The sequence below is a fragment of the Epinephelus fuscoguttatus genome, linkage group LG21 (assembly GCF_011397635.1).
Source record: "Epinephelus fuscoguttatus linkage group LG21, E.fuscoguttatus.final_Chr_v1".
In the NCBI taxonomy this organism is placed as follows: Eukaryota; Metazoa; Chordata; class Actinopteri; order Perciformes; family Serranidae; genus Epinephelus; species Epinephelus fuscoguttatus.
In genome coordinates, this window is record NC_064772.1 from 32,235,331 (window position 1) to 32,523,688 (window position 288,358).

The 288,358-nt window shown below is 43.1% G+C and overlaps 3 protein-coding genes across 4 annotated transcripts; 2 read left to right on the forward strand and 1 right to left on the reverse strand.

Annotated features, from left to right (window-relative positions):
• Positions 1-15,718: 15,718 nt before the first annotated feature.
• Positions 15,719-198,889, reverse strand: mpp7a (MAGUK p55 scaffold protein 7a). The gene is made up of 17 exons (XM_049564751.1): positions 198,646-198,889; positions 158,411-158,579; positions 141,445-141,563; positions 126,624-126,701; positions 116,972-117,052; positions 105,585-105,716; positions 83,612-83,693; positions 83,036-83,121; positions 82,287-82,361; positions 77,707-77,903; positions 76,978-77,042; positions 50,944-51,114; positions 41,681-41,761; positions 38,120-38,213; positions 35,288-35,396; positions 32,762-32,905; positions 15,719-19,346 (listed from the first exon to the last, which is right to left on the reverse strand). Exons 2-17 carry the CDS (start codon positions 158,445-158,447, stop codon positions 19,167-19,169), a joined length of 1,731 nt encoding a protein of 576 aa, XP_049420708.1. The 5' UTR covers positions 158,448-158,579; positions 198,646-198,889; the 3' UTR covers positions 15,719-19,166.
• A 4,457-nt stretch (positions 198,890-203,346) lies between these two features.
• waca (WW domain containing adaptor with coiled-coil a) lies at positions 203,347-233,316 on the forward strand. Of its 2 annotated transcripts, none has more exons than XM_049564752.1 (13): positions 203,347-203,607; positions 203,806-203,836; positions 204,686-204,878; positions 216,184-216,275; positions 217,278-217,393; positions 217,522-217,637; positions 222,973-223,227; positions 227,290-227,412; positions 227,698-227,849; positions 228,093-228,217; positions 231,062-231,260; positions 231,364-231,491; positions 231,948-233,316. In XM_049564752.1, the coding sequence occupies exons 1-13, from the start codon at positions 203,567-203,569 to the stop codon at positions 232,015-232,017; spliced, it is 1,641 nt and encodes a 546-aa protein (XP_049420709.1). In that variant the 5' UTR covers positions 203,347-203,566; the 3' UTR covers positions 232,018-233,316. The 2 variants fall into 2 exon arrangements, with proteins under 2 accessions (XP_049420709.1, XP_049420710.1); XM_049564753.1 differs by having other exon boundaries at positions 227,701-227,849.
• An 8,234-nt stretch (positions 233,317-241,550) lies between these two features.
• On the forward strand, positions 241,551-246,039 carry bambia (BMP and activin membrane-bound inhibitor (Xenopus laevis) homolog a). The gene is made up of 3 exons (XM_049564762.1): positions 241,551-242,109; positions 243,832-244,113; positions 244,946-246,039. The coding sequence occupies exons 1-3, from the start codon at positions 242,034-242,036 to the stop codon at positions 245,362-245,364; spliced, it is 777 nt and encodes a 258-aa protein (XP_049420719.1). The 5' UTR covers positions 241,551-242,033; the 3' UTR covers positions 245,365-246,039.
• The last annotated feature ends 42,319 nt before the right edge of the window (positions 246,040-288,358 follow it).

Genomic DNA, 288,358 nt, shown 5'->3' on the forward strand with positions numbered 1-288,358 from the left:
CACGCATTTTTTTAAGTATAGGACTGAAGAGGATCTTGTCAACCCAGTGGCCGCAAGAAAATGTCGGCACTGTTCTTCTCTGCAAACCACGAATTTGGATTTTTTTATGTGTATCATATGTTGTAAAGTGTGGCGATATATAAGCTGACTTTGTCATCAGGTGGTGTAGGGCAGTGGTTCCCAACTGGTCCAGCCATGAGGTCCAGATTTCTCCTTTGTCATCGATTCAATTGAGCGAGTCATTGCTGTGCTCCCAGCAGCTTTTTAGGCACCAAACATGGGGGCTTTGTCAGGACACATTGCAATTTTTCCAGCTGCTTTTCAGGCATGAAAAGTGTCTGTTTTCTTCAGAGACATTACTGTTTTTCCTGCCAGGACTGTAGCCCCGAAAGCTGTTGTTTTTCACCAAGACATCGCTGCTTTGCACGGTAGAGTGCATCAACATTAGATAGCACGTTTTAGTCAGGCAGGTTGATGGGTTCAGTTGGTTACCACAGTGCTAACATTTCCATTTAGATGTGATCCTGTATTGGCCAACAGGAAGCGTTTTTGTGGCAGTTTTCAAGAGAGTGGATCAATTTTCCACCAACTGGCCAAACATGAAATACATGATGCCAAGATGCTGGTTAAAGCTCCACACCTTCAGGCAAACACACTGCAGCAGAGTGTTGGATCATTGAATCTTTACCAGCACTGGAGAGAAACTGCCAACCCCCTACACACACACACACACACACACACACACACACACACACACACACACACACACACACACACTTCGAGCTTTGTGTTTATACCCTGTCATCTCCAAGTTCCCATCAAATTAGTTCACACAACAGGCTGTTCTTGTGCACTGCATGACATTAAGTAATGCACCAAAATTCATTCATACTCCATGTAATGATGAGCCGGTAATTTGTGCACATGTTTTGAAAGGCTGTGATCACATGACCAGTGTGCTGGCTGGTGTAAAGAAGGAAGCGGCCCCAAGTGGTCCAGTTAGGGGGCAGGTTGAGGTGGTGGATGGATCACAAAACACGGAACTTTGAGTCAGCCAACCATGTGTCTTTTCCTAGACCGAAGCACAGCAACTTTCTGTAAATGAAGATGATTACAAAACTTTATGTTAAAGATGTAACGTCATTCGTGGGGCGCTGATTCGTAGGATATCGTATGAACTGTCGTACGAGAATACACAAAGACCCAAACCCACTTTCTATTCTTCCTGTGTTGGAGTAATGCTACCTGGCCCCAGACTATCTGTTTTAATTAGTTTGAGGCAATTTTAATTAAGAAATAGAAAGGTAGTCAGAGAGCGCAGACCTCCGCCAAAGCCAATATTCAACTTCGTCAAAATCTGGCGCTTGGGCACTGACTTGCGTGAAAAGTCCATGACCAAAAAGGTAATACGTGACGAGGTTGAGTGAAAATGTGTTGGGATGAGAGGTGAAACGTCTCCCGGTCCAGTTGCCTACAATATAGCATGAAGGCCTATCTCACAATGTTGACAAAAGGGACAAATCATTTGTGTATCCGCCCTTTGATTCAGGTCTACTCCAAAATTGAATGGGTTCTTGCTTGGCCCATTTTACATCCTTCCACCGAGTCTCATGAAACTAGGACCAGGACTAGTTTGGCCTGCTGACAAACGAACAACAAACCGAACCGAAACATAACCTCCATGATGGAGCTAATAACTTAAGTTAAAAATATATAAACCATGGTAGTACAATATAAATGAAATCATCTTAAAACTAGATTTCTAGGGGCTTCTCTGCAAGACAGAGCCACTTTAGTTGCACTGAAGTCGTACATATTCCCTGACAAAATCAATCAAATTACCAAAATCAGTTTCCATGCAGAGAAACTAGGCCCACAGGATCCAGGGCTGGGACCTAAGGGCAGCTGCCTACTTTGCCTAGTAATCCGGCCTTGGTACTGCTGGCCTAGAGGTGTCAGATGCTGACTGTGTGCAGCAAAAGCAATATTCCCAGTTCAAGTTCGGTCAGGGACATTTGCCATGTCATTCCTCCTCTTTCTACCTTCACTTCTTGTCACCTCTCTACTGCTTTAAATAAAAAAAGACAAAAGAAAAAAGGCAAATAATGCTCAAAAAATGACTTAAAAAAGCAAATGTAAGTCTAGTTTGTCTAGTTCATGTGAGGATATGTTGGCCCCACCTTCACCTGTTAACCAGATAAAGGTCTCTAAATATCCTTGAGCTGGCAAAGTCCGTTCTGCTAGACTGCTAGCATTGCCTCCGCTCCCCCTTCTGCACGCCTGGAGATAGCAGCTGGTTCTACTCTTTCAGGACGCTCAGTATGCTTAAATAAAAACACAGATCTTCCCTCTCTTTCTTTCCTTCTCCCTTCACCTCCTTGCTCCTCTGTCTCCCTCGCTTCATCTCTTACAGCGTAATTATTATTTTGAAAGTGCGGTCTGAGAGGCCGTCCACGTTTGGCGCTGTCTCTCTCGCTAATGTTCAGAGAGCTCTAATACAATTTGACTTTTTCTTTATAACCTCTCCAGGAAGACATCAGGGGCCCTTTGTTCCTTCTCTCCCCTGTCTCAGGATGAAGGGAGAGCTGAGGTAGCGGCTGAGAACAGGAGAGGAGAGAGTGGGCAAGGCGAGAGGCAATAAGGAGCAAGAAAGGGAGGGGAGAGGAGTGAGTGGTAGGCTTGTTTTTGGAAAGGGAGTGAAGAAGAACACGTGGATGAAAAGAGCGCCCTGAGATGGAGATAGATGTTGAGTGGAAGATGGAAATGGAAAAGCTGGGGACGGGAAGAGAGGGTGAGAACAGACGAAGAGGGCGACTTGTTAAGTGTGGTGAGAGATGGATGAGCGAAGAGGCTGGTCCCCTGTCTTCCCATCATTAAAGAGGAGGTGCTGCTTGAGACCTTTATGTTGGTGCGGCTCCAGCGTTGGCGCTGCCAGGCCAATCAGAAAAAAGAAAGAGAGAGGAATATTGCTCATTGGAAATAATGAGACATCCTTGTGAAAGGCACCAAAAGAAAAAAGAAACTTCTCTGTGAACAGACAAATGCAATTTAGAGAAGACTTTGCCTGGAGACATCTCTGTTGTTCATCACATCATTTATTTTGAGCACAGAACAGTACACCTCTGTCACTGCTTTGTATAGTCTTGGTTATTCTTTTGTTATTTTAAAGCAATCCAATTAAAGTAACTTCAGACGTAAGCTCTCATTTCTTCTCTTTTTTGTATTAGTATTTGTATTGCAGTAGTTGTACTTTAGCAGTAATAGTGATATTTTACTCTGCAACAAAAAAGACAACCCCTTAAGAGAAAGAAATATTTACTTATGACCTGTCTCAGGTTTTAACCCTGTGAACTGACCCTTCGCTAAGTCCCGCCCCCGGACGCAGACTGGCCGATCATAACGAAGCATCTAGCCGGCTCGTCGTGTATTAATGATACTCGTTACCTGGAGAGGTTGGAAACAGATATACGTTTCTTCCCTGTTCTAAAACCAAAATCAGACCCTGAAAAGTGTAGGGTTAGCTAGCTAGCTCCTGAAGATATAGCCTACTGAATGTATACACATGCTGCGTCTGCTTTTTAATGATTATAACAGTGAAACAAAGACCGACCCTGCTGTACAGAACCAGTGAAGGGAAGCAGGGAAACTTTGCTGAGATTCAACCAGCTGTGTGTCATCGCAGAGTGTGCAGATGAACGTTGTTTGACTTCCCCTAGAGATCCGAATCCAAACACTGTTCATGTGCACACACTGTGATGCCACACAGCTGGTTCAGTATCAGCAAAGTTTCCCTTTATATTCATTGTCTTGTGTGGCCATCAGCAGTGATGTGGTGGTTCACTTTTACACTGTGATGATGTAGCCTATAGTTCGGCTTTAGCTTCTAACTATCTTTGTCTTTTTGTGGTGGATTAAGCCAATGTAACATAGCGCATATGTTAGCCGACCAGTAATAATACTGAAAGTTGGGTAGGGATAATCCTCCATGTTTACGGTGTCGCTGTAAAATAGTCTTTCGTATTCATGGATTTTTTTTATTCCAGATGAATGAAGACAACAATTTATCAATAAGCAAAAAGAAGGATTTTGTCAAAAAGATAGGAATACACTGGAACAGGTACAAAAATCTAGGTAGCACAGTCATTTTAATAGTGTTAATTCTACCTCCTAATGATAATGGTAATAAGTTCCAGCGCTCAAAATCATTTTTCATAGATTCGATAAGCGGCGGGAAGTTGGCTTTGTAAAGATGTTTAAAATTATGCGTAACCCAAATACCTAAATATTTAAATTTATTTTTACTTATTTTAAAGGGCAGTGAACTAAACACAATCTGTTCAGCAGCAGGATTTACAGGCATAAGCTCACTTTTTTGTGTATTTATTTTATAACCCGATATTTTTCCAAATGTGTCTAATAAGGCAAGTGTTAGTGGCAGGCTACTTAACGGTTCAGATAAGTACAAGCTTTGTCTTTTTAACCTGTTGTTGCTGCTGAGTCAGTTTGACATCCTGGATATATCCTTCAAACACAGACTGTAGACCCCTCTGTCTGCTTCTCTCTGGAATCACTGCTTCATTTGTCCAAAGATATGATCATATTTCTTCAGGGAGTGCAGTTAGTTACAGTGTGGGCTCCATGTTTACTCTGACAGCTTGTTGGACCACCACAAAGGGGCGTGGCTTAGCAAAAGATTAGTTGTGAGCAATCTACCCTTTTTACATTGCGTCAATGCATTTAATCTTATTCACTCTCCTCTTAAGACATAAATTAGAACAGGGTTTTTCAACCTTTTGCAACTTAAGGCCCACTTCTGATAGTCAAAAAGTTGGAGCCAATCCCAGCTGACACTGGGCGAGAGGCGGGGTACACCCTGGACAGGTCACCAGACTATCACAGGGCTGACACATAGAGACAGACAACCATTCACACTCACATTCACACCTACGGACAATTTAGAGTCACCAGTTAACCTGCATGTCTTTGGACTGTGGGAGGAAGCTGGAGCATCTGGAGGAAACCCACGCTGACACAGGGAGAACATGCAACACTCCCCCACCAGAAACCTTCTTGCTGTGCTAGCCACTGCACCACTATGCCACTGTGCCATTCTGTGCCAAATGCTAATATTTAGGATTGAGAGCCACCAAGAAGCCTGTCTGAAATTGAGTTGCACCATGCTGCTTTCCATAACACGCCTGACCTTCACTTGGCCTTTTCCTCACAGGCCTCAGCCAACCCCATACTGTGATTAAATGGCAGCCACAGCAGGACTGCATGAGGAGTTCGGGATCAGCTGGCTGCCAGGGTGGCCTACAGTGTCACTGCACATGACTGACGGCTATGGATAGTCTTTGGATGACCCCTGAGAGGGTAGATATAAAATATCATATTTGTTTTACTTCTGTGTAGCTGACAGGAAGAGTGTTTTACAGGGAAACAAAGAAATTTACTGGCAAATGGTGAAACGCACTCAACTCAAACATAGCCAAGGTGCTCTGGTGTAATTAATCAGAGTCAAACATGTACTGATGCACGTCTGCTGCGTGAGACATTTGTTTCATTTGAGCTTGTGCCAACGAGTTGCAGATTTCATGATCATAATATTTTGTTCATTAAAGTTGTTGCCAGTAGTGTCAGCAGATGAAGTCTTATTTGAGCACGATTTGAGCACCATAATTTCAGGACCTTTAAAAGACTTTTATAACTCAATATATTGGCTGACACATCTTCTTTCAGGCCTTTAGCAACAGGCTGAGGGAGTCATTGCAGAGGCACGACGGCCTGTAATCTAACAGGCATAGCTTGAGCATCAGGTAATCGCTGTCAGTTGCCTATTGTTCCCAAACAGTAGCCTTTACAGTACTCAAATTTAAAGGACAGCTGCACTTAGGGAGTATCCCACTAGCCACTTTGAAGCTTAAAATCTTTGGAAATACAATACGTTTCTGTACAAGTTCTCAACGAGCCACGGAAAGGCAGTCAAACTCAGCACCGTTCCAATGTTAACAATGTAGTCTAATCACAAAGCTCCGAGGACTAATCAGTCTGTCTGTGGCCTGCGTGTGAGCTCCGCTGCTGCTCCGCTGCACAGGCCGAAGGGGTGGGGGGTTGGAGATTGGGTTCAGCCTCGTGGCGGGGGCCTCTCTGGAGGGCTGCAGAGCGGTCAGAGTGCCAGGCAGCCAGACTTTGGACTGTGGGCATTTCCTCCTTTTCAGATGGCTTCAGTTAAAGGGGCGCTCCATTCACTCAACCTCTGGCTGGCTGCACACCAGCCCCTGTGGAGCATCACTCATTAGGGCCTGTTGTCTGCAGCCAAAACCCTCAACTGCTCCCTAAGCCGTTGCAGCACCACTCCCCGCCATCAACACCTGCTAACACATGACACACAGGCTCCGGCTGACTGCTGGGAAGAACTCCCTCCTGCTCTGCCGCCTCTGGATTTGGACTAACAAGGCCCTAAGCATCCCTCTCTTTTCCTGACGCCTCGCTTGTCTGATGCCCCTTTCAGCTGCCATTTCTTTTTGATCTCAGGCTGCGTTTCCTCAAAAACGCCTCAGAGTTCCGAAAGTCATCACACTTGAGTGTAAAACTAACTGTTATTAGTTGGCAGAGGTGATCTGTTTTATGGGTTGTTTGTCTCATAGCCCTGTCACATGGTTTCTTTCATGTGAGTCACAACCACTTTGACAGTTTAACGTGTTGTGTGCAACAGATCTGTCCTCCGTCCACCAGGTCTGGTAGCCCAGTCTCCTGTCTGCTAAACACATAATATATTGGCAAAGCCATAGGCCCAGGTCCTCACAGGACCTATGGCTCTTTATTGGAAATTACGTCACCTCATAAAGGGACGTGACCCATTACAAAATCACGCTGCTTCTTGTTATTCTTCCTTTACGAAGCAGAGAGCCTCTCTCCCCACTTTCATTTGGTCCCTTTTAAATCTCTCAGCCTTGATTTTGTTTGTTTTTTATCCTTCCCTTGGATCACGGGAGTTCCCATCATGGGCAGGCAGGCCATCAAGACCGGGCAAGTACTTGATTAGAAACAGCACACAGTGAGCGTCTACGCAGCCACTCTGTGTTCTTCTTCCTACCTTGCCTTCCTCCCAAAAAAAAAGATGACAATGTGTCAAAACATGGTGTGTGGAGTGTGTAGGTTCAGGGGCCAGGCCTTGGCTTTTAGGCTCTGGGAACAAGCTTAGCGCTCCATCTGTGATTGTCATGATCAGGGTTGAGCCCTCGTCATACCTGCACGGTGTTGATACAGAGATGCCAAGAGCTCCTAACATGTCACCATGTTCCCCAGAACACGGCAATAACAGTGGTATTCTACATGTCTGTTACAAGGTCTTTGCGAGCAGTGTGAACCCACATCAGCCAGAATATATACATTCTATCAACCTCTGGGGCTTCATGGGAGCGTTTGTTACGCTCATGAACAAGTCTCGTTAAGTGTCCCTGTGTTTTCTTAAATGCAGAGATTCATAACGTGATGATATGCTGCCTTATGGAACTACAGCCTGTGAAATAAACGCATGTCTTCACATTTCTATGGGGAATCCAAAATTTCCCTCCTATTAGCTCACACACACAACCACCAGACCACACATGAACTTCATGTTATATTTGGCAATCAAGGCCATTGTGCAAAAGCCATGAACACTGCACAGCTGCACAAGGACCCGATATTAAACATAGAACAAATCGCAAAAAACAATTCATTTACATCACTAATGGGTGGTCATTTACATAGGATAAAGTAGAGGTGTATAAGGTTGTGCAGCTGTAACCTTCTCACTGGGTTTGTTGGTGAACTTCTTTAGCTGGTGAGCTAACAGCTAACAACCTAGTCATCTTGGAACCTGCTGGTGTTAGCCAGTTGTAAGCGTGGTCATTTTAGGTGTTTTTGGATTCTGAGAAACTTTTTCAGTTGTTCTAAAAACATATTTCTGCGAATCCCCCTTTTTTTTTTATTGTGACCACACCATAAGAACTAGGAACTGTTTTGAGGAAAATTTTTAGCTCCCTCTTTAGAGTAGGTACTCTCCCAGTACAAGAGACACCTTGAGTGACACAGGTGTGCGTTGATTGGCTGGACAAATTAATTAATCCACCAATGGCAACCGCCTTTAAGAAAAAGACAAACAAAAGACAACACAAAACATTATAACAGCTTGTAATGCAAAAAATATGGAAGAAAACACAGAATAATGGACCCACAGCAAAGCTTTATGGAGCATATTGGGAGAAATACGTGATTTCGACTTTGAGAACTTCTGTGGCCATTGCAAAATGCAAATGGGCCAATCCTGAGCCAGTGCTTAGTTTGTCCATTCTTCACTACCGTAGGGCAAAATACAAACTCAGTGTATAGCCCAGTTCAGACCAAAGATTTACAATGACACGAACTTAAACAAGGCGCTCCTGGCATTGCTCCATTCTGCAACATTCTGAAAACCTGTCAGTTCACACCAGTGCAACTAGATGAGACTGTGTATCATCTCTATTCAACAACTCTCTGTACTTCTGTTCTGATTTCAGCTTTTCAGGTTTAGTTTGTGGCTGAATATAATTTGTAGCTTCTTAAAACATGAATGAGGATAGTGATAGTGAGATACTGGCTACAGCTGCATTTGTAGCAGTGATGAAACAGCAAAAAACAGAAACAAAACCAGCATCAGATGGACTGTGTTCATAATAAATAAGTCACAATAATACAAATTACCAGCATCACTTAGTTAGTCAATGAGAATGTGTTTGTGTCTGGGCTCATAAGCACATACAGCTAGCAGCAGCAGCGACCCACCATCCAACACGGCACACCGTGAGGACGGGGGTCCATGTCATTGGTTCGACAGCCCATTGGTTCGACGTGTATGGTGCGCCGCGACTGGCTTGAGGCGGAGCAGGCTCACAGCTTATGTGTTTGTCACTTTCTTTTTCATTTTAACCCACACCATGATCTTTTCCTGACCCTAACCAAGTGGTTTTTGTGCCTAAACCTAACCAGACCTTAACCACAGGGCATCATGATGATTTCGGAACGGACTTCGGAACAATGAGTTTAATATGGTCGGAACAATGGGATGTCGAACCAATGGGCAGTTCCCGAGGACGGACGGGCTCGGCAGGGACTTAGCACCTGTCTCAGCAAGCGAACATGCTGTCTGTGGTCATTTTGACTTCACTACAAGCCAGCTGGCTGTTGAAACAGGTGACGTGCTCCATGTTCTAAAACCAGTCACCGGCGATTTGACCAGCCGAGTCGCAGGTGACACCATCAGCCGGCTTGAGTCAGCTCAGACGTTTCACTACACTGCAACTTTTCTCTGCAACATTCTAACACTGTTTCATCTCACCGCGAATCTTTGGTCTGAACAGGGCGAAAGGAACCCGCTCCTTATGTAGATGTCTCATTCTAAGGTCACAAAAACACAACGATTCTTAGTTTCAGGTGATCGTACACCAATGAAATCCCCCTTTAAATCCTGCACACTGGACCTTTAATCCGAAAACAAAAAACGTACTCACTGATTCCTCTTGATCTTTCTTTGGTCCCTTTCACTTTCAGACAGCCCTTCACAGAGCAATGCGCGTCTCAGGTATCTTGGAGGTCCTGCGTTCAGTCCCTGTGGTGCAGCCGCCGCCACATGGAGGTAACTCTAGCGGACTCAATATTAATGACCAGTGACCAGGGCCTCCTTGTAATCCACTTACCGTCATTACACAGGGTCAGCATGGCTACTGCTGCTGGGCTCTCATACCCCAGCTGGACGCACTGCTACATTCCATTTGAGTGGTGTATGGCTGGAAGATGGAGAAACACTGTTTTGCTACTTACATTTGCATGTATTGGGTTTTACAAAGTTGCAGGAAGTCGTTCGAATGACAGTGCCGCTGGAAACCTGTCAGGATAATACAGGCTATTAAAAGAATGCTTCACTGCAATGAAAACAGACACATTTGGAAAGCAGGTGATATTTTTTGCCTTTCTCACTCACCCTAACTACGGGGAAATCATGGCAGCGTTGAGACTAATTTGTAGCACACCAAGGAAGGTCCTGACCTCCAGAGTGCTCCAACTTTAAAGATGACAGTTCAGAGTCTGTGTAATTAAAACTGCTCAGATAGAGGCCAACAAGACTCGGGGGAAGGCCGCAGAGAAAGTTTAAGAAAATACAGGTGGACAGCTCCGAACTCCCCTAACATAGTCAATGCCTTTGTGCAACCTCGGCCCCTGTACCCTGCTTTAACTCCACATGTGTCAGAGGAATTTTCAGTGCCGCAGACCCTCCAGATGAACTTTTACCCCTCGGTCTCATTTTCAAATGCACACACAGAGACAAGTTAACCTGCACAGCCCCAGCAGGCAGTGTATACATACGCCACCCTGCATTAATGACCAACTGTGCTACGGCTATTAGACTGAGCGTGTTGTTATGATTTCTACACATTCTCATCAGGGGTGAAAAGGCGTTCTTAGGCCAGGGAGGAATGAAGGGCATCCCCTGTTCACTCCTCACTCCCCACCCTCCGGTGCCTAAAGTCCTGTAATTGAGAAATACAGCTCAAGGTAACGTGGCCTGAAGACCTTTGCCTACAGACATGAGGTAATGGTGAGGCTAATTAGGCTGAGGAGACAGGGTGGGCGGAAGCTCCTGGCCTAAAGCCCCATTAGTCTAAAGAACAGTCTCCCTATGGTCAAGGGCATTTACCCGGGGATGAGGAAAACAGAGCGGCATCGCTGCTTGGCTCCTCCTGCAAAGCCATGGTGATGGACTGAGTCACCACATGAAAGGCTGGGCAAAGGCAGGATAGCGGAACGCCGGAGGAAGAGAAGCGAGAGACTCAGAAAGAAAGGCTCATTCAGGACTTATGAAAAAGATGAGAGATCTCAGCAGGAGCCTGAGTCCCCCTCCTTCCTCACCCTGCCTACCCTCGTTCTGATGCTCAAGACAATTTGTCTTGTACACAGTCAGGACTTATCACATTGAGCCCTAGTTCAGGATATTGGCCCTGACGCTGTAATTTTAACGCAGTAAATCAAAATGATTGCAGCGTATATCGTAACGAGAGACATCCACATTTTGCTTTAATGGTTTCCGAAATGCGTCAGGGGGGCGTAGCAGGAGCCCCTGTGACATGACGTTGGGCGCAGGACAGGATGGGCTTTCTGACTTTTCCACAACTTAATCCCCCTTGTTTGTCTGCTCGGCCCACTCCTGCCTCTGCCCTGCTTGGCTGGCTCTGGCCCCTTAACTTCTAAACAATGGGTTCAGTTAATGCATGGATTTATGGACATGAAAATAAATACATCAAAAGGGCAAGAAAGAGAGCGATTCATGAGACCTTACTGCTACATTAATCTCCGGAATCTGAGATAAAAGCCGAACTTCACTTACTATAAATCCTCAGATTCCTGACTGTTAAACTATTATAGTTGTCGGAGCGAAAGGGGGATAGACGGAGAGCAGGTCTTTGATTTGGTGAGCGCCTGTGTTCATGTCTGAGCTGGGGAAGCCATCGCTTGGTCTTTACTCACACGGCAGCTCACTACTCAAGAGCTGACGGAGAAAGATGAATAGAGAGGATGAGGGATTTGTTATCTTAAATCAGTCAGGGGCTGCCGGCAGACTTTTATACAACTATATGAGGATTTATGAGAGCGTCTCCTTTTTAGCTACTCCTTACTGCAGGGCAATGCCATTTACTGTTCCGTTTTATTCATCACATACACAGACCCAAATGTACACACGTAGTATTTCTCAGTATTACATCATAACTCAGCTAAAGTACCTTGGCATATGTGGCCGATTCCTCTCGTTATCCATGTCAGGGGAAACCTAATCTGCGAACACGTGTTTCTGTCGTCCTCAGACGAAAGCCGATAAAGCACAGCATCCGGAGTCCCATAACTATGGCAGTGATGTGGGCTCCTTAAGGTGCAGGATGGTGACATGTCAAGGAACCAAGAAGCAAAACAGTATGTCCGTCACTACCTTTGATGACACTTAAAGGCGCTCATCATTTGTTACGGGTCTTGGGAGTTCGGAGAGTATCACTCCCTTCTAGGTCAGTCAAAGAGCTTTGAAAACATAGCTTGACACCTTAAGTCAGATGGCGTCAAATCATCACATTGGGTGGATGAGATGTCAGGTGAATAAAGACACATTAGAATATAACGTGTTGAGCTGTGGAGTGAAAAATACACAAAGCTACAGGAAAAAGGGGGCACCACTGGCTCCTTCAAGTCTGACACAAGGACATCTTTTCTCATGAGATCCTCGGTAAAAAGGTCCCAAGCACTTGTCCACCTTTGGCATAACGACGTGACAGGAAATGGAGTCAGTTTACACTCACTTAGAACCTCCACAACGTCTCTGCCAGAAGGTCCCCGTCCAAGCATCCCCTCATCTGCCAAACTACACAGGACAATGCAGGGTGGCGTTTGTCTCGTGTCAAACACGGATCATTGAGCTTGAAGGGGAAAACCTTCCTCACTCACCTACTCACTCACTCAACCTGCCTGAGCTCAGAGGACATGATGGGACAGTGCCATGTTCCTGTTCGCCCCCCCTCCGTCACTCTGAGAAGAAAGAGAGAGTGAAAGACATGAAGAGAGAGCAAGACATGGAATAACTGGTTCCTCCCTTCGGCCTGAGAGAGTGTCGTTACCTCCTTCTGACCTTCCCTGCCACCGCCTCCTCCTCTACCTCATCGCGTCCTTCTCCGCTTTGGCTGTAAACCCCCCCCCCTCCTCCACCCATCCCCTGCTCCACACAACCATCAAAGTGAACACTGTGGAAAAGAGGAAATGTGAAGGTTAGGCGACCTGATTTTTTGGAACTTCATCAAGCGGAGGCCCGTTGAAACCTCCAGCGGGTTGCTGGTTAGAGGCTGGGCTTCTCAAGAGCCCCCTTTTACCACCCCCGCCGACCCCCACCCCTCGTCCCCCAATTCACGTAGCCACTGTTTTCAAAGGTCCAGTGACATCTGAGTTAGTAATTTGGCACACAGCTGTAGCAGGACACTGGGGTTTAATTGGGCTGCACTGCTCTGGTGGTTTCAGCAGTAACTGGATTCAGGCCCTTTCCTTCAATCTTGATCCAACAAATCTTCAGCGTCTCTCAGGAGCTCATACTCCATCTGGATGTAACAGTGCCGGAAATTCCATGAAACCCAAATATCACTTGGCTGGGGAGGAAAAGTTGGTGCATCGATAAAAGCAAAATGCAATGCAATAGAAAACAGACTCATCGAATTTATCATGATGTACATGAAGCATGTGACTCAAACGCCCACTGAGGTTTCTGCTTCACTGAAGAGACGGAAAACCAGCGGCAGCTGAAAACGCCACACTAATATTCCTCAAATCAATACATGATACAGACATAAATGTCACATTTTCTGCATCATTTTAATCCATTTGAGGTTTGACTCACACTTTTAATTGTGTCTTCTCATTGTGCTCTCTTTTTCTAGTTCAGTGACATCTGTCTGAAGATTTAGCACCACCAACTGTTTATCTTGAAGCACTAGGGCTGCCCCCGACTAAGAATTTCTAGTTGACCAATAGTCGTCTTTTAGGGCCATTATTTGACTAGTCGCCAACATGTTTACAATATTAATGTTATTATTAAATTATATATTTTGAGTGGGGCAACACAATGGTTTGGCATTTTACTTCGCTATATTTGTGTTGTTTTGGTGCTGTGTCTCTTGGATGGGTGCTGCATACAGTCAGTGTTGATTTCGTTGATGAAAACTTTGATGAAAGTTTTTCATCAACAACCTCTTTTCCATGACGAGAACGAGGTGATGACGAGCTAAAGATAGATCTTGATAATGAAGACTAAAACAAAATCTATGTTTCATTTTCGTTGACTAGATGAGATGTGAGGAAAATATTAGTGGTGCACGATCGGACACTGAAAACAGAGAACGGCTGTGTTTGCCACAGGCTGGTATACTCCAGTAAACAGTCGATGCCAGGATGTTTGGCCAGCAAAAACACTCACACTGGAGCAGCGTCAGCCATCAGTGTGAGTTGTGGGCTGTAATTCAGCAGTTAATAATCAGCTGTGTGTGTCTGACTGTGGATGGTGGAGCTGCTGAATGGATTTGTGGAGTTTGTTAGTAGCAGTGGTGGCTGTTAGCAGCTAGCTCCACTTGTTAGCTGCTGAATGGCAGCAGAGCAAGCAGCCGCCGGCCGCTGGTCTTCACAGCTGAACCCTGAAGGACTCCTCAGTCAGGACTGTGTTGGGAAGGTTTCTGGGTTGATGGTGTTTGACAGGCAGGTAGGAAGCTCAGTTATCTGTGAGTGTAGCTGTGCTGTGAGTAAACAGTCTGAACGCAGATCAGTTTTCTCTGGCAGAGATGAAAGCTTAGTCTGAATCACCAACTCTGGTCATGAGTTCAAACCTCCAGCTAAGCTATTTTTCTGCATCTTAACAGTCAGATGGATTAATTTAAAGATAAAAAACATGTAGAAAACATAACTAAGTCTTTTGAATTTTTGTTGACTAAAACTGTGACAGATAATAACGACTAAAATGTGACTGAAACTAATAGGCATTTTTGTCTCAAGACTAAGACTTAATCTAAAATAGCTGTCGAAATTAACACTGCTTACAGTCCGGCGCCCAGTTGTTACCTTTTTATAAAGCCCTGACCTCACCTGAGCACTGTGGAGGTACAGGCCTATAAACGTCCCAAACATAGGAAATAAAAGACAGTAAGAAAATACAGGCAGCATGAGGAGTCTCTGCAAAAAAATACACCACCATAAATTTCCTCTAGTATACCTTTAAGGTTATTTTTCTGATTTTTCGTCCTTAGCTAAGAGGTCAGATTGTAGAGTCACAGGCCAACTGAGCAACCAGGAAGCCAAAGATCTATTTAAATCCATTAATTAAAGGTGATTGCAGTGTGGGAAAAAGTGCCCAGGTGTCGTTAAAATCAATTTCATCTGTGACGGCCCCAGCCGGTGATTGGCATTTACTCTCTCGCGCTGTCATTTACAAGATGAAAGGTGTCAGCTCTGTTTACACAACTGCACACTCAGGACTGAACTTCTGTGGGAGCAGCTGAAAGATGTGGCTGGAATATTCTTCTGAAAACCGAACAAAGATAGATGTGAATGGCACTCAAGGGCACACATCCCAGACACACTGGAATATTTTTCTCATACCGTTCCACCTCATACATCACCGCGCTCACTCTCCGCTCGCTTGAATTGATTCAACACCTTAGAAATAAAAATAAAGTTTAGTTGGATTTTCTTTAATATAAAATGTAGCAGTTATCAAGAATAATGTCAATTCATACAACAGCATTTCATTTACAGCAAGAAATTAAAAATATTTTCCAGAGACTGTACAAATCTGATTCTGATCAATAAAATAGATGACAGCGGGGTAAGATATGAAGAGGTGAACACGTAAAATAATACATAAAAAGGGAACACTAACATGAGTGAAAGACTAAGGGGCAAAGTAAAGGAGTTACAGGAGGTTAAAATCCCTTTAAAAATGTGTTATCATTAGTTAACAGCATAAACAGTCATATTACCCTTTTTAAAATGGACGTAAATCAAATATATAAATATAGTAAGTGGAAAAGGGAGAATAAAAGAGAATTAAGAAATGCGGGCGATGCAACCTGAGCTAGAAATGGTGTATGTGAAAAATTCATTCTTACAGTATGTAGGCCAATTTAAAAAAAAAAAACAGTTACAGTATAAATTTGACATTTTGAGAAATACTCACTGGCTTTCTTGCCAAGTTTAATGAGAACACTGATACAACTCTCATGTCTGTATGTTGAGTATGGACCAAGAGTGCGTCTATTGTGTTTCCAACCCATTGTAGATCAAACCACGCCCACTCCTGCATGACAAAAGCAAGCCGCTAAGCGTCCTGGCCCAACAACTGGCTGCCAGCCCACTCTTAGAGACGTGTATCTGCACGACACTTCACTACAAACCTCGCCCATGAGTACAAGATGAACCCACACCTACGGACAATTTAGAGTCACCAATTAACCTGCATGTCTTTGGACAGTGGGAGGAAGCTGGAGCACCTGGAGAAACGGGGAGAACATGCAAACCCCACCCAGAAGGGCTCTAGGAAGCCTCTTGCTCTGAGGCGACAATGCTAACCACTGAATCACTGTGCCGCCTGCTACAACGCAACGTAGAAAATAAATATATGAGGCCAAATGTAGCAAAATTTGGGATGTAAATTACATAAGTAACAAGATGTAAAGGTTCCCAGGAGGGTTCCCAAACATTTTACCAATGATTTTTTAAAAACTTTTCAATTACTTTTTTGGTACTTTAAAGTGGGTGGGACTATATTGTGTTACAGCCATACATTATTACACATGCACTTGCCAGGCATTTGAGCATAAGCACACTGCTAACGCTTGCTAACTTTACTCGCTCGTTATACATTCTCACCACCAACTTGCTGCATATGTCCGCTGCCCCCTCGTATGTCCTTAAAAGCAGGATGATCGGTTTGGATGTTCCGCGACCTTTATGTATCCATGTGTCTTGTTTACTAGGGTTTGCCTCTCCAGTAGCTGGCAGCATTTGAGCTAGTCATTAAAGGGAAACCTTGGAGATTTTCAACCAGCTCTGTTAGCACAGTGTGGGCAATGTGTCCAGATGAGCGGTGTTTGCCCCCCACCGGTGTCGCCACTCATCTGCTAGTCTCGCTCACCAGACCTTTCTCAAGAAAAGAAAGGTCTGGCTGGGCCGACTATCACTTTAAGATTGGAGAAAAAAAACGCCCCGGCTGCTTGTATTTCTTTCAACCAATCACAATCGTTCTGGGCGGTGCCACAGCAACGGTGCGCTTGCAAAAATATTGCCGGGGGGAAACAGGTTTTGGTGTGACACGCCAACAAAAATATCGCCTACAGGACGCGAACCATGGCAGAAAAATGGCTACATCCCCGCAAGATCAAACACCGCAGAAGTTAGTAAAGGACGTGTTGAAAACTGCAACCGGAGGTGGTAGGGCGGAACCTCAGCGGGTGGCTCGTTGAGAGGCTGATCTATGCAGCGAACTTCCGCCCACTCAGACTACTCATCTGCTAGCAAAAGGCCGGCAGATAAAAATCAGCAAAGTTTCCCTTTAACTACCCATATGTAACTGTTATATTTCACAGACACAGATCTTCAGTGGCTGGACCGCCCCCCGACTCCCTGAGGGATCAGCAAACTTCATGGCTTTGTAGTCTGCGTGAGGTCAGGTGGAGGGGTACATCCATGCATGTACTAGCTAGCCAGCAGCAGTCTCTTTCTATAGCGCTGGCTAGCCGTAAGCTGGCAGCCATTCATGGGGCCTTGTCAGCATGCAAAAAGTGGTTTCATCTAAAGTGGGTTGGATAGACAACAGCTGCAGCCAAGGATGGAAAGTGATTAGCTTAGCTTAGCATTAAGACAAAGCATGGGAAAATAACTGCTCTGGCTCACTCTCCAAAATTAAAAAATATGTGTACCAGCACCTTTAAATCTTATAAATAAATATCTTTTTCAAAAACAGAAACAATAAGTTCATAAAACCATAACTTTAGAGGTGCTACTGAACATATTTAGGAACACTGGACAGAGCCATGCTAGCCATTTCCCCTTGTTTCCAGTCTTTATGCTAAGCTAAACTAAGCGTCTCTTGGCTCCGGGTCAATAAATATTGTATAGACATGAAAGTAGTATAGGTATTTTATTTTACTCTTTGCAAGGAGCAAATAAGAGGGGAAACTCTTCCTTTAAAGTGTAAAATATTCCTCTTCATCAGTTTTTCACTACAACAGCAGCAAAGAACCGAAGAACTACCAGGACTGTAAGATTGTTAATGATAAAAAGTACTGCCAGGATTAATGACGAGCTGCTTTGAAAATCAGTCAGAAGTTAACAAAGACAAGTACTGAGTAAAAATGAGTAAGTTAGACTGGGAACAGGAGACTCAAATTAGCAATAAACTTCTAATGCTCATAAAGTCAGGAGCGGCTACTTAGCATTTCTCTGAGTTAAAATCCTGGAAGTGTGCTGTGGACCCTCTATTAGCAGCCTTGCCGAAGCCATTTTTTATGTGAATAAAAATAAAGACTCCACCCTAATAAAACACAATTGTGAACATTTTCTTCTAGCAGACAGCCACAAGTGTCCAGTTCTGGGACGTTAAATGGCAGAGCTGTTATGCTGGGCACCTTCATGTGAAGAGTGGCTTTTCGAAACGCTCCTAAATGGAATATATAACACCTAAATAAAATGGCTCTGTATGTGCTTTGTAGGGGGAAAACTAGACTAGGGTGATGAAATCAAAACACTTGACTGAAAGAAGAGATGCCTCGGGTGTGAGGAGCTGTCAGAGAGGTGGCTACAGTCGAGATCAGGTTGCGTCAAAAGTCAAGATATGTATAGAAAAACGTTTGCAAAAAACCAACCGGAGGATATTAGAAAATATATTAATTTCTCTTAAATAAAATTACACTTACTGCCCTTTCTTAAGCGTGTACCTGATGATGTTTTGTTTGGAGACATGGAAGCATTATAGAAGCACAGAAACAGTAAGACAGAAGGCAAATATGTTTTCTTTTCCCCCTTTTTCCCCTCAGAGGTTGTGTTCTTTTACAGACGTATGCATGTAAGTTCTCCACAAGAAGAAATATGTCAATCCCTTTGGTTTCTAATGGTCTAATGTTATAAACACACTAAAGACGGAGTCCTGCTTGGCGAGGTTACTGATGTGCTGGCAGGACTGCTGGTGCTGTGATGGTCCAGGCTCGTTCCACATTCTGGCTTGGACCGAGGAGCTCCAAGTCGTTGCCACGGTTGTGTGGCCCAGACTGAGACCAGGATCAATGTTAAAGGCCTGTATTCTGGAGAGCAGCCCTTAGCCTCAGCTCTGTCAGATCTGGTCAGACCTGGAGATCCACATCCAGACCACAGCTGAGGTCGAAATCCAACCTGATCTCAGGCGAAAGCTTATTTTTAGCTCTGTGCAGCTCAGGTGCGGCGACACAGCAGTCTGGCGCTGCCTTGTTTTATTCCCGTTATCCCCGAACACCAGCCACAGCTGACATAGAAAGATAAAAAAAACCTGCATATTTTTGTCAAAGCCCTTCCCTTTTCTCCTCTCGCAGTCTGTGCGGATCTCAGGAGTGAGTCCAGCTGACTGGAACCCATTGAGTCTCCATCTCCACTTTCCTCAGCGCCAACCGCAGCTCGCCGAAGGCCGCCGAGAGGTCATCGTTGACTATGACCTTGTCAAACAGGTGGCTGTACTGGGTCTCCATCGCCTGGGCTGTCCTCACCATCTCCTGGAAGTCTTCGTCCTGCAGTGTACGTGAGAACAGAGCGAAGAAGACAGAGGTGAAAATGACAGAAAGCAGAAATGCATAAAACCAAAAGCAAAACAGTCCATTTGAGGCGACTGATCTGCTGCACAGAGAAAAGACTGGCCACAGTAAACAAGAGAGGGAGATAAATCCACGTACTGTAAACACAAATTACACGGCCATGAGCGCGCAAATAAACATAATGTGGGCCGTACGGAGCCCGTTATAACCTCCCAGAGACATGGTACCCACACATGAACCCTGGCACAGACCACGTACTAAAACCTCCCCATGCAACGACCAGACCTCAAGGAATTCTCATCATTTCCTCACACGGTTGTCCAATTCACAAAGAAAATAAAATATCCTCAAAATAAGCAGAGGACAAAACACAACCATCATTTCCCAAAGACAGACATGTAAAACATACATCATTGCCGGTCTGGATTTTATAGACATGATGGGGAAATGACAGCTTGTGGTGACGCTGTCCCATTGTCAGGACAGAGAGCTCACACTGTGTGAACTTCCTGCACAGCCAGCTGGAGCTGGCACTGGAGTGGCAGAAATGGACACGGTGCAGAGGGAGCTTAGAGGCAAACACTCTCGAAGGGCAACAATCATACAGTTTCAAGTGTACCTGAAGGGGCGGAGTGAAAGGTGTGAGCTTGAGTCGGACTCAAACCATGAATCTGATTACTTTAGACTTTCTTTGACTTTTTTTCAACATATTCCACGATGTGTAAGTGCAAAAGTATAAAACTGATCACTTATAGAGAGATAGCAAATGTTAAGGCAGTAACGTGGTCAATTAGATTTTAAGCTGTGTGAGAAATAAAGAAAAAAAAGGTATCGGTTATAATAATCATCCACTTATAGTGATCGATGTGACCCGGACAGACGTGATCACTATAGGACGTCTCCACTGCGCTGGCAAATGTCAAACAAGACAAACACTCTGCAGGTGCACAAATGTCTCTGTGAGGCTGTGATGCTCATCAAAAAGACTGACAGATGATGATGACAGATAAACCTGGACTAAAGCTGGACTGACTGACTGCCCCTCCTAGTACCACGCAAGAACAGCAAGAAACCTCTCTTCAGTTTAACAAGTACAAGAATATTATGTCTGTTTTTCCCTGTTATGTAACATCCCAATCTTGGGTTACTACAACTATGACACTTGTAATTATGTATTGTTAAAAAAAATGTCTTTAGTTTGTGAAAAACAACACTAAATTACACATTTAAACAGCTCCCAAATACAAAAAATGTCCCCTGGGATCTATATATATAAATCAGCAGGTGATTTCCTTCTTTTAGTAAAATCCTTAATGATTGTTTTTTCCCACCTGGACCTTTATGCTCTGCCATTTCTCCTCTGTAACCTGTGACAGGCTGTTATGATACCACAACTATCACACATTCACATATATGTAGTTTTTTGTCGAGCTGCGAGCATCACGTAGGTTTACATTACCAAAGGTTTATGACAAAATCACTTGATGACACCGACTCCTGTGAGCGCACGGCGAGAGAGGAGAGGGAGAGACGCTGTGCTGCTGCCAGAGGAGCTGCTGAATGAGTTCCCTCTGAGCAGTAAGTCACTAAAAGAGTCTGAGAAGTCCGGGGCTGTTCATAAAACATTCAGGACGCCACAGTTTATTCCACACTACTGAAGCTGCTCCTCTTTTTGGAACCACCGCGGAGTCTGTAAAAATTTTACTTTCAGCCCTCTTGTTGTTGCTGTGGGTAACAGTATGACATCAATATGTCAACAAGTCGAAATATCGTGAGTATCACAATATGAATTTTTCATATCATATTAAAAATAATACCGGTATTATCGTTAATGAAATAATATATAACCAAATATCAAATATCACAAATTGAATGATCAATTCAGAGTAAATGATACATAGAATGTGAAAAAATTGAGAAAAGACGGATCCAGGAGGATGTCAAGCAGATTTCAGTCGCCGGAGAATGAAGAGCCTGAGCCACACGGCCTCCGTTACACCATATAACCTGGAAATACGACAGGCTACACAAACACACAAGAAGCAAAACTCTGAACTAGTACGCAAATCACAAGTTAAGGTTAGTCTTGCTGCCTAGGTAGTGAGACATCCATCCATCCATGCATCCATCCATCCATCATCCATCCTCTCCCCAGCAACACTTTCCAGCTCCTCCTGGGGGACCCCAAGGTGTTCCCAGGCCAGATGAGATATGTAATCCCTCCAGTGTGTTCTGGGTCTGCTCCGGGGCCTCCTACCAGTGGGACGTGCCCGGAACACCTCCAACAGGAGGCGCCCAGGAGGATCCTAGTCAGATGCCCGAACCACCTCAACTGACCCCTTTCGACGCGAGTGAGAAATCCCTTTAAAAAGATTTGTGCCTTATCAGCACAGGAGGAGGGAGCTGCCTGAAATCCTTGGATGCTCACACAGAGGTTTAAACAGGGGTCCTCCAAGGGGATGTTTTCCAAGTCAATATGTAAATCAGCCGTCCAGTGTAAAGAATAAAACCACGTGCTAACGGTGAGGAATAGCCAAATAACATATTTTTATCAGGGTGGGAGTAAATATTGCCTATCTGGGGCTCCTGTATTCATAGATAGAGCATTCTGAAACAACCCAGGTATCTCTCCATGGTGGTCCCTCTGAGGCTTTCTGGTTTCAGCTGTGTGGGCCCTGGCTGATCCTGCCCACGGTGCAACAGCAGGGCTAAAGTGGCTGCACTGATTTAGCCTCATGTTTTTACTGGGAACACTCAACTTTAGATTTCTGGACAGATATGGTTTTATGGCGGACCTCTCTGCCAAACACACAATTATAAATACACACAGATGCACATTCATGCACAGGAACTCAAACACACACACACACGTATACATATGCACCCACACGCATAAACAAGCAGGATCAAGCTGCGTGTGCATACAATGTGTACGCACATAAACAGCCTCGTTAAAGTGTAAAACTCCTAAACGGCTCAGTTTTTGGAGACGCTCCTTCCAGCCAGGAGTTACTTCAGAATGTTTCTGCTGGTTTTCCGCTTCATAATGGATTAGCTGCGCAGCTAAATATAAACACTCACTCACTGTGACACTCAGCAAAAGCCCTGTTTTTGTTTCTTTTTGTGCGGCTGTCTCATGTTTTTACCTCACAAAACCCAACCCATGTCCTCTCACATTCTGTTGTCTTCTGTGATGGTTTTATCAGGCAGCGTGTTGGAGGATGACGGGAAGAGGACGGGCTCGGAGAGGGCAGAAGGTTTGTTGGCCTGTGGAGAAAACTGCTCCACAGCGAGACTATATTCTCTGTCATCTGGAGCGAATCCCTGCAGGACTTCCACTATTGGACCTGGACCCACAGATGACCCCTTGTGTCTAACGCCAGGAAGACAACCCCTCTGACCTGTCCTGGCGACTGTACGAACCTGGGAGACTGTGCACTGTTTTGTGTGTGCAATCTTTCCATGTCCACCAGCGAGTGTCTGCGTCTGTCTCTCGTTAGACCATTCCAGGTAAAAGAACATTAATCACAGCAGGACGCCGCTTAAGGGACAGCGAGCTGGGCAGAGAGATGGAAAGAGAGTCAAAAAAGCAGAGGAAGAAAATAATAAGATAGATGTAGGATGAAATAAAAGGGGCAGAGAGATGGATATAATGAAGGTAAAAGAGGCTAATGGAAAGCTGGGCAAGGAGGAGAGAGTGGATATTCTTTGGCGTCCACTGATCCGCGCTGGATCGCTCTCCTCAGAGGGCAGTTTGAGCTGATGCCACTTCTGGAGGGCCAAACTCGAGAAGAAAAGCAGCGGGGACTCGTTTATCCCCACTGCCATTAGATTGCTTAATTTCCACATGAAATGATGTAGCGTCTTGTGCCTGTTTAAGCACTTTGTTTGAGCACAGATAAATGGCCGTTTTCATTGCACAATACGAGGCTGTTGACTCTCACTTTGGTTTTAGCGCCGATGTTTGTCCACGCTGCACGTACTGCAGCTTTTAATCCATGCAATGTTTTTATGGCTTTTATTTTTATGGCTTATTTTATTTATTATATTTGTGATTTTAACTGCAGCCGTTTTACTGTAAATTCTGACTAGAGAGGAAAATCCACCTTCTGGGGCTGTAAAGCTTTTCAGCACTTTAGTGGCACAACACAGCGTGTGTCAGCCTCAGGTATCATCTTTTAAAACCACTACACACACCACGTCCTCAACGGAAAACCTGCTTTATTGATCCCAATAAAACACACCTGTCCTCTCTATTTAAAGTCCCCCTCTGCCGGAAAATGTCTTTTTCTTCTGTTTATGTCCCCTGAAGTGTCTGAGCTTCACTATACTGACTTGTATCTGTGCAGAGTTTGTCACTAGAGAGGTGTTTCCATGTTCTCATCTGTGCACTGTGCACGAAATCAAAGCAAATCGCTGTCTAAAACAAAAACATATTTTGACAGGGGAACAGACTTCCACACAACACCAGCAAAGAAACCTGAAACCTTCAGCGCAGAGAGCATTGTTAGCATTAGCATAGTGAAAGTTTTAGCAGCAAACATGGCAGACTGTGCAGTTTTTTTTTGGATGTAAACTGGACCCTGGAGCTTCCTTCAAGTATCAACCAAAACCCCATCACAGCAGATATTATTATATGCTTCACAACCACTAATGCTGTGTCAGCCGCTGCCAGCTAGCCTACAAGCTAACAACATAAACACATAAAAGATGCCAACTACACTTAGCATTCTGACACATATGCTAGTTGCCAATTCAACAACAGACTCCTAATGTGAGTCTGTGTCGGACTGGGGCTCAAACATATATGGCTGAATCTCCCTGATGTTACTCCACATGGCAATGCCAGCCATCTTGATATCTACTGCTCTTTTATGGATCAACCATGGGTGTTTTATTAGATATGGATACCAAACCTCAAGATGGTGTTGTTATATACAGGCCCCTAGGAACGCTGCGTAGCCTTGCAGCCAATTTTTACCGATGGCCACTCGCAGTATCACAGTGAAAAAAAGCCCCCTGGGACCCAAAAATAATTTCCACATCTGTAAAACTGTTGACAGGATACTTAAATCTGTAAACAAGGTAGATTATCTCGGGATCTCGTGGATGAGGTCAGTGTGCGCCAGGTGAGTGGTCCAGTATCTGGATATTATTAGAAATCTATGGCCACATCTCCTCTGAGAACCGTCACCTTATCGTGGTGGAGGAGTTTGAGTGCCCTAATGACCCTAGGAGCTATGCTGTCGGGGGCATTTTGCCCCTGGTAGGGTTTCCCATGGCAGATTGGTTCTGGGTGAAGGGTCAGATGAAGAACGGTTCAAAAGACCCTTCATGATGGATACAAACAAGGACACGTGTACCCGGCCCGGAGGGTTACCGGGGCCCCGCCCTGGAGCCAGGCCTGGGGTTGGGGCCCGTGGGCAAGCGCCTGGTGGTCGGGCCTTCGCCCATGGGGTCCGACCGGGCCCAGCCCGAACCGGCTACATGGGCTCATCCTCCTGCAGGCCCACCACCTGCAGAGGGATACAGAAGGGTTCAGTGCAATGTGGATTGGGCAGCAGACCAAGGCGGGGGCCTTGGCGGTCCGATCCTTGGTTACAGAAGTTGGCTCTTGGGACATGGAATGTCACCTCTCTGGGGGGGAAGGAGCCAGAGCTTGTGGAAGAGGTTGAGCGCTACCGGCTAGATATAGTCGGCCTCACCTCGACACATAGTTCCGGCTCTGGAACCCTAGTCCTTGAGAGGGGTTGGACTCTCTCCTTCGCTGGAGTTGCTCCGAGTGAGAGGCAGAGGGCCGGGGTGGGCTTTCTGATAGCTCCCAGACTCTCTGCCTGTACGTTGGGGTTTACCCCGGTAGACGAAAGGGTTGCTTCCCTGCGCCTTTGGGTCGGGGAACAGGTCCTGACTGTTGTCTGTGCTTATGCGCCGAACAACAGTTCAGAGTACCCACCCTTTTTGGAGTCCCTGGGACGGGTGCTGGACAGTGCCCCGACTGGGGACTCCATTGTTCTGCTGGGGGACTTCAACGCTCACGTGGGCAATGACAGCGGGACCTGGAGGGGCGTGATTGGGAGGAACGGCCTGCCTGATCTGAACCCGAGTGGTGTTCAGTTATTGGACTTCTGTGCGGGTCGCAGTTTGGCCATAACTAACACCATGTTCAAATGTAAGGATGTCCATCGGTGCACGTGGCACCAGGACAGCCTAGGTCGCAGGTCAATGATCGACTTTGTAGTCGTCTCATTTGACCTGTGGCCATATGTTCTGGACACTTGGGTGAAGAGAGGAGCAGAGCTGTCAACTGATCACCCCCTGGTGGTGAGTTGGATCAGATGGTGGGGGAAGACACTGCGCAGATCTGGCGGGCCCAAACGAACAGTGAGGGCCTGCTGGGAACGCCTGGCGGAAGAACCTGTCCAGATGATCTTCATCCTGACGGCTGAAGAAGGAGGCCTACAGGGCATGGTTGGTCTGTGGGTCTCCGGAAGCAGCTGACGGGTACCGGTGGGCCAAGGGGAGCGCAGCGGCAGCAGTCGTGGAGGCAAAAACTCGGGCGTGGGAGGAGTTTGGTGAGGCCATGGAGGAAGACTATCGATCGGCTCCAAAGAGGTTCTGGCAAACCATCCGGCGCCTCAGGGGGGGAAGGCGGCAACTTGCTCACACTGTTTACAGTGGGGGCGGGGAGCTGCTGACGTCAACTGGGGACATTGTCGGGTGGTGGAAGGAATACTTTGAGGAGCTCCTCAATCCCACCAACACGTATTCCAGTGAGGAAACAGAGACGGGGGTCTCGGGGGCGGGTCGTCCAATTTCTGGGGCAGAAGTTCCTGAGGTAGTGAAACAACTCCGAGGCGGCAGAGCCCCGGGGGTGGATGAGATTCGTCCTGGATATCTCAAGGCTCTGGATGTTGTAGGGCTGGCTGACACGCCTCTGCAACATTGCATGGACATCGGGGGCAGTGCCTCTGGAGTGGCAGACCGGGGTGGTGGTCCCCATTTTCAAGAAAGGGGACCAGAGAGTGTGTTCCAACTACAGGGGGATCACACTCCTCAGCCTACCCGGTAAGGTCTACTCCAGGGTGCTGGAGAAGAGGGTCCGGTCGATAGTTGAACCTCAGATTGAGGAGGAGCAATGTGGTTTTCGTCCCGGACGCGGAACCGTGAACCAGCTCTTTACCCTTGCCAGGGTGCTGGAGGGGGCATAGGAGTTTGCCCAACCAGTCCACATATGTTTTGTGGATTTGGAGAAGGCTTACGACCGTGTCCCCAGGGGCATCCTGTGGGGGGTGCTCTGGGAGTATGCGGTTGGTGGCCCCTTGCTAAGGGCCATCCAGTCCCTGTACCGAAGGAGCATGAGTCTGGTTCGCGTGGCTGGCAGTAAGTCGGACCTGTTCCCGGTGAGGGTTGGACTCCGCCAGGGCTGCCCTTTGTCACCGGTTCTGTTCATAACTTTTATGGACAGAATTTCTAGGCACAGCCGAGTGGTGGAGGGTGTCAGGTTCGGTGATGGGAGGATCTTGTCCCCGCTTTTAGTGGATGACGTGGTCCTCCTAGCTCCATTGAACAGTGACCTCCAGCTCTCACTGGGGCGGTTCGCAGCCAAGTGTGAAGCGGCTGGGATGAGAAATCAGCACCTCCAAGTCTGAGGCCATGGTCCTCAGCCGGAAAAGGGTGGATTGCCCACTCCAGGTCAGGGGGGAGGTCCTTCCTCAGGTGGAGGAGTTTAACTATCTCGGGATCTTGTTCACGAGTGAGGGTAGGATGGAGCGGGAGATTGACAGGCGGATTGGGGCGGCGTCAGCAGTGATGCAGGCGCTTAACCGGTCTGTTGTGGTGAAGAGGGAGCTTAGCCAGAAAGCAAAGCTCTCGATTTACCGGTCGATCTACGTTCCAACCCTCACCTATGGTCATGAGCTCTGGGTAGTAACCGAAAGAATGAGATCGCGAGTACAAGTGGCCGAAATGAGTTTCCTCCGCAGGGTGGCTGGGCTCAGCCTTAGGGATAGGGTGAGGAGCTCAGACATCCGGGAGGGACTCGGAGTAGAGCCGCTACTCCTCCACATCGAGAGGAGCCAGTTGATGTGGTTCGGGCAACTGGTAAGGATGCCTTCCGGACGCCTCCCTTGGGAGGTGTTTCGGGCATGTCCAACCGGGAGGAGACCTCGGGGCTGCCCCAGAACACGCTGGAGGGACTACATCACCCGGCTGGCCTGGGAACGCCTCGGGGTTCCCGTGGAAGAGCTGACGGAAGTGGCTGGGGAGATGACTGTCTGGGCTTCTTTGCTGAGGCTGCTCCCCCGTGACCCGGACCCGGATAAGCGGAGGACGACGAGTACGACGAGTACTCTGGCCACATATGCCAAAAACATTTTTAGCTTCCGGGTTCACTCCTGGGCTATAGACCCCTTTAGGGCCGATGTCACGATGGCATCAGTTTGTTAGCTGGAGGCAAAACCTGCCTCTCCCCCACAGGGCTGTAGGCTACATAGGAGTCTTAAAATGTGTTTGTCTTGTTGTGTTATTGGGAGCCAGAATAGAAGGATTCGTGGCTCAAAACCAGCCGCCACTGCCCGTCAACAAAAACAAAGACAACTGTGGTTAAATGTGATAAGACCAAAGGACTGGACGGAGGCCATCATCAAAAATGCTCACATGTGCAGCGCACACTTCATATCAGGTTAGGGATGAATGACATTATGTGTATTACGGGTTATCATGTCCACCTCATCAGAAAGTGGGGAGGGATTAAGAGGAAGATTGGATTTCTCTGGAACGCTAACTTTTTAGCACATTAGCTAACGTTAGCTTCCACAGAAAAACCAACAAGTGTTGTCCTCCTTTGTAAGATTGGCTTCCTGTGACATCATCGGATGGATGATGTCACAGAGTGAGTGAGAGCATATGGGTCGGCCAGTCTGGTCCCGTTGGTTAGTGTTTACTTTTTCAAGTAACACTGGCGGTCCCGGAGAGTGAGTGACCTGACGTTGGTAAATTCAGTCTGATGCTCTACACTAAAATGAGAGCCCTGTTGGTGGAAGAAATGGAGCGTTATATTTCTATATGAATTAATGAATGGTTAAGTTAATCACATGTTTACTCTGCTCAGCAATCTGCTGCTCCGTCTCCACAGACAGAGTGCCAAGATATACGCTCTGCCATCATACTGTTTGCTAACATGTGGCCTTCTGAATATGCGTGGTAATGTTTCTCCCACTGGTCCCGCCTGTGAGTTCACAATTGGCTCATAGACTTTACATTGTGATGACGTCACAGATTTTTTAAATCACTCTTCTTAGCTCGAGGAAAGCTTTACTAGTTTACAATCTTCATGGACCAAAAATTCATAAGAGAAAGAAGTTTGGGGTGTCCTGTCAACAGTTACATCTCTTATATAATGGTTGTCTAAGCAGAAAATGTTTTTCGGGCCCCAGAGGATATTTTCACTGCAATACTGCGAGTGGACACTGAAAAAAAAATTGTAAGCAAGAGTGAATGGCGTTCCTAGGGGCCCGGGGTCAACTTAGTACAAGCAGTACTGGAGAGCAGTGCAGAAACAAAACCTACAGCAAGAAACGGTGGTCGGCCAAATCCAGAATTCCTCAATGAAGGAGAAAGAGTAGATCTGCTTCTGGCTACTTTCAGAGTTTTTTTGTAACTGTTGTGTGGGAAAACCATGTTAAACAAAATATTAGTATTTTAAAAATGGGCATGGGGGGGTTTGAAAAGTGCCAGAAAGCAAAAAGATCTTAACAAATCTGTTTTAAATGATTGTGGTAACCTCACATAACGTGCCATTTTCTGCACTAACCACATTACAACCTGAATCATGCATTGCATCAGCCTGTTTTGGGTTGTTTCTACATCACGCTTCAGCTCCTTTTGTGAAAAGCGACCCTGAATCATCTCCAGCTCAAACAATGAGGCTAAAGTCAGACCGCTCTGCTGGAACAATGAGACGACTGTTCCTCAGCCTTTATCATTAAAGCAGACCTGTCTCTCTGCGAGAAAAATACAGCTGGCGGTGGATGGAGTACGTCTGAGACAACTCGCCCAACAACAGCTTCTCTTTCAGAGCCTTTCATAGCGAATCTGAGGCGGCTTACGTCCTGTCAGTGTACATGAACATTTACACAGAAGCTGGTTTGTTACCTGGCTGAAATACACCTCCCTGTCACACAGATTTATAAAGGCGGATTTGTATTACCAGAGAGAATATCAGAATCTAATAAAGAGAGTAATTAATAGCAGCTACAGCAGAGGTTGTTAGCAATCATCCTGTTTCTGACAACTACAGCTCATTGTTCTCAGGTCCCCTGCTGTGAAACCAGGAGCAGGCAGAGGTTAAATGATATTTCACTGTGTGACTAATGGGAGCTGACTTTGTGTCTGTATCGAGGTTTTAAAAGTTTGACAGTCAGGTGAAATATCTACGGGATGTTCTGTTCACCTGTGACCTGTAGCTGTGTGCTGTACTGTCAGTGTGATAGCACCTGGGTGTGTTTGACTGAGGGGGGAGGATGACACTGGGGAAGCCCAATCATGCAGACTGACTCACTCTCATGAGTTAAACCAGGAGCTTGTCAGTGTAGCAGTGAAATCATGTCATTCAGTCTCCTTTTTTTTTTTTAAATTTATGCACGTTGGATTTCCCGTGGGTCCATTTTGGTTTGGGTCCAAAATTTGGCAAGACTGCCAGGATAGACTGACACCTTCCCCCTCTCAGCCCACAACAGCAATACAGATCAGAGTATTTTGGGAGCTGCATCTTATATAGGGTGTAATTTCAAGAGGAAGTAGGGTGCAATTAATATTTAGATACAATTAATATGTAAATGGGTCAATCTGAGCTGTGATTGGTCACGATCACAGTTTGCAGGAGTGCATGTGTTTGGATTTTGCCATGTTTTTCTCTGCACTGGCTTCTTTTCTCATTCTTCTTGGAGGAAAAAGAAGAACACATACTTTATTAATCCCCAAGGGGAAATTCAGTTTTTTCATTCAGTTGCCCTTTGCCGGTGGACACTGACTGCTGCTCGTGAGTGTTGCGCTTTAATCACCGTACCGTTGTAAGATTGTTAACTGTGTAGTCAATCCTTTGTTAATGTGGAGTTGCATTAGCTACTTAGCTAACATCAATGTCGAAATATTGTTGTCATAGAAACAAAAGTTATGTGCTGGGATGAAGCCTCCACAGCGCCCTGCCATTGCTTTTCTGCTGAGGAATAACAATCCCATCATGCTCCTTGCTGATTCACACAGAAAATGATTGGGAGCTGACTTCATTGTGTTTCTGCCCTTATGTGTAAACCAAGGTCAGTTATGCAGTGAACTGCAGTTTGATAGAATGAGAAGAGAAGCAGGAATGTTCAATATTTCAAAAGTTTTTTGGGGAAATTTAAGTGCGGATTTCATTTGGTCATTAAGATGCCTATCATCCTGACAGCAATGAAAGGTGAAACTTTAAACAATTATAATCGCTTTGTTTTTCTTGATTTATTCATCACGTCAAGATTTAGAGTATAAAACCTTAGATTACATGTAAGTTACTGATTATTCCAAGAGACCTGCGTTTCTATTCTGCTCGAACACAGACTGGCCAATCATAGCGTAGCATAGTGCATACACCTGCGCTCCACAGATTCTGATTCCGTCCTTTCATATTTTCTTTATTTTCATTATTATGCTAGGCTACTGAAAGTATACTGAATGTATCCGAATGCTGCTCTTGCTTTTTTTGATTATAACAGTGAATGAAGACCTATTCTGTTTTACAGGAACAGTGTTTCTGTCTTCTGCCTCGATCGCCAGATGCTGTTTGTGGTTCACTTTTAAATGTGATATGTATACCTTCATCTTTTTTAGCCTGTTTTTGCTGCTGAGCTAGTTGACATCCTGCGTATATCCTTCAAATGCATAGTGTAGCCCCCTCTGTCTGCTTTTCTCTGAAGTTACACCAACATTTTCCAAAAAAATTAGATAATATTTCTTCAGTGAGTGCAGTTAGCAACAGTGTGTGCTCTCCATGTGAGCTCCACAGCTTGACAGAGTAGCAGCTCTAACAACAAAGGTAACAGCAAAGGAGTGGGGATTAGCAAATGGTCACTTATGTCAAAGTTTGTAAACTTTCAGCAGTATTTATGTGGCACGGTTTGGCTGACATTTTTGCCAGAAGGTGGAGGTTGGTAGACATTGCAAGAGAAAGTGAACAAGAGGTGGGGAACATTAAAAGAATTAAAAAACTATAGTAAATGTAAAGTTTCAGTTGTCTCTGTTATTTGCGTGTTTTCAATAAAGAATACATAAAACCTTTATGAAACCCCTGCTGCAAGAGGTGTCACACTTTACCCACCAGATCAGACTCCAACTCACTTTCTATCACCCTCTCCACTGTTCCAAGTCTTCTTACAGTGCTAGTTTGTCTCCATCTCTTTGACAGCTCCGTCTCTTTCTCAGCTTCCCTCTCTCCTTATGGTGTCCCATTAGGCCATCCGTGGTGTGTTGCTGACCGAAATCTTGGCCTTAGTGCTGCCTGTGGCGAGCGAGGCACGCGAGCAAGCGAGCCAGCGCTGGGCCCGATGGGGCTGGGAAAACCATCATCTCCCCCCTGCTTTGCTCCCCCACCCGCCAACTTCACAGCAGCACCGAACACCGGCTAATTGATTTCATCTGCGTCCCCGTCGGGCTGGGATAAAGGTGTGCAAGGGATGACCTCACCACTCACACACACACACATACTGTACACACACACACACACACACACACACACGCAACGTCCCGATAGTGTTTCTGTTATTTCTTCTGCCACTAATCTGTGAGGTGTAAAGCCATGTGTTTCTACAGTATAACATCACATCATCGCACTGCGTGTTCAGCGTGTTCCCCAGCTACATACTTCATGTGACTGATCTTCTTCCAGCATATACACGTCAACATATATGGTCATTGCATGTTTACCATTTTTGAACATAAAACTTAATAAATAACTATCTTTCACTGTCTGGCTTTGTTTGGACACCATGTGTATCCACTGCAAATTTGCTCCCCAGCTGTATGTTTAATATCCCCCTTTATCCTTCCTTAATGTATATCCTATTAGCTGTATCCTGTTATTTTCTGCTGTAGTGATCCTATTTCCTCACAGTGGTCATTAAACTTTCATTTAAGTTGATCTCATCTGTATAGCATTTACAGATATCATCCAGTTTGGGAGCACTAGCTGGAGTCACAGCTCCTCACTGAAAAGCATATCCAATTGATTCCCTGTGATTGTCTAAATCAAGGCAAACCTGACTCATCTGGTTCTTCCAACAGTTTAAATAACTCTAAACAACATATTATGCTGATCGATGCCTGATTTAGTGTGAGGAATAAACCTTGTGTTCTCTTACCGTGAATGGCTTGGCAGTTCCCTTGTCGTCCTTGCCCGATATGATTTTGGCGTTCTGTCTGGTCTCCTTCAGTCTCTCGATCGAAGGAGGCTTTACGAACACAATGTAGGGTTTAAACTCTGCTGTCCGAAGGTGTTTTATGGTCTGAATGGAGAAAGAACGGAAAACATATGAATGTAAAATCAAAGGAAGAGTGCGGGGTATTACCATAGAGCGAGTGTGAAAACGACTATATAACCATTTCTCAAGCCAATCATCATGAAGTGGGTAAAGAGGGAACAGATCTGTAGTGTGTTTAATGCAGTGGCTTCCAAACTAGAGGTTGTTACTCTCCTAAGGGTTGCCCGTGTTTGGGATAATGAGGTGATTAAAGGAAGGGAAGAGGATGACCTCAGATTTGGTGTCATGAAGCTAGAGTAAGTTGTCAGACATCCAACTATTAATGTCTGCTGAGCACTCATGAAGGGTCCGTAGGCTGGTTTCGTCACATTTTATCGGCAGGTAAAGTTGCGTATCGTCTGCGTAGAAGTGGAACTGAATGTTATGGTTTTGTACAATGTCACTCTGAAGGAGCATGTAAAGAGAGAATAGGATGGGACCTAAAATTGAGCCCTGTGGGATGCCATAGCGGGTAGGAGCCAGGGATGACACTGAATCATCTTTGCTAACAGACAAGCTTTAGATAGGAGGTGAACCACTTGAAGGGACATTTCACCCTCAAATCAAAAATGCTATTTATCAGTCTTGATTATTTTGGTGTGAATTGCCAAGTGTTGGTAATATCAGCTGTAGAAATTTCTGCCTTCTTTCGAACATAACGTTACTTGATGGCACTCAGCTTGTGGTGCTCACAGTGACAAAAACAATACATTTGAAAAACTCAACAGCAATGTCTCTTTCCAGAAATCATGACCTGGTAATTCAAGATAATCCACAGACCTTGTCATGAGCAGTTTCATGTAAGAACTATTTTTTTCCACTAAACTACACCTGCCAACCATCTCACCTCCCAGAAGGAAGTGTGCATCTACTCACTGAGAAGAGGTTTACATTAAGTGGTGCTAGGTGAGCTAGCAGTACACTTCCTTCTGTGCAGTGATATGGTTGGCAAGTGTAGTTTGGTTGAAATCAAATAGTTCCTACATGAAACTGCTCACAACAAGGTCTGTGGATTATCTTGAGTAACCGGGTCATGGTTTCTGGAAAGAGACATTGCTGTTGAGTTTTCCAAAAGTATTTTTTTGGCGCTTTGAGCACCACAAGCTGAGTGCGGTCTAGTTGTATTAAACTGAAGAGAAGGCAGACATCTCCAACACTCGGCAACACACACCAAAATAGTCTGTAGTGATAAATAGCACTACAGGTAAGAGGAATAATATGCATTTTTTATTTTGAAGATGAACTGTCACTGTAATCACAAAGCAGGAGTTGCTGCAGTTCAAGGATTAAAAGCCAAAAAAGGTTGGCAACCACTGGTTCAATATATGGGTGGGTGAAACAAACTAATAGCAGGCCTCTGGTTGTGAAGTGCATGTGGTTCTTTTAGAACATAGCTGAGGATATATTTCCGTCTCAATCTGCTGTGCCTTCTTGTCTCCTCTATTCTGGTGACAATTGCATGACACAGCACCACCAAGCTGGTTCCCAAGAGGTAGAAGAGAGGTCAGAGCTGGTTAGTGGTGGCGTCAGGCTTCAGGCTCTCCCCTGGTTCTGGCATTGCGATCACGGCTTCCCACTGTGCTAATAGGCAGTGGGTCCAAAACCCACAACTGATAGGAAGATGGATAAAAAGCCAAAGGAGGGGCACGAGAAGAACCACTGGGGAAGCATTCATCTAAGCTCTCATCAGCCGCTCACCAAGTCAGCATGGGAGCAATAACATGCTTTGACACTGCCACTGATCTGATCCATGAGTCACGTTAGAGAATGGGCTCATGGTGGAGGTAGGGGGGATGACTGTTGGCTTACACAACACCACAAATGTATGCCAAAAGCAAAAAAGCACACACAAATGTACATAAACCCACATGAGCTTTCACAGACTCTTTCTCACACACTTTAGCTGAAGGCCCTGGGGCTGACTCTCACTGCTGCTCAGGCCGGGGTGGTTTGAGAACCTGCCAGGCTAATCTATATAATGGTGTATTTGTGCCTGTCATTATCCACCAAGCAAAAACAAACAGAAAGGAGCTGGTGGGGACAGACTGGACGATATGGGCCCAGCCCTGGACTAACGGGAATCATGCTCAAGGGTTTGTTGGGGCTCATCGGCCATTGGTGTGGGGTCACCACCCAGGACATATAAGCCAAAGAGGAAATCTTCAAATAGAGCAAATTAGCGGTAATTGCTTATTTAAAACGCCCCCTTTAAAACCCAGTTTTGCTAACCCAGTGGGCAGCCATAGCCTCAGGAAAGCAAAAGGGCGAGAGAGATCTGCTTCTGAAGGTAGGTAGGGGCAGAGGTGCCTAAGGGCTATATGGGGATGAGGGACAGCGACAGAGACAGGAAGGGTTTGGGTCACTCACATGAGGCTGGACATCCAATAGGCACACTTTGTTCTTGGAGAGGACGGAGCGTATTGAGTCTAGGCTTGTCCCGTAATAATTCCCTTTGTACTCGCCATGCTCGATGAACCTGAGAGATGAGATGGAAAGAGATTGAGAGAGAGAAGAGATGAGATTGTTGAGTAAGAAAACACCATTTTTATGTGTGGGGATTAGTATCTAATGCAACATTAATGTCCCTCAGGAGCAACATTAGAATCTCGTCCTAATCTGGTCGACTGTGTCAGCACACTCCTGAGATTCATCTTAGAAATAATGATATATAAAAACCCTACAAATCCACAGAGACAGCAGGATTACTCTTTCGACCGCTGACAGATCTGAAGATAGCGTTCTCTTGCAGAACTCAAAAACCAGACATTCTGGCAGAGCGTGTTTTTATATAATCTCCGATGCAACCCTCTCAATCAGTAACACCTGTTTGTTCCAGAAAGACCCACAAAGCCTCTGAATGCCAAAACCTTCCCTCCTTTAATCTTGGGGGATTTTAGCCCAGCAAGCAAACAAACACTTCTCCACCAGATAATCTTTTCCCTTTCACACCAATCGGCTGTCATGAGAAAAAAAAACCACCAGTGTATTTTTAGCTGAAAACAAGGAGGAAAAAAGGCAGCGAGGAGAGTAACAACGTGGAAAGAATTTGAAGCTAATAGGACTGTGTGGTATGCTCGCAGTCTGCTCATGACGAGTGTCGGACAGAGTGGCTGCCTCGGTGCGACTGATGCCATGTAAAATGAAGGTTTTATGGTAATTGCTCGTGTAAGAAAGTTTTACTCAGCTCTTTTTTTTTCAGAAAGGAGGCTTAAGTCTCTATCAAACCTTATATTCGGTTATGGCAAATTCATTTAAGAGCTTACAGTAGCCTGTGTTTAAAAACTCACACCTTACAGTGTTCTGCGCTGTTTGTCGTCAGAGGTAGAAGGTATATAGATTACAGTGAGGCATGCCAGTGGAGGTTTGGCTTTATTGAGAGTATGTATTGTTGCCATTTTGACACAGAACAGGGCTTCCCTTGGGAAAGTTGTTCAAGCTAAACACACGCTGTTGTGGACCCTTTTATTTCTGCATTGTTTCTGCTGCATGTGATGAGGCATAACGCAAACAAGTTCATCTCACTCCTCGTCTACTTCGCTGCCTTGTAATTTCAGCGTGGAGTGTCCCACGCATCCACCCCACATCACAGCTCTGTCACTCACCCCTCCGACTCCCTGAAAAACATTGCATGCCTCGACCTACACCGCAACATGGCCTAAATATACAGCCCCCCTTTCTCTTCTTCTCCCTGCATGCTCTGACACTCTATATGCCCTCACCACCACAGGCTTCCCTCTACAGTATGTCATATGCAGTCTGTGTATGTGTGTGTTTGCGTGCGTAAATGTTTTGCATGTGCACCCTACAGTATATCTTTTTCCCCTCTTCCAGCTCGTGTGAGACCAGCAGAAAGGCATCAATCATTCTTATGACTATTACAACTTGCATTTCAATTTGTAGGCCACAAATGTCAAGGCGGGCCATGGTGTGGCTGCATTCAGAGAGAGCGCCTAAGGAGAGGAGGAAGCAGAGACAGGAGACCTTGGGGCCACTGTCTGGAGATCTGTTACCAACACAGGGCCCGGCCCTGTCAACACCAGCTCACACTCGGTTACAGAGACACACAGACGACAGCAGGGAGGCTGTGTTTGAACAGTGGCAGCAAGTGCTGGACCAGCCGCACTGCCTCTAGTGGTCCAGAGCACAGATGGAGAGGAGTTCTGCTGTTTTCATCAGCGAGACCAGTTTTAAATTTCACATATACTACAAACAGGTTTTTTCGTTAAACTCTGAAACAGCAAAAAACGACATTAAACACTGTATACATGTGATTTGGACACATATAATTACTTTTAAGCTTCTAGATTACTAGTTTAGGTCCCCTATGAAGAAAACATGCCCAACATTTGCTAGTTCCAGCTTTCCATATGCAAATACCGACTATTTAAAATCATAATTTAACTGAGTAAATTATATTCATTTAGTAAAAGTAAAACATTTTGAGAAAATGTCATGTTATGGGCATAAAGTCATAATTCAACAAGAAATAAAGCTCTGATATTTCGAGACTGAAGCTGAAAAATTACGAGATATTACACATGTCACATGAAAATGGATGGAATGTGGGTGACTTGACGTTATACATTTTAACAGCAAGATCCATATTATCATAGTTTAAGATACTTAACTGAAAGAAAACTAATTACGCGATGTATGAGTTGTATATCCAAGAATGTTTTTAATCAGCAGCTGGAGCACAGCGAGGATTTGGTGGAGGACAGCCGAGCCAAAGAGCGCAGGGATCAACACACGTTCAAGACGTCAGGAACAGATGAAGACATTTTGTTTTTAAAGGTGTTTTAAATGCTTGGCTCTTCATACTATAACTTTATTCTTATAACACCATATATTTTTAACTATTTGGCCCTCAAAACTAAAACTTTCTTCATGCGTATAATTATTATAATCATTGGAATTTAGAGACATGGGAACCAACTTCATGACCCATGAATCATCTTGCTTTCTTAAGAAGAGAGATAAAAGGTATTTGGTATATGGATATATTTGTATTTGCAATGTGGGGGGAGAACCTCCTTATGTAGAAGAAGAGCTGTGAGACTTGATTTTTCACTTGAGGTGTTACTTTTTTAAAGTTGTAAACACTGACATCATGGATATCTGTAGTACATGTCCACTAAAGTTAGAATCTAAAGGTTGAACAGTGTGTTGGTTTGGTCTTATATTATGCACAGTGCCTACTTGTTATTGTGGATATCCGTCTCAAAGAGATGTTTGGAGATGAAGTGGTACTCCACGCCATCGGTCTCCTGGCTCTTCTTGGCCCGACTGGTGTCTGCAAGAGAGGAGAGGAGAAGGAGTGATTACCTCAAACCCAGACTGTCTGACTCACTGTTGGGGCTGAAAGCATCTGAACTGAGCCCCTTATTAACATCGCTGGAAGTCTGCAACACAGCACGCTGGGCCATGCCAACCCTTGTATATATTATTGTGTAATAGCACTATAAAATACACAACCTGTAGTGCTGCAGCACTAAACTCAGACACTTAACTGACATTCAGCAGAGGTTTACTGTGTCTTATTAAATTTGTCTCTTGTAATGTGGCTGCAGTGCCTGTAGAAACAGAAGCCGTAGCGTTAGCCGCCAGTGTTAGCCGCTGCAAGGTAATTGAGTTTGGGAGCTCTCATTAACATCAAGTCTCTACATTTACTTGGCCATAAACCATAAAGCCTTGCTGTAAAATGGGTGGTGGGGGCGGCACGTGGAGGGAACGTGAGCAGGCAGCGTCGGAGGATTTGTAAGGGTCAAGGGGTCAACTCACACTCTGACTCCTTTCAGGAGTGCTTCAAAGGTCAGAGGGGAGAGCGTGCGCCCGTCAGACACCCCGACCAGCTCCAAAATAAACTATTAAACTTTTATCACCCGCGACCCAAACTGCCAAGCTCCGCTTTACTCTCCTCTGAGTTGTTCTTTTTGTCAGCATGTGTTGAGGCTGTGCCCTGGTAGTGGACCAGCGCCTTTCCTTTATACAGTCCAGACTGATCTGCAGGGTTCATGGAAAACCAATGGTGTGATTTATACAATGTGTCACTTGCTTGAGAAGGAAAGACAGCCATAAATCCAACTGTGGTGGAGAGGACACTGAGGAAGATCAATGACTTTCTGTCGTCAGCCCCAGACAACAGTAGGAAAAACACGAGGAGGAGGCCAAAACAGCCTTGTCATAAGATAACATATACTTATACCTCCCATTCAGAAATGTGTAAGACACAGCCAAACAGCCCCCTCGGTAGTTCGCCCAACACCATCCACCATGCGTTATTTTGGCATCTGTTTTGTGGCACAGAAAATAATTACAGTGCAACAAAAGAATGTGCATCCGTTCAATCCCAAATCATGGAAAATATAAGTAAACTTGGACAGGAATCAAAATGTTTAACCCCCTACTCTAATGGCTTATTGCAATGCTCCTTGTGTTTCTTAGACGGCTGGTTTACATTTTACAGCGACAAGCAGAGAAAGAGAGAGAGAGAAAAAAATCGTAACCATGCCACAAGCCGGTGGTCTCCAAAGCTCCGGTTTTCAAATTAACAAAAAGGGTAACGCTTTCAGGCTTAATCCGAAACAACAGCAAGTGTTAAACACATCCATGTGTCCATTGGCAGCAATCAAACACTAAAAAAGAGGGAGACGAGATACTTTCCGAGTCTCTTTCCTCTCAATAAGAGCCAGGACTGGTGCCATACTTCTTCTATATGGGTCAGAATCAGGCTGTCTGGGCTCTATTAAACACAGCATCACAGGTCACATTTGAGAACAATTAACATGCCTCGTGGAAAAAAAAGAAAAGGCCCCACCGATGGGATTTTAATACCAGCGACATTTCAAGTGTCAGACTTCGACTGGGACACATCCATTATGCCACACGGCATGTAACAAACATGGCAATTAATATCAGCGGCCCTCATATTTCCTCAAAGTCATGTTGCAGTTTCCCTCCAAGCCCCAGATGGTAACTATGCAATTACTAATGCCATCGCCTTGTTTAAATGTATAAATCAAAAAGATTTATTTGTCCCAACGTGCTGGCTTCGGGACATCTCAGAGCTGCACAGAACTAAGAAAGCTCCCAAAGCTTGGAGAGCCAGTCGTCTGGATGGTGTTCAGAATTATGGCAAGCTGTCGTTGGGTCCTTAAAAGGAGAAAAAAAAGGAGGAGGCAGCTGGGGAAAGAGACAGAAAGAGACAGAAAGAAAGTGAGAAATAAGCTGAGAAAGAAAGGAGAGCGTGTAGCTCGGTGCCAATTCATGAAGCAGTGGAATGGCATGTCTTCAGGAGGTAGAAAAACGCAGTTTCCTCCATCATTCGGAGCTTGTCAGGCAGACTGTGAAAAGCTGACAATTACACAGGAGGAGAAACAACCGCCTGGGCCTTGAGAGGACCAGCCGAGCCCTGGGTGTTTCTCACTGCCAGACAGCTCCCTTTGAGTGTGTGTGTGTGTGTGTGTGTGTGTGTGTGTGTGTGTCTCAGACTGGGCCTTCATCGCTCAAGCAGCACACGTGCTCACACACTGTGAAAACTAAACTGGAACAAGTAAACTAAACATCCTTCACCCAAAGTGATTATTTTGATTTGTTGCTTAAAAACTCACAGGGTGCACCGGGTGCTGTCTGTGTAGCCGATCTGGCAACTTATGTGCTTACATTTGTCCGAGAATGCCTTTCCAATGTGTTTGTTTCAGTGGACAGGTGTACAAGAGGTTCTTTGTGAACAAACAGACTGAGACGAGCAGAGGCAACACAGCTGTAGCGTCGGATATTAAATGTTAGAGGTCCTTCCTCCAAAGAACAGCAGCTTAACAACACCACCAATCTTTTGTCCTTGTTTTATGTTTCTGAGCATTTTGATGTTTGTAGTAAGTTTCTCCAAAGGTCATATCAGTTAAACTGACAGCTCACTTGCTGCTAGAAATGTTTATAGAACAGAGAAACAAAGCTTCATGATAATATTTTTGCCTGGGTGTCCTGGCGGTGAAGAGGCATGCAACGTCCCCAGTTCAATTCCAGGCTTCCTGTCTGTCTCACTGTCGAAATAAAAGCAAAAATGCCAAAACTGACGTGACTAACTTTACTTTTTCTGCAGTAAAAACAGGACAAAAAAACAAATTTGAATGATAAAAATGTGTTCACTTGCTCATCATACAGTATATTCTGTCCTATTTAAGATCAAATATAAAAACAGAAATACAGAATAAGAGAATAAAACTATAAAACAGCAATACTGGGTGTGGGTGCTACCGATTCTATAACTGACTTTGTAATATTTCAAACCAGAACTTTTATTTAAAATATAACCTATAAAACATTTGAATATTTTGTGAGCCTGTCACATGTTGTAATTTAAAGTCTTTTTATTGCAGGTTGAACAGAATTATTGTATGTGCTGTTTTCTGATGTCCCACCGTGCACCTGGCTTTCTTATACGCTGGTGTGAATGCAGCATGTGGAGGAAGCCAAATGGTGTTTTCTTTCCCTGTAAAAGTTATTTGCCGATGAATTGCAGGTCTAAAAAACCATCGTCTGCTAAAAGGCTTACGGTGGACACAATGTATAAAACACACATTCACACGTAAGACAAACAGATACGCACAAATAAGAAAGAAGAAACGCACAGAGAGGAAAGACTGGAGGACAAATGGCACCTACTGGGAGATGCTAAATTAATGCAGGATTTGGCCACAGAAACACACACGCACACACAGATGTTATCTAACCTCAGTGGGATGGGTGGAGGGAACTTACGTGGGATGGTCACGCTGAAGTGCTGGGGGTCTGAGATCAACAGTTTCCTCTTGAGCTCGTTCAAGCCGACTCCTGTGGGTCCTGCACAAACACGAACACACCATGAATATATATGACAGAGGTCAAAGAATCCATCACCACTGCCAGTCACAGTGGCTACTCTTGGTGGCTATCCACCAACGCTGGTTCTTTTCTAAAGTACTTTGCCTTCAGTTTCGCAAATACTGATTCATTTTTTAACAAATATTAAAGTAATGTTAACTTAGCATTTTCTAAAATGTCTTTGCAGAGCTCTGGTCCTTGTTGCACCGTCTCTGTCTGTAACGACTAACAACCAGTCTAAGCTAAATTTCTGTCTCCAGCAACTGTGTGCTGTAACCAGAACAAAAAGTGATTCTTCCTGTTGGCAAAGGTACCATTGACATGAGAAATAAAACCACAAGAGTTTACCGAGACATAGCAATAAAGTATTAAATCAGAATTTGCAGAAGAGAATGACACCTTGAAATATGTATTTAGTCATTAGGGCTGAGAATGTGTTACTGATTTACCGTACTTCCTTTATATCAAATAAAAAATGAATGCCAAAAGTTATTTCTTTTACGCCTACTTTATATTTCTATTACTGAATCTGCTGCTAAATTCAGCTCAGAACAGTTTAATAAATCAGAAGTTAAATAACGTGTAAACGACATCGTTAATGCAGACGAGAGGACGATTAGCTGGGAAACATCACATTTATTCACATTACATGGAGCTACAGTTAACACTGAATTATGTTAAATGTTTGCTGAATGTGTCAGTGTCTCTTAATAAGTCGTCATAAATCATAAATCATCTTTAGAAGGAGCAGATATTTACCTTAAGGTAGCTCGGGCCATGTTAAAGTTAACAATATTTTAACGGAGCAAGGCGAGCTAATTGCTAGTGTGCAACACACTAAGGTGTACCCCGTCTCTCACCCAGTGTCAGCTGGGATAGGCTCCAGCCCCCCCGCAACCCTCAACAGGATAAGCAGTTACAGAAAATGAATGAATGAATGAATTATTATGAGGGGTGGCATTCACCAGAGGATCCATGATACAATATTATCAGGACATCTGAGTCACAATACAATATAATTGTGATTTAAAATATGTTGCGATATGCTGAGTATTGAGGTAAAACATATTATGATTTATAATGAAAAATAGGCTACCTAAAGTTAAAGTTATATTTGTAATGTTAATAATTTATATAATTAAAAAGATCGATACTTAGCACCGTGTGACGATATGATATTACCACACAAAAATATCGCAATACTGTGCTGTATCATTTTTTTTTGCCTCATAATTAGTAATAATAATTAGTTAAACATCTAACTCTGGGTTATTTTATTGTGCATTATATTACTTTTATCACAATACACTTTCATATATTATTATGTATATCGTCTTTATTTATTATACAATTTTTCAAGGTAATCTCCCAAATTTCTATTATTTATTTTTACCCATTTTGTTTAAATAGTTCTTTATCTGTTTTCTTGCCTGTCTCGCGGTAACATGAATTAGCTTCTACTTTAGATTAAATTATTTATTTATTTATTAATTGAATAATTTCACTGCACTGTGAACTTTTAATTTTGCCAGTTTTAGATGTGAGACAGTATTTCGTTTTTATGTTTCATTATTAAAATGACAATCTGGGATCAATAAAGTTTTATCCCATCTCATCTTGAACTTCTCTGTCCTCTGACCAGTGTCACTGTTTTCCTCTAAGAAAGTGTTTTTCAGTGTTTTTGTTATATAATATTAAATCAATTCACCACAGTGTGAATTCAGTTTCCTATTTCATTAAAACAAAATCAACGCAGTGAAAAACTTTAGAGCAAAGATAATTGATTTAATGTGAGGAAGCTACAGTTACAGGTCGTTTTTAATCAGCTCTTCTCTCAGAACATTAAACCTCCAGTATACTGTAGGTACACAGCAGAGGTCAGGCAGCCTTTTCCCGTACTGTCACAAGTCACACGGTTTTTCCATCACATCCCCGGGGTGGAAACTGAGGCAGTGAATTAGAGGAGAAGGCAAGAGAGATTATTGGAGTATTGACTATTGATTCATCTGTGGCTCGAAAAGCTGAGCATCTCTCCAGCATTTAATACTGTAGCTAACTGTCCAACATGTGGAGATGGTAAAGCCCAATCAAGCTGAAGGGAGTAATTTAATTTTGATATTAAGGAACACAAAAAATATGGCAGCTTTGGAAACTGTTTTGCAGAAATATCGTGAAGTATGAAGGTCTTAATTTCATGCCGTTAGTAGATGCAGAGATAACAACATTACCCATCTAAGAACCTTGTTTACACTGGTTTTGGTTTGGTGGAAGTCGCTGAATCTACCTCCAAATGTTCTGTCTTCTTTTACAGTTCCTCCTCTGTCTCTTTATCTACCCTGTCTCTTAAAGCTATTCAGCAATATTTGGTGGTTGTTACACGGGTGCTACATCATCCTAATTTGATCCGACTGGCATCAATGTCTTCAGCACACTGGACAAGAAATCAGCTTTGCAGTAACAAGTGCATGGCTGGGCGTTTCAGTGTTTTACCACAGCTCTGCAGTGTGTGGACAGTTAGAGACGGCGCTTGATCTGGGCTCGAGATTCCTCGCATGCCTGACGTTCTGGGCAGGCACTACAATCGCATCAAACCCTATTGGAAATTCATTTCTCCAGGCAAATGTGTTTAGCAGGCTGCTCCTCTAAAACAAACGGACAATGAGTTCACTCAGCGATGCCGATTAGGTGGAAAGAGAGGGAGAGGGAGACGAGGGAGAGAGCAGGAGAAAAAAACAAGCTCTGTATTTCTGGGAGAAAGAGCGGTCCTGTTTCCTCTCGTGCTATCTGCGCTGGTCCTCTACATTTCATCTGGTGTGAAGCAGGAAGGTTTTAGAGTGATCCACAACCTGATAAATAGGTGTGGACAACGAGGCTCTTTTTAAGCATAATCTCTGAACACTGGCAGCCTTCACACACAGACAAATTCACACCCCATGCTTTCCCTTTACTTCTGCACCCAGTAACACATGGTTTTGGGTCCTATTGTGGGACTGCTGTAAGTGATAAAAGCTGTTTCCTCAGCGCGCTTGCACTGTGAATTCAAAAAGAGGGGGAAAAAAATAGAGAAAAATACCCCAGCCCTCTTTGGTCCGACGGCGCGAGGCATTCTGTGGTTACCGTCTCTCATAAACAAGCACATGGCCAAGTGAAGACAGCAATCAATCTTAGCTGGGGAGAGGGAGTTTTTCAGTCAAGAAAAAAGTCAGAGTACCTGGGGGTTGAGGGCTTGGGTGATTTATTAAGATGAGGAAATGGAGCTCATTTTGAATTTGTTTCGGGAGCGCGAGAGGAATGCGGCGGTGCTGTTTGAACAAGGCCATGGACCAATGTTGTTGTAGGTGCCGAAGGTGGCAGAGCGTGGTAAAAGAGGCTCTTTTATGAGCCCTATCACAGTGGTGCAGACAGTCCTCCCGGCAGGCCGCAAAGCTCCACACAAGCTTGTTTGCATGAAGCTGAGCGCGGGTATTAGGGCTCGAGCGAAGGGGACCAGCAGAGCCATTTCTGCTACCCATGTTATGAGTAACGGCCCCACTTCTGTAAGGTCATAAAACCATTTTCACCTTGTACATCGCTCCCTTGCTCGCCACTTGTGATATCAATGATGCATGGCAGCAGGCCTTCGTCAGAATACCTCAGATGGCGATTAAAGCTTATTCCAGCTGTGCCACCGCCTGCCAAGGGGCCCAACAAGCCCACCACCAGGTCTTTTACAAGCAGAAGCTGTGCCCTGTGGTCCTGTTCCACCGTCTGACCTTAAACACGCCACCTCTTTGTGCATTGTTTGTCTTTAACAATGCCCCAATACAACAGCAACATTATAAATCTGAACACCACAATAAAAAAAGGCATAACTCTTACAAATTTTCTGGACTAAACTGCCGTATTTACATCGTGTTTATGTGTTTTTCTCTCCCTCCATTTGTCTCTCTCGCTGGCCCTCTTGCGGTACTCCTGGCCTTGCAGATTGCTGTGCCAGTAAAAGTGTCAGATTTCATTACCGCACTCATTAGAGAAGTTGCTTTTAATATCGTGAGCTTAATAACTTCCAGGCCAAGCGTGGAGCACATCGCATGCAGTCTGTGCCGAGAGGCCGAGGCCAGGCCCGACGAGGCCCGGCTCTGGGCCCCAGAGCCACGACCCAGCCTCAAACCTCCCAGCCCGCCTCACATCCAGGGCAGGCTACATTACAGCACTCGCTGCTGGCTTTGCTGCAGCCACATTTAAAGGATGACAGTGGTGCAGTGTGGTAACCATGGCTCATTTACAATGCACCGCTACTACGAATTCAGCAAGAGTTGAAATAAGGTTCTAATTTTATATATTTGGATACCACATAAATATTCACTTAGACATCGGTGTATATGAAATAGGTTAGGGCTAAACCCCAAACTAAAAACTTTCAGTTCATCATCATCTTACTGTAAGTTGAGTGTGTCGAGTTACAAGGAAATGTGGAAATCAACACACCATTTTGTCAGGTTAAATAATCAGATTTCTTTCAAAACCATCAGTGGTTTTGTCAAACTATGCATGCAGAATGTAAAAATATATTTTTATTGGCCGTCTGATTTCAAATGTATAAAAACCCAGATAAGCATCTTGATTTGTCTTTGAAACAGATCTCAGTCTGTGCGAGAGGTGGGCAGTGGGTCATTTATTAGTGGGTACTGTGGAACCGTGCATCCACATTAATGAAGAAATGCCTTCAGGCATTCCTGGAAAGCTTTGGGAGATGGGATGTTTGATATCAAAATAATGTGGGGGTTGTCCTGGAGCAGCATGGAAAAAGTGCTGCTGAGGTCATGTCAGGCATTGAGAGTGGTCACCTGACTGCAACTCCAAATGGAGACTTTACTTCTTCTCTTAAGCTGTGATTACACTGAGCGTTTGTTTAACCCCTTCTCCCACTCATTACTTAATTACTTTGTGACCAGCTACATTATCACCGAGTCGCTGTGGATGTGTTGCTCAAGTGCTCGTTATCGTAGCTTCATTGTCACATGCTTGCGTCTGTCTGCTACTTTCCCCATGACTCCAAAGCACCATACTGAACGCCATCTAAAGTTTGTGTTTGGTCATAAAATACCTGTGCTTTCCATCAATGTCTGAGCCCATTTTAACACCACCACCCCGCTGCATCTCCACCACACCGCAATACACAGAAAGCTAGCATAGTGTAAGCTAACAAAAGCTAAAAACAAACCATATGATGGGTTGTTGCGTCACTGCATCATTGGAGAGCTGAAAAAAAGTTGTTGCAAGCTCAACTTTGGTTTGTAGCACGTCACGCTTGTCAGCAGCGACAGGTGTCGAGCGTCAGTTCTAGCATCATGTCACCAGCTTCCATTTAAAATGACATATAGCTTGTTGCTGTGTTGCTTGTAGTGTGAAAGGAGCTTTTAAACACAAAACAAAACAGCAGGAGTGTAGGGAAGGGATTACACACTGTGTTTATCTGCTCTAACATAAGTTCTAGTTGTTAGCATGTCCAGCTAACAAGTGTTCTACTTACAGTAGACTTCCTGAGCCAAGCAGCAGAAACCAGTTAGCTTTTAGCTTTAGCCTCAGTCTCCTGAGAGGAAATCCTGTAAGTGGCAGTCAGGTTCATATTTAACAGGTTCTTTGTTTGAAAGAGTTAGCTGAAAACACTAAAAAGTCAGTCTGATACACCAATGTCAAGAATTCATGGAGTTAACGTTAGCTTGAGTAGCTAGCTAATTATAACTGCTAAAATTTGTTGCCGGCAAAACCAGCTAACCTCAGCTGATAAAATCGACAGTTGCCTGCTAAAAAATGAGATGCCTGCTTTTTGTCTGTGTCTGTCTGAAATCAGGTCCCTCCACTGTTTAAATAATTTCTAAAATTTCAGTGGTATGGCTGCCGTTGGTATAATTATAAAATACATATGCTGTGAGGCATATTGTGATTTGTGATATTGGGCTTTATAAATAAAATTGATTGATTGAATGGTCAGTTGCTGGGATGAAGGCTGAGGCCCTGTCAACATGTATACAGATATTTTTGAAAACGGTCTCTTCTAGATTTTGGCATCTCACCCACACACAAACTGAGATTTTTGTCACTAAAACAGATTTTTTTTAAAAAAGCCGTCAAAGGTGGAGATTTTTCTAAAATTTTGGTTACTCTGCAGACATGTCACACGAAGCTTTTGGGAAACAATAGCCATGTTTCCATCAGCCTGTTTAGATGCGCATCTAGAAGTATCGCATCGGAATATTATGATGGAAATGCCAGAATTCGAATTAAAATCCCCTGATTCGCACAAACTAAAATACGCTCGCTTTAGCCGGGTTTTGGTTGATTTGAAAAAATGCTGATTCACAAAACGGGGGATGGAAACAGTTACATTCGAATTGAGTCTGACGTAGCGCACCTCTCTCCATGGTGATATCCACACTCCGGGTCGGGAAGGCGGTAATGCATTTACAAGCTGGTTGCCAACCGCCAGAAAACGTAGAAGAAGAAGAATGAGAGACTTGTTTTGTTTCCGATTCTGCGGAAAGCTCATGTGAGTTGTACATTTAATGGAAACACACAGGATTTGTATTTCTTTTAATGCGCATTTCCCAATGATTCGAATCACTTTTGGATGGAAACATAGCTAATAACATCAAATCCTTGATTTGCACATGTCCATTGTTGCTTGATGTAATGGGCATACACTAGAAACAACAACAATGACCTGCTTGGTCTGATGACTACTTTACACTTAAACTCACTGTTGCCAACTCCTCAGTAAGAAAAGTAGCTATTGGCTGTCCTAAAAGTCGCTAGAAGTCGGTAAATGACGTCATCACCTAATTTGCTTAATTGTCCATATGCATGTAATTGTAATGGCTGCTGTAGGAGAGAGGAATAACGTTGTGGGAGAGACAAAAACTAACTGAGTAAAAAAAACACCCTGAATATGGTTAGAACTACAAATGAACCTTCTTTCAGTGATTTATATCAGACAAAGAAAATTTTACATTTACATCCCGCCCTGACTGTAAACCAGGTCGGGATCAGCCAATGGCAGTTCCGCACATGCGCAATTCACTTGCACTCTGGACGCGGAGGGGTTAACATCTCCTGCTCTGACTGCAGCTGGGAAGGAGGACTGGGCCACCTATGAGTGCTTTGGGGCGAGGGAAGGGCCCACGGCAGCATCCGCTGCTCATTGAGAAGAATAAGAACGATACGTGCTTTCACGTCAGAGTCTTCAATAACATCAGAAAAAGTTGCTAGATTTGTCACTAGTTGCTTTTTTGAAAAAGAGTTGCTAGAAGGGTCTGCAAAGTCAATAAATATAGCGACAAAGTCGCTAAGTTGGCAACACTGCTTAAACTTAGTATTGCTGTATCACCTCATGTACCTTGAATTACCGACTTTAGATCAGACCCGGTCAAACCAGCAGATGTTTCTGACTCTTTCCGGCATTGGATTGTTGTCGATGAGAAACTTGTATGTATGAGTGAGCTCCTTCATCCTTATATTGAACAGGAATCAACAGTAATGAGATCTCCAGTCGGTGTTTTGAAAAAGGTAACATTACCCTGAACACTTTGCAACAATTTTCCTTTGTGACAAGAGGAGACTGCTGAAGACAGCTAACATCAGCCAGCTTTAGATGTTGTTTTTGGGTTATAGTGTGAACAGAGATATTTTGTAAAATGAAGGTTGTGTGGACAGAATTTTTTTTAAATGAAGGGGACAAATACCCATTTTCAAAAATACGTGACAGGGCCTGAAAATGGTACAGGTGGGGGGCTGTTGCGTGTTGAATTTTTAAACTAATCAACTTCCTCTGATGGACTGAAGAGTTGTTGAAAACACATGACCTTATAGTGAGGAATAATGTGTCTGAACCCTGAACAGAAAAAGGAAAGAGCAGTTACCAAAGGAAAAGTGTTGGAGGGGAAAAGATTTAGAATAAGAAAAATCAAGAGACTCTGGGGAGAGGAAGAAGGAGAGAAGGAGGCAGAGGAACATAAAGCAGATCTTTCCTTGGCCCTCCGCTTCGTTACGTGTGAAATTGTCCATAGGTTGTCCTCCAAATTATGGACGTTAATTGAAAATATTTACATTAGCATGACAGGTGGGAGAGGTTCAGCATCCTCTGTGTAAGGCTACAGCACGCTGGCAGGAAAATGGGCTCGCTAATTAGCAACACGCCTGATGAAGTCCATGCTCTGTGTGGTGGATTTAAGTGAACCAAGGCCTGGTCAATCAGGCTGGGAGCACAGCCTCAGCAGAGAGCATGCGTGAGAGAGATAAAAAAGAGTGCGACCTTGTTGCCAGTGATGTTCACTTCTGGATTAACCTTACAAATGTTTAAAAACTGCTGTCAAAATATGTGAAATGAAAAGATGAAGACCGCAACAGACTTAAGGTCTCACTCCTTGATGAATGGAAATAGATTGGAAGGAATCACATTGAAAATTCAGGGAATGTTTTGTTCCGTTGGTGTCTGGGACATTCTTGTCATTTTTTGTCACGAGCAACAAACCTAAAAAGGAAAATGTGGAAAGGCTCACTGATGGTACAGTTGGTCCCAAGAAAGATTTAAGTCTTTGCTGTTGCACCTGGCTTAGCATATTGTTCCACCATTCACTGGCAACGCTCGTCTTCCAACCACAAATACAAAATGAGAAACCGCTAAATTCATTTCAAGACCTTGGCACGTTATAAACTCTTTGGAGGGCTTTGTAACACCCGCTCCTCGAGGCAAGTGTTAACAATTCTGTCGGCTCAAAAAATTGAAAGGACATTGAGAGTGAGGTGCCGTAAATGAAAGCACTAAATGTGACTGATTAATATGAGGTCTGCTCCGTCGATTCCTCAGAGTGCTAAAAGTCTAAATTAAGGAGGCCCAGAGCGACGGTGGGTTTTGAGTCCCTGCGTTGGGAATCTCATTTCTGAGTTGGGGGTCGTGGGAGGGCAAGGCCAGGCCACCTGGGGCTTTTGGAGCTGCAAAACTCTGAGTCACACTCGTTTCTGTGATCTGTGTGTGTCACCATGCTGGGAGGTGAGGCTTTTTATTAAAATCTAAGGTGCCAAGATTAACAGGAGTAGAGCCCCCCCAAAAAACGGAGTGTGAGGTAAGCAGTGACATCAGAGCTTGACAACAGTGGCATTTTGGAGTATAGCTCTCCACTCACCTACAAGGACCACCAGCCTGTGTTTAGCTCCACTCTGCCTGCGGAACGGTACAACCTCCTCGTACGTGGGCACGTCAGCCATGTCGTACATGTCGCTCTTCTTACACTCGTACATGGACTTGTTGGTCTTCTTGTCCCTCCTGCTCAGACGGAAGCTCCTCCTGAACCCAGCTGGAGGTCGGGATGAATAGAGAGAGGAAGGAAAAGGAGACAGAAAGAGACACATTAATCTAAAATATACCCCTGCCCCCCAAAACGTTTGTGTCAGTATGTGTGTTTATGGGGGTTTCTAAATTCAGACACAACTGGATGTACACACAGGCCCACAGCTGCGCAATTCGATTTATGGTCGTTTCAGCATCTTGGCAAACACCTCAGCAGCTCTATGTCCAATACCTCATATTGTATTGTGCAGCTCAGCTTTATGACAGCTATCTTTGCTGTAGGTGAAAGAAGACCAATGTAAAACTCGGCCAAACAGTTTCCCTGGATATCACACTCACACACTTTATCCACATTTTCCCCTCGTGACATGTAGTGGAGTTTAATTTTCTTCTTCTCTGCGTACATGTTAAAGAATTTGTTAAAAACTATATGTGAAATTAATGGATGTTTTCTTATGAACTGTATGACCTTTTTAATCAAAGTAGGAATGACTCTTGAATCTTGTGCCCTCTCAAGCCACACTTCTGCTAAGAGTTCATTGTGTAAAGAGAAAGAAAGCAAGCTGCAACTTCTAGGGCTGAAAAAAGAGGCCAACGCAGACGTGCCAGAAACTGCAGTTCCTCTAAAGGCCACTGGAGGCTGGCTACAAGAGCGAGTCGATCCCCAGAGGCCACCATGTTAAAAAACCTAACTTTACAGCAGATATAAGTGTTCACAGCCTGTATAAAAATAGTTTTGGTCTCTACGGGCAATTTCTCCTGTTGTGACTCACCTCTTTACTAAGGCTTAAAGTTACACATAGTTGAAGAAGTATTTTACGGCTGGAAAGATGGTCTTTTCATAAAACTATAAATGGACTGCACTTGTATAGCGCCTTTCTTTTCTTCCAACCACTTGTAGCGCTCAACATTACATTCACCCATCACGTTCACCCAATCATACACTGGTGGCCGAGGCTACTGTAAATGGTGTCACCTGCTACTCCGTGACCATTCACACGCCTCAAACACTGATGGAACAGCCATTGGGAGCAATTTGGGGTTCAGTGTCTTGCCCAAGGATGGACCTGCTCCGCCTCTGAGCCACAGCCACCCCGTATACTGTCTATGAAGTAGAAAGTTGCACTAACTTTTGAAATTGGTGCTAGATGACTAAACAAGTTCTCAAATTACAGCTAAACAGTGCACTGAAATATTTTTCTGAGGACATTTTAGGTGAGAAATAGGTAATACAGTGACAGAATTTTGGTTTATATTGCATCAGCACTGTCTAGTTTTACCGTTTGATGAGAGTTAGGTCTGAATTTGAGAGAGAGTGAGGGGAAGTTTCTCCTGACCCACTTCTATACTCTACGTGGTTATGGCAGTGGGCATATGAAATCTGTAGCTCGAGCAGCAGCCCTAGAGCCAGTGAAAATCTGCTGGATGATGTGTTTTATGTCATCCAGCAGATCTGAGCTGGGAAAAGTGGACTCTGGTACCATGGAGGGAAGTTTACCACAGTTCATTTTAACATACTACCAACACTGTATTGATATAAGGCTGGTTGAAAATCGGAGTATCCCTTGAGAGGGCATGGCCGCTTTGAGAGGCAGGCTGTCTGCAAGGTGTGAACTCTGAAAGTGTGAAAGATGGATCCACCCCTTGCGGATCTACAGCTCCACCTTCTCATCAAAATATGGTCACCTCAGGTCACTTCTGTCTCTAAAACTCCAGGCTTTAAAACAGGAGTCCACAAACCAGTGGGTGACGTCATCGTGGCTACGTCCATTATTTTAGGCTTCTCGTGGTGACTGCAACAGTATGTATAGTCACCGCTAATTAGTGGAAGATGCTTGTTTACGTAACTGTCGGGCTAAGATTTGCATTTCATTCACATTGCAATTTAAGATAGTGGTGAGGTGTGTGTGTGTGTGTGTCTATGTATGTGTGTGCCATTAAGTGTTCTTGGCTAACTGCAAAGGAAAGGTTGCCCCGTGCGCATGGGTCACTTTACAACAGGCGTCATCTCTGACTGGTTTATGGTGTGCACCGTGTCCTTGGACTGCCATCACAAAAGCTTTTTAACATACCGATCCAAGAGTGCCTTGATCTGATAATCTACGACAGAATCAGAAGGAGACATTTACCCCTAATTTGAGGACTATGGTTTCATATTTATGACAGATGTTGGTCGAACCCAAAAAGAGCTAAATCTCCATGACATCTAATATCCTATGTCTGTGCATGGGTTGTTTTCAGCCTCCTCTTTCATTATTTCAGCTTTTAATCAGTAATTAATCAACTCAAAAAAATGATGCAAGATTAGGGCAGCATGAAAATTATGGACTGGGAGAAGAATCAGGAGTTGAAACAGCTCCTGATATCCGCCCCCTTAATACTTTCCACAACATTTTCAAACCACTGTGGAGCTGTGCAGACATGCAGCGAGGAGAGAGAGAGAGAGTCTGCATTCTTCTCAGCTTGTTCTTTTCCAAACAGTCCCTTAATAAGGGATGAGGCTGTGGACCTATGCTGAGTTACAAATGAAACACACAGTAAGTCATTGGAGCAGAATAATAATGTTTTTGCATGGGCTTGTGTATACGTATGAGCGTACACACGCGCCAGAGCACTGAATATAGTGTTACACTGAACATTTAGGGCAGACTTTGTTCCACTGTGGGCAACTTGCGGCTTACGTTGTCTGTGCCATTTCTCCTGTGGTTAATCTACTCATTCAGCACCCTCATTCCCCCACTACCCCCCACCCAGGGAGCATTAGCCTCTGCCACACAGTGGAAAACATACACCGCTCATCTGCATTTCTCCTGTAAAGACATCAAACTGTAACCAATATCCACAAGGGTTGACATCATTACAATAAACATTAAAAGTATAATGTTAACGATATCCCACTGAAAGCAAGCAGTCAATTTTCTGGAAGTTCAAACCCCAAAAACCCACTCTGGTCAGTCATTTATCACAACGTAAACACCACTGGTTAATTAGGCTTTAAGTAATACTATGATAGTCATTAATTCTATCTGTCGTAGAGTTTGACAAGCTGCCATCTCACTGGCTCAGGCCAAGGGCAATCTCCTTTACTTTCCACAGGCTAGGCAGGTGCATGGGGTTTTATACGAGGCTCAACACTTATAAATCGCCGTCCCTCAGCTGAGGAGGGACCTCAGTATTCTAAAGCCCCTAAAGATCACTTAAAGCTTTCTAGACAGCTCCATACAAATAATGATGGTGAATTCTCCGGCCCTCCCCTCTAGCGCTGCCTTAGGGTAGATAAATTAGAGCGACGTGCAGCAGCGAGAAGTGCCCAAGTGGCAGCCTCCAGGGCTGAAAATGATGCCAAGGAGGGGGTGCCAAAAAAAAAAAATGCTGCAGTCCTTTGAATGGCCACTTGAGGCTGGCTCCAGAAGCGAGTCAATCCCATAGACACCCATGTTTAAATGCCCAACTATACTGCAGAAATAAACATGTTTAAAGCCTGGTACAAAAACGGTTTTGGTCTCTATAGCTTATTTCTCCGGTCATGACCATACACTGTAAAAAATAATGGATGTGGCTACTGTGATGTCACCTATTAGTTTGTGGTCTCCCATTTTGAAGCCTCAAGTTCAAGAAGATGGAGCCAGAAATGAACGTATTTGGGCAAGAGGCTGGCACTGTGGAGGAGCGAGGGGTCGATCTTACGGAGACTTAATAAAATGTAAATGGATGAGTTAAAAAAAAATTCATGCCCTCCACAGCTGTCACGAAGGGGGAAATTAGCTATAGAGATGAAAGCTGTTTTTTGTACCAGGCTTGAACCATGTTTATTTCTGCTGTAACGACAGGCACTTTCACATGGATGTCTATGGGGATTGACTCCCTTCTGGAGCCAGCCTTAAGTGGCCATTCAAAGAACTGCATTTCTTTTGGCACTTCTTCCTTGGCATCATATTTCAGCCCCAGAGGTTGCCGCTTGGTCATGACAACTGTACAAGGGGTGAATTGTCATATAAGTCACCCATTTACATTTATGATTTAGTTATGCATGATTAAGGGTGGGGATGCTTTCAGTGACAGACTGTCTGTGAATGGCTCCAAGAATCCAAGACTGCGACAACCAAAATGCCAAACTTGAGGCTTCAAGTGAGAATCCACAAAAAAAAAAAAAAATCAGTTACATCTCAGTGGTTATGTCCAATATTTTTAAACAGTCTGTGGCAGCACTTCATTTCTCACCAACATCTCCCAACAGCCACCTCATCTTCGGCACTGACAGAGAGAGACTTAGACAGAGGGGATGGAAATTAACTTGATCCAGCATTAAGGAACGATTCAAGTCCCGTTCAAAAGCAAACAGCCTGCCTGTTTGTCATGAAAAGCCTTGAGTATGTTGGAACACCGACATGTTTGTCACAGGATGATCCAAACACAAGGCTTACTCGTAGAAAAGGAATGCAGATATGTGTGGCACTGAGATCCAATACCTCTGTAAATGGTTTGACAGGTCAAATCAAATTTGTTGACAACAGATCTGTTTTGAATTTGCCTGGAATGAGAGCTGAGTTGTGTCAGTGTCCTGGTGTGTTTTTCCTGCAAAATGAGTTGTGTGTCTTGGGGTATGGAGTTAAAGTTTCCTTGCTTAGGTCCCACACACACACATGCACCTCCTAATGGTGTGCACCAGGCTGTGACTGGGCAATTGCCAAAACTGCAATTGCATGCACACACACACACACACACACACACACACTCATACACACAGCGCCTCTCACTCTTTCTCTCACACAGACACTTTGATTCAAAGTCCTTTCAGTAAAACAGAAACATGAAAAAAGCGGAGGAAAAAAAGATGAGCATATTTAACGTAGTGTAAACACAAGCTGTGACTACACACACACACACACACACACACACAGGCATACACACACAATTGCTTGGAAGTCACCAGCAGTCCTGCAAGCCCATTTTCCAGTGTGATAATATCTAACAGCCACGTAGGAAATTCAGCATGTGCGTAAAGAAAGCGCCGGAGGCCTCTGCAAACTGTGAATACAAACTGCCCACTCGGACACTAACATCCTGTGCACTGCTTCACACCAGCACCTGTAAAAGACATGGCTACAACTGTAGAGGGGGGGAAAATACAGTGCAGTCAGACAAATGTTCATAAAAAAATAACAGATGACTCAAAAAGACTAAAGTCGTGCATCTGCCAACGGGCGTCTGAAAGAGGAGAAGCCTGAGAACAATACACGCATCAGGTCTTCCAGACATCACGCGTAGGCGATCAGTGAGATGACAACACAGGGAAGAATAAAAAATGACGTTTTCCTTCCAATCAAACCTCATTTTGTGCAGAAAGGGAGAGAGAAAATGTGCAGTGAAGCTGAGAGGAAAAGGCTCATAGTGAAACCACCTGTTGCGAGGCCCCGGTGCCGTGAGGGCCGCCGTCTCAGGCCCGTGGACTAACTACAGGAGACCGCGCTGACAGCTCCAGTGCCATCCTGGCTCTCCCTGCGGGGGCCCTCTCTCCTCTGGACTAATGGAGACGACATCTATGGAATTAACCACGCATGGCAGCTGGGGATTAAGTGAGTATTATGCTCGTGGCTCGATGCCGCGCGCTGCGGTTTAACGCTGTAACACTTAGTCCCGTTCGTGGGCACCAAATGTGGTAAGCATTACCGACGCTCTCGGCCTCACTATGCGTGCCCATAACTGGCTTGGTTGGAAGGGATGAGGAAGGCTCGTGGTACACAGCTCGGGAGGTGGAGGACGCTTTCCACACTGTCAGCCATTATTACCCCGACAGTGAATAAAAGGAAGAGGAGCGTTGCTGCTCGTAATGACAAAAATACAAAAGCCTAGGGCAGACAGAAGGACTGCTCTGCTTCATTTATCACCAATTTGCTTTGCTTGCATAATGCAAGGAAGCATGTGAGACTGTCAAAGCAAAGTATGCCCAGATTTCTGTAGATTTGACATTATTATAAAGACAGAAGTTGAGCCATGTCACCCTGGGCCAACATAATGTGCTGTAAGAAAGCCTCCAGAGGTTTCGAGAAGGTCCCAATGAGAGGAATTAAGAGAGGAAAAGAGAGGAATAAAAAAGGGAAAAGGACAGTAGTTGGAAGAGGAATCAGGAAAGAGGAGAAAAGGAATCAGGAGAGGAAAAAATGAAAAAGGAATCAGGAGAGGACTAAGGAAAGGGAGAAATTAAAAGTGGAAAGGAGAGGAATCAAATGGGGTGAGGAAAAGAATCGGGAGAGGAATCAGGAAAGGAGGGGAATGAAGAGTGGCAAGGAAAGAAATCAGGTGAGGAATCAAAAGGGAAAATGAAAGGCATTGGGAAAGGAATCAGAAAGGGGAAGAATTAAGAGAAAAGGAGAGGACTCAAAAGTGAAGAGGGAAGGAATTTGGAGAGGAATCAGGAAAAAGAGGAAGGGAACTGGGAGAATAATCAAGAGAGGAGAGGAATTAAGAGAGGAAATGGGAGGAATCAGGAGAAGTAACAAATAGGAAAAGGAAAGGCAGCAGCAGAAGAATCGGGAAAGAAGAGGAACTGAGAGAAGATAGGAGATGATTCAGAGGAGGAAATCAAAGGGGAAAAGGAAGGGGCCTGGGAGAGGAATCAGGACAGCAGAGGAAAGAATTCGAGAGAGGAATCAGGAAAGGAGAGGAATAAAGAGAGGGAAGGAGGAGTATCAAAAGAGAACAGGAAAGGCAGCAGCCGAAAAATCAGGACAGGAATCAAATTGAAAAAAAGGAAAGAAATCAGGAAAGGGAAGAAATTAAGAGAGGAAAGGGGATGAATCAGAAGAGGAATCAAAAGTGAAAAGGAAGGGGTCTTGAAGAGGAATCATGAAAGGAGAATGAAGGATTTAGGAGAGGAAACGGGGAAGGAGAGGAATTAAGAGAGGGAAGGGGAGGAATCAGGGGAGGAATCAAAAGGGAAAAGGACAGGGATCAGAAGAGGAATCAGGAAAGGAGAGGAAAGGAATCAGGAGAGGAGAGGGGAAGGGGAGGAGAGGAGAGGAATCAGAAGAGGAATCAAAGGGGAAAAGGAAAGAATCAGGTGAGGAATCAGGAAATGGGAGGAATTAAGACAGAAAAGGAAATTAATCAGAAGAAGAATCAAAAGGGAAGAGGAAGGGTCCTTGGAGAGGAGTCATGGAAGGAGGGAAAGGATTGGAGAGAGGAAACAGGAAAGGAGAGAAATTAAGGGGGGAAAGGAAGGGGTCTGGAAGAGGAGTCATGAAAGAAGAGGCAAGGATTTGAGACAAGAATCAGGAAAGGAGAGGTATCAAAAGAGAAAAGGAAAGGGATCAGGAGAGGAATCAGGAGAGGAGAGGAGAGGAGAGGAGGAAAGCTGGGGACATATCCAGACAGACAGGCGTGTGTCCTTCAAATGCTCCCTGCACACAACTGTTAACAGGCGTCTGTGAAAAGGATTATGGTACAGTAGTAAAGTGGGCTCCATGGCTGATCTTAGAATATTTGATTGTATCAAATGTCTCACTGCTTCTGGATGAGATCACAACGATGTGTACATACAGCACCTGATCTTAACTCTGGACTTCAGAGAAGAGAAATTACAGCCGAGCTGACGCACTTCTCTCAACTAATAAACACAATCAAAGCAAAAGGAGCAAGTTTGTCAGTGTGACATTAGAAATACGTACGTGTAGCAGTCCACGGTGGTGAACTCATTAGAGTGTTATCTGGGGAGAACACATTCTGGGAGTAGTTTCCACGGCCCCCGCACTAAGCATTTGGAAAGTGGTACCCAACCCAAGTGTTACAGGCTTATACGGTGGAATAGCGCTCTAGACCTTTGGCTGCGAGAGGTCCATTTGTGTCGAGCGCTATTTGTTTTTCCCCTCCGTCTTATCCCACAGCTCTTTGGGCTCAGGAATGTCTCGTCTCAAAACGATGCCTGATGCCTTATGTGTTGGCAAAAAAAAAAAAAAAAAAAAAAAATCACGCACAATCGCACACACATGTACTTCTGCTTCTACTGGAGTCCTTGGAGTTACTATCAACATGCCAAAAGGGGCCAGTGAGTGCCAAACGAACTGAGACTAAATGCCTGCCTTCCTGTTTGTCTCATCAGTCTCAGTCAGAGAAGATGTTCGACAACAAAGCCAGTCACGGAAATTCCACGTCTCTCTTCCGACTCTTTAAACAACTACAATGGTCTGTTGCTAATGCTGATAAAAGCACACCTGTTAAGCCAGTGCGTATACCTGCTCTGATTGTATCCACATGTTGGATGACCATAAAAATGCGTATCATTTCAATCTTATAAAGGCCTCTGTTTGGGCGCAGATGGGGGAAAAACTCACTGCTCCCAATGCACAGGCCGCTACACGTCCACAGCTATTGATCCTGCAGTCTGATGAACTCATCTCAAAATGGAAATGGAGCATTTTTTATTTCAGTTTATAACACTTTACCATTTTTTCCATAACTTGGACATAATTGGATTGTGAGGGGCTGATGGATATCGCAGCTCCCAATTGTTCAGCTTTAACTGATTTAACTTGCTTGCTTGCCCTCCATTCATACGTCTGCTTTCAGTCAAGTCACCAGAAGAAAATGTTGGCATTGTACGTTTCTGAAAACCACAGATTTGTTGCATCTGTACGTCTAATATGCATATCAACATTTCTAAAGTGACTTATGTGCTGATTTTGTCATTGGGAGGTGGAGGGGATGGTGGATGCATGCAGACCGCTGGCATGGAATGGCATTTCCTGGTAGCGTTTGAGCCACTAACCCTGGGTGTTTTTCATCGACGCATTGCGGCATTTGAGCCACTAAACCTGGGTGTTTTTCATTGAAGCACTGCAGCGATTGAGCCACTAAACCTGGGTGTTGTTCACCAATGCATCGTGGCGTTTGAGCCACTAAACCTGGGTGTTTCTAAACAATTATGGCATGGAATGGCATTTCCTGGTTGCATTTGAGCCACTACACCTGGGTGTTTTTCATCGATGCATGGCAGTGTTTGAGTCACTAAACCTTGGTGTTTTTCACTGTTGCATCGCGGCGTTTGAGCCACTACACCTGCGTGTTTTTCACCAACACATCGTGGCGTTTGAGCCACTAAACCTTGGTATTTTTCACTGATGCATTACAGCGTTTGAGCCACTACACCTGGGTGTTTTTCACTGTTGCATCGCGGCGTTTGAGACACTAAACCTGGGCTTTTTAAACGGACTCACCTCTGCTTTTCCAACCATTTTTGTGCCAATAAACCTGAGTGTTTTATGCCAAATCATGATCTTTTCCCAACCAAAACCAAGTGGTTTTTGTGCCTAAAGCTAACCAAACCTTCACCCAGGATTGTTGATAAGTTTCAATATATCTGCTACAAAATGTGCAAATATATTGTATATGTGGTTTGCAGAAATGTATAGTGCAAACATTTTTTCTGATGATTGGTTGCTGCCTTCCTCTCTGGATGTACAGTGTGTAACTTTTGCAATTATGTTAGTGATGAGTCATCATGCCTGTGCTACCATAACACAGGACACGTGCATAAATGTTTCGGTTTTGACTCGAGCTGAGTGCATATACGAATGACTTGGTGCATCTTCTATACACAAATTAAATGTACACTTGATGTGAAACTGCCTTTAGGTTCTTTGCGCAGCCTCAAAGTACTGCTTTATAAAAAGGCCCGATAAGAAAGTCTTGTGAGACGCAGTTTTCCTACTCCCGAGTCGGACTTTATTCTCTCGTTTGCTGGCTCTAAAATCTAGCAACATCTGAGCACAAGAATCTGCTCGCCCCCCAGTAGTGCTTGAGGATCGCTTTTGGCTAAGGACCTTACAGACGTTGCATCACTGCAAGAGGCATGAAGGGAAAACAAACCCAAAACTAAGGACAACAACTGCCTACCCCCTCCCACTGCCTGCTTTATTTCCCCATGCAACCTCAGTAGCATTGCAAAAGCATCTGTAAGTTCTAGGATTTCAAACTTTTAGGGACGGGCCAACTCTAAATCATACAACCACATCCAACAGGCTGAAAAGCCATGCAGCAAGTACTCACATAGAAAAGATGTTATTATAACTCACAATTTTTTTTCTCCTCCTCCTCCTGAGGTTCTCTCATTTCAGTTAAACCTCGTTCTGGGCTGCTGGAGTCGAGAAATGCTGCTAACCCGCTAGAGTGCTGGATGTTGTTTGGGTACCGAGGAGGAAGAGGAGAGGCTGAGGTCATTGACCTCATGGAGGAGGCAGGGTGACAGTAAGGGCAAGCCTGAAGGGGACGGAGAGGAGTGGAAAAAAATGGACTGGTGTTTGGCATAGTTCGGCCTTGGGAAGTGACCCTGATTGAGCTTGGCAGACATGGCTCAAACTCAGTATTTATAAACTCGCGTGTGCACTGGATATCCTGTGAAATCTGGAGTCTAAACGTTGTAGTGTGCAAGGAGAACTCTGAGGCCAGCTCACCTCTTGACCTCAACATCTGAATATAGACAGAATGGGATAGAGAGAGGAAGTGAGAGACGGAGGGAGAAATAAAGACACAGAAACGAAAGAAAAAGGCAGATGGACAGACAGAGGATTTGTATATGAGCCAGCTCGTACAGCCTGTGGTCCTCCAGAGGGACGATACCTTATGATTTGTCGGGAAAATGACAGTGGTAATAAAAACATGATGGGGAACATTTTCTGTACAAGACAGAGAATTGGAAGCAGCAGCTCTCTGGAAAGGCCTGCAGAACCAAAGCGGACCACGGTAATTGTCATTAAGTCTGACCGGAACCACATCAACGAGGCCGGCGCTCGGCCGGACCTCCAGAACAAAGCGTGGAAAACAAGCCGTGCTTTAAACCCAAATCCATCCAGAACCATCCTCAAAGATGTCTTCAGACCCACAGCAGAGGCAGAACAGGATAACTACTACATTCTGCAAATCCATGACATGATGTGCCAGTGTGCTCATGACGCTGTCAGCAAGAAAGCAGAAATAGCACACCGTAGGCTAGCGAACCACTACAGAACTACTCTTTGTGTTTTTACATGGGAGTCCAAGTTGAATCAGTTGTACCAAAAACAATCTGGGAGTTAGACGAATATGTCAAGCACATTATGAGAAGCAGAGATCTATTTGTCAGTGCAATAACGTCTGGTGCACGTTACAAAGGCTGGTCTGTGAAGGAAGGGCTGAAGGGTCGAGGACAGATTAATGGAGAGGACACATGTAAATCTAACACAATCTTGGCCACCGTCTCCACCGTTAATGCATTAATGGAACAGCCACATCAGGAGGGCAGAGGACAGAAGGAGGGGAAGAAAACAGCATCTCTCACCTAGGTGGGATCCGCTACTATAGTCAGCGTCCTCTGGTGATGAGAGGAGAAAGAAAGAAGCCAAAAGACAGGCACAACATCATGTTAAAGACAACAGTCAGACACCTACCCCTCTAAGCACATACTGAAAAGGTAAAAGTCCAGAGAAATACAAGAGAGAAAAACATACAGGTACAATCAACATGAGAGAAATATGATTAGATTGTTTGGGTTATTTATGTTGATGAAGTTTCAGTGAAATTACATGGATCAACCAAAAAATTAAAACTACTAACAGGTGAAGTGAATAACATTGATCATTTTGTTACAACGCAATGTTCTTCTGAGGAACCTTGGGTCCTGGCATTCATGTGGATGCCACTTGACACGCTACACCCACCCAAACACCAGTACAGACCAATACACTGCCCTCATGGCAACAGTACTCCCTGATGGCAGGACAATACACCAAGCCATACCAAAAAACTGCTCAAAAATGGCCTGGGTATGTGACTAGGAGCTTAAGGCATCAACCTGGCCTCCAAAATCCCCAGATCCCAATTTGATTGAACATCCATTGGGTATGCTGGTACCTTAACCCACAACCCAATGCCTTGGGGTCAGACAACACAGGACACCCCCAGAGGTCCTTTGTCCAGGCCTCGACAGGTCAGAGGCCCAATCATAGATCGGACTTGGCTCTGACCTGTTGAGGCCTGGACAAAGGACCTCTGGGGCATCGGTTTGTCCCAGAGATGCTTGATCATATTGGAATCTGGGGGTCTGGGAATCTGGAATCTGGGGAATTTGAAAGCTAGATCAATGCCTGAAGTTCTTTGTCATGTTCATTGGACCATTCCTGAGCAGTTTCTGGAGTTGGGCATAGTGCACTGCCTTGCTGAGGGGCTACTGCCATCAGGGGTATTGTTGCAAAAATCAGAGGTACTTGGTCAATAACAATGGTAAGGTGGGTGGAGTGCATTAAGGACCAAAGGTTTCCCTGTAGAACATTGCATATTGATGAAATGATTGATGTTATTCACTTCACCTGTCAGTGGTTTTAATGTTTTGGCTGATCGCCGTATGTCCAATGATGAGTAACAGCCAATGATGTAGTGGTGAATAAGACGAGAGGTTAACTATGACCTCCAGTTGATGCTTCATGAATTCACTCCAACAAAACTTGTGGATAAACCCCATTTTGAAATACTGATTAAAATTAAAATCAGCATAAACTGGATTTAGGTTCACAATCCACTGCATCACTGGCCATTGCTTTTTAAGTGTATGAATAATTTAGTATTATGAGTGAGTTCAGCACAAGATTACTGGAGGTGTCCATGTGAAGGAATGATTCTCCAGACGACGTCCACTCTAATGAAAATGACAAGTTAGCTGAGGCTTTGTACGACGCAGGAGCCAATAACCTGCAAACTCCCCACAGTGTTTAAGAGGAGAAACCGTCAGGGATGTCTGATGCTCCCCTTTAAGAGCGATTAGCTTTGACATGAGAAGACAGGCCAAATGAAAACAAGAAGAATGGGGAGCAGAGGTGAGAGGTAGACCTTTCATAACACACGAAAATTATGAAGGGGAACCAATCACAAATGGTTTTACTGGTTTTGTGTTGCAACACTACGAGCCAGTGACCTATCTGTGACGTCCTATTCAATGGGAGATGTCAGATAAGTAGTACCTTCGATCTCCTCAGCTGTGAGTGCAAAAGAAGCAAGGAATGTTAATGAGGCACAGTTAGAGACAAATTTAAAGAACAAAAAGTAAGTTGTGGGACGAGATGAGAGAATAAAGAAGAGGAAACCTACCAAACTCTACAGCCACATCGTCTTAGAAAAGCAAAAGACAAACAAATGACATAAAGAAGAGTTAACATCGTAATTTCTTATGTGAAATACTCTCATTTGTGTCTCTCTGTAATAAACTACATTGGCACACACAATATGGTGATAAATCTATATTCAAACACTGTTTTGAGTCATTTCTCATACAAAATTGAAATAGCAAATGAGTCTATTTCAATTTTGTAATATTTGTGAAAAATGCTCACCACTACCCATATTCTGTCTAAAAGTGAATTACCACATTCATTTAACAAAACAAAACAAACAAAAATCCTAAAGGTCACTTAATACGGTCCACTTACTAGCTTTTCCTGAAGATTTCAACTGCAACTCATGGTCTTCATCAGTGGGTAAATTATGCTTACATGTTTGGAGATTGCTCAGTTGTGAGGACATGAACAAAGTACAGAACTCTGGAGTGAGATCATTTACCCTGCACAGCGGCTGGATTCTTGAGATATCACATGATCACATGAAAATCCATCTTTTCAGGCTCAGACTCTCAGAAAGTGTGCCGGGCTTTGAAGCCAAAGATCATAGTTGCCAAACAGTGGAATTGTATCTGTCACATGATACAGTGTGGCCCAAAAGACTTTGTCTGGTGTGGTTCAGTTCAGTTCGGTACACTTGTGAAAAGTTGTGGATGGTACCAACAGACCGTTCTTTACCGTCCCCATATTTGGTTTTTATTGTCTCTCTTGGATGATTACCACTTTTAGTAAAGAGTGGATCCTCAAGTGTTTGAAAATATATATTAATTTCAACTGGATTATGTAAACTGCATATATTCTAATCCTCACACGGAGAGAAAAAAAAAGCATCCTGGAGTGTTGTTCCCGTGAGCTACGGCGACACTAAACCCCTGAGCTTGCTTGAGAAGGACTAAATGCACAAAGCTGCTATTTTTAAATATCCCATGGAGAGAGACTCTCACTGCAGCCTGTTCTATTTTGTTCTGAAAATGTCTGCGTGCAGCCTCGTTATGTGGATGATAAAGTAGGTGCAGACTTCCATCTGTGTCACCGCTGATGAGGATATACAGTGAGTGCTGGATGAAGCAGAGAGTGACAACCACCCCGCCCAAATTTAAGAGTACTGTTTGTAGTAGAAACACTAGGGTCTAGGTACCATGTCTGAAGGGTTAGTTTTGGTTCCAAAGGTACCATACCGAAAGTGTTTGGTTGTAATGGGGCTTCACGTTGTGAAAAAGACTGTAAATCACTTCTGCGTGCTGTAACTCCCACAAACTGACTCGTTTCACTTTCAAAATTTGATCCTTTCAGTTTGATAACATTTGTAAAATCTAAAAGAGCTGCACAATTAAGTCTTTCCCATTCAAGTCTGGAAGTAGTCTCTAGTGCGCTTGCTCTTGCTCTATGGGTCAGATGGTGCGGTAGCAGTGGCGACCACCCAGATCATTTTATATGCGTCAGCTGAACTTTTTTTTGGCTTCATGCACCACTAAGCAACTTTCATAGGAATGAGCAGGGCCCCGTCTCCAACGCTGTATCCAGTTCTCTTTATAAATCCATGGTCAGGCTTCAAGTGATGCATTTCTGCCCGAAACACTGGCAGCTACAGGTGAGGTTTAGGTGTGTGTGACGACACAGAGAGGTGACTGATCGTTCAAAACAATGGCGGCTCCCAAAGAGGTTAGCATAGATGCTTAAATAGCACCAGTCATATCAGAACTGGGGAGTATATCAGCATTTAAAATGGAGCAAAGGTACTGAAGGCTTTTCTTAACAGAAAAGATGTTTTCACTCTTCTTCCAGCGAGGACAGTGATAGATAAATCCAATCACCTGCCAAGTATTTTTTGAAAGTGCCTGCCCTTTTCCATACAGTGACGGCTTCTCAGATGCTTCTGCGTACAAACCATCTGGTGCATCAGCTTGGGACATCGTAACCCTGAACCCAATTTCTATGTAGGTTACGTGATGACAGCAAAGTAAACTCCATTCAGTGATGACGACCAAGAGATGCAGTTGAAAGCCTTGACCTTGAGTTCAGTTTGTTTTTGGCAACTATGGTATTTTATCAAAATATAGGAATGGACTTTAACATTCTACTGAAGGACATTTCTACTGTTTCTATTTTGCTATAAGACATGTATTTCCATTGTTACCTAGTGAGACACAGGCTGTGGAACATGGCTGTGGTGCGTCCACTGTGACTTCACAGAAAGAAACATATTTAGATTCAAAAGCTTCCAAAGTGCTGACCTAGACCTTTTAAACAGCGATGTGTTATACAGTAAAGCATTTCATTCTGATTTAAGGTAGCTTATTAAATGACTCCAGATGGTTAAGAGTGCCATCCAAAAGCTGTAAGATGATGGTTTCAAAATGGTAGCTGATGCAGGATCAGTGTGTGTGTGTGTGTGTGTGTGTTTGTTTTAGGACGCCGTGAACATTTGGAGGCACTTATAGATGCTTCCTCCCCTTCACGTGTTCCCATTTTGGCCAAACAAGGTTAAATCAAAACATACATAACACCATCTACCACAGCACGGGGCTCGCCTTACAGCACCGCGTTCATTTCCCAGAGCGCACTGCAGCTCGGGGAGATGTTACGTCACAGCCAGAGTTAATGACTAGCCAAAACAGCAGTCAGGAGCGATCACTGCGAAGGTTGTTCCGTGCTAGAAACATCAGGCCCGAGAGCCGTGATTGTTTTGAAGTGTGGAGCCAAATGTGTCTGCCTTTATCTGACATCTTGTTTCACATGTTAGTGTTCACGGCAATGTTCCTACTGATGTTGCCCTCCTCCTGCTGTAATGTGACATTTAAGTTGAACCAGCACCTAAACCACATTTTGAGAGGTAATTGTAGGGGGGAAGACAGAGGGAGACTTGAAAGAGGAAACAACAATATGAGAATGATAAAGATATCGAAAATCCTTCCAAGTGCTGCCCCTATTACACCCTGGAAGGCTTTCATCTGGTGCCTATCTGCCAAAGGAATGGTTTGCATTGCCTAATGGCCTTGCAGCCTTGTACACCAACATTCCTCGTCTAATGAAACACCATGTGATAACACTGCAGAATGTAAATCGACGGGGCACGGCCTCTTTGAAAATGCTTAAATGGTGGAAAACCTTGTCCTTTCCCTTTTTCTGAGTGCATTTCACCCGCCAGCCCCAAAGCAACATTTTGAGAGCAGTGAGAATGAGCTGAAGTCATGATCTGATGTGTGTGTGTGTGTGTGTGTGGACAGCCCGGCCTGCAGTGATGGTGGCAGCCAAGCCTATCATTTACTGAGCACAGGGAGCCATGGCCGCCCAGATTGCGGACGCCGACTTTCACAGACATTCTCAGTGTGCAGTCAACCAGCCTACCAGTCCGCTAACCAGCCTTCATGGATGCTTCATGGCCGGCCGCCCCCCCCCCCCCCCTCCCCTGGAAAGGGACACACGCTTAGGGGTATATCACATGTCACCCACATACCAAAGATTCACCACATGGGATGAAAGAAGGGGTGAGATGAGGGGATGACAAAAAAAGAAAGACAAGTGGATGTACTCCATAGGATAATCCTACTTTATTCTAACTTGAGTCTTAGTTTTGTAGCTTTGGCCGTCGTTTTTATTGGATATGAAAACATTGGGCCTCATTCACAAATATTGTCTTAAGTTTTTTTCTTAAATTTGCACTTAAAAAAGGTCCTGAGAAAAAAATCGATGTCAGATTTATGACGTGTTCTTAAACCGCAGAATTGTTCTTACAATGATGAATCCCAGTGTCCTCGTAAGTTGTGTTGTAAGCATGTGGTAGGTTGATCCTAATTAGCATATTAATGCCTCACCACTCCCCATAAAAGGACATGAGACTGCAAGGCCGTGTGTGCATACAGAAACAGAAGAAGAAAAAACAGCAGATGAAAAAGTTTAAAGAATTAAGTCAAGAATGCCCAAACAAAAGTCCAAAGAGGATGGACCATCAGACTCCAAACACAAAAGAACTATAATAGTTCTTGAGAGGAGGTACTCCTTCTCCAAACAAGCTGTTATACACTGCCTGGCCAAAAAAAAAGTCACCACCAAAAAAAAAAAAGGTCATACACTCTAATATTTCGTTGGACTGCCTTTAGCTTTGATTACGGCACGCATTCGCTGTGGCATTGTTTCGATAAGCTTCTGCAATGTCACAAGATTTATTTCCATCCAGTGTTGCATTAATTTTTCACCAAGATCTTGCATTGATGATGGTAGAGTCTGACCGCTGCGCAAAGCCTTCTCCAGCACATCCCAAAGATTCTCAATGGGGTTAAGGTCTGGACTCTGTGGTGGCCAATCCATGTGTGAAAATGATGTCTCATGCTCCCTGAACCAGTCTTTCACAATTTGAGCCCGATGAATCCTGGCATTGTCATCTTGGAATATGCCCGTGCCATCAGGGAAGAAAAAATCCATTGATGGAATAACCTGGTCATTCAGTATATTCAGGTAGTCAGCTGACCTCATTCTTTGAGCACGTACTGTTGCTGAACCTAGACCTGACCAACTGCAGCAACCCCAGATCATAACACTGCCCCCACAGGCTTGTACAGTAGGCACTAGGCATGATGGGTGCATCACTTCATCTGCCTCTCTTCTGACCCTGATGCGCCCATCACTCTGGAACAGGGTAAATCTGGACTCATCAGACCACATGACCTTCTTCCATTGCTCCAGAGTCCAATCTTTATGCTCCCTAGCAAATTGAAGCCTTTTTTTCTGGTTAGCCTCACTGATTAGTGGTTTTCTTAAGGCTACACAGCTGTTCAGTCCCAATCCCTTGAGTTCCCTTCGCATTGTGCGTGTGCAAATGCTCTTACTTTCACTATTAAACATAGCCCTGAGTTCTACTGTTGTTTTCCTTCGATTTGATCTCACCAAACGTTTAAGTGATCGCCGATCACGATCATTGAGGATTTTTTTCCGGCCACATTTCTTCCTCGAAGACGATGGGTCCCCACTATCCTTCCAGTTTTTAATAATGTGTTGGACAGTTCTTAACCCAATTTTAGTAGTTTCTGCAATCTCCTTAGATGTTTTCTCTGCTTGATGCATGCCAATGATTTGACCCTTCTCAAACAGACTAACATCTTTTCCACGACCACGGGATGTGTCTTTCGACATGGTTGTTTAGGAAATGAGAAGCAACTCATTGCACCAGTTGGGGTTAAATAACTTGCTGCCAGCTGAAAGATAATCGCCCATGCAGTAATTATCCAATAGGAGGCTCGTACCTATTTGCTTAGTTAAATCCAGGTGGCGACTTTTTTTTTGGCCAGGCAGTGTATTAAGTAGCATCAGCGGTAGATATAAAATAACACAAAAAACGTGAATCCTAACCCCTAACCCCAATCCTAACTCCTATGCATGGGAATATGCGTTTATCAGCCACCCGAACCCAACCTGACACACAATCCGCCAAATTTATGCATCATAGTGGTACAACTGTCAGGACTGAGGACGGAGACGAGCATCGTGGCACTTTTCAATGTTTGCATGTGTGTTTTAGAGAGATAGATAAAGAAGGAAAGAGTGATTGAAGGTGGACTACTTCACGCAATGTTTCTTTAAGTTATTAATAATGTCCTTGGAATGCTGCTTCGTCACTATTTGTCCCATCATACAGTCCATCGGAAACCAGCCTGGCCGAGGTGCTCTGCGCTTGCTCCCTGGATTTTGAAGTTGCACAGCATTAAATACGTAAAAGAAGAAGAAGAGGAAGCCGGTAACAACACGGTGAAATCTATATCCAGAGCTGTGCTTTTTTGGGCGGAAATGTACAGAGCATTGAAGTTGTCCACTATGGTACCAGTTAGCTGCTAGCTAACCGTAGCTAACGTGTTTGTTGATTGTTTGGTCTGTGACGTAATAGGTCAACCGGAAAAAGGTCCAATACTAACAAGCTGAAAGGGCGCATATCTCCACCTATCGTACTCAAATTGGACATACTTTAGTAAATAAATTGATTTCTTCCTGTGCTATACTGGGGCAAGGACAGTAGTCCAATTAAATGGCCCAGTCCAGCTGTTACGGTAGCTCGACTTAACTGTGCATGTAAACCTACTGAGTGACATTTTCTAGCATGATTGATCACTAATTATTAGATGTCATGGTTCCTATTAATATAACTGATGTGGATTGAAGTGTAAGTCTGGGGTTTATTTTAAAAGAAAATCATTCTTTGTAAAATCATGGAAATAATTATCAAAAAAATATGATTGTAACTGAAATCCTGTAACATTATAGAACTGTAGAACTGAAGAAAACTCAAAAACCATTTGTTATGCACAAACATGTCGGCACTTAAATTCAAGTGTGTGTAGATTCTGTTCTTTATAAGAACAAATCCCAAATAAGGAAACATCAGTGAATGTCAGAATCCTTATGAAAATTGCAAGCTGGTTTTAAGAAGAATTTTTTCCTTAAGAACGGCTGGTGAATGTGGCCCAATGTACCCATAGTAATGCTAAGATCTGGAAATACGAATACATTGCAACTAGTTCGGGCACAATCAGACAGGTTGTAAACAATAGTTCATAAATTATCTAAACCAAAGAGAGTATTCCTGGAATTTAAATCCTTTTAATCCTTCAATGCATAAAAACTGTGCGAGTACAAGTATGGTGAGTCAATGTTGAACAACAACTGTGATGGATATTTACAGTGGTTTGGGTAATAATTTTACCATTTGCCTTCAGTTTTTCCTCCAAATTAATTTCACAGTGGCACTTTATTAGCTGAATTGTGTGGTTAGGGACTTGAAAAGAGGGTCATCATCAAACCCATCTTTGCCATTATCCTCGTCATCATCGCCACAAGAGTGTAAATGATCATCCAATTTGGCAGCCTGAGGCAGCTGAGTCGTACGACCCACTTGAGTAACATAAAATTGTACTCTTTGGGATTATACTTGGAGCCGTGTGGATTTTATCTGGCACAGCCAGCTATCCAGCAGACTGTCAGTGCCGCTGGACAATCTTTTAGCTATCTCCTTACGAGGGAGGAAGAGACAAAGGAATGACCCCTAGTCAGCACCCTGTAAATGGCCTTGAGTTATGGGCTGATGTCACCCTCGCAGCCAGCCAGCATACAGATGGCCTTCTCCTTGAACTAACTGGACGCTGTCACTTTCTCTCTCGCTCGCTGTATCTCTTTCTTTTTTAAACAGCCAACATGAGACTGGTGGAATTTTCCAGATGACACAGAGTGAGATCTTTGTCATGCGTCTTTCAGCTTTCAAATGTAGAACTGATAATTTAAAGTCAGGATGTGCAAAAGAGCAAAGCTGGTCTGTATTAAAAAATGACTTTATAGTTTACAAAATGTTACAAGTCAGTCCGAATTGAGATACTGACCCGTAGAGGGGTTTTAAACATGAAGGGAAACAATAATAACTTGATCTATAAAACTTTAAGGGTGGTCTCTGCGGGGGTTATCTGGCTCTAACCTTTTAAAGTAAAATGGAACTTTTCTCCTGCACCCATTGCTCTTCTAAATCCACCCCTGGGTCTGTAAGCGTTTAAGTTAAAATATGAAATAGACGGATAAACTGAACACAGGGCCAGGTTCAGGGCCACTTAAGAGCGATCTTGGGCGGCATTTTGAAATGGTTCATTCGCTCGCCGGAGACACAGAGAGAGCAAGAGTGAGAGGGATAGCGCTGTAATGTATGGAGAGAGACGTCGAGAGACCCCAAGGTGAGCGATAAGTGCGTCCACGTGTTTGGCAGACTGCGAACCAAACCAAACAATCAGACAGTGGAGAGGTTTGCATGTCAGACAGAGGAACAGACATGCTGTAAGAAAGCCCAGAGAGTCGTTGATATGTTCAGAGAGAACAGATGGGGAAGCTGGAGGAGAGCCAGGTATCGATGAAAGGGAGCTGTGGGGTTAAGGGGGAGGAGGCAGGTAGGCCAGGTTGACAACTATAGATGTAAAATAGTTGATCTAACCCCTCGACCAGATTAATAATTGACGTGATGGCACTTTAAACATCAGTTTCATAACCAAGGAATGCATCCATGAAAGCGGCGGGAGCAACAGCGAGGAAAGGATTATTTATATCTTGCAAATGTTAGGCGTAAATGGACACGGTTAAGCAATGCTCGCCGCAGCCCCTCGCCAACACCAATATTGTTCCAGCCGACGGAGCTCCCGGGCTGGAAAGAGAGGGAGAAAGAGAGAGAAAGGGACCCCCTCCTCAATCACCACCTCTTTCCTCCGCTCGGTAACAGCGGGGTCTCCACGGTATCCTTCAATTAGGTTGTAGTTTATGGCCCCGGGGCCCAGCCGGTTCGGCGCGCAAGGGGCCATGATCCAAGCTTTGTCTCCCACCATCTCTCTTGACCCGGCCACCGCCACTCCGCAGGGCCACATCTGCTACCGAATGTGACCCCTCGGCTGCTTCTCTCTCCATCTATTCCTCCTTCAAACCATCCATTATCCTTTTTCACTTCCCTGCGTTCCTCTTTTCAGCTTTTTTCTTTAACACCCTTCACTTTTATTCGCTCGAGTCGTTGCTTACACTCAGACTGGATCCAACATTTTTCTTTAATTGAGGTTTTTTTTTTTATTTCGAACGCTGAGAAATGTGTGTGTCTGCAGGAACAGAGAGTGAACTGTTATCATTCCCCAGTTATTCATCTAGTCCTGAGAGGGACATGTCAAGGGACTTCCTACTACTGCTGCTGCACACACAACTAATCTGTACAGTATGAAGGGAGAAAATTTAGCTGCAGCTCAAAGGGAGACTTATGTTCCTTCGCTATGGGCCGCGGTGGACTCTACTACATTTTACACCTGCCCTCTGTGCATACAGAGAGCGTTGGGGTGGGTTACAAATCCCATAACTCATAAGAGGAACTAGGCCATTAAAATGAAATAGTAAGGGAACAGTACAGCACTGTCTGTCTTTAACTTTTTAGCAAGCTATTTTTGGCCATCGTGCACCATGTATGCCAGTATGCGGTTGAACATAACCAGGAAATGACAACATCCATAATTCACCCGAAAGCTTCAAATCTGAGGTAAACGAGCCCTAATGCTAAGTTTAGAGGTGGTCAGTGTAGCTCTGCTGGTTATTTCGGAGCTACATATTGAAAGAGTCACGTTACATTAAGGGCTCACCGCCATGTCGAGGGAAACAAGTCGTCAAATGGACATGTCCGTCCCAAAGTGGTAATCTACGGTGAAAAATATGGCCAATAAGAGCTAGGTTTTGGTTCAATGGGGTCATTGTGAGACCAGAGCAGGCCTACAAAGCCAAGCACAAGTGCGGTGTGTTTCTCTGAGGGTTCATATGTTTGGAAAATGCAAAATGAAAGGAGGGGGATAGGCTGTATACAGTAAATTAGAATTTATGTGGTCTCATTAGGCCTAAATATGTGGTTATGGATATGAATTTATAAGCAAAAGTATAAAGCAAAGCAAGGATGCAAGCAGGAAGGAGAGGAGAGGTGTGTAGAATTTTTTACAGATAAGCTTGTAGCTGATGTAGAGCAGAGAGGGAACACTTTCACTGTTGAGAAGTGGTTATATATGTTGGATAAGAAAAACGTCTTTGTTCTTACTTTGGTTTTGAAGCTGCACAAATAATTGCATGTGGGACATTTTTTTTTAATTCATTTACAGTTTTGAATATCACAACAAACCCTGCAAACATCAAGTAAAGAGCACAATGTCAGGCTTCAGTCTGTGTGGGGCGCATTGGCCTGCACGTTCTGCAAGACCCACAGCAGATACTGGCAGCGTGTTTTCCTCCTCCATGGCTACAGGCATGCACACGCAGTCATACTGTAATGCACAGTCACAATGCCAGCTGGACAGGCTTCCCGTTCATGCACTGCAGCTCACCATATACAAACCAAATTGCTAACTGGCAACTGTTTGTAAATCATAGCTAATGTTTTTGTCATTTTGAGACTGCATGGGAATCTCTTAAAGGGATTTTCACTCAGGTGCAACGGAAAGTCCTGAGAATGACTGTGGCGTACACAGTCATTCTCAACAGGTGGGCACGGTCTGAAAAAGTGCATGTTTTGCCAACTATTTTCTTATGAGAGAAAACCAACATTTTAAAGGGCATATCTAGTATATTGTGAGTACTTGGGTAGCAGAAATCACAGTTACTGTTTTGGACTCAGCAGCTGGACATGAGAGATTGATTGCTTTTCTTAAGAGCCATGGCTGTGCAGACGTCTACACTGCTTGGCCTGCTTCTCTTTTGGTGGCTGATGGGAGTGAAGGTGGTGAAGATGTTGAACCACTGCTGTTAAATCAAAACTGTCATCTGTCGGCTTTTTTTGAAGACAGTAGTTTATTTTTATTTGACTGACTGGTCCACAGCAAAACAGGACAACCGTGTGAGATTCCAGTTGGCACTTCAGTTTAACATTTTTAAATGTAATATATTACTGGTGGCATCATAAATCCCAAAACAATGACTCTGGTCATGTTAAACTTGACAAAACGTTCACTCACACCATTAACATCTAAGCCCCTGCAGTCTGGTGTTACCCTCTATTAAGAAATCATGCCAGCTAATTCAGAGTTATGATGTTAAATACGTACAGCTTCAGTTAGTAACTTTAATAAAAAATAACTTTTTTTCATACTTGCCGAAACTGTCAGTATACCTACACAGATAATCTCATCAAATTGCAGTTAACATCCATGTCTGTCCAGACTCATATGTTGCCATGACAGTACACAGTGCTCCAGATACGCATGTTGCTCCAAGGAGGGTATATTTGACTTTTTGGATATAAAATGCCAACAGGCCGTCTTGAGTTTTCTTCTTTTTTTAAAGATATTTTTTTTGGCCATTTTGCCTTTAATGGACAGGACAGGTAACCGTGAAGGGGGAGAGAGAGAGGGGGGATGACATGCAGCAAAGGGCCACAGGCTGGATTCGAACCCGAGCTGCTGCGGCAACAGCCTTGTACAGGGGGCGCCTGCTCTACCACTAAGCCACTGACGCCCCTTGAGTTTTCTTCATGAGTCTTCAGTTTATTTTGTGAGGTCACAGTGACCTTGAACTTTAACCTCTGACCACCAAAGTTCCACACATATTCGACAACCACTCAGAGTCTAGATGTCTCAAATGCAGCAGTCAATCATGTCAATCACAGCTCTTGAACTGCAGTCAAACTGTCATAGTTGGCAGCACTGATCAAATATGAATCAAGATTCTGTTACTGCAAAATGTTTTCAGAAATATATTTCATACTGTTTAGCTGTCTTGAACAAAAAACCCTGTGCACTGCTCTCGCTAAGCTTCACAATTTATCTGTAACACTAACGTTTCAGTCCTCCTGCACCTTCGTTACCAGTGTTCAACACCATTATTTCCAACACTGAGCTTAAATAGAAACTGCCCCACCCATTTCACAAGTGTGCACAGGTGTGAGCGTGAATGGTCTGTCTCTATGTGTCAGCCCTGCGACAGTCTAGTGAGTCTGTCCAGGGTGCACCCTGCCTCTTGCCCAGTGTCAGCTGGGATAGGCTCCAGCCCCCCCGCGACCCCCACAGGGATAAGCGGCTACGGAAAATGAATGAATGAATGTTTCCAACATGGCGGCTGGGTCACAAACTTTCTCATTTTATAGCTAAACAGTACACTAAAATATGTTTCTGAAAACATTTGAGGTGAGAAATAGGTAACTGCTGCTGTGTTAAAAACTCCTCAGCGCTGACTGGTTGTTTTCCCTCGGCTGTGGTGGATTCTGGCCAATGCCGTCTGAAGCTCTACGAGGAGGCAGAGAAACTTCTTTGTTTTTTTTTTTTTGCAGATTTTCTGTCTCACTGTGTAGATGTAGTGAAAGATTCAGCAAACATGACAGAAAGTTATTTTAATAAAAGTTACCAATTGTAGTTTTAAAGCCTGCAGTATTTCCACACTCTCACTGGCTCATGGCTCTTTTCTAGTCTTGAACCTAAAACAGGGTCTGTCGGCCATATCTAATCGTTTCTGCTGCTGTCTTTTCCTCATGTAACATGGTTTATGTATTCTGTCTTCATTACGAAGCAATCAACAACCTTTGATTTATATGGGTAATTTAGCTATAATCCCCCCATTTCCTGATCTCCTACAACCAGGCATGTTATAGCACATTTCTGCGAAGCACTCCTGCTGATGGGTTCTCCCTGACTCTGCTGCACTGACCGGCCAGGCTTGGGGTCACTGTACAGTCTCATAATAATAAGGTACATTAATGCGCTCTGCAGAGCAGTGCTATGCCTCTATCACATCTGTAGGTCTAGAATCAGATCATTAATCTGTCATTAGGCGCTTTGAGATGTGGAGAGGTGAGCTGGATGGGTACGCTGGCTGGCGTGTTGGCTGGGAGGTGTAAAAGGCTCTGAGAGGTTTTCCAGAGGGCAAAACCTCCTCCCTCTCCACATTAAAGCCACTGCATGACTTAGACCACATCAACACATGGAGAGGCGGAGAGGGACAGAGGAAAGAGAGTCTGGGAAGAGGCTGAGAGAGTGAAACATGGAGCAGACAGGAAAATAAGAAGGAAGGTAAACCCAGACACAACACTTCCTCTGATGACAGGTGTGAAGCGGCGCAACGGTATGGCAGACTTGAGCAGCGACCCCAGAGTGCAGAGATGAGTCCTGAGTAACATCCCTGGCTTTCACCGTTTGTTAGGTCCTATTCCATCTTTACATTACCTCCCACCTGTTGCTGTGTGTTGTCATGTTCTGATAATAAATGCTTACATGATCGCCGGCTCAAGGTCTTCTGGGGTTGGAGAGTTGCCGCAGGTCGCCGCAGTGCAAATCTCCTGAAAGAAGAGAGAGGAGGATAAAGAAAGAGAGGAAAAAAGGCACAATAAAATCATCAGTTTTCACAACTGCTTAGGGAATAATAAACACTCCCAGCTAGGCTTCAGTATCCACCAGTTTCATTCTGTCGGCTGAGACTGGTGAAAGAAAAGAGGGGAGGTGAAGGAGTGAGGAGGTGAAGGAGGAACACTTGTTGTTGACAGAACAGCAGGGTTAAATCTGAATGTTTGTGAATGTTCTTGCTCCTCTTTTGCTCTCCTCCTTCCCTCTTTCTGTGTGTGTGAGTGTATGTTTTTCCCCTCCTCCGATGCTCGTGGAAGCTGCCAAGAAACTGTGCCGGCCTCCTGAGCTCTGTGTTGCACATCAAGTGCGGCTGTCCGAGCGCACACTGATGTGCGATTTTCCATCCACTTGCCATCCAAAGTGGATCGGTACCAGCACTATCATTTTCTGTCATTACTCATTTCGGGCCAGACATTGTGCGGAAATCCAGACTATTTTGGCAGTGTGAGGCAAGAAAAAAAAATAAAAGAGAAAAGGGAGAGCGGAAGAGAAAGAGGGTGAAACCTGTGTGACTGTGACAGAAGGAGAGACAGTTGGGCCAGCCTTGTTAAGAGGCAACGGTAGACAGGACAGGCAGATCTAGCTGAGGTTGTTTCTTACCTCTCCTGGAACTGTTTGGACGGGATTAGGCCGGCACGGGGGTTGGCTTCCCCCTCGTGTTTGGCCTGCCACCAGGTTGCATCATCCTGGCTCATGATCTGAAGGATGGAGCCCTTCTTGAAGGCCAGTCCAGCCTCTTTACATGGGATGGCTTTGTCCTCTTTAGGGTCGTAGTCAAAGAGTGCCTTCAGGAACACCTGGGCATACAGTGGAGGAGGGGAGGGGGAGGAAAACAAAGAGCTGGATTCAGGGCACAACAGGAAAAAGCAGCGGTTCACTGTAAATGACCTTTCCCTCCATTGCGTGGAGTGTGAACTCTGCAGGAAAGCCATCACGGCAAACACAGAAGGTGCTTCACCAACGCTCAGGGTGATTATTCTAGAAAGGTCATTGCAATCAGAAGTTGAAACCTGTAACCGCTGGCCAAGTCAGTTTCACCATGTGGTTCCATCAACACTTTACGATGGACTAAGCCCTGTCACCGTCTTCCAAGTGTGGCGAGACTTAACATCTCCTGAGTCAGAGCCTCCAGTTGGACGCGCTTTGTTCCACCCATTGACGTGCTCTAATTCTAAACACAATCTAATATCAGTAATCTTTCCACATTACAGGAACAAACCAATGCAGAAAAAAAGTTGTATCCTTTCTTTAAGGAGTTGTTCTAATTTGTTTTGGCAGTGGGGGTGGACACAACTCATCAACACAAAGGAGGCTGGACCTTATAGTGGAAAAATCTCTGACATCTTTTCCCCGCTGTGGGCGGCGAGTTGCAACCTAAAGCACCTTGCTGCGTCTTCTGTTCAAATTGAGTTCTGTCATGATGAGTTATCACTCCTAAGACACCTCAGTACATGTGGAAAGAGAAAACAGAGGGAAGGAAAGTTTGTATGTGTATGAAAAAGAGAGAGAAAACAAGGGAGGCATAGATCACCATTTTTTGATGTCCTTTTGATTTAAAGAGTGCTTTGTGCCATGTAGTAAAGTTATGTTTCAGACAGAGATGTTTTGTTTGGGTCATAACAGCCACGTTGGCTGCTAAACCCTCCGGCAGAATATACCCATACATCTACACACTGCTTCTCGTCACTTGGCTCGGTTTATTTGGCCTGTGGATGCTCAGCCACTTAGCTGCCCCTTTGATGCATCTACACTACCTGATGTAAGCGGGCTATTTTCATGAAGGAGTGGCTGAGTGTTTGGCACCGGCGGACTGTTTGTCAGACAGCCAGACAGCTCTAACCATTACGCGATGACAAAGGATGTAAGTGGCCCACCCTGTCCTGTACACCGCTGTTACACATGCAGGGTGGGCTGCGTTGTTAGTAATGATAAACGGCCTTCGACCCTGGAGCTTAAAACCAGCGAGTGGATCCAGCCTCTGTCTGCTACTGATAGATGGGCGTGTGAGAAATGGTGTATCAACACCCCAGTGGGTGAGAATGATGGCATGCTGATTGGAGTGTCAGTTAAACCACCCTCAGAATGGATGGCTACAAGCTACTGTCTCCTGGTGCAGTGGTCCAACATGAATGTAGATAATCTTGTCTTACATGTGGCTGCGTATCAAACCTCAATGTTTTTTTTGGGTACCAACAGAAATGCTGGTGAGGAATGTCTGGACTGGATAATAGTTTTCTATTTTTCTTTGTTAAAGTCTTAAAGTTCTTGTTCATGTACATGTGTTCAAACATTTATGAAGTACAGAGCGTCAGAGGCTTAGTGGATAGAGCAGGCGCCCCATGTACAAGGCTGTTGCCGCAGTGGCCCGGGTTTGACTCTACCCCTCTCTCTCCCCCCTTCATGCTTACCTGTAATATCTATACCGGCAAAAATGCCCCCAAAATATCTTTAAAAAAAAAACCCAAAACATTTATAAAGTACGCTGAGGGTGTGTTCAAATGCAAAGCAATTTATAGTTAGTTAGCAAGTTATAGTTTACATCCCTGTCTGTCCAGACTCCTATGCAAGCTGACAGCCGACGACGTGTCCAGTTCGAATGCTGCCGCGAAGAAGCTACAAATTCTGAAACGTTGATGCTTCACAGACATCTCCCCCCCGGCAGCACAGACAGAAGATCTGTACAATCGGTACTGTTTCAAGGTGGACACCCAAGATTACTGTTAATTCATTACCTGACAAAATGTCTGCCCTTCTGTTCTTGAGTTATGGCATTGAATAGTGGCCAGAAAGGTATTTTTGGAGAACATTATGATGTCAAAATGAAGATGACCTTTGACCTTTTGGATATAAAGTGTCATCACGTCATCATTTTATCCTGTTAGATATGAGACATTTGTGTGAATTTGTAATTATTAGCAAAGGAATTCTTGAGTTATGGCCAAAACATGTTGTGTGAGGTCATAGTGACCTTGACCTTGGAGCATCAGATTCTAATTAGTTCATACTTCAGTCCAAATTTGAAGAAACTCCATCAAGGTGTTCTTGAGATACCGCGATCATGAGAATGAGACAGACCAGGTTGGAGTGACCTTGACCTTTGACCACCAAAATCTAATCAGTTTATTCTTGAGTTCAAGTGGACGTTTGTGCCAAATTAAAAAAAAAAAAATCCCTCAAGGCCTTCTTGAGATGTCATGTTGGTTTTTTTTTAAGATTTTTTTTTGGGGGGCTTTTTGCCTGTACTGTACAGGATAGAGTGAAACGGTAAGAGAGAGAGAGAAAGTGGGGGATGACATGCAGCAAATGGTTGCAAGCCGGAGTCGAACCTGCAACCGCTGTGGCGCCGGCACTATCCACTGCCCTACCGACGCCCGGAGATGTCATGTTCTTGAGAATGAGGTAGATGCAAGATCACAGTGACTTTGCCTTTTGACCACCAAAATCTAATCTGTTCATTCTTGAGTCCAAGTGGACGTTTGTGCCAAATTCGGATAAAGAAATCCCTCAAGGCCTTCTTGAGATATCATGTTCTTGAGAATGAGGTAGATGCAAGATCACAGTGACGTTGACTTTTGACCACCAAAATCTAAACAATTCATCCTTGAGTCTAAGTGGATGTTTGTGACAAATTTGAAGAGATTCTGTAAAGATATTGCGTTCACGAGAATGAGATGGACGGACAACCTGAAAACATACTGCCTCCAGCCAAGGCTACTGCCGGTGCAGAGGCAGAGAAAGTAGAGGGCTTGGAGGAAAGTGAGTGAAGCCAAAGCACTACATGGTGAGCTCTGTAAAAATATGTTTTTGTTACTTGATTCCAGCTATAACTGTTTCTTTACTAAGAACCAATTCACCACTAACTTCTGAACACACCTAAACACTAAAGGGGCTTTGAGGCGGAAATGGCAGCAGCAAAGAGAGGGAGGTGAGCGTGAACAGCTCTTTGCCGCTGCATTTGGAGTTTATGATGGTTTTATCTTTCTCAACTCGCTGCCCAGCTCCCTCCGTCACCATGGCAACCGCAGAAACTTCAGCAAGAGAAACAACACAGGAACGGATTTCACTGGTATCTGAGTTCCCTGAATCATCAGACGCTGCTCCACCAGCAGAAAACAGACACATCTAAGAAAGAAACCACTACTGAGGGAACATCAGCTTCAAAGTTTGATTCTCTGGTCTGAATATAAACAGATTTTAGCAAAACTTGCTCTAATAACTGTGTCATAATACAAAATATTTCCACTATTTTAAGCTATGACCTGCTCTTTTTAACTGCGTGGTGATTATATACAAGGTGGAGAGCAGCAGCTTGTAGTGTACAGGCTGGATCAGAACACAGAACATTGATGTTGCCTGATGGCAGCAACCGCACTCTGTCTGAAGGTCGCTGTCACCTTAAATCTACTCTTGTGAGAAAGTACTGGTCCTGCTACCGCTGCTACAGTTTACTGTGCTCATCACAGAGGCAATTTTACATTCTTTGCACCACTCATTCACCTCCTTCTTTTCTGTCACTTTCTATTGCCTTGACTAGAACTCCTGAAGCCTTGCTAGAGGTTTAAACAAGTCTGGCTCTGAACCGCTGTCTTGGGCCGTCAGTGAAGGTGGGAAAATAGTTTCTGAAGCCACTGTCTCTACTTTCCATGCCATCTGTTGGAAAATACACTTTGGGTTGTACGAATGAAGCCGTTACTTGTCTGGTGTACATTTTAAAAGGAGACTAACGACTGTTCTGTGGATTCTGGATGGCTGATAGATGTATTATCTATGCATTAACATGACTAAAATGTGTTTGGTGTGGACAGTCAGAGAGAAATATATATAGCAGACACATGCAGGAGCAAAAATCTGACAGAAGAAGTAAGGTGGGGTCGTGAGTCTGGGTTTGAATGCTTTTGAATATGTGAAGGGGACGTGTTCAAAGTAAAACAGGGTTTCCTCAAAGTTATCCTAAATTTGTCGCTGATACTGAAACTCAGGTAGTGGTTCAACAATCTGGCCCTGTTACTGTATACGCTCTTCCCATTACCATATCACAGCTCTCCTCTTTCCGTGTTCATTCATCGCTTGTTCCAGATTTCCAACAAAAACGTATCATGCTGGAGCAGAGACGCTCTCTGTTTTTTAAGTCAATGAGTGTAACCCAATCAACAGAAGGCTTACGCCAGAACAAGACCTACCTTTGGCTCCTTGGTTGGCGCCTCCTCCTTGACGCCGGGGACGACTTTAAAGGTAATTGCTCCTTGCGACTGGGCCTGAATATTGGGAAAGGCAAGACAGATACAGCAGTTTAGGTCCAAGTGGAGGGGGTGGAAACACCAGTCATCTGTCCTGCAAATATTTCACAAGGCACCTAATCCAATGAAAGTCACATGACGCAAAGCACTGTTTGATTTTTCAACAATGGAAGGGTTATTAGGATTGGATGACTCTGCTTGGCAGGGAGATAGAGTATGTGTGGGGGTAAAAGGAGGAGTGATGAAAGCTATCATCACGCTCCAGAGGCCTTTGTGTCTGAGACGGACGCCTGAGTTTAAGAGACTCTCTCTTTCCTCTCCAGTTCTCCCCCCCTGGCAGAGTTCAGGCCCACGGCGAAGCTTATTTGAGGCCTGCGGCGGAGCCTGTTTGGAGGAACTACTAAGCATCAATCTAATCCAGGGGGGACCGTGTGGCTCGATGTATGTGGTCTAAAGGCCAGGAAAGACTTGTAGAGAAAGGCCAGTGCTTGGTTTTCAGGGCTGCGACGGGAGAGCACATGGTCCTGGATGAGTTAGGGGAGGTTTTTTGCCATCACAAACAAGGAATGTTATTTTCGCCAAGGGATTGGGGCTGAAACACGGGAGAAAGCCTTGAACAGCACACACACACACACACACACACACACAGGGGAGAATGCACTCACACACACACACAAACAGATGAGGCTTACCAGAATACGAATGATTTCCTCTGGTTTCTTGTCATCCACAGGGATTCCATTGACCTCCTTCAGTTCATCTCCTACATGAATCAGCCCTGCCACACACAAACACAAAGTTTACATATTGACGATCGACTGTCCTAATAGAAGTGAGCTACTGTGTAAAAGTCCAGTGCTCACAAAGCCCCGGGATGTGTATAGTACCCGAGATTACTGTTTATCGCCATGGTGGCATTTGAGATTGGAAAAGAATCAAAACATTATTGTCAACACATGTGGAAATTTGCCTTTGGCTTTACTGTGGCAGAGCTGAAAAACAGACTGGTCACAATGAACACACAATCAAACCAAAAACACGTGGACAGCAAGAAGAGCATCACTGTATACTTGTCATTTGTGTTCATATTTGCAAAGTGGAAAAGGACAACTTATGGCACAGACTTCGGTGTGTTCAGGTGCAGGGATAATCCCTGAATACATCCCCTCTTTGTTAGACACTGGATGTAATTCTGTTGGGATATAAAGTACTTTCACACTGCAGACTCACACACAAATGTTTTGGTAGACAAAAGAGGAAAAACTGACCGCTTCTGTCAGCTGCCCCTCCTCTCATGATCCGGGCCACGAGGATGGCTCCAGTGCGCTCGTCACGCCTTATCGTTGCTCCCTGCAAAGCAATCACAGAGAATGATGAAAAACTGGATGATCTGCGCTGGATTTCCATTCTGCTTCAAGTTGGACTGTTCAAATGTCAAATGATGATAGCTCAAAATGACAGAAAGAAGCATCTGGTCGAAATTCAAGGACATAAACTGCTACTCATGAGAATGCTCATTATCCAAATGGTTGATTTATGATTACTTTTCTGGAAAAAAATGGATGTCTTTAAAGAATGAACAGAGAAAAATCTTTGATGTCTTACATAGGTGCTTTTAAGGTATAGTTTTAATACATAAAATTATGACATGGTGCAGGTAGTTAGTTCATTTAACACACTACCTATTTCATTTAAAATATGTGAATCTTCTTTTGTGATCTTTGCACCTCCCACACATGTATGCACTGACTTGATAGGAAATCAAAGAGTGAATACATGCTAAGAATGGCAAAACACATTAACGTGGCATTTCTGCTTCATTACTATGAGACAGATACCTTCGAAATTGGTTGTTGGGGTGATACATAAAACATGCAAGAATCATTTGAATGTGTAAATCAAAGGAGTGTCAGCACAGGGCAGAAAAGCTCAAAGGTTTAAATCAATAATTCACTTAAAAGACTAAATTTTGCATACATTTCTTCAATAAAACAATGAAAGATCAAATAAATTACTCAATATAAGCATGCCAAGTAAAATTTTCCATCAATTTCACAAGAGCACAGAGTGCACAGAGTAGAATGCAGATCTCCATCAGGCAGCTGCCGGTGCTGGTTTCGCCACTCTAGACAATACAACTGGCTCAGCTGCCCTCGGTGGAATTGTCCCTCCCGGCTCCCTTACAGTCAAGATGCCAGCAAGGATAACACAACATTTTTCTTTAGTGATTAATAAAATATGATGGAATAAATCTGCAGATCCTCTGGTTCAAAATGAGAACAAACTTTGGTATGGATATCAGTTTTTGAGACATGACGAAGGCCAAAATGTGGCCTACAACAGATCAGGTAAAGCTTGTTTTTAGATGAAAATGCCTTTTTCTTTTTGCCACGTGATATTGTTGAGGACTTGTGGCTCCTAACCAGCAGGTTTAGGGGAGTGAGGAGTCAGCAGTCCATGATGGTATGAAACAGTCAATAAAACTGTTTTTTCAACCATGCTGAATCACTGCAACCACGAGAGGTCCTTGAGCATACGGGCATAAATGTGCCCACATATTATTAGGCTGAGACCTCAGTGCTGCATGTCTGCTTTTTGCAGATGATGTGGTTCTGTTGGCTCCATCACACCGTGACCTCCAGCATGTACTAGGGTGGTTTGCAGCCGAGTGTGAAGCAATCGGGATGAGAGTCAGTACCTCCAAATCTGACGCCATGGTTCTCTGCCCCCTCCAGGTTGAGACAGGGTTACTGCTTCAAGCGAAGGAGTTCATGTACCTCAGGGTCTTGTTCACAAGTGAGGGTAGAATGGAATGTTAGATGGGTCGGTGATTTGGCGCGGCATCTGCAGTGATGCAGGCACTGTGCCGGACCGTTGTGGTGAAGAGGGAGCTGAGCTGGAAGGCAAAGCTTTCGATTTACTGGTCCACCTACGTCTCAACCCTCACCTACGGTCATGAGCTCTGGGTAGTGACTGAAAAGAATGAGATTGCGGATACAAGCGGCCAAAATGAGTTTCTTCCATGGGGTGTCTGGGCTCAGCCTTAGAGATTGGGTAAGGAACTTGGACATCTGGAGGGAGCTCGGAGTAGAGCCGCTGCTCCTTCGCATCTAAAGGAGTCAGTTGAGGTGGTTCAGACATCTGATCAGGATCCTCCTGGACACCCCCCCCTTTAGAGGTGTTCCAGGCACGTCCCACTGGCAGGAGGCCCCGGGGCAGACCCAGAACACACTGGAGGGATTACATATCTCATCTGGCCTGGGAACACCTTGGGGTACCTAAAGAAGAGCTAGAAAGCGTTGCTGAGGAGAGGGATGTCTGGGCTTGGCCTGCTGCCCCCGTGACCCAGGTTCAGATAAGTGGTTGAAAATGGATGGATGGATGGATGGATGGAGATCATTAGGCTGATTGGTTTAGTAGTATGCAAGAGTTACTGCAGAGAGACAGGCAAATACACACACGCGCAGGCACGCACGCACACACACACACACACACACACACACACACACACACACACACACACACACACACACGACTAAACACATGACCCCCTCCGGGCTTACACCTGGTGAATGTAATGATCTGACAGGATGTTTCTGATATTCTGACTCACTCTGTCACGGCAGCAGTAGTGGCCGAAGGCATCAGTGGCCTACAGAGAGAGGTGAGGGCCAAACAGGTAGGAGGCAGCAGATTCAAAACACACACACAAACACACACAGTCGCTCAAGCCTTCCTTGTCCTCCTTTATGGGCTTGGTGCTCGGCCAGAGAGACACACGAAGAAGAGGATAGGGTTTCAACTTCCTTATTTGAAATGACAGCGGTGATGCATTTACCAGTAAACCCAAAAAGCCTCTTCCTTTAACCATAAAACAATAGGCTTAATGTGTGCCAACCTGTCACAGCCCTCCCACAAACACCATTTAGGCACCAGCCTGGCTGGGATCTAGGATGGAATAGGATCACAAACTGCAACCCCACGTGTGGCGTCATCCTCGCATGGGCCTGACGACCCGAACCAGACAGATGCGCCGTCTAGTCGACACATAGTTTGTCGGGGCTGCAACTCATCCTTCCACCCTTTCCTAGCTGCTATTCCCATCATCCCCAAAGATTGTTTTTATTTCTGTTGCAAAAAAAAAGGAACAGGCTCACAGCCTTCCTCACGCCGCTCAGCAGCCGTGCTTTATTTCAACTGTCCTAATCTATTGCCGCCCAGGTCGACCGCTTGAGTGCAATGGCTTGCCATGAGTCACGCCGCTCCGGTGTTCCTTCGACAGGTCCAAAGTAGCTCTGGCTACTACCATCGATGAAAGCAAAGTAGATAAAAAAAAACCCCTCAAAGACTAAAGGAGCCTCTGGTTTGTGCCACTTCGTCGATGCCATTAGCATGTCATCTTGGTTGTTTTCACGACCTATTCACACCTAATGGTTTTCCTCCTACATAATGGTTTCCTCAAGGCCTTTAAGGTGTTGAGATGTGGAAGGACATCGGGATAAGACAGTGGTAGGGTCTGCAGAGAGTTGCGGACCTAATAGAATAATTGGGCTTATTATAGAAACCCGAGAGGTTGCAGTAGGAGAGAAATCAGTGGAGCAGGTCAGTGAGAGGAGAAGGCACTGTCATACCCCGGTGTCAGGGTCACATATAACCCCTCAGTGTGACTTAAAGCAGCTGTCTGTGATGCAATGGCCCCGGGACAGACAGAGAGGCCTTTTGTGTGTGTGTGTCTGAAAGAATAGAGCGCTGCAGGGAAAGAGACGGACTGTGACAGACAACAGGGTGTGATGGGGAGTCTGCAGGAAATCTCACAGGAGTATTCAGACATGTGGTCATTAACTTTCTCTCTCTGCTTTTTCTTTCGGACTTTCCTTTTTCAGGCTGGCTGATGGCCAGTGGTATGATGGATGTTTTTATTGTGTCCCCGGGGTCCCTGGTGGCTGGTGGCAGTCTAAAGGCTAACTAAACAGCAGAGAGGCAGCCTTGGACTCAGAGTTTTGTAACGACAATAGGCTGTGTGCATAAACTCCACAGACGTGCTCTCCACCGCACGTCCATGCCTATCTATGGAATCTGCTCACATATGGTGTGTAGATATAAATCGTGTTTTGACACATATGGCTTAAATCACATGTTGAAACCCTGATGCCATTTAGAAACACCGCTTTTACGACTTTTATTGCAAGTGGCAATGGTGATTACAGAGCAGCACATTTAGCATGCAAACACGAACGGATGGGGTCGTGAACCCTGGGAAGCAAGGAGACCATTTTATCCCCATTTAAACCACCATGCTTTATGAGTTTTTACACCAGTAGAGAAACAAACTTGGGTGTTGGTGGACAAATTTGCCCATGCCCATTTTCCTTTTACACCTCACTGACTCTCTTCAACAAGTTATTTGAAGCTGCGCCTTTTTTAAAGTCTTTATTCTTCGTGATTCTCATCTGACCCACTGCCCTTTAACGTGATGGGCCTACACAGGCAGGCCAAGCCAGAAGCAAGGGAGAGGGGAACTGATGAAGGGAGGGGGAACCTCTCCCCTTAATCTGGCCAACCCCAGTCTGAACTCAGCCCTGGTACGGTAGCCAAATGAGCTCTGTCTGATAAGGAAAGCTGAGAGAGGCCAAAACGCTCCAGTGGCAACACGAGCGAGCCAGACTGGAGGGTAAGTGGAAGACCAGAGCAGAGTCAGGCCTGACAAGTTAACTGGGAGGGAAGTGAGGGAGGCAGGCTGTGGATAAATGAGTAGAGGTCAGGGTTGAGTGTAAGACTGTGAGCTAATGAGTGAATAAATAAGAAGAAGAAATACGATGAGAGAGCAGGATAGAAGTAACCAAAGAGACAGGGAGTGAGATCAATGAGGAATGTAGTCTTGTGTAGCCAAACCTATCTTCACAGCACAGTGTCAGCGCTAGATAAAGGTCTGGAAGTGCACATTATCATTCTGCTATAGAGGGAAAAATACTCTGGGTTGTTTGTATTTCTCTAAACCACTGGTTCTCAAATGGTGTGCTGCGGCACACTGGTGTACAGTGATGCCAATAAAGGTGTGCCGTAGGATTTCGTGATAACCACACATCCCTCATTCAATAGTTAACTGGGCCTATACAAAAAGTTATGAATTAATTTTTTAACTGACTGTATCAGTATGTTGTGCACACCCATTTCTAACAAAGATTAATAGACAAACTCTAGCTAAAAAAAAAACATAATTTAATTTAATATGAAAACCTTCAACAGGAACCTATTTGTGGTAGTTTGAGAAGTGTAAGTGTGTGACACATCAAAAGCCCCAATTGGCAGCCAGTGTGAGGGATGAAAACATTTAAAAGGAGAAAGCTGCAAATAAGACAATAGATCGCTTTATTGTATGGAGCAAATTACAACAAAGCACCAGCGAAGACAACCTACCACTGAAATAAAAGAGAAAAAAAAGTTGACAGTATCATGAAAGCTATCTGTCTTATTTTTTTCTTATTTTTATTGTCTTAGGTCATGATAAGAGTAATAACACATGTTATAAAAGCTATTGTGCACAGATATAAATACAGGTGTGTCTTGAGATTTTGGCTTGCCCTTTGGTGTTTGTAACCCACTACTCTAAACCAATCACAAATGTCTTTAGTGGTGCTAAGCCAAGGATGCAGCGACCATGCCCTTGCAAAAGAGTATCTGGAGTGAACATGTTTTGGTGGAAGATTTGCATGTCGGGAGGCAATGACTGTCACTAAATTGGGTAATTCTCTGTATACAAAAAAAAAGCAAAAACACCAGTAGCAGGCATAGGCCATCTGTCTGAGTGTGATTCAACTTTTAGTGATAAAAAAGACAAACACAATGTAATAATCGGCCCCAGAGGTGAAGCCGGACTATACTTGGACTCTATTTACTCTGGATTAACTCACTGGTCTTGATAAAATCACACATGATTTGCTGGCTGTATGTGGCTCTTGTGGGCCATTATTGCGATGATATTACAGAAGCTTGTGTAAAGTGGAATGAATCGGTACAAGTCAATGTCACTGGCACATGCTGCTGCCAGGGTAAAAAGAAGAAGAAGAATACTTTGTAAGAAGATATACTTTATTAATCCCTGAGGGTCAATTAGTTTTCACTCTGTTTAATATACACACAGGTCCGAAATACACACACGCACACGCACAAACACAACCTATACCTCCCATTCTCGACCCTGGTCCCTATGGACTGCGCTACTGCCGCCCCAAAGATATGCAAGATCAACTCCAACTGGCCGGGTGGGTCAGAAAACAGATCAACATTGGGCATGAGAGTCCTGCGAGACAGTGTGGTTTTTTTGAGGTGCGTTCACAAGTTGTTTTATTTATTGTAGAGCTTTATAACAATTCACCAAAACAACAAAGCAGACACGCCTTAAGAAAAGGATTCAGCTTAGACTCAGCAAGTCTGTTACACTCATACTACATATAAATATTTTTTAGCCTATACAAGTGAGATATTCTGCCTGTCATGCTGAGCTTTTTGATGGTAAATATTAAAGCAGTAGATTAAGTTCACTGTCTTGAGAGAATAAAGATTATAAGTCTATGAAATACTTCAGAAGCATCAGGATAAGCATGTAGTGTTGCAGGACTCTGATTTTGAAGGCTAAAACATGCCACTCTGGGCTGCACGTAGGTGAACCTACATGGATCTACAATTCAGCTTGCATGATGTGTTGTTGAAATTTGGGAGATGTGTGCATCGGCTCCTCTGCGACATACGACAGCTTTCGGTTGTCTTAACAGAAGCATAACACCAGCTCAAGGTGGAAAACAAAAGAGCAAGACATAAAGTAGAAGCAAACAGAGGAAGAGAAGTCTTTGCTAAAAGCAAACAGGTGTGAGAAAAAGCAGAGGTCAGTTCATGTCAGTAAAGGCAACCTGGCCCTCATTATCTTCAGGTAGTAAGTAGAGGAAGTCTAAAGGAGCCGAGTTTCAAATCAGCCACAAACTGCTGGAATAATCAACAACACCTCACATATTCACGTTTTTCTTTCGCAATTCCAAAGTTCTGTAGAACCCAATTTTTCCCAGACTCTTGATTATTACGGGTTCGCCACACTCCCCCCTCCACCTCATCACAATCTACAGTCAGACTTCATTCTCTCAATCCTCCAGGGGTGCATCAGCCTCTCCTGGAGGCCTGACGAATAGCTTGGAAGCACTGAGAGGCAGCTGGAACGAGGGGGGCAAATCCAACATCCTGAACTCAGCATCACCTCCCCCTTGATACCCTATGGGTGCTATCATCAGCATCCAGCCATGCATGGCCACTAATGAGGAGTCCTTGCTCTGTTAAACAAATACATAAACAGTCAGGCTAGAACCTAAATAAGCTGCATGATGTGTATGTGGGGCACACATAAGGAAGAAACAAGGTAGGTAAGGGCCCTCAAGCACCAAGATGGGCTTCCTGGTGTAGCAGCTAAGCATTAGTACAAACCGATGGCTACGTTTACACTGAGCCTTCAACGCCTCCTGGCACATGGAAGCCATTTCAGACTTTTGCTTGTGCATGGAAACAGTGCAGGAAGTCAGAAGGGGAACGTCTACGTCTGTCAAAGCACATACACGCATGAATGACAGCATGTGTAGGTGTGTTTTTTGTGTGCATGCGAGCGTGTCTGCGTGTGTGTTTCTATGAGAGCTTCTACCTGAAGTCCGGCCAAACTGGCCCGAGAGAAACCTCAAAAGACTGGATGATTGATGCTGGACAGTCACTAAGCCTGATGAATGGGCTACGCTATGTTAGCAATTAGAGACAAGGCGCCACTTAACCATCAAGTGGCTCAGCTGCTCTGTTTGCACGGAAAAAGATAGCATGGTGTGCTCACAAGACGGTGATGTTGTCGGGGGCTGATTCGCTCTTCTCTTTCTTAACTATCGCTGCAGTTTGCACTTTATTTGAGTATAAAAATAGACTCAAGTCTCTCCAGGAATAAAATGTTGAGGGGCAGAAAGCAGAGAAAGTCAAAAATAGAGATGAGAGGGGGGTCATCGTGGACCGAGGAGGGCCTCCTAGCTGTGGTCAATTAGTCATCAGTAAGGCGATCCGAAGCCTCCACTCCTAACGTGATCAGCTCCATATGCAGCCGCTGCTCCCAGCTCTATTCCCCGATTTCTAACACATAAATGCCTCTGATTGTTATTGTTGGGCTCGCCAAAACGCAACGGCTTAGTCTCCGCTGTGTGATGAGGAGAACTGGAGCGACGCTTGTCCGTATCAAGCCATCACCCCTCCCAGCGCATGCACTGGAGCACACATGCTGACATGGCAGCCACGTTAAGTATGTGATGACAAATGGCTCACACCTCATAGAGTGCAGAAAAAAGAGGGAGAATAGGGACTGAAATTTGGATCCCCTCATGTATGAGAGTGTGTTTATTAGAAGGAATGGAATGGAGACGAGGTTGTCCAGGGAACTGTCAGCGCACAGTAGTGCCATGAAACTTCAGCAGATAAGAGGAGTAAGACAAGCTGAATGTTGGATGTCTCATCATGTTAGCTTGGCTGGGATTTGCCGCAATGAGTTTCTGGCGAGCTAAGTCTTTATGGGGCAATTAGAGTGCCCTCTGGCTGATGGACTGGATGGATGGCTGGATGACATGATGGAAGCTGGCTGGCTTGTACTCGGGGTTGTATGGATGACGAGAGGGCTGGCTAGTTGTCTTGGCCTGGCTCATCACGCGTCTCGGGGTCTAGGGCAGGCTATGTGTGGCCTCTCTAGTAAGTGCCGCGGTGGAAAAGAGGGATCCGAGGATCTCTTTACCTTAGCCATGGCCACAAGTGAAGCCACTCCACAGTTCCTAACCCGCCAGGGAAAACAAGCACGGTGCCGCGTTTCAAACACACGGCCCCCGGCCCGTAACGACCACTCAAAACATCGCCCCGTGAACCGAACCCAACGCTGTGGCATTTGACAAACATTATTTCTCCCTCCAAATTGAGAGCGACAAGGGAAAACAAACGCGAGTGGCCCGGGCGGAGAGGCCGACGTGTTTTGACATGATGTCACTTAACAGCAAAAGTGTAACAGCGACAATAAACTCCTGCCGACTGCTGTGTTGACTGCTGTGTTTAGAGGTATAAATACAAGTGTAGTGGAAACACATGCTGGCGTTCTTCACACCAGATGTCAGCCATGGAAAAACCAAATACAAAGTGGGAATGGGCCTCCTGGACATTAAAATACAATTACCTCCAATCATATCTGGTGTTGGAGTGTGTCATTTCATCTTACCTCACTGAGATGGCATAGAGCCCCCCACACATAACACACATGACCGTTCCGCGCACTGAGTCCAGCATATTTATGAGTTCTTGCATACTTCCTCAGACGCCACAGCCTGCAGCGCTGCTCAGAAGGAGTAAAAATCATGTAATATTAGTGTATTCGGTCATGATCAGAAAATCCATTGAGTCTTATGGTCACCTATAAAGATTAATACAGCGCTGTAAAGAATTAGCAGGAGCCCAGATGAAAATCTATATTATTGTTGCGAAGAGAGAGAAAGAAGAAAGAAGCCAGAGAGCAGTGAAAGGTACCCGAGGTTTTATGTCAAATGATTTTTCGAGCTGATGCAACAGAGCTGCCGCTGCTGGCCAATCCCCTCTGGGTGACCTGCCGCATGCCTTTCCACCTGTTTTATTAAATCACTTGTGATTGCAACTAATAAAAGCTACTCCCCCCGCTCTACCCTTCCCTTTTTTTTTCATTCCTAGTCTCCGTCTCGCACTACACCAGGCTCTGGTTTCTCTTTTTATTTCCTTAACCCCGGTCTTGACCTTCCAGTCGTAATTAACAAGTACACTGAGAAAAAGGAAAATTGCAGGTCATTATTATGATAATTATAGCGAGCGGGAGAGATTCCAGGAGAAGCTGCCAGGTAATGTGATGCAGAGGGCCCTGTGACGGAACGGCTTACCTTCATTTGTCTTCCTCCACCCCCTCTTTCCTTTTCCCTTCTCTGGCTCTTTAAATCTTAATGTTAGCGCAAGTCATTACCCAGTTGCTATGAAAACACACTTAGCAGCCCACCTCAGGACTTCAGACAGGTGCCGGTGAATTTGGGTGTGTGAATCTGCGCGGCCATCTCAACCAAAGTGTGTATTTCTTTCCGTACTGTCCGTATGAATCACCATGTAGACTGAGTGGAATCGCCGTCTCTTTGCTACAAGCTGGACAGTGCCAGATATGTAGTCATGATGTACTGTATGTGTGTTTGTCTTGTCTCAGAGAGGAGTATGAGCGCATACAAAGAGACAGTTGTGTCACAGAGAGAGGTCTATCTGCTCTGGGATTGTTTAGTGTTTTCCCTGTCGTTATCCCGGCTAAAGAAAACAGCACTTTCACATGTCACTTCTCATTTCCAAACAGGGCTGGGAAGCAGGGCCGCTGAGGAGCGCCCGGCCCGACGGGCAACAATGCCCACATTCAGCCTCCGAAGCTCTCTGGCTCTCGCTACGCAGAGCGGAAAAGAGCAGGAGTGGTGGGATGTATGTCCACGTTCATGATTACACATGATGGGAGGAAGACATTTTATTTAAGAGGGCCGTGAGATTAGGATCTGGGAATGCCTCAGATGTGGCTTTGGAAGACGTGCGTGTTTTCACATTCACAACTCGACAGGCTAAGAGGGTGGTGTAACAGCCGCTGGCCTCGGTGTTGGACAAGCACATGAACAAACACAGAGGTTTTTCCATGTCAGCTTTATGCAATATTGTAATTTTTTAATGATTTTTGCGTCAGTTTGATTAAGTACCTCAGAGTGTGAGGTATTTTATGTGCTGTATTAGCCAAAAACTCACATTCCTACCTGACTATTTTAACTACCAACAGTTTCTGAATACATTTTCCACATTTCTTTTTTCATACATCTATAATATTCATTTAAAAACTACATTACATATAACAGCATACACTGTAAGAGAGTATTTTATCTGCATCACCTACTGCTATGATGCACTCCCATGCACAGGGCTCTAAGGGTTTGACGTTGTGGAGAAAATCTAATATATATCATGACACTGGACAAATTTCCCAGCCCTTCTCTCACTCACATGACATGACTAAAGAGTAAAACTCCTCTGAAAACTTAAGTTTAAGTTTAACCTTTGACTGCACTGTCACATTCGTCACCAACGTAGAGAAGCCATGAAACTTTGCAGCTCAAGGATGAGGTGGCAGCCTACAGCAAGTTCAAGACACCCAAGGAGGATCATTTTGAGGTTTTACGGTGGTGGGAGGAGCTAAAATGTGTCCTAATCTGGCAGTGATTGTGCAGAATGTTTTCGCCACTCCGACATCGAGCGCAGCCATTGAAAGAGACTTTTCCTCTGCTCATTTCTTAATACAAGAACGGAAAACCCATGTTAATGTGAGTGACTATAGCCTGTGTGTGTTACATTACGGGTGTGGGTCAAGTTGCGGGACTTTTATCACCAGGTGCTGCTTTAACTTTGACACTATTTCGGGTAATGGGTCGGTCAGGGTTTCAAAAATGGACCCATGCAGGACTCTGCAGCAGGTTTATACATTTTTACACGTATGCAGGATATGATGTACTTCACGATCACTCAGGTCAGTGATACTCAACTTATGGCCCGCATGCCAAATCTGTCCCACAGTAGGATCTCCGGTGGCCTGCTGACTGTTCTCACAATTAAAAAATAAGTTGATTTACACTGGGATTTTATTGTACTTTAATTGCAAATAAGGTGTCTGGGTATGCTACAAAAGCATCTCCACAGAGCTTGTTAAATGAAATAAAAAAAAACACACCCTCCAACAGTGGTTTGAACTATGCCTTGAATGTCCTCAAACCCTAGCAACACCCCTGCGTACACCTGACCTGTGCAGGGCTGCTAAAGCTGGATTTGCCTCTTGGCAAAGATGAATGACGACAGCAAACACTTAAAGGTTGAAAACAGGCATTTAATTTGTGGTATTAACAAGTGCTATTGCTTGTTTATTGACTGGCTGCTGGTCTCCTGGCATTTTGAAAACATGGCCCACAGGTAAAGCAAGTTGAGTATCCCTAATTTAGGGTCTTGTGTAAAATATACTTCTCTACACTAGAACGACATATTTCAGAAACAAGTTTTATCATTCTGTACCTCACATGAAATTTCCGGATGGATCCTTTCAGCACGACTCATCATTTGCCTTCAAGTACAGGACAAACCATCTGTCTGTGTAAGCTGCTTCACAGTATGTGCTTTAAGAAATAAAATGCTGTCATTATGGGATACACAGAGTGAAGTACTTCTTAATGATGTTACATTAAATACAATTAGGGAGCTGGTAGTGTTTTATCCTTGTGCATTTGGGTACACTACAAAGCACTAACATACAATGCAACCTGCATTTCAGTTATTTATGTGCGCGCGCACACACACACACACACACACACACACTGTGACAGACACCACAGCAGGGAAATAGTATGCAGTCAAACCTAGAGCACTACACACATACACACACAACATGACACAGTGAGCCAGTCAACACCAGCAGTGCTCTCCACTTGTCCTCATGTTTTAGAGCGTGGTGCTCCATCTTCCTTTGCAACGCTCCCAAGGCACCGCGGCCTAATCCATCAAGTGAAAGATGTATTGCTTTTAAAGCACATGGGTCTATCTGTAAAACACTAACATGTGTGCTGTCTGCTCTAATCTCATTAGCTGCTCCATTAATTCCCAGCCAGTGTCATTACTTTCCCCTCGCTTTCCACATTCTGATGTAAACAGACAATAGAAAACTCACTTAAAAAAAAACAAAAACATCTATATAGTCCGTCTCTTTGTGAACTGTCTCAATCAAGAACGTCTCTTCAAGGACTTCAGCAGCATCTCACACTTTATTCATCGTGTAAACCTGCGTTTGTATACATTCACACCAGCACAGTTTAAATACGTAATAATGTGGATGTATTTAGTCTATCTGAGCGAGTGTGTTTGTGAAGGCTTCCAGACAAACGGAATCAGAGCAGCAGCGATCCGACCGTCCCAATTGTGTCAGAGGAGGCCCGCCCTGCCGCAGATGAGAAAAGCATGGCATGTCAAATTGCCAATAGCTCATTCCTGCGACTGCCATTCATGGAAAACCAATTTCGTCACAAAACCGAATCGATCACAAGACTTTCCTGTCTCGTAATTATCAACTCCCTTATTAAATAAAGAAAATCCGCTGACATCAATCACGCAGTTGGAGCGTTTACAATAATAACTTTGGACATGTCATCTACATTTGCATGTGCAGCAACTTCTATAGCTCTCAAGTTGTACTGGTGCTATTTGTGGGTCTATAATGAGAAGTCCAGCCGATCCACTGGTATCCAGTGGCTGGGGTGGATGGGGGGGCTAGGCCCAGTAGTGGTACAGTTGTATTGATTGATGCTAGATGGTGCCAGGCAGGACGCTATGTAGGTTGGCATTACCAGCTGCATGGCACGGACCCTGCAGTCTACAGTTTCCATTCAGCTGCACCCAGTGACACCCAGTCATGATGGGAAAACCAATCGTGTGTGTGCAACAACATGGAGCAAAGAGAAAAAGGGGAAGAGGAGAGGAAGGAGAGTGATAGAGCCTGACATTGATCCTGTCACATTCCTGGCAGCAGACGTTTTATGGCTGCTAATGATGCCTAACAACCTGGGATGGAAGAAGTGAGTGAGAAAGGGATGGATAGGGTGTCAATTTTACACCAGTACTAACAATTCTGCACAAATGCAGAACAGGAATGTGGATAGGTGAATCTATAAATCTATGCCCCTGGACAACAGGTGTCCACATACTAGTGTACAGGAGGGAGAAAGGGTAACTCTCCACTTGAAGGACAGTAAAATGCATTATAATTAATCCGTAACCTCTTAAAAGCAATAATGCATTTACATCACCTCAAATAAAATGTGTTACAAAAAATTTTAATACACAAAAGTGCCCAGAGAAACGGGCCTGACAGCAAAACCAGATTAAACAAATTACTTAGGGAGTGGAACCAAGAGAGACTCGTAGAGAGAGAAAGATGGTGTGCTAGTAGGAGGACAACTAAAGATGAACTGAGTGGGAGAAGTGAATGAACGGTTCTCTGACAGCGATGAGAGCCAGCACTGACTGAGTGGCATTGAACGAGCCATCAAGTGATGCATAAAACGAACGTGAAAACAGCGGGGCATGCGCGGCGAGCATCTACAAGTCTGCTATTTACATCTGCGTCACTGGGCTTCCAGAACATCCAAATGAGAGGAACAGAGCCGGCCACAGCAGGCCTGTCGGCCTCTAATGTTCTCACATCATACCAATGGTCACCCCAGCAGCTGTGGTGTACCCTTTTGTGGGCGTTGGAAGTCGTCTTTTGCTACTTAACGCATTTTGTATGTGTGTGAGGACAGGGATTTTCCAGGATGGTTTGGGATGAAGCTGCGGCTCCTCCACAGCAATGAAATGACAATTAAAGCAATACTTGACCACCCAAATGATCATTTGAACATCAATTACTCATCCTGTGTTAGACTGAATTTGGGGGAATTCTTTTCTCCAAGTGAATAAAGAATCCAAAAATGTAGAAAATTCTTGATGAGTTGAAGTCACAGGGCACAATGTTAAACAACAGCAAAACTATATATATATAACATCTGTTTAAAGACTCATACAACGCTTGCAGCAAAATCCAAGTCTCATATATATCCAGTGTAGAGATGTCCAGGGTTAATGCAGAGCATTTTTAGTTGGTTTCTCATGTCAGTCGACAGGTTACATTTGCTGCTCTTAAGTTTCCCGCTCTGCACACCAAGTGGGTCTGGTAGGAGCTAGCTATTAGCGCCACTCATTTGGCAATTACTGCTAGTAATACAATCACAAACCAATAGTGCTGCTGTGAAAACTTTGTGCCAACCCTCCGGTCTTCTTTGAGGTTGCTCTGGTGTGTAAGCGTCTCAATTTTGGGCCGCAAAATCTCTTTAGCATTGTTAACTGTCACTGTTAGCTCTATTAGCACTGTTAGCAGTGTCAGCATGGCTCATGGTGCTAACATAGCTGACTATGCTAAAGGGGTTTTGCAGAACAAAATGAGGCCTCCTACTCATCAGGGCAATCTGATGGGACACCAATGGGTGGCCATCATATTTCACAACAACTAGTGTTACCAACAGTAACTGCGAATGAGCTGCGTCGCTAGCTAGCTGCTACCCAGTTGGTGCACAATACAGAGCAGCCCCCTCGATCGCTCTGGTGAGTAAGCAGCTCAATTTTGGGCCGCAAAACCTCTTCAGCATTGTTAAGTATCACTGTTAGCCCTGTTAGCACCATTAGCAGTGTCAGCAACATAGTTAACAATGCTAAAGGGGTTTTCAAGGTCAAAATGGGGCTGCTTACTCACAAGGACAATTTCGGGGGAGACCGGAGGATGGCCACCATGTTTCGCAGCAACCTGAATCACCAGCGGTTACTGCGAATGACGTGGGTTGCTAGGTAGCTCCCGCCTGACCCAGTTGGTGCCCAATGCAGAGTGGCCCCCTAGATCGCTCTGGTGAGTAAGCGGCTCAGTTTTGGGCCGCGAGACCTCTTAAGCATTGTTAACTATCACAGTTATCTCTATTGGCGCTGTTAGCAGTGTCAGCACAGCTAATGGTGCTAACATAGCTAACAATGCTAAAAGGCTTTTGCAGGTCAAAATGGGGTCGCTGGTGGGAGACCCGAGGATAGCCACCATGTTTCACAGCAAATACTGTTACCAACCATAATTGCGAATGAGTGGGGTCGATAGCTAGCTCCCATTTGACAGTTGGTGCCCGGTGCAGAGCAGCCGAGGCTATTCTTAGCTAATCGGTCGAGACCAGAGTTTGGGCAGTGGGCACAATGTTTTCACACGTTAATGTGGCTGGCTGCCTGTCTGTTGGCAAAGATAACAGAAAATAAAAGGTGAGGCATCACAAAACATTTTCACTAAAAACACTCTGCCACTCATTCCTCTTAGAGACTGTTGGAGGTGCTTTAAATGTTACAATTTAAGCAAAAATTGTGTTTTATGTTGTTAAACGATGCCCCCTATGACTTCAATTCATCAAGATCTTTCTCTATTTTTGGATTCCTGGTCCACCATGAGGAAAAATAATGTCTTTTTCTCCACAAATTCAACATGGGGGTGAGTAACTGACATACAAATGGTCATTTGGGGGGATGAAGTATTCTTTTAACATGTTCTTTAGCCAGTAATTCATCCAATGATGATAACAAATAGTCAAAATATGGCACATCACTGCAACAGTACCTAGAAAATGACACATAAATCTGGAGAAACTGGTAATTTAAGGTTTCATTAACAGCAATGAAAGCTGTATCACTATATCACTTTTTAAGGTGGAGGTCTTTGTAGCTCATGTTTTAGGCCTCTCTCAGCTCTCAAAGCTCCTGGATGTTTTTTTTTTTTTGGCTGGTGGACATGAGTTGTGTAACACCAGTGCATTTTAGCTTCCTCCAACTTTTTGTCCAGAGTTCTCCTATTAGTCAGTCTGCACTCAAGCCCTTTATCACCGGAGGCAAACCTTACCAGTATATCAGCCACTCCGCCACATGCTCAGCGCTGACGCAAGCCCCTAAACGCTCAAATTTAGCCCCCCACCAAAACTGTTCTGAAACCTCATCCAAAATAACACATTCTTCCAATAAAAAGACATGGCAGAGCTGATGTTTCTGTATGCGCGCACATGTTTATGCTGCTCTCCAAAACCCAATTATTTCATTGTCCCGACACTTGAGCTAATAAATCCGCCGGTTTGGGAGAGCAGCGGGAGAGCAGGGAGTACAACAGAAAAACGTGGAAGAAGAAGAAGAAAAGGGAGGTTGTCCTGAAAGATAGAGTTTTTACAGTTTCACCAAAATGTGGCATGAAGTCACGCTCTGAGAAATGACAGTAATTAATCAGAGCTACTGAATACAATCCACTCGACTAATCACAATTAACTTAATGGATGAGTCATAAGGAAAAGGTCCTGCGTGCTAACCACAGCCCGCTCCCCACAATAACCAGAACTGCACAATGAGACAAAGGCAGGCAGAGAAAAAAAGCGACGGAGAAAATAAAAGAAAGCAAAGTAATGAGAGACGGAAAGGAAATTAGATATTGTACAGCCGCGTTGTTATGATGTCAAGTTTGAGAATTTCAGGCTGATTATATGAAATTGCAAGTTAAAGGGCACATCCAAATCAATTTGGTGCGGCGGTGAATGAGGACCCGGCGCAATTAGAGGGTTTTTTATTGGTTAGTGGAATAGCCGTGACTTCACCGTGAGCATCTGACCCACTGGCTGTTTCCTTAATGTACGATCTGACTGTTCATTAGGGTCAGTTTCACTTTAAAGATGAACAGGATGACAATTGTTAGGGGGCCAGAGGTGGATGCAGAACCTTAAAGTGTACTGTCAAATTAGGGGGTCATAAAAACTGAGTAACTTCACCTCCACAAATGACAAAGTAACAGGAGGACTATTAGGGCCATTTTACACTAAGTGCAAAATTCTGACATATGTCAAAGCCATGTTAGGACATTTATGGGTATGTGAGGTTACGGAGGAATGGGCTCTTCTGCTGGGACACTGGATTTTATTTTTCATTCAGAGCAAAACAACACTGTTATTGTCTAAAAATGGTATTACAAGCTGTTCAGAAGTGAACATATGGTGCTGCTGGTGCATATACTACTTTCTATTTTTGTCATTAATGTAGTCTAAAATGCTGCCCAACTTTCTTTTTTGTAGTTTAACAGAAACCTCTAGGAAAGAAAAGGAGAGCTTTGAGATGCTAAATAGCAGCAGCAAAAAAAGACCAGAGATAAGGGAAGGAGTTCACTTCTCCCTGCTACAAATCTTTTTGGAAAATATTCACCGCTGACAAGGTGTGAAAGGTTAATGCGCATAAGAATGACAAATTACGGAGCATAAATTTGGTGTGAAAAGGCCTTTAGCTACACAGCGGTATATAGTGGGAACTGTAGAGGTCCTATTTTCGTCCTGAAAGTTTGTATTACTACAGCACTTCACCCCATTCCCACAGGAGCTACTTGACAAATCTAAGTCTTACTCTCTCGGGACACAGTAATTCTTCAGTGGTCACAAGATAGAGAGGAATCACAGGTTCTGACCGAAGGTGTGTGGACGCAAACAGGATGATGGAAGTCTTTCTCCGATGTTCCAAGTGCCTGCCCCAAAAAAAGCCACAGTGGAGTCTCTTGTTCTGATCTTCTAGGTCATTTAAGCAGCCCTTCTCTACATGCTTCCAACAGGGTTTCCACACATTTTTACTGATGAATTTTCAAAACTTTTCCTTAATACTTTCCCCATTTCCATGACTTTATTAATGTAGTTTAAAATGTGTGGGCCTACACAGAGGTACAGCCATTCATTATTGCACATACTCTTCCCAGGCATTTGCAGATTAACAGCTACTGCTTTCTAACTTTACTTGCTTTTTAGACATTACTGCGACCAACTTGCTGCATACTTGCGTACTTCACAAAACACTTAGGCCATGCTGCTCTTTGGGGAATAGAAAACCAAAGATACTTGAGATACGCAAATTGATGTGTGTTTGGATTACAGTTTTGACAAGTCTGGTAGGTACTTATTTCTCAAACGCTTTTTTCATGGACATGTGTAGGGCCCTGATCACACAGAAAGCATTTTAGCAGCAGGAGGCACCTTTTTGTAATTGATTTTATTGAGAATGAACTTTGTGCTGCAGTGCTCTGACCTCCTGGAGATGAAAAAACTCAGAGCGTAAAAATGCCTCACGTCATCTCCGCTTTTGATGGTCACGACAACAAGTTTACAGTTGGTAAACAATGAAGGAGAAACTGGTGGTAGCAATTGCTGGATACCCAGAGCTATACTGCGTGACGTTAGACAGCAGGTTGTCAAACTGCCCCTGAGTCATCCTAAAATATGCCTGGAAACGTCCATGATGGAGGAGAAGCTCCTGGACTAACTGGTGGTACTCCCCATGATCCAGCCTCTTCTTTAGGGTCTCATGTACCCACACAGATCTCTGTTTATCTGCTGACAGCCTCTCACCCTCTGCCTCAACATTTTAGGAGCTAACTGCTAATAACTGGGGAAAGCAAAATGGTAGATTGATTACACGGAAAGGTTAATGTAAGGACGTGACGGGTTGGTTACCTGGCAACAAGAAAGAGGCACAGCAATGCGCAGCGCGGTGCACCTCTCGTTTTGCAACCTACCAAATGCTTTCTGTGTGATCGGGGTCTAATAAGTGTTTTGCGACCTTGCCAGAACCTGAGCATTCGAGATACCTCAATAAATTAAGGATGATCGCTGTTATGTCATGTTCAGGCTTCTTGCATTTACAGTAGCTGGCTATTGCTTATCCTGACATCACTACATGTAGATGTAATTCAATCAAATAGGTAATTTGATTGAGCCAGGTATTGTTAGGCTAAATGCTGACTGTAAATAACGAACCTGTAAACAGCCAACTGTTTGATGTGTAGGCAGAGATTTAGATGGAGATGACGGCCTGATGCTGCTGTACTGTATGAAAGTGCTGCAGTAGCCTCCCACTCAAGCTAACGTTGGCTATCCATCAGTATTAACTGTCACAGCATTATTTAGAGATATACCACACTGACAGTGAGTATTCATGTACCTTATGTGCCTCAGATCTCAGTGTGAAACCTCAGTTAACCTGCTACACAACAGCTTTTTTCGGCATTTTCCTGTTTTGCTGCATATGTGTCACCACATTTCTTCCCCCAAAAGGAGGTGCGGCCTTGGCAATGACAGTCTGGTCGATGTGTAACATGTGATACTGGTGACATTTTAATGGTCTTGCAACGCAGCACGAGATCTGAAATAAGCTTAACGTTGATTTTTATGAACAGACTTTAAACACAAGCCACGACAATATTCAAAACTTTTCTGAAACATTCTGTTAAAGCCAAACTACTTCCAGGTCTGGGAAACAGTTTTTCTAATTTCATATCATTTCCAGGTATTTCATGACTGTGGGAACCCTGTTCAAGTACAAACACAACTGCATCACACATGACAGTTCTGTGACTGCTTACTGGCACAATAGCAGCACTAGTATTTCTTGTTTTCTCTCATGCATACACAGAAAAAGTATGCCCTGCAGCATAATCCTGTCCATGCCACGGTCAGGCCTAAATTATAGCCACAGGAGATTATGGGCAGCAGTTGTGCCCTGTGAGTCCTATGGGCAGTGAGAGGGCAGCTAAGGCTTTCAAGGAAGAAACGGCTCCACAGCAGTCTCGTGAAACTTGCTTTTCAGTACTCCAATGTGTATGTCATTGTTGCAATGGCAAATTTAGTGGCTGCTGCTGTTACGTTTATGAATAAAATGTATTGTGTAATGCAGGTTGGGAGTTATCATGACTTGATTTCCTGCTATAAATCTAGATTTTAGCCTGTTATGCATCAAAGCCTGTAGGGAATGAACATAATTAAATGTACTGGTAGAAAACTAAGCAGCCATTGCAACAATATTGTGGCGATACTGATGATATATTGCATTTAAAAAGCCATATTAAATGAAACCTCCTTTAAAAATGGAGGAGTATTTATAAAAGTGACCCACTAGTGACCCCCGAAAGAACACTGGAGCCCCTTCTCTATTTAAAACACACAATAACCAGCGTTCACCCTTAACCTATAAACTCAAACTGAGCCACTATATTACTAGAAAAATATATTCTAGATAATTAACACCTTCTATATTGTGCAATAACAGGTAATATCACACGTCGTAAATGTGTGTTTCAGATGTTCTCAGGAGCCAAATCACTGAGACAAAAAGAATCAGGTCATGTTATGGAATAACACCAGCTAGATGATTAGGCTGACCGGGGCGGGTGTAAATCACATTATGGTTTCGGGGAATGCAATCCAACATCAGACTCGGGAGAGGCTGGAGCAGGAAGCGCCCGCGACAATGTGTTTCGAGAGGGAGAGCGAGAATTCCTCCAAGCCACATTATTACGTTCAGCAGCTCCGCAGAACATGCAATAGGCAGGGACCCAAAAATGGCTTAGGTGTGTTCTCCTTCCCCCGGGGTGTGGTGAGAGGAGTGCGCCGGCCTGGAGCCAAGATGGTGGTCAGGGTGAAAACCACAAAGTGAAAATAGAGGCGGCCGGGGCCAGGACACGTCCGGCGTAGATCAAAGCTGGGCGGGGCCTCAGTGCACAACAAAGTGCTGCGATGACAGACAGATCTTTGACAGGCCGTCGAGGGCTTGAGTGGTGGTGTGTTTATGTGTCACAGGACTCAGAGGTCAGTCCAGAGAATCGAGAAATCGCAACAAAACAAAATAATCAAAGCTGAAAAAGCCTAAAAGTATGTGGTGCGACCAAAACCAGCACCAATTAGGTTTTGTGGGATTACAGAAGCCCATTCCTAAATGTGCTGCATTAGATGACATGATGGGAATGCACACAGCCATCAGACAACCCATGCAGACAGAGGTCAAGAGGTGGAGTGAAAATGCAAGCAGTGATGTCGCTGCTGTAGAGTTAGGGCCCCGAGGCTGAGGCAGACGGGTGGTTGTTGACGTCTGGGACCGTGTTTGAAGAGCGTAGACGTGACTAACATGTTACAATGAGAGAGCAACACTGACCAGGATAGAAAAGGAAGCCATTCGCAGACACAGAGCCTAGACTGGCTGAAAATACTCGTGGCCAAGAGCAGGGTAATTGTGGTCGGTTTTGGTGTGCTTACAACTTCAAGGTTGTGGGTTGGATTCCCACAGGCGAGTACCTCAGAAGCATGTATGGTATTGGCTCGACTTGTGGTGTGGATGCTGCTTTGGTACAAGAGGTATCCAGACACTCAGGGATTAGTAAACACAGAGCCAAGATTGCAGGATTGCATGACATAAAGATGTTACCCACAAATAATAAAGGACTTGATGATACATTTATGTTGAAGGCATAATTTGATTTAAATTTTTTTATCCCTTAATTGGGGAGCAACATAACAAAAGGTCCCTGGCATCCCCAGGCTCCAGGGATGTTGCGGCCTATGGTTCGGTGCCTTCACACCAAGGCCACTTGGGCGCCTCGAAAACATAATATTTTACAATCTGTTAAGTCTCCAAAACCATCTTCAAATCTTCTGGGAGCTGCTGAAAACCACTACACACGAATCAAACACATAATTTCTCAAGATGACTGACAATGGTACTTACGAGAGGTTCCTTGTTTTTGACCAGTCTTATAATCTTCACGGAATCCTCATCGTCGTCGATGTCTTCAGGCAGTGGAGGTAGTTCGGGGTCATAACTCTTCTGGGCAATAGTGTCATGGACCGACAGGAGGCTCTAGAGGAAGAGAGAAACGAGAGGCAAGGGTTATCAGTCAAACCATTAAGGCCTTAGCTTTACCTCTGTATATTTAGGCAAATCCAGTGTAGCAATACATTCTATTAAGAGTTCAATCTATCATTCGTTTCTTTGAGCGGGACAGAGAAAATGCAGAGACTGCAGGGAGGATGGTTATGAATTGGGGTGCTGGGTGATGGATTTGAACGCATTCGGAGCCAGAAATCGTAGCTACATGCGTTAATTGTCATTAGGTTTATGCTCTCCCTCCATACATCTCTCTGATTAAAGGCAACCAGCAGCAGCTCAGGACCACTGCTCACCAGGGACTGTGAATGAAAGGGTGTTTGGCAGGTAGGGGGGGCAACCTTGGCCATCACTTTCAGTACCGATGCTTTCCAGGGCAAGGTGGTGAACACTCGGGGAAGGGATGTTTCTGCACTGTTCGTCGGCGGGCTCAAAGTAATGAAGTTCTCAGTCGCCTCAGATATTTCACACGCTCACGAGCAGACATAAAAAAGAGACGGGACGCAGACAAGAATGATGCCATTGAGACGTTCATTTTTCAAACTATTTAACGACTCCATGTCCGGACCAAGATGCAGCTGGACGCGTGCTGCTTTTTCCGTGGTTGAGCAGAGGGGGGAGAGAGAAGTGAGAAAAACATCTTCCACCCCATGTGCCAGATAAAAGTATAGAAGGAGACAGAGAGTGAGAAAGAGAAGGAGCGAGAGAGAGAGGGAGAAGGATATGGTGAGAAGAGGAGCAGTGTGTTTTACGACATGGGAGCATGCTGCAGTACAGCGTTCAAGATGTTGCTAACTGGGAGCAGATGAGAGGAGGAGACACAACTGGAGCTCTGTGGCCCAGATCCACCGAGAGACAAGCTGACCAACAGACGTACAAATGCACACACACCGTTTGTCTTGTAGAATTGTGAGGATTTGGTTCTATTTATTCCCTCAGTCCTACTGTATACTATAAATTATTATTATTTTCATCATTCTTCTTTTCAATTTAACAGGAACCATGTACAGTTTAAAAGTTAAATGTCACCACCATGTCACTGGATCAGATTAGAGCTTTAGGCTAAATCACATCTGTAGTTCTTTGTCAGGTCAAAAAAAAAACAAAAAAAAAACAACAAAAAACAAAAACACAATATCAAACAGTACAGAGTAAAAATGAAGTTCAACAAAAAAGAACAGACAAACATGCAATAAAAAGCAACACAAAACTGCACTAGGGCTGCAACTAATCATTGTTTTCATTGTCGATTAAACTCTTGATTATTTTCTTAATCAAGCGATTAGTTGTTCAGTCTATAAAATGATGACAAATATTGATTAGTGTTTCTCAAAGCCCAAAATGACAGCAGTACAGAAAACAGACAAAATCCATATTTAAGTAGCTGGAATCAGAGAATTTCTTCTTCCTTAAAAAAAAACAACAACAAAAAAACAAAACAAAACAAAAAAAACACCTGAGATTACTCAGTTATAAAACTGGGTAGCGATCAATTTAATAGATTAATAACTAATTGATTAATGATTGCATCTCTAAGTAGCACACAAACGTATATGGTCGTTTAGCTCGTTTTTGTTGTTGAGTTGCATTTCTTTGTAGTAGTAACTCATGTCTCTGTGTTTTTATGTCTGTTTTTAGTTGTTTTGTGACTCTTCCTGGTCATTTGGCTCATCTTTTAATTGCTTTGCATCCGTTTGTACTAAGTTTATGTCTCTTTGTGGTCATTTTGTGTCTCTTTGTAGTTGCTTTGCATTTCATTGTAGCCATTTTATGTCTATGGATTATTTGTGTCTCTTTGTAGTCATATTTTTTTTAATTCTTTGTGGTCTTTTTGTATCTCTTTCCGGCTGTTTGGCTTATCTTTGTAGTTGCTTAGCATGTTATAGTTGCCATTTTGTGTCTCTTGTTTTACATCTCATTGTAGTCATTTCATGTCTCTCTGTAGTCATTTTGTGTCTCTTTGCGGTCATTTTGTGTGTCTTTGTAGTCATTTTATGTCTCTTTGTGGTCATTTTTGGTCTCTGTAGTCATTTTGTGTCTCTTTGCGGTCATTTTGTGTGTATTTGTAGTCATTTTGTGTCTCTTTGTGGTCATTTTGTGTCTCTTTGTGGTCATTTTATGCCTCTTTGTAGTCATTTTATGTCTCTTTGTTGTCATTTTGTGTCTCTTTGTAGTCATTTTGTGTCTCTTTGTAATCATTTTTTGTTTCTTTGTGGTCTTTTTGTGTCTCTTTCTGGCTGTTTGTTCATTTTTTTGTCTCTTTGTTGCCTTTTGGTAGTTGCTATGTGTCTTCTTCTGGTCATTTGGCTAACCTTTTAGTTGCTTTGCATCTTACAGTAGCCATTTTGTGTCTCTTTGCAGTTGTTTTGCAGCCGTTTGTGGCCATTGTATGTTTCTCTATGAACTTTTTGTGCCTCTTTGTGGTCATTTTGAGTTTTGTTGTAGTTGCTCTATGTTTCTCTGTGGTTATTTTGAATCTCTTCCTGGTCGGTATGTGTCTCTACCGGTGATATTGTGCAGGTGAGGGCCGGGGGGCCCTGGGCTTGTGCCTGGTAAGCCCATTCAGTAGTCGATCCATGGTGCCAACTGGCTGTGAACTGACAGTACTGACAATGCAGGCGTGCTCAATTTCAGCTTTTCACTAAATGAAGTGTTTAAGATAATGTGGCTGAGCTGCTGGCTTGTTAGAAACCAGTCAGATCATCTGGCTGTTTGTGTCCTTTGTTCCATTGGACTTCGCTGTACGTAGCAGATATTGCTGTGTTTCCAAACTTTAGCTGTTAACTTGGTGAGTACAAAGTTACCATAACCAGTAGAAGCCTCAGACAAAGTGACAAAATTCAGATCCAAGTTGTGAAAACTGGAATTTAACTTATCTTGACCTAATTTCAACTCTTACCCCAAACTTCATCTTGATACAAACCCTAAATAAGGCTGTAACTCAAAACTAGCCGACAGACCAGACAAAAAATAAATACATTTACTCAAATTCCCAGAAGAATACACACTTAAATCCATATTTTTCTCTTTCTCATCCTCCTCCCTGAATTTCTCTTGTTTTCTTGGTCCTGCTGTCCAAACTTCTTTCAATGTCATTAATCCTCTCTCTTCTTTTTGTTTTGCTCCTCTTCAGTTTTATCTTTCATGCATTTTTGTTTCCAAAAATGTTCCCAGCATCAGTTTGTTCCTTTCTCAGAACAGGCCTGACAATGTGTTCCTGGCTTTCATCTGCACCGTACATAAACACACACTTTGTGTTGTATTGAATGTCTGGGGATGCTGTCATTATAGTATTGAAATATTCTCTTGGAACGAATGAAACCAAAACTGTTTGCAGATGAGGACAATAAAAGCAAACTGAATGGGATCCCAAACCTGTGCTGGATATATAACATACTATATATTGTGTTCATAGCACCATGTCAAGACACAGAGGGAGAGGTTGCAGTTTCCACAATGCAGTGATGAGATCATTAATGTTTCAAGACTCAGCACCACATGTGAACATACATGACTTTACAACAGCTGTAGTCAGTGAATGGAAGCAGCACTTCATTCAGAGCTGAATGAAATATAACAGGGCAAATATTTATAGAAGAATGTTTCTGACTTTGTGGCCACCATCTCTTTTTCTGTTTTCTTTATCGTCTTGTTCTTGTTTTTTCTCCCACAGGGGGTTCGAGAAATACAGCTTTAATTTGTCGTCATATTGAGTTTTCCGAAAATATCCCTCAGTGAAAGTGGGCCCGTGCCGTTGCAGCAAATCCGAGGAAATGGAAAGATATTTTGAGTTTGAGGTTGGATACATGTGGTGTTGTGGCTGTCTTTATGGTGTCTGACTGTCAGTCACACCACCTGATCCGGGTCGCGACAACATGTGGGTCAGCCAGACGTCCGTCAGACACCCAGTAGGGTGGGACACCCATGCAGGCCTGGTGCCCGAAAAGCAGAAATACAGTGTTTAGCTGATGCTGTGTAGCATTAGTCGTGCTGAAACGATTTGCCAATCAATTAGTTGACTGACAATCAACAATTTTGCTGAACGATTTAACATTTTGTTTTCCTGGACAGTGGTGCCTCCAGAATTTTTTCATACAGGACATCCCAAATCTTGGAATGGCACACAGAAACCATAAGCCATTACTGAGTTTCCGGAATCCTGTTATGTTATGCTGTTATAGGCGAAGTTAGTTAAGTTGAAAATAATGTCAGTATGGAAAGCTAAGGAATTGCATACTGATATACCAATGATTATTATTTTTCAGTAAATAATACTAATTATCTGATGTGTAATAGTTACACAACAATCCTGTTTTAATGTGTTATGTATGTCTACATGTGTTAGACAGTCCTTTGTTCTTCAAATAGGCTAGTAAATACACAGCTTTAATTTGACAGGTACATTGATAGTAAGGAAAAAAAAAACACTTAAAGGAACAAGCTTCGTCAAGTTTAAGGGATAATCGTAGGGACCCAAAGAGCCTCATCCAGATAAGCTGAGAGTTGAAGGGACCCCGCTGAAAATCATCATGCCAGTTGTTCCTTTGCCAAAATTTAGCCTAAATTTGGAGCATTATTTAGCCCTGTTTCCGTCAAGCTAAGCCAATATGGTTGGTACCAGAACATGTCTTATGTTGTGTTCACACCAAACGTGATGCGAATTTTCACGTTGCATTACACGCACAAGTTTGAATATTAGAATATTTTGTGTTGACTCGCGTCACATGTGCATGAAATCACTGAATCGATGAATTAACTTTCGCTGGGATGTCCTCTACGTCATACGTCCCTGGAGGATATCAATGCTGATTGGCTATCACGGCACGAATTGGTTGATGAAGTTCAGATTTTTCAGCTCTTGCAAATAAGCATATGACATGAAATCTTGCTACTCACTGAATTCATATTTCGCTATTCGCGCATTTGCATCGTGTCCATTGCATCCATCTTGCCGCCCAGTGGGAATTTGCATCTAATCATGTCTTTACATTGACTTTAGATGTAATTTACTTGCGCAAATTGTTTCATTCGTGCCTGGTGTGAACGCGACACTAGGTTGTCTAGTTTTGGAATATATCTACCTTTGGGCTAGCTTAAAAAATGAACTAGACACAGCGTCTTCAGGTTGTTGACCAGGTGAATGTTGGCCTCTAATTATTAGCTATCGTGGGTGGGCCAGCAATCATCTCAGCCCCACTGGCCCCCCTCAGGGGATGCCACTGTTCCAAGATATCATTTTCCATTGCTATTTTGTATGTAATTTGTCTGATTTTAAACTGTGCAAATAAATTAAACTCAAACTCGTCTTACAGTAAAATGTTCAAGTCATGAATTAAGCAAAAATGTCATTCAAGTATCAAACATTTCCTGCATCCAGCTGCTTTTCTCTGTTTTATATCACAGCAAACTCTTACGGTCTTATTGGTAAAACAAATTTTAAATGTGAGCATATTGACCTTGGGCTTCAGGAAATTGAAATGTGTACCTCCCCTACATTATGAAGTTTTATAAACTCAATGTTTAATAAATGAAAACACATGAACAATTCATTTTAGATAAAAACTAACCTGGTTGTTGCAGTCGTAAATAAAAACTACAAAACAGAGTAAAAATTTAATTAAAGTTAAGTTAAAGTTAATTAATTAGTTAATTAGAGTTAATTAAACTATATATTTCCCTCCTATGCTCACCTCAACCTTTCCTCCACTGACCTGCCAGTTGCTGTTTCTTCTGAACTCTATCCATCAGGCCTAATATCCTGACCTGAGAGTGTCCTCTCATCGATGGCACTTCCTCAGATCTGGCATTGCTCCCCACAACCACATTCTCCCCCATGGCCGTGCCTAACAACCCGTAACAGAGCCACAGCTAATTCCTTGTAAAAACTCTCTAGGAAGTAGCAATAACAGCTGTATGCTAATAGATAGCACATGGTACGTGCCCTGGCTGCTGACCGTTGACATGTGAGTACAACTACACAGGTACAAATGTTTTACACGCACACACACAGAAGTCTCTGTATGAAAGCTTTCTTCCTGGGTTGATATGAGTCAGTGGGTCTTGTTATGCCCCGGTGTCGGTGGATTAGCAGCCTAATCAAATCTAGAGTTATATTCTTGTATGGGCCCTGCAGCAGAGGGGAAAGGAGAGTGAGAGATGGAAAGAAAGATGAAGGAAAGCCACCCTTGTTTTCCAGGCGTCCCGTCCTTTCTCAGGTTCATGTGTTTGTGTTCATTAGGCATAATAGGGATCCTAGAAAAACAGATCACTGAGCTTGACTAAATAAACCTGCTGGTACATTCCTGGCATTGGCCTCTCATTAAAGCCCCCCGGCCCTGTCACCAGCTCACTCGTTTTTCAGCTGGCGCTGCCGGATCGGTGCAGGGTAACTGCTTTTGCCCAGGCGGGAAGGACCCTGCTGTGTGCGTTCTGCCTCGGAGACGCTGCTGTAGGCCAGCTGGGATTTGACACTCACCTACGCCCATCCTCCTAAGCCTTGAACCTCGGCACGCACCGCCCCGAGTCAAACACATTCTCCGAGCCTGTAAACACACACCTACCTCCAAACACGATGGCGGAAACAGCCGGCCATCATAATTGGCACTTTCATCACTGTCAATATTAGTCTTGCTGAGGGGGGCTAATATGGGCGCAAGTTGTTTTTTCATGTGTGAATCGTAAAAGAGAAAGTTTGAGGCGAGGAAGAGAAAGAGAGAGGGGAGTTTTAAAGAGCCTGATTTATATCCCCACCCTAGGAATGGATCATTTCAGCCATAATTAAGAGTGATACAGTTACTATCGCACAGAGACGCCATTCAAAGGCAGCAGCCATCTGCTTGTGTTTTACACCCCCGGCCCTGTGATTTACACTGGGCCTGGCTGGTATGGTATCAAGTGCCCTGGAGGACAGATGGAGACAGAGAGAGAGAAAAGTTTTAATGCTTTATCCTCCAAGTCCACATGCTGCCTACGGTTTGAGACACAATGTCAGGAAAACACCAACGTAAGTGTGTTACAGGCAAAGCCCTCCCTCCAAACCAAGGTGCTGGAACTCATCTACTGTGGGCCGAGTGTTCCAGCTGGAGACAGCAAGAGTGTTTAAGGCCCAGGTGCTCAAATCTTGAACCAAGAGTAAGAGGTCATGAAGTTGAGAGGCAGAGAAACTGTGTGCAAGTTTGTGAACATATGCAGATGTCAATCACTCAGCCTCACAACACCAGGAGTGACGCTTCAGATCTAAAACGGACACACTGCAGCGTGTGGTAACTCGTGAGGTGAGAAAAAGAAGATCCAGCTCACTTTGATGTTTCGATGAACAGATTCACATACTGTTCCTGTATGATCTACACGGCGTTTTTTTTTTTGTAGCATCTCACAGCCGTGGAATGTTTGAAATAAATCTTTGTTGCGATTCTAGTTCAGTGGTAAAATACCAAAGCACTACGGGTCGCCTCCCTTGGCCTCGGCTGCTTCTGTGCTTCTGACAGTGCTATCGGCCGGCAGTAAAGGAAGCAGTAGCTGAATATTTTCCATTGTCAGGGTGGAATTGTTTGGCTGACCTCCGTCTGCACCGGAGTGCAGGTCGGCTGAGCGGCGTGCGGAGGTGGTGGGAGAACTGACTGACAGCAGTGAATAGAGAAAGCAAAAAGAAAGAAGAGTAACAACAAGTAAATATTAGTGAAGCTTTTGCTGAGCAGAGAAAGACGAAGCTGGAGAGAAGTTTCTATTCCAGTACAGAGGTGGCATTATTAACACTATATATATCTGATGTAGTCTAATAAAGCTGTTTCAGTGGCCTCTCTGGCTGAAAGTCTGTTGACACACACACCGATAAACACTCCCACATCACTGCAGCAAAGGTGAAAGGTTAAATCACTAAAGGTCAGCAAAAACAAGATTTTCAGGAGGTGTTGAGTTGCTGGATGGTCGGTCCAGAGTTGACCTCAAAGCCCAAAGTAAACAGATCAATTCTGGAGCTGAAGAGTCGGCAGTGGTCAGAGCTTCTGTTAAAGCTTCAGTTGGTCAATTTTATAAAAATGACTTTTTGTCATATTTGCTGAAACTGTCACTAAATCTCGACACTTGTCATGAGCAGTGACTGACATAACTTACAACTGCGTTAGAGACTCCTCACTTCTAACTGACTGTTTTCGTTCAGAGATGATGGATTCTTGCAAATGCCATTAGAAGCACTCAAGGAAACATGTTTTTTTTAATCTACATATTATCTGTCTCATATACAATACTTGCTATACTCGCTAAACGAAAACAGTTAAGCAGAAATGAGGAGTCTCTAATGCAGTTGTTAATCATATCAGTCACTGCTGATGAGTTACCAACCACTGTTTCACCATGGTTTCTACAGCTTACAGCAAGATAGATTTAAGACTTTAATAATAACTTAATACATTTTATTTATATAGCACCTTTCAAAACACAGTTACAAAGTGCTGTATAATAAAACTAAACACATTTAAAACACAAGGAGAATGAAACAAACTAAAATGTCATGAAATGTCTTCTAAGAAAAGATAAAAATAAGAAGGCCAAATTAAACTCAATAAGACTTTAAGACTTTTCATTTTACTCAGAATGACCAATTTTACATAATCAAAAACTGAAAAATCAGCATCATCCATCTGGGGTCAGGGAAATTTTTTTGCATAAAATGTTTATAGTAACATAAAACATGACTTTTTTGGGGGAAAAGGTGGCGTTTGTTGGCGAGTTTTCTTGGCGTTCCTCACTCTCCAGAACTCAGCTGCTCATCTTCTCACACACTCCTTCATCTGTGACAACATTACTGTCTTCCTTCATAACCTCCACTGGCTCCCCATCTCCCAGCGTATCCACTTCAAACTCCTCATCATCACCAACCTGTCTGAGCTTCTCCACCGGCACACTCCATCGGCACACTCTCAGGTGTGCCGATGCCAATAAATCCAGTGTATTACATGTTGGATTGCAATGCCTTAATTCACATTGCACTGAGTTTACGCATTACTGGTTTCAGCTACGCCACGAAATCTTGGCTGAATAGCCAGTGTTTGTTTAATTTGCACTTTCCCGTGTCATCCAGGGTACAGTGACAGCTATCCAGCAGACAGTGGATCCTCTGCACTGAGCATCCTGACCAGAAACAAATTATAAAGGGTGTTGGTCCTCTATCCTGATCTGCGTAAATTATTTAATAAATGCAGGTATGTATTATTTGGCAAATTCACAACGTAACTTCCAAAAAAAAGAAATCCTACTTCCCATGTCATAGCAGTTTTAAGACTTTTAAAGATTAATTTAAAACACTAAATAACAATTAGGGTCTTTTTTTTTTTTAGATGAATGAATTCAGTGCCTTTTAAGACTTTTTAAGGACCTGCAGGAACCCTGTTTTAAGTCAGAAGAGAGAAAGTGCAGGGACTGCTGGAAACTTAGATCGAAGTCCAACTGGCAATACTTAAATTTGTATTGGATTTATTCAACAGTTCTGAAAATATCAGAATCCACGCATCAAGAAAATGTAGAGGGGAAAGGACACACCACTATGCTGTTACCTAATGCTGTCAAAAGTATTCCATACTTTTTTGATACCACATGTTTAAAACCATCCAAGCTCTGTTAAACATTTGATAGTACTGAAAGTGCAGAAGCTATTTAAACAAAACAAGAGAAAAGAAAGAGACCTACAATCAGACTTTCTTCTCAAGGCAGCGCAGATGAAACAACAGGGAAGGGATTAACTGGTCCTCAACCTGTGGCTATGACAGCATTCCCTCCAGTGACAAACCCAGGACACGACTCTATTTATTAAAAATATTTGTGTACCTGAGACTTTTTTTTCTCTTTACTGTGGTATCAAAAGAGGCATAATCTTTTTTTTTTTATACTAGTGCTGTATTGTTTTAAACTACAGTATCATGACAACCCTGAACAATACTACAAGTATCCTAGATCCATGACTCTAACCACACACATGAGAGGGCAGGATATTGTATTGGCCTTTATGTGTGTGTGTGTGTGTGTGTGTGCACCTGGCCCACAGTCCCATCTCCAGCCGTCACCTCTCCTCACCTCATCAGTCGAAGACGCCGAGCTTCCTGATCGATGACTTTCACAAGCTCTGTGTTTTGATGGATTGACCCGATGCCACGCCAAATACCTCCGCTGTAAGCGCAATTAAAATAATAAACGCAGGATTTCTGACACAGGCATGCCTCATGGCGAGCGCGGTGATCATTTACCGGCGCATTTCATTTCTCGGTTGACAGAGACGAAGGAGATCACCACGTCCCCACGTAGCAAAGCAGGAGAGCGGGGCTGTGATAGATTGCGACCGTTTGTCTTCGGGATAGTGGCTGTGCGAGTCTTCGAGTGTGTATCCATTGCTACGTGTCTGTGTGGGGTTGTGTGTGCTGATTGCTGGTTAAGTGTGATGAACTCAAATATACATGACCCCGTTCTCAAGCCTTTCTGTGTCACAGTACATCTATTGTAGTGGTAAGTAAGTGTGTGTGTGTGTGTGTGTGTGTGTGTAGCTGTATTGTTTTAATTTAATAGAAATGAATCATGACATCACTAGTGCAGACATTCAAAAACCCACATGCTGGTCTGACATGTAAGCCTGATCCTTTTGGGAACCCCCCATCTTTTCACAATCCTTGACACTGAGAGGTATTGAATATTTGTATGCACTGTACTGTAAGTGTGTGTGTGTGTGTGTGTTGTGGTGGGAGAGGACTTCATACTGAGCTGTTGTTTCTGGCAGACCCCAAATAAGCATGACGACAGTGCATTAAAAAAAGGAGCTCGTCCAGCTCCCCTTCTATCCCGCCATCGTGCAGGCAGCTCCGTCTGGCTGAGACACCTGCAGGGGCCTGATGGATAGCCAGTGATGCATTTGAAAATAAGAACGTGTAAATTCATTTTGTAGCTGTCCGTGTCTGGCTAACTAGGCCAGCAGACGCCGCCAAGGAGACAAGAAAAAGCACGGGCTGGATTGAACCACCATATCATTGTGTATATGGTGATACACACTGTATATGTGATGACATCAGTGAGGACATGAGCCAAAGTTTGTGTTTGACTCAGTGTGTGGTGGCCAGAACTGTCTGATATTTCTTTAAGATAACACTGTGGTCTTCCACAACGAGGATAAAGTGCCTGTAGCTCTTTTACATTTGCAGATTATACAATGAATAAAGGCTGTAATAAAGACCAGGAGCCAAACTTACCTTCACGTGGGGTCTGGCCAGTAGTTTGAGAAGCTCTTTGATTTCTCCATTGGCTGATTTTCCTTCCAGCTCCTCAGACAACTAAAGAAGAGAAGACACAGAATGTTCACACAATCAGGGAAGACTATCAAATATGCTGTGAAGAAATTAAAAACTCACTGTCCTCTGTAGAGACGATTATTTGGTAACACTTCACTTGAAGGTATCTACGTAAGAGTGACATGACACGGAACCTGTCATGAACATTATGTACATGTCATTAACGTTTATGACTGCTGTCATTAAGTGTCATTCGTTTTTTATAATGACAAGTTGACATTAATCAAAGTGACATTACCAGAAGTTGTCTTTGTCATGACAACTTGACATTAAATTTGTTTGGGATGTCCTTATTATGACAACTTGACATTAACCAGGATGACATTACCATAAGTTGTCTTTGTCATAACAACTTGACATTAACAAGAAATGCATCTCTTTTTGTGTTTAATGTCAAGTTGTCATAATCAAGACAACCCAAACAATGTCAACTTGTCATGACAAAGACATCTTCTGGTAATGTCATCCTGGTTAATGTCAAGTTGTCATTATAAGGACATCCCAAACAAATTTAATGGCAACTTGGCATTAATCAAAGTGACATTACCAGAAGATGTCTTTGTCATGACAAGTTGACATTACATTTGTTTGGGTTGTCATGACAAAGACAACTTCTGGTAATGTCACTTTAATTAATGTCAAGTTGTCATAATTAAGACATCCCAAACAAATGTAATGTCAACTTGTCATTACAAAAACCGAATGACACTTAATGACAGCAGTCATAAACATTTATGACATATACATAATGTTTATGACAAGTTCATGACCGTGTCATGTCATAGTTATGACAATGTCATGTCACCCTTATGTAGATACTTTCAAGTAAAGTGTTACCGATTATTTTTTATGATGATTGTCCTGTTTTCAAAGCCTTATTTCAACACTGTCTATATTTAAAAACTGATTCTATTACATATGAAGATTACCAGAGACAGATGTAATGGAAACTACTGCAAAACCATGTGTAAAAAGCACAGTTGTATACTCAAGGGCACTGGCTGTGTTTGTACTTTGAGGCAGCCCCGGCCAACAGGGTCCCATCACACAGAGAAAGTGATATTGTGCTAAATTAGGTGCATCTTAACAGGAGGCAAGGTCACACCTTGTCACGGGGCCGAGCATTTTGCACATGTTGTCATTTTTCTCTTGATTAAATTTACGATTCAGCTGGATCATTTTTCAATGGAAGTCTCAGGAACAAAAGAAAACAGTCCATTCCTCTTGGAAACAATGGGAGCTGTGAGAGCATCTCTGAGCAGTGGGACCGAGCTGGACCGCGTTCATGATGAATGTCTGGTAGCTCTGAGACGAGTGACTCTGCTTCTAAAGCCCAGGCCACGCTCCTCCGTCTGCGCTCTGATTTATGGATGATCCTCCTTGGACGTGGTGCGAGCGTGGAGGGGAGAGGCGAGCCGTCGCACACAAAGACGCGCCTGTGCTGAGCTGGGATCAGGGGATGATGTCGACTGCACAAAGAGGGCTAGTGGAGACTGGGGTGTGAAGGGAGAGCTAACAGTGATACCAAGAATTACACACACGTGCACTGTCATGTTTCATCTCTTGTGTGTGTGCTTGCATGAACAGATGGTCGCACTGAACATGATGTGTGTATTTTGTACTGCATGTATGTTAAAAATAAGACATCAAAGCAATCTGTGGTGTCCTTATATTATGATTTGATGCACTTTGCCTTCACTTCAGAATTCAAGCAGCATTATTTTAAGAGTAATTAAATGTAGAGCAGAAATTATTAATCGCAAAGTTAAATGACAACTATTGTGTTAATCAGTCATGGTCAGCTTTTGAGTAATTTGCCATACACATATTGAAAATAAACATCTTTGCATTTTTGGCAGCTGCTCGGACTAAAGAAGTAATCTGAAGACGTCAGTGACCTTGAGCTTTTTTCACTACATGGCTCTGCAGTGGTCAAGTATGTTTTTTTTGTATGTCATGTGTGATGTAACAAACATGCTGGAAAGCAGGTTAGTAAACAGCAGAAAGCAGCACAGAGGCCAGAGAAAATGCCACATGCTGACTAATTTGCAAAGATTTCTCAGCTCTGCTTTGACAGAGACGGACAAAAATGATGGTGGCCTGTCACTGCATCATGCCACAAAAGGGGCAAAAATTAGTGCATCACTGCGGGTGTCGTTTCTATCACTGATGATCGGAGCTGATCGGAGCTGGAACTGATAATTCAATTCAATTATAACCTTTCACTTTAAGGACAAAAGCTGTTAGTGGGCTTTTTTGTCTAGTGGGAAAGGGGTTTTAATTTTTTAATAAACAATTAATGAAGACAATAGTTGGTAGACTAATGAAACTTAAGGGAGCTCTTGTTACATGTTTATTGATAGTAAATAATGTCACAAAAAGTCTGGTTTCTAATCGTTTTTGTAAAATACATACATACTGACGTAAAACACGAGGACAAAATTATTGCTTTGGACCACCATGATGCTTTTTCTTAACCATAGAGGGGCGTCAGGACAGAGGACTGACTGTAAAGCCTTCAGAGACAATATATGGACCTGCATTTGTATAGCACCTTTTCTAGTCATCTGACCAGTGAAAGCACTTTTCACACTACGAGTCACATTCACCCATTCACACACACATTGGTACACTGGTGGCTGACACTACCATACAAGGTGCCACCTGCGACTCAGTTTTTAACACACACACACACACACCGATGGAAGCATCATCAGGAGCAATTTGGGGTTCAGTATCTTGCTCAAGGATCAAACCAGACAGGAGGAGCAGAGAGGAGGAGCTGGGGATCGAACCGCTGATCTTCTCTACCTCTGAGATGATGATGATGATGATGATGATATGTGATTTTGAGATTCACATATAAATAGTAGTTGGTGTATTAACTAAAGAAAGACTTGAATAAAAGAATAAATAATAACAGTTGGGAGATAAATGAACAGGTCAGTCGTCGCTACAAATCACCTCACAGTGGATGAAAATGTGGCTGGTCACTTGAAATTAGGGATGTATATTGGCAAGAATCTGGCGATACAATACGTTAAATGATACAGGGGTTATGATTTAATATATTGTGATACTGTAGGCAAGGTGACATTTTTTAAAATCAAATTTTACTGTCACCTCCCACACCAACACATCACCATATGCATAAAAATTTAAATTTAACATCATCGTTCAACATCATAGCACTAGTTTCTGCTCTGGGCAAAGGAATTAACATTTAGCTCTATTAGTACAAATTAAACAATTAAAATCTATAGTGTTTTTGAGAATAATACAAATAAAAATAAAAATAATATTAAAATACCCAAGCATATGGATTCATTCTCACACCCCTAATTCAAAATATTCCCTTTAATAAAATGTGAAGTTAAAAAACAAAAACAAACGGAAACAAAATGCTCAGTTCTTTGACTATACCTGTTACGTAGCGATTAACCCTTCAGCACAGATTGTGTCTGGTAAAAGTGTCAGCATGAAGCAGTGCAGCAAAGAAGCGTGAAGAGACACATGGATCATTTCGGTGCCTCTGCTGTCGTCACCTAACAGATAAGTTGAACAGGGAAATTTCTCCAAAACGCAGCGTGCTCCTTTAAGGCAGACGATGACAGAGGTTGGGAAAACCTACAGTTTGTTTGACTAACGACCCCTGTGGTGCGGGAGTAAAGTAACAGAGGTGAGGCAGAGGTAAAGGCAGGGGGCCGAGGGTTAGACTGGGGTTAGGGAGGACGCTATGTCACTTCACCCCTGGACGGGAACATGTGCTTTCGCCTGGTGGTGGTGGTGGTGGTGGTGGGGGGGTGTCTTTTCATTATTTCCATTAGCTTTGACCCCCCCCGAGGGAGAGAGACCGCGCTAATGAATAGTCACAGTGGTCAAGGTTACTCTGACTGAACCTCAGTCAACCCTGCATTACTTCACTTTCTCAAATATACAGAATAATAGCATCTGAGAGGTCGGAGGGAGATGGAGGAAGTGTGAGGAAAAACAAAATGTGACAGGGAAGAAGTGGAGATAAAGACCCCAAACAAAGAGATATCTTCTCACATGATCAAAGGGGAGAAGATAACACGGAGGAGGAGAGAGGTGGAGATGGAGGGGAGTCGGGGGTCAGGGTCTTTAGTGAGGGAAAATCTCTCGCTCCGATACGTCGTCATCCATCATCTCATCGCCAAGCTGTTTACAGCGAGGGAGGCAGACAACGAAAGACAGAGAACTGTAAATTTCCAGTCCCTCATATTGTCCTATTAAAGCACCTTGTCCCATAACTCAGCACGCAGGACAGATGGGACATGTTTGACAACACGCTCTGCTCTCTACCTTCATGCTCCTATATTGGAGTCATATTTTCCATCCTCAGACCTTCGCAGAGAACGAGGGAGGGGGCAAAGAAAAAAAAAGATGCCGGTCTCCTTTGAGACTGTTTATTTCATTTGTAAAATGTCATGGCAGGCACTGCAGTGTTTAGATAAGTTTGATCCCAGCATGTCAGTTTATAGCTCTCCCCTGACCCCGAGCAGCTCAGGGCTCACTGCTTTGATTTATAGCTGCCAATATATCACGCTGACCTTATTTCAAAGTGCTTTTATTAAGACATATTAAAACTACTAACCTTTAATTTAGAGAAATCTGACCTCAGCCATCCGTTTCGTACGGTGGATAAAATGCGCTTTGGCTTGATTTATTGTGCAACTGATCAATAATACACCCATCGACTAAAGTAAGTGTTTAACCTGGTTTCATTCTCATGCAGCATTTTGATTAGATTTTACACAGTCGTGCACGAAGATGTTTTCCTATTATTATATTTTATAGCTTTCAATAAAAGTTTTAAAGTGTCACGGTCGACATACTGGCCTTCACACTCTTAGAGAAATGAAATTGAAAAGGAAATAATGAATAGATGAATTCTTCTCATGCAAATAATAAGATTTCTATCTGAAAAAGAAGTGACTTCAATCCAAATGTATTTGTAATGGGGTCATTCTTGCAATCTGTACAGTGTATCACTGGAACTGTTTAAGATGCCTTTGCTGAACTTGTAGTTTAAATAACAATAATGACTTGCAGGCGTGCTTATATACAGCTTGAGCTTTGTCACGCATAAACTCAAAAGTTGTATGTATGGAAAGCAGAGCCTCTCTTTGAATAAGAGGATAACAGTGTGATGGACAAGAAAATTAAGTTCAACAATGAGAAATAAAAGCTGTAAAGGAAGGAGAAAGCTTTAAAGCCTTAATTAGCTGTGAAAACGGACATAAATTAAGCCCGCTTTTCTGTCTGTCTGTCTGTCTGTCTCTGTCTCATCACTGGCTGAACATCTGGTCTGTAGACCAGTGCCCTCTGATGGCACCCAGTGGTCTTCCCCAGTAACAGCAGTATTTGGGTGAGATGAAGACGTTGGGAACTCGGCCAGAGAAGGAAAAGGAGGCTTTGAGTGGAGGAGGATACGAGTCGGCCACCAGGACATACAGTCTCAGTTCAGGAGATGGACACTGATCTGGAACGAGGGGCTGGCATTCAGCGGCGTGTGTGTAGCTTTTCGACAGGACTGACAGAGACTGATGGGATGGACAGACTGGAGCGTACACGGAGTTGGCTCTCGTGTGAGGCTGATTTGCCCCTTTTGATTAATGTAATGTGGTATTTTGCATTCCACAACGAAGCAAGAGTGCTTCTATTTCAGTCTTAATGAGGGCTGGAGAGAAACTGTGTGTGTATGTACATCCATAAAAGTGTGTATGCAGTCACCCACTGACATGTCTTTATATGTATGTAATACACTGCCTATTCCCTGGGCCCGGTATCGATCGTGTTTCAGCCGGTGCTCGTTTGTTTGAGCAGTGGCAGTCACCTGCTGTGTGTGCTAGACACTGCAGCCGGGGGCAGACGGGGGTTGAAGTGTCATTTTATGTTAGGCAATAAATTAAGCCTCCATTACCCGAAACTCAAGCCCAAAATGAATTTCATCTAACTGTAGATCTCTCCCGTTGCACTTCAGCCCTCAGCCACCACTTCAATAGCTTTCATTTGGAGCGGTGACACTGGTGAAAAACAATCCGCTTTAAAAATACACTGCATCGCTCCGGGTTGGGAGTTTTTCTTTTTTTTCTGACCAGCCCATGAAGGGGGACTCAGAATTGCGGTGTGCTGTGAGATGCTTTGATACACCATCTCTGGGATTTATTCCGATACCTGATAATCCCGAGGAGACGCTTTGCGGGGCATTTACCAGGAAGCATAAATTTGAAAGTCTGTAATTTGACAAAAAGAATGAGAAATAAAATCTGTAAGGGGGAGGGGAGATGGAGGCTGATAGCTGGGGGTCTCAGTCTGTAGCCTCCTGCCACAACCTGGGGAAGCAGAGCAAAGAGAAACAGAGGTGATCCTTCACACTCTGCAGGCTGCTTGAATCTGGTGTAATTCTTGTTCTGGTGTTATCTGGTTAGCGGTGTCCTTTGCCAGGGCTAACAGCAGGGTAGGACAAACACACAAAAAGAAGCAATAAAACGTCTATTTGAGAATATGGTGCCTGAAGACTCAAGCTGCGCCATCCTGGTTTGGTTAAGGGACCTAGGTGGTTTGGGACTCCGGTCATCTGTGTTGGCGTGTGCGAACCGTCCAGGATGGAACGTTCTGGCTCCTCCGCTGACACTTATGGCCTGTAAGGTCAGGAAAACCACTCTGAACCACAAGACGGCCTTTCTTTTCGTGACAGTCTCAGGACACTCTGGAGTCTCTCCTCCCCGGTCTTTACCCCAACCGACTGTACAAACTTCAGCCCCTCTTTCTCTCGTCTTTCCCTTGACTCGGTACTAATTAGGATGATGTATGGCTGCGGGCTCTTTAGAAGGGGCGGAATAGTCGGAGGCACTTTGATTACAATAAACAGAGCTGGGGATTTCAAACAAAACCGCACACCAGTAAAAGGTCTCCGTTCACTGTGCCAGGCTGGTTCTTGGGTTTACACAGGTGTGTGTGTGTTCGTGTGTGTGCACACATGCGGATGTGAGCGGGGTGCTTGCGTGCTTGTATGCACACGTGGCTTTCGATAAATATTGCAGATGAACAATACGGTAACAAATGTCAGGACACCGGACATTTACTCTATAAATCAGACTAAATATCTTTCACAGCTTGACGAGAGCAGCAGAGCCAGTGGAAGAAAATCATCACCAGTGGTGCTGCTGGTACTATTATTGTCTGTGTGATGACTTCTCATTAACAGGTTAACTAATGACAAAGGACTGCATGCCATGGGTGATGTTTCCTCTCACTACATCCGTGTTCTCCCCTGACTTCTGTTTATACGATGCAACTCCACACTTATCGGTATTTTGTCTGCCGCTGTCATGCGTGCCCATCCATCTTCAGCTCTGCTCTGATTGAGTGGCCTTTCCATCCGGTTTCTGCCCGAGGAAAATTATTGGTCTGTCCTCGCAGAACTGGATTTTCGATTTCGTGGTGTATGGCTAGGTATTTGGGCAATGAGTGGGCGGCAGGGTAGGTGATGGGTGTAGAGGAGGGACAGTGTAGTGTTATTGTAAAAGTGAGTCTAGAAAAACACGCTGAGAAGGGGACGGTTCTTAGGTCACTGCAGGGTGAGAGGTGAAAGAAGACAAGCATCGCAAAGGCTACAGCACACTACCAGGAAGGGTGATGAGTGTATGCATGTGTGACTGTGTGAGTGTGTGTTACAGGCATGTGGTAAAGAGACACTCTATTTGTGTTCAATCTGCAGAACAAGACAATCTGCCTGTTTACACTGAGTCTCTCTGAATTTACATATATGTAAATCATGTTTGCTTGGGTTTTCAAACACAAACAGCAGGACAGACCATGCAAGAGAAAAAGACATGATGTGTGTAAGTGGGTGACAAATGAAAGTAAAACCTGGATAAACGAGTTAAAGAAACATAACAAATGCAGAGTCCTTTCTAATGGACAAGAGCACTCCCAGAATAGACTGATCAGGGATGGTTATTGTTGGGATCTTATTGATGTTGATACACTCTTGCTGATATTATTCTCCATCACTTGGAGTAAAAACTAATCTGTAATAACGAAAACTGTTTCATTTATTTGTGGCGGACTGCCACAATATCAGCACTTGCTGAAACATATTGCAGCTGGACTCTTCATTTGGAGCACTGCCAAATATATATACCATTTCGATATTCAGAGCACCACACTCTCAGAGGTGACGATCGTACTCTGGCCACTTTGTCTGATGGAATGGAGCAGCAGAGTGCCAAGTGCAGTGAAAGTGTGATGAACTTAACAGTTTGTTAATTCATATGAAGGTATAGTGCTCTATTTTTTCTAACAATAGCACTTTCATTTTAGTGTAGAGCATCAGATTGGATTTATGAACGCACCCCAGGGTTTTGTTCATTTATGGTGGCCCACCATGATATCAGCATTTGCTGCCACATGTGGATTTTCTATTTTTGAAACTGGACTGTTAATTTGGAACAATGTTTGAATACATAAACTGTTTGTTATTCAGAGCACCACACTCTCAGAGCAGCAGAGCAAACTCTGGGCAGAGATGCCAGGCGCAGTGAAAGTGAAACTTGACCATTTCTTAATTCATATAGAAATATAACACTCTATTTCTTAGAACAGCAGGGCTCTCGTTTTGGTGTTTATCTGACCACAAGCTGATTGACTAATTAATTCTCCATTCTGTGACTCAAACTTAACAAACTGCTGCTAAGGAAAAAAAAAAAAACTCTCAACAGCTTATTTAGGGACATATATTAGAAGTGCTTAAAACTGATGCTAACTATGCACTTAGTTAATGACTACTGACTTATCTATAATGAAAGCAAGTGTTACCTTGATGTGATGAGGTCAAGACAGTCATATTTTTATTTTGAGAAATCCCATCAGTATGGGAACTTGGAGGCTGCACTGAGGACGTATGTAAGCAGTTAAACACACTGCACTGCTTCAGATTAACAGAATGTTGTATTTGTAGTTGTGTCATGGGGTTGCTGTTGCTACCTCTTTACATGCAGCTACTTTTTTACATTATAAATTGCCTTCAGCTGCATATTGATTATATTTAGTAAAGCGAGCCCACACTTGAATGTTTTGCCCTGTAAGCCACGACTGGAGAGCACAGAATGTAAACACACGGTTATACAATGTCAAATGTAATTGCCTGCAATGGGAGCTTTGTCATCTGAAGGGGACGCTTGATAATTTGAAATGCTGGTTATGTCAGAATTAATTAACGTCACATTAATACTAATAGCAGCATTTTTTGTCCGGGAGCTTATCAACACTTGGCATTGACAGGTCTTGATACCCATCCCTTTGTTATATGAGTCTGAAGATGATGTGAATCATACGTTGTGGCCTTCACAGTCTCCACATCTCATCCTAAGTGAATACTTGCAGATCTTTCTGTAAGAACCTTTTGGGGGTCATGTTGGCTCGTCACCTCACTGAGACACCTTATATTGTGTCTTTCTTTCATTTGTCACCCATCAGCATGTGCAACTAAGTAAAGGGAAGCCTTCCTTCCAAAAAAAGAACTTACTTCATTGGCCAGAGCTGCGGCACTGTCCAGGACGGGGACGGGTTTGCTCTGTTCGTAGTGCTGCAGCTGTTCGTGGATCTGAAAGGACAGATTGTGTTCATCAGTAAGCGAAAGAGAGAGAGAGGAAGGAGGTCAGTGTTGGGCCGCAGAGGCCACAGCGAGGCCTCTCTGAGCAAACACACACATGCGAGCAAAGTATGCACACACACAAACCCATGTGCACTGCTACAAGCGCACATGTATGAAAACATGTACCGCCTCCATTCTCACCGTGTTCTACTCATGCGCACTCACAGTACATCAAAACGGCAAGAAATCTCACCAGAAGTACACAAACACAACTCTTTCACACACCCTCGACTGAGCACAACAGAGTGCTTCTAAGTATTTCAGCTCGCTCAGCCACTGTACAAACAATCCCGTTTTTCCACCATGCATTTGATATGCCCTAGTGGCCTGGTGAGGATTTCCAAATCATTTCAACAGTCTGGTTAAATTGGCTAAACATTTCCTTATCAGCCTCAACACTGCAACTGCACAATGTTGAGAGACAAAGCTGTATCTCTGGAGACTTACTAAAATGGAAAGTACGCCTGACTCGTGTGTTAACGTTTACTCATTTACACACACAAAAACACTTCATCACTCAAAAACTGATATGTGGAGCAGAGATGGAATAATTTATACACACGGCCACATGCTTGTGCTCCGGCCTACACACACACACACACACACACACACACACACGCACGCACACGCATTAACACAAAACACTACAGCAATCCCATTTGCGTTTTAAGAGCAGCTGTGTGGGAATGTGTTGACAGCCTACAGGCTGCTGTCAGGTCCCATCAGAAAACAGACAGGGACGCCTATCCTCCCAGCAGCCACTCTTGAGCCTCTTCTCAGCCCAGCATGGTGAAGGGGAGCTGGGCCACGGGGCTGACTGATAGCTGGGCCCCGGTCCTGGAGCCTCCAGCTGGATGTCCCACAAAGCATTCCAGCACGATGGTGGAACAGAAGGCCCTCTGGCTGGAGAGAGTGACAGAGAAGCTCCCGGGCCAACTCGGTGTCCAAATCCACACATGTGGGTGCAAACACACACACATGCAGATGGAGCTGTGTCAATTTGTGACAGAGAACCACTCAGCAGGACAGAGAGTGACAAGAGAAGCAGTTTGTTTGCTGTCACTTTGTGAGCAGCTACAGATGCTGTGTGCAATTAAACATCTGTTTTTGGATTGTTAGACATAATATTTCCTCCCCACCACACAAACCATTTTTAACTAGACGGCACTCCACAGTAGCAGCTCTGTGGATACTGTTCGATGACACAATCACACAAGGCGATCTGTCCTCTCTGATGGCATTCCCATTGGAAATGTTTTTCAGTACTTTGGCTTTGGGCTAGAAATTTTGGGGAAGGTCTGATTAGCAAAAAGATGTGTAGATAGGTTTATTTGAACGATTTCAAGTTGTCATCTGTCTTTGATAGCCACCAGCTTCCATGATGTCATTCACAACAGTATCAATACACCATGTCAGCATTCCAAAGGCACTTTCTGGTGACAAAAATGCAGCACAACTATGTGTTAAATGTCATTGTGTATGTACGCCCCTCTCTAACCTTAAAAACTCCAGCTCAACTGTTGGCCTCTAACAGGTGGAGCCATTTCAGCTCGACTTATCCACGCAGTCTCCTGTGATAAATCATGACCCGTGAGGACTGTGTCTCAGCCAGCCGAGCAGCCATGTTTCAAGGTCAGCTTAGAGGTTCAAATCCCTGTGTAAAGCCGACATTATTCGGCTATAAAACATGGTGCATTAGGCGCGTCGTGGAGGTAATCTGTAGAAGGCCCGTGGGAGGCAGATGGTTCCTCAGCTCAGCTGTAGAGCGCACAAAGCTGGGACTTGAGGACCCCAGAAGGGATGTGAAGTTTGACAAATGGTAGCGGAAAGAGCAAGCAATACAGAAGGTTTTGGAATGACCTGGAGAGATGCAGGAACTTGCACGAGAGCGGCGATAAGGCCGGGGACAGAGATAGAACTTACAGTACAAGCTCGGAGTGCAGCTGACATACGCCTGAGTATACTCCACTCTTAAAATGGTACTGAGTTGAACTGCTGTCAGTGTGTTCCATGTTTCATGGCATCATATTTAAGACAGCCACTCAAGGGCAATTCCTGGAAATTTTTTATCCTCATCTGTTTAATTTCACATAGCCACGTCATATTTGAACGGTTACTTCTCTACTGTTCATGAAGTCCCAACAACTCCACCCAGTGCTCCGACTCCTCTGTCTGTTCTTCTACAAAAAGAGGGCCGTAAAAAGCCAGGCAGGCAGCTCCGGTTACTTCATCTGTCCTCATCATCTTTGTAAGAAAACAGATGAAATAAATGAGAGAGGTTGCCAGTGTCTTCAGCGATCCAACATACCACAGTCCTAGTGACATCTGCTTAGGTAGTTGTTGCTCCACCACCTCGACTTACTTAGTTACTGTGGAATTTCTCCTCTGCTCACTGAGCAAACGCGAGATTGAAATGCTTTTATTTACAGTTCAGGACACTTTCCAAGTGCCTGTCCATGATGCAGTAATGTATTTTAAAGTCATTACCCCGCTTTTTGCATAGCGCGTTCTCTGTCCCTTTGGTGAGGCTACAGTGCTCCTGGCAAACGAGAGAAGTGGCCTGGTGGAATTAAAAGAAAAAAAAAAAAAACAGTGAGAGACAGTGTGCTACAGCCAAGGAGGGCTTAGCTCAAACCAGAGTGCGACTCCTGGACACACAGCTGAATCAAAGACTGGGATTCTGAAGCTTCTCCGATGAGAAATGTAGTGCTACTTTATGTAAAATAAGGAAGAAGAGTCAGGATCAAAATGCTCGAAACTCAGGGAGGAAAGCTCCCTGAAGTAGACGCTGAGAAAAGATGAATGAATGTGCACCTTCACTGAAAGCTTAAGAAAAAAACATGCTACAAAAGGAGCAGTGTGTGTCCTGTCTCCACAGAGGCCTTGGGCTAAGTTGTGTTTGCTTCCAGAAATACCCCGCGGGCTTAAAATACACAGCAACGCATGAGGAGAAAAAAAATGTGAAGAAAAACACTAACACGGGTAAGAATTGATATGAAAAAATTCCAACAAGGATGGACTGGAACAAAAACATCACATCCATCTTCGTCTTCCTCACACAAGAGCTCCAACCACTGCTGAGGATCACTGTTAAGGTTAAGGGTCAGTTACCTTGGAGACCTTTCAAGAAACCTTTCGCAATAAAATTCAGTAAGTCAGACTGTATTTATGTTCTCTTCAAGATCAAAGTGCAACAGCAAGAAGAACAATGACCGCCTCAAGCCGTGATTGTCAACGTGGATGTATAACTAAGGAAAAAAGCCATACAAACACTAATCCAGACACACTACAGCAAGCAACGTCTGGCACAGAAAGAGGGAACAAGCGTGCAAGAGAGGGAAAGTTGATAGATGGAGAGGTGTGCTGATGGAAGGAGAAAGAGAGGTCTGGAGATCACAGGGCTGGATAGTGTTTCTGTTTCTGAGTCTTGCAAAGAGGCTCAAGGCCTCTGGTTAATGTCCACTGCCCAGAAAACTTCAGGTTGGACCAGTTGGGGTTGACGATCTTTCTCCTACTCCTGTTTCTATATCTACCCACCGGAGCGGATCCAGTATCAGGCCTCTGTTAATCCACCCGGGTCCGATCTCTTGGTCTGATCCAGAACACCTTGTCAAGGCACCGTGGCCTGGTAGACTAGACCAAGTCAGGGAGACGGGAAGGGGGATTACAGACAGACGTGCAGGGCTGCAACTGGAATAGATGTGAAATGATATGTTTACTCAAGGAGCCGAAGCTTTTTCTTCTGTTACAGTAAGTCAGTTAATGAAGTGTTGGCTTTCGCCCTGGTATGATGGCAACAGGTCCTGGACATTGTGTTGTGGTTCATGAACAATCCTGCAGATGACATTACCATTCTCCATCAGTCTGTTGAGGGTACAACTGGCTAATCCTGCTAATTGAGAGTTTACACCGACTAAAATTAGATTCAACCAGCTGTCATCACGGAGCAGAGATTGAAAATGACAGCATCTGTTTTGTAGTCAAGATCAGTTTAATCGAATCCAAGTCAAGTTTGAAAGAGGTCCAGTCAAATCCGAGTGAGGACAAATCCGAGTGAGGACCAAGTCCAAGCAAACTGAGTCCTGTTCAAGACTAAAGTAGGCAATAGCATCTTTCCAATGCTAATATAGTGATTAAGGAGTTATGGTGGGAAGAAATAATCTATATATACACTGTATAAACTCAATATCTAACTGGAAACAAATCTAAAATGTAAATAAGTAATAATCCTGACATCTGAGTGAAGTTTAGAAAGTCACTATCAATCCTTCATCCTGTCCTCCGAATTTGCCAAAAATTTAAGATGAGTGGCAAACTAATCTTAGCAGTTAGACTATGGACATATACATAGACAATACAGGGTCGAACAAGGTATGAGACCAAGATAAGTGCAGGACTTAAAAAAAGTGGTCTAAAGACAAGTGTTGGACAGAAACACTTTACTAGTTACTAGTAGTAACTAGTGACAAGAGCACACCTGCTTCAGGTAGTCATACTAAAACCCTTTCTGCTGCGAAAAACACGTCCTCAAACCTAAGGTCTAAAAACATCTAGGCCACTGCGACCAACAGCACAACAACATGAAGCTCCAGGAAATACACCCCACCAGCGGTGAACCCTCCTAGTCCGCAGAGGTTGGCTGTAGCCCTGCGCTGGCTAAACAACCTAAACTGTTATTTAATCATGGGCAGCTGAAGGCTACAAAGAAGTACTGAAGCTTATGGTTGGATATGTTGTAGATGAAATGTTGCCTCACGAGTGACTCAATTTTTGAGTCGCTTGTGGCAACTGAAGAGCCCCGGGTAAAAATAAATACATTTTAAAAAATCATTTGCACACTATCTAGCTTTAGCTACGCTTACCGGTGATTACCCTGACATTCACACAGAAGCACACATCTGAATTTTGGGGAGATATGCAATTACCAATTTTATGGAGTGTAATGGAAAAGTAATATAACGAGTAGAGTAACGAATTGCTGTTGGCAGGGAGTGATACGTAAAGTAATATTATTACTTTTGAAAACAGTAACGAGTAATGAGTAATAGGGGTGTAAATCACCAGCTTCATCACGATACGATCTTATATCGATTTGTTTGGATGGCGATACAATGTTTGCCAATATCACAAAGTCTGTCATGATACAATTTTGATTCGATTCGATTCAGGAGCCTGCGATCGATATGACGCGATATCATATGCCCATCTAACACAATCATTTACATCAACTCACAAAACAACTAGAATATGATTTGACCATATTATTTCTGAGCTCTGTTTGTTGTTTGAGCAGAGACGTGCTTGCCCAGAAATGGTGACACAGACGTGTTATGTGAATTTCAAAATAAATGTGTATCTTTAAGATGACGATATGGATCGATGTTTTCATTTTGCATCGATATAATTGGATCGTTAATCAATGAATCGATGTATCGATGTGGATCGATGTATCATTACACCCCTAATGAGTAATACATGTTTAGAGTAACAAGCCCAACACTGCTCAAGCCCTGGACAGCATCCAGTCAACACTGCCATTAGTGGTAACTAAGTTTACACATCGGCAGCAAATAACAATCTTTTATCATGGAGCTAACACCCCAAATAACGGTACCGTCTCAGACATTTCTTCTGTGGTGGTTGATTTTCTAAAATGTAGAATTGTATTTAGACATAACAACAACACACCTGCAATACCAATTTCTCCAGGACACGACTTACGATTCTCTTGATATGCTTCTTCTTCACTTGTATAAGCCATTTAAAATTCTTCTTGCGATAGACTGGGGCTAAACAGTGCATTGAGGTCTTGAGGACACTGGGCCTTCAACTGATTAATGGTCAAATATGCCAATGACTGGCCTGATGTATCCTCACATTGCTGAGCAGAGAATTCACAAACCCAGCACCTTTCCTTGACCAAGACCCCATACAGAGTGGTGTGGTGCCTGAGCTCGTCTCTCATTTTTTTATGGAAAAAGGTCTGGAGAATGTGACAGCTGATTAAGAACTAGCAGTAGATCTAATGGACAAGAGAGAGACAGAGAGACCAGGGCAGCTGGCCAACATCATGACAGCCACATCATTTAGATAGGGGATACATTTCCTCCTGGAGCTCTTGGAAAACGGAGCAGAGAGGCCCCTGACACGCCTCCATGTATTCTGTAAGGCCAGGACAGCGCAGGACACAGTTACATTTGTGTACATACGAAGACAACCTTGAGACACAGCTAAACTCCCCAGTGGCAGTTTTCTGTTTGTGTTTCAGTCTCTAACTCTGCGCAGTACAAAAACATCACCAAGGGAAATGGCATATATCAATCAAGCAACTCATTCATATGATGTATAGCAGCTATTAGGTTAGGAAGCAAGATCCTGAATGGCTGAGGGCATAAAGCCAGGACAAATGCGTCTGACTTACTGAATCAGATTGATTTGAGTACTTTTAAGGCAGTCAATTCAACGTATAAATTTGTGAAGACTACCTTTAAAAGCTCCAGGTGAGCCCCTGATGTCTTCAGGCAGTTCTCGGGCCATGTGGGAGCCATAAATACACTATATGGCACCATGAACCTCATTTTCCATATTCTGTGTATTGCTCCTATGCTCCTTGTCCTATTAAGATTGGCTTCATATCGTGTAGACCTTCTGGTTTCACTTTGAGTTCTTTTTTTCCTTAGGAATACAAAATCGGGGTCAACCAAAGTGACCTGGAATAATGGTTGTGGGATCACTCCAGAGATTTTCCTTGATTACCAATACAGACATTTGACTGATAGAATGGGGACTGGTGGATCTGTAGGCCTCTCCTCCTTTTCACTGTCCCCCCCCCGTTCTCTAGACATGGTTCAAGTCATTGAGTTTTAAGGTTATGCAGTAGTCAACGGGCCATACTGCAGCCTGTCTGCTGCACTAAGGAGTTTCCCTCCTCCTCTCCACTGTCCCCATCACAACCTTACCTTTGGCTTCATCAATCGTCTGTGCGTCTAGCTCTTCTGGCTCAATTCAGAGGTGCTTGTTTGTGGACATTAAGCATGATCTTTCGACTTCATGCTGTAGTCGCCCATTAAACTCCTAGGAAAATATCTGGAAGGTGGCCTAAGCGTAGAGTATAACATTGCAAGGAATGGGATTTATTTTGGATTGGAGTGAGGTTTTCAAACCGTAAATAACCACCCGGCTTGTGTCAGAAAGAATATTTTCTAGCAACAAATGGCAAGTTGAATCACTGTAACCAAAATCCACACATACAGTAATTCTTTAATTTACAATCACTAACACACCGAAGTTTTTTCAATGAGATTAAAAGAATCTATGCAGAGTTGACAAACACAGCTGCTCAAGAGGATAGATGAATATGACAGTCACCTCTTTTAAAAGATAGAAGCTCCCTTCTCCAGAGCAGCCTGCAGGTATTTGCTTAACTCCCCTTGAGGGTTCCTGTTCCCCCAATATAATAAATGCAGAGTTCAGAGGCGACCAGTGCACAGGACGTGCTGACCACAGACAGTATGAGTGGATCTCTGAGGTGGTATAGGTTTACAGGCTGAGTCCTGAACCAGAGACGATTAGCCAGATTTTATTGCTGCGTGCAGGGTGTGGGGCTTTAATGACTCACAGAGAGCTATTGCAGCGGGGTGAGAAGTTTAGAACAATTTCAGTTTTGTGATCTTCCTTGGTAATGGGGACCTGGAGCAAGGTATGTTTTGGGGTGTGGAAAGGATAAGATATGTGCCCAAAGGGCAAGTCAGTGGCTGTTGTGAAGGAGCAGAGTTGATGGACATTACAGGGTGAGTCATAAAACTTGGAGGGCTACCTAGAGCGCGATCCAGTTATTCATGGGATACCAAGTCTGCTACTCAAGGAATACAGTCCAGTTTGTCTGAAAATGAGCTCATTTACCAAAAATAGCTGAAACTTTCCACTTGGGTACAAGCGTCAGCTGCAGCACCTTTACATGTCATTAAAGGCCTGTAGCGCTTAAGAACAAACTGGCAAGCCCACATCAATGTTGCTGTGCAACAATGTCGCAAGTGCCAAGCCTATTAGCAACTAACAGGAGCAGAATTTAAGGGAAAACTGACTGACCACAAAATGAGGGATCTCGGGGCCTGGCTAAAGGCCTGCTGACAGAAACTTGGTCTTTAAGGAGAGCCCCACCTGAGGCAGGTGGAAATTGAATATTGTATTATATTTCCTGTGGTTTTTTGTGGAGCTGGAACTTGGCAGGGGAACAGTGAGTGTGGTGGAATTTATAGAAAGCACACTTGAGTAACTCCCTTTAATTGAAAAGAGGGGAACTGTCTGCGTCGTTTTAGCTATGCTAGCTATACACGCCAGCGCTCGCATTACATGTCAGCTCTGATGCTGCACCGATGAAAAGTCTGCAAAATGAGGAGGACTTGCGAGCCCTACGTCCTGCTGAAAGACGATATTAGAAAATATTTGTTTCAGCTCTGTGACATAATAGGATTAGGAGGGATGTGAGAGGTTGTCCCAACCGTCTGATGAGGACAGGTGAGGAGAGACAGACAAAAACCTAAATCTGGTTTAACTCTTCATGTAGGTCTTCTTCTTTCTTGTCTCTCTTTCCATCTTTGACACCCCTTCCTCTGGTCCTTCTCTTTCCCTCAAGACAGACTGACCAGAAACTGATGCTTCATAATTACCCAGGTGAGGCTTGAGCGTTTCCATATGAGCGACCTGAACTGCCGAGCCTGTCAGATTAACATGACGTGTGTGTTTTCTCTCTGCTGTTTAGCCATTCCCAAAGTATCCCCTTCACAGCCTTGTGGAATAGAAGGTGGAATCTGTGGAGATTTGGTAGTGGGGCTTTAGAGGAAGGGGACAATTAAGGTTTTATTAATGGTGTGCCACTGACGTTAGCCATGTTCACCTGAACGTTGCGACGGAGTGCTGGTCTCTGCTGTAAGGTGAGATGGTTGTTCTGTACTTCTGTGTGTGTTTCAAAGTCTCCCTGTCTGTCCATTTGGCTCACGGGCTGACAGGCTGGCTCACGTCTCAGTACCAAGTAGAAAGCAGAGGAAACACATAGTTCTGCTTGTCTGGAGCGGGGCAGTTTCTACTTATGCCTCCACGTTAATGATAAGAGACGCTAAAAGCAGCTCAGTTTCTCTCCATTGAATAAAAAGGAAGAACAAAAAAAGGTTCAAAACAGGCTCGTTGTGGTGAAGAAATAATGTGGTTCTTTGATGTTGCGCGGACGTATTTGATCACAAATTTACTACTGTGGCTGCGATTGCGAGACATGACCATAACTCTGTTGTAATTGGGAGTATTTATCCTGCCACAGTAGCAATAATGAATTGGGTCACATCAGCTAAAAGCTTAACTAATACTTACTGAACTGCACTGACAGAGTGAGAGCCACTCAATATCTCCCTGGCACATGAACAGAGTGGTATTCAAATTTCATAATGGCATTTTGGGAGTTTATTTTACTGTTCAACCTCTCTTTCATTCATACACACACACACACACACACACACACACACACACATCTGACATGTCAGTGTTTGACAATCGCTGAGCTCCATTTTTTGAACTTCCCTTTGTAATCAGTTTCAACAAAAGAAAATAAGACAGGATTGAGAAAGGGGAAACTGCGTCTAAGAACTCGCAGTCTCTTTGCCATTGGTATGGATTGGTACTGCAGATAATTTTTTTTCCTGCTTATCAATCCATCCATCCATCGCTATTTATCTGGTTTGAAAGCTATGCAAAGTAACCCAGAAACTCCTTTTTTCTAGCTACTTTCTCCAACTCCACCTTTGGGATTACATGGCAATCTCTGATCAGATCTAATCCCTCACCTATAGCCTGGGGTCTCCTGTCAAAAGGACATGCCTTGAGTACCTCCACAACAAGGTATGCACTTGAAATATCTGCACAACCTCAACTGGCTACCAAAATCAAATTTTGGTTGCTTGTATCCCCAATCTAATTCCAGTGATGCTGATAGTATGGCGTCCTCCATCTTTGACACATTAAAATCTGAATGCACCAAGTCACTTCACTGTCAGCCCCTTTCAATTTTTGCACCAACCTTGCACAGACAAGATCACATGTTCAAAGATTAAATAATTGCTGGAGAGACTAAATGCTCTTGCTACAAGAGGACGGATCACTGCTGCACAGATTTAATTTTAATATTCAAGGCTGCAATCTTGTTATTGGTAAATAAACTCACATGGCCACTGACTGATGCTGTATTGACTCATGTTAACGATGATGATGACCAAATGATGCTTTACTGGTGTCTGTTGAGATGCACCATAATCTTGGCACATCATCAGTATCGGCCGATATTGGCTTTAAAATGAACTATCAGAATCGGCCAACATGCTTTTTTCGTACTTGCACAATGAATGAATATTACATATTGAAAAGTATTGTATTCATGTCTCCATCTGCTGGAGGGCCATCATGATAAGAGTATGCATGTATAATATGATCTTAATTCCACTACAGAAGAGACTTCACTTCACTAAAATATAGGTAGGGAGAAAAGTGGATATATTGAAATATGGATATTGGTTAGCAGTCAAATGAGTGGTTACATATTGGCACATTGGATGTTGGCAAAAAATTGAATATTGCCCTTCACAAGACAAGATCCCAACAAGACAATGAATGTATGAAGTGTGACCATATATGATCAAACATGAGTTTAACACTGCAATTTGTCAAAAAATGCCTTGTGTTATTGGGGACCCACTTAAACGTCATTCTGTGGATTCTAAAAATCTATCAACATCACCGTTACTGCAAATTCTGTCAGTCACTACACAAGCTCAAAGTCTGGTAGGTAAACCCAAAGAAATGCAGTCGATGCTGCACTGATCTGCCTTTTGATAATTTTTTCCTCCCCAAAAATCACTCACCTTTTGTATTACAAACTATCTTCTATACAGAATTTCGGTTACATCTTAACTATTGGGTAAGTGGGCAACAGTAATGGGGAACACTGCCATGGAAAACTATTCACTTTGTGGACATTTCAAGCACAAATTCGTCTAGCAATTGGCACAAAGCTTCCTGTACTCCAGGTATAGAGCCTGTGAGGACATGGCACTTTTGTCTTAACAGCCCAACACGTTCTGCTCTTTGAGTTCCTCTTGAAAGTTTAGCCAGGTATAATCAGAGGTGGTTAGAGAGCTAGGTGAATTCTGGGAGCTCCACCCTTCTGCCTGGCTAAATATCACAGAAACATAATGCCACCTTCATTAGCATCATTCTATCTGCCCCACACTGCGCTGTGTTTTCTTTGGGGCCGGCCAGAACGAGAGCTTGAACATGCGCAGGCCCTGCCCATCATTATCCATGTTCAAGAGGCCTTATTCTTCGGCCATCCATAACAATCCAGGCATCAAATGAAACCCTTCTGGTTTCCTCAAGTCCCGACATCAGGGTTTATGCTTCAGCGTCTGAGGTATGCCATAATTCAGGCACTTTTACACGCTCACATTGGCGCGTTACAACCCTGGATCCTGAACAAACATGCTTACAGAGAAAAGATTTCTTTAGTGGGAGGGGATGAAAATTATGTCCATTTTTCTCCCTCAATCGTCTCTGTGACATAATGATTCTGGCTGGAGAACAAGAAAGACCACCAAAGGGGGAAATATATCATGCCAGCACATGAAAACAATGTTGGGCATTCTTTTAAAATGGAGGCCATATACAAAGGATACAGTCAAATGTAACCAACAATTAGACCCTTTTTTTTTTAGCACACTGAGTAATAAAGCATTCTCAGTTACATCAGTGAACTGGAGGAAGAGCTGCAGCAGTTGTTACATGTATTTGCAGGTTGAACAGTGACTGACAAGCGAGCTCATTTACAGTACAAACCCCTCCTGTTCCTTTTCCAACAGAAGAGACGAAGAAGGAAATTGGCTAAGGATTGTGGAGAATCCCAAGCGAAGATGAGGTTAGATCAGACAGACTGAATGTGTTACATTCATTACCTCTGTCTGTCTGCTAGCGTATAAAGATATCAAGTGTGCTCATCTTCTCCCCGAACTCAGCAGGTATCTAGTTTAACAGACGGTAATCGGACCACAGGCACATTCATGCTGGCAGAGGGGGAGTCAGAAGATCTGGGTGGGTCGACTGTTGGAATGACAATAAACTCAGTAATGTATGAATGAGACTGCACAGGAGGAGGTTATATAAAGCTGTGTTGAGCGAAGGTGCAAGTGTGTGTCTGCAGCAGGAAGGATGTGACTGTAAAGGTGAGTAACGTTGACTTAGACGTAATTTTAGAGATTCCAGATCCAGTGTTAAAATAGACACTGACTGTCTGGCCCGAGGCTGTTAAAACGTCTACTACTATTTCAGATTTTATTATTAGGAGTGACCCAGAATAGTCGACTCATTCAGTGATTTGATTTAAGGAGCCTAAATCGACTGCCAATCTCACAAATGAATCATTACAATTGCAGGAAAATGTGGTTATTCAACAAAGGATCGATCCATTCAGGCTGAATGTGGGTGCTGGATGTCTGATTTTACAGAGAATTGATTGGTTTCTTCCAAAACAAGTCACTATATCTACCTTATTTTGGTATTAATCTATTTAGCAGAGCACTCACATAAGAATGTGGTCCTCACAGAGTACTAATCATTATTATCATTATTATGTCTCTGCACTGGCGATAGCTGTGACATGAGGTACTATGTTTTTGGGTTGTCCTTCCGTCTGTCGCACTCTTGTGAACATGATATTTCAAGAACACCGAGTGCGGATTTCATATTTCAAATTCATATTTAGCATAAACGTTAACTTGGACTCCAAGATGAACTGGTGAGATTTTAGTGGTTAAAAGTCAAAGGTCAAGGTCATAGTTACCTTGTCTTTCGCATTCTTGTGAACACTGTATCTCAAGAACACCTAGTGGGGATTTCTTCAAATTTCGGCGTAAATGTTGACTTAGACTCAAGATAACCTGCTAAGATTTTAGTGGTTAAAAGGTCAAAGGGCAAGGTCACTGTGACCTTGTCCATTGCATTCTCCTGAACACTGTAGCTCAAGGAACACCTTCAGGGAATTTCTTTAAATTTGGCATAAATGTCCACTTTATGTCAGAGAGAAACTGATTAGAGTATGGTGGTCAAAAGTCAAGGTCACTGTGACCTTGCATCAATTTCATTCATATGAGCGTGATATCTCAAGAAGGCTGCGAGGATGTATCCTCAAATTTGTCACACACATTCACTTGGACTCAAAGATAAACTATTAAGATTTTAGTGGTTAAAAGTCAGAGGTCAAGGTCACTGTGACCTCACAAAACAACTGTGGCCATAATTCAAGCATTCATATGCCAGTTATGAAAAAGTTTTACTCAACTGACTAGAATATGGTGGGCAAAGGTCAAGGTCACTCTGACCTTGCATCCATCTCATTCATGTGAACGCGATATCTTAAGAAGGCCATGAGAGAATATTCTCAAATTTGGCACAATCGTCCACTTGGACTCAAGAATGAACTGATTAGAATTTGGTGGTCTCATGTCATAGGTCAAGGTCACTGTGACCTCACAAAACATGTCTTTGGCCATAACTCTAGAATTGATATGCCAATTATGACAAAATTTCACACAAATGTCTAATAGGATAAAATGATCAAGTGATAACAGTTTATATCCAAAAGGTCAAAGGTCAACTTCACTGTAACATCATAATATTCTGCAAAAAACACTTGTCTGGCCATTACCCAACGTTCTAACTCAGAAACAGAAAGGGAGACATTTGGTCTGATACTAAATTGGTGACACTAATCTTGGGTTCCAAACTTAAAACTGTGCTGATCGTATAAATCGTCTGTGCTGTGGGGTTAAAAATATGTGTAAAGCATCCACATTTTCACAGAGGTGGATGTAAACTGTAACTGCAACTTGACGGGTTCGCAGAGACATACAACAGCGAGGCGAGAATTCAAGCTTGAACAGTTCTCTGCCAAAATCAGCAGGGTGAGGCGCGTACAAACAGCTGTTTGTGGCTTTCAGCTTTCATCACTCTCTTTCTTTCTCTCTCTATTTAAGAGCAAATCAAAAGTTATGCTTAAAACCACTGAAAGCGAGCAGGAAGTGAACTAAGTGATGTGTTCTGTCCGCTGTCCACTTCCTTTCAGTGCTGTGGACAGCGCTGCTGCCGCACCTACAAACACACACCTACAAAATGAATCCTAGACACACAACAAACAGCACTGAATGGAATACATCCCATTTTAAGATAAGTTCTTAAGCTAAATTAGGAAGACAAAGTGCTTAGTTGGGTGTATCAGCTGGTTTGAGACTAACGCCACAAATGAGAATATAGATTAATGAGCAAAAAATGAAACACGATTTGACAGTCAGTCAACAGGCAAGATTTGACAAATCATATTAAACTATGTAAACTGATAGTCGGAGACACCCCTGATATTCTGTATTGAGATCTTAAAAAGTAAAACAAATGATATCCACATATCTAAACGTACGTAAATCACCAGTCTGATAGTAAACATTTATAAAGAACTGAAGTGCTTCAACCATGATGGATATGAATTGCTATGGCAAAACCAACATGAACATCAAAACCTCAGAAAACATCTTAACTGAACCACTGAGCAAAACTTCAACACATGACTCTAAAAGAAAGAGGTGCTTTTTTTGTTTGTTTGTTTTACCTTGACGAGCGATTGGAGGCTTTTCTCCCCGAACATGTCCTGGAGGAAGGTGTTGTCCTCGGGGCGGCTGACATGGGGCTGCAGCTGGGAGGGCAGAGCCGCCAGCAGCTCGTACAGACCTGAGGATGGGGGGAAGAGGAAACAGAGGGTCGGCATGGCAGTGGGAGGTAGGAGTACATGCATGCACAGTCACACACCAAAAACACATGCATAGAAACAGATGTGCGTACATCTGTAGTTTAATAATACATAAAAGAGAACATAAGTGCTGTACATGTGCAGGAATACAAACACACACTCTGGAGACGGACAAGACAAGATTAATAAACATACACATGAATGCCAACATGAGGGCTTATACAGGCTAACACACACAGTCATTTTCATTTATGGACGCTACGCTTCTTTGTCTTGTCCTCTGATGCACCCGTCCAAATACACACAACAAGAAAATAAACACACCTCAAAGTGCCACAAACTACAGAAAAACCACCCTAACGCAGCTCTGCTGCTTGTCACTGGAAGGAAAGGAAACATAGAGGCAATAAAGCATTTTCCTCCAGCCTCTACTTCCTGCCATTGTCCCAGCCTTTCCTGTTGTTTGAGGAACACTGCTGTCCCCAATCAGAAACAACTCCAGAAAATTCATTTCAGACAACAAGAAAATTCCACTTTTTGATCTGTTGAAAAATTCAATATTAAGCTGCTTTTTAAAAACTAAACAGATGGCACACATGCCTCGGGAGGCTTTCCATCCACACATCCTTCTTGCCTGCAAACAATCAATTTCTGGAGTAAAGTGCACGTGTGTTTGCTAAACAGAAGTTTTGGAAGCAGCACTCAGGATGAATTCTATGTGGCTGCTTATGTCAGTGTTTTTTATACTTAAAGACAGGAATTGAAGTGTTTGGAAATAACCTTTTGCACTGACAGGAACAGGATTTAGTGGCATCTAGTGGTGAGAATTTGAGATTGTAGCAACCAGGTGAACTCTGGGTTTTAATTCCTTTAGTGATCATTGTTCAGATTTTTGCTGGAAGCTAAACCATGCGCAGAGATCTTTTCCTCTCAGAAACAAACAAACCAGGTAATTAAAACCAGTAAAACCACTGAATAAAGCAGTTTCACTTTACAAATCAGCATTTCTTAAAGGCTCCTTGGCCCGTTGGAGACAGGTCGCTTGCCCTGCACCTGCTAATGTGCGCTCACCATTTTTTCTCCGATAACTGCAGGTGTGTTCGACTTTTTGTCTGATCGCAGTACTCTTAAATGTGGGTGGTATTCACAGCTCCATCTTTTACTACCAGATCTGTGTGCTAGGTAACACAACAGAGGGGGGACCGAACATGGGGACGGTATGGAACGGTTCCATTGGTACCATCCACAACTTTTCACAGTGGAAATGGAAAAAATGCGTACCTGAACCATACCACACTGCTCAGTGGAAACAGGGCTATTGCAGACTCTATGGATAAGGACCCGCTCCCTATGTAAATTTTGTTCTCAGGTTTTCCATGAAATTAAACATACTTATTATGTTAAATTCCATTTCTGCCAATATACCCCCTGAATCCTACTCACTGGACCTTTAAGAGAACTGAACCTGAGGTAAGTGAAGTTAACAGGCTTGGCTGTACACCAGCTGACGTCATGAGCTCACAAGGACAGTGGACATTTGCATTTATCCAGGCCTGTGTGGCCCATATACAAGTCATCACCATGGCAGGAGCAAAGTTTGCTGGTGACAGTGAGAAAAATGGTGCATAAGTCACAGCTGAATCTGAACCCCTTCAGAACGACACATGCTGAAATCTGTAAGGCCATTTGGGGTTTGCTAACCCGGCCTATAAATGAAATGAATATTTCAAACATCAGTTTAGAGAGAAGCGGACTGGGGAGCTGATGGTTTCAAGATTAAGCAGAAGGGAGGTAAAGCACTCAGAGGGAGGGAGCTCAAAACCAGTAAGTGAGCGGGGTCCCTTCCAAACATAACAGAGCCCTGGAGCACAACTGACGCAGAGTAGTAGCAGATACTTGTTTGTTGCTCTGTTCTGGTCTTCAGGGTGGCTATGATCCACTAAACCTGGGGATACATTAAAGGTCAGGCCCATACAGAGCGCAGTCAAGCTGGGTTATATGCATCAAAGACCCCTTTATAAATGCAGCAGAAAAAGGCCCCCCAGAATCAAACCCCTCAAACACAACCACACGGTGCTTGAAACCCTTTGAACTACTACTGATCATGTGAAGAAAACTCTAAACACATTCACGGCGGAGCCATCGAAACGTCAAAACAAACTGGAGCGGCTTGGCTACCTCACTGAGAGTGTCTTTCATCAGAGGACAGAGCAAAAGAGAGGAAGGAGGCAGAGGAAAAAAAAGGCACCACAGACGCAACTGGAGTAATTCGTAGCTGAAAATGATTGATTGAAAACAATGGTTGACGTCGTTGGCTGGATGAATGACTGGCTGACTGAACTGGCGGGTTCTCTGACTGGGTTAGAGCAAGTGTGTGCTGGCAGCTCAGACCACTTGGCGGGAGAGCCACGGCTGACTAACTTAGCTCATGTCATGCTGCTGCTGCTGCTGGGCAGTCAGATAGATGGAGTGTCGTCTGCCACTCTCGACCCTCTGCTTTCCATTTGGAGGTGATTTGGGGTTTTCAGAGATCTTTGAGCAGACGCACAGGATACATCAAGACGATATCCTGCCCTGTTCTTCAGCTCGCAACACGGATTCTGTGCAGTGTTAGCGCCTCATACCTCACTGCTACAAGAGCTCTGTGGCAAAGACAGAAGTAGAACAAAGGAGAGGGAAAAGCCGCAGAACAAGAGAGAGGCTTTACACACAACACATGTGAACTGGTCATTACAGAGACCCCCACAGTTTTACTCAAGCTAAGTGTATGATATTGTCCCTGGTATGTAATCATCTGATGCCTGGTTCTGCGGTCCTCATCACCAGAGGCTCTCTAGCTTTTTAGCTAACACAAGCCTGCCTGGAGGCAGCTGGCTCGCTCGATCATTTACAAGTTGGAACTCCCAACAGAACATCTCACATAATCTGTTAAAAAAAAAGATTTAAAGAGACATGGGATGAGGTGAGGGGTGTAGGAAGGGCGATGAGAGTGGGGGGGAAGAGATATGGTAATGTCATTACTATTGGCAGAGCTGAGATACCGGTAGGAAGTGATGAAGGGAGCAAGGGAGGGAAGGAGAGAGTGAGAGTCCCTAAGCGTTATTCTCCCCAGGTGTGATGTCCCCCCCTCCTGTCTACAATCTCAAGTATTTGATTCTTAATTCCCTCTGACAACAATTCCTCTCCATCCATGCTGGGAGAACCTAAACAGGCTGTGTGACATGTACATTATGGGAAACACATCAGCTCCATTAGCGGATCAGGAATAATAACATAATGGGAAAAAGAGATAAAAGACAAGCTGGGGTCATTATGTCAGGCTGAACCCTGTGAACCAGAGGGAAACCAGTTTCAAACAACAACAGAAAAGAGCTGCAGAGGAGCCAAGAGCTAAACAAGGACTCTGCAAAGCTGAAATTAAATATAAGAATGTATGGGTGGACAAGCGAGGAGGAGAAATGGAGGCAGAAAAGAGAGAGAAAGGAAAGGAGCCAAAGAACAACCACAGTGGTGGTAAAATCTCTGTGTGTGGACACTATAAAAAGTGGAGAGAGAGAGAGAGAGAGAGAGAACGAGAACTAAATCCAGGCCCAGATGTATGGACACACGTATGGGTCTGTAACATCAGAAACCGTGTCCAGAGCAGACAGTCAGAGACAAAATGAGAGAGGGGGAAGAGAAGAAGAAGAAAGGGAACGAGATTGCGCCAACCCTTCACCACTAAAGGGTGGACCAGCTTGTTTCTCGCAGGGCTGGTCTGGCTTCATTTGATTTGTTTTGGCCAGACTATTCTGGACCCTCTCGTGCGGCGGCTGTGTAGCAGACCTGGCAGTGTCTCGTAGTGGACCACTAGGTTCTGTTGTGGCTAGTGCTGGACTGGCCAGCCCAGAGGTCCTGAAGACCAGCGTGATGTTGCGCAGGACGGCCGACACGGTCTTCAGAGAAATCAGAGAGTCCGGGGCCTCCGAAGCTTCCCGTACGGAGGAAGTGACCACTTTAACTGCCAAACAGCACTTCCCCTCTCACGCCCACACCTCCACAGCGGTTAAGGAAAATAACAGTGTTTTTCACAGAGGCCTTTTATGTAAAACACACAAAAAAATCCCAGACAATGAAATGCATTAAACATGATATGTGTCAAATTGCTAGTCGCATAGGTCAACAACCTCAGGGGGGGTTTCTGGAGCAGTGCAATAGGAGAAAATTACAGGGATTAATCTAACAACAGTTTGCATGGTTGTAAAATATGACCTTCGCCATGACATTGTAACTTGGGTAGTGCTTACTTACACGCCACACAAGGATACATGAGCTGCTGGGAGACAAATTTATCAGTCTGTCCATAAGTTAACATTTTGGACTTTGCAGCGTGGATACAGGGGGACCCCACTTCCATCTTGTAACTACACTACATACAGAAAGACAAATTTTGTCCGCCTGGTGAAAATGAACTTGTTCAAATACAGGAAATGAATGCTGGGTTTCAACTCAATTTCCTCCCCCCACCCCCCTGCACTTTCTCCCAGGTGCCGAATGAGTTATTGACCTCCCTCATATATCTTTCAGGAACACATAGAGAGGCACAATGTTCGGTGAGGCTCGCCAGACTGCCGGGGGAAGAGAATTGTGACAACACGTGGGAGCTTTCTAAGCAGGTCAGTATTTCAAACGCAGCCTTGCGAACGTGCAAGAGGGCCATCTGTAAAGAAACATGGTGGCAGACAGGGGTGGCAACAAGAGAAGCAGCTGCAGACTGCGTAGCCTAATCCACTCAAGGTTTGATTTACCTCCTTGTTCTACATCTGAGAGAGGAATAAAGGGCTGCCTCAGGCATAGCAAAGGCAGACGGGGACAGAGAGCAAAGACGAAAACAAATTGAAGCAAGAACGGGCTGAGAAACACAACGTCTGAGACACACGCTGACATAAATAACATCTGATTAAAGCATGTGTGCAGACAGAAGAAGAATGATGACACTGAGGACAAAAGGAACACCATGAAAAGAGCGGAGAGTGATGGCTTTCTGCAACAGCAAGAAATAACAGTTACAACGATGATGACGATTCCTGCACTAATGTAAACACATTTGCGTCCGAAGGGAGGAACTCTAGACAGACAGTGGGCGTGAAGATGGATTTAACCTGAGTCAGGTGCCAAACAAAAGGAGAAGTGTTTAGGGCCACTTGTTCACAGCCAACACACGACTGATATGTCATCAGCCCACTGCCCCCATACGGCTCCTCTTCTCTCCTGAGGACTACCAGCAGCTAACTCCCTTAAAAACTTTCTGGCTGGGTTGCACCATTAAGGATTAATTTTTAAACCTGATAACAGTAAATAATAGAAACTTTAGACTTAAAAACTAGCTGAAAACTACTAAAGAATAAATCTAAACCTCTCTTTAAACATCAGTGTAGCTTTCACTCCAAACCTAGATTAAATCAAATCCTGTTGCACCAAAACTTTAAACTCTAGTTTGCAAATGTGATACAGTATATACTGGTTTAGCTTTTATAAAGGCACCTTTATGAGATGGATTGCGCAAAAAAATAAAGTTTCTTAAAGACTGTTAAGGGACAGATTCAACTGATTTTATGATGCTGCTGAGTTTCTCTCAGGATATTAGTTGAGCACGGAAACTGTTATGGAGCTGACAGGAAGATTGGACCAACTGTCAAACATGGCAGTGAAAGAAATGCAGCTGTACCACCAATGTTCCAACTCACAGTGGCCCTAAGATTTCATGCTGTTACTGATTACTGGGCTGCTACTGTCTGTTTTTTATATTCTATTTCTTCTATTACTTGGCCACATTGCTCCATTATTTAAGGTAACAACTTTTTCTTACAGGAGGGGAAATTAGATCTTCTCTCCGAGCCATAATGAGGAATGTTAGGCTACCTAACTGACCTTTAGTTAGCTAGCAAACACCAACACTTTTGTTAAGGAATACAGAGCAGCTGAAAGTTTCCTCAAACATTAACACATTCCCCCAAACCCCATTTCTTTTATACCCTACTAATTAGGTCCTGACAGCACAGGACCTACTTATTTCAATTTGGTGAAACAAGCATCTCTATATTGATTAATCTTTATTTAATTTTGGTTGACATCGATAAATCTTAGATCAAACTAGAGACCATCTTTCAATGGGATCACTCCAGCTGTAATACAGTGATCCGTCACTTAACACAAATTTCAATCAGGGGCGTTAAATGGGCCCTTCCTGACTTCCTTGCCCCCCACTTCTGGTGAACTTGCTCAGACAACATTCATTCATTAGCGTAACCGCTTATCCTGTTGGGGGTCGTGGATGGGCTAGAGCCTATCCCAGCTGTAATTGGGTAAGAGGCGGGGTACACCCTGGACAGGTCACCATTCACACTCACATTCACACCTACGCACAATTTAGAGTCACCAGTTAACCTGCATGTCTTTGGACTGTGGGAGGAAGCTGGAGTACCTGGAGGAAACCCACGCTGACACAGGGAGAACATGCAGCCTTCGCAGAAACCACATTGCTGTGACTGCACCACCGTGCCACTGCTCAGACAACAAACATCCCAACTCAGCTGTCACTTTGATCTCAACTACACATCTGTAAAGTTTCATGAGCCAGGGGTGTAAAGTTAGGGACCATTGGCTCCTTCCCTACTTCCTACCCTCCTACTTCCTGTCCCATGGCTTGTAACACGCCCATCTTCAAACCTGACCTTCATTTTGATGTCAGCTACACACCTATAAAGTTTCGTGACTGTATCTTGCATGGCTGCTGTCTTATCATGATGACAAAAATCTGTCCATAGACACACAGAGATAAACACCTGCATACTCAAAATAGCTTTTCTGGTAGTTCCTGCTGTGACTGTTGACTCCAGGACATTTTGCCATGATGACATGGAGGTTAAAACAATATCAGCCGTCACAAGCTTGCAGCTGGTAATTAATCATTGGTGGTGCAAGCCAGCCTCTCTCTTCTAAAGTAGCAGACAGGAGCATGGAATATCAGAGCATTGGTTGTCTGGATTAAGTGACCTTTGACTGCTGTGGCATTACCTACCAGACATAAAATTATATAGTATTACAAGATGTATTAGCTGAGCAGACGCTGTGATCTTTGAACATAACTTTGAATGAGTCCAGCAGCGTTCTACTTGGGATACAACAGTGGTAGACCGTGGAAGAGCGTGGAGAGTGGTAATACATAAGGCTGGCTCATGAACATAACAGCAGGAATCCACGCTCCATTCAAGCCCGCAAACCTCCCATTACCATTTCCAAAGACCAAACCACTTCTCCACATTAAAAAAAGGTCAGGGGATTGAGCCCACCAATACCATCTTCAATGATATTTCAGTGTCACGGTCTCTGAATAACTCCATCGTTTGGGAGGAGGGGGAAAAGAGCGAGTGGCTTTTGCAAGATGTTAGTTAGGGCTCCACGGCATGGAAAAATGACTTCAGCAAGTACAGTGGGCCGGTCCAGGTGCAATCAACCGTCACTCTGATCATATATCGACTGCTTCACTACCGCAGGCTGAACTCTGGATGTGTGTCATTTCAGGGCCTATAAAGAATCCGCGGCCCTTGCTGAGATCATGCTCCATTCAGGGGGGAGCAAAAAGAATCCAGGTTGCAGGACCTTATCAGTTGCATTTCAGAGCCAGGACGGGCCAAGCTTTTCAAAAAGGATTTACTTTATTTCACCTTATTCTCAACATGCCATCGAATATCACGTAGCAAGTGTCTCGCTCCGTCCTCTGCTCCATGCTCCGTCACACCTTTACACTTCAAAGGGCTGTCAGCACGTTGAAAACAGAGCTCAGGACAAAAGTACAAGTCTAATCAACATAATTGAATGCATATAGTCTACAGGATCCGTCAGCAACCTGAAGACCAAGCTGTGTTTTCAGCGACAACAGTTTTAACAATCACACTGCAGACAAGTGAGGCTTAAGTGGAAGCACCTGCAACGTGGCCGGAGTAAAGCAACTCATAGGGAACTCGGTATCTTTTCCAGGTTTGAGTAGTTAAACTTCACAAATGATATATAATGTAAGGACAGATAGACAGGAGAGAAATTAAACATGAAGGAAAGACAAAAGGTTCAGAATATCTGGGCAGACAAAAAGATGTCGACAGAGACGGTGTCATGGATAAAGACAGATATATGAGATGTGGAGGATGGAGGATATAGCAGAGTGGCAGTCTAGTGTTGGTTGGATGCGGGGATGGATGGTCCAAAAGTCTGCGGGAAGGCTGAGCTTGGCAGTCGTCATCCAGAACTTCTCGTTCCCCTAGATGGAGATGAAAAGCCGCTGTTTGGCCAAGCTCGAGCCGGCTAAGCTTAGATTCACTCTAACATGGCAGACAAAACACAGAAGCCACAATAAGCTAGTCATGTCCAAGTGACCTGCCACCTCCGCTTATTATGGCGATGGAACAGCAGCAGACTCTCTGGCACGGGCCCTCATGTTCTGTCCAAAGCCGTGGCCAGCTACTTATTTCTAGCAAGTCTTCCAGGGATATCAGCGGCGCCAATACCACCTGAAAGGCTTCATTATGATCATAGGTTAATAGAAGCACTTATGAAAATTTGTGCGTTAAATTTACACTCTAAATCTTTCGCCATCTCACTCTTAAAGTTGCAAGCGATTACTCAACATCTTATTGCCTGGTTGTCAAACAGAGCACATGGTCTGTAAAGCTGTTTTCAGGTTCCTCCTCATGCAAGTGAGCATGTCCTGCTCGCCAATGACCGATTTAGTAGCCTGTGTGCTTTGGATGAGAACAGCGGAGGATGTCATCCCACCTCAACAAAAAGAGAAGGAATTCTTCGTATTCAAACAAATAAAAGTCATCATTCCTCACTTTCAGTGGCACTCTCTTGATTTCTTTCTTTTACATCTGCTTCCTTTGACTGTGTTTTTTTTCTCGCCTTTTTTTTTTTTTTTTTTTTTTGCTAAAATGATGTGGAAATTTTAGTCCTGATGTAACTGGAAACAGGGAGCTCTTCCAGTGGCAACAAATCCTTGTGTTTCGGTACTGTATCACTGCGGCACAGAGCCGGCTGCTGGCCAAGGACCACGACAAATGGCTGGAAGCTCCCAGAGGAACGCCACCCCCCTGACATAGGCAGAGTCCTCCCCCAACCCTCCCTTAAGTCTCCCACGAGTTGAACCCGGCCAAGGCCAGATGCTCTGGATTCTTGACATCAGGATGGAAAAATTTATTGTTACCCTTGACAGAGGAAAAAAAATACGACCATATTCTTATCATATTGCTCGTATCATTCAGAGATTTGTGTTTCCATGTATGCTTTTGTCCTACACAGGAGTGTGTGTATGTGGAAGCCGTAATGCAGGGAAGTCACAAAGTGCCTCACCATAGGAATATCTGCATCTCATTACTCAATGTCATTATAGAGCCATCACCTTTTCCAACAGGGGGTGTTCAGGATTGGATCGAATACGATGGCTGGAATCACTCATCTATCGCTCCCGCACAAACATGCACACATGCAGCCAGTAAGTTATTAGCGTATCTGGTAAAAGCGTTGTCCCATCGCAAGATTTCCATGTGTAGTCTTTCATGCGAGTGTCGCCCACCTCCTCCGCAGCTGTGCACGGCTGAACCACCCTTATCTTTAAATGCTGTGCGGGGGCTGTAAACCTTGATAGAACACGCAGGTACGGCTTGGAATAACACAGTTAACTTTAATAAGGTTAATAAAAGGGCATCGGGGTCTTTAGAAGTGCCTGTTTGAGAGTGTGTGCAAGGTTTTGGGCGGGTCTCCAGTGTATGGTTTAAGGGGCATCATGCATTGACTGTAATGGCACATGGGGGGCTTGTAAGCAAGCAGTTGACACAGCAGCAGTACTGGGCAGAGCAGTCAGTCAAAACCAACTGATTTTAACATAAGACCAATTAACTAAGCTATGCCTTGTTCCCTGAATCAAGAAGAAGTAACAACTTCTATATGTAATTTAATTTTCTAAACTTCATGTTGAGAGTTTAGTTGATTAAAATAGATGTAGGCTTTCTCAGAAAATTATAATAATTAAAAACTATAGCCCAACTAATCCCCAAAAATGCAAAAATAAAATAGCCCAACTGAGAATTTTTGAGGCTGGCAATGATCAGCCATTTCTAGATGTTCTGCACAAAAGCACAGGTAAATTGTTTCACACCGTGTGCAATACTGTGGTGGAGCATACACGTCATCGATTAACAAACTATTTTCTATCGCAAAATACACTGAAGAATGGCACAACACAAAACACACGGACAACAGACAAGACAAATCATCATGACAGAGGCTGTGTTGACACAGTCAACATGCGTTAGATTAAATATGTATGATTAGTGATAACGTTAGTGTAGTATAAATCACTAACTCACAACACTGAAACAAGCTGCCTTTGATTTTTTTTATGAATTATACATTATACATATATATACATATATATATTATTATACATTTACTATTTTTACAATGACTATTTTTACAATTTTCCCTTGCTCCCATAATTTCCTTGCAAAAATATCTAAAACCGTCACAACATGCACCTCAGTGTTTTTAGCAAGGCTGTTGTAAAATCAGCCAATTTAGGCCCAACAATCCCCCAAAAAGCCTGCATATGTACTTGAGAATGTAAAAAAATCTGATACATAAATATCGGATGACTTTTTTTTAGCATAAACACATGACATAAAGAAACTGTCTTGACAAGGCCAAGGAACACCTCCTCAAACTGCCCACGTTTCACCAGACTCATCCTCAGTCTCCATGCCAAAAGCTTGGATATAAACCTCGCTGTCTTACAGGTTTTGGCCTATTTACAAGGATGAGCCTGGGGAATGTAGTTTTTGGAGGGGCATTAATCGCCTGGAGAACCTGATATGAAGGGGCAGGAAAAAGTACCAGCAGCTTTTGAGAAATGCCGGTGCACCAAAATAAAACCAGGGTACACCAAGGAGTTAAATGTAGAAATGTGTGAACTGGCCCATTTCAACCACTGCCTGGGGGGTGTATCACACATTCATAGAAGGTAACCTTCTGATTAATTTTAAGAATACAGATGCCAATTCAAATCTACTATGCAGCGTGAGAAAGTGACAGCCCAAATGCAGACAGAAGCGATGTAAACATATCTCACTTACTGTACAGACTCATGTGAAATATGTGAAACTAGAGATAGCAAAGTATCGCCCACTCCTATCTAGTAAAGATTTAAGTCCAGCTGTTCGTTCTGATGTCTCCGGCTCTAAATCGCCGATATCAACCCGCTCTACCTGTCCCCCACAAATGAACAAAACGACCACAAAACTGCAATCACATAACTGCAGAAGCAGGGAGGAAATGGGGCTACACGGAGCAAACACCCACTCTCACTCCAGGAGGCTCACTGACCTCTGAATGGCATAAACCAGATGTGGAGCGTCTGTGATGGGAGAGCGGAGAGAGCTCTCTCGGTTGCTCCTCGCCAGCAGACATCGAGCTGCCATCACTGTGCAGCCCTCATCAAGTGAAGGGGCAAGTGATTGCTGAAATGACTCCAAGCCCCACACAGAGAGAGTTTAGACTCATGTGGAACTGCATGCAGCAGACGATCTTTGATTTCAACAGGACAATGATAAACTTGAATTTCAACATTCCTATTTTCTAAATCAGTGTTATTGTGTCTCTGTTTATGAGTCTGTAGCACGGAGGTGGCACTTTGATTGGACATCCTGTGATACTGTAGGGGTAAGTAGAGCTTTCTGGTAGACCATAATATAAATGCAACAAAACACAAACACCCACACAGAGTAAAAAAAAAAAAGGGCAAGTTTCTCGAAACTTAACCTTGCAGCTAATGGAGCTCAGCAGGGAGATAAATGGTGTGTAGCAGACAGAGGAGTGGGCTGGGTTTGTCTGTCTGAAGATCCCAGAGTGGGAGCTGAAATAAACTGAGATGAGCTGAGCCAAACTGAGCGGAGGCGTAACAGTTATCTGTCCCCGACTGAGCCCACAACAAAACTCCATCACAGCTGAACAGGAGGAGAAATGACTAAACAGCAGCTGTCTGGAGGAGAGAAAGGACCTGGAGAGCAGCTGCATAGCTTTGTTGGAAGAGGGGGTTACAGAGTTTTCAGGTTAATCTGAGCACAGTTTTGACTTATCATCTCTGCGGAGCAAGCTTCCCATTATCAGCCCTGTGAAGTGTTTGCACAATTAAAAGCTAATTTTCTGTCTCGTCTTGGCCGCCTTGTTAGAATGTGAATTAATGTGTGTTTGTGTATTAGATCCCAAGAATAGCAGCCAAGAAAATGTCACATATCAGCATCCTGAAGCGTGGGGCAGGTTTTTCTGGATGTTGAAGGATGGAGAGTAGGGCTTGGATAAGCTCGCACAAAATGTTTCAAACACCGAGAGCAGGGCCAGCGTCATCAACCAAAGCCTCGTCATTAATCTGCTTCCAAAGTATTCATGAAAAATCTAAAAGTCGCACGGTGAAATGAGTCCACAGTAACCCAATCACCAGGGCTTTCTCTCCAGCACTCACCGTGGTCATATTTTAAAGCTGGTTTTCCAACATTTTATTGTTTTTCAACTTTATTTTCTCACTTTTTGGTTTCATTTATTAGAATCTAATTCATACAGAGGCCTGTTGTTTATTTGGGCTGAGACAGAGAGAGAAAGATGGTATGATCTTACATGTGCCCTCCATTTGTCTGCCCACGTGTTTGCTCTGCAAACACTCCAATAATGAGCATTTTAATAAGATCTACACACACACACTTATGTGTCCAAATCTGGTGATGAAATAGGAGAGCTGCTACTAAAGAATAGTTAAATTAATGATAATATTTTCCCCATTATGTTAAAAGCCAGAGCACAGTACTTCATCTTCTGCGAGTGTGTGTGGTGAGGGTGTTGTTGAGGGGTCTGCAGATGGCAGGGCTGCTAATGAAAAGAAGCGAAGGTACCGGCAAGACACTGTAATGTCTCTGTAATTATTGGCAGCCACCACATGTGGAGGAGGTGTTGTTAGCCTCTGTGGATTTATGCTCGCCTGCAGAGGTGTTGCTACATGCAAGCCAAATCTCCAGAACAGTGCAGAGGGTCCTGCTGCAGCTGATGTGGACGTCCGGTACACTGAGACGACACGTCAGCCAATTCTAGTTCAAATCCTCTGCTGTAAATAAAAGAATGTAGGCACAGTTACCTCCAGTTACAAAGTAATTTAATTTTGCTTTCATAACGAACACAATAGATATCAGAGCTGTATTATAAACCAACAAACACCTAAAGCTTGAAGCTATTTCAATACATCCATGTTTGATATTCTTTTTCTAATATAATAAAGAGTCAAACATTTCTTACATAATATGTCTGGGCTTCTAGTTTACAAAGATGATTGCATCTTTTAGGACGTTACCATTATCTGAAGTCATTAACACAATATTTGTGGTATAAGTGTGGATATAACTCACAGTTTGTGCTGCACCACAGCCCAAAAAAGGCGCTTAGCTCTAAAGGGTGCCAAGAGATTGATTTTATTAAAGTGAAAGGTTTTCCCAACAGATATTTGGTTACTTAAAAACCTCTTTGGTATGCAGAGGATAGCAGAGAGAAAAAAAAGGTAAGTGTTATTAAGTATGGTCCCAGATAGATTTGGGTCAAGTCAGGAATTACCCTGTACCATGATTTTATTTTGGTGCACCGGCACTTCTCAAAAGCTGTTGGTACTTTTTCCTGCCCTATACATATCAGGCTCTCTGGGCAATTAATGCCCCCCCCGCCCCCCCAAGACTACATTCCCCAGGCTCATGCTTGGATATAAACCTTGCTGTCTTATAGGTTTTGGCCTTTTTACAAGCTTTTGGCATGGAGACTGGAGATGAGTCTGGTGAAACGTGGGCAGTTTGAGGAGGCGTTCCTTGGCCTTGTCAACACAGTTTCTTTATGTCATGTGTTTATGTTAAAAAAAGTCATCCGATATTTATGTATCAGATGTTTTTACATTCTCAAGTACATATTGGTCAGTCCCTTCAGGATGCTGCGGGCTTTTTTGGGGATTGTTGGGCCTAAATTGGCTGATTTTACAGCAGCCCTGCTAAAAACACTGCAATGCATGTTGTGACGTTTTTAGGCATTTCTGCTCCAATCAAAATGGACCCACGGCCCACATTTGGATCACGACCCACCACTTAGGGACCACTGCTTTGGACTAGGGATGGGCGCAATTAGACGTCTAAATGATGAAACGTCTGCCCCTTCACTAGTCGGCACCAGAAATATTAGTCAGTTAAACCAATTAGTGTTTTATTCACGTACAAGGCATCTTAACTGTCATGCAGCTGCCCGCCACTAGTGGGTGCTACAGAGCCATCAGACAGCAGTCCCCGCAGTAATGCTTGAGTAGACTGGAGTTTTAAAACAGCACGGTGGGAAACTGGAGAGATGTTCTCTCGCAAAACCAGCGCGGTTTGGCAGCACTTTGGTCTAGAAAATGAATTCAGCAGCAATGAGACGTTATATTATTTGTTAACTTAATAATGTGCAGGTTTACATTCATACTGCACGGAGCAACATGCCTCTCATTTCAGCTGGAATTTAATTATAAATTAGATGTTTTATTAACTTTAAAGTGAATTGCTGTCATTTCTGTCAGATAAGCTGCAAGGTTCAATGTGCCCCACATTTCAGAGGCAGTTTATTCATTTTAGATGTTATTTTAGTGGTTAACTTTTGACTGAGTTGCCGTCATGTTCACATTCATACCGCACGGCGCAAAGTGTCTCGTACTTCAGCAGCATTTAAAATCCGACATGGTTGTTGAAGATTGTGATTAAAGGCTTCAAAGGGCTCTTAATGCACACAATATTTTTGGGGACAATGTTTCAAATACTTAACAATAAATTGTTGGGTTTTCCTTTTTTAGATTAGTCGACTAGTCTTAATTAACATTTTCATTTAGTTGACAGGTAAATTAGTCGACAGGAACATCCCTACTTTAGACATCACAAATTTTGCCCTTAAATCAGAAATGATCCTGAGGAAATATGGACCTGCACTTGTATAGCGCCTCTCTAGTCATCTGACCACTCACAAGTCACATTGACCCATTCATACACACATTCACACACTGGTGAGCGAGGCTACCATACAAGGTGCCACCTGCTACTCAGTTTTTAACACACTCATACACCGATGGAACACTCAACAGCCGATTTGGGGTTGAATAGCTTACTCAAGGATACTTTGAAATGCAGACTGAAGGAGCCAGGGATCGAACTCCTGATCTTGTGATTGGTGGACGACCTGCTCTGCCTCTGAGCCACAGCTTAGAAACTGTAATAGACACCATGCAGTATAATCCAAGTTTAATTTATTACTTAACAGAATGCACAAGAAAAGTTAAAATGCACACGATTGCCCAGGTGTTGTTTGCAGAAGTACCGTTTTAGCAAAAATGCAAACATTTTCTCAGATAGTGCGCCTACAAATAATTTAGAAAGTCGTACTATCAGATGTAACGCAGGCTTTAAAACCAGAATAAGACGGCTACATCATACAGAATAACTCAATAATGGGACAGAGAATCAGAATAACCAAATAACAGAGTATCAATCGAGGTAAACTCGTCAGCAATCATTCCTTCATCTATTTTCTCTCTGACACCGCCAAGTCTCGAGCTCTAACTTATCTGACCAGCACCAGATGTAGCTGAAAGGTTTGTCTCTTGCAGCACACCATAAATACGGCAGATTTTCCATCATCCTAATGGAGCTTTATCTCTTAATTCAACAGTATTATTATGATATCAAGAGCAACACTGCCAGTACGCTGTGTAAATGTTGGTACAATGCCGGGGAGTCCTGATGCCAGGCCAGCCGCAAATATCTGTGACTTCACCAGGCCTGGAGATCAGTGATCTAACGTTCATCTATAATGTTCATCATGTTTCACCTGCACACACAACTTCACAGGACCATCAAGGGGGAAGCAGAGGAGATGGGCCGGAGGAGTCTTTACGTGTTTTATTTGGAAACCTGAGCCCTCGCCGGTAATTGCCCAAAATGACTCTAATCGCAATTGACGTTCTGGCTTTCTACTTTGTCTGCACAAATTTCCAGGACGACGGGGGCTACGGTAACTCTGTTAAAAGTCTGGACGCAGAGACGCACACACTCTTTATCCATCAGGGCAGGACATAATGTCTGTCCTCCTTTTGTCCATTTGCTATCCTGAGCTTGTAGGGTCCCCCTGCGTGTGTGTGTGATGATGTAGCCGGCCATTAAGCCAGACTGAGAGGGGGATAGTGCTCCTGAGGGGAGAGGTGGTGATTTCTGGCAGCTGCCTCGGCGTTGACAAGCTTGACGCGTATTTCATTCTGACATCACACACACTCATCCACACAAACACTCACACACTCTCCTCAGAACAGAGCAGAGAAACGGAGTATACATATTTGGACATTATTTTTGCTCTCTGTTGTGGTGTGAATATTGCAGTGGTGTGTTTTTCATTTGGCAGGGAACAAAATGAAGTGAAAATGGACATTGGTTTAGTTTCCAACCACAGTTTTAAAAGGTCCACTGCAGTCTAGAAAAAGCAGCCTTAGACAATTTCAGAGTCAATCATTTCTAATTTGAAATTAAATTTAAGTGGTGGCTGACTCTACAATAAAGATAAATGAACATTTTCTTCTGTTTGTGCACTGATGGCAGACGTAAAAACCTGAATCAAAGCAGACAAATACTCTTTACGAGTGCATTTTACTGGTTTTGTGCAGGAATTCTTGTGTTTCAGATTGTGTTCCTGGCCGAAGGGTCTGTACCTGGCTCGTGGCCGGCTCCGGTGGCCAGGGCAGGCATGGCTCCTGCCGGCTGCTTCCTGGTTCCCCTCAGGCTGTGGAAAATGGCAGCGGGGCGTCAGAGTAGTGAGCTCCTCGGCAGCTCTCCCAAGGGACCGGCTGAATGTGAGGACAGGCTTTATGCCATGGAGCCCTGCAAGAGAACAAGATTTTAGAGCCTACTTGTCAAATGGCAGACTGGCCGCATGCACGTGTGTGTCAGTCAGCTACTGTGTCCTGTGTTATGGGATCTTGTAGCTGCCTGTAGTCATGGATATGGATATCTACCATACTAGCAAATATATGCATTTGTGTGTAGGTGAGCCAGCGATTGACAGTGAGTGACTCGCTGAGTGTGTGTGTGCGCATGTGTGTGTGTGTTGACAGTACGTTCACAGTTGACTCTAGGTGTTTACAACCCAACACTTTTTTTCTAAGCTGCTGAACATCCTGCTTTGTACATGAGCCAACATCACCTCAGCTGGCGCCCATATATACGCTCAGAGACACAAATGCATCACACACACACACACACAGACACAGTAACGCACACACACACAGCTATCCCACACTTTATTCGGCGTCCAGCGGAAACAAGGGAAACTTTATCCGCTGAGGGGAAAGTAAGCAAGCGAATGCAACAGACCTGTGAAAAATCAAACAGGCGTGGAAAAGCATCGCTTCGTAAATAATGGCGCTCAACTGGAAAGCCAGATAGAGCAGGAACAGGAAGAGAGGGGATGTAGAACACAAATTATAAGCCTGTGGCTCATTGAAATCTCCCCCTGCAGCGGATGAACATGTGCCGAGACACATAGTAGCATACAATAAACTCCTTGACCACAACAGGAGGAAAATGGATAATATGAATTCGTTTGGATAGGAAAGCCTGACAGGTCTGAGTGCAGAGCATAGCTGTACACTTAAAGGTTCTGTTTGGGACATTCAGAGCATTAATAAAGCAGCTAACCACTATTTGCTCTGTGAAGATATGGTGGAGTAATGGCGTCCTGGGCAGAGAGTGAAGCCACACTACCTCTCTGTGTGTTGTAATCAGAGCTTCTTTGTGGTTTGTTATGGTAAGCCGGTCCAGCTATGTGTGGATGTTAGTGCTTGTTAGTGCTTGTGTGTATGTGTGTATCCTACTGGCTAGCTTGTTACCACCACTTTGCAGGAGTTAGCACCGTTAGCTGCTAGCTACTGACCCAGCCACTTCCATTTTAAAAAACCATGTTCAGACAACTGATATGCTCTGGATTTTGCAGCCAATTCAAGACTTGGTGTCGGAAGAAATACATTACTGAAACTGAATTTAAACTTGACTGGACGGAGATGTTGATTGCTTTAGACTTGATTCCATATAGACCCGACTTTACCTTAAACTTTCATTCAGGTCTCAAGTTTGATACATCTTTAGAAAAGGACAAATAATCAGGCAGAACCTGCACAGCCACATGGTTTTAATATTTAAGTCACTGGGCACTGAAAAGACTCAATCGTAGCTATGTCCGTCCATCCATCTATTTTAAACCGCTTATCCAAAGCCGGGTCGCGGGGGCAGCAGGCTGAGCAAAGTATTCCAGGCGTCCCTCTCCCCAGCAACGCTTTCCAGCTCCTCCTGGGGGATCTCGAGGCAATCCCAGGCCAGACAAGATATATAGCCTAATCCCTTCAGCGTGTTCTGGGTCTGCCCCAGGGCCTCCCACCAGTTGGACCTGCTCAGAACACCTTGAACGGGTCTTAGCTATGTGCAATATAATAGTAATGATACAGCATCAATGACAAAATCAATCAATTAATCTATTAGTTATCAACTATTAAATTAATTCCCAACTAACTTGATGATTGAGTATTTAGTTTGAGTAATTCTTTTAAAGAAAAAAGTGAATATTTTCTTGTTTCTTTGCTCCTTCATGAATATCTTTGGGCTGTGGACAAAACAAGACATTTGAGGAACACAATCTGACATTTTTCACCATTTTCTCACTGTTAACGATTCACACAACTAATCAATTACCCAAGAAAGGAATCAACATATTAATTGAGAATGAAAATAAAGACATGTCAATTTAAGGTCACCTTTCAGACACCTGCAAGACCTGTCATCTGGACATCTGGACTTGCAGTTTGCTTAAGAAGATTGTACTTCGACTTAAGAACAGGTTACATACAACCCAACCACAACATCATGACTGCTGTAGTGTAGCTTGCAAAATACTGGAGTTAAGAACTCGTCAGAGCTTCATCCTGAGTATATGTTGTCACTACAGAGTAGAAAGAGGCTGAAATCTGTGTACGAGTAGTTGAGCTGTCTCAGTGGACGCCTTATGTGCCAGGCCATCAACCTTTCTCTGGCCTTGCCTCAGTCACAGCCTTTAAAACGTCCCCAACTTTTCTCAGTTTATACTTTATTTATCACAGTCTCTTTCATAAGACCTCTAGAAACCTCGACAGGTTTCTGAGTGTAGCTGCCACTAGCACAAATTCTTTATCTGGAAAAAGGGAGAGTGGAAAACAATTAGGTTTGAGCCTTTGGTTCTTTACAGCATGCAGTTCAATGATCCATTATATGTCAGCTCCCATGTGCTGCAGCTCAGTCAAACTCAGTTGGCCAAACTGTAGAGCCTTGGGGTCCTGTTAGTTTCTCACTTTACTGCAAGAAAATGGTCAAAACAAACACCAGCACTGAGATAAACTACATTCTGCATCTCCCATGTTGATAAGTGTTGTAAAAACTCTGGGCGGATACTGAGTCACAATGTGTTATGGCTGACTCAGAACCACTTGGCTGGAGACAGGGACAGCCAGGACACCTGCACCCTTCCAGCTCATTGGGACCCCCATCAGTGGTTAGGTGGTGTCGGCCACACACTTGAAGTTTCAAACGCTGTGACTTCACGCCCATCTCAGTGGGCCGAAAAGTGGACCGGAAATTCATTACAAATGTGTTTTCTGTCAAGAATCTCTCACTCAGCCCCCACAGTGAAAGCTGCACAGGAGTGACTTATTTCCTGGCGTTTTGCCCCACATGTGTGTACAAACACACGCAGAGGTTGAGGCTCAGACCTGCCAAGATGACAGCCCACGTAGCAAAACGCTACCACGCCTGTCTGACATACTGTGATGTGAACTCACCTCAGGGCCCAGCAGACCCCAGGTGGAGCCTTGTGGAAAAAGCATCTAGAACAATACAGTCCAAAAGATGCCTGAGTGAGCAGGTAAGCAAGTCATTAAGAGCATATCAGAAAAAGATATTTTTCTTCTGGATTGAGATGTACAAAATATGGTGCATTCATCAAACAGCACTTAAGAAAGGATCGATTTTCCACCGTGAGGAGGTCTGGGATTCAAAACCCTGCTACGATGTCACGCCAGCGCCAAACTGTACGCCAGATTTGTCAGTCGTTTGCATGAGCTTTGCATGAGCATAAAGAACGGGTGAAAAACCTGGCAAAATCGGGGTTCATTGCTGTTCAGCTCTTTGTATTCTTCAATAAAATAGGTTAAGAGGACCGGCAGAGAAGGGCAACGGCGCCTTGAGCAGTGACCACAAAATCTCTCCAGCAGGCCGGTTTGAACAGGGGACCGAACCTAACAGCTGCTGCGCTCGTGCCAAAAGAGCTGACCCATGCTAAATCAGTTCAGTGTTTCACAGAGAGGGCCGCGGCACGGTTTTGTCATAAGACTTTGTGATTGGAATGACAGACATACGGGAAGACAAGGGACATGAATACTCTTTAGGTATGCCGCGCTGTAATATCAGTCTTTGCCTTTTGTTGCAACCAAAGGGGAAGGACCACATATTCCCTAATCTGAGGAAGGATCCATCTTTCCATTTGAGGAGCTTTCTGAGGGCCAGGAAGCATGTCGCACAGTCGGGAACACCTGGGACTTTTTAAAAGGCCCAAATGGATCATTACAGACAGACTTAAAGAAACATTCCCCCGCTGTCAGAATGCTCTAACCATGTCTGTTCAGATCACACAATATCAGATGGTCATGAGGGGAGAAAGGGGACACTTTGCCATGTGGACAAGAGATGGGACACGCTTAATTGCAGTGAGATGTTCCTCCCTCTACCATTGAGCAGAAGATGTCTTGAAATGGTTCTGCCACCATCTAGTGGGAACTTTCACTATTGCAGGGAGGGTCGACCCTGAAAACCCAGCCGAGACACAACCTAAGGCACCTCTTCCCTACAAAGACCTGTATGTATGGATGTCAGAAGACTCTGTCTGTGTCTGCTTAGCCTTGTTCTGAGTGTGAAACCTGAGGTCGAATCAGTATTTAAAGAGAAAACAGCCTGGGGTGATGGATGGATAGGTGGATGGATGAAAACAGGGAAGTATAGAAGACTGTTATTCTTCCTCTCCATTCAAAAACAAGCGTAGCCGTCCAGCTGGAGGGGGGATATCATGGGTGGAGCCGTCTGACTGACAATGAAAAAAAATGGAAGACCTGTCATTTTTGAGGGCCTGTTAACAGTTTTGAGGTCTTTGCTTCTTCTCTTCTTTCTAAGGGTTGACTGGACGGTGGAAAGATCGCCGTTCAAAGCAAACTGCCAAAAGAGATCCTCGGAAAAACAGGTCAGGCTCTGACAGGTAACAGGGTTCACTGAGTGGAATGGTTCGGCCTACGACTGGACCTGGACAGAGAGGTGCTACGACAGGACGCAGCAGAGGTCAACTCTGCCATTCAGCACCACTAATACATCCCCAGGGTGCTACTCAGGTGTTGGGTTTTGTGTCCTGGATTGTCCCACATCAAGTGACAGGAAGGTCAGCTACTGGCCGGGGTTTTTACTGGGCCACCATGAACGACACTGATCCTCCTCAACGCATGACGGACACCCACCCCAAAGCCACCCCTGTCACACCTGCTCTGGTTACGGCTCAAAGGACCCGTTTGCTCCAAAGCGAGCCACCAGCTTCGACGTCTGCTGATCCGCTCCAGTCTGATGAGTTTATCTACACGGGTCCTTGGTGAGACGATAGAAGATCTATTTGGCAGCCCGCGGGACACCTCCTCAGGTTACCAATTCTGTACTGTCTGTTGCAACATTGTGAGGCTTTGGTTCTGCACTTATCGAAGTCTTTAGGAAAATGAGGGAGATCAGGTTTTATTGCCCAGTGTGCTGCTGTTTTTGTCTTCATGGATCTCTCGAATCTTGAGCTGTCGTGTGAAGCTATTTCGCCCTCTGTCAGAAGTCAAGTTTTGTTGGGAGTTTTATTACAACAAATAAAGTTTAGGTGTAAAAATGTATCTAAACGTGAGCATCTATACAAGAACTGTGCCTAAATAATACAGCAAGACTGTGATTTAAATAAGGGATTTGCTAGTCAAAGAACATACAAGGATGATTACAAATCTGACAAGGTATTCAATGCCACCTTTTTATACTTGATATAATCTAATACAATGGACACATTGTGGTTGGGGCCAAGAACTTCTTGCAACTGGATCCAAAAAAACAATCCAGCTAGCCAGCCCTTACCTCCAATTATTAACTAAATCCACTCTATGGGACCTGCTCTTTCATTTGAGCCCACTCTTTATTATCCTACACCATACATCCAAGGCTACAAACTAAGCTAAGTTATTAAATGTTTGCTGTGTATTTAACAGCTGCATGTTGAAGGGTATGCTATCTTGTATTGCATGTTCTTGTGTGCCCGCATAAAGGTCAGCAGCAGCAGCAAGCACACAATCTTCCAGCTCACGAAACAGGCCTCCAAATATTTGCCCTGTGATGCTGTTCAGAGAGATAAAGGAAGAGTCTGACGTGACTGAAGAGACGTAAAAAAATCATGCACTACCATGTGGATTTAAAAGAAACAGCACAGTTGTTCCTTTTATGGAAAACTATGTTCTTCTAAGTCAAGCCCCGTTGGTGAGCTACAGTGTTGGGGTATTGGTATGGGGTAGCTGTGAAGACAGATTGGATGTAAAATCAATTTGTATTTCAGCTACTCTACATCATATTGGCTTGTAGGAACCACAAAGTGCAAAGTCAGACAGACAGAAGTAGATAGAGTTACAGCCACATGCACACAACCATACATGACACGATCATAAGAGTATAATTGCAGTGTATCCAACTGTGGTAAAGGCGAACATTCATTTACACACAGGCACACGGTGGAACTACATTTCAATGGGCTGTGCATAATTGCAGTGTATTAAACCGTGGTGGAGGGGAACGTTCATCCACATGACATTTTGAAACTGAAATACCAAGAAAAAAAGAAAAGAAAATCGAAAATCCTCCTGATGCCAGCGCCGCACAGGCAGCCCTTTGCCTTTTCTGTTTCTTCTGTGGAAAAACACATTGTTGAATAATGTCTTTCTCCTGCCTCGGCTAAGCACTGCCAAAATGTCACCACGTCGATTCCTATTAAGCGTGAGGCGCGTGACGCTGGCGGGACAGGGCTGTGTTTTTCAGGCGTGTGCCATACGACTTCTCGTTAATAGCCGTTAGCTTTACGAGGGATTGGGGCTGCTTAAATTAAGACTCAGTGGTACCTGGCACGGCTGATGTTCCTGGAATGACTGACTGCAGTGGAGGAGCAGTAACAGCGATGAGCAATAGGAAGAAGTATATTCGTGCAACTGAAAAGCATATGGAAACAGATTAGGGGAGCAAATGTGGAATATCAGTGAACGCCATTAACCCGTGACGAAGAAAAGTGCATATCAACAGAAACGGCTTCATCCAATGTGAGAGGGCTGACGGAGAAACGGGAAAAGTGAGCTCTCTTCTCTTGGTCTCAGGTGGGATTATTTTTGACAGCTCAGAATCAGCCCTCTGCCACGTGTTGCTCATAAGCGTCCAGTCTTTCCACATAAAATACATCTGCTTATGTGTATGTACATGTGTTGTTAGCACGTACACACACACACACACACACACACACACACACACACACACAGATATAAATCTGTGTTTGGGTCAACCTGTCTTTCCAGAGGCATGAAGTCACTGGCTGGAGGGTTTCATGGTGCTTAAAAAAACGCGTTTAAGAGAGACGTATCTAATTTACAAGAGAGATGGAAAGATGTTTCAGGAGCTTAGGGCTCACTGATATGGAAGGATATGAGTCAGGGTGCTCGATGAAAATCAAAGGTGACAGACTGTAAGTCTCTAGTGTAGCAGATATTTATTGCAGAACAATGAATGTCTGGTGGATGTGTCAAACTAAGGCTTTAAAACTGTGCTATCTCCCAAACGCATCAGAAGAAATATAGGAAACTACCAAAATATCAAACAAACAAATCAACAGCCAAAGTCACTTTGTCCTTAAATACTCCTGTGTCCACAGAAAGACTTCAGCACAATACTAAAGACATTCTTTAGATTTAAGAGATAACGCTGATCTAACAAAGACGCAGATATTCGACTAAAACAAGTCATGAAAGGGGAACACGAGCTACGCAGGGGACTTACCAGGACACTGTTCTTCCTGCAACAGAAACTTCACACGCAGCAGCAGGCACCGCCACTACACTATTACAGTGTACGCAAACTAAATCCTCCCATACAGGAAGACACCTGCCCACCAGGTGCATCAACTCACCTGAACAGACCTGAAACTCAAGTTTCTTTTCCTGCCTGAGGCGCTCATGGTGCTCCACCCTTTTTTTTTAATCTCACACTACAATTGTAAACAGAAGTGTTAACCAATGTGACCCTGGAAGAAACAGTATCTTTCTTTCCCAGGATATAGATCAAAACATGAAATAAAAACATAAAAGGCTCCAGAAGTGTTGCGTCTATCTGACTAGACATGATTTTCACTACACTGGGTCTTGAAACTATTTTTGATCATACCATGAACTGCCTATCCCTCAGGTGTGACAATGTCTTTGCAGAAATGACAATATATGTCAGGAAGTCTAGTAATGAGACTTAATTTATTTGTGCAATGGCACAACATACAAACCAGATATGTTGCTCACTGTACCTACATCCTTAACAAATGTAGTGACAACAAACAACCACTAGATGGAGCAACCAGCTCACTAAATATCCCCAGTCCACACACTGTGCAGAACAAACACTATTATAGAAGTGAGCAGACTGTGCAAGTCTCCATGGTTGCTTGTGTGTGGGTATTTGTGTGTGCAGCTGTATGTGTGTTTGTCTCTGTCCCCGTTGTGACCTCCGATGTGCCTCGGGGTGCCAGTAAAGATGGGCACCAGTAATCTCATCCACTGCCAGCAAGGGTCCCATTATTACTAAAACCAATGAGGGGCCCCGCGGGCTGGCGGCAGGCTGCCACATACACACACACACACACACACACACACACACAGCAGCTTGTTTTGTTTTTGGTGTTTTTTTATTTCGGGCTGTACACAGACACAAAAACATTATTATATATCACTGAGAAATAAAACCATTATGCAGCAGCTTTCCATCACACCAACACACTGACTGCTCTTAACGAGAGCTGCTTTCTCACTGATTGTTTAAGAGATGATCTCATCATACTGCTGTCCATCTAAGTGAGCTGCAATGAGAAATAAAAACACAGTATTTGCCTACAAATAACATGTTCTGCTGACAAATATGACATGCAGTACAGTAAGCGTCTCTCTTCACTGCTTCCTATATTACTGTGCTTTATATGAATATTATGACCTGTGTTTTGCTCTTATGTGATTTTGTGTTGACTACTTTACGTTGCAAATTTGGTCAGGTCTCTCTTGTTGCAGAAATAATATCTCAAGAGAATTCCTGGTTGAATAAAAGTGATGTGGGTAAAGGTATCAAGGGCAGTGCAAAATATATTAACTTTTCAAACCTGAGCAAATTGGCTTGATTTCTTTTAAAAACATGGGAAGAAGGCAATGAGCAATGAAAGAAGAAATTAGACAAAAAATTAGCAAGAAATTAGTAAAACAAGAAAATAAAAATAAAAATAAAAAAAAAATTGATAAAAAAAATATACACAAAAGTTAAAAAAAAAACAAATAAGGAAATGACCTGAAAAGAGTGCTTAATAATAATTTTACAATGTAATAATAATAATAATTATTATATATTTTTTCCTTTTCCCCCTAGTTTTTCTTTTAATTAATTAATTAATTTATTTTTATTTTTGCAATTTGTGGGACATGTCTTACCAAGTTGCTCATTGCCCCCATGTTTTTGAAAAAAATCTAAATGAGAAAATTAGAAACAAGAAAATTAGTTTAAAACAAAAGAAAAGAAACAAAAGTTAAAAACAAAAAAATAAGGAAAATGAAGAAATGACCAGGAAAGAGTGCTTAAAAATAATAATAATTTTAAAATGTAATAATAATTATTAGAAATATAGTTTTTTCCTTGCTATTTTTTCTTTTTCCCTATTTTTTTTAAAAATAATTTTGTTAATCTATTTTTTGTGTGACTGTGCCTTGAAAAGTCGCTCATTACCTTTTTTCCCTTTAAAAAAAAGTACTAATTATAAGTATGTTTTTTCCCTTGTTTTTTTTTCTTTTTCCCTTATTTGTTTTAAATAATTTTCTAAATCTATATATATCTTCTTTTTTTGCAATTTGCGGGACATGTCCTACCAAAATGCTTATTGCCTTTTATGCCATGTTTTTGAAAGAAATCACACCAATTTGCTCAGAGTTCAAAGGTTAAAATACTTGTAGAAGGCATCTGAAAGCAGAAAAAGAAAAGTGATGTCACTCCAGGTTTCAAAGGGTTAAACAACAGGCCTTTCTCACAGAAGATATTTTGCCATGTCACAGCAGGAACAGCACAGGTGTAAATAAATAAAAATGAATGATGCTGGTATTGCACACACTGGCTCAGTGTCACTTTGGAAAACTGTGATGCATAACTAACACATGATGTAAATAAATAATCATCAGCTGCAGACTGACATTGTACTTCCTTGTCTTAACACCTCTTCCACCTCTTTGTCCTCGTCCCATCTCTGTCCTCTGGTTCCCATGCACACACAGCAGCTCTTTGTCTCCTTCTGACCCATTAACAGTGAGAGGAGACCACAGTCACTATCAGTCGCCACTCACACATTCCACACTGTCTCTGTCCCTGTCACACACACACACACACACACACATACACATTCACAGCATGCAGGGTCGCCGTGGAACTGTTAATGACCAATTCAATTAATCCCAGACATGAAATGGCAAAATTAATTATCCTGTAACAGAAAGACAGAAACATGGATGGATGGACGGACTGGGGTTGGTGCTGCAGGCAGCAGAGGAGCAAAACACACTTTGCTTAATCAAAAAATATCATTGATGTGAGTGCTGCACTGCTTCACTTAAGGACCCAACATGCCTCTGTGAAATTATATTTATTTATAGGGAGGGGAGAGGCCACTGCATTAATCCTTTATACAAACACTACTATGTAACTCCACCTTCCACTGACATTAATTAGATGATGACGGATTTTCAGATGAGTGATTTGAGCCGCAAATAGCAACGCACCTGCAACGCGAGGCCCAGAGACAGAGCAGCAGGTAGCCATAAGCCGCACTAATCTGGAAGTCCTTCTAAATGCCACTGTTGCTGGGTAACCTACATCCTCACCAGATATTGCTGGAGTGAATTACTCTACCTGGAGCGCCCGGGCGGGGGGGCAGAGCGACACATAGAGACAGAAAGAGACAGCTGGTCTGACAGACAGACAGATGGACAGATGGGATAAAACTGATAAGAAAGCAGTAATGCAACGGACACGGAGGCCAACAGGGTACAGTCGGGTCTGCACGCCTCTCCTACGAGTTTACACACACACCTTCTGTGTGTGTTTACAGGGCATGTTAACAGAGCTACAGAGGGAAGTGGAAGTGAGCCCATTAACAGATGCATAATTGATGGAGAGGGATAGAGAGTGAGAGGACAGGAAGAATGAGATAAGAAGAAACAAGAGCAGAGAAGGGAAGGGAAGGGAATGTCAGCTCAGTGGCAACATAAAAAACTGAAAGAGGAAAAGAGATGTAAAAACATGCTCCCATTAGTCCGTCTGTAAGCCGCGCTCTAACTACACTAATGCTGTTTGGCCCACTTGGGGACAAAAATAACTCTATTTTAGCATTCACTCATCACTGCCGCTAAAAATAATCCCTCGTGCTATCAACAAGCATTTGTGTTAAAATTGTGGAGTTGAGGCACGAAACTGGTCACGTCAGGCCAACTTGTCAGCCAAGGCAGCAGGCCTGAGCAGAACTGGGTGTCATATGAGCTAATATTAGCTCGCTGCAGAAATAGCTGCATGTTGACGGATATTAACGAGCGAGGAATTGCAGTACAGAAATGCCAAAGATATGTTTGTGGTCATTTAGAAACATCGTTGCCATTGTTGTTTGTCCAGAAGACGACGCTGAAAAGTACATACAATATCCCACTGAGTACGTATCCTAGCAACAAAACAAAAGGTGCGTTTCCATCCACCTCTTTTAATGTGCATTATTAATTTGCACAAACCTAAGTGAAAATGCCACAAAATAAAAAAAAAAAACACTCAAAATATCGCATTGCATCGATAAAAAGTAAATGCAACCAAGTGCAATGGAAACTGATTAATCGGCACGGTGATGCAGTGGTTAGCATTGTCGCCTCACACTAAGAGGGTCCCTGGTTTGAACCCCAGGGTGGGGGACCCCTTGCTGCGCAGAGTTTGCATGTTCTCCCTGTGTCAGCGTGGGTTTCCTCCAGGTGCTCCAGCTTCCTCCCACAGTCCAAAGACATGTAATTGGTGACTCTAAATTGTCCGTAGGTGTGAATGTGAGTGTGAATGGTTGTCTGTCTCTATGTGTCAGCCCTGTGATAGTCTGGTGACCTGTCCAGGGTGAACCCTGCCTCTCACCCAGTGTCAGCTGGGATAGGCTCCAGTGCGTTAGAGGTTTGACTGGTGCTTTTTTTAATTACGTCATCTTGTTGCACTGTCTGGAAAATTAGTGCCACCTACTGTTTGTCTCAATGAACCAACTCCTGATATTTGCATCACAGTAGTGGATGGAAAAGCAAATAAATGTGTATTTCCTTTGGACGTTTTTTTTTCTGAAAATTCAGATAAAATTTGTGCTTAATTTGGATGTGAACCCAACTCTAGAGTCTACAACCATGCTAGCAGCTGATGCTAACGGGACAGTCAGCACTTTCATAAGAATGTGGTCATAAACCAAACTATTGGACAATTTTTTTTACATCACCAAAGTTATTATAATTCATCCTGAGGGGAACACAATGCCTGACAAAAAAAATGATTTTTTAACTCTCAAGTATCGACTTTAAAAATGTAGTGTTGGTCGGGCTCTGCAGGATCTGCTACACTTCACAAAAGAAGCCAAACATTTACAAACTCTACAACTGTTTGAAAAACAAATGTTTTATGTTCTCTAAATGCAAACAGAACTTTGTCAACATTAACAAAAGTAAACACATTATTAAAGAATAAGTACACACGACTCAACAGGACTCAGCCCAGACATTCAACTTCAGCTTTTGTTATCTGTGGCAATTACCACAAAGCTGGTGCTACAGACATCATGTTTTCCAAGAAAGTTCAGAGGTTTGATTTGCAGCCCACTCCTGAGTCCTCCTGTGTCACCAGCAGGGCTCTAATCTGGCCAAACTGGGAGAAGGGGAGATGATGGGAGCTCAGATAGCAGTAGTAGTCAGTATCCTAGGCAGCCTGAGAGTATGTGCCAGAGGGTCAAAGTCTGATACCAGGTTGGGTTACACCAACCAAGAGCCAAATATACACGCTGTCGTGCTCATGAGATGGAAAGATAAACACTTAGGTGTTAGTTTGAGACATGAGCCCCTCATCTTCTCCGTGAGTCCCTCAGAGAGGTTTAAATTACTTCAGTCCCAGCAGTCTGCAGCTCAGTGACCAGGTAGACAATTGAACAGGCCATTTTACAAAAAATATACAGCGGCTATGATGCAAACAATATCCTGAATTAGTCAGGTTTAATAACAAGCGTAATGGGATTATTTCCCATTTTGTGCTGCTTCAATAGCTACAGTAAATTGAATCAGGGGTCATTTTCTTGATGCTGCAGTAATCTGTCTTGCTGCTGCAGTAATCTGTCTTGCTGCTGCAGTAATCTGTCTTGCTGCTAAAAGTTTGTGTTAAGAAAACCTCTCAGTATCTTTAAGAAAACTACAATGCACAGTAAACCATAATTCAATCAGCTCTTTCACATTGTTCACGATTCACAACTGTGATAGAAATCTGTCTCCGTCCTTTTGTCGCTCACCTGCAACAAACAGGTGTTTGAGCAGCACTGGGACTTTCCTTTGTTCCTTTGTGTTTTCACTATTTTCGACCACGACAATTGAACCCAAAGAGCCCCGCCCAGCTCTCGCAGCAACACAGGTGCTCCTGCCAGCTCAGGGAGATGAGTAAAACCTCAAACTGACAGGAAAATAATGACCTAACCTTCATGTTTTGGCTTAGAAATAAGACGCAAGCCGTCCCTCCTGCTGTGACACAAAAACATAACTTGCAGCGACTGATAATCCTGGTGCTAAGCTGCTTATGATAGAAAACAAACAATTACTAGATGCCACCCAGCTGGTGGTGTGGCATAGTTTTTTTTTTTTTTTTTTTTTTACCAGGGAATGGACTCTAAATGCTCTGAAGTGATTCGATTTTTTTCGGTGGGATCTGTTTTAGCTCAACAGGACTTTTCTTCCTGGAGTCCTCTGACATAAAAACATCACTTTAGTAGGAACCCACTGGTTGTTCTAGTTGTTAGTGGTTGTGAACATTAAATTGTTGTGACTGTTCTTTGTGTTATTTCCTTCAGGATAAATAAACTTCTATTGAATTAAATTAATCATATCAACATTAACTACATGTTTCTATCATCTCACATATATGTACAGTACATGCGCTGTTACATGTGATATTTAAAGTAACATGTACCATTTTTTTTAACCCGTAACAAAAATGTTTTTATTATTTAAACTAGCCTACAACTACCAAGTAGAAAAGCAATGTGCATTTGATTCACCTCACACATTTATGCTCAACTTGGACAAACAGACAACATACAAAGCAGTTATGTATCACACACACACGCAGCCAGAGAGAGAGACGTGCTCCACACTGGGTTGCCAGGTAACAATACAAATAATCACTAACTGTAGCATCATATGACTAGCAACAGAGTGAAGCCTTTTACAAGCTTGGTGTTGGGTGTAAGCCGCTACCGCTAATTAGCTCGTGCTAACACCTTCAATGCTGTGTCTAACCAGTGTTGGGTGGTTGGAGATTAGACCTTCAGTGCAATCCTGTTGTCTTCATCTGGAACTGTGAAAGACGTCCTTGCTGGGAGATGTTTTGTCCTCTAGACAGTAGCGCGAACGAATCGTTCAAAAGAGCGAATCTGTTGAGTGAACATACTGAACTGAATCACTTCCGGAACTGCTTCGTTAATTTCTCAGTTCAGTTGAACTCAGCAGCGAGCGTGCAGGCCAGGAGTGGAACTACTGACTTGGTCCGTGCGAACGATGAATCACTGGCGAGTTGCGAGGCAGTCAGGATGCAGGGAGGGACTGCCTACCGTGTGACGAATCACTCAGTGAGTGATTCAAATCATTTCTTCTCAGCGATACACTACATAGGGACCGTTTTCTCCAAGCTAATGGCTAATGTAGCCAGGAGTCAAGCCACATGAACACAATCACACACCTCCCCATTGTTTTAACAGACTTAGTTTTCAGATAAACAAACTTAAAACGTTAGGCTGGCCAGTAATGAGACTCACCAGTGCAGGGCAGATGCAGCAGCAGCTCAGCCGTGTATCAGTTCAGTGAGTCGGACTACGCAGTACACGGTCAGGGCTCCTCTCGCCAAGCACTGAACGATTCGGTGAACGAATCTTTTGAACAAATCTTTTTAAAGAACTGATTCTAGTGATTCAGCAACATCTAAACAACTGCTTTGCCCATCACTACTAGACAGTGTGCTGCAGTTGTTGTTCTTCTTCTCTGTGATTACTGGCGGCTCGCAAACCAAGTTCAAAGGTACATGTACCGCCACACACTTGTCGGGTATGTAGATGTTGCCATTGTTAAGTCGATGAAAGCAGTCTGATTCGTATCATAGGCGCTATTTATCGGTTATAATATTTATGATAGGGATAACACTTAATTAAAATGTCCCATTATCGATCAATATATATTGTGCATCCCTACTATTAAGGATTATTTTTCATTAAAGTTTAAATATGAGTAAATTATGAATGTTGGGATATAAATTGAGTTAACTTTCCCTTTGATTAAAAAAATAATAATGAAATTTAAAAAAAATAAATAAATAAAATGAGAAGGAGAAGATGTACTTTACAACCTTTGGGGAAATTTTTTACTCTGTTGTCATCCACACAGGCCTGAAATACACACACGCACAAATAGGATCTATACATACATTAAAGAGATGTCAGTGTGAGGGGCTGCCTTGGACAGGCGCCCCGAGCAGGTGGGGGTTCAGGCCTTGCTAAAGGGCACCTTGCAGTGCTCAGGAGGCGAACTGGCACCTCTCCAGCTACCAGTCTGCACTCCATATTTTGTCCGAATGGGGACCTGAACCAACGACCCTACTGTTCCCAACCCAAGTCCCTATGGACTGAGCTACTGTCGCCCCAAATGAGGACATTTTCAATGTGTCACAATGTCATGGTGACTTTCCCTGCACAGTGTAACTACTTATGGTCATAGTCAGGAACACTTTGAGCAATAAATCCATTGCTGACAACTGTTTTTTTTTTTATGTGGTTTATAATATGTGAATCTTTCTTCATCCTTTTGGATGATCCAGGTACTTGTTCTGCAACAGCACCCCTGGAGCCTGATCTCAGGGGAATGGCTGTAACGGGGTACAGCGGCACTTTGTCACATGAAAAATCACAAATAAAAGCTTCTAAACAAAACTGGACATGTTTCGGCATGAATATCTTTAAAAGGCAGGGAGAAATGAACAACGTTAGCAACCAAAATTACATGTTTCCCTGACATTTGCATGTAGCAGTGTAGACTATGAAGCTTTGTGCATGAAGCAGATGACCATATAAAGAAATCTGTCACAAGCGGACGTTAGCTTGTTGCAAAACACTGGACACAGAGTATTAAACAGTCTGAAGCCTGAGGTATTTGCTACCAGGGATTACTTTAACAAATTTTTACCTCATTTTTTTGAGCAATATAAACATACAACTCAATATATACATCACAGAAAATAAGAAAAAGCATTATATTTTTAAAGAACTGTTCGTAGCAAGTACCCTAGATATGTCAGATAGTTTATTCCACCTTTGACAAGCCTATAATAAAATGCTCTTTCATCAGGTTTTAATTTTGGCTTTAGCGAAACACACTCATTAAGAAAAAGAAATCTGAGAACCATGCATTAATCAGAGCATTGTTTCAGTCCGCTGTCAATAGTTGTTTCATTTGTGCATGTAAGACAAAATGAAAAATAAGTAGAGAGGAGGAAAGGCTGTAATCATGAAGCCACATTTGTGGTTTTCTTGTGGAACGCGGCTTTTCTCACAAACAAACAAAGACAAAAATCACAACCTCTTCAAAACAGGATGAAATGTGTCTTTCAGCCACACACAATAACAGCCACTTTTACACCACATTAATCATCCAGTAATCAAATCCTGCCATTATGTCAGACTTTTGTCTCTTTAGGAGCCACCGTGCCACCCACTGGAGCCTCCTCTTCCTACAAGCCACTACACACAGGGCACAGTCATGCGCTCTGCCTCCCTCCTCCTGCCCGGGACACAAACACAGGTGTAAATCAGCCGGGGTGACGGCTCTCCCATCCGCACTGTTACTCACCCTGGCAGGAGAATTCCAAACCACTGAGCATCCTCAATGCTGCCTCGTCCTCAATCACACTCTTTCACCCTCCCACACAGTACGTGAAGACAGCCATGGCCTCTTAAAAAGCAGTTATGAAAGGGGCAGGTTTAAATGATGTCTGTGATTGTGAATAAGGGAGTAGTTATAAAGACAAAACAAAAAAGAAACAGTGAGAAAGTTTTGTTGAATACCAACGTTGGCCGGGGGAGATTTCACAAAGCGTAAAACGGGCCCAGTGCCTCCTGTGCTCTGAAGTACTCCTACTAGTTGGTGAGAAACACTTCTCAGGGTGGACAAAGTTACACTGTCCAGAGGAGACACCAACTGTGAACTTATATTTATTTTAATCAGTCGTAAAACGCCCCTTTGTGGTTGTCTGACGCTGTCAGGTAAACATGGAGCCCACACTGTAACTAACTGCACTCCCTGAAGAAATATGATCATATTTTTGGAGAAATGAAAGAGTGATTCCAGAGAGAAGCAGACAGAGGGGTCTACAGTCTGTGTTTGAAGGATATATCCAGGATATCAAACTGACTCAGCAGCAACAACAGGTTAAAAAGACAAAGACAGTTAGAAGCTAAAGCCGAACTATAGGCTACAGATCACAGTATAAAAGTGAACCACCACATCACTGCTGATGGCCACACAAGACAATGAATATAAAGGGAAACTTTGCTGATACTGAACCAGCTGTGTGGCATCACAGTGTGTGCACATGAACAGTGTTTGGATTCGGATCTCTAGGGGAAGTCAAAAACGTTCATCTGCGCACACTGTGATGACACACAGCTGGTTGAATCTCAGCAAAGTTTCCCTGCTTCCCTTCACTGGTTCCTGTACAGCAGGGTCGGTCTTTGTTTTTCTGTTATAATCATTAAAAAGCAAAAGCAGCATGTGCATACATTCAGTAGGCTATATCTTCAGGAGCTAGCTAGCTAACCCTACACTTTTCAGGGTCTGATTTTGGTTTTGGAACAGGGAAGAAGCGTATATCTTTTTCCAACCTCTCCAGGTAACGAGTATCATTAATACATGACGAGCCCCAGGCACAACATTTAGCTCCAAATCCACAAAACCAGCCTGAAAATGAAGGAAATCTGAAACGACTGCATTAGAGTCAATGGAGCACAGCTGTGTTGGTGTCGGACTCTGGTCTGAGACATCCCGATGCTACATTATGACTGATCAGTCTGTGTCCAGGGGCGAGCTTAGCGAAGGGACATTTGAGCCCAATTTAATGCTACATAATATATATTTTCAAAAGAGCATTCAGTGACAGATGCTTTTTTACTTCTTTGCAACATGAATATGTGGTCATGTTTTCTTCCTTTGTCCTCACATGGCTCCTTCTGCCTGTACATTGTTGTCCTTTTAACCTGTGCACGTCAAAATGGCCAAGAGCTTTGTTCAGTGGCTACAGTACAAAAACGAACCAAGGCATATAACGGCAGACCAGTGGGATTGAAGGGGGACAATCACAGTTCTAGCATCTCCAGTCAACAAACGCCACTCTCTTTCCTCCTTCACCCCCAGCAGAAGCGTCCATCAGTCTGCCCCCTATTCTTCACATGTCCACTCCCCACTCTGTGTGGACATATGATCCCCTAAAGAGTAATGAAGCAAGTCCTCGAGGTGACCCAGACCTGACCCTGAGCAGGACACACATCTGACAGAAAGACAGATGGGCTGCAGCAGCCAACAGCTGAGCCCCGCACTGAGCCTAATGACACAAGGGAAGCTCAAGTGTGTGTGAATGCAACCTACACAACTGTGCATAGTCAGCACAATCACATGGCAGGTACTCCATCATATATTGAGGAACGCTGGAAAAACTGGACATCTTCTCTTACACAGTACCTGCTGGTAGGGAGGTGGAGCAAATTTCGACTTTCAGTGACGTTATTATCAATTCTTAAGGCCTTATTGTACAATGTTAGCAAATATTTTTTTATAGTGAGATAAAAGTTTAACACGCTGTTACATAAACCTGCACTGCTAAACAGAAGGTGCATCAGATATGTCTGCAGATCACACCAACATCAAGCACGCACCACAGCAGAGTCAGCCCATCTCATTTTCTTAGAAGTCCTGCGATACACACAATTATGTAACACCTGGCACAGCACGAGCTCTGTAAAACACAGAGAGGCTTGCGCTTGGCACTGTGACCACGATAATGATGCAAATCCTTTTATACATTTACATGAGCTCTAATATGATGACTGTTGGCATGGAGACTATTAGGTTAGAGCGTGCCGATAATCACTGGAGCTTTGCGGGGCTAAGCTCTGCTGAGTGTATTGTTGTTAGAGCATTACATCATCAGATGAAACTGTACACTGGTGCAACAGTCTACAGTGACACACGAGAGGGTCTGTTGAGTGTGTGTGCGCGTGTGTCCGACAACATCATTATAAATTTCTAATGACAGCGTATGAGGAGAGATGAACAGCGGTGTATTAGGAGAGATTCAGAGCATCGGTGAAAAGCATGAGCAGTGAAAGTGTCTGTCAGCGACATCAGAGTGCGCCATGTTATACTTGTGCGAACATGCTTTAAGTGGACGGGCAGGATGTATTCTCTGTGGCCTGAGATCATTCTCCCTCTCACATTCCATCACTCAGCATGAAGCTACTGCACATACTGGCGTCTTTCTAACAAGACTATGGCTCTTTTAACGTTGACATTCAGATGGTAGCGTTTATATTGTTGCTGAGCGTGTCCATCCCTTCATGACCACAGTGTACCCATCTTCTGATGGCTACTTCCAGCGGGATAACGCACCATGTCACAAAGCTCACATACTCTCAAACATGACAATGAGTTCACTGTACTCCAATGGCCTCCACAGTCACCAGATCTCAGTCCAATAGAGCACCTTTGGGATGTGGTGGAACGGGAGATTCTGATCATGGATGTGCAGCCGACAAATCTGCAGCAACTGTGTGATGTCATCATGTCAATATGGACCAGAATCTCTGAGGAATGTTTCCAGCACCTTGTTGAATCTATGACACCAAGAATTAAAAAGGGGGTCCAACCCCAACCCTAAAAATAAAAAGTAAAGAAAATATACCAAAGGAGGGAAACAACTTTGCTGAATTAGATTCAATAGAAAAGTTCTCACCAAAACATTTGGATGGCATGAGAGCTAGGCTGCATTCACCCACAATCTGGTGTTGCAGCAATTAGTCGCAGGGTTGTGCAGCAGTGTGGGAGTGTCCCTTTAAATGGCCAATTAGTGGGGGAGTGGAGGGCGGAGGGAAAGCTAATCTGCCCATCTCAGCAACTGAGTATTTGTCTCCAGGAAGTTTGTTTATGTTGGCTGAAAAGAGCTGCAGAATTCCCTTTGATTATAGATACTGAAGTAGCCACAAAAGTCACAAGTGCGTGCACGCACAAACAAAGTGAGCACTGTCCTTTATAGGAGAGTACACATGGGCTGTTAATACACACTTTATTTCTTTTATTCACTATATTTAACAATAGAAAGACACTGTATTATTTGTTTCAGTGGACTGTGGGCATCTTTCAGGTCTGATCAGCATGACGTTGGGTTGTGTTTCTCCAAAAGTTGCATCTGTTGACCTCAAGTTTTCGCCACAGGCCACCACATTTTTTCCCAGCCTACATGCACCACCAAAATTCAACTGAATGGGAGGAGTGGCAATTTTGCACCAATGCTGGATTATACACATCGCTTTCTCACCCTTCAAAAAATTCCGATCCAGAGGAATTTTCAGAGCAGGAGCGTCAGTGTAAGCACGGAAACTCCCTACATCTTAACATTCCCATTCCGAAGGCAGCTCCACACCTACTGACTGCTTGCACATGGTGCCTGAGGAGAAGGAGACCCACAATGTCTCACAATGTTTATATATTCACACAGGTTGCAAAAACGCTTGTAAAATGGCAGGGAAAACTGTGTATATTTACTAATTTAACTTATACAACGTGAAAATTACTCATTATATTCAGCAACAGACAAACTGTTAACAAAAACAAACATGTCTCTAATGGGGCGGCAGTAACTCTGTTGATGTTATCTGCCTCATTTCCAACCAGATGGAGAAAGTCTGATGAAGCAGATGGAGAAAAGTGGTGAGATAGTGTGTGGGCAGCTTTTCTGTGTGGCAGCAGATGCTGCACTAAAGCTGGTCCTTCGGGTACAACAATACAACCGTCAGCCGGCCTGCTATGGTCAGCACAGCACCAGACTGGCACCAGAGAAAGATGGATCACTATAATGTAGATCGAAAATTCAAATCCACAGTGGATGAGACGGTCTGAGACAGGGCTAACACACTCGGCAATGATGGAAACCAGACCCAGATTTTATCGCTCTATCCCTCACACTCTGATGTCGGGTAAGTGTGTGTACGAGAGTGTGTGAGCACTTCTGATAATCCTTTTTAGCGCATCACATTGTCAAGATTTTATTATCCCAGAGAGGTTGGACTCGGACGCAAACACACGCCTGTGTGAGCAGATGGGATGGATCAACAGAATCAATCCTGACAACTCAGTGTCATAATATATACAGACGGACAGCTCGACCTTGAAGACTGCAAATTGCAAGACTGCAGCGCAGCATTTTCCACAGCAGAGCAGTGTTACATCCACAGGCTGTCAAGAATGGAGGTATCATCATAGCCGCCCCCTGGCACAGTGACAGCAGCCATAGTGGAGTGTCAGCGATCAGCACCTCCCAAATTACCAACACACACAGGTCAACCAGCAGCCTGATACTGTGTGTGTGTGTGTGTGTTGGGTATGTGGTCGTGCCAAGCCTTCCATCTTACCAAATCTCCTTCACTCTGATCACTCACCCTGATAGAAACCTTTTACAAAGACATTAAACTCTGTGATTACACACGTACTGTACTCCCACACTCATAAACAACCTCCACATGAAGCAGCGCCAACTGCAACAGGAGCTCAAGCTAATTGTTGTGACACTTGTGTTGCTCATCTTCTCTCTTGCTAATTCAAGGTTGAATTGTCATAGTTTGGAGAGGAAAGAGGGATGCAGATCTCAAATGTGTCCAGAGGGGAAACATAATGAGTCCCAGGTTATCTCCCTTCAATTAAAGGGATTGACGAGGCGACGAGAGGGGCTCCGTGGTCGGGCTTTGGTCTGTTTTTAGAGTCATGGGAGCTTTAGAGTCGGATTGCAGGGTAAAGGGGGAGAGCTAAAATGATGATGGGGTTGATAGTAGAGCTGTTACATGTGCGTCGCTGCCTGGCCACAGATTCCTGCCCTCCTGGTTCTTGATTAGATAAGTGTTGAGCAGTAATACTAGATGCTAGGTCGGCTCCACAGAGCCTGTCAGAACAAGAACAAGGGACTACACCGTGATATGAACATCTATTTGGCTTTACAACATATTTGATCCTTTTGATTTCATACTGTGACTCAAAATCAGACAAGAGGTATCCGCTGGTGTTGCGTCACATCAACCAGTGTGGTGTGTGAGTGTGTGTTTCTGCAGGTTTTGTGTGCTTGATGAAAATCAATCCCTAATCTTTTTTTGGAAGCAGAGTAAAATAGCTCAGGTAATGGCTTGTAAAAACAGGCCTGTGTGCAGCAGAGTTATTATGGCCACAAAAATGTTTGGCTGTAATTTGCAGTGCCTGCTGTGGGAGAGAGAGAGAGAGAGAGAGAGAGAGAGAGAGAGAGAGAGAGTTCCTTCAGTTGATGTTGGAAATAAAGACATAAAATTCGATCCCTGGCACTGATTCACAGAGGGACACAATATCCCATGCAGGGACATTTGTAAGTGTGTAATACACTGAATGCTGCGGATTAAATTAGGGCTGCAACTTCTAGTATTTATGGATTCATCTGTCTGTTTTTTGTGATATACTGACAAAAAATACTGCCGTTTTCTAGAGTTTAAAATGACATCTTAAAATGTCAAAAGCCAAAGATATCTAGTTAACTATGAAATAAAAGACAATGATGTGAGTTCTGCTTTAAAAACTAATACTAAGATTCTCCGACTAACCAAATAATCAGCCATCATTGCACTGATATTATCATTGATCACTGATAATATAAATCTATTTCTCTGGCACAATCAGCCTTGTCAAACTGCATGAGACACTTCTGCTGTCATACAATAATATCAAGGTCCATCCTTCACCTTTTCTTTTTTTCAAATCCCCCATCCTAAGTGTGCTAATGACCTCGTCAAGAGAATAAACAATAATCCCCTGCAGTCTCTGATAGAGTCCTAACTCTTTCTAAACCCACATTATGGCACTTTGGTCCTCAGTCACTCGTCTCTTTTCCCACCACACTGAATGACTCAAGACAGCCACCAATCATTAATGATTCATGACAAAGCACAGTGTCCACCGACTGGAAAAGTCAGCAAAATCAAAGTCAACTAAAACCAAAATAGCTGAAGGGGTCAGACTGCTGTTTGGATCGTTAAACAGAGCCTCAACCCCTCCAAACTGATTTTTCTTTCCTGATATCAGACAGACTTGTCAACTCGTTACACTGTGTTTCCAGCTTCAGCCTGGCATTCATCCACTCTAACTGATTTTCGTGAAGGAGAGGTATTTGATTTTCCCAAACCAATCTCAAGGGACCTATGTGTTCGCCTGAACATGATTTTAAGTCCACACTGATGCGTAACCATGCCAGCACGCTTATTTTGCCGGGGGTTTCAAGTCTGGAGTGGAGCAAAGTAAAAAAACTGCAGTGTCAGGCAACATTAAGAAGACAAGTTGATTTAGAGCAAACCGCTTTTTTCCCCATTGTCTAATCAGATGATCTGAGAGGCGGGCCTTCTGTGGTGGTCAGGACAACAAGTTCACAGTTGGTAAACAATGAAGGAGAAACTGGTGTTAGTGGTTGCTGGATACTCAGAGCTATACGGTGAGATGATGGACAGCAGGTTGTCAAACTGCCCCTGAGTCATCCTAAAATATGCCTGGAAACAGCCTTCATGAAGGAGAAGCTCCTGGACCAACTGGTGGTACTCCCCATGATCCAGCCTCTTTTTTAGGGTCTCATGTACCCACACAGATCTCTGTTCATCTGCTGACAGCCTCTCACCCTCAACCAGAGCTACAGCAAGTAGTACAGCAAGTTCTCTGTTATTGGGACCTTAGAGCTTCCATAACATTTTTTTTTCTTTCTCCAAGTGTTTAAACAAGAATAACACCATGAATTCTTTCTTAAATAGACCCCAGCATCGCACACTTGAGTGGGCTTGTTTACTCATATTTACTACCACTCTGCACTACCAAATGCTTTTATCAACCTCGCCAACTCAAACAAAACATTGCTGCATATTTCATCATAAGCCTTTTTTTCCTGTGCATGCTCTGAATCACTTGCTGCTGGAAATTCTGCACTCCTGAGAACGACAACAAAACCAACGACGGGCGAGTTATTACACGCAATTAGCAGTTAAGACTGTGAGACGCTGGGAAGTTTAGAGAAGGAAGACAAACAGAGGTGTTTACTGAAGGATCAGCTGAGGTTCGTGTACTGTAAAGCGGCTCAACTGCTTTCTTCTGCTGGGAAAGTGTGTGTGTGTGGAATTCACCTGAGGGAAGGGAATGGGAAAAGAGAACGGGATGATCCAGCATGAAAATGGAAGGTAATGAATTCTGTTGCTGCTGAATTACAATATCAGAGGGCCTCTTCCTTTATCTTAGCAGCACCAATTAACACATTCCTCCACCCCAGTATGCAGTTATGTGGACATGTTGATAACTGAAAATGGGAGAGTGTGTAGCCCCATTTCCCGGTACCCCTAATCTTTTTGCATGGGCTTTGGTTGCTAGGAAGAAGGCATGAAGTAGGGAGGAGGCATCGAGAACAATGCTTCAATTGAGTATCACAGAGGGATCCCTGAACTCTAAATGTGACTCACCTCGTTTAAACATCATTGGCCTAACAATGCACTGAAAAAGGCCATCAAGGGACTTCACACCACAGCGGATTAATGTGTCACTAATGTGTTTGATTCTGCTTGAATTAAAGTTACACACTGTCTTTTCACTGTTCCTGTAATTGAGGTAATCCCTCCTCCGTCACCTCCATCAGTTGTTGGTGTGCTGCCTGAGCTGAAAGACATTTTGTCCGACCAATAATGATACCTACTGTCTACAACAGGCTGTCTAAGTGGCTAAGCAGCACCTGTCAGCACCCTGATGATAACATACATACACTCAGAGGAGGAGAATCCAACACACACACTTCATTGCTGATTCTCCCTGCCACTCCGCCTTCATCATAACTCACTCGGAAGCACTCCCATCTCCACTCTGCTCCACATTCCACACACACAATGACATACAGCCGGCACTTCCTCCTCCGCTTGAGCGGAGAGGTATCACTTTCCACCACAGGCTGGCTCTCATCTCCCTGCTGCTTTGTCAGTGAAATCCGAGACATGTGGATGTAGTTTGTTAAGGTTGGGATAAAACAGAAAACTCTCTAACGGATAAAAACAATAAGAGTTTAGTGTCCTTAAACTGTACGACTAAGGTTTAATGTAAAAACACAGCCAGGCAAATAAGATAATTGTGATTAAGTGTGCTTAATTCCCCTCCTTTAAATGCTTAATCAGGTTAAGTTGAAAGGTTAGTAGGTTAAGTTCTGTGAAAGTAAGTGCCACAACTGAATTAGGAGGAACTACCACACAAACCAGCATCTGGCTTGTTTGGTTTTCGTTCCCGTAAAACATGCAATGCAACCAAAATTCAGTCGAACTGTGCTGCTTTGTCACTGTTTTTTCTTGACCTTATCTGGTGCAGAAGCCTCATATTACCGAAACCACTTTCAGGCCTGAGTGGGAAACTGGTGACTCTGCACAAATCAGCAGGGAACCGCCTGGTTCATGAACTTTACAGATGCTAAATAAACAAGTCTTTCAGACTGGGACTGATATCAGCTCGCCAACACAGGAGAGAGAACAAGACATTGATTGAGACTAAACTTTTACCTCATGAATACATCAGGTATAAAAAAATGTAATTTCAACTTCACAAACATATTCCCCACATCTCAAAGTGCAAATAGGGAGTAGCCATCTCTGCAACAACACTGGTACTTCTTGAATTCTTTTCCGATAACATATTCTGGGAGATAGCTCATCATGAGACTGAGAAAGCAGAGATATCTCTTTATGAGTCAGTGGAGGAGTACCTGACTCCTGAGGAGAGTGAGATAATGCCAGTGCAGAGAAATGAACTTCACTGTGACCAGGGTTTTTCCTGCATAGAGGATTACAAACAATCGCCCCCGCCAAATTCTATACCGCCTCCAGCTCTTGACAAAACTCCGATGGGTGTATTTGTGTGTATTTTTCCTAGTCAGAATGTCCCTTAAAAGAAATGAAAACAGAAGGGTTATAGATGGTAGAAAATAACTAACAGAAAGGGAAGACTGCTAAAATACTTTGCTTATCAAAGTGTTAGTTTGAGCCAGTTTATTACACGGTACAACATGCACATGTGTGTACATGAGTAGGATGCTACCAACTCCACCTCATTTAGAGCCAGGAAAAACACACAGCACTGGTATGACTGGGATGGCTACTGCTACCAGTGATAATCCTTATTTCTGTGAATGGTGCCAACACATTTGCAGCTGTCTAAATCACACACATCTACTAAACCCTTTCCCAGGCCTTATTAGGATTCACCGAGCTTGGAACGTTGAGATGTTACGGATGAATAAGAGTTTGTGTGTTTCGATATTGCATGTCAAATGCTAAATAGTGTGGGGAAAAATGCAGCACATAGCTCCAGTTAATGATTATTGATCCTTGAAGGAGACTTTTTTTTTGTTCAGAATGAGGCCTTAAAATGAACACAGTAGATGGATGCCACTGATGTGACTGACAGGACAGAGCAAACTGAACTTTACCACATGCTCTGTGCAAATATACCCAGGTGTGCACAATACACACAGACTTACATTCACACACACACACACACACACACACACACACACAAAGCAGCGTGCACTTCTGTCACAGTTGCTTAGACACATCCATTTGCTGAGAACTTTGCTGTTTGCCAACTTTCCCCTTCAACCGCTGAAAGCTCGAGATGCCATTGTTGGGGAAACTAATCAGAAGTGGGGTCAAGTCTTGTATTTATTGCCAAATTTAAAGTCTTTTCTGTCTCTTTAAAATATGCAATAACACTTTGAACACTTCAACCTTTGAGTTTTCTCAATTAGATCCTGCATGAAAACTTTAGACTGCCTCGCCAAGCTTTTCAAATTAAGGTCAACCTTGAAAAAACCAATAAGGTGTAACAACATACAGAGGATGAGGTGTAGCAGGATATGATGTGTTATCCTCTGTGTCAGTGGTTCTCACTCATTGGACACCGTGGTCCGAGCCTCTGTATATTTTTATACCAAACATGACAGAAGCTGATCTCACTGTTTATTAGTTCCTCCCTCTGACTGAAGTCGTGCTACTCAGCAAAACCAGCAGCTGCACTGTTTGTTTGGAGTCAGCTATGCACTGTGTCGGGCTGTAACAGTTGAGAACCATCACTAAGTCGGCTAACACAAGGAAAACGGTTTGAAACTTAACACTAAGATAGCTAGCTGACCTCTTGGCTTTATGTCTGACCCCTACCTGACCTCCTCTGCTGTCAACTGAGTAGGCAAAATGAGGTGTCTATAACTGAGTAGGAGCTTTGAATCACGTGAAAGAGCAGCAGCGAGGTCCAATATTTTTAATTAATCTAAAGGACTTGTAAAACTTTTCGAAGATTTTAGTGGTATGTAACTGTGTTCCTGTTTGGAAATTCCCTAAAGGCCCTGATAAACCAAGCTGACAGTCAATGGCTTGTCAATATTGACATCATACTGTTACCCACGGCAACAACAAGCACAGCTAAAAGTGAAATTATCACAGACTCCGTGGTGGCTCCACAAAGAGGAGCAGCTTCAGTAGTGTGTAATAAACTGTGGCGTCCTGAATGTTTTATGAACAGCCCCGGACTTCTCAGGCTCTTTTAGTGACTTACCGCTCAGAGGGAACTCATTCAGCGGCTCCTCTGGCAGCAGCACAGCGTCTCTCCCTCTCCTCTCTCACCATGCACACACGAGTCGGTGTCGTCAAGTGATTTTGTCATAAACCTTTGGTAATGTAAAAAAGGAAAAAAACTACATATATTTGAATGTGGGATAGTTGTGGTATCATAACAGCCTGTCACAGGTTGCAGAGGAGAAGATGGCAGAGCATAAAGGTCCAGGTGGAAAAAAAAAACAACTCAGTCATTTAGGATTTCACTAAAAGAAGGAAATCACCTGTTGATTTATATATATAGATCCCAGGGTCCTAATGTGCAGTAAATATGCTTTGTTCTTTCAACATGCCCAATATGTGCGCACAACATGTGCTAACTGGCTAACTAGCGCCTTGAATCCGTTCTGTCAGTCTTCCATTGCAGCTTCCCCTTTTGAAAGACAAATACAGATTACTACTGCCTGTTGGTAGAGAGAGTTATTTCCTCTCACACATGCACAAAACATACATGCTAGTTGGCCGTTGGCTGTAGTCTTTGCGGTGTGTTCATGTGCAACTTTTTGGGCGAGACATGGGGGATGTGAGGCAACGCAACAGTCAGCCTTCGCTAGTATTGTGTTGTCAGTTTGGGGCGTTTGGGCCTCTATAGGCACACAAAATGACATTTTAGAGTTACCCCTGTTTTGAGTACAAGCTGCTGCAACCACCTGAGTTGGTTTTGACATCTGTGAGATTTACAGTTCACACAAATGCTCTATCTGGTAAAGGTAATCCTGGCACCTAAGATTAGGCCCACCTTGTGTGTAACATATACACACTTTTCCAATAATATCAAATGTCCAGCCAAGAATGATTCCTTAATAATCAGATTAAGAGAGAGATTACAAACAGGTAATTTGGAACCCATGTTGATTAACAAAGCAACACTGACCTCTTTACTCTACTGGGAGGCTTATCATGTACACTACTTCCTTCTCCTGTAGGGAACAGTTGCCTTTCTAGGTCGCAGACAAAGACACATTCAGAGCAAAGAGTTTGGAAAACGAACTTGACATTTGTTGGTCAAGGCCTGAAAGAATGCATGATTGTAAAACAGTGTCTTGGCTTAACTGTTATCTTTCATGAAGAAGAATCCTGTCCTTGAATCTGTAGCCTTTGCTGACCCTGGTGTTGCTATATTAAAGTAGCTCACAGCATGATCGTGTGTCACGGACTAATGATGACACTTTACATGAGACACTTCCTCTCTGGTTTCCTGTTGGACTGACACTGATGGATTATAGTAGCGATGTTAACATGGAGCCTGATATCCCATTAACAGTTATATTAACTCAAACAGAATCAAAATGACATGTGGAGAAAATAATGAAATTTGAAACAGATCATTTACATATTGTATATTTGTTTATGTCCTTTGCCTGCAGATCTTAATTAGCAATCCAAGCATTTCATTCTCAGGTGGATGGTTGATGAATGTATCTCTGGCAGATCTCCCACCAAAAGATTTTGGATCTTCAACACCAGTTCCATCCTGTAAAGAAGCAGCCTGTTCCACAGTGGCCCACTGGCACACAATACTCCTCTGTTCACCGGATGCCAAATGGTCCAGTCATCACCCTCCATGCCACCCCCCATCCCCCTTTACCCCTCCTTTGCTATCTCCCTTAGTCTTTTCTCTCTGTATCTGTCTTTCCCTGACCATGACAGAGGCTGCTGATGGTCAGTCAGATTAGCATCCAGCCGCTGAAGGGGACGACTTCAAAACGGACAAAAAAAGAGCTGCTTTGTCTCGAGCTGGTGCTGACGACCCCGGAAGTAAGAGAGGAAACTGGGTGGACAAGTAAAAGCATTACAAGGGCCATTATAATGACCGACTGTGAGGGCCTGGGTTTCTAGGAAAACTAGAAACAAATCAAGACAAGCAATTGCATCACATCTGCTGTAGGTTTTAAGTTATCCAGTAACACATCTATGCATGCATGCTACAGCCTATTTACAAATTGTACTATGCACCCTAAACAAACTCTGTGATCCAGCGAACCTGCAAACCAAACCACAACTCCACCCTCCACAGTCCATTTATTCAAACACCATTCAAATCGAAACAGACTCTACATACTTCATGATGATGCACGCAGTCATCATCATCGCAGACAAAGTCAACCATTCTTACACACGCTGCTGCATGAACACCATATGCCCTCTGTTATCAAGGCTCGACAATCTAGAGCAAACTATAAATATCACACTTTAATTTCACCAGAGCCAAAAAACCTCCACTCCGAGAGACTTCCATAAGGTTACTCAGCAATTAGTGGTGAGCGACGGGATATGTTAGCTGAGAAGCCTGTCCTTTGATATGAGGGGTGCATATGATAGGCAGCAGAGAATGATTACAGCTGTTAAAATCTTAGCGTGCTTATTAAATAAGAGGCGAATACCAAATGACATCTGTGACAACGCTAGGCTGAAATTATCGCAGCCACTCGTGCTGTTTTTTGTATTATCAGTGCCATCTGAGGGGAGCTTTTGGAAATTTTACTTCCAGTGTGGCAAAACTGATTAAACCAGCAACTGGCAAATTATATGGCAGAGCTGGAGGAAATAAGTGTTACCTAAAATAAAATAGAAGAAACTGAATATTAGCCAGTAGCTGTTCAGATACGGTGGCTGAGAGCGCTCATCTCACCACAGCTTAAGATAAATAGATTAATAAAAATCTAGAAAATGAGGAAAATCTCTTCACCAAATCAACAATACATAGGTCACATTTAAAAGAAGCAGTGCAAGTACTCAACAAGAATCATACCTCACAATGTTTGAAACATGTAGGCGTCAGCATTTCCTAAATATGTTTTAACTAACATTAGCAGAGGAGCTCTTCATATTTCCATTGAGGTGGGTTGCCTCCACTGTAATGCATAGCAGGAAATCCCGCCGGAGATATTTGCTGCAAATGTGCGTTTCCTAGGATAGTGAAGGCATGAGCCGCCCTACTCTGCCTTGCAGACACGTGCCATCAGGTCTTTAACAACCTGGAATATGTGAGGTCGGGCGCTGGGTGCTACTCTTGTGCCTACTCTGTGCCAGCTTTCAAAGGCGCAGAGGCAGGTTGCATCTGAAGTTGGTAAATACAATAATCAGCACTAAATCATAGCCTATTTACCAGAAATCTCAAATTTTTTTTAAGTTTTTTTTTTTTTTAAAGTGTGTATCAGGCATAAAATGTTGTCCATGGGACAGATGTTAGGCGCTGGGAAGATAATTTCAAACACACGTACACAAATTGACTTCACTATAACTCGCAGCATTCACAGACAAAGCACTTGTCTTTATCTGGACACATTTTCCTCACAAATACAACATGCTAACGTTATTAGCACAAGTCTATGGCATTTTACAATACATAAAATAGCCTAGCAGCTAGCGAACTTTGCTCTTATTATACGAAGCCATGAACAACAGCAACATTTAACAAAGGTAACGTTACAAAACTCAGCTCCATTACAACTCATAAAGTTCACTGACAAAACAACTGTCTTATACTAAACATGTTTTCCAAACAAATACAACATGCTAACGTTATTAGCACAAGCCAAAGGCATTTTACATTGTATATATAGCCTAGCACCTAGCTTACTTTCCTCTTCTTATATGAAGCCAGGGACAACAGCAACTTTTAACAATTACTCTGCATCTGATTGGTTTACCTAGACATTCTTACCCTAGCCCTAACCAATCTCACTCCTCTTGCCTGAATGTAACCAACCCCACGACCTAACAAGTACTAGCCAGTCAGAGGGAGAGTTTGCATAGTTTAACAGTAGCTCATAAAAGTCAGAAGTAGAGTTGTACCGATACCAATACCAGTATCGGAAATGCCTCCAATACTGCCTAAAATGTGGTATCGGGTATCAGCGAGTACAGCCTATGACCAATCCGATACCACGTAATGCCTCATGTCATTATGCATACGCACGCTACAGGCAAACTAAACGGAAACGGAGCAGAGTTTAAAAAGCATTCTACTGTAGCCTTTAAAATGTCTTTTTTACCAAATTGTGTGGCTGCACTTCAACTAGTGTTTTATGGCATTCATTCTACTATTATGTATTTATTTCTTAATATTTTACATAAAGCTTTAGGAGTTGAGACATACAACAATTTATATTCCATCCTTTTTTTTAAATACGCGCTGGTATCAGATCGGTACTCAATATCGGCATCGGGTAGGAAAAAGTGGTATCGGTACATCTCCAGTCAGAAGTCTTAAAAATCATCAAACTGACACAGCAACATCTATTTAAATTTTGCAAACATCAGCTACTGGTCATACCAGACTCATTTACTTGTATTTTCTGTATTTGTAGTGCTGTTCTCTATGCCCTGTAGGCTATATATTCAAAATTAGTGTCTGTGTTTCTTAATTAAGGGGTGTTTTATTTTCAGAGGTTTTTCTTTTTTTATGCAACATATGTGTAGCTATTAAAAAAAAATCTGCTTGTGTTAAGCTCTCTCTGCCACCAAAGCAGAAATGATTAGGCTTATTCTGTCCGCCACATCTGACTAAACCTTGTTACTCAGCCACTTGTAATGTTTGACTAACAGGCTGAGAGCTAACACAGAATTATTTAGATACTAGACGCATCTGTTAGTAGACATGTAAGTAATGTCTAACATGGGGGAGGATAATGTGTAAAAAGAGAATAACTTACAGGATGTACAGGGCACAGAGTCCTATTGGTTTACCTCACAATCCTATCCCCTTGTCTGCCATCATCCAGATTGAATAGTTTTAATCACACGGGCCAAGCCATCAAAGAGTGAGGACTGCATAGTTAATAGGCTGTTGTGAAGGGGTATTCACAGTTAAATTGCTGTGATTGCTCTCAATGAGCAACGAGGGAGTAGATGGAGAGTGGGCCAAGTGGACTAAAGAAGAATGAATGCCTGTCCGATACATGCGCACACAAACATACACACACAGGGGCTCAGGAACATGCTTTCAAGTTCAGAAACAAAAGCATGCATTCACACACACATGCACACAGACCTCCTTTTGCCGATCAAACATTAATGTGTTGTGGAGTGTAGTCGAGAGGTAATTAAGGGGGGCAGAGATGTTAACAGGCAAATGAAAACTCAGCCCCGTGGAGGAAGGTGGGGGGGCTGCAGCCAGAAGGAGGTGGCAGGAGACACAGCAACAAGTGTACAGAGCTACAGCTGACACTACTTGAGACGCCCCACACACAAAGGGGGGATTTAGCCCGTGACAACCAGTGTTGCAGTCTGGAGTCCATGCCAACTGAGAGAAAACAGGCAGCTAAAGAAAACCCTCTTGGGTTAATCAGCACTATTCTGAAAGACTCAAGGCCTCTGCAAGACCCCACCCACCGTCACAAAGAGCCCAGCATACCATATTACTCAGTCACCCTTGTTTCTTCCTCCTGTCTCCTACCAGTCATCAAATCAATGCTTACAATGCACCAAGGTCAAGGGTGGAATCGATATCTTGAGGCACCATGATGTGAAACGCTGTTATGAATGCAGCCATCCACTAAGCAAATTTGGGTAAATGTCCATCAGGGAGGTAAACATGGCTGGACCATCTGTGCGTTCTATCCTCATCGCGTTTGGTATCAATCATTGCTGCAGCTAGAAGCCAAGAGGAGTCATGTGGTAGGAGGCAATCTCTGAGTGCAAGGCAGCAGAGGAAAGGAGCTGCTTATATGGTTCAAACAAGCAAAACAACACCCAACATTAACTTCAATTCCTCTTCTGAATGTCACTTTTCATGTGACCTTCCCCTCTACAACCTGCAACCATTAGATTTCTAAAAAAAAAAAACGACAGTGTTTGTGAGAGTAAAAGTTGCCGTCTGTCATTTGACACAAGCAAAGCAACATGCACACAGCAGATGGTGGTGACATCAGTGTGTAACGTATGTGTTACAACATTACTGCATTCCAACTACCCCAAAATGAATTACAGTCTATCTCTCATACAGCAGGGTCAAGTTACTGTCACTGTCATCTGTATGGATTCAAGCAGGAAGGAAAACAGCAGTCACAGGACTGGTGTATGGTAACCAAGTTCCCCAAATATTATCAGCACAAGCTACATAAATATTGCAACCTCATGGTCCATTAATACAGCACCGGATAGCCTTCACTGACAGGTGACATAGATCCTCTCATGCTGATGGTGCAAACTTAGAGCTGTGAGGTCAAGCGGCAAAGAAGTAATACACTTTCAGGCGCCGTATTTTCCAACTTGTTGCTCTTGTTTGCTTGGCATTGATTCGTAGAAGTCCTCAAGTCAACTTTTCATCAGCACGAGCATCTGATACGAACATAAATACTTCCTACAACTGCACAAATCCTCTGTGGTTGCTGTGATTTACTGAACAGAGCCACAAACAAGTACACACTTTGGCCTATTTTGGTTGTGTTCACTCCAAGTATGTTGAATTATTCACAGAACTGCCATAAGGGGAATAGGCGTAGTAGTGCTAGGCAGGGGCCATGCATGGGAACCCCTCATAAATAAAACAACATTTGACAAATAAGCTTGACGTCAGTCTGGTGAACCCGCTACCTCGCTCTGTAAGGCTATAGCCTTCACTGACTACTGACTAATTGGTTACAAGCTGTTACTGACTTAAAGCATGTCTCCACTTGATTGTGCAACAATTCCTTTTTAAACAACATTTTAGCTTTAAACAATGGTCTAAGAAAAACCTTAAAACTCCAAATTTGCAAGATTACAATCAAGGCATTTTGTGTATACAGTACTCCTACAGCAAAGGCTTGTGGTACAGTTCCTGCTGGCCCAAGGCTTTAAATGTAAACCACAGTTAGGCGACAGACGCAGCTGAATCAGAGGACCACTGTATTTCACAAGTGGAGCTTTACACTTTTTAATAGAGCATGCTTTAAACAGGACTGAAACACTGTCCCATAACAAAACAACGCATTTCCGACCCACTCACGTCCAGACCTATGTACAGTAACACATTATGGCTTAACCTTCCCCCCGAGGGTTCAGAGCCTGACTTGCTTTCCCGCACCCAGTACTTTTATTAATGCTACCACTGTTCGTTCAGCCTCTCTGCTTTCTCCATCAAAAGCCGACCCGCGGTGAGTCAGGAGGGCAGCATGCCTGCACGGTGAGCGCAGCTTTGGAGCTGGAATACATCGACACTAGCGCAGGTGTCTGATGGCTGCCATTTTGCTGGGTGGGCTCATTCCAGCGCAGCACCGCAGAAGCTTACGGGGGCACTGGGAGAAACACTACACCTCTGCAGGGCAGGCAGGGGCAGAAACAACACAGCGTCACTAGTGGTGATACTCATCATCTGTGACCCCGCCGGAGACCCTGCCAAGTACATCACTTTAATCTCTCCGTCTGGGATCAGCAGAACAGCAGGAGGCTCACAAGACCAATGCAACTGAGATTAGTGATACCATCGAGTAAGATGATGATTATGCATGGATAGCATGATGGGTGGATAAATAGATGGATGACTGTGATGAAGAATGAGTTAAACAACAGTTAGAAGAATGACAGAGCGATTCAGTGGAAAGACAGCTGCAGGGATGGTCCTGCTGCTCAGTTCAACAGAACCATACGAAGAGTCGTCAACCAGCAATAAACCAAATTGACTCCAAGATCAATTTTACAATATGGACTGCAACACACAAGTGTAATAAGACAAACAGACAAATATATATGTGCAGTATAAAATCTTTCAACCAGTCTGGCTATAGACTTCATCACTGTGTTAAGCTACTGCAACAACATACTTGTATACATATTTCATATGAAGCCAAGTTTAGCAGTGGCTGGTAGTGAAGTAGGTTCACCTCAATGTGTCAGGAGGCAGCGCTCAGACATCTGAACTGAGAAACCACTTAATGCTTGATCAAAAGGCAGATGACTCACTACAAGCTAACGCTGGTGAAACACAGTCACAGTTAAGAGAGGCCAAAAGTATCTGACAACCTCCATTTTCATCTTTTGCTTCACTTCAGTGTGAGAATGACGTCATTTCTGCAGGACCTGAGATTTTAAACTGTTGTATTCAGGCAGTCACAGTGAGAGGAGCTACTGTTTCTTGCTTGGACCCCAGATTAGGATCCACTTAATCCTGGTATGACACTGAAGATAAATGATGTGTGGAGAAGTTTTAGGGAATGGATAACAAGAAAAGGTGAGGGATATAAACAGTGAGGTTTAAAATCACAACACTTGTCTTCAGACAAGGCAATTTCCTGTGATTCTGAGCGAGCTGATAGTGATCCAAACTAATGCTTGGATTAAGAGTCTTAAAACCACTATATCCTACCCACCCCTAAGCCCCAAGAAAATAGCCTCGCTGCTGACAAGCAGTTATGGAAGCCAACTCTTGGCTTTGTCCCTGGCCACAAACGGCGCAATGGGCTGCTGACAGGTTTCTCATCAACACAAGCTGCACTGTTGCAATGACAGGAAGCGTTTGTCTCAATCAGCAGGTTGCTCGGATGAATTCTGGGAGTTGAGTCTTGAGCACATAGCATTCTCAGTTCCCACACCTCCCTCCCCCGACTTGGTGACCCTCCACGCCAGGAACAAAACCCTGGGAATGTGAGCTATGCAGAGCTTCAGCTCGGAGACACCTGTTCAGACAACCAACACTGGGCAAAGCCTCCTACGCTGGGTCTTGTCTGAGCCACTGCATCCGACCCCACCCTGACCTCGGGTGCCTAGGCTCTGTACACTCTTCAGCATTGTGGGCACCACAATCAAGGATCAAGCATCTGTTTTCATGTCACAGGCACTCACACATGCAAGCCAAGACTATTTCCAGGTGGCAAACCTTGCAAGCATAAATGATGCCTTCAATAATTTCACTAAACAGTCTGAGCCAATTTACCGTGTGAAGCAGAGGCACAATAAAGCCATCACATACTTATCATGATGCTATGCCACTGACCTCATAAACAGTAGAAGCCACAGTAATGAACTGCACTGAAATACTTATAATCAAAGTCTCCTGGGAGAGTCCCCCTGCCCAGCTGGAATACAGACTAAAGGCCTCCCACCTTTTTTTAGACAAGATTTAAAAGAAGAACTAGGCTACTCCCAGTGAGAGCAGAGGAGCCGGCCAAAACTGCAGACAAGCCATTGAGGTTTCAGAGTTTACACAGAGAAATGTCGGCTCTCTAGAGAGTCCCCTCAGTGGCATTCAAACACAAGGAAAGGAGGAAAGGGAGGTCATTGTCTCTGTGTTTCTCTTTTTCTCACAGCCAGAGCACCATAACAGTGATGAGGAGACAAACAAGCAACAGTGCTGATAAATGATAGTACATGATGCAGACACTGTACCTGGCGGGCAAGCAGTGAGGTTTCAAATTAATGAATGTAGACACAGATCCAATAGGAATGTTTTAAAGCAACATGCAGCTCTGCAGTTTCTTAGTTTCATTCGTTTTAGCTGCAAAGATGCTCCTCTAACCTTGGTTACAAAGTGGTTTAACCTTTGAATTAAAGGGGAACACCACCTAAATTAAGGAAGATGTTATTTCCATTACCTAGGAAAGTTATATCAATGTTTGTGAACATGAACTACTCTCTGTAAAAGCCAGGAACACGAGAAGGAATTCCAAAACTTGTGGTGCCCTGGGGCAGGGGTCGGCAACCTTTACCATCAAAAGAGCAATTTTTTGTCAAAAAAGATAGCCTATTAACATTACTAACAGATCTAAATGAGCAGGAATTGTGCAAATTTACAGGAAAGCCCAATCAGTCTTTTTTCAGCATTGGCAGTATAAAAACAAAATCGGGGAGTGCAGCGAAATGCCGCCTGCCTACTTTTGTTTATACAGAATCTGCCTTTTCCGGGGCAATGGGGGGCGTGAGCAAGTAACAAAACGTGTAGCTCAGCATGTGACGTAAACAGTGACGTGACTGGTCAGTCCTTCGGCGAGTCTCTCGTAAGTTGCACCGTCCTTCATCGTCCCCGTCATCTGATGGTTAATGGCCTCTTCATTTGCGAGGACAAGGAGGGCGCGCAATTCTTTGTCTCCCCAGTTGCTCATCTTTACAGTGTCTGTCAGGTTTGTGTTTCCCTCTTGCTACTAGCTGCTCGCTAATTCCTGCTATCAGCTGTTTCCTGTTAGTCCACCGCCAGTGCGTCATCAACAGCTCCTCCCACAAGTCACCAACAGCCCCTCTCGTGGCGAAAGGGCACCTTGCTCTTTTTAAACCAAAAAGGGTTCCACCAATATGGCTACGCTACGAGGCGGAAAATTGGGCACCTCGGATCAACTCGCCCATCCAGCTCTGTGTGTGTAAACACTTGCCGCTTGCCGGCAAAACGGTCCAACATTTGCTGAAAATCTGGCAGTGTAAAAGGGGCTTACGTTTAAGCTCAAGGTGGCTGGTCTGCAGTGAGCTTTTTTTTTTATTATTATTTGGTACTTTAACTTTTCAGCATTGCTGATGAAAGCTAACAGATTTGTCTATGCACTATCTAATTCTCTATATTCCCCTGAGACTTTTGCTTTTCTGGATTTAGAATCCACAGAGCCTAGATAGGGAGCATCAAGACGCATGTTTTAGTTGACAAAATGTTAAAACATTTTTTTTTAAATCTGTGTTTTAGATACACATTTTGACAGCTGAAGAATGTAAGAATCACTTTAGGCTAACAAAACAAATAAAAATATCAATAAAGAAACAGTTGTTCATTTACATATAATTTTCAGTCAAAGCCACAGGAAGCCACAGAAGAGGAGCATAGAGCTGCATGAGGCTCAGGCCACAGGTTGCCTACCCCTGTCCTAGAGTATAAAGTCTGGAGCTCCTCCATTGACAGTGAATGAGAGCTAGATTTTGTGGAGCCACAGAGTATCTGTTTTCTTTTGTATACGCATATGAATTTGCTGCACTCTCAGTTATGAAACAGAAAATGTACCCATATACTCAGAGCATCCCCCAGTGTGCTCTCAGTGTCATCGAGAGCATCTTTCCAAATTTAGAGTTTTAGTTCTCTAGTTGTGGATTTAGAAGAAAGTTGTTCATGTTTGCTAATATTTGTAGACTGTCTCTGATGGAATACCATGCATGAATTTTGAAACTGGCCGCAGTTCCCCTTTAACTTTTTCGGTGTGCCTGAGCCTCAAGCGCTGCACTACTGCTGAACGATGACCATGCGTGCATTGGAGAAGTATGCAGACACTGTGGAGGGGAACAAATGACTCAGTGGAATGCAAAATAATAGCATTTCCATTTTTTTAAGGAAATTGCAACTGACATCTTGGATCTCTCTGGATTTTCACCACATCAAGAAGCAGATGATATCATAGCTTTTGAGAGGGTTATGAGGCATTTTCATATTAGAGTGAAGATGCACAAGGGTCCTATATCATGTGACAAGGGCTCATTCATATCATGGCATACTCTCAAGCAATAATGGTGTAAGACAAAAACACAATGTTCCCTTCATACAAATTTGAAGTATGCACAACAAATGGCTGAATCGGGACTTGATGGGAGCTAGCCAAGTGCTGAGCCTCTCAGTGGGCTGTTGGCGCTGTCAGCCGGTGACAAGCTCCGTGTCACCACACTTGACTCCGCGGGGCCAAAGGGCTCTGTATTCCCTGCGGCCATGCGACATGGCACGCTGTACTTCCTGGAGAGGAGGAGGTACTCCGTGCGTTTAGGGTGTGGGTGTGTTGTGTTGTGTGGAAGTTGAGGGTTGTGACACGAGGAGATTTTGTCATTATGGTTTCTGTGTGTGTGTGTGTGTTACCATACCTAGAATATCGTTTCCTTTTGTTTCCTGGGCTGTAATGACAGGCTCTTTGTTACTATAACAGCTTATCATTGTAATTCCTAACATTATGGTGCGTTCACTGCCCCACGGAAAACACTTCTCAAGATGTCAGGTGAAATTTCATGTAAATAAAGAGTCATTTTAGTGACGAATTAGACACTTGGGTGTGCTTTAATTCTCAATGAAAGCTTTGGGTGAGGTGTCGTGAACTGTTATAGCACATACAGCAAAGCTAGTACTTTTGTAGGCTATTACACACCTAGCTAACGTTACAGGTTAGCAATAACAGAAGTTGGCTGCTAGGTTACTTCACGAGCCCCTCAGCACCACACAAACCAAGTGTAGTAGCTCTGTCATAAGGTGAGCAGCTGCTTGTGTTACAGCTATATCGCCTGTATTCACCATTTCGCCACAACGATATATTCGGCTACTTTCACACCAAAATTCGTACCGCCTTTTGTTTTAATTCGCTCGACATTTTTGACGATAACGTAAGTTTGTAGCTACAATATGTTGGTACTCACTTTGCATATGAGGTCGGAGTTGAATGGTTCCTTGCTGCTCTCAATATTCCAACGGTTCCTCCGGAAACAAAACTTTCCAGTTGTTTTATCCTCCGCTGAAGAAACCGAGATTTGTTCCTGTAAACCACCTTAACTCATGCCCGCTTTCTGTGGCTTATTTACTGGACACAACCTTTCAAAATGTTACGCCTCGGCTCCGCCACTCTCCAAGACAGATAAAGTGCTCCGTGAAGGCGCTGACTCGGAGACGGTTTGTTTGTTTGGACACAGCGGTAGCGGGTGGGTGTGTGACAGCGGCAAACTGATCTGAGATCTGCGCCATACAGGGCTTTCATCGCAGGGGCCGCCCACTATGTTCGCTCATTGGTCGGTGTTCGATTAGGGCGTGGTCTGTGATTCGCTTCTGTGTTTTAATTGGCTGGTGGTGTTTTCAATCATCAGCTAACGCCTCCGTCGCAAAGACAGGAGAAAACAAAACAATCGCATTTGGACAGCGTAATGCTTTGAGAAATAATGTTTATAGACATATATTAATACATTTATAGGAAACTGTAAGTCACAAAATAAAAAGGGGGACAAATGTGATTTTTTTCCCCCCTAAAATACACACTTCTTGCCTTCAATTAAATAAGTGCAAATGGGCCAAACAACTTCAATTAAATCTGTGTCAAATTAATATGATTTATTTATTTCATGCATGTTTGGTCAGACCCTAATTTTAAACAGAACTTATTATTGCACGTGTATATAGGTTGTATCTGTCCAACCCTTGCTCATGTATATCTGCTTTCCACTTGTAAAATCAGTTAACATCAACAAATATTTTTTTTTTTTAATTTTATTATATCTTATTTTTATTTTTTATTTTGTGCGTTTTTTATTAAATATATTTTATATTTTATATCATGTTTTGTCAGTTTTTATATATTAAGGCAATAATTTATTCAGTTGTAGTTTTTATTAGTTGGAATTAAGTGAACTTGACAGTTTATTATTATTATCATTATTATCATTATTACTGTTAATAATAATGATAATAATAATAATAATAATTAGTAGTAGTAGTAGTAGTAGTAGTAGTAGTAGTAGAAGTAATTAAATTAAATTTATATAATAAATAATTAAAATAATAATATTAAGAAGTTATAATAACAAAAAAACGTAAAATCCATCAGGACAAAACATTAAATTATACATAATACATGGATTCATAAAAAAAACTAAAAAAAAAGTTATAAAAATATACTAAAAAAAATATTATCATAAATTATTTGTAGATGTTAACTGATTTTTCAATTGGGGAGCAGATATAGATGAGTTTCGGTTTGCCAGATACTCAAACTCATATGCACATGCAAATATAAGTTCTGTTTAAAATCAGGGGCTGTAATAATAATAATTATCATTATTTTTATCTTATTTAGGAGGGGTCAGTTTATGCCAGTGGATATCATTTGGGTGAGTTGTGTTGCTTTAATAAAAGTTGCAGTGAAAAGTTGTTCAATACCTCCCCCTACAGGTCAACTGAAGACATGATGCAACAAGTAGTCAAAGATGACTAAAGGCACTTTGTTCAGGGGTGAAAGTTGATTCTCCTACAAGAAAAAATAAATAAATAAATAAATAAATAAATAATGTGTCTTAAAATAACTGAGGTCAGACCAATGTATCTTAAGTCACAGTCAAGTGTGTGTGATCCCACTGACCACTGAACGAGGACACTGACACTGCATCACATTTAATATCTGCAATTTATTTACTATTTCACATTTCGTATGTATAAATAATGCAAGCACGGTACTGGAGGGGGCAACAAAGCATTTCACTGCAATCATGTTGCTTTAATTTAACACAGAAAACAAATAAGTGGACATAGAAACACAGAAAGCAGCTTATATCATTGTAAGATTGAGCATACAGACTTATGATTCAGACTCACAATAAAAAAAACCTTGTGTGTGTGTGTGTGTGAGTGCGTGTGTGTGTGTGAACAAGTTCCAGAATTGTGCCAACAATAGAAGCACCCCCCTTTTGTGCTCCCTTGTCCCCACATTAAAGTGTGTTGTGAGCCAAAACGCTGAACCACAGCTTCTTTTGTCCTCCGCCTGGGATATGATGTGGGGTATATTGTGTGGGAACAATGGAGCTCAGCAACCCTCTTCTGACAGACACTCACTCTGAGCCATCAATACAACCTGCTCAAAGCCACAACCTGTGAAGAGACTCCTCTGCGTGCACACACTACTCAACGGCCCAAGCTTAGACTTGCAAATGATGATTATAGTCTTGGGGAGGCTTCTCAGGGGACTGTGGGGTTTGTGGCACTCTGTAATGATTAGGATATATTTATATGTTTAATGGCATTGTTGTGATGTTTGTATACGAATCCTCTATACTCTTATTACTGTTTGTATGCATAGCCTCTTTGACATTTATTGTACCGTGTACTATACTGACTGTGTAGAACTATTAATTGGAGCATATGCAGCCTGCCACTCACCACAGACTGCCACAGCAGATCTTTTCTACCTGCAGAAATCAAACTATATAACCCCTCCTCCTTCTGTAGGGAAGAAAGCTGCAACAAATGACACTGACCACAATATTCAACAATATTAAGTGCACTATTACCGCTACATGATGTACAATGCTACTTTTCAATACCTTGTGCTATGCTTCTCAACATTGTGTGCAATGTTACTTGTCAATATCATGATCACTTGTCAATGTAGTGCAATATCTTTTGCTTAACTTCTCATTCAGAATCGGAATCAGAAACACGTTACTGACCCCCAAGGAAAACTATGTAAAGAAAAGAGAATTATAAGAAGTAAGAATAAGAGTATGAAACAAAAGTGTGTTGATATAAAGCAATAAAGTAGAAATAAAATGTGCCTTAAAGTAAAAGAAATGTGCATTTTGCTACAGTGTTCAACACTAGTACTTAAGATATAAAATTAAAATATTGAAAAAAATGTATATCATCACTGTGCTGAGGCTGTAAATGTGAATAATTACACAGAATACTGCGCCAGTTGTACTTCTGCACCCAGTAGATAATCTCTCTCTAGCTCTGTGGTGCATCTTAGGGGAATGAGTCTGTCACTGAATGTGCTCCTGTGTCTGACCAGCACATCACAAAGTCTGTGGGAGACATTGTCCAAGATGACACATATCTTGTCATGGTCATATCATACCCAGTATAACACTGATTATCAGGCGCAGTCTGCAATTATTCCTCCATTTTAGTTAATTTTTAGTAACTCTTGTACTTATGTTACCCTTATGTTACTCTTTTAGGCACTGATTTACTTTATATCTTGTATATTTTAATGTTTTTTGACTGATATTTAATACTCCATTGTCTGTGACGCTGACCCAGGAAACACACTAGTTGTTACTGTATTTTTTAGTGAATGTTAACTGTTGTTACTGTATTTTATGTTACTGTAATTGAGGCATTCTCTGGCACATGGGTGCAGATCCCGGGGGGGATGGGGGGGACATGTCCCCCCCATATTCTGAAAAACACAAATTGTCCACCCCAATTCTAAATAGCTTAAATGATTGAAATTGAACAAATGTATACAGTAGTCCTATATAATGGAAGAAAAGGAAGATGATGAGGAGAAATGGGAATCCGTGAGAGGCGAGAGATGAGAACGTGAGTGGACATAACATGCCTGAGACCCTGAAACTAGAAGTAGCATTAACTAACAGCGAAGCAGTGAAAAGGAGGGTGATGGCTGGTTCCATGTACTACTGGCTGTTTAAGAGAAATAAACAGTAAAGGTAAGCATATGATTCTCTTTGTAGTGCTTTTTGAATGACTTGGTGATAGTGATGAGCCTCTATGAAATCGTGAAATATGCTGGCAATCTCAAGCGCTCTGTGGGCATGATTTGCACGCGTGCAATTAAAAAAAAAATCACAACTGATTGTGTCCCCCCCAAACTTGTCATCAGATCTGCACCCATGCTCTGGCACAATAATTTCCTTACTAAATAAAGTTATATTGAATTGAATTACTGTTATGACGATTGCTTGCGATGTCACAATATGACCACTAGATGTCAGGAGAGAACAAGTCACAGCCTGCTCTGTGCACTCACTAGCTTATAAAACCTTAAATCTACAGCAAATAAAAAACCGAAATCGAATAGTTCACAATATAATTTTGGATATAAAATTAAAATCCACTCAACTCAAGCGCACAAACAAAAAGATTTACAAGTTTTGACACTGCTCCGCTACAGCCAGCGTGTGTCCCGGATGTTGCCGTCGGAAGGGGGAGGTGGAGAATGGGGGTTTCTGCTGGGTTGCCAGTTTTGTACAATACTTATATTTGTTAATCTATTTGATGGCTGTTTCCTAACTAATCAACTTCTGAGAATAATTATGGGTAAAGTCAGAATCCTGACACACGAAACGGACACTGGAGGATTTCGATGCCACACTTCTTCGGTGTTTTTTGTGTGTGTGCTGCAATCTACGTGTGTATTTACTACTTATGGTAGTAAGTAATAGTAGTGAGGGAATGAAAATAAGACTATAGATCTTTATATAAATAATAAGCAGGAGCACCTAATGTTGGCTACATTGCATAACATGATTACATGATACTTTTCTTAGCTACCACTGACTTATAAAGGCTTTCCCCTTACTGGTTGGTGTCTAATATCTGGCAACCCTGCGCGCAGCTCCACTGCTACGTTTTCTGTGCAGATAGAGACACGGCTGTGTGTCTGAGTGGGAAATGGACTGAGTGAGGGCGCTCTTTCGACCAGTGCTGCCGATAGCATTGAAATACCCAAGCTAGGCTGAAATAATTGACGATTTTTAGGTCGCTGAATTAACAAGAAAAACACAGCACCGTTATCAGTCTTTCACATCCCACTCCAAACACACTAACACGGCATTGATGGTAATGTATGCAAGGAAACAACCGAGACTCGGCGATGGGTAAACATCTTTTTTTTAACGTTACTTGTTCAGATTTTCCTTTTCCTCGTAGCTACGCTTTGACAATCCGCCATTTTTACTGAAACCAAAATAAGTGTCTGGAAACTTAGACGTTCAGCTGTTGCAGCACTTTGCACTGTTTCTCCACGTTGACATTTGAAGCTTCGTATTCACACTTGTGTTTCTTTATATTTGCAGGTGCGACCGAAGAGATTCTCAGCCCTATCAGGTACTTGTTAGCTAACTGTAGCCTGCTAGCTTGCTAGCAGCAAATAAGATTAAAATGGACACTCTAGTTCAGGCTTCTGGGGAGCACAGCAGGCCCCAGTCAGTGCGGAAAATAACGCGAAAAGTAAATGGTTTAGCTTGAAATTGCGGTCTGAACGCTGTAAATATTCCCTAACGTTAATATCGTCAGGTAAAGACAGCGTAGACTGAATGTATCCGTCGAATTCAGCTGTTTTGAGAAAGGTACAGACGAGTTTTGTTGCAGTTCAAAGCTAATGATAGCCTGTTACTGTTAGCTTGCTAGCTAGTCAGTCCGATTAAGGCCTGACCGCAATCTGTCATTTTAAGGATATAGCTAGCTAAGCTCCCGAAACATCAAAGAGCTCCAAATAGATATCACTAAACAAAGTATTGACAATTAAATTCAAAATATAGTGGATAAGCTACGACGAAGGTGAATACTAGGTTGTCTGATAAACGTTGTGTTTACTTCATCATTAACAGAAATCATTAATGTGTCAGTACACATAAACATACTGTTATCATGTTAGTAACGACAACTAACGTTAGCATAGCTACAGTAGCACTAAAAGGAATTGACAGGGATAAATCTGCTGCCTGCAGATCATAAATTATTAGCTGCATGGATGGAGATTAGTTCTGCTAATTAATTCCTGAAATATTAAAACTTTGATGCATAGCTACTTTGACATTTTAGCACTTTGATCAGCCAAACATGGTGTTAAACAACACTGGTTTGAGAGACCTGGTGTCTGTGATGATAAAAGGATACAATCACTGTACGCACAAGATACCAGATTGTAGTGAGGTGTTTGTTTTGTGTCTGCAGACTCTCAAATATTCGTCCAAGAGCCATCCTGGAGGGGACCACCGACATGAAAAGATGCGAGACTCCTCAGATGTCACTCCTCCCTGCAAAATGCTCAGGAGGTCTGACAGCCCTGAAAACAAACACATCGACAGCACGGGGCACAGCAGAGCGAAGGCTGTCCACACACACCGGGCCAGAGACAGGGATGGAGGTGAGACAGTGTCTATGTAGAAGAAGATGCATTTAGATTAAAACAAATTGTCACTTAAGATGGTAAGCTGTAAGACTGAAACTCTGCAGCTTCGTAATGTTTTTTCCCACCTCTCTCACATAAGCACAGCCTGTCTAATGCTTTTTGATGTCATAATTGTAGCGCTGCATGTTAACCAGTTAAGCACACCTCAGCTGGCAGCAGTTGAAACCTTAGGCTAGATGTTTTGTGAATGTGTTTCAGTTCTCATGCAGTGGAGTGAAAAGTAACACCACATGCTGTCCAAGCACTCAGGTGTTGGGAGGAAATATCTTGTGATGGGGATTTAGTGTCGCTTTTGCATTGTATCTGAATTTGTTCAGCTGATGAAGTGTATTTTCAGTGATGGGAAGAGGAAACATACATATGGCTGACAGTTTTAATTCTTGCAGCACAGTTAGTTTGTGGTGTTTTTCTTTCTAAGATGACACAAACATTAGGAAACAAAACATTGCTCCATTTCTTAATAGTTGATCAGTGGGCTGTCAAGCAGTTAGATCCATTCATCTGGTATAATTTTGGTGCATTGGAAAGCATTTATTGCAGTTTGGGGCTTAATATAAGTTTAACATCAGAGTACTGAGTTGAGTTTGCAAACAATGTTTGTGTAGCTGGGTTTTCAAACATTAGTAGGATTGATGGTGAACAGCAGCAGTCACTGCTCTGCTCTGTGAGCAACATCTCTGTCTACAGACGAGAGACAACAAAACAACTGAGAGCATACAGTCAGTACGTTTACATGGCATTAGAGAAAATCAAATTATTGTGTTATTCTGAGTAAAATTTGATTTCAAAAATAAATGTAAACACGTAAGTCTGACCTAAATCGTAGTGAATAGAACTTCTCAAAGTCGGACTAACACACCCAGATAATGTGACTGGGAGTTGAACTACTCCTTCATGCATTACATTAAGTCGGAACCAAACTGGCTGAGGTGCTCTGCTGTGCTCCACAGTGTCCACAGCTTTGATCCGGAAGTCGAATAGCATTAAATGCGTAACAGAAGAAGCTGTAAACAACATGATGAAATCTACAACCAGAACCGTGCATTTTCTGGAAGGACGAAATGCACAGAGCTGTAAAGTTGTCCGCCATGGTACCAGTTTGACGCTAGCTAACTGTAGCCAATTTGTTTGTCGATTGTTTAATCTGTGATGTTATAGGTCAATCAGAAAAAGGTCCAATACCTACAAGCTGAAAGGAGGCATATTGCCACCTATTGTAGAGGAGTCGGACATACTTCACTCAATAAGTCGATTCCCCTCCCGTGCTTGTATACTGGGACAAGGACAGTAGTCCAATTTATTGGCCTAGTCGAGCTGTAACCGTAGCTCAACTTAATTGTGCTTGTAAATGTAATGAGTGTTCCAGGGTTTCCCTTGCTATCAGAGATGTCTGGTAGAAAGATGTGCCAGTTGGTGGGTTAGTTTGACGATTAAGGGCTGAAAATATGACCATGAGGAAAACAAATACTGTTTTGGGATTTGGTGCACATATTTTAAGAGAGACAATGTTATTGAGGTAGATGAGATATTTGAGACTGACTGTCATTTAAGGCTTCAGACGACGTAAGACCAAAGTAAGTGCTGTGATAATTTCAGCAGTTCCCTACTATTACTATCACTGTATAGTCTGTAGCCATTAACCCTTAAACCGGGTGCATTTTGGTTTAGGCAGCATCAAAAGAGGTTTCTAATATCTGCTAAATATGTCATTACATTGCAGGCCAAGTGATTGTTTTATAAGCAGTGATGATTTGTAAAATAAAATTTAGCATTTAATGTGTCGTGGTCAAAATGACAAAGTGGTCTTGTATGTAATTTACCATGTGATGAACTTAAATCATCAAGAGCTTCTAAAGAAAAGAATATAGGTGTAAAATAATCATGACGATAACTGTAGGTAGCAAAACACAGATTACACATTGGATGACTGCCTTTTTTCAGTTTTTAGCTTTGTGTTTTATCGTACATGATGTCTAGTGACTCTGATTAAGTAAACCTAAATAAATATTACCGTCATCCACCAAGATTTAACATCTGATTTCAAAGTTAAGCTGAGTCACAAATGTGAACAGATGACTCCCTGATTCATATCAGTATGAGCATCCCTGTTTTCTTGTAGTTTCCAAAGCTTTTAAAAGGAAATGTGTGTTAGTTTTAAAGTGATAATGGACTGCTTTATAGAGTTAAGTTGCACTAATCAATACTTGTACATGTGCAATAGGTCAAATGGCTTGTAATGTGAAAGGTGTTGCATGTAGTGATGAACCCACAGAGAGTTATCACCCAACTCTGCAGCCTTCCAGCTCATTGTTTTGGTTTTCTGGCTCACAACTTAGCTGTTATGGTTGAGTTTCAGTGTTGTCATCAACCCTGTCTTCAGCCACAGCAGGCAGCTGTTCTTGTCAAAATAGCTCTGATAAAGCCATAGAGTTTTTCCACTGGTACTTTTTGCTGTGCTGAGTCAAACCATGTCACACTGATTTGCATTTCCTTTACAAGTTCAAATGAGCCAAGTTGCGCTCAAGTTGGACCATCTTCGGAGTTGTGCCGAAGTGCACTCACCTGCTTTCAGTGACGTCAGAAGGGCTTTGTCATTATTATTTAGCGTCAGCATTCAGTGATGATTCACCGACTTGTTTCAATAAAATGCATCACAAATAAAACTACATCAGGACCCATCAGCTTTCAGTCTAACAATGACAAAGCCTCGAGGAGTGAGGGCCAGTATTTTGGGCTAATCCGTTGTAACCAGCGGGTGTCTGGGCCAAGACTTACTCTTCCGTGTGTCGGTATTTTTGGTTAATCTCTGTAATCCGATATCTGCATATGACTGCAGATACATTTTTTAAAAAGCTAATATAAAGCTAACTCATTGTCAGACAATAGCCAGTTGGTTCCAAAATGACATTTAGGCCAGTACTTTCCACCTGCTGTTCAAACGTGATTGGTCAAGAGTACTCAGACTGCAAACAGACACCAGAACACTTGTGGTACCAAAATGTCATCCCACGGATTCTGCATATGTACAGATTAAAAATAAAGAAACTGTCAGAAGAGAGATGCATATTTCATGTACAGCAAGCTAGCTATTGACTGAGAGAAGATAATTTAGTTCACTGTACCGTTCAAAAGCTGCTTGTAGCTACCTGCAACTATTGAGGTGGATTTTTTTCTTGCATATCAGTTAACACACGTTTAATGTCATCAGGATGGTTTTGTCCATTTCATTTGTTGCTGTTGTCCTTCGTGGATTTCATACGCTTCAGTGATGATCAGATCTTCGTCATTTACAAAATGTATATTCAGATTATGAGAACTGCAAATATTTTATTTCTTCACTTGAAAAAAGAGGTCGAGCATCATTCTGAGATGCTGCAAGAAAGCAGGCGGAGAGGGACACGTGGACAGCTAAACCAAATTATACTTGATACGGCCTTCAAAATGGTTTGGATCATCTAGGTATGTTAAATGCTATGAAATTGTAACCCTAGTCCTGGACAAGCTGGGAGCCATAGACCAAGAAAAGGATAAGGAGGAGGCCTGCATTCTAGTAGGCTTAGCAGAGGAGCTGCACATGTTGGTGTGATTTCCCTCTCTTTACATCAGTATTTGTTACAGTCTCAAACGACTTTTTTAAGAATTCTAATTGTTGCTGTGCTCCGAGTCCTGTCAGAGATTTTAAAGCTTTTATGTTGAGCACATAGGGTGTCTTAAATAGCTGTACACAACAGTTAAAGCATTAATATGAGGCTAACAACTATTTGCTCTGTAAAGATGCAGTGGAGTAATGGCGTCATTAGCAGAGTGTCACCGTGTGTTTTGTAGTTCAAGTTTCTCTGTGGGTTGTCGTGGTAGCTGGCTGTGCACAGGTTAATGCTGATATCGGGATGGCATTGTCTTGGAAGCATAGCACCCATCTTCTTGTTTCTACACTTTCTGTGTTACAGCTTAGCCAAGGAGGATGTAGATATAATGTTTACAGCTAACACTGTCACGAGCACGAGACACTCGTCCTTGAGTAGATGCACAGTTCCTTCTGCGCTGTTGTATGGTTGGCAGGTGTAGTTAGATAGAGACAAGAGAGTTTTTCAAATGTAGTTTTATTTATTTATTTGCGCTTTGAGCAACACAAGCTGAGTACCATCTAGTTCTATTATATTGGAGAGAAGGCAGACATCCCTGCAGCCGTTTTCTCTGACTTGGCAACTCACACCAAAACAGTCTAGATTGATAAATAGCACTACAGATAAGAGAAAAAATATGTAGTTTTGATTTGGGGGTGAACTGTCCCTTTTTAAGATGTATCTTTGAGTTTCAAGGATATGTGAGTATTCCAAAGGCCTGTACAACAGACCTAAGGTAACTGGGATGTAGAGATCCTGGTAACATGAAAAAAATTGCTGCTTTTCTTGAGATCTGGTTTGTATTGACGCTGGGAAATTGGTCAGTGGCGTATTCTGATGTGTTGACGCGCATCAAGATACTGCCAGTGTGTGGGCTTTAATCGAAAACAATGGATGTGGGCCTTTTGACGCACGTCATGCGTCGCCAATGTGTGCTGCCCTTTAGAGCTCTTTCCTGTGCATACTGAGTTCTGTGGAGTCTGAATCAAACGCTGCAAGGAAAGCCAAACAAACCATGCATGCTCATTAAATGGTCTGTTGTCATTTCAGCTAAAGGTGAGAGCTCTGCATAAGGTTGTTGGCTTCACTTGTATAACAGCAGGCTTGGGATTGTGTCGTCTGTTACAAACCTCTTCTCATTTGCAGCTGCTAAAACACCATCTGTGTTTTTATTGATAAGGATGGCTAATGTTATTATGTATTCTTCAGGGTTCTGCAGCAGCTGTGGGGATGTTACAGTGGTGACATTATGCCACACAGGGCTGTGAGAGGTTGATTGATAATTTGTTTACAACTAGTCCTGTGTGGTTGTACAGTTGAAATCCTAAATGTATCTGCAGTTTTTCTTACATGTACATCTAATACCCAGGGGTGTAACAATACACGCATTCGCATTGATCTGTTAGGTACACATTACAAACTGAATGATACACAGACTACACAAAACACTGATACAAAACACTGCTCGAGTGAGACACACTGGGAGGCAGCTAAGCTAGCTTGTTGCAAGATGGTTAGCAAAGTCATTACCAGATCAGAAATAGAAGATCCTCTGATAATGAATAGGTCTGTTGTTTGGAGCCACTTTGGTTTCACTGTAAATTACAGTGAAACCAAAGTGGCTCCAAACACCAGACCATGAGGGCGATTGCGAGAAAGTCGTGGATAAAAATGCAAACAACGAGCTACCGCACAGCTACAGACTCTCCTTAGCAGCTAACCCAGTAGCACAGTAGCAAACATGACCCCCGAGCCATACTACAAGCCGCTGCACAGCCACAGATTCTTTAGCCAGCAGCACACACGGTTGCACAGCACAATCCTTCGAACCAGGACAGGATACAAGGGCCGCTGAGCAGCTAAAGCCTCTCATTCTGCAGCTAACGTTATCTCAAAGCACACACCAACAGCAGTGAGCAGTAACTGCAGGCGGGCCAGGTAGGTGATTTGGCCGGAAAGACTGAAAACTACGTCAGTGATGGCTGTTCTATGATTATGGCATTTAACAAAAAATGTTAATTCATGTATATATTAAACTGAAAAGCTGAGAGCTTGTTAGATGTAGCAAACTCACAGCTGACACAGTGGGCAAAAGAAAAGACACTGATAGTATGCGCTCTGACTTGGGTAGTAGTACGTATGGTAGGGGTCATGTTAAGGGTGGCTCCAGGGTGCCATCGAGCAGGCTTTTTATCATGTGATTTTGCAGTTTCCCCATGTGAGCTTGCAGCTCGGCACGCATCCAGTAGGCGAGGGTACGCGGCGTCGGTCGCTCCAGATCCGCGGCCCTGTGTAGCGCGGCACAGATGGAGTCTGTGGAAACTAGGGGTAACAAAGAGCGACATGATAGACAGAAGTGCTCACTCTGTGCAGAGCTAAATCTGGAGACTGAAATGTCCCATTAAGGACACAGCACACTGTAGTGTTGTCACAGTACCAAAATTGGGACCCATGGTACGATACCAGTGAACATATCATGGTTCTGAGTAGTATCACGATACCACAGCAAAAATGAGGCAGATGTGCCTTTTGTCATTTATAAAAAGATAAATCACTTTTCTATAATACATCAATGATATTTCAATGGAATAAATTACTTATTGACTTATTCATACTTCAAAAACAGCATCAATAAGTGATTAACATAGGGGGGGTCAAAATAAAATAAATAAATAAAATAAAAATCAACCAGCCACCCTCCTCCTCTGATAAGTTAAGAACAGTCCCTTAAGTGCGGTGAGGTTTGTGGACCGTTACCTGCCACAAAGAGAGAAATGTGAACGTCTCATTTCTCCTCCAACACATCACATACCTGTGTGCTGTCACGGCTTGGCCGTTCAGGTACTTTTGGAAGAGGAAATTATTGGACCTGGAGCCAGGCTTCTCGGTCGCCGGTAGGCCGTTATCTTGCGGAGGCCATAGTGCTCCGCTGTATTCCTGTCTGTGACCCCCGTTCAACCCACAACCGTTAGGATTCGCCTTTCGTTTCTGCTGCCAGATGAAATCTGTACTCTCACAGCGTGCTCCTGAATGATTTCTTTTGCTCGCACAAAACTATTTTTAGTCGCAAATGTGAGTTAAATGCTCGCACCGTAGAGCTCTGTGGAAAACAAATCACTGTAGCATATATAAACAAATCTAGCTCACAAGTAAAAAGAAATAAATAATAACTTTCACTGCTTAAAGATACTCAGTAGCTCAGCTAATACCTAAAATGTCACCGGAAAACAAACCACTGCAGCAGCATATTGAGTGCCAGGTGACCAGCGCGCGCCATTATTTGACGGCGCATGGACACTCACCCTCTTATGATTGGACTTTGAACTTATCCCACAGTAGTGAGGTACCATAGTACTACGGTACTCCAACATTATGGTATCATATGTACCGTGGTGTTTAAGTGCCGCAGTCTACCATTGGTACCAGTATACCGTGCAACACTAGCACACTGTAATACTGTTGTGATTGCAGGTGGACTGGGTGTTGTTGTAGTTCAACAAGACTAATAGAGTGGGAGCTCGTCTGATGAAGTTGCCTAATTAATTGCATCAAAACCATTTCAGAAGAGTCTTCTGCTTTAACTTTTATTATTATCATTATGATCCCATCACTCAGACCACATTAAGAGGTGGTCTGGGCCTCACATGGCTACGTTCTTTCAGCAGTGTGAACGCCAGTGTGTCCTGGACCACATTGTGTGCACCTCTATTACTAAATAAGATTTTACTCATTCTAAATAATAAAGACTTTAAGTGTGCAAGCAGCATTGCAGTCCTCTCCATGGGAGGGAATATTACTTCTCGCTGGGAGGTTTGTCGTACGGTTTGCAATGACACGTCTGGTCGTTGCAAACGGAAATGATTCACGTCTGTATTTACATATTGAACAGGCAAGTCAGATCCAATCACAAGTCACCTGAGAAACGCGTTATTACTGGACATAAACAGGCTCATAGAGTCTTTGGGGAAAAAGGAGTGTCAGTTGTGGATGTTCAGTTGATTTGAGCAGCCTCTTTGAACACATTTCTAAAGTTCAAACCTAAAATGCTGCTCACACAGAAGCACTTATATATCCCAATGATGCTCTTTTTGTATCGCTTTTTATCCACACTGACATCACTAATTGAAACTGCTGGCTGCTGTTAGTTTTGTGTTCGCTGTGGTTCACTGGTGGGGCACTTACTATACTGACAGCACTGTGTGGTTGTAGTGGTTCAAATGGAGCATAATGCAGTGTTTTTGACAGCTGGCATACACAAAGCAGAGCATCAGAAGAAGTGGACCGGGCTTTATATATCAGAGAAAAATCCAATCCAGAACAGTCAATTGGTCTGAGTCCTGATGTGCCCCCTGTCATTGAATTCCCTATCATTAAATTGCCTCTGCTGGTAGTCTTGAACCATAATTATCTAACTTTACTATCCAGTAATTTTCATCAAAATCTGACACTTAACCAAGTTAGGAAAGGTCAAAACATTCTGAATATTAATAGAAAACACAAAGTTAATCATGCAGGTGTGAGAGCCTCTAGGTCACATGTAGAGGTCAACTACTGTTCGTGTGCCACCCTAGTATACCCAGTGTGGGGACCATGACATAACATGCATGTCCTTGGTGTAAAAAAGGTCTCACAAAAACAGCTAGTACCTGATATGATCTGTTAAAACAACAAAGTAAAATATCAAAGGTCAGTCAAAACGATACCAAAACATACCCACGGTGCAACATAGTGTTGGATTGTGCTGTTTCAAACTTGATCTTTGTCGATGAGAACATGTAATCAGAGTTCTCAGTGATTGCCCATCAATGCATAATTTTGACAGTCATTATTCACCTGGAAAAAGATTTTGTTATTGACGCAGTGTTGAATTTGTTTCCCACAGTTAATGTAGCAAGGTTTGCAGGATTTGATCATGAACTCCAGCCAATGGCCACAAGATTAAGTTGCCCCCTGTGGCCACTTAGTTTTATCAGGTCCCTCTTGAGATTGAGACTGTGTGTCTCAATGAGATTACCCGTCTAAATAAAGGTAAAATTAAATTTAAAAAATCCCACTACTGTGTGCATTTGCTAACGTTACAGTTCTACAAACATCCTGATTCATTTGTGTCTTTCAGGTAAACATTTTATGAAAACAGCAAACAGTACTCGACACCCACTAGCCAGGGCATGAGACAAACAGCATCCCCTTGTTCTTGTGACAATAGAAAATGTGTTAAGGACAAACTGAGATCTTTCCCAGGATGCCTATGGGATGAAAGGGGTTGTGTATATATGTACAACTATTGCTTAGCGAAGGACAAACTGAATCGAGTGACTCCGACTGAGCCATCTTCATGCTGTTATCACGGAGAGGAGAGCTTGTTAGCTCTAAGTAGTTGCAGTAGTAAGCAGAGCTCTGTGGTGTTTGGCTAACAGAGCTAACAGCTGATAGTAAACGGCAGTTTAATGTGACAATGCAGCCATGTGACGTTACTGAAGCACTTCAGTTCAGTGCAGTTTGGAGATAATGTTGAAAATACTTTGAGTTTGGGCTTACAGGCACTTATGTCATTGTTTCCATTTTACCAAACTTTTGTCAGAGATGAAAGTCAGTTAACAGATTGCTTATGCCTGTCTTTACTGAAATACACTGCTAAGATACTTGTACTTTGATAACAATCAGTGTATGTGGTTGTTATTGATTACAAAGTGCATCACATAAACCAAACAGAACAAATCTGAAATATATCCTGTATCTTTTAGTGAGTGACTAATGACTTTTTTCTACAGGGCAAGCAAAATAAAAATATACTTATTTCCTTAAAATTTTAATATTGTTTTTTATTATGCCACTGACAACTATAGATGATAACAAATTAAAGAAACAACTGACTGTGAACTATATCTGCAAGAGAATATACCATATGTTTTGAAAAATATTTTCATTCTGTTGACGTCTTGACATTTATTAAAGTGTCACAGTTAATGAAGGCTGTGTTAAGCTGCATTAAATTGTCCTTTCTGTGGGCTATTGTTTTACATAAACTTACATTTGGACCATCAAAAATGTGCTTTGGCCACTAAATTTAGGGGCTTGGTTGCCTTTTGGATCAGTGGTGAAAATATTAGTGCCTGTCACTAGTTTCGGACAGCTCTGTCGCATCTTTAAATGAGAGAAATTGTTTCTCCCTTGTTAGTGTCAGTTATCAGTTTGTATTATTGACACACACAGTTGTCAAACAATTATTTTGTGACAATGGTAACAATAAGCTCTCAACTGTTGCATTTTTCAGTGCTCACCTGCAAGGAAAATTAGACAAAAATGCCCTATTAAATGCCACAGATTACAAACTAAAGTATTATTTTGCACTGCTGGTGATGCCACAGTCTGCTGCCAGTCCTGTAAGTGTACATATTGCCACAGACTGTGCCATGTGATCATGAGGAGAGAGATGCTCTGTACATCCTTACTCTCCTTTTGCTGTATGTACGAAAACCTTGTCACCATAATTCTTTGATTCAAGTGTGCCTTCCCTCTTCCCCGCTGTGGTCTGCCTCCCTTACGTGTAATTATACCACCCCAACGCCATGTGAAAAATTTTACAAATGTCAAAATTTCCTGAAGTGCTTACAGTTGTTGCATCTAATAATAGTTGGGACAGAGCCGAGACGATGGGATGAGCAAAAGCAGGTTCAGTCTTAAGTGATTGCTCTACTTGTTCTGTTTCCTGTAGTGCTGTTGGTGGCATTTCCAGATCAGAATCTCCAGGAAGGCAGCTTAGTACCGCGACAGACTGGCAACACACTTTTTAAAAAGTTGACTGCACTGTAATTTACATGAGAATCCCACAAGAACATGGTGAAATCTTTTGTCATCAGTCCAAAATGGTGGCTCATCGTGAGGCTCCACAAATAGCAGACTGATTTAGAGCTTTGGAGGCGGCTTGAGCAAAATTATGAGTGTCAGAAATGTATGAGAGGAATCCCACAGGGTGACTGCTGCTACTAACCACAATTACAAACCAACAAATTCCAATATGACATGAAATTAACCAGATTACAGTGGCAAGCTAGCGTAAGGCTTCTGCTATGGCTTTACAATCATCATCCTCCTCTTCTGAGGTTTCAGTGCAAAAAGAACTGCCAGCGCTATGACCAGAGCTTGTTTGTTTTGTTACATGTACATGAGAGCAGAGCAGATAAATGACGTTAGTTGATGACATACTGCTTCAGTCTTCCTCTTTTTCTATCTACATTGTAGCTCTGATTCATCAGGCATTCACTGAACCATCTGACATGCCTCTAAATTGGTCAGAACAGTCTGACATAGTCTGCAGCCAAGACTTTATAATCTCTGTTTTGCACAGTGTGAAATGCAATTAAGTTGCAAAATATTTATTGCACAGTTTTATACAGTATTTTTTGCTTGGCACTTTCTCCCAACAGGAACGTTTAGTGTTATTGAGCATATTTCTAAAAGCCAGACATTCAATATTCGACCACCTTTTAGTCTCAGCATAGACCGCCTCAGGCTGGTGTGTATATTTTGTTGTAGTTCTTAGCCAAGCCTTTCACATTTATGTGTATGAACTTGGCACGCTGTTGTTTTCGGCTGTTACTGACGGTGTCTTTCCCTCTTGTTGTGCTTTCTTGCAGGGACCAGTTATTCTCCACAAGAAAATTCTCACAACCACAGTTCCCTTCATAGCTCCAACTCACATTCTAACCCAAGCAAGACCTCAGACACAGTAAGTGTTGCCTCGACATTAGCACGTTGGCAGACGATGGACCAAACATCATTTTCCCACTACAACAGTCTGAATTGTTTCTTGGTAGCAGCTGCTGTTCTGTAGTTTCACAGCTTTGATATTTTTGTTGTGCACTCTTGATATAAAGACCACTACTTCGATAACAAAGATAACATCTTGGAAGATGGTCTATTTTTTAATTATCAAAGGAAAACTGTGCGCAGGGATTAATGCAGACATCATTTAATATGTTTTTTAAGATAAATAAAAAGTCCATTCTGGCATGATTGAAGATTTCTGCTTGCTTTCTTTCCCGTCTTGTAATGTCTTTAATTTTGTTCCCCTCTTACCCTCATTTGCTGTTTTAATTGCCACAGAAAGTCATTTCCAAGTCATCCCATTTGGTTAATAAATGTGATTTAATCAATGATAAATAAGACATTACATTACAATGCTGATGTTAAAGCAGACACAAAGTGGGTCTCTGTAATCCTGTTGCTAAGCACGGCACCACCAAGGAGAAAAGCCTGATGCAGCCGTTTCATTATCTGCCATCTGAAGTGCACTTGTTGAACAGTGCCGATAATCTGTGTTTTGCCACAGAGTGGGATCAGTGACACTGTGTTTTTGTGAAGTTATCTCCAGTTTGCCTTTGCCTCGGTAATGGATAAGCTCTAATTTTCTCTTGCTATGTGTTTGCCTTACAATGTTGACAACACAATGCAGCACTGGTTTACACTGTAAATTCATAACAAATGAGCACAGAATGCCACTCACGATACAATGGACCTTTTTGAATATCAAACTGTTTCACTTTGGGGAAGAGTCTTGAGCTGTCTCTGAAATAAGCCTTCCCTCCCACTTACAAAGCTTCTGTGGATATCTCTTGTACATTTCAGATTTCATTACAAGCTCTTGCATCACACCCCCTTAACACAGGAGCACACAATTGCTTTCTGTCTGGCTGGCCTCATGTTCCTAAATATTTGCTCTTCTTCTCAGCCTTACGAACCCGGCGACGACTGGTCAGAGCACATCAGCTCGTCTGGAAAGAAGTACTATTACAACTGCAGGACAGAGGTGTCCCAGTGGGAGAAGCCCAAAGAATGGCTGGAGAGGTAGCTATAATTCCTTTACTCGAACCACTCAGTGGTTTTATTTCAGACTGCCTTTTATTTCAGGCAGTGCATCGTAAAGGTCGATACATGGCTAATATATGTTTGCATGCTTGTTTCTGTGTTTACAGAGAACAGAGGCAAAAAGAGGCAACAAAGACCGCGGTTGTCAACAGCTTCCCCAAAGACAGGGACTACAGAAGGGAGGCGATGCAAGCGTCGGCAGCCCCTGGCTTTACTGCTGCTAGTAAGTCTGCTGCTACTGATATCAGTGCATTGCATGTCTATATATTTTGCTACTTTGCTTGGCTGGCCCAAAATGTCACAGATGTACAGATCTACCTGAGAGGTGGTGCAACAATTGTGGTTATTGATAAGTCGATGATGACTGTTGTTGAGCTGATCTATGGCTGATGAATGCTAAGAACTGCTTACCAAAAGACTGAGACTACAAATGCTGAACCACGCATGTCTCTGTGGCTTTTAAGCAGCATACTCTGCCTGTGCACTAAAACTAATCTGGCGATCAGACTGATTGATTGCACCACGTTGGGCCGAATTCATTCCAGTCTTGACAGAATGATTATGCATGATATGGTTAATTATTCTCATCATTTTTCTCCTGATTAAATTGCAGTCTGTTCTGATTAACAACGGAAAGTATTGTGGTGTGTTCTGAGCGGTGGTTGCTTTACAACCCAGCTCATGAGGTTTCAGTGCAAAGCCACAGCTTACCTCGGCGTTTCCTGTGGAATGACAGCTTTGCTTGGTGGGGGTGGGGGTGGGGGTGAAGATTTGGTTATAGCACTTGATTTCAAAATAGATTTGGCAACTAGAGCTTCCCCTAAATTGATTGATTTAATAAAGTTTAAAAGTTCTCAACTTCCCCATGTAGTATCCCAAATTTAGCATTTTCCGTAAGCCCCTTTTACGCTGCCTCCTCAAAGTGGGAATTTTGTGTTGTTAGTCCACCTCTTCACAGTATAAAAGGTACAATTGCAGAAGGGTGACAGTGTTGTCTCGCCTTTAAGCCGGCTCCTGAGGTACTAACTGTCTGTATGAATGGGACAGCTGGCAGGACGGGATCATGGGCGGCACAAGTGTGACGTTTTGACGACGTGTTACATGTGTGAACCACAGCGGGGAAATTCAGAAAGTAGCTGATAGTAGTTAGCAGCTAACTCAAAGAAAAACAGTGGCTAAAAATATCGCAAAACAATGAAAATGAGGTCCAGGAGCTACTTACCCTCCAAGCAGAGGAGCAGATCAGCCACTGCATAACAGGGACAATAAATGATTGGCCATCTGTTGCCATAGTTATTGTGTATAAAGTGCTGCTGACATGTATGTTACATGTCCTGCAAGAGGCAGACACTGTGTGTGTTACGTCATGCCCATCACACCTTTAGCTTCCATGATGTTGGCATGCTGTTTAAAATGACACATATGGAGCTGCATGATGCCGTCGTCATTTGGTTTTGTGTAAAGATTTGAAAATGGCATAAAGGAGCATCTAAGTAGTGGCCCTGTAGCGCAGTCTCTGTGTGAATGGGCTTAAGTTTTTCATTGAACCTGCATCATAAATTAGCATTTCTCTGTTTCAGATGAATTCATGTTTCTGTTTTGGTGCAGTCACAGGCAAAATTCAGTTTTCACGCTGGTTTGCAGGGGATACCTACCAACACAATCGTAATTGTACTCTGCATGTACTCATTCAGTTTGTGCTTCTGTCTGTCTGCCAGAGCTATAAAAGTAGAGACCATTTTGTGATGGGATCTCTTCCCCTTCCCTGTTTCCAGCCCCCTTGCTTGGACTGCATCCATCTTCAGACTCAGCCTTCACTTTGATCTGAAAACACCTGTAAAGTTTCGTGACTGCATCTTCCATGATTACGAGGCTATTGTGTTCAAAGTCAGACAGACAGACAGACAGACAGACAGACATGTAAACACCTGCTAAAGTACTCTGAAAGGCTTCTGTGGTAGTCCCTAATACAATAGGTGTCTCCAGGACACACAAGATTCACAAGCTGAAAACAATACAAGCCGTTGCAACACAGCTGGTAAATAAATCTGTGTATCTTGGTTGAAATAGCCGATGTGTGAGGCTCCTTGTCTTTGTATATTTCCACAATCTTAATATCTGTTCCCCAGTTCAGGTTGTTCAGACACACATTGTTGTGGCAGATATCCCAGTCCCAAACAAGAAATAGAATTACATCACAGCAGTCAGACCTGAAATTAAACCTTCTCTCAGGTATAGCTGTCGTCTGTTGTTTTTAAAAGAATCACCTCAGGCTGCTGCAAGGCAACTCCAGGCAAAATGTTGCAGAGTATTTTTACTACACAGTGACACACCTCTTAGAATATTCCCAAACTACTCGAGCTGTCGCTTAATAGATGCCATTTTTCATGAATAACCTGTTTGTGAATACCAATTCACCACTCCCAAGACACTTCCTGTCAGACAGACGTGACACAATTGTGTTAATGGAGAAATGCTTTTGTAAGTTATTATTATAGAAAAACAACTAACAAAGACGCAAAATGATTATGAGGTTAAGTGTTCTTGCTGCAGTCATTATTTTCTGATGACCTGCCATCACCGTGGCAACCCCGTCCATTAACGTTGCCTGATTTATAAATGAAATGAGACTGTCACAGCAGGAGACCCTGTTTATTTGATGTGAAAAGCCAGTGTCGATGTGTAGAGCTACTGTTACACTTGCTACACATATTTCATAATAAATGCTTAATTTGATGGCAGGGTGGGCTTTTTTTAGGCTTGGCAAATCTCAGACGTGCTTGTAATGAAGACAGGTCTTTTGGACACAGGGAGGGCAGCTTGCCCACAGCGTCAGCACTGACCACAGCTGCTCAGCCCTGTTAGTCCGGTCTATAGCTACACACTGTAAAAGCAATCCTACAACAGGAGCTGTGCGATGCATCTATGAGACGAGGTGGACGGAGAATTTCTGCCCTCATGTCTGGGTGTTGTAAAAGAGAAACTGAAAATGATGTAAAGCTCCACAGGGGTTGTTTACGTGGAGCTTTTTAAAATATCTCAGTTACATGTATGATATACCAGGTGCCAGATAATACTTGTGAGAGAAATACAAAATTCAATATCCTGAGTATTTATTTATGCCTCTGCTCTAGCAACAGCCGTGGCTGGAGGCGTCATGTTGTTGGATCCCCCGTCTGTTCATTTATATGTACGTCCCATTCTTGTAAATGCGATATCTCAGGAACACCTGAACGGACTTTCCTCAAATTTGGCACAAACATCCACATGGACTCAAGGATGAATTTAGACACTAAACTTTTAGAGGTCACAGGCTACTTAGACCTCTCAAACATGTTTTTCAGCCACAACTGAATAATTAATATGTTTATGATAACACAATTTCACACAAATGTCTAATGGGATAAAATGATGATGTGATGACAGTGTATATCCAAAAGGTCAAAGGTCAGCTTCACCATGATATAGTAATATTCTACAAAAAAAAAAAAAAAAACATACTCTTTTCTGGCCATTATTCAATGCCATATCTCAGGAGCAGAAGGGGAGACATTTGGTCAGATAATGAATTGGTGACACTAATCTTGGGTGTCCAAGATTAGTCTTAGTGATTGTGTTGATCTTCTGCTCTCCTGGGTTGATGATGACGTGTGTCAAGCATCCACGCTTCCCCAAAAAAGACACTTCACAGAGTGGTGCATGAATGAGTCCTTAGACGCAGAAATGAAGCAGCATTTTTGCACTTGCTGTTCAATTGTCTTGAAGTCAGTGGGGTTTTTTTCTATGGGTTTTTAGCTTGATGCTTGAAATAAGGTTTGTCTGTAACACAAGCTGATTAGATTTTTTTTTTTACCTTTTAGTTCTACGACATAAAATACATCAGTAAATACCCCACTCTTGAATTTTGAAGCTTGATGCTAACAAGTGGCCAAATGCGAACGTCATTACACCTTATGCAGCTTTACAGCCTCGTTGTGGTGGCGACATTAAAGTCATAGGACCGTAGTGTAGTTTGTCTATAACCTAGTGTTAGCTTTTTACTTCTGGTGATTTTCATTGGTCAAGATTATCTTGCTGAACAGAACATGTAAGTATCATAAACTTATGTTTGCCACAGAGCTAGTTTTCTCGAATAATCAAACATCCAATAGAACAAATCCTACTGACTTTTTGCTGAGTGAACCAGGGTGACAAAAAAACATCATCCCTGCAGCCCTCAATACCTTTTATATCAAATTCCTTTTAAGCTTTCACTACATATATTGTAGAAGTCTGGACAGATATGGATGTAAACTGCAACTTGAGTGGTTGGAGGAGGCATACAGGCCCATGCTAGTATTCTTTTTTTGCTCAAGCAAAAGCACTACCTGTTGCCTACATTGCTTCATTGGATATGTCGTGTTCAACTTGGACAAATTAAACAATCAATTAATTTTGAATTCATGTTGCAACAGCACGAAATGTGAGACACAAAAGGAGGAAATACCACTTGCAGGGGATGTATGATTCTTAGTTTATTTTAATGTTTTCTTTGTTTTTGTGTTTTATTAACGTATTCAGTTGTGCACATGCTTCAGTGAAAAATGCAGAAGGTGTTTCTGACGCCAAGGCCCACGTTAGTAGTTTTAGATACTATATGAGATACGATTGAGCGATTCCAGTCGGAGTAACAGATAACTGCATAACAGATAAAAGTCTCAAAACTTCTGCACAACTGTTTGTAGTACAGACAGGATTACAACTTGTAATACTCTGTTGAAAGTCACAAAGTAGTCTACCAGGAATGTGGGCTTTTATGTTATTAGCCAAATGCTGAGGTTGCATCATGTTGCAACAAACAAACCTGCTGCAACTTTTGCCAGACGACCTGCGTTGGCACCATGCTGTCGCCAAACTGAATGGTCCAATTCAAATGACTGAGAGGGCTGTGTTATTACACGCAGGGCTCAAGTCTGTCTGAACTCACCTTAAGGCCAATTCATTGGGCTAGGGTCTGCACTGTATGTACTGATCCCCATCCTTTGTCCTGTTCTTAAGTGGTTGCACAAACAGTTTTCTTTTTTGACTTAGTGACTTAGTGCTATCAGGAGGTCACCATTATGTTTTCTTGTTTGCATGACTTGCAAGTCTGTACCTGTTCAAGAGTATCCTGGAGTTTGATCAAACCTTTAAAAATGGTTTTTGGTTAGCCAGACGTTTCAGGTATTCTGAAGTTTTGGATGAATTTGCCAGAAAGCATGTAATGCTGCCATCTTTGTATGCAAGCTCAGTTTTAAATTTCACGTACATCTTACTATAAGTAGGGATTCAGAATGGAAATGCAGCTGGACTGGTTGCTCTGTTTCATGCAATGCTTCTGTCTGTCTGGACGCCTAAGGGTGTGATTACAATCCATAATGGAGCTGATCACTGTGTGAGACCGTTAGTCATTCTCCCAGAGCCGAGTAAATTAATATACAGTGTTATCAAAAAGGAACTGCATTGTTATGTAGAGAAAACTGATTTGTGCGACTGCCTTTGTCGATGAAATAACACGCTCCTTTCTGCTGCTGTTACAGAGGCAGCCCAGGTGGAGAAGCCTGTGACGACCATTGCTACCCAGTCCCAGTCGTCATCCTCTGGCTCAGGGAGCTTGAACCCTTCATCGGGGCCCCCTGGATCATCAGCCTCCACGGTGCCCGTGTCTCCGGTCCTTCAGTCCCCCGCCCCTCCACTACTCCAGGACCCCACCTTGCTTCGCCAGCTTCTCCCAGCACTTCAGACCGCCCTGCAGCTCAACAATGCCAGTGTGGACATGGCGAAAATCAACGAGGGTAAGAAAAATGCACGATACATATGTAGTTTTTACGTTCAGTGAGCTGCAGTGGCTGTATTTGACAAGCACTAGTTATAGGGTGATGCTTTGAAATTATATGCTGCACTGCTTCCTCAGCTTTGGTCTGACTTCTCAGTGTCAGAGGTGTTGACATGACATGATGATGTGTCCTGTGGGCCTGAGCACAGGATTGAGACCAATCTAACTTGACATCTCCATGGTTCTACTGCATTTGTACTGTTGTCTGGAAAAAGAAAACTTCACGTCTGGGTACTCTTGAAAAGAAGTATTTGTACAATCCTATTGGAAGGCAAAAGTGTTCATAGTTGTTTCAAACTGTTGGAAAAGCCAGTCGCCAGAGAGGGGCGAGATGCAGTAATTGTAAATAGATAGTCTCTAATAGAAGGCAGCTGCTGAGCCTGCACATATATGCCATTTGGGCTCGCAGCCGTGATGGATTGTCAGGCGCAGTGCCCTCTGATCTCAGTGTTGAGAAGGTGTAGGGGTTTCAGATGCTGTTTGACCACCTGACAAGCACTTCTGTTGGAGTACACAATGAATGACTGGCTTGACAGTCAGTGTTGTGCCAACACTGAGCAGAAAACTTGGCTGACATTGCACAGGGCACCTCATGCATCCTGGCTAACTGAGTTATGAGGTCCAACCCAAGAAGCAGCAGTGCATACGTACACCTCTGCAGTCTGGATGGTTGAGAGACAAGTTAGAGAATCTAGCTCGGCTATCTTAACACTCTGTGGCTTAAGCTACTCTACTGTTTCAGTAGATGCATTACTTCTGAAAGGATGCAGTAAATGTAGGGTACGCACCTGATTATATTCCCTGATAATGCTACAGTGTGAACCATCAAATCCATGCTGGAATCCTAAAAACAGGTTGCATGACTTTACTGGTTTTGAAAGTGTCTCTCAAGTCACAGAAAGCACTGAGAGTGTAACTTGTTATTATCGTACTGTGTTTTTGTTCGGGTGCTCTGCACAGACCTGACTCCTGCCCGCCTGCCGGCTCTCATCTGCAGCTCTCGTGAGCTCTGTGATGGCGGTGTTGGTGGGGCAGAGTACACAATAAACAGATTTTTAGGTTAATAAAATGTACCTGAAATCTAGAAAAATCATATGTAGGATATTACTACAGACATTCATGTTATCTTAAGTGCAACGTCCACTGTGACAGCAGGTAGTGTGTAGGCTAAAACTCATGTTGATGCTTTGCCGTAGAGGGGATGCAACATGTTTTTGTTTTTTTTTTGTTTTGTTTTTCCCACTATAATGCTACATTGTGATTTTGGGATTGTGCCACTGATAGATTATCTATTGACGTGATGATGACCTTGTGATGTTTTACTCTCCAGAGGATGCAATGTTTTGAAATAATATTTTCAGTGATGGCTGTCATTCTCTTACCAAAAAGAAAGAGAACGAGCATGCTTCTCAAAATGTTGAGCTATTAAATCTATACAATAGCATACTTATTTTTTTAATGGGTCATCAAATAAAAGTTCTATCTCTATGGGATTATCACATATTACTAGGGTTGCAATGATATGAGATTTTCACGGTACGATAACTGTCTCTGAAAACTTCACGGTATTACGGTATTACATAATTTATATTATTATCCATCAGAATGACTAGGCCTGTCACGATAACAAATTTTGCTGGGCAATTAATTGCGTCAGAAAGTATTGTGATACGCGATAATATTGCGTAATATTATGATTTTAAGATCATTTTTATTATTGTTGTAATTTTGCTGTTTTTAGACTTTTTTAAACTTATATAATGATGATAAAGTCATATTGATGCAAGTACACCCTTTTAAAAGAGAAATAAACATTTATTTCACAAGAATATTTAGGAATGCAAAAAAGAAAATGTAAATATCCGAAATAACGCATTAAAAATATAGAAATAAATAAATAAATACAAAAAAATAGACTGTCAGTCTCTCACTCTCAGGTGTGCAGCTAAGTTGGTCGTATTCGCTCTTTTTGTTGAGATGGTTTTAGAACAAACCCGGCTCGTCCAAATAACTGGGCTCCCCTCTGTCATTTGCTTTAAATCCAAAACACTCCCACACAGGGGCATGGCATTTGGTTTAGGAACAAGTTCCCTGTCTTTCTCTTACGCTCAACTCTCTGTTGTTTTCTCCGCCTCGTCTCCCCTTTACGAAGATCGCACTGTGTGTGTGTAGCCCATAGTCCCGCCTCCCCCACAGAGACAAAGACACTCGATGACAAGAGCTTTCCCTCCGTTCATTACGCTAATGAACCAACTCACCTGGCTGCCAGATGATGCACGGCAGTGAACGCTCTTGTCGTCTCTTTGGTGGAGAGAGACAAGGAAAACAAACACGCATGAATACGGCAATTAATCACGGCCAGAAAAGTTACTGTCCGCCTTTAATTTACCGTGCAATTAACTGACTTATCGCATATCACGACAGGCCCTCTATGCCCTCTATACACAGTGCGATTTTAGCAATCTTATAAGACCATTGCATGACACACTGTGAGATGTGGATCTAATAAACTTTGGTACAACATCAGGTTTAACGTGCAGATTGTACGATGGCTGTTCACTACCGAATCGCAGGTTACAACGTACGTCAATATGCAGCGTCATCAGCGTGCACCGCATCAACCTGCGTCATCCATCTGCGCCACCATAGGTAGCTTGCTCACCTGGAAGTTGCAGTTCCTTCCATGCAGCGTCTCTTTTCTCGCAGTCATGATAGAAGCTGGAGGAAACATCACATAAACAAGGCTTCTGCTGCCACAGCTCCACCAAACTTTCCTCTTTCTGGGAGTTGCACAGACCTCTTTTGTTCGTTTTACCTCCATGGCAAGCGACCATTTGTTTGGGTTTAGCGCTGGTGACCATTGTGTCATTTCATGCTGCATTTCTATTGGTTGATTAGTAGACGTAGGTCGTAGCAGCTGTCAAATTGAGATAGTCATCCTAAATCTCTGACACTGTCAGAATTTTATCTCAGGTTATCTTTGGTCGCAAGATGTTGACAACGGCCGTCCTTGAATCTGTCTCACAGTGCGACGTAAGACCACCATTTTAGAGCCACGACCAAAGATATCGCCATGTTTCTCCCACGATGGCCATCTTTTGTCTAGGACAGCCCAAAATTTCTCAATGTATAAAGGCCTTAAGAATGTCCCTAAAATATTTTAGATAAGTAAATGAAGAGACAGACGTAGCTGCATGCTGAACGCTTATCCAGCAGGTTTGTGTAGAAAGTCAGTGCCCTGCTGCTGTTTCTGGTTTTTGTATGCATATGATTATAAGCAAAGATGACCTCATCATAACGGCCCTCAGAGGTTAGTCGATGTGGGTTGTGAACTGAATCAGGATAGAAATGGTGATCATGCCTCCATCAAATAAACACAACACGTGACAACTAACATCACCTTGTTCTTTGACTAAATTTACCTTACAGAGCATAAAATTACATACAGAGCAGAATTGGGCATACACACATTGCAGCTGTGATACAACTGTAATAAAGGAAGGGGGAGGGCAGAGGGTACAGTCAGTGTTAAAGTGCATAAGCTAGCTTGAACAGGTGGGTTTTGAGACAGGATTTGAAGTATGTTAGGCTGTGGGACTGTCGGATGTGTGGAGGTATGGAGTTCTAGAGCCTGGGGGCAGTGCAGCCCATGGTGCTGAGGCGTGAGGTGGGAATGGTCAGGAGATGAGCAGAGGAAGAGTGTAGGGAGCAGGAGGGGTGTACTCCTTGAGGAGGTCAGAGAGACAGGTGGGGGCAGGGTTGTGGAGGGCTTTGAAGGTGAGCAGAAGGATGCTAATTGTCCTTCTTCGTTGTTTTTTTCTCTCGTGTTGTCCTGTTAATGCTCTGTCTTTTAGAGTGTTTGATTTGTTTCAGCATGACAGTGTTACTAGTGTTTATTATGGGACACATTGCTGTATTTGACTGTTAAATCCACTCTGCTCCACTGTAGAAACCACTCTTAATAGCAGGACTTAATGCACCAGTGCAGGGGTTAACACTGTGTCTGTTTGCCTCTCCCCAGTTCTCACAGCTGCTGTCACACAAGCTTCATTACAGTCGATGCTCCATAAGATCCTCACTGCTGGACCATCAGCTTTCAATATCACTACTATCCTTTCTCAAGCTGCTCAACTCTCCAACCAAGGTAAATGAAGCCAACGCTGTCCCACTGCTGTGTGCACATGTAGTCATTAGTGTGTGCTGTGTACGTAGGGAACCTTTAGGGTTTCCTGTCTGTTTCCTGTGGGGTAAATGGTGATAGCATCAGCTAACTGACAATCAATTTCCTAAGTTGTACTAAACTCAAGTCTTTTAAGATTTCACTGATCATCTGTGCACTCAGTGTTTTTCTTGCTGGGTATCAAATAGTAGATGGTAGTAGATGATATTAATCCCGTGCATTGTCTTTCTTTTGTGTGTGTGCATCTAGCAGCTCAGCAATCGAACCAGTCACCCATGTCGTTAACATCGGACGCCTCATCGCCTAGGTCTTATGTTTCTCCAAGGATCAGCACACCGCAGACCAACGCTGGTCCCCTTAAACCCCTCCTCAGCACGCAACCGGTCATCTCACAGACAAAAGTAAGGCACAGGAATTGAGTGTGTTCAATAAGCATGTACAGCATCCAGCTGGGTGGGAAAATTTTGGGACGTTTTCCTCTGGTATCTCAACCAGACACATGAACTCTCATTTTTTTTAGGTGATGCATGTTGTTAAGGAATGATGACAAATGTATTTAATGAAGCTTACCATCAATAAGCTTGTGTCTTCATCATGTTGAGATGCTTTGTCTTGATGTGGTGTTTCTGACTTGCTGTGTTCAGGTGAGCACGCCAGTAGGGAAACAGGCATCTCATCCCCAGCCCACATCCCAACAGTCCCTCTCCAGCGATAAGCAGCACAGTCATGATGCCACCACGGCCTCCCCGCGCACCCTCCAGCGCCAAGGGTAGGTACAACCACACGACTCGCCCAAAATTCAAAGAGAGGAGTGAACTATTCTTTACCAGCACATGCACGATCTGCCATCATTGTCTAAAATATCTCAGACTTGTAAAAGCCACGAGCACTGACGCACTTCTGTGTGAAACCATCTACGCATGTAGGCGAACAGAGTGGAAATACTTCATCTGCAAAAATGTCAAACAGCCCATTCACATCAGCTCATGAATGGAGTTTTTATCACCACACAAGAAGCTAATTCCTGACTGCAGATTGTCTTCATTGTGTTATGTTGTGGCACCATCTGCTGTTCATCAACGGAACAATGAGCGGCTGCTTCATTCAACAGTCTCATCTGGATTCATTGAAGTCATTCATTGCTTTTTGTGTCACAGTTTCCTAAAGGGAGGCAATTAGTGGTTATTTTAATTAAAGTCAGCGTAGAAGATAACTGTCATTGTGTTTCTCTGGGCACATTGTGAATAGATGCAGTGTTTACACAAATATTTAATTACTCACGGCAGAGTGCAGTGTCGCTGATAGCTTCAAAGTGAATAACGTGCTCCGAAGTGTCATCCATGACGAACTGGAAACCGAAGATGAGCATCCACGCTCCAGTCTTTAGCTCGCAAGTAGCAAAACAGACTCCTGTCAGTTCATTCAGTCTGTCTGTCTCTAGGCCACACTTATAATTTTCTCCTGTTTTCCACTCCGTGATCCCAAAATAACACTCACTCAAACTCGCTGGCTTTACAGTTACAGACATTTGGCTGTTAGTTAGATCTATAAAGTTGTAGAATAACACCGTGTCTACACCAGAATATTTTTTCAGTCACCCATCTTGACATTTGTCCCTGGCTGTGGAACAACGTGCACTTTAATGCAACCAGCTTTGACCCAAAATGTGAAGGGGGCTTTAAAACATACTTTCCCTGCTTGAGCTCTACACGTGTGGTTGTTCATGGACCTGTAAGTGCCGTCAAAGTGCTTCTGAGTGCACAGCAGTACTATGACTGAACAGAGCCAGTGTAGACACTAACAGAGAACTGCAGCAGCTGCTTTTGCTGGTATAGACATCAGTTTTTCCGCAGCAGGGTTCGAAATACCTCGTGCATATGCAACATGTTGCCCGTAAAATTTGAGCTGTGCATGTAGATTTCTGTGGTACATGCAGCGGTGCACGTAACTGACAACTCTAATGTATATTCAGGACTCGTGCATGGAGGGACAACACAGCACAACACAGGGCAACAGCGGCATTGAAAACCATTGTGGATGAACCAACTATGGTTGCTGCCACACCATAGTGAAGTCAGTTTTATGTTTGACAGACACTCACTTCAGACAAAGCAGCTTCCTCCCACCTGTACTCCACTAGGTGCAGCTGTGGTTGCCGCCAGAGCTGATTGTGGCTAATCTAGACAGTGCTTTTGATTGCACCAGATGTACACCAATGAGTTTCAGGAGTGTCACCCCATGTTGGCAGTTGGAGGACGGTTAGCTCACCTCCAGCCCTCCATGTGACTGCTGGGAGCTGACTCACGTTTCATCAGTGTATTACTATTCAAATAACACTAAAACAGTGTTTTTCAATACCTTTATGCTGACTTATTAGTGAAAATTATGCTAAAAAAAAATATTAAATTTGTCTCATGTAGAACAGTTATTTTCATTAATAATGTGTAATTCATTGATTTTAAATTTATTTTGATAGAAAATAATGGTAGTTTTTTCCAATAACTTCCATTAATTGTGTCCACGTGACTCAGGTGTATTTACTCAATATATTTTAGGGTTTTCTCAATTTTTAAAACACATTTTTATTGGGGGGGGGGGGGGGTTATTTTCAATATCAGTGTGACATTTAGCTTCAGTCACATTCACAGACGGCATTGAAAGCTTTTGTTGTCAGGAGAAGTTGATATTGAGGTGTAGAGGTCAAGTTACAGTCAGAAATATTTATGTATTTATTTACTTATGTTGCTATGTTTTTGTGTAATATAGAAGAAAATAAGTCCTCAAATAAATATTTATGTGCTTTAAAAAATAAATAAAAAAGTTTCCATTCAGTTCTCTTGAGATGGAGAGGATCAGATATATTATAAATGAGCAGGTGAATTTATTTGATGCCATTTTGCAACCTTTTATTTTGTATCTGGAGAAGATATTAGTGTAATTCCATTTGCAGATTCTTGTTACCAATCTAATGAAGGATCCTTTGATTTTGTTTTGAGTGTCTCAGTTGGGTGCTTTGTTTTTCTATTGTGTGTGTGTGTGTGTGTTTGTTTTTTTTTAATTAATTCTAAAAGAGAAAAGTGTCTTATCAGTTTTGTAAATGCACTAATTTTCTTTATTTGTATATATTTACTTAGGATCTGTGACACCACTCGGAATAAAATGCTTTAATTGTAAATTAAAAGAAAAAAGTCTCCATATTAGTTTTGCTTAGAGGCTGCTCAAAATGTTTCTGATTAAATAAAATTTGAAGTTGTTTCTCTGTAAATTACCGTGATTTCAGTCGGATTTGGCCCAACAGTGAGTTAAAGACAAATACACCCAATAATGCAGAAAAACTTTATTTTTTGTGTGTGTGTGTAAGTAAATTTAATTTTCAAAGGTGCACAGACAAAAGTATTTCTATTTGTTTTCCACTGTCTTTTGAGACTTTCTCAACTCAAGATTTAGTTATTTTTCACATGAAACCTTGATGACACTGAGCTGCTTAACCAAAATTATTTTCCTGCAGTTGTTTATTAACTGAGACCTGTATTCTGCCATCAGCTACACTCATATGATCACAGTGTTTGTCGATGTGACGCTCACATGCTTCCTCCACCTGTGTTGATTGCAGCAGTCAGAGGAGTCCCTCTCCGGGTCCCAACCATGTCTCCTCCTCCAGCAGCAGCACCGCCCCCAACTCTGCCTCCGCTCCCCCCACCGCCTCAGCAGCCCGGCCCTCCTGCTCCTTCACCCCCACCCTCGCTGCCCACTTCAATGAGAATCTTATCAAACACGTGCAGGGTTGGCCTGCCGAGCACGCAGAGAAACAGGTTTGTACCACCGACATTTCACCATCATCTCTGTTATTGACAACCTAACGTCACTGTGGCTGATTCTAGTTTTTCACTGGAATATTTGTTTTGTCGGACCAAGGCATCAAGACTACGTGAAGAGGCTCACACCATGGGGAGCATCTGTATGTCTGAGAACTGCACCGAGCTCAAAAACCTCCGATCCTTGGTCAGAGTCTGTGAAATACAAGCAACATTGCGTGAGCAGAGGTGAGGATACATTTTTGGTCTAGAGGCATGCACCTGTTGGTGTGTAGAACCAGGTTCACACTACACGACTTGTCAGGTCGCTTCAATGTCACCTCACACACCTGTCTGTCTTGATGTCGTGATTTTTATACTACGGCCCCGTTTCCACCGAGTACGGCTCGTTAGCTGAAGCTCGCCGATCAGTTCCCCATCAGGTCCAGATATTTAGCCTGCTAGATATCTGGGGAGCGTCTGCGATGCATCAGTGAGCCTCTTAGCTTGCGTCTTTGAAGCACTGTTTGGCGAGCACTGAGCCAGGACCGATTTTCCTCTGAGCTTGGGCTTTGTCAGGGAGCTCCTTGAACTGCCTGCAAGCTCAAAATCAGGACTAAAGTCGTGTAGTGTGAACAAGGCATCGAAGTAACCCTTGATCCAAGTACACACACAAATACTAACTGTTCTCTTTGTCTCCCACAGGATACTGTTTCTGAGACAGCAAATCAAAGAACTTGAAAAGTTGAAGAATCAGAATTCTTTCATGGTCTGAGAACTTCTGGTGGCGAGTCGAAGCGGGAGGTTGCGGGGGAAAAGGGGGAAGACCCATTGCACATAGTTGGAAGCTGGAGGGAGAGCAGTCGTTCAGTTCCTCTTGAGCCCAGTCTTAACACACACAGGAGCTGCAGTCGGGTTGGCTTTGGACCGATGGGGCTGGGAGAGCCAAGAGGGAGACATGAAGAGCTGTTGGAGGGGGAGGGTGGGGTGGTTTACAAGACTCTGTTTTGTAAAGACCCACTGCGGGGAAAAAAATGTAGATTTCTTGTAGATGTTATTATCTATGTTGTAAATATGTTTTGTAGATTGAAGCCATGGAAAGCCATGCCTATCAAAGCTTTTGACATCCAAACTAATCAACGCCTAGGCGGCTACGTTCATTAGCTAGCCTTTCGTTCATGTTAACTCGTCCGCAGACTTAAAGCTTCATTTTGTCAATTCATAGATCATTGAACCATTGAGCGTGTGTGACCTGCACGTTAACAGAGGAGGATGTTTGAAGCCATTTATATACACAGAAGCCTAGCATAAAAACATAATACACTGGTGTCATTGTAGTTTTTTTCCTCAAATACTGGTAATCTGATTACTGTTTAGATTCTCTTCCTGTGCCCTTCTTCTTTGGGTGAACTGTAACCTGTACTCAGGCGCTGTGAACATCCCCTCTCTGCAGGTCTGTCACGACTGCTCACTACGGTTCAGTGATCTACTTGCAGCTTCTGGTGGCCCTGCATGTCCCAGTCTGAAAAAAAAACAGTGCCTGGTGGTGTGGTGGAGTGAGTGATTTAAAAAAACAAAACAAAAAAAAACATTTTAAGAGATGTGATGGCGTGCTGCTTTGGACCATTCCCACCATACCCTCCCCCTGGCCTCAGCCCTGCCCTGCCACACCCTCTCAGAGACATCAACACTTCACACCCTCCATGTAGTTTTTCCTTTGTGTTCCAACACTTTTGGTTCCTCTTTTCTCCCCTCTCCGACACTTCTCAAGACGAGGTGGGTACCACTGGTTCATTCCTTTGTACAGTTGTTAACATACAGTGGAGTTCTAAGAAAGAGGACGCAGAGTAAAACAAAAAAAAATGGTTTTATTTATAAGAGTTGTAGTGACGAGCAGTAAATCACAATGATATCCACGTATTTTTCATTTGCACCCAGTTTAGGTGTGGTGCTACAGCTACAGCGGGTTTAGAGACGGATGTATGTGGATCGCCTCTTGTGTCAGAGCAGGGTGACAAGAGGTCACAAGGTCAAATGTGAAATGTATGTATTGTAATAAACATGTTCAACTAAAGCGAGCACTGGTTATTTTATTGGAGTTTATTTGGTTCATTCGCTAGTGCCTTGTCCGAAGTCTTAAGTCTCATTTTACCTGCAAAGCCCCGCGTTTTATTTTCATCCTGTTCAACAAGATCTTCTTTTTCTGGCACGTTCCGCCCCTCTTATTGTTTCCTGTCCCCCACTGTTGAAGAGCAGGGTCCTAAGCTGCATAAAGGCCTGTTTTTTTCCCCCCACCATACTATCTATCGAGTCTATAACTGAACTGCACCACACATTCAGTAAAGGTGACCACATCATTGCTTTGTATATTGTTTCCTGAAGTATATTGACAAATGAAATAAAATATGCCTCGCCAGGGCCATGTTGTTCTTGGGTTTTTCATGGTCCCCTTAGCTTCCATTTCATGTGTCTGACTTAGAAATAAAAAAAGACAGGAGAGCGGCATATTATTTATGGGAGGTCCCAAAACAGGTCCATGTCCAGACAATACCTGTAATTTCAATGGGAAGCCTCAAATCAAGGGTTTCTAGTTAAACCCGTGGACTCTGCTGCCCCCTGCTGGTGCTCTACACTGTGGGAACTGATCTCAGTTAAGAACATTAATGTTAACAGATCAAAAACAAGCATGGCTCATCTTCCTGGTATGTCCTGCACCAGTCCCAGCATGCAAAGCTGTTTTGTCATTCACAGCAGGACATTTTGGACATGACCGTAGTCTCAGAGGATTTTTAGAGTCTATAGGTTTGTTTATTATGTCAGCATCAAAGGAACAGTTCACCCAGGTTTCAGGAGCAATTTAAACAGCGAGTAGAGGCCTCATGTAAAATACTCCCTCTGAGGCTTTTCCACGCTCTGAAATATTTTCTGTGGTTATATTTAACGATATTGAATATTGTGCAAAATACTGTCAGCCAGCAGCTTCTACAAAATAATCTGTCAGACTTCTGTCGTACAATAACAAGAGTGGGACCCTGCTGCTAATGCACTGCCAATACTTATGGTTGTAAATGGTTTGTACGGCAGGGAAAGACTTCACCTGCTTCTTCAGTAGCTTTTACTTTAGTGGAAAGCTGTGAAAAACACAAATGTAATGAAAGTTAGTAGTAGACTGACAATGTGGAGAAACTGAGACATAATTTTGGATTTGCACAGTTTTTCTGAGGATGTTTCGTGCTGTTCGTTTTGTATATGGATGAACATTTTCAGAATGGACTTCTTTAGTTTAAAAAAAGGGGGAAATTGAAGGGGTTGTTATTTATAGGCTATTATGCGATTGTGTCACTGGTGCATCCCACTTGGGATTGAATTGGGAATCATGGGGCTCATGAGCTAAAATGAGTTTGACACCCCTGGTCTAGATTGTTCTGCTGTGAGCTGCAGAGTGTTTGAGATATCGTCTGCAAAGATGTCCACCTTCTCTCCAGTATAATGAGTTTTATAAGAAGTAAGAAGAGTATGAAATAGAAGTATATACATGAAGCACACTCGGCTGCAAACTGCCCCAGTGCATGCTGGAGGTCACAGTGTGAAGAAAGTCATCTGAACCACGTCATCTGCAAAAAGCAGAGATGCAATTCTGCGGTCACCAAACTGCATGAGATGTATGACCTAATTTAATTAAGATGCTTTTAAGTTTGTCCATGGTTGTGAAATTTTGAGGTCAAAATTAGGAGTGTAGTATTTTATAGCATTTCTACAAACTGAGCCGAAAAAATACTTGCAACCTTTCCTCAGGTCCAGCTCACTGGTCGTACCATCTTACACCTGCAGAGGGCGGTAACTGCATCATCTCTTCTCCCTGAGAAAGTTGCAGCAACAAAATAATGCTGACAGTTGACTGAATGACTCACAATTAAAAACCATCCCAGCAAACTCAGTTATTTCTGTAGACCATAAAACATTGTTAAAAAGAAAATGTAATATTTCTTAATATCAGTGATTCACAGTGACGTGCAGTCTTTTAGTCAGTGAGACACAAAACAAATTGTGATACAGTGACTTTACATGTGAATAGAGGGTATTATAGCTTTATTTTTCCCAATTTTCTGCTTTATTTGTGTGTATAGAAAGTGAATTCAGCCTCTTGTAAAGTATGGGAGAACGGGACTGGCTCACGCAATAGGTTTATTAAACAATTATTACCATTAAAAAGTTTGAAGGGAGAGATATAGGTAGTTTTTTCTTAGCTAGGCTACAAGATGTGGTTGTTAGCTACATTGCTAGCTAAAAAGAACCCAGTTGTGGATGCTTGTAAGTTTTTCGGGGTGGTTTGTTACAAACCCTGTTGTCAGGTAGTCAAAGCATTACAGTATGGACAGTAACTGTCCAGAAATGTAACTACACGTCACAGCGTCGCAGACCTCCTGTTTATTTCTGTAAGCTGAAACCATTTCCCTCGGTGGAAACAAAGTTTAATTAATTAATTAATTAATTACTTTAATTTCACAGATAAGAAACAATAAATTGTGAAGACAATAAAGCCTCCACAAAAATAGCATTTTAAGTCTTGTGTGTGATTTATCCTGGCTTCATATGAGCAGAGGAAATCTACGCTCATTGCTAAGCTAATTTATACAATGTAAAATGCCATAGGCTTGTGCTAATAATGTTAGCATGTTATATTTGTTTGGAAATTGTCTTTAGTATAAGACAGTTGTTTTGTCAGTGAACCTTGTGAGTTGTAATGGAGCCGAATTTTGTAACGTTACCTTTGTTAAATGTTGCTGTTGTCCCTGGTTTTATATGAGAAGAGGAAAAGTCAGCTAGCTGCTAGGCTAATTTATACAATGTAAAATGCCATAGGCTTGTGCTAATAACGTTAGCGTGTTGTATTTGTGGGGAAAACGTGTTTAGTATAAGACAGTTGTTTTGTCAGTGAACCTTGTGAGTTGTAATGGAGATGAATTTTGTAACGTTACCTTTGTTAAATGTTGCTGTTGTCCCTGGTTTTATATGAGAAAAAGTCTGCTTGCTGCTAGGCTAATTTATACAATGTAAAATGCCATAGGCTTGTGCTAATAACGTTAGCATGTTGTATTTGTGGGGAAAATGTGTCCAGATAAAGACAAGTGTTTGTCTGTGAATGCTGCGAGTTATAGTGAAGCTGATTTGTGAACTTGTGTTTGAAACTGTCTCTATTAAGCCATGTTTAATGTGTGTTTAATGTGTGTTTCGAAACAGCTAAACTTAACAGTACTTAACAGTGTTTTGGAGATGTAACTGCAGAGTGACACAGACACATGAAGCGAGAATGAATCTACATGTTAAAGACAAAGCTCATTTATTTGTATGTTTATTAATGATATTAAGCTTTTTTTCCAGTTTATATACCAGAACAGCTCCTCACTGCAGATCTTTATTCTTCTCAGTCCATACTGCGAGGCACTTAGTGTACAAGGTAGCTCACAGAGGCTGAGCCTGATAAGTCAGGGTACACCACTCTGGCTGATCAAACAATGATCTCCAAAGTCATCTGTGATAAGAGAACAGAGCACGGCTGAATTAATTCTCAACATAAAACAAGTAAAAACAAAAGGTGGATGCTGTCAGTTTCCTGTCTGGCAGCTCTCCAGATAAACCCTGCATGAGTGCTTGTGAATGCAGAGGCTGTAACCCAATCTGTGACATCAAAGCTGCTGCCAACAGTTTCCCTGCATGTCTACAGTATGGATCCACATAACTGCAGGAGCTCTCGCTCTGATGCTCTGATGCTCTGCTCCATTATCACCAGGAGAGTAAAATAGACGGTGGAGGATGGAGACAGGCTGCCTGTCTCTGATTCTTCAGAGACCTTGATATGGCTAACATCAAAGAGAGAGGAGGAAGCTGGGAGGTGTCGGAGGAAGTCTGTCTGCTCTGGTGTGTGTCCTCATGTATCATGGAGAGAGCCAGTCTGAGGTTTGATCTTCAAAGTGGGAATATTTGTGTAACATATGCTCATTTTGGGCACTCAGGACGCCTTCAAAGAGCTTGGTTCAGACCTGTTTAAGGCTGAATTTAGAATCCAGACATGGTTTGGGTCGCCTACTCTCTCAGGTAGACTTGACCTCCACTCCCCCTCCTCTTCCTCCTCCTCCTCCTCCCATCGTCTCAGATGAAGCCCAGCCATCGTTGCCTGTGCAGCAGGGGGGCTTTTGTTAAGCAAAGCTCCTACTGTCTGAGCCCGGTCACACCTACAAGTATCTCCTAATGTGTGAAAGCAGACACAAGCTGCAGGGTGTAATCGCTCCCTAAAAGGTCACGTACATGAAACCCCCGAGAGCTGAGAGCTTGTTGACGCTCATCCTCTCAGCATGACAAGACACACAGTTTTGTTTTCCTTCTGGTGGACTCTTAAACATCGTACTTACTGTCTGGATATTAACATATGTCAAGGTTTTTAAGGAGACTGACATATTTCTTCTTTATCTATAGTCAGAAAAATGATTTAAAAGGGCATTACACTGATTTTATATACGTGTGTGTGTGTGTGTGTGTGTGTGTGAAAGTAGCCTTGATGATGACATAGTGATGCTATTTTTATTTTATTTCATGCTATTTTATTTTACTTAATTTTATTTTATTCTATTTTATTTTGTTTTATTTTGCTTTATTTGTTGTTATTTTATTTTATGTTAGTTTATTTTATATTATTTTATTTTATGTTGTTTTATTTTTGTTCTATTTTATGTTATTTTATTTTGTTTTATTTTATTTTATTCTATTTTTTTTTCTTTTTAAGCAAAACTTGCATTAAATTGAAGGTTTGGAGCTTTTGCTGGAGGAGCGGACGTTCACCAGACAGAGAAGTATCCACTTTTTTGTGGAGGTTGACCCCTACTAGGCATTAAAAACTCAGGGTATCTTGACCCCTGCTGCTCACATTTGACCTTTCCTTTTTTAGCATGCCTCTCACAAGTCTCTCACCTTTTTATAAGGGTAATTTTTTAATAACTGGAGTGTCTGTGAAGATATTTTTGTAAAATAAAGCGGTCATACCAGAGTCGACCACCAGGTGGTGATGTTTGATTACCCAACACATTTGAAGGCAGAAAAAACAGGAGCTGCTGCTCTCAGTCTATTAAAGGAACATTTCTCATCATATTTAATGGAACAAAATCTAAATCCAAATGTTTTAAATGTCTTAATTCACTGACAAGAGGAGCCCCAGCCACATAAAAGCCCACGTGATGCAGTTCCCAGGTGTACAGGCCTACCTGTGCTGTCAGAGAGACAATGACACCCAGTATCACAGAAACCAATTAACCATGAGAAGCCATCAGGCATCAAACTAGTATTTCTGTTGACTTCCAGCCTCTTCATGCAGCTCTCATACAGATAAATGCTGTAACGTCAGTCGTGGTCTGGCGCCTCTGTTCAATTGCGGGTAATTACGGTAATTGCGGTGAGTAGTTTTCTGTTCTGTGCCTTAAAGCGGTGTGTCACAATCTCTTGTCTGTTGGACACAAGTATGAGAACCTTTATTTACACAGGTTTGGAGCTAAAATAAAAAATATTTATTTATTTATAAACACACACACACACACACACACACACACACACACACACACATATATATGTATATGTCTATCTATCTATCTATATTGCATATATTATTATTATTATTATTTTTAATAATAATATGTCGTGTTTCAGCACGGGAATGACTCAATTTTTGTAAAAGACAAATCATTAAATTAAATATCTTATTTATTAAATATAAGAAATAAATATTTAATTATTTGATGAATATCTAAAAATTAAAAAAAAAAAATCTAATTTTTAAATTAAATCAAACATTTCATATTTTATTATATATAATATGTAGTATAGTTTTTTTTTTAAATATTTTTTCTTCTGATTTTTCTTGGTGTTGTTAACTGTAAAATAAAATAAACTATATATATTATTTTACTTTATCATAAATTGGATTTATTATTATTATTGTTTCAATAAAGCTTTTAATTATCGATTAAATATTTAAATATTAAATATTTAATTTATTTTGATAATTACATTAAATATTTTGTATTTTATTATATGTAAATATCTAATATATATCATATTTTTATTAAATATTTTCTTCTGATTTTTTAGTGTTGTTAACTGTAAAATAAAATTAATCATATATATGAGAGATTAATTATTATTATTATTATTATTGTCGTTGTAAAACATGCATACAATAGATGTGTCAGTGCAAAAAAAAAGTTGTTACTGATACAGATCGCACGCGCGCACACGTATTTTGCATTGCTGATTGTCAAAGGGCAATTGTGTCTGTGCGCGCGCGCTGCGTGCGTGTGCGTGTCGTCTCGGTGGCGCCATGTGCCTTTTTGGATTGCTAATTTCTGTGAACGTGCGTTCGTCCTCCTCCTCCTCCTCCTCCTCCTCCTCCCTGCAGCAGCAGCAACAGTCTGTAGCCTGAAGCGAAGCGGCTCAGTGCGGCGTCACTCTGGCTGCCTGCACGATGACACTGCAGGTAGCTGCTACCGGCCGGGCTGACCTCACCTACACACTTAACTTCACATATGACGTGTCAGTAATTCACCCTGGAATAATGCGTTTTATACAGTGGCATTAAATCCTTTATTCCTCCTGTCCAGTGAATGCACAGTTACACACGCAGGATGTTTGAGTGTGTTGAGCTTCTTTGGCACAACAACAGTGTTACAGACTTCAAAACATACGGATGTAAATTACACATCTGTTAGTGCACGTGTTACAAAGTCTACTCTACATATTACATAGTGAAGTAATAGTGATCTCAGGGTCCAAACTGTGCAGCAGCAGCAGGCTCCAGTCTCAGAGGCGCTGCTGCTGCTGACTGAATGAGCTCTGAGCTGAGACACTGTGTTAACCTGGAGGAGTGACTGCTGCTCCCACCAATGGGATCAATCATGACATATGGAATATGGTATTATGGAAATGAAGCACGATGAATGAAGGGATTGGCCTGACCCGAGTTATCAAGCTAGAGCGTGACAGACAGGATAAAACCGGAACATGGATGATATGGTGTAGAAAATAAAAGCATCGGCTGAATTATTGTGAGGTGCAGAACTTAGAATCAGTGTCGAAAATATTAAGTGAAAATACAGCAGAGACTTAGTTTGTATTTTCTGATTAAAGAGTGCCTTAAGCGTGGGTATGATTCAACACGATGTGAGGTGATGTAGATGAAGTAGGTGTACCATAATAACCAAATAATATCAGCGAACGTAAACAGAGTTTTGCTCTTATTTCTTTCTTTCTTTTTTCTTTTTGCAAGGCCAGTGTACTTTAATAAACATCAAGATTAAGCTCAAGATCAAGATTAACTTTATCGGGAAAGTTTGGGAAATTTCGGGAAATTTTTCTTGGGCTACACCCATACTGCAGCCATAAATAAAATAAAATAAAAATAATAACTAACAAACTAAATAAATAATAATAATAAAAAAAGATAAAATTTAAAAACCACAAGAAGATAAATCAATAAATAAATAAATAAATTCAAGAGCTAAAAATACTTGACAAAAACACAAATTGTTAAATCCTCAAATCATCAAAACATTGTTGTAAATGTGTAAGCCAAGGGCTAATTTTCAACTGTTTACCCTGGACCAGAGGTTAAGATAGCCTCAAAAACAGAAAGACATAAAGGCATGCAGACAATTAAAAACATAAATGAAAACATGAATATAAAATAAGCCAAATACTTAGCACATTAAAGGCACAGGAAGCAAACAATGTCTACACTCATACACAAGATACCCCCAAACATTGCACTTTTAATTCACATTTGTTCTTTTTTTTAAAAAAAAATATTTATTTATTTATTTTTAAAAGCCCATTATTTAGGCCTATTATTTTGAATTTATATTCTAATTTACACTCTATTAACTATTATTAGTAAAAGATCTAAAGTTAGAGACACTTGAGGAACTTAAGGGCATCATAAAAAAATGTGGCATTTTAAATGTGCAAAAGTCTCTCTTGTAAACGAGATTTTCAGTGTCATTGGGACTGTCTGGTTAAATAAAGGTTAAATAAATAAAATATATGTGTTATTTTGCCCTTTAGATTGTTTTTAAATGTTTTTAATTCCTTGTATAAAGCGCTTTAATTACTTATGTTGAATTAAACTTGCCGTGCCTTATTTTGAAAAGGCGTACCGGATGCAGTGTTATTACGTATTCTGCCTAACTTCCCGTCTGTGTTCCGACCAATCAGCGCGAAGGGGGCGGGGCTCTGACAGACCACAACTATTTCTCCTGCTAAATCTTGTCCGTCCGGAGTCTGCGTGCAGTCCTCGGTCCAGCGGAGTTGTCCGTCTTTCCCCGACATTATCTCCGTCCAGGAATACAAAAGTGATGCTTCACCGTGACCGGCCGCTCACAGACACACAGGAGGACCAGCGGTGACATCTTTGTTTCCCTTTCAGTCTCTACCGAGGAGTATATTTCTCTGTTTTTCTGCCTCTTTCGGCTCGAAGAAGAAGAAGGCGCTGTGAGTTGCGTCCTCCAGTAATGTCGGACCGCTTCTAAAAACACGAACTTTTCAGCCTCCATGCGGGAGAGGAAACATTTCGGAGTGGTTTCTGACACTTTTGTTCCAGGCAGGATCGTGAGCTGTCGTGTTTCAGCACGGGAATGACTCATTTCTCGCCGTGAAGCTTTTAACCCGTCCGGCTCTCCGTCCAGCGGACTCTCGCTCTCCGCTGCTCCTGGATATACGAGGACTGTGTCTCTGCGCAGTAACTTGGTGTAAATGGATCGCCAGTCCAGTTTCATTTCCATTTGGCTACAACTGGAGCTCTGTGCCATGGCTGTTCTTCTTACTAAAGGTATATAGACTTTGCTCTGTGGACGGGGCATGTTTGTTAGCTTCATCAAATCAGGCTAAACATCAGTTTGCTGTGATGAAGTGCGGCCACAGCTCAGTCAGGGACCCGGACTTTACTCCCTGACCCAGACCTGAGGGTTTAATGTCAGCCAGTGTCCCTAAAATCACTTTTAGCAAGATAATAATGAAGCATTTAACTTTTTAAACACTTCTTTTAAAGATCAGGGGGTTAAACCACTGAGGAGATGATTGAAAACAAACCATTTTTAGCTGTTCAACACTCAACATAGTGTTTGTTAAATCATATCTGCAGTGTTTCAACTAAAATGAACTACTTTACTTAACTTGTTTATAGATAAGTGCCTCCTTGTGCCAGCCCAGGTAGCAAAACTATTAGTTAAACTGTTTAAAATACTCCTATGAAGTTACAACCCTTATTAAATGACATTACATACACACAATGCACAAATCCTGCCTCATTTAAACTGCTGCTTCTCATTTGGATAACTCATATTTAACCCTGCCATTCATACAAGACTGATCAGGGCTTAAAAAGCCTCGGCCTGCTACTCTTTCCCCCCCTCAGCCCACAAAGGGGCCTCTCCTTTCTAATGAAATATTCTCCAAATGACCTGCCCGGGCCCTGCTGCTCCAATCATTCACAGGGAAAACACTGATCTGATGAATGTGCTCCTGCTTTCGAAGAGGCACCACCAGCACAACTGACAGGAGCTGAGCTGGTCTCTGAAAACCTTCATCCCCAAGCTGCTGTATTTTTAGCTCAGTTTTTGAATGTAGTAGATGGAAACTCTTTAATCGCTTTGTTTATGGAGTTGCTTTCAATAATTTGCTGCTTTTACTTGTTGAAATGCAGCACAGCAACCAACCCAGCTGTGTATGTGAAAAGCAGACACTGCATTTAGATGTATTGTCCTGTGGCACCATAAGACATGAAGTTGTTTTTGTCATATCAGGGCAGATCCTTGGCCCACATATATGTTTTTAAAAAAGAATCCACGCATGCAGTAATGAGTGGGCCCGTGTAAAAGCAGGCAGCCCGTAATGATAAGGTTGCTGGAAGCTCTGTAGATGGGACCTCAGTGCACCCTGCCCCCCCAGGCAGTCCTGACCACAAGTGAAGCTTTGCGTGCAAACGGGGGGAGAGGAGACTCCTGCGCTGCGCTCCGGCTTCTCCCCTCCCTCTCCACCTCTTTACGAGTTTCCATTTGGGTTGAAAGAAATTGACTTTGGCAAACAAACCACTAATTATAAGCTACACGGTTCCTGTTTTATAAAACAGACAAAAAGGGCCATTTTGCACGAGGAGCTCCTAAATGAAGGCATATTAGCTGAACTGATGCAAAAGTGGAATATTCCCATGAGGTCTTTAAAGCTACCTGGCTGTTTATTGCAGGGCATAGAGGACACTTTAAGAGCCCACTTTCAAAATAAAAATATAGTGGACCACAGGCTGCTCTGGACAGAATTAAGTCTCCAAAGTGTCAGAGAAGCAGCATTGTTGTGGGATATGCTGTCATATAAAGTGACATAACTGAACTAAAACTCCTTCGAAAACCCCTACAGGGTCCTGACAAACACGCCAAACTGCTCAGCTGAAGTTTAGGTCAAGTTAAAGTCAAAATATTAGGACCTATGTGTCATAAAATATTGTATTAATATGTCTAATTTTGCTTCCCTAACTCTGCCTCTTTCGCATCCCCAGGAGAAATAAGGTGTTACTGTGACGCGCCGCACTGCGTGGCAACCGGATACATGTGCAAGTCAGAACTGAACGCCTGCTTCACCAAGGTCCTGGACCCGCTCAACGTAAACTCTCCCCTCACCCACGGGTGCTTAGACCCCATCGTCAACGCCGCAGACGTCTGCAGCAGCAGCTCCAGGGGCGCGGACGCCCTCAGCGGGGCCTCGACGCTCGAGTGTTGCCACGATGACATGTGCAACTACAGAGGCCTGCACGACCTGGCGCACACCAGGGACTCGACAGGTAAAGATGAAACTTCGTCGGGCTGTTGGGATGTTTGTTTTTCACTGAAACTGAAATATGAAATTCTCTGTAACCAGGGTTTTAAAAATGATTGGACTCTGCGGGAGGATTTTTATGATTCCTTCTCTGCAAATATTCAACATTTTCCTCTTTCCTGTTCCAGAAGCAATACGTTGAGCTGTAGGGTTCTTCAAACACTTTGCTGTTTATGGACATGCAGGCCACCCTTGCCCCCTCCTACTCTTTTTTTCTGCTTCCCAGCTTTACAGAACTTCAGTTTGACTTTTAATGGGCTCCAGCTCTGTGCCTGGGAAGCCGGGGAGCAGCCAGTTTACCTTAAGCACTTGGAAAGAGATCAGATATATTCTTTTTTTTTTTTTTTTATTATTATGTGTGCACCATGTAATTTTCCCACTGAGTAGGAATGTGCCTTGTAGAATGAATATTCCCTGACAAGTCTGCATGTTGGGCATGAGTGCTAGCTCACAGAGTTATGAAAAGGTGCACAGAGAGGCAGAGAGGAAGGGGAGCTGTCCTGAGGGGACTTATTGTTGTGACCATGACCAGAGCAGACCATAGTTTATTAGCTCAAATTAATTTCTGGCTGTCAGTCAGGACAGGGTGACTCATTTGCTGCTCTTTCTCACTTCCTCGCTCTCAACTGTGGTTAGTGGCATGACTGTGGAGCGAAGCCTCTCATTAAGCTACAAACAACATAGATATATTCAGAGATAGTTATTAACTTTAGATCTGTGTATCTGTATATAATAATGTGGAGCAGTAAAAACTTGTGAGCGTGCAATTAACCAGATGATTTTCTGCGTGTGTGCAGATCATAGCCGGTACCAGCCGGACAGCAACAACAGGAACCTGGTGACCCGGGTTCAGGAGTTGGCCTCGGCCAAAGAGGTGTGGTTCCGGGCGGCAGTGATCGCCGTCCCCATCGCCGGCGGCCTCATCCTGGTGCTGCTCATCATGCTGGCGTTGCGAATGCTGCGCAGCGAGAACAAGCGGCTGCAGGACCAGCGGCAACAGATGCTGTCGAGGCTCCACTACAGCTTCCACGGCCACCACACCAAGAAAGGCCACGTGGCCAAACTGGACCTGGAGTGCATGGTGCCCGTGACAGGTCACGAGAACTGCTGCCTGACCTGCGACAAGATGAGGCAGGCCGACCTGGGCAACGACAAGATCCTGTCTCTGGTGCACTGGGGGATGTACAGCGGCCACGGCAAGCTGGAGTTTGTATGATTCCTGCTGGGAGCTACGTGACTGTCGCCTCTGCACGGACAGCCAGGGCTGCCTCTCAGTCGTTGGCTTTTGCTTTTTTACCTTAAAAAGACATTCCCATGTTTTTATCCATCGGACTGTTGGGTTTGTGTTTTTAGCTTTTTTAACCAGTGGCGAAAAAATACGAGACTGATCTCATGCCGTGTGGTTTTTGCTAGAGGAGCACTTTACTTGAAAATGAAAGGCAAAGCAACAAGGAGCTGTATTTAAACTTGAGAGGGCAGGACTGAGGTGAAGTGAGAGCTCTGTCACTGCTCCTGAGGATCCTGGACTTTCACTGAGCGCTGAAGGATTCCAAATCTGTCTTATTTGCACATTTGTAAAGAGAAAACAAGAAAAGAAAAAAGTTGTCGTTGCTTAAAACAAGAATTTTACACTGACACCAGGGTACAAAAATGAACTTGTGTGAGGAGTAAAAAAAATCCAGTGTTTGACTGTAGGTGTGCACACTCCTCTGTGTACGAATCATGATGAACTTATTGTAAAGATTTTAAATATATATATATTTTTGTCTGATAAAACTGACCGGTGTGTGTCGTGTTCTGGGTGAATGTCCAACATCTCTCTCTGTGATCAGACTATAAGCTTGATTGTGAGTGTGAAAGAAAAACTTCCATTAAATGACTTTTTATTTATTGGATGATTCTCGTGTTTTTACTGAACGTGTAGCCGTGACAACGACAAGGGAAACATACAGTCCGTGTACACTTTGCTCCTGTGGCACACATGTTGTCAGAGTGCGGTTAACAGAGGTGTATGTGTGACAGGAGCATCCTGCTTTAACAGTGTCATGTTTCAAAGCTGGGTCGCAGTTTGGCCTTGGTGTGCTCAGTGTGTGTGTAGCAAACCTGACAGTGAGGCCTTGTTTTACAGTAGAGCTGCTACGTCTGTCAGTTGTTCTTGAACCCTCTCCAGACGTCACGTTTTCAGTTTCACATAACTTCTCTCGCCCCCCTCTCTCCCCTTCACTGGCTAGATTTATCCTGGAAGTAGTGGAGCTATTTATTTTATACTCACTCTAATGCCTTCATATTCTGCCTGTGTGGATGTCAGTGAAAACACTGTCCCTCCTGTGTTCAGCAGGTTGTCAGTGAGGAGGAAAACTAATATCATTTTGCTCTTTATTCAAAACATACGGCTGTTGGTCTGTGTTTTTCTTGTCAAAGAATCCCGTGAAATAAGAAAACTGTGTATCAAAGCCTGATATATTTTCCTCTCTGTGCCGTAGAGCTCAGTGTTGTCCAGAAAATCTTTGAAAAGCATCAGTGAGCTGCAGCATAGCACTGGGTGACATGTTCATTAATTACAGCACACACCCACTGTATTTTATGTTGACTAAATCCAACACCCACTGTCCTGCTCCTCAGAAATATTATTAACACTTGCTGGACGTACTTGTGTCAATCCGCAACTGAAAATAGTCCCTGATAGATTTACATGCGTGTTTTTTTTCTGTCGTTTTTTTGGGGTTTATTGACATTTGGGAAAAATTAAAGAACCAGAAATAAAACCAGGAAATACCTTATTGATTCCTGGAGGAAACTGGGTCACGTTACACTTACTCTTATACTGTAGACAAGCAGAGAGAAACTATCAGGATATAGAGATATATGAAATAAGAAGTATGGAAGACTAGAATTACTGCTTTGCAGTTGGATGCCTCCACAAATGAGTCAAGTTGCACTTACAGTTTACACACATCTTCTCCCAGAAACACAGACAATCTCTCAAACAGCGGTTTTAAGGTGGACACCAAAGATTAGTGTCACTGATTCAATATCTGACAAAATGTCTTCCTGTCTTTTGCTTAAATTCAATGCTGAGTAATGACCAGAAAAGTGTTTTTGCAGAACATTATGATGTCACAGTGAAGTTGACCTTTGACCTTTTGGATATAAAGTGTCACCACTTCATCATTTTATCCTACTAGACATTTCTGTGAAGTTTTGTCATAATCAGCATATCCATTCTTGACTTACTGTGAGGTCACTGACCTTCGACCTGTGGCCACCAAATTCTAATCACTTCATCCTTGAGTCCAAGTGGACGTTTGTACTACGCTTGAGGAAACTACCTCAAGGTGTTCTTGAGATGTTGCGTTCACGAAAAACAGACGGACGCAAGGTCACACTGACCTTGACCTTTGACCACCAAAACCCAAGTCCAAGTGGACGTTTTTGCCAAACTTAAAGAAAATCTCTAAAGTCTTTCTTGAGATACAGTGTTCACAAAAATGGGACGAACGTACATGCGGACGGACAATCCGAAAACATAATGCCTCTGGCCACGGCTATCGCTGGCGTGGAGACATTAAAAAAGTGAATCATGCAACAATAAATAACTTCTTTTTTTAAGAATAAAAATAATATATAAAAAATAACATAAAAAACATTATACAAATAAAATAAAAATATTCACAAATATATGCATCATACTTAAAGTGTGTTAAATACAAATGCAAGAATAGAAAACGTAAGAATAAAGAAAGAAAGTGTATTGACCAGTTGAATTATTGCACAATTATTAACAACAAAGCACCAGCAAAGACGACCTACCACCGAAACAGTGTAGACTGTCATGAAAGCTACCTGTCTTTTTCCCTTCTTTTTATTGTCTAATGTCGTGATAACAGTGATAACACACATTACAGGAGCTACTGTGCACAGATACAAACAGTGAACTGACCCTTTAAGTGTACAAAGACTGGTGAAAAACTCACAGGGACAGTGTTGTGCAGAATCTTGCAGTTTCTGTAAGCTGTATCACCGCAGGTCGAGCAGCGTTGCCAGCCACTACAACCCAATATTTAAACCATTATGGGAGACTGTTTCTTTTTGGCTGAATTTTTTGCTAAATGTGTATGCAAACAGCAACAAGTAGAACGGTAAAAGCTTGATTCTGACAGTTTGTTTGGGGCCGGGGCTCGGGTTTCTGTCGAGCTCCTTCGCCAGGGGTTTCTAAACCTCTACTGAATATTTACATTTCAAGAAGGTCCGAATGTCACAGTGATCCTGACAGCGCTGCAACAGTCGGCGTATTATGCACCGTGTGCGTCACACAAAGCGAGATGGGGATGCTTGGGTTGAAAAGTTCACACCCCATGCTCTCCTCAGTCACCGTGGTAACCGCATGCAAGACATCCTGTAAGTAGTTTAAAGTCGAGGCCCGCTTCAGTGAAGAGTGTGTGTCTCCGTGCTGAGCGGTGACCCTTGTTTCTTTCCATTAGGAGGACAGGAAAACACTATTAGCAGCTAACCACTTAACGGCAGCTTGCATTAGCGAGGCTCGGCCCACGCTCAGGGCCTCCCCCAGGACTATTACCCTTGTAATAATAACAATGTCCTCTGCCTGGCCTGCCTGATGTGACTGCTGTTTTCTTTAGCCTGATTCCACTTTGCTGGCTCACCCATGGGTGTCAGGTGGCCACGGGAAGATTAGAAAGTCACACATGAGCTTAAAAAGTTTGTTTTTCATCTTTATATGAGGAGACATCAGTAAGCAACGACGCACATTTTTCCTTTGTGCATTAATTACACACACACACACACACACACACACACACACCACACCAGAGTCTGCCGCTGTAGCCAGGCCTCCTCCCGCCTCACCAACATCCAGCAGTCACAGCTCGGCTCTTTGACAATAGCCGGAGCCAGCGGCGGCGGCACAGTCGTTAGCATCGGCCATTTTGCGCAGCACCAGGTGGTCAAGCTGTTTGTATTCACATGCAAATTTAATGACGTGTCTCACCAGCCTCCATCAAAAGAGCCCCAATTTGTTTTGAAGCGACTTCAAGCTGACCCCCACCGCCAGCGGATTTTTATTGACGCCGATTTCCAGCACAAATCTCGCTTTATGTTTAATCCGCCTTTACATCGTCACCCCCACCTCCACGCCGCAGGACCCAGGTGGGTGACATTCCTGCAGCAGGGTTAACAACACGCAGAGGTTTAAATCTGTGAGGTGCTGCCTCTGTGCCCCCCCCCGTTACCCTCACAATAATACAGTAATAGTGCAGGAAGGCCTCGTACCCGCTGTGGTGGCAGCAGCATGTGGAACAATATATGAAGTGTAAACACACATGGAACCTGTTAACACCTGAGCACGGTAATGGATGCACACCTCCCAGGGTAGTAACAGGCCTTTCTAAATCCTTGTATGTTTTTCTTGGTTTTCTTCCCTCCATGTCCTCACGTCCACCGGGTTCCACCAGCTCTACTGTTCCCCTGCTGGAACACACACACACACACACACACACACACTGTGAGTCTGCATCGCTTTTTATATGATACAGGGCTGAAACAATTTATTGATTAGTCGATCAACTAAAGAATTAATAATAATCCATAGAAAAATGTCCAGTGAATAGGCTGTCCCAACATCTGCTTTAAGGCTGATTTATAGTTGTACATATTGTCATTGTCCGTACACTGTTGTGAGCATTTACACTTGTGCTATGTCTGTGTCGCTCTGCAATCACACCACCAAAACACTAGTTGGTGGTGGGGCTCCTGTGAAGTGCTGTGAAGTTTAAGTGACCTAAAACACGCATAAAACATGGCTGACAACAGTTAACACATTTACTATAATCGGTTTCCTTATAACTTGCAGAATTAACAGACTAAAATGTCTTTTGCTGGACACATTTTCCCTGCTAATACAACATGCTAACATTATTAGCATAAGCCTATGACATTTTACATTGCACGAATTAGCCTAGCTGCTAGCAGAGTTTTCTCCTACTTGTACAAAGCCAGGAACAACAGCAACTTTTAACAAAGGTAACGTTACAAAGATGTGTTTACCGCCACAAATACAACATGCTTACATTATTAGCATAACCCTATAACATTTTTACATTGCATATATGCATTTACATTTTAACGTCATCACTCCACAGGACTTGTTTCCAAAAAACATCCAGCTTGTTTCGATGTTCCTTTGCAAACTTCTGACGCTGGATATTGTGGTGAGTACACAGGAAAGTTTTCCTTCTGATGTCACATTTGTAAAGGTGTCACTACACAGTAGAACAGTGCACCACCAGACCAGAGTCTGATCGGGAACTGCCCACTGGTTCGACATCCCATTGTTCCAACCATATTAAACCCATTGTTCCGAAGTCTGTTCCGAAATCATCATGATGCCCTGTGGTTAAGTTCTGGTTAGGTTTAGGCACAAAAACCACTTGGTTAGGGTCAGGAAAAGATCATGGTGTGGGTTAAAATGAAAAAGAAAGTGACAAACACATAAGCCGTGAGCCTGCTCCGCCTCAAGCCTTTCCCAGCTGACCCAGAGCCGGTTGCGGCGCACCATCAAGGTAGAAATACGCCCACTGGGAGCCGTTCAGTACCGCGGACCGTCGGACCAATGGGCTGTCGGACCAATGGGCTGTCGGACCAGTGACATGGACCCGTCTGATCAATCTTCCTGGAGGTCTTTTGCATTCAAACGGGGGTTTGATTTGCCTTTCTAAAGCCTAGTTCACATTACGTGATTTTCACCGTGATTTTGATGTCGCAGAGGATCTTGAGAGCCACCTTGGGTCGGAGGTGAGTCGGTAGGTAGTCTGCCACAAGTCCTCATGTGTGAGCAAGCCTACCAGCAAGTCGCCCCCTCATCTGAGACTGGGACTGGATATCTGGCATGCTAGAAAACTGGAGAAGTGTGACATGACTGACAAAGAGCATCAGCCAATGAGAGGCGGGATACGTCCCACGTCAGCACACAGGAGGACGGAAGAAATGTGAGGAGGACAAGCTGCAGGGTTGCTACTTGCCAGGTCCGCTTATTAACCATGTCTTTGGGCTTGTTTCTAAAGTGGAGTTGCTTATTTGGGCTTGCTCTCTAAATGTCACCTTTCTCTATATATATCCGTCTCATAAGTAATTTAAACGCATGATAGTCGCTTCTTTTGGGCTTGTTTCCATAGCCCTGATTGCTTGTTTCTCTCCCAAGATCTGGCAACACTGACAAGCCGGCAAGCAACAACAACAATGGCGGCGTCCACAGGATCACGGGGAGCGTGTTGTGTTTGGACCCAGGCCCTGGAGACAGATCTGATTCAACACTGGGAAGAATATCTATGCCTTTACGATGTGTCGTCTCCAAGTTAAGAAACGTAGTTTGGTGACGTCACCGCGTTATCTGGGGCTCTGTAGGCGAGGGCTCGGTGGAGAAATCTTATGGCACACACAGGTCGTAACACAGTTGACAAGACTCCCGCTGACAGAAACACACGTCACCAGGTATGAACACTCAAAAGATTACCATAGTCTCAGCGACGCAAAATCAGGGTGAAAATCGTGTAATGTGAACTAGGCTTATCAACCCTACAAGCAGCTCTCTCAGAAAGTTTTCTTAATCTTCCAGACCTCAGCTTGACCTCCACAGTTCCTGTTAACTGCCATTTCTTAATGACATGACGAACTGAGGGAACAGCTACCTGAAATCACTTTGCTATCTAACAGTCTTCTCCTGCTTTCTGGGCATCAGTTCTATTAGTTTTCAGAGTGCTAGGCAGCTGTGTAGAGGAGCCCAAGGCTGCTGATTGTTGGGACAAGGTTACAGGAGTCAGCTGAAATGTGCATCACCTGGATGATTGTGAACAAGCCAGAGCCCTAACAAGCTAATTAAGGTCTGAGACTCTGTAAAAGTTGTCTGAGAGCTCAAATGTCAAACTTTTGCATGGTGCTACTTTCTTTTCTTCAGTCTAAAATTGTACAAAACAAAAATAACACACTGATCTTGCTGAAAATGTCGAAAAGCATGTTTCATCTTTAACTTGAAACCATTTGGAGATCAGTTCATTTTCTACTCACTTAACTATTCACAGTAAATTAAACTGAGTGGGCAAACTCTTACACACTAAAGCGTCTTCACACCGGACAGAGGCTGCTGTAGCGGCCCCTGTATGAAGCACCCATGGTCTAAATCATATCACTGATACTTGAAGGCTGTTTACCAGTTCCCAACCACAAACAAATACAGACATTCCAGAAAATAAACACAACTTGTCAGTCCCTAAGACAAAAAAAAGAAGAGGATTTTTTAATTGACAAATCTGCATGACTGCAGAGACAAATCATCCTCTGTGGTGACAGACATCCGCTGGAAGAAGACGTGATCTAAATATTTAGCCAATTCATTTCCTTCCACTGGATAAAACTGCAGCTCCAGTGCATGTCCTCATATACCTCCTCCCCCCATCTAAACATTTACCCCAGTGTGTTGTTAACATTTAGATATAAATCTGCCCCAAAAGAAAAATAATAATGTTGGGAATGTTTACAGGACGAGCCGGGCTTCTTGAAGCTAAATGTCACCGACTGTAAATAGCAGAAAAGTTCTGTTATGTTCCTGAGAGAGGGGTTTCCAGCAAAGTCCAGGAAGAGAGTGCAAACAAAACGGCTTGTGTGCACACACTCGTATGCATGTCTACGGGCCTGAGAGCATCGCGCACACACACACACACACACACACACACACACACACACACACACACACACACACACACACAGAGCTTTAAGCCTTGGTGATGAGCTGTCACTGTACTGTCAGGTGCAGGTCCACTTTCTCAGGAGCTTCATGGATGACGTGGTGTCTCATGTCGTCCTCCTTGTGCAGCTGAGGGCACTCACTGGCCCCTATCTGTCAGGTGGGGGCCGCGGGGCCCCTGAAGACAGATGGCAGAACAATGTCCCCCCTCCCTAACTGTCCTTAGAGGCAGACAGTCCCTCCAACCACTCATCCACTCACAGATGACATGAATAGGATCACATACTGTACATGAGAATGTTTTGTGTGAATGTGTGTGTTCCTTGACTGAGGTTGCCCCGTCAGTACTGTTGACTCAGTAAGACTTTTGATTTTCTTTTTTTGATTTCCTTACTCTTAGAGACATCTAGCTTGACATCACCAGAACAAATCACAAATGCGTGATAGTCGGGAACCTGTTTCCTTTTTGATTTCCTACTGACTCTAGGGCAAGAAGCCTCTGGACACAACTGGTTAGACCTAAAACCAGTTAGAGCAATAAAATGTGATGTAGCGCTGAGTGACGGATAAATTCACTCCTCTAATATACCTAATTTCAGGAGAAAGACACCAAAAATCATGTTGTAGTTACATTATAACCACATATGTATCTACCATCGGCAACCATTATGCTCACGTTCCTTGAGAGGTTGTCTCTTGCCTTCCCGGTACGCTCGTTGTTTCCTCTGTGGCATCGTTATTGTAGTTTTTGCGTTCACTGAACGGCAGCATTGCACACTTCTCACTCTTCTCGTCTTGGCAAGTGATGAATCATTCAGGCTTCAGCTGACAGTGGCCATCTTTATCTGTGTGTCCCATATGACAAAAGGTGACTAACTGACACAGTTATACTGAGTTTCTAAAGTATTATACCATAGCTTTAAATGCGGCTCAGCCAATCATAATCAAAGAATGGAGCTAACCCTTTTATTATTCTGTTTTAATGTTACAAGAGAACATTTTCTATGTACCTGTGTGATAGCTGTGGCTGGAGACATTATGTTTTTAGGTTGTTGATCTCATTCTCGGGAAACCTAACATCTCAAGGGCACCTTGTGGGAATTTCTTCAAATTTGGAACAAACGTCCGCTTGGACTCAAGCATGCACAGATTAGAATTTGGTGGTCAGAGTTCAAAGTCACTGTGATCTTGTGTCCACCTTATTCCTATAAATGTAATATCACAGGAAGGCCTTGAGGAAGGCCACTTGGAGTCAAGGATGAAATGATTGGAATTTCATGGTCAGAGGTCAAGGACTGTGACATTGCGTCCATTGCATTTTGTGAATGTGATATTTCAAGATAACCTTGAGGTAACTTCCTCAAATTTGCCACAAACGTCCACTTGAGCTCAAGGATAAAGTGGTTAGAATTTGACTTCACAGAACATGTTTTTGACCATAACTCAAGAACTCGTATGCTAAATATGACAGAAGTGAAAACACGTGTCTAACAGGATAAAATGATGACGTGGTGACATTTTGTATCCAAAAGGTCAAAGTTCAGCTTCACTGTGACATCATAATATTCTGCAACAACACTTATCTGGCCAATACTTAACGTCAAAACTCAGGAACAGCAGGGGAGACATTTTGTTATGCTGAATTAGTGACACTAGTCTTTGGCGTCCACCTGGAAACTGTGCTGATTGTATAGATCTTCTGTGCTGAAGATGTGTGATGTATCTACATTTTAGAATTTGTAGCTTTTCTTTGCAGCAACATCCGTATTTGTCAACTGTCATGGCTACATATGAGTCTGAACTAACATGGATGTGAACTGCAGCCTCACTGGTTCACAGAAGCATACAATCGTGAGTAGGTAATTCTACTTAGCTCAAGGACTAACCAGTGATATCTCAGATGGCAAGTTTGGCGGAGGTTGCTGAAGTGATATAACAATTTCCACAGAGGATGTGCTGTCTTGAACGGTACTTTTTTAACACAACCTGTAAACTGACAAAGTAATACAGTACAAAATCATGCTGGCCTTGGTAGTAATGATCAGTTGCCGTAAGTGGTGGCTAAGCTAATTAGCCAAACATGCTAGCATTTGCATTTTACAGTAGAGCAATCAAAAAGTTTTTTGGTTTTGATAATGGTAAAAAAAAAAGGAAAAAAAAAGTATATACCAGGCTGACGAGGACGAGAAGTCCAAAGCTTGACAGGTTGCTAGGGTATGATTGGACAAATGTTGGCTTAGCTAATGTTGAATTAAATCAACTACATTTTAACAATTTTTACAACATTAAGTTTGATATTTAGAGCAGTGATGTCTGTGAATTAGGAGCTACCATGGTAACATGCATGAACACTTAATAAACATGAGCAGCAGAAGGAAGGGCACCCAGAGGTGTGGTGACCTCCTGCAGCTTGCGTGCATGCTGAGGACGGATCATAATGGATCCCACAAAGCCACTTGGCTTGGCAGCAGGCCAACCGTCTCTACCTAACAGAGATGTGCACCTTTAGCTGGCAGCATAGCCTCGGGACTCGATGCTAGCTGGCTGGCTCTGATGTGTGTTCATTGTGAGTGTAGATCCCAGGGATTACCGGGCTGAAAGCAGAGAAGCTTGTGTCTCTCCGACAATGTCTGTGTGTGTGAGTGAGGCTAAACCACGATCAGAGTTTAGGAAGTGGTCTGAAATAACACGGGGTTGCTTCGACTGATTCCTCCAGACTTTGCACATTGAAGCTGATGTTACAGCCAAAAGTTTTAAATCTAATCCCATAGCGATACAGGAAGTTATACACCAGGATTTCAGCTGTATCTCAATTCCATACTACATGTAGGTATGCAGCGGCTTCACTCTGGAAAAGCTACAAAATCAAGTATTTTTGTGTAGTTATGATTATTTTGTTATTGTCCCACAGTGCAATGCAAAAAAACATTTGAAGGTACAGTGTGCAGGACTTTCCTTAAGTACAAAGTCTCTAGACTCATACAGAAGTAATTCCTGAGGCTCTTGCACTGCTCATAAGATCCTTCACTACTTCATATTATTAACCACTATCTAAGAGTTTTTTGTGAACGCTTTATAACCAGTGATCTGCTTTGTTCACCAGGAAAATTGATTTTGTCAGCGACCCACGGGTTACAATGCCAAAGTTGCTCAAACTCAAACACTGTTGTTAAAATAAGCCTTGTAGCTGAGTCTGAAGCCTGATATATTTACCCGTTTGTTTGGTTGAAATGTGATGCAGATTTGTTTCTGTACAGACATGAATTTATCCTTCATTTTCAATCACAGCACAAGCAGTTCAAATTCAAGTTCAACTAAATTATTCAACTGCATGTTGTGACTTGTCTCACATTATATTCTATAGATAAACATCTACAGACAAAGCAAATCAGTTGAATTGTTGAATCTGTTGAAAAGTTACAAATACACCATGAACTATATGTAAAAGGACTGTACACATTGAACACATTATTGAACAGGCCTACCAGGCACAGGGGCCCAAAGCGTCAGGGCCCCCCTGGCCTTCACCTGCAAAATGTCACTCAAATAAATATGTACGCACCAGGAAGAGACACAAAAGAGACCACAAAGATGGATAACTAACATAAAAAATAACTACAAAATGACCTTGAAGAGACACAAAATGACTACAAAGGGATAGACAATTACTTCAGACACATAATAACCAAATAATTAGACACAAATTACCTAAAAAAAAACCCCCACAGTGACTTCAACGAGACTATAACTACAGACACAAAGACCTCAAAGAGACACAAAACGACCAAACGAGGGATAATTTACCTAAAAAACAAGAAAATGACCTGAAAGAGACAAAAAAAATTATTTCAAAGAGGTAGAAATTCACTGCAGAGAGACACAAAATGACAAGAGGGACAATTTTAGTTTGTGCGAATCAGGGGATTTTAATTCGAATTTTGGCATTTCCATCATAATTTTCCGATGCAATACTTTAAGATGCGCATCTAAACAGGCTGATGGAAACATGGCTAAAGAGACACAACATTAATTCAGAGACACAAAATGACAAAATAATTAGACACAAATTACCTGAAAACCACAAATTTATTTCAATGAGACTATGACCACAGACACAAAACAATCAAAAAAGACAAAAGATTACCTCAAAGAGACACAAAACAACCAAAAGAGGGATAATTTACCTAAAAATACAACAAAATGACCCTAAAAAGACACAAAATTATTTTCAAAGAGGTGGAAATTAACTGCAAGGAGACACAAAATGACAATTTACCTAAAAAAACAAAAACACAAAATGACCAAAAAGAGACACAAATTGACTACAACGAGACACAAAATTCATTCAGAGACACAAAATGACCAAAAATATGTACGCAAATTAAAAAAAACCCCACAGTGATTCCAAATAGACTGTGGCTACAGACAAAACAACCAAAAAATGACAAAAAAATACCTCAAAGAAACCCAGAGATGACCACAAAGTCATAAAATTAACCCCACCCCAAAGAAACCACAAAAGAACTTTAAACTACGTCTAAAGACAAAAAATGACTTCAAAGAGACACAAAAAGTCTGTGTGTCTTATGTAGAAGAGGTGGTGCAGTCTTTGCACGTCTGTACTTAGGGCTCATTGTCTCAAATCAGTCAAATAAAGTTTAACTGATCGGTCTCCTTGATTTTAGTCAAGTCTCTAATGTCAGACTCTTTTTATTTTATTTATTTGATCGCATGTTGTTTCTTCACACCTTCTCATTGATTGATTAATGTGACGTGGCTGCTGCAACACCACAGGTGTGATGAGCTTTCTACTCATGGTGCCTAATTAAGAATATAAAACACCTGCACTTAATGACACTCCAGCTGCATGCTTGCTGTCACACAGGGTTGACCCACAGTTCTCTGCTCAGACGACAGTCCCAGCTCCTCTCTGTTGTTTCATGTTAGGATCTAGGTCTGAGCTTTAAAGAGAAACAGCTGAGGGATGTTCATCTGAACCTTATCCTGCAGGATATGAATAATCTTTAGCTGTGGCCCACTTTACAGACATGAAGAGCAGCTAATCTCCTGCAGCTCACTGATAAATGTGATTACAAGAATCGCACAGACTAAATACTGTGGGCTGACTGTGTATCCATACATATTTTACTACTCCCTCTTCTTCTCGTGTTTATTCTGGCGTTGTCGAGCGCAGCCGTCCAACATGTCGAGGAAAAATGCTCGGGCGTGTATTTTGACAGAGAGGACCCACCACTTCACACCGCCAAAGGAGTCTGTGAGTGATAAAAGCAAGTGGAGTGCTAAAATCCTCTCCGCCTGACAACATGAATTTATCTATTTGTTTATGTTTGAGCGATCGCTAACTGACACAGTTACCACATGTTGAGTGTAGCGCCTCAGGCCGTGTAAAATATGACATTTAGGAGCTGCTGTATGTCGGGGAACCCTGTGAGTAATTATTCTCACGCTGTTGTGCTTTATGACATTTCCTTGGGAATGTTAAACGGCGGAATTTGTTTTTGAGAAAATGACTATATGAACCATGACAAATCACTGGTTTATTATACGGTGCTGAGTGAGACAGCAGAATGTATGGAAGGTAATCACAGACTGGTTTTATTATGAACACAGAACAAGCACTGCATATGAAACGTGTGCTTCTATTGACCGTTTGTGGTAAATGAGAAAGCAACAGACACCACCATCACCACCACCTCCCCTGGGGAATGACCGGATACTTATTAGCCAGTGATCCAGCACATGAGGCCCTTAACCTGCCCCCTGTTGTACAGACACTTAGGGGTCAATGCCTCCCCCATCATGCCCTCATCTGCTTCCTCCATGTGCACACACACCTGATTAGACCAAAGAGTACTGTCAGTGTGGAGAGCTGGTCTGAGAAACTGAGAGACTCCCTTCAGCTCGATTTTTTAAGTTGCTACATTTTTGGCGAGAATGTAAACTCATCTGCTTTCAATGATAAGATATGTTTTTATCTTCAGTGTAAAAGCAGACGAAGGATAAATGGATGTGTTGGACATTTGAAATCACTGTCTCATGGTCCAAGTTACTTTCACTGCTTTCAATACGCTGTAAAAATGCCAGCTTTTATTTTTTGGATATAAAACCCCCCTGAAATTATCTCTAGCTTGAGCAGAAGTCAGTGACTGTTAGATTTATAGTAAGTAATAATCTTTAGCTGTGACTCAATACAAAGTGAGAATGGCCGGAAACATTATGTTTAAGGGTTGTCCGTCCATCTGTCCGTCCCATTCTTGCGAATGTGATATCTCAAGAATGCCTCTGAGGAATATCTTCAAATTTGGCACAAAGTCCACTTGGACTCAACAATGAAATGATCAGATGTTGCAGGTCATAGGTCAAAATTTAAGGTCACTGTGATCCTGCATCTGTCATCTATCATTCTTGTGAACGCAGTATCCCAAGAACACCTTAAGGAATTTCTCTCTATTTTGGCACAAACGTCTACTTGGTCTAAACAATGATTGACGTATAAGTTGGTCTAAGAGACTGTATTTGCACGATGGATGCTATGTGCAATTGATTGTACATGATGTGCAATATGTTCGATAAAGATTTAAAATCTTTAGAAAAAAAGTTGGTCTGAGGTCAAGGTCACTGTGACCTTGCATCTGTCTTAATCTCGTGAACGTGATATCTCAAGAAGGCCTTGACGGAATTTCCTCAAATGTGGCAACAACATCCATTTGGACTCAAGGATGAAATGATTAGAATTTGGTGATCCAAGTTTCAAGATCAGGCCACTGTGACCTTGAAAAAATTCATATGCTATGTTATGACAAAATTACACACAAATGTCTAACAGGATACAATGATGAAGTGAAGACATTTTATATCTGAAAGGTCAAAGGTCAACTTCACTGTGGCATTAAAATGATTCTTCAGATTTGGCACAAATGTCCACTTGGACTCAAGGATGAACAGATTAGAATTTGGTGTACAGAGTTCAAGGTCACTGTGACCTTGCGTCCACCTCATTCTTGTAATATCTCAGAAAGGCTTTGAGGGAATTTCCTATAATTTGGCACAAACGTCCACTTGGAATCAAGGATGAACTTATTAGATTTTGTTGATCAAAGGTCAAGGTCAATGCGACCTAACAGAACATGTTTTTGGCAATAACTCAAGAATTCATACGCTATATTATGACAAAATTTATCACAAATGTCTAACAGGATAAAATGATGACAGGATGACATTTTTTCAGAAACAAAACTGTAAACTGAGTGTAAAAAAGTCAAATCAGTTTTTTTTTTAAGTTTTAACCCTTAAAATAGATTTATAATAAAAAAGTTCAGGCTTGCAATTTAAAGTTATAATCCCTAAGATTTTTACAAAAATTAAACCCTTTTTAAAATGCAATTCATAGATACATACATACATCATATGCAATTCTACACAGCCACTTCCTGCCTCTCTATATAGTAGTTTTCATAGTGGCGGGGTCCGCCATTCTTGCGCTGGATATAAGGGATACACAGGAAATACGCATGCGTGTAATCTAGTGTTTACATCTAATTGATATCAGCCTCACTGACCACTGCTCACTTTCATAACGCTGTATAAGATCATGTTTTTTTAAGTTTTAACCCTGTTTTGTTCTATTGTTAGAATAATTCCCAGCATGCATTGTGTTTGAGTTAAAATCTTTTTCTTCTTGTTTTCAATATTTGAAAACAGTTACATCTTTTTATACTTATTCTTACTCTCAAAATAATTTCACTTGCTTGGATCACTGAACATTTCATTCATTGAATTCTCAGCATGTTCTCATATTGCTCGAGCACTACACAGAATACCCATCAGTCAGATATCTCACTCAGCCCAGAGCCTTGTCCACCCCAGAAAGTTTACTTATGGTCCATCAGTTGATCCCAGACCTGCCGCAGGCCTCCCTGTGCTCTCACAAGTCTGCGTCCTGTTTGGAAACTGGAGCGTGCAGAGATAAACAGGAGCGCCTCTGCTTATCTGGCCTTTCTGTCTCAGTATACGATGCAGCTACCTAAAGCCCTCCAGGGTCAAACTGGCACTCAGAGGGGAAACTGGTGGGGCAGGACGCGCTGTTTCTTTACTTTGTGGTGCTTTGGGTGTTTTTCTAGGCAGGTTTGGTGTGGCCGGTGGTTTTAGTGTTAAGTGACCTCATCCTAACCTCAGTGTTTGAGGCTTTCAGCGGGGAGCCACTCTGAGTGCTGCAGCTGAGGACAATTTTTAGTTTTCACACACAATATAAATATGATGATGAGTGAAGTTATGGTAACCATGCACCCTGCACACCTTGGAGTCCTCTCCAACAACCACACCTGCTGTAGCATCACTGAGAACGATACGTAGACCTAACATGCTCCTCTAACTGTGCAATAAAATAAAATGCCCTCATGATGAATGAGTAAATATGGAAAACAGCTCCTAACTTTAACCCCAAGAGCCCCTTGTCTTCTCCCCTGATGGGACAAAAAGGGGAAGTTGACTTCCAAACATAAATAAGTTGAGACATGGGCTTGTCTCGGGGGATCGCCGCTGAACAGGTCAAGCAAAACAAACATGGGGCTTCCTCTGTCCACTCCACACTGAGCCAGGAATCAGGAGGTTCCCCGCAGCTAACAGAGCCTCAAAGACACCAAACCGCATTAGAGAATAAACACAATATTCTGACCTTTAACCTTTAATACAACGCTAAAAGATAAAGTCCTTTTAAATTTGCCTGTTATTGTCATATTAAGGTATGGAAGGAGAATAGACTGTAATTTATGGGAGAGACAGAAGGGGCATGGCTCCTGCCCTTTGTCAGAAGGCAGTATTGAACCCCTTCACTTTTTACAGCCCAAAAATGAACATTTTGGAAACTAAATTTAGACTCTGGAGAAGAAGCTGAGTTAGTGACATGCAGTAAAGGGACGTGAATGTTAGCAAATGAAGAAGAACAAACTTTTCAGAATCTGAGAGCAAAAGAGACAGAAGGTGAGATGGAGCGAAGGGGCTACGTGTATCACAGAAGGTCCCCTGGAAGACTATGCCTATAGACCTGTTTCCACTGAAGAAGTTCCTGGTACTATTTGGGGGGCAGGAACTTTACAGGAACGTCCTCTCGCTCTGCCCTCTCAACCGCCGTGTCACCACTGAGAGAGCGGAGTAGGAGGAAGGTTCCTGTAAAGTTACCGGGCTCTGGATGTGACGTAATCGTTGCGCAACCATTTTGACCGGGGCAATTTGGCAAAGAAACAAACACTTTCTGTTGACGTCACATCCCGCCTTGAGTATATCCAGTCAGCACCAAGTAAACCCCAAGCCCCACCCAGGAGTTTTTCGGGGCCGTTCTGAGTACCTACTTCGGGCAGGGACCTGTTTAGCCCTGTAAAAGTTCCGGAACTCTGTCCTTTGGGGGTGGCCCCGGCCCCGTAAAATTACCCCGAAGTTTCTGCGGTGGAAACAGGCCTATTGTCAGCCAGACTAGGGGCTGGTCCAAGGCAGGCCTGAGCCAGCCCTAACTATAAGCTTTATCAAAAAGGAAATTCATCGTCTGCCTCCTGGACTAAAACAGGAAGATATTTCCACAGAAGAGGAGCCTCATATTGCTTAGCGCTTACATCAGGGCACTATTAGTGTAAATCTGAAATAAATCCAAGCAATAGGGGGAAAAATTCCATGAGATTAAATAGGTCCCCCCATCTTCAGAGTGGTTTTATTTAGCACTTTTCACCTATACTGTGAGTCAATATTTTGTTCAATTTCATCACTTTTTGCTGCTTGAAATATTCTTATTCATTTCATGAAGGGGACATACTGAAATGATGTAAAAACACAGTCATGTTTTGTTCTACCCTGTGTAGGGGTATCTGATTATCTAAAGCTCTTTAGAGGAGTTGTGCCTGCACAAACTGGGCCCCCCCGCCCCCTTTGAAATCAAACTTCTGCCCCTGGAAGGAGAAGCAAGGAGTAAAGAGGGAGAGCCACGGGCCTCTCCTCTGCGCCCTGCACAGCTCTGCTATTCATCATCAGGTGGAAAGACTGTTTACTGCCGGGGTCAAGGTCCCAGGCACATGTTTACGGTCTCTCTCAGATGAGCCATTGTTGTTAAAGCGCACCCCGTGCATGAAGCGGCCACACTGAAGATCATATCTAACAGGGCCCCTCTGCCCCGGGGCCAAAAGAAGCCCATTTTAACCGGATTCATAAGATCGAGCCACAAAAGGACATTTAAAACCTATTTAGAGTCTCAGGATAAGAAGTCCTCCATGCTTGCTTATCTATCTCCTCTGGCTATTTCCCTTCTCCACCCTTTTATGTTTCTCCACGTTAATGTGAATGTCATTTTATTTGCCCTGAGACATGTTGAATTAAACATAACATCATATCTCCGCGGCCACTCTTTATAATTCCATAACCTGCGAGCTGGGAGCAGGAGCTCTGGCTTTCATTTGCTCTCTTTTTTCAGTGTGGGAGGTTATGTGACCGCTCTAACCTTTTTAACATTAAAGTTTTCCCCCCTCTCAAAAGATCTTTGTGATAATCCTCTCCTTCCACCCCTTTGGTCCTGTGACTCCAGTCCCCTGTGGGGTGTACAGGAAAATGCTTTTACTGCGGTCCTACTTCTCTGATCGCCTCCTCTGCTGCCCGTCACTCTCCTTTCCTTTCAAGCCTGGCAACACCACACTGTGCCTAACCCGGCCCAGTGCAGGAGCCAGGAACATCCTGTGTGGCGGAGCCGATGGTGGCGTCCCTCATCTGTGGAGCATTAAGAGTGAGAAGTAGATTAAGGCTGTCTCCCCTCTGGACACTGGACAGACCTCTGCAGTCTGCAGAGTCAGAGGGGGGGATAATTTTATACACCTCTTTCGACTGAGTTTTTCACAGTTTCCTAACTGGGTGTTTTAAATTTTAAACTTTAAAAACATTACTTATGTTCATTTTAAAATATGTTGTTACCAAATACACAGTTTGTAGACTCTAAGTTTTGCACTGGATACTTTCTAACAGTTAACAGCAACTGGATAAAACCTGAAAAAGAGGAAACTGTTAGCTAAAGCTAATGCTAAATGCTCTGTGAAGCGGCTTCGATGACTATTGATATTCTATATGATGATATTCGGGGTGTGTATTTGGTGTGTATACACAATTTAGCATTCTTACTGTTAGCTTTAAATTAGCTGGTGAGCTGTTTCACCACAATTCCAGTCTTTGTGCTAAGCTAAGCTAACCAGCAGAGGTATAAATGTTCTTATCTAACTCTCGGCAAGAAAGCAAAATGTCACACTTTCTCGTCATACATTACTCATACACCAAATGTACACTCACAGAATTCCTGTTTGAAGTTTAGCAGAAACTAAGATGATGATTTAGCAGTTTAAGTTGCCAAATCTCATGTTTCCAAAGTTGCAGTAATTTTAGTCCAAATTTACCTTTTGTGTGAGTATTTTATTAAGGTAGACTGAGAGAAGCCCAAACCTATTCTTTAAACCTATTTTTTAACCCTGTAATTTTACCTCCACTGAGGTGAATTGTCAGCAGTGTTCCACTACGTCTCCACCTCAGCAGGGTGTCTGGTACTCTTTCCAGCCGTGCGTCGGGGGAGTAGTGACAGGGGGGTGAGGGATGTGGGCATGGGGATGATGGTGGTGTGGGGAGGGTTAGTGTGGCAGTCTGGGACAGACAGGCATAATTTAGAACAGAGGTGGAACCTGAGAGCCCTGCAGTCTGACAGGAAGCACTGGCTTTACTCCTGTCCCATTTAGATGACAGGAGGCCCGGCCTGGCCTGGTACGGCTTGGCTTTGATGGGACCTGGGCTAGCCTTAGCTCAGACCAAACAAGACTCAACTGGACTGCTCAGAAAAGTACTTAAAGGGATAGTGCAACTGCTGTGATGTGATGTGATGTGATGGGGGCAGCAGGAAAATGCATTTTAGCCACCTAAATAAAATGTCAGTGTCAGTGTCAGTTAAAGTGTTGAGAATATTTTTTACTGTTTTACCTCGTCATTAGACAGCCATTTTCCTTTAGCACTGCATGTTCTCAAGTGTATTCCTGCACATAAGCACAACTGAGCCACACTCTGTATTACAGACTCAGGTCAGCTGTTTGGGTGCACCCAGGTTGTTGAAATCCGGTGTGTGGGCAGTTACTTGCAGCATCAGACACCGATGAAAAAGTCGTCCTTTAAAGTCAGCACGATACAGTGTTTGTCACTGTTATAGTTTAATGGCGACAGACGGCATCAGAGGGAAATGCTGCTGGACAACAATGAAAGGATGGGCGGGAGGAGTGGTGGGTCCAACAACCACATTCAAGTCATTTTGTGTCTCTGTGTTTTGTTTTGTTTTTGTGTCTTTTTGAAGTGATTTTGTGTCTCTTTGTGGTTGTTTTGCGTTTATAGTTTGTCTCTTCGTAGTTGTTTTGTGTCTCTTTGAAATAATTTTGTGTCTCTTTGAGGTTGTTTTGTGTCTCTTTGAAATAATTTTGTGTCTTTTTGTGGTTGTTTTATGTCTTTCTGGAGTAATTTTGTGTCTCTGTTTTTTTGTGTCTTTTTGAAGTAATTTTTGTATCTCTTTGAAGTAATTTTGTGTCTCTTTGTAGTTGTTTTGTGTCTCTGTGGTTGTTTTGTGTCTCACTGGAGTAATTTTGTGTCACTTTGTGATTGTTTTGCTGTTATATTTTGTCTCTTTGTACTTGTTTTGTGTCTCCTTGGAATGATTTTTGTGTCTCTCTGTGGTTGTTTTGTGTCTTTCTGAAGTGATTTTGTGTCTCTGTGGTTGTTTTGTGTCTTTCTGAAGTGATTTTGTGTCTCTTTGTTGCTGTTTTGTGTCTTTTTGAAGTGATTTTGTGTCTCTTTGTGGTTGTTTTGTGTCTTTTTGGAGTAATTTTGTGTCACTTTGTGGTTGTTTTGCCATATATTTTGTCTATTTGTACTTGTTTTGTGTCTCTTTGTGATTGTTTTGCCATATATTTTGTCTATTTGTACTTGTTTTGTGCCTCTTTGTGGTTGTTTTGTGTCTTTTTGAAGTGATTTTGTGTCTCTTTGAAGTAATTGTACATCTCTCTGTGGTTATTTTGAATCCTTTCCTGGTTCGTACATGTTAATTTGAGTGACGTTTCGCAGGTGAAGGCCAGGATGCCTTCTGTTCATAATCCTTTCATACCACTGGGCATTGTCTATCTACTTGCAACACATAACACACAGAGATGCATTCTCTCGGCTAAATCACATTTAGAAATGCCTAACTCAGGCCCAGGCGTCACCCTGCCCAGGTCGCGTTGCAGTCTTGCACGTACAGCATCTCACAAAAAAAAAAAGAGGAATCAATCCCACATTTTGTTTGGATCCAGTCACTGCTTCTCTATGAAACACTGAGCGATTGACACCATCACTGATGTTCTCGTTAATAAGTCCATAAACACTGTGAGCTGGCTGACTAACAGACTGGTGCCGTGTTAGAGCCTCTGTCTGGCACAGTGGAAAAAAATGAAGCCTGTTTAACTGTCTCTGCTTTTAATATGGTGTTGCGAGGAGAATCTGCTCCTATTAAAATAAAATGCTGCATTTAAAGCTGAGCCGTGTTGAGTTTAAAGAATCTACAGTCTCGCCTGGCAGCGTCGCAGACACAGGAGTCACGTAAAGTCAGGTTTGTGAATACAGCTAGAGCTTTGTAAATGTTATAAGTTCATATATGTATCCCATGTGTGTATGAAAGAGGCTTTACCATAATGTGACGTCTCCTGGTTCTTCCTGGTTATTTCATCATCGTACCACAGTGTGGGGCTTGATTTAATGTTTCAAATAAACATGAGAAAATTAAAGGTTAAAAACATACAAGAGCACATATGCACATACTAAAATGCACAAACATCACCTCAGGTCAGAAGAACTTCACTCCCAACTTCTCGCCTCTTTGTTATACTTATATAACGTCAGAATAGTGAGTAGTGCGTGTGTGTGTTTTGAGCATTTTGGACACTTAGTCATTCACAGAGTAGGTCTGCTGTGTATGTGTGGATGAGAGAGAGACAGTGTGCCCCTGCGAGTGGACTAATGTGTGTGTGTGTGTGTGAGAGGGAGAGACACATCCGCTGTTGGCAGGACTTTTCCGTTCTCACAGCAGCGTCCAGGAATTTTTCATCGTCCGTTTCCCTGTTTTCGTGACCAAGGGTGTGTGATGTCATCTCCATGAATTTCAAACACTATGACGGTTATTCCTCTGATTTCCCCTCTGGTGCGTTTTTGCATATAAATGTCCTGTAAAAAAAAAGCTAATTAAACCAGCTGATTCTCCACGTTCGCCGCTTTTACAGGATTGTGTTGAAGTCGTGGCTGCTAACACTGCTAGCTGTGCTCTTTAGCCTTTTGTTTATATCTCATTTTATCCTAGCTGTGTCCAATTACATGCAGCTGCAACAATCCAGCCTCACCACAAGCATCATTAAAGTTTCATCTAATCTCATCTAAACTCAATGAAGACCACATTGTCGTGGGAGGTTAAGTATGTGTGTTAGTTTTGGCAGTTAGGGGCAGTTTGTTTTGGATGGCAGGAACTGGCTGTGTCCTGTTGTCATGTCCTTGAGTGAAATCAGAGTTAGCAAATGTGCGTGTGTGTGCAGGTAAATGACGAGTGGACGAGTGGTGGTGGCAGGGAATCCATGAGCGAGCTGAGTGGGACATGGCAACAGCTCTATTAAACTGCAAACAGGAACCAGATGAGGTGCGATTAGCGCTGACAGGCAGGCTTCCCCTCTCTCCGCGCTGCTGAGGAGAGACCTGATGTTTGGGCCGACCACAGACCCAAAACCGTCCTGGCAAGGCGATAGCTTTACATCAGATCTCCCCAGCGAGGATCACGTTCAGTAAAATGGGCTGATTATGAGGTTAAATTGCAGCAGGTCAACTTTGTAAAACAAATCTTGTTACTGGATTCTGTGGAGGCCAGGAAGTGACAGAGTGAGAAAAACTGCTCGTGAATAAATGAAGTAGCATCCCAATGCCAAACTGTTGGATCCAAGCTGGATTATGGGTTGTAGAGGCAATTTGTCACTCATTTTGTAAGCATCTGCAGCGTCACCTCTCGTCCAAGAGCTTTTCCTCAGGCGGCATTTATCTGCACTGTGAAGAGCATCAGCAAAATGAAATTCATGACCACACTCTGGATCGATTTCCACATCTTCTCTCGGTTCCCATGGCCTCGCTGCGGTGAGCCTTCTGAACTCTCCTGCTGAACGGTGCAGCAGTTGCACAATGAGGGGAGCTGTGGTGTGGTCCAAGATGCTGGCCCGAGAGCTCCCTCAGAGCTAGTCTCTAATTTATTAGATTTGAGAAGCAGGCACTGACACGACCAGGATAGGACGGTTCTCACGACCTGCGGGGAGCTCCTCTGCGACACGAACTGCTGCTGTGTAATCAAATTTGGGATGCTGTAACCCCTTCAAGAGTGGATGATGTGATAGGCATCAGTGAGCTGCTGCGGGCTTTCACTCCCAAATGTAACAGGAGTGGAAGTGAAGCTCAGCGAGTGCTGGAAAGTAACTCCTTGGCTTTTTTTTTTGTTGTCAGCATTGGTTGCTTTTATATCGGCAGGGGGAGATCTATAAATGGGATTCAAAGCCTTGCACATATTATAACTGTTTTTCATCTTGGTTGTAAACTGTTGGCCTGTTTACAACCCGTCTGATCATCTGACTGCTCGTGTTACTTGCCTCACGGGACGTTGTTATAGCGATGTCACCATGTTCCAAGAACTTGTTGAGTGCAGTGTTATCAAAGCCCACATAAAATGATGGTGAAACCTATAAAAAATTAAACCCAAATTGTAATAAAATGGAGCTCATCAGCTGCTAGGCTGTCCACTGTGCCTGCTATTCACTGGAAGAATTTGAAAAGACTCAAGTCTGACACGCTCTCGCATCTAAAGACAATGTGAGGTTTGTGTTAAACGCTATAAAATTTTGTAAAGACTGTGGGTCTTGCAGGGCCACAATTTGCACAGCACATTCTAACTCCGACAGTGTAACATACTGACGTTTGGTCGTGGACTTTCTACATCCAGATGACATGCAAAGTACACTGGGTGCGTGGGTTGATGATGTCAAGTTCTGCCTGTTACATGCATTGTCTTCTTACAAAACAGGGTTTAGCTTTATTATCTCATGGGACGCAGATGAAAAGTGATGTTTGTTGGACCCATCCACCACCCCTCCCGCCTGCCTCACTTGGACTTTGGCCGTATTATTTTTGTTCTTGTCCCACTGTGTTTCCCCTGATGCCGCCGGGCACCATTAAACTATAAGGGTGACCGGCTGTGTGTCGTGCCGATGTTAAAGGATGCCTTTTTGATTGATGATTGAGTGCTATTTTAGCAGGAAGAGACTGTGGGAACGAAAAGCCAACTGATCCAAAAATTAAGACTTCTCACTAAAATAGGTGCTGGTTAGTGGATCAGATACACACTGAATTACACACAGACTCTTGTTCACTTCACAGCTCCACCAGTTTCTCTTCCTCGTCCTCAAAACAAGAGAATCAAGACTTGTTCACGTTCTTGCACCTCCCCAGAGTCCCCATCCATGTATACTGTCTACCCGGTTTGCTGCATCCTGGTTGGGGCTGGAGAGAGCGCAGCAACTGGTTGTTGACAATGTTCACGTCACTGAATTTTAGTATTAGCGTGAACCATGAGGATGATTTTGAACTAAACTTAAATTTGATTTTGTTGAGACAAGAAAAAGCACCCCGGTCTCAATCCGAAGTATAGTGGCTTACAGCGTTCGACACCAAAGAAATAAGCTGTCCTTTAAGCATGATACGTCGCCGGTTCCTGTTATAGTTTAACAATTGTCGGAGGCGTCAGGAGGAAATGTGATGGGACAACTAAAGATAAGGCAAAAGGCAAAAGTCCGAGAAGGGTGGGAGTGGTGGTGGATGAGTCCAACAGACACCAACTTTCACCCTGAAGAGCGGTGTTGGCGTCTTGTGAGATTATAAAGCCAGATCCTTCGACATAGTGCTTTTATTTTTAAAGGAACTGTAGTAAATGGTAAATTTCATTTGAAAACGGAAGTGTATTTTGAAAGAAGACTATGCATGTAACAGGCAGAACTTGACACAACGTCCCAGAACGTCAACGACAACGCACCCAGGGTACCTCGTCATATGTAGACATGAAAAGTCCATGACCAAATGTTAATATGTGATGAGTTTGGAGTGAGAATGCGTTGGAAAAAGACTAAATCTAATTTTATTCTGGCACATGAAATTGGTCTGCGATAGTGAAATTGCTTGAAAGTTAATTGGTGTAAGACACGCAACACTAGCAATGCTAAACTAACTACATATTGATGTAGATGTACAGTGCAACTGTAATTACGACCCATAACCCCACTGAAAACCCTAGAGGGTGATTTTCTGTATTTAGTAGTTGTATCTTGGTTGTATCTCATCAGTGTGTATTACATTCTGTTGCATGCTGCTGATTAGACCCCCTCATATTCAGCAGTGTAGTTCTGCTCCAGCAGCAGAGTGAGTGACAGGAGCCCGCAGAGTGCTCAGCTAATGAAACTCATTCCCCTGCATGTCTGTCTCCACGGTAGCTTTACCCCCACCCCAAACTAACTCCCCATGTCTGCTGGCTACAGCACACATCACAGCTCCAATCAGCTCCTATCTGCTGCTCAGAGAGCAGAGGAGCACTTATACCCCCCTCCCCTTTCTCTAAAGTGTATATTCTCCTGTTTCTTCCTTCTGTCCAACTGCAGGAAGGAGAGGAGGAAAAGCTCCAGGAGGAGAGGACGGTGGGTGCCGTCCATGTCGACAAGTAGTGAAGTCTGCCTGTGGGTGGGCCTCATGTGGAAAGTCATGGAACGACAACATGAGACAGTCAGATCCTGACAGGCTGTTTGATCCAGTGTTGGATATACAATTCTTATGTTTCCTGAAACCAGTTAAAAAGTTGAAAGTCAAATGAACCTGAAGATTGTCTATTGTTAAGTGTCATATTCTTACTGGAATAATGTTTCCTCCACTGTCATGAAAATTAGACATTTCATGTTTTGTGATGATTTTTGTTCGTTTAAAAAGAAGGGTTACAGTTCAGTAAGTGTTTCATAATGTCGGCAGCTTTTCTAGTGATCATTATCACAGCAGTCATGCCATAATAACAGTAAAGCAAAGCTTGTTATGTCAGTATGATAATATAATCACTGTGTCATTTTGCCAAAGTAATTACTTCAAGAGAAAACAACCCAAGAGAAATAATTACCTGCAAATCTCTGATTGAGAAATGAGTGAGTCGCCACTGTCTCAGTTAGTGAGAGGAAGGCAGAGCACTGATTCCATTCAGAACCAATGGCTGTGGCCACAATGCTCACCTATATTACTTATGCTGTGGTCGTGGCTGTAGCTAATGCTAATGTTAGCCGTGGCTGTGACTGTGACCAGCTGCCTTATGGCTACTCTTTCTAGCATGTGATAAGGCCACGTGCTCCCACCAGGATTGGAACCTGGTTCGTGTATCAGTTTTGACAGATGCTACACATCCTCACTTTGTCACATGGTGAAGTTCATTTGTCATTTCTTTATCAATTATTCATTTACACAATTATTATAACACACGTACAACATGTCACTGAAAGCAAATTAGCACATATTTTTATCTTATTTTTTCTTGTTCGGTAGGTTGTTTATTTGCATTTACATTCAGTGAATGTAGAGTCTGTAGGCAAACCGGAGATCTTGCCTCCGGAAGAAGAGCAGAAGAGCCCTGGTTTCCAGTTGTAGGCTGTTTGTAGTCTGCGTGATATTGACCAATCACGTTTGAGCCAGCTGCAGTTGTTGCCAGGTTAAACGGTCCGTGCGGAGGCAGAACATAATTGGCATCACTGCAAACTCTGAATCCATCGCAATGGTTCAGCATATTTACTTATATATAAACGGAAGTCGGAAACGGAAATTCGCCTCCTCCGCCCAAATCAAACCGGAATGCCAAAAAATCGGGGGTCTACCCCCAGAGGCTGTATCGCCGTCTGCCGGAAGTCAGATGCCGAATACAGCCGATGGGTTCCGAGAATGCCTTAGGAACAAACGTACTTATTTCAAGGTAAACCATATTGTTTTTTTCCAAATCTAACCACTTAATTTTGTTGCCTAAACCTAAGAAAGTAATTTCTTTTCATTTCTTGACATGCCGTCCCTGAGCATCGAAAACTGATGCTGGAGGGGTACCTAAAGCAGTAGTTCCCAACTGGTGGGTCACGGGTCCATACTAAATGAAAACTAAATGAAACTAACTTGACAATATGACCGAACGCAAGTATGACACTGAATATATTTAACTGTGTGGACCTTGAACTAATAACTAAGGAGAAGTCTGGACCCCGAGACTGGACCAGTTGGGAACCACTGACCTAAAGCATCATAGTTTGACGTGGAGAGCCACTGAACAAGTGTTGGTATTTAATGAGTTGGGAGTGGGACCCATCTATTTTGTATGTACCAGTCAAAGTAGTTTATTTCCACATGAAAATCACTAATTGTCCACAATGACTTTAACAGCATGAATAAATTCACCTGTTAGCTTTACAGAAAACATGAAAACTCTGAGAATTAGATGATTTTCACTGGGAAATAAAAAGGCATAGACTGCAATAATGTAAATGAATGAATGAATGAAAAATAAACAGGAAAATAAAATGGGCATATGTAAAGAAAATGAGAGGAGGGCCAGCAGTTTGCTTGCTTCAGGTAGACAGTCTCAGGCCGAGCAGAGACAGGAAGAAATTCCCAGCGGGGGGGCCAGCTCATTATGATATCCTGTTACAGCCTGGAGCAGCCTACCAGCTACAGCTGAGTAGACGTTACAGACTCCCTCCCTCTCTGTGCCTGTCTCTGTCATACACAGGGCAGTTGGGGGAAGACAAACAGTCATGCAAATCAGAATGAGAAAGATACAGATACGTCTTTTTTAAAGATAGTTTTGTCTCTGGTTTTTGTCCTTATCGTCCACATACTGCAAACTGCTCCTCTTTGACCCCCCTCCTCTCGCTGACTCGTGTTCCTTCTCAGTTTTTATTGCACACGATGATTATACATCATTGAGGCTGCCTTACCTTTTCATTTCCATGCAACCAACTCCCAATTACACTCATCAAAGATAGGGAGTGGAGGAGGGGGACGCAGGTTTGGTTACAGTTTCAAACGCCACAAGACTTCCTGTTGCTGAGAAACAGAGCCTTAGGAAAGCTGAAGGGTTGTTTTCTTTTTTCTTCTCTCTCCTCCAAATGATAAAAGCCAATGTTTTCCAGACATGACACGCATCTCCAAAATGGCTGCTCAAAGAATGCAGTAAAAGTCTGGAACAGATGCATCGCAGTTTGGTGAATGCTGGCTTGTTTAGTCAGAGACACATCGAGGCCTGTGAAAAACAGGCGTTACAACATCGGCGCATTGACAACATCTTCTTTGTGATCTGGGAAATATATTGACCTTGGAATACAGTCGGGAAAACACCAGAGCTTGAATGCGTTTTGAGCTTTGTCCTGACATAAATTAAGATCCAAACATCATATTGACACATCAATGGTTTGAATTATACCGACTCAAAATTCTGTCCTTCCTCAGTGACTCAGCAGCACTGAAGCATCACTCCTTTCTTCATCCTTGACTCATAATCCCATTGGCAGCTACCTCTGCCCCACCAGAAACGGTTGCAATTTTATGTTTGCCATTAGAAGAGGTGCTGACGAGGCTCGAAAATGTAACGAGTTTTTTCAACGCAGCCGCAGCTTTATGAGATTTCAGGAGAGGACGTACCACACAGTGAGATGCTGGCGGATGCAGAGACGGTTAGCTGGAAGTTTTTGTTTCTTTTTTCACGTGTGTGTGTTTAGCTGTGTTAGTAAGATCGTGTAAATTCCATGCCCTGATTTGTTACCACAGACGCCAAACCGAGGTGTAATTGCATGCAAGTTTATGAGGTCCATTCGGTGTAGTGGGTGATTTGGCAAAATGAAAGTGTGTCTTGGGGTGGGTATATATGGTATATCCTTATGACAAACATATACTTACACTTATATGTACACACACATACACACACATGGACATATATACATTAAATGAAAGGCTTACATTGTCTGTAGTTCACTGTGGTAAATGTGAGGCGTCAGAGCAGAGTGAGATTATGTCTCCCCGTCTGCGCTTTCCCTCATTTACTACCAAATTATGTGTAATAGTTCAGTCCTTAATTGAATCAAGTCATTATTTGGGTTTCAGTAAATGCCATCCAACAGTCAGGAGGGAGAGAGCAGGGGAAGAGTCCACCAGCCTCCCAGCGATACATGTGGATTCATAAAGTCCTTTCATGAGAATAAATATTTGATCTTTGTATGAACTCGGCCAGCAGACAATGAAGTGATCTACTGGTCGGTGGTGCGGTATTAAGCTGTGACATCATGCAAATCAGGGTGTGGTCAGCAATCCCGTCTGAAGGAGTCATACAGTACCTCTTTCACTACCGCCATGTCCCGAGCCTGTTTGTGTAACTGTAGACAGGAGGTGTCAGTTTGGATCTGATGAAGAAGACGCAGCTGCCTGCAGCAACAACTGAAGGGTCAGTTCGCCTCATGAAAACACAAACACTACCTTTAATGGTATCAAGCCTTACAAATATCTTTGGTTTCATTTGTCCAAGTTTTTCATGTGCGTGTATGAGACTTCTACCTCCAACCCAAAACATCGAAAACACTTCCAAAAAGTAAACTTGCAGTAATGATTGGATGTAAAGGAAATCTGAAAGGATAGAAAATGATACTGGAAAGTGTTTTATGGGTATTTATTTTACATTTAGTTGCATTGAATCAAATGGAAAGTTAAGTTTTGTTTCTCCTGTCGCTTGTAATCTTGGTCCTTTGTCTCTTTATTGCACGCTTTTTTTAAGGTAGTCTGGAAGTCGAACTACATCCACATAACATTTTTTAAAGTCAGTCAACAATACTGATTCTAGTGCCGTAAACTGTATAAAATAATGGATGTAGCTGCCGTGATGTCAACCATCGGTTTTTGGACTCCCGTTTTGAGTTTGGCATTACAGTGATCGCCATTTTGGTTCCTTTGGAGCCAAAAGTGACCATATTTGGACGAGAGGCTGGAGCTGTGGAGGAGTGAGGGGTGGATGTGAATGAGACGATCTGTCTCTCAAAACAGTCGCGCCCTTAATTATGCATAACTTTAAGCTTTTTTTTAAAGAGTTTTATAAAAATCAATCCTCCACACAGTTGTTGTAAAGAGGAAAATTACCTATAGAGTCCAAACCGTTTTTTGTACCAGGCTGTAAACATGTTTAATTCTGCTGTAAAGTTGGGCAAATTAATATGGGGTCTATGGAGACTGACTAACTTCTGGAGCCAGCCTCAGGTGGACATTCAAGGAACTGCAGTTTTCAGGCCCGGCTCTTGCTGCTAGAGTGATACCAAGCGCTTCCTTAAAGCCGCTTTCGACCAAATTACTCCAAAGCATGAAGGAGCCTCAGGACCTAATCTTTGGAACCAAATCAGGTACCAAAGTCCCTTTTGCCTTTCTGAATGCATTTCCAACCCATCTAAAGAACCATCAAGACTGGACTGATCCCTACAAAGAGATATCTGTGTATGTATGCAGAATTGTAGGTGATGGGACAAGATTTGGGTATCCAAAGCGTTCTGGCGTGTTGACCACGTTAGGTTAACAGTCCCTGTGGTGAAACGAAACCCACCGGCTATCGACCAATGCTGATTTAGCATTGCATTAGCTTTTTAAAAAATGTATCTGCACTCATATGCAGATTATGTTTATGGAGATTAGCCAAAATGATCTGTGTATGGAAGAGGAAGTCTTGGCCTGGATATCCACCAGATCTCATGAAACATTGGCCGTTGCCCCCAGAAGCTTATCGTTATCAGACCAATAGCCAGTGGGACAAGAGGAAACAGCACAGTGTCACCACATTGTTATATTGTGCAGATTATATGGCATAGCCTGAGCCACTGGTTGATGGATTTTGCTCCCCCATGCCTCTGGTCGTTGTGCTAAGCTAACCAGCTGCTGGCTTAGCGTTATATTTACTGTACAGACACAGCTCTCTGCAGGAAAGCCAATAAGCAAATTCCCGAAATGTCAAACTAGTCCTTTAAGAACAGCTGGTGCAGCTGATGATGGAACGACAGAGGAGTTAACATTAGACGCTGAAATTGTCCCTGGGCTTCTCTAGGAGAGTTCATACGGAGGAAACAGCTTGCTCATTTTTAATAGCAAAAAACTGGGATCCTATCATTGCAGGATCATTTATAGATTAGTCTCCTTGGTGCTTTGTCAGGCTGTCCTGTTTGCTTTATGTCATTACTCCAACATCTTCCTCCCTGGTCTTCTCATGGACTATTTGGAAACATTACAGGGTGCTCTGCTGTATTATGAGCTTGTAAAAGGCCCAATCAAACATCTTGAAGTTTCTGACACCTCTGTTGGACACATTTCTCTCCCTGCTGTTGTTTTCCGTGGTACAGTGCCAGAGGCGCTTGTTGTCATGATAATGTGTACCTCGCACTGGCCTGGGAATGGTTTACCGAGATAATTAGTGTTTGTAAGCAGCACCGTAGAAATAAGAAGAAGCACCTGGTGACAGGTCTGCACTCACACAGTGGTGCGTGCACGCATGCACCTGGGAAGCTGATGGAGGAACAACTGGTTTTCAGTGCTAAGTTCAAAGTTTCGGCTGCATTTTTCCTCTCTCTTCACAAACACACAGGCGTGAGAACATGAATGCTGTTGACCAATGTCTTGTTAGGGTCGTTCCCTCTGGGTAGTAAACCTGAGGAAGCACTTGCTCTGCACACCGCCTTCCAAAACATGAACCCGTTGAGCAATGCCAGTTAGTTTCTGCCATGATTTTCCGAGAGCAGAAGCTTTCTACCAAACTGTGTAATTCCAGCGGCTCCAGACCTGTCATTTAACCCCTGAAACTGGTTTCAACCAGCTCGACAGGACTTTCTGACTACCGGGAGACAACTGCTGACTTAAAGCAGAAGCTCTGCCTTCTCAGCTCCATCAGGGTACAGTTAGATTTGTCTATGATCTATGAATATCTGTGACACAGCAACGCAGTGCAACAACAATGCAGCTATTGAGCATATTTTTATTCCTAAAGAAGATAAAACATTTTTAGAGGAATTTGTGGAAACAGCTGACAGCATCTGTAAGTGGCGCCCTCCTGACTGGAGCAGACAGACTGTGTCCCCCCACTGATGTGATGAAAGAAGTCTTTTTACCTTTTTTTTTTAACAGATCCACATAGTACTGATTTAGCTATAAGCGATTTAATCGAGTTGGAAATGGCTTATGAATTTTTTTTTTACTTCAGTAAGGGGTAGTTAGCCTAGGTTGCTGATGGCAGACACAATTCCCGCTAGATATCAGGCCTACTTTTCCTTATCTCAACACCTGCTGGGTAAAGCCTTGTTTGCACCGAGCAGTACGATACAGTTCATTTCAGTACACTTTTTTTCCGCTGTAAAAAGTTGTAGATGGTACTCTCCTCTGCTAAAAACTCCCATCAAGTTTCCAGAGTTACCACACAGACAATGACATTTTTAAAACCATCGCACGCCAACTGTGGACAAACTTCTATCCTCTGCCACCGCTCACAGACTCCCTAAGTGTCTGGGACAGCTTTTGTAGGTCCCATCACCCTGTCATTTGAGCTTTTCCAACCTTGAGAAACCTCTCATCTTCCCTCGGTTTCTCCATTCATTTTATCCTCAGGGCTCTGCTCCAGCGCCAGCTCATAATGGCCGTGCCACTAAACATAGTTCCCTGACGTTTACACAGACAGAGATAGAGGTGAACATTTGCATGTGGCGCAGAGTGAATGGTAAAAGGAGGTTAAGTGTGAGAGAAGCCTGCAGGCTCTCTGCAGTGTTAAAGGAAGAATGTCATGGACCATTACATTCATCGAGACCTTATTTAAGGTTTAAGAAGCGTCATTATTTGACATTATAAATCATTATGGGATTTGGGACGTCTTGTAGGTCATGATGCACAGACAGGGCTCTGTTCATGCAATGCTGTAATGCACAGATAGAGTTCTGCAGTCTCCGTCTTTGCTATTAACCAAACCACAGTTCCAGCTTAGCATGTACGAAGCATCAATAGTATATTATAGAATCATTTACATGCCAGTTATTCAGCCCATAGGAAGCTTCAGCATGTAGCGAGCAGTGACGATGGTGCTCATACGCTCACTGTTTCCATTCCAGCAGAGCAGGATGATGTCAAAGCCTGAGGTGCCCAACATGAACATTACAGGGATTACATCTATTATACTCTGAAGCTCAAACACTGAAACATACAGTCAGGCTCCTGGTGATTAAACTAAACCAACAGCTGTGTGACAGCTTATATGACATTCATGAGTGATTACAGGTCAATGTGAAAATGAGCACAGAGAGAGAGTGGTAGCTATTCAGGCACATGTTATTTCTACTATGTTCACCAGCCAGTCACTAACTTTGTCTGTCTGCCATTTGGTGCTGGTCAGGTAGTGCACAGTGGATTCACCACAGCTCTTTAACTGAGAACAGCTGCCTGCTGCTACTGGAGAGGGTGATGAGATCCATGAGGCCGAACCAAAACAGTGAAGGTTGTGGGCCATAAAACCAAAACAGTGACCTGAGTAATGCTAAAAAGCTCTGTAGAGCGCAGAGGAGCTGCAGAATTGGATGATAATTTGGCACTATAGGCAATTCATTTCACATCATATTGTACTTCGATCTAGTCTCTGATATAAAGTATTGATTAACACCACACTGTAAATATACTCCAGTAGAAATAAAAGTCCTGCATTTAAAAATGCACTTAAGTAGAAGTATGTTTGTGCTTGTATAAGTATCCCAGTATACATAGGTATCAAAATTACTCATGCAGACTGGTTCTTTTCATAATGTTTTAAACGGACCTCTTGCCATAAAAGAAGTTTTATTTTAGTTGTATTACCTTAATAAAGGCACTTCCACTTGTGTTGTAGCCATAGATTGTATAAAAGTAATTAACATTGCTATCATGATGTCAACCATTTTTTTGTGGGATCCCGTTTTGAAGTCTCAAGCTTTAGCCGTCGCCATCAGAAGTGAATATATTTGGACAAGAGGGTGAAGCTTTAGAGTAGAGGGGTGGATCCAACTGAGAGTTTGGTGACCCACCGGTTCCCAACCCAAGTCCCAATGGACTGAGCTACTGCCACCCCAAAAGAACAGGGTTTGGCTTTACAATAGGCCCGTTTCCACTGAAGAAGTTCCTGGTACTATTTGGGGGGCAGGAACTACTACAGGAACGTCCTCTCGCTCGACCCTCTCAACCGCCGTGTCTCCACTGAGAGAGCGGAGTAGGAGGAAGGTTCCTGTACAGTTACCGGACTCTGGATGTGACGTAATCGTTGTGCGACCATTTTGACCGGGGCGACGTAGGGGCATAAGGATGCTGTTAGCTGTTAGCCCTTAGCAGCGTCTGTAATACTCAGTTACTCAATAAACGGTCCGTGAAATTTTTTTTTTTCCAGCGGATGTCTGAGTTACAACATGATTGAGCTAACTGGAGTAGTTTCATGTTGTATCTGACAACATGAGGCTTTTAACAGATGACATCCTGATGTTAGCTTTGCTGCTGCTGTTTGCTGTCCTTGTCAGCTGATGCTTTCTAGACATTGTGATTTCCCAAAACTGAATAAATACCACACATAGCAACACAAAACTGCTTTGCTAGCTCAATCATGTTGTAACTAAGATATCTGCTGGAAAAAATATTTTTTTCACGGACCGTTTATTGAGTTACTGAAGCTATGAACGAGCTAACCCTCGTCTACTGAGTTTTAAAAATGCTGGCTATTTTGTCGCTTTCTGTTGACGTCACATCCCGCCTTGAGTATATCCAATCAGCACCAAGTAATTCCCAAGCCCCAGCCAGGAGTCTCTCGGGCCGTTCTGAGTACCTACTCCGAGGCAGGGACATGTTTAGCTCCTGTAAAAGTTCCAGAACTCTGTCCTTCGGGGGTGGTTCCTGCGGTGGAGACATGCACCAACAGCCCCGGTCCCATAAAATTACCCCGAAGTTCCTGCGGTGGAAATGGGCCTAATCATATGCCCCTATTCGAACTTTTGCCCTGTTAACTTACATTACTGTCCCACCATGTTTCCCCCTGACAACACCAGTTGCCGTTAAACAATAACAGTGACCGGCTGCATATCATGCCAACGTGAAAGGATGGCTTTTTTCGTCGGTGTCGGATGCCAGAGGTTGTTGCTCAAGTGCTGGAGGTTGCTGCTTGGTGGTAGCTTAATTAAGGTTTGAAGAAAGCGTCTTTGCTCTATTACACACCGTAGTCTTTAGTGTATGAAGACAGAGGTACATATGCTTAAAATCTAGGTTCCCAGACGTGTTTTTTATCAGGTAGATTTTGGTGGAACCTCTCAGGAAGCACTGCGATCCCAATTCCTCTCACTAAACCCTAAAAACAATACATTTAAAAGTAATATAGTAACTAAAGCTGTCAGATAACTTTAGTGTCGTATAAATGGACTCCATTTGTATAGCACCTGTATAGTTTTCCGACCTCTCACAGCGCTTTTACATGTCACATTCACTGATCTTCTGGGTAGTAGATGACCCGCTGTACCTCTGAGCCACTGCCGCTCCAGTAAGTTTACATTCAAATATGGAAAAATTATAGATAATCAAAAAGTGTGTGTGGCTCAAAACTGAACTTACGCATGATTCTCCTAAAAGTACTTAGCTACTCTCCACTACTGCAAACTAACAATGGTTGTCAGGTGAAATAATTGTAATTCTGATCTGATTCTGATCTCGTTTTAGTTCTAGTTGGATTACACATTTCAGTTTGAGAAACATTTTCAAAAACAGCCAAAATAATGTTTATGTCTCACAAAAAAGTTTTTTTTTGTCTAACTTTATAAAAAGTGAACAACAGCAGTTTATTTCGAGGCACATTTTAAACATTTAAAAGCCCAAATCGCAGAAACCGTATCAGTTTTCATGATGTAAATAAGTGTTGGGGACATTTTTGTGCAGCTGCTCTCTTCACAATACACTGTGTGTGTGTGTGTGTGTGTGTGTGTATGTACCGATGGTTCCTCAGTGTGCATGACATGTGTTTAAGCTTAACAAGCAGCTCTTTGACTGTTTACCCTCAGCGTTTTGTTTGTCCTGCCGGCTCCTCGCTTTCATTCTCTGTTTGTAGAAGAAGAGAAGGGAAGAAAAAGCAGCAGCAGAGGAAGAAAGAGACGGAGGGATGGTACTGGGACGTGATCGGGGAGCAACAAATGCCTGTGTCAGCAGAGGAGTAGACACAGATAGTGGGCAAATATTTACAGTGCTGTCCGGTGGACTCCCCAGGAGGCCTGCTTTAATGAAAGACGAGGGGTGTTTAGAGGAGGGCGCGGCCATTCAATTAGCATCTCCCACCAGCAGACGGTAGCCTGTGTACAAACACTCAGCTACTGAGTTACTGGGGGGTTGTGTGTGTGTGTGTGTGTGCTTAGGCTGTGAGCGTAGGTGTGTGTTAATTAGAGCATCTTGCACATTCATCATGTAGAATCTCTGAGTGGTGCTTTCAGGGTGGGGCTGTGGTCGTAGACACTGCAGGGTCGGGGGAGGTATGTGCTGAAGTGTGTGTGTGTGTTGAGAAGGGGGGGGGGGTCGCGGGTCTTTCCAGCTCTTCATTATGTAAACAGTGTTTATGTTGTCCACTGAGAAACCCCAGAGGGATGTTTAGACAGCGGCCTTCATCAACTAACGCTGAAGCCATTAGCAGCACACACACACACACACACACACACACACACACACACACACACACAGAGTCTTCAATGCATACAGTACACACAAAGGCTCATGCACACAAACAGAGTTAGCACTCGTTCATTCCTTCTCTCCTTCTTTTTTGTTTCGCCGTTAACGGGAGTACCACGAAGATAAAAGAAGGGGCCACATTCACTTGACCCCACACACACACACACCACCACCACCACAAAACTCAAGATAACACTCATATCTGTGTGTGTGTGTTAGAGGAAGGAGGTGTTAAACCTACACATACTTTACCACCCATCTCTGAAAAACAACTCTGCGGCGTCCTGAGAATGAACCATACGGCCTGTGAGGTTTCCATCCAACAAACACAATACCATTCTCTTTATGTCACCGACTGCCCCGTGTCAGCCAGCAGACACTGTATCCAGCTCTCATTTCCCTAAATTTAATCAAAATCATACTCGCACAAAGCCCCACGAGCGGGCATCGTAACTCGCAGACCTTATAGCATGTATGGTCTCTGTAATCAAATGAATGCTGCGGGTGTACAGACGACTAATTGGAACTGGCAGCGAATGAGTGAGCACGAGCCAGAGTTTTGGAAAATAGGAATAAAGAGATTGGGAGAGGTAATTGCCCCGGGTCCGTTCAGACATCAGAGGACAGTTTTCTGTTTTCTGTTTTGTTACTGATATACAGTATGTTTAGCTGTGGCTGCGCCTGTGCCAATCAGAGCAGACGACAGTGAGAAGATAGGACAGGATTCTGATGGTGGCACACAGCCGGACACCGGTGATAGGGAGGTCAGAGAAAAGAACTGGAGCTTAAACTGCAGGTTTTATTGTCCATAAAGTGAAAAAATTCAACATCAAGAAGCCATGCAAACTGCAAAAACTGTGTAGATTGCTAAAGGAATAAATGACATAAAATAATTTAACCTAATTTTTGGAAACCTGTGTCTCTCTCATGGGAGGAGAATGTATATTTCTTAACCAGAGGATAGTCGGATACACAAAAATGGATTTTGGTTTCCATGTGATTTGTCCACTTAAAGTATCTGACAAAGAATGCTGCAGTGACATTAATAATTGGTGATCAAATTCAAGTTTATTTGTCATCCCTGTGTTTCCTGTTTTATCTTGGTAAGCACTGTCTGGTCTTGTTTCAGATCTGGTCAAGTTTCCCTCCTTTGTGATTACCTGCCCTGCACTCATGTGTTTCACCTGTGTCTCATTAGCCCTTTTTAGACAGGAATTGTGCAAATTTGCAGGAAAGCCCAATCAGTATAAAAACAAAATCGCCTTTTGCGCCTTTTTCGGGGCAATGGGGGGCGTGAGCAAGTATCAAAACATGTAGCTCAGCGTGTGACGTAAACAGTGACGTGGGAGGGAAGCCGCGGCTGGTCAGTCCTTCTGCGATTCTCTCGTAAGTCGGCCTGTCCTTCACCGTCCCCGTCATCTGACGGTTAATGGCCTCTTCGTTTGCGAGGACAAGGAGGGCGCACAATTCCTTGTCTCCCCAGTTGCTCATCTTTACAGTGTCTGTCAGGTTTGTGTTTCCCTCTTGCTACTAGCTGTTCGCTAATTCCTGCTATCAGCTGTTTCCTGATCCACCGCCAGTGGCTCGCACGTGCAGCGTCATCAACAGCTCCTCCCACAAGTCATCAACAGCCCCTCTCATTGCGGAAGGCTGCCTCGGTCTGTTTAAACTATAAGGGTTCCGCCAATATGTCTACCCTACGAGGAGGAAAATTGGGCACCTCGGATCAACTCGCCAATCCGCCTGTGTGTGTGTAAACGCTCGCAGCTTGCCGGCAAATCGGCCCAACATTCGTGCATTGTAGCCAGATTGTCTTCATCTCTGCATTTCTCTCGTGTTCCTTGTGAGTGTGTTTTTGACCCTTTTTGCCTGTCGTCTTTGATACCTTTGCCTCTGTTACTGACTGAAAGTAATGTGTTCACCAGTCGTACTCCTGATGTCTAAATCTGACCAACCTAACCAACAAAGACAACCAGCCAGTCAGAGGCAGAGAGGACCAGGTCATGCCTTCACTACAGTAATATATATATATATATATATATATTTTAATGATATTTACAGCACCAACATTTGCCGTTTCTTTCTTTGTCTTTCTTTTTTGTTTTAACCTCCCTCTGGCATAATAACGTCTTATTTGCATTCTTTTCTTCTTTCACTTCTTTTACTGGAAGCATTTTGTGACTTTGTTTACTGTAAACTGTTGTTATCCTCAGGAAACGACTACTTTTGAACATGTGGTTTATGTAAGTTTGGGGTTAAAATTGATTTACGACGTCCTGCTGCTCTTGAAATATCCAGGCATGTTTCAATTAAAATTGGTAAATACCAAAAACAGTGACAGCCTTTGTTGTAAATAAGATTCAAGTCAGTATATATAATTTCCATTTTCAGAGAACCACCTCTTTAACAGCTTCATGTATCATAGACTTCTTACTGTTTAAACTACAAAGTGGACAATATTAGAGGAAAATTAATGGATGAAGGGCACTCTGGGTGGCCTTTACAGATGCATGGATGTTTCAGATATGGCGGCAGGTTGCGTGCTGCGTCTATGACGATGTATTAGATCACACTGGCAGCCACACTTGCTTGCATGATGCTGCCACAGCTTTGGCACACATTGACATCAGTTGTGTTGTAGCGCTGTCTGACTCAGATGCAGCACCTGTAGCGGAGAAACACACTGGTTGTGGAGAGTGTTTGAAGTGATGAGATGTGATTGGAGGAACAAACCTCTCTAAGCGACTCCTCTCCTCCTCATGTTGTGGTTGCTGTTGTTGCTTGGAGTGTGTCTCTGTCAATGGCTCAGCCTGGAAGTGTTTATCTTGTTCTTATCAGGAACATCTTCCTCTTTCCTTCCTCTGCTCCACCACTTGATATAGGATGCCCACCGCACTGTGTTTAGAAAGGGGGTCTTAGAAGTGAGGTGACTGACTCATCGAGACCACAGACTGATTTACTCACACAGCACACACACACATACAATGTCCAAGTGTGCAATCTGCAGCCCTCAGGTACTCTAAACACACACACACGCCATGTTGCGTGCTCTCCCTGTGTTTAGTCTTAAAAAGTCCAGGAAACGCCCCTCCTTTGAAGCTCCTAAGAAGCCCGAGCATGCCTTCCAGCGTCTCCCCTGCTCTGGGTTTAGAGCTGCTGTGGCCTATATGGATCCAGTTAGAGCCTCACTGTAAGAACGTTCATATTTTGTCTTTATGGGCATGTAAAACATTCTGTTTATATTATAATGCGCCACAGAACGGTCTATTAGCCGTAATAGGCTCCTTGGCAAACCTCCAGATAATGAATAAAATAAACAATGTGTCTATTCATCCCCGTCACAGCCTGCCCTGCTAAATGGAGTAACAGAGAAACACTGAGACATGGGCGATAAAAGCGATTTAAGGATAATTCAGTGTCTTGAATTGAATTTGCCGTGTAGCCCCGAGCAGCGCAGAGAGAACACATAAAACATGAGATTTGTCAAATGCATTTACTTTGCTGCTGCGCTGCTCAGGTTCCCTCGGCCACTTCTGCCTCAGAGTTTAAGAGAATACAAAAGCTGCATTCTCTTTTTAACAAGACGTTTTAAATGTGTTTTTTATTGGTGTGCTCCTTGATTCTGAGGAAGAGAGATTTATTCTGCTGTGATAACTAAAGGAATGCTCCTCTGTTGGCTTTTAAACATCCCAGACATTTAAGTGACTTATATATTTATGTAGCGATCAAAGAAATGACTTTAAATATTGATTTCAAGCAGGATTTAACACAGTGTGGCTTTTGGCATTTTTGACTCAATTAGATTTTTGTTGATTTTGAAATTCAGAACGGTTTATCTCTAATTATGGCAATAAATTATAGGAAATTGAACTCCCTAATTTTATTTCACCCATTCAATGAATCCCGAAGGTTTCCAGTCAAACCAGTGCTTATATCCCTTTTTCACTGCAGAGCCTTTTCCCGAATATTTTCATACAGGTAGCCAGATGGGGCCACTGAAAATTTTGGGGGTGGTTCACCAAAACCAAAAGCTATAACAATTTCAGGAATATATAGGCTCGTTGGAAACTGTCAGTGCCAATATGGAGAAGCAGGTGCATACTGATACACAACTTATTTTACAGTTAATGTTACTAGTTATCTGATGTACCTTCGCTTGTGTTGTGTTCACACCAGGTGAGAATAAAACAATTCACGCAAGGGAATTACATCTGAAGTCAATGTAAAGATGTGCTTAGATGTGAATTCCTGCCAGGCAGTGCTATGGATGCCATGGACACAACACGAATGACACAAATTAAGCGGCACAAATGACGCAAGTAGCGTGATTTCATGCCATACGCTTATTCACAAGAGTTGAAAAATACAAACTTCTACAACCGGTTTGTGCCATGCTAGCCAATCAGCATTGAGATCCTCCAGGGACATATGACATTGAGAACGTACCAGCGGAAGCTCATTCACTGGAAAAACAGAGGAGAAGCTTATCATGGCGGTCTGTGGCTACTCGGAGCTCTATGACACCATGTCCTACTTTTATAGAAACAGGAATAAAAAGGAGCTTGTTTGGAGGAAAGTGAGTGAGGAGGTCGGATTGTACTAGCGAGGTGACAGGCTGAAAAATGGTGGCCAGAGGAAGCCCCTCCTCTCTTGCAAAGATCTGCAAGCCTGACAAGCTAAAGTTGGTGCCAATGGATGATCTTGGTTGTCTAGTTTCACAAGATGACACTACCTTTGAGCCAGCTCAAAAAATGAGCACACCACAGCCTCTTAAAGACAGTAATGTTGGCCTCCAATTATTTTCGCCATTGGAGCCCCCTCTGGCCCCCTCTCCCCCTTGGCGCCAATGCTAGGTTATGTTGTACGTGCCCTAAACAAAAGGCCACCCTGCAAAGAAGCAACCTTGCCTGCATTTTCACAAAAGTCTGAATTTTGCTCCTGGTCTTCTACAACTTGTCTTCAACACCCTTTACACACTAAAAGGTCACTTATACGCTCTAAAATGCATGCAGTGCACATTGATGGCACACATGGTCCAGTCATAAATTTCATTCTGCACATGGGTGGCCTGTGTAGCTGTGTGGACACGGAGAGCATAATTTGTGCTTCAACAAGCACTGGTTGTTACCATATGCATAAAACACTAGGAAAAATGTTGTGACTTTGAAAACAGGCACTTTGTAATCTCTGCATTTCTTCTTTGTACATAACATCACAGTCACACATTGGTGATCTACAGAGAAGAGTACTGAACCTTTGTGTTGTTCAAGAACGACATGTACCTCTCAAATACAACTGTTTTTATTAATGTTATCAGCCTATTAACCTCTTGATTTTTTGGATGCAGTGGAAAAGCAAACAGGAATTTACACAAGGGCCATGAGGGGTGAGACCGGGCTCCCCGTTGTACAGTATATATGATGTCCTCCATGTTGTAACTGTGTGCTGTGCACTTGGTGTTGTTTGATAAGGTACAGTGCTGGGAAAGAGGATCTCCCCTCAGGCACAATTAAGTCTAACTCTTGTATATGTATTTCCTTTTTAGACGACAGGGTTAAAAATAGACTCTCCCTTTTTTTACCTGAGGCTCCAATCAGACAGCCCTTTGAAGACTCCCAATCCCAACTTTAAAAACCAGTTTTTAGTTGGATGTGTGTTTTGGCATGCTGTCAAGCCAAACCCCAACACCAACAGGCTGTGTGACTGGGACCAGCTCCATAAATCCACTCTGCATTTGGACTCCAGATTTCAGGAGCTCTGCAGTGGACTGGAACAGGTGTTTTGTGATCCCTGACTCTTCACAAAAGACTGCAGAACACATCTCAGCGAAGCAGACGACACAAGGCTGGTGTTCAGGTGAAGGACGAATCCTCAAACATGTCACCCAGCTCTATTTTCAAAGCAGACTCCAACTGAGGCAAACGTTACACACTATTATCCCATAATTAGAGCTGGTGTAGCCACACCCATAGATTCAGTGTTTTTACCACACCCATCAAACCTTCAGGTGTTGTTCTGGGTCTTCATTATGTAAAGTATAATTAAGTCTTTGTCTCTATGTGTGGCTTCTCTTTGGAAACTGAAACAAGACGCACTCAGTCTCACTCAGCGCAGCAGTCTTGCATGGGGTCTTTTTCCCATCAGTATTAAGACAAACAAAGACAGCGGTATGCTACTTCTGTGCAACTGATTATGATGTGCCGAGGGCATACAGAGCAACCAGTGTGACCTCTGTGATGGCAGATAAGGCTTCCTGCAGAGAGACAGACAGTGATACAAGACAAGGACAAACCCTGGAGGAAGACACACAGAACACTTTGCACCATCAGATAAGCATAAAACACATAAACAACAAAATCCCCCTTTTTCTCCCTCTTCAAAGTACATGGATGCATGTGAATATACTGATGCAGGCAATCATGTGAGAACACACACACACACACACACACACACACACACACACACACTGGGATATCTTAGGTCAGTGTGTATGAGGCAGGCGGATAGGAGTGGTTGAGGATTGTCCCTGGGGAAGCGAGCCGTTCCTCAGGCCTGT

Excerpts from the sequence above, each read along its gene's own strand:
- mpp7a (XM_049564751.1), bottom strand. The coding sequence starts at position 158,447 with ATGCCTGCCCTGGCCACCGGAGCCGGCCACGAGCCAG. Across the intron at positions 35,397-38,119 it reads ACGGATATCCACAATAACAA|GTTCATCGAGCATGGCGAGT; the intron begins GTAGGCACTGTG and ends CTCATCTCTCAG. Across the intron at positions 32,906-35,287 it reads TATTGGATGTCCAGCCTCAT|ACCATAAAACACCTTCGGAC; the intron begins GTGAGTGACCCA and ends TTCTCCATTCAG.
- waca (XM_049564752.1), top strand. The coding sequence starts at position 203,567 with ATGGTAATGTATGCAAGGAAACAACCGAGACTCGGCGATGG. Across the intron at positions 217,394-217,521 it reads CCCAAAGAATGGCTGGAGAG|AGAACAGAGGCAAAAAGAGG; the intron begins GTAGCTATAATT and ends CTGTGTTTACAG. Across the intron at positions 231,492-231,947 it reads GCAACATTGCGTGAGCAGAG|GATACTGTTTCTGAGACAGC; the intron begins GTGAGGATACAT and ends TGTCTCCCACAG.
- bambia (XM_049564762.1), top strand. The coding sequence starts at position 242,034 with ATGGATCGCCAGTCCAGTTTCATTTCCATTTGGCTACAACTGGAGCTC. Across the intron at positions 242,110-243,831 it reads GGCTGTTCTTCTTACTAAAG|GAGAAATAAGGTGTTACTGT; the intron begins GTATATAGACTT and ends TCGCATCCCCAG. Across the intron at positions 244,114-244,945 it reads GCACACCAGGGACTCGACAG|ATCATAGCCGGTACCAGCCG; the intron begins GTAAAGATGAAA and ends GCGTGTGTGCAG.